The following is a 285,614-nucleotide window of genomic DNA, read 5'->3' as shown; positions in this document are numbered from 1 at the left end:
CTTCCACATCTGCATTGCTTGCTGCTTGGGGTTTTAGTCTGTGTTTCTGTATAGCACTTTGTGACATCGGCTGATGTAAAAAGGGCTTTATGAATAAATTTGATTGATTAATTGATTTGATTGATTAAGGATATTATGTCACGTCCTGACCATAGAAGCTTTTATTTTCTATGGTAGAGTAGGTCAGGGCGTGATGGGGTTGTGTCTAGTTTAGATTTTCTATGTTGTCATGTTCTTGTTTCTGTATTTCTATGTTTTTTTGTTGGGATGATCTCCAATTAGAGGCAGCTGGTCATCGTTGTCTCTAATTGGAGATCATACTTAAGTAGTTGTTTTTCCCACCTGGGTTTGTGGGAGATTGTATTTTGAGTTAGTGTATGTTGCACCTCTTCGTCACGGTTTGTTGTTTTGTTTATTTGTATCTATTGCATAGTTTCACAGTTTAATAAAGAAAATGTGGATGACGGATCACCACCTCAAGCTGAACCTCGGCAAGACGGAGCTGCTCTTCCTCCCGGGGAAGGACTGCCCGTTCCATGATCTCGCCATCACGGTTGACAACTCCATTGTGTCCTCCTCCCAGAGTGCTAAGAGCCTTGGCGTGACCTTGGCCAACACATCGTTCTCCGCTAACATCAAGGTGGTGACCCGATCCTGTAGGTTCATGCTCTACAACATTCGCTGCGCTTTGGTCCGCTCCTTCATCATATGACAACCGTGATATATTATGGTTATTCATCTGTGGTGTTACACATACTGTACACAGACACACAAGCAAACATATGCTTACGCACACAGGTATGCACGCCCGCACGCACACACACATACACCACACACACACACACTGACACGCACACACAACAGGATGGCTGTAAGGGGACAGAAGGCAAATAATAAGGAAATAAACAACTGCATGTGTGTATGATGGAGAGGGAGAGACGTACTGCTTCACACCAGGGACAAGGGAACCGGACACACTCATGTGGTGAGCTTAGTTCCCATGACGATGTGTGTAATCAGGTAAAATGAGGCCTCCTGGATCCTCCCTGACACTGCATGTGACCACAGAGCCACTCATTGCCATTCACCCAAACCCAACAGCCACCAACAGCCATTGTTAATATGGAATGTTGTTATAGTGACAGTTAATAAAAATAAAATAATGGAATCAAAAACTGTCTGGCTAGCTAACAAACATATTGTGCAGATATATCTAAAAATGCATTGTTTTATGCAATATTGTATCACATTTTCTGAGTTCTTTTATTAAAGTTTTACCAAGATTTGTTTTGCATGATTTTTTATGTTGCAATGTCTATTCTAAAGTTCTAATACAGGTATTCAATTATATGCCCAACGACCCACAGCTGCCACCCTGCGAACCCTGCCAGACGGTCTGGGCTGTTGGCCTGCCTGACACACACCTGTGAAGGACTGTGAGGGAGAGGGATAGATATATCTTAAAATTTGGCAACTTTAGATCTACTAGATGGAAACTCTAATTAGGTGTTTTCCACTCAACGCTGACAGCCCCGGACATACACACACACATGGCCCTCCATCGCCAATTCCAGTTCTCTGCAGGCAGAATGTGTGTGAATTCAGAGAAGGTGAGATTCCTGTGACATACTGAGATACTTTCTAATCCTAATCCTAGGTAAATTTAACAGGTGCACACACCTGCTGCTGTGACCATGCCGATCGCACACACCTGTTACTTTTACCATTTACATTTACATTTACGTCATTTAGCAGACGCTCTTATCCAGAGCAACTTACAAATTGGTGCATTCACCTTATGATATCCAGTGGAACAACCACTTTACAATAGTACATCTATATCTTTTTTTGGGGGGGGGGGTAGAAGGATTACTTTATCCTATCCCAGGTATTCCTTAAAGAGGTGGGATTTCAGGTGTCTCCGGAAGGTGGTGATTGACTCCGCTGTCCTGGCGTCGTGAGGGAGCTTGTTCCACCATTGGGGTGCCAGAGCAGCGAACAGTTTTGACTGGGCTGAGCGGGAACTGTGCTTCGGCAGAGGTACGGGAGCCAGCAGGCCAGAGGTGGATGAACGCAGTGCCCTTGTTTGGGTGTAGGGACTGATCAGAGCCTGAAGGTACGGAGGTGCCGTTCCCCTCACAGCTCCGTAGGCAAGCACCATGGTCTTGTAGCGGATGCGAGCTTCAACTGGAAGCCAGTGGAGTGTGCGGAGGAGCAGGGTGACGTGAGAGAACTTGGGAAGGTTGAACACCAGACGGGCTGCGGCGTTCTGGATGAGTTGTAGGGGTTTAATGGCACAGGCAGGGAGCCACGCCAACAGTGAGTTGCAGTAATCCAGACGGGAGATGACAAGTGCCTGGATTAGGACCTGCGCCGCTTCCTGTGTAAGGCAGGGTCGTACTCTGCGAATGTTGTAGAGCATGAACCTACAGGATCGGGTCACCACCTTGATGTTAGCGGAGAACGATGTGTTGGCCAGGGTCACGCAAAGGCTCTTAGCACTCTGGGAGGAGGACACAATGGAGTTGTCAACCGTGATGGCGAGATCATGGAACGGGCAGTCCTTCCCCGGGAGGAAGAGCAGCTCCGTCTTGCCGAGGTTCAGCTTGAGGTGGTGATCCGTCATCCACACTGATATGTCTGCCAGACATGCAGAGATGCGATTCGCCACCTGGTTATCAGAAGGGGGAAAGGAGAAGATTAATTGTGTGTCGTCTGCGTAGCAATGATAGGAGAGACCATGTGGGGATGACAGAGCCAAGTGACTTGGTGTATAGCAAGAATAGGAGAGGGCCTAGAACTGAGCCCTGGGGGACACCAGTGGTGAGAGCACGTGGTGCGGAGGCGGATTCTCGCCACGCCACCTGGTAGGAGCGACCTGTCAGGTAGGACGCAATCCAAGAGTGAGCAGTGCCGGAGATGCCCAACTCGGAGAGGGTGGAGAGGAGGATCTGATGGTTCACAGTATCAAAGGTAGCAGATAGGTCTAGAAGGATGAGAGCAGAGGAGAGAGAGTTAGCTTTAGCAGTGAGGAGAGCCTCCGTGACACAGAGCCTCCAAGCCTACAGCAGAGCAGACTGGGGCTGCTTCCCAAATGACACCCTATTCCCTATGTAGTGCACTACTTTTGACCAGGGCCAATAGTTAAGATGTTAATTGTATGATCATGAGGTGGCGGATGAGGGAACTGAAAAAGGTTCTCTCTCGCTCTCTCTCTCGCTCTTAATTATGAAAGCATGCGCCAAACTTGAGGGCTTTTTCATTACAGCTCTGCCTGCCTGCTCATATTTTGATTAATTTACACCGATCACAAGATAGCACTTGATAATTACAGTACCTGAGGGGAGATTAAACAATAGACAATAGATACCGGTATAAACCTGATAAATATGCTATTGTAGTAGGCAATCTGAAATTGGTACATCCATTTCCGGATATTTAAAAGAAATTGAAAAAAGGGCTTTTCTTTATTTTTATTTTCTACATTGTAGAATAATAGTGAAGACAACAAAACTATGAAATAGCACATATGGAATCACATTGTAACCAAAAAAGTATATATATAGTATATGTATATATATTTTATATTGACATTCTTCAAAGTGGTCACCCTTTTCCTTGATGACAGCTTTGCACACGCTTGGCATTCTCTCAATCAGCTAATCACCTGGAATGCATTTCAATTAACAGGTGTGCTTTCTTAAAAGTTCATTTGTTGAATTTGTTGTGGCAAGATAGAGGTGGTAAACAGAAGATAGCCCTATTTGGTAAAAGACTAAGTCCATATTATGGCAAGAACAGCTCAAATAAACAAAGACAACGACAGTCCATCATTACTTTTTAAGACATAAAGATCAGTCAATCTGAAAAATTTCAAGAACTTTAAAAGTGCAGTCACAAAAACCATCAAGCGCTGTGATAAAACTGTCTCTCATGAGGACCGCCACAGGAATGGAAGACCCAGAGTTACCTCTGCTGCAGAGGATAAATTCATTACAGTTAACTGCACCTCAGATTACAGACCAAAGACTGTGTGAATTAGGCCTTCATGGTCAAATTGCTGCAAAGAAACCGATAAAGGACACCAATAAGAAGAAGTGACTTGCTTGGGCCAAGAAACACGAGCAATGGACATTAGACCGGTGGAAATCTGTCCTTTGGTCCGATGATTCCAAATTTGAGATTTCTGGTTCCAACTGCCGTATCTTTGTAAAACGCAGAGTAGGTGAACGGATTATCTTCGCATGTGTGGTTCCCACCGTGAAGCATGGAGGAGGTGTGATGGTGTGGGGGTGCTTTGCTGGTGACACTGTCTGCGATTTATTGTAGAATTCAAGACACACTTAACCAGCATGGCTATCACAGCATTCTGCAGTGATACGCCATCCCATCTGGTTTGCGCTTAGTGGGACTATAATTTGTTTTTCAACAGGAAAATGACCCAACACACCTCCAGGCTGTGTAAGGGCTATTTGAGCAAGAAGGAGAGTGATGGAGTACTGCGTCAGATGACCTGGCGTCCACAATCACCTGACCTCAATCCAATGGAGATGGTTTAGGATGAGTTGGACCGCAGAGTGAAGGAAAAGCAGCCAACAAGTGCTCAGCATATGTGGGAACACCTTCAAGACTGTTGGAAAAGCATTCCAGGTGAAGCTGGTTGAGAGAATGCAAAGAGTGTGATTTGTTTAACACCTTTTTGGTTGCTACATGATTCCATATGTGTTGTTTCATAGTTTTGATGTCTTCACTATTAATCTACAATGTAGAAAATAGTAAAAATAAAGAAAAACCCTTGAATGAGTAGGTGTGTCCAAACTTTTGACTGGTACTGTATATACAGTGCATTCAGAAAGTATTCAGACCCCTTTAATTGTTCCACATTTTGTTACGTTACAGCCTTATTCTAAAATATATCAATCATCAATCTACACACAATACCCCATAATGACAAAGCGAAAACAATTTTTTTTAAATGTTTATAAATGTATTAAAAATAAGAAACAGAAATACATTATTTCCTTTTGCTATTAGACTCAAAATTGAGCTCATGTGCATCCTGTTTCCATTGATCATCCTTGAGATGTTTCTACAACTTGAGTGAAGTCCACCTGTGGTAAATTCAATTGATCGGATGTGATTTGGAAAGGCCTGTCTCTATAATGTCCAAAAGTTGACAGTGCATGTAAGAGCAAAAACCAAGTCATGAGGTCGAAGGAATTGTCCGTGGAGCTCCGAGACAGGCACAGATCTAGGGATCTGCAGTATTGAAGGTCCCCAAGAACACAGTGGCTTCCATCATTTTTAAATGGAAGAGGTTTGGAACCACCAAGACTCTTCCTAGAGCTGGCCACCCAGCAAACGGAGCAATCGGGGAGAAGGATCTTGGTCAAGGAGGTGTTCCAGAGCTCCAGAGTTCCTCTGTGGAGATGGTAGAACCTTCCAGATGGACAAGCGTCTCTGCAGCACTCCACCAATCATGCCTTTACGGTAGAGTGGCCAGACGGAAGCACATGACAGCCCGCTTGGAATTTGCCAAAAGGCACCTAAAGAACTCAGACCATGAGAAATAAGATTCTCTGGAGAAACTCCCCAAATACAGGTGTTCCAAGCTTGCAGCATAATACCCAAGAAGACTGTAATCACTGCCAAAGGTGCTTCAACAAAGTACTGAGTCAAGGGTCTGAGTATTTATGTACTGTGATTCAGTTTTACATTTTTTTCATTAGTAAAAATGTAAACAGTTTTTCCTTTGTCATTATGGGGTACTGTGTGTAGATTGATGAGAAAAAAAAAATTCAATCAATTTTAGAATAAGGCTGTAACGTAACAAAACGTGGAAAAGTCAAGTGGTCTGAATACTTTCCGATTGCACTGTATATATACACAACCATTCATTATTGAGGAATATAACTTTTAATTGCCTCATGAGCTTAGATCAACTGTCGTATCACATCAGAACCCAAAATATAAGCTTGCTTTACAAATGTATCACTGTAACACTGTATATCCTCAAACTATGGATGGTCAGTACTTGCATCCATAGCTGTCTATGAATTTGAGAGTGGTTGCATTTCTCCAGCACCATCCCTCCGCTGTTTACCAAAACAGAGTTGGGGTACTGCCTTTGTTGTTATTTTAACAGCAAATTGCCCCTTTAATACAGCCCAGGAAATAAAATAACCTAGGAGCATTTAGCCCCATGAGGGGAAAATGGCATTTCGTATTATCTTAACATTTTAACAAGCTTTGGGATTATACTACAGTAATGGTAATCCTACATACAGCTGTGTGCTCAGGATTCCCAGATTGGGGCGTGTGATGACACACATGCACACAAATGCCTGTGTGCACCTACAGAACGCATACAAAAGCACGGAACAAACAAGCAGACACACACACACTAGCACAGGCACACACACACACACGCACGCCGTACTGTACACTTAGAAAAAACAGTTATTTGGAGTTCTAAATAGAACCTTTTGGTTATTTGGACGAGATTGAAGAACACTTTACTAATAAAGGTTCTATATACAGTACCAGTCAAAAGTTTGGACACACCTAGTCTTTCAAGGCTTTTTCTTTATTGTTACTATTTTCTACATTATAGAATAACAGTGAAGACATCAAAACTATGAAATAACTCATAGTAGCCACCCTTTGCCTTGATGACAGCCTTGTACACTCTTGGCGTTCTCTCAACCAGCTTCACCTGGAATGATTTTCCAACAGTCTGGAAGGTGTTCCCACATATGCTGAGCACTTGTTGGCTGCTTTTCCTTAGCTTTTCCTACAACTCATCCCAAGCCATCTCAACTGGGTTGAGGTTGGGTGATTGTGGAGGCCAGGTCATCTGATGCAGCAATTCATCAGTTTTAGCTTTTTTGCATTGACATATATATCCATATTAATGATGCTGCTGTATGATTTCGCCTGGTCAGAAAAATGTTTAGCTGAAGTCCGACACCGTTAACTCTTTATGGCAGGGGGAGATCGAATTCTTATTTTGCAACATTGCTACCGAGGTCAGAGTGGCAATCTAAATGCTAGCTAGAAGCAAGAGAAAATAATGTGTTTAATAAAAAAATAAAGAAATAAAAGGGGTTTTGTATAGAACCTTTTGGTCAATCCAAATTTTTACTGCCATTCCGATTCAAAAACCAACTGCCATTCCAGCATGATGAGGCAAGAGGACAGTGGTTGAACTTGAAAATAGCCTAACAATAAGCTCGTTATTTTTCAATGTATTAAGGTAAGCGTAGTTGATTTTTTTACTCAAATAAATGAAGCCAAAGTCAAATGATAAACTATAGGCTAGATAAATAAAGTTGTATTAGAATTTGAGTACCGTTTGTAAGATAGCTAGCTCAGGAAAAAGCTAGGCTACTTTAATTTGCCGTTTTACAAGCTAGCCAGCTAACTCTTACAAATAAACTTAATTTGTATTATGGCATATGCCATATAGAGCTACAGACCAAGCCTGACATTGGCAATTAGCTCATTTTTACTTTAATTTCAGTATTTCAGTGTGGAATCAGATGAGGGAACTATTAGGTTTCATGAAGCCATTAGACTGTTGCTGACCCCTGTTGAATGCATGTAATGGGCAGTGAGCTGACAGAGCAGGTATGTATCTAAATGATTCATAATTAATGATGTATAATAAGTCTGGGTGATCCAATAGCCTAGTTAATCATTACATGACTTTTAACACACTATCTATGTTTTGCTCAGTGTGGAAGTAACCAACTATCAGAGGAACAGGATCTCTCTTTTGGCTGCTGCTGACAACAGCTACATGTAAGTTGTTCTTCTACATCATAATAATTATATGTTTGCATAGCATTTTGTATTCATTTTGGCAGATCTACAAATGCTTATTTCTGAAGATTAACTCATGTTAGTGCTCATTTTTTAATCTCCTCCGGAACCAGCTAGGCAACAACCCGTACTGTAGCTGACTGTTCCATAAAGAAGTTAGAGTTGGTACCAAGATTGGCGTGGTCCATTATTTAAACAGAGATGCCTCCCTGGCCCCCAGTGCATATTTCCAAACTATGTTTGCATATAATGACAATACTATTTCAAAACTATGCTGGTATTCTTTTGTCCATTACTTGTTTATAATATTATATTCTTTGCTAAAAAATTATTATTAATTAGTAGTAGCCATATTTCATAAATGGCCCCATACAGGGTTCTATATGGAACCAATTGTGGTTCCGTGAAGAAGAACCATTGGTGTTCTGATCAAAGAACCCTATAAAAGGGTTCTATATCAAACCTTTAGGGGTTCCATATATGAAGCAAGCGACAGAACACTTTTTTTCTATGTGGAAACTTTTTTTCTAAGAGTGTAATGCCCTCTGCTCACAGCAAGGCCTACTCACGCTATCTAAACTAAACAGAGATAATATTATAACATACCAAAATCATAATCCTGATTGAGTCCCACAGCTCCCAAAGCTCTGTTTAATCATCTCTCATCTGTGGTACTCTCTGCTATTGTATCTACTCTGTTGGTTGGGGATCTCTGTATGTGACACACAGAGGTCATCTAGTTGAAATGCTACGCAGTGAGGGGAGGAAGAGAGGAGGGAGGTAAATTACAGGCACTCAGTCCTTATCTTCAATTGGTCAACAGTGTGGCCCCATAATGTTTGTTTGTTTATAAAAATTGTAAAAGAGAGACGTAAATGTTGTTTTTGTGGTGTTTGTTTTGTTGAAGCCGTGATTGTGAAGTTACATTGTCCTGCAACCATATATTTATGGTGATGTAAGTGGCTTTTAGCGGAATGCCATAACATGCTGCCAGGAAACAGAACATTTATGGTAAAAACTGAGAAGTTAAATACGGAGAAGTTATGCAGTACTGGCCATTGAGTTTAGGCCTACTGAATATTGGCCCCTGGTATATGTGAGAGAGGTAATCAGACAGAGAGGCAGAAAGACCATCTATAATGAAGAAAAATGTAAATTCAACATGCAACAATTTCAAAAATGTACTGAGTTACAGTTCATATAAGGAAATCAGTCAATTGAAATAAATTCATTAAGCCCTAATCTCTGGATTTCACATGACTTGGCAGGGGCGGAGCCATGGGTGGGCCTAGGAGGGTATAAGCCCACCCACTGGGGAGCCAGGCCCAGCCTATCAGAATGAGTTTTTCCCCACAGAAGGGCTTTATTACAGACAGAAATACTACTCAGTTTCATCAGCTGTCCAGGTGGCTGGTCTCAGACGATCCCGCGGGTGAAGAAGCCGGATGTGGAGGTCCTGAGCTGGCGTGGTTACACTTGGTCTGCGGTTTTTAGTCCGGTTGGACGTACTACCAAATTCTCTAAAACAACATTGGAGACAGCTTATGGTAGATAAATTAACATTAAATTCTCTGACAACAGCTCTGGTGGAAATTCCTGCAGACAGCATGCCAATTGCACACTCCCTCAAAACTTGAGATGTCTGTGGCATTGCGTTGTGTGACAAAACTGCATATTTTAGAGTGGCCTTTTATATTCCCCAGCACAAGGTGGACCTGTGTAATGATCATTCTGTTTAATCAGCTTCTTGATATGCCACACCTGTCAGGAGGATGGATTACCTTGGCAAAGGAGGAATTCTCACTAACGGAGATGTAAACAAATATAGTATATACTTTGTGATTATGGGGTGTTGTGTGTAGATTGATAAGGAAAAAAACTAATTTAACCAATTTTAGAATAAGGCTGTAAAGTAACAAAATGTGGAAAAAGTCAAGGGGTCTGAGTACTATCCGAATGCACTGTATATCTAGGAGATATAAGAAAGCTCACAAAATATTTTAGTTTTTTTTGGACTTCCCTGGTTTTATGATGTATTCTTTGACTGTCTTTTTTGCCATTTATGAATGTGTTATTCAATGCCATAGTATGGGCTATATTAGCTAAGGCCAAATTCAATATGTAATCAAATCATTTTTAAATATACATTTTTATACTTAAAGGGGTCATAAAATTCTAAATCAAATAGCCAAATGATCTGTGGAATGCCAATATTAAAACAATTCTATATGTTATCTTACTAGAGGGATAGGAGTATTGGGGTTATGATTAGGGAAAATAGGATTTTTAATGGTCAAATTTATTGGAGGAAATACCTTTCAGCTGACAACCGAAGTCAGCCTGCAGGCGCCCAGCCCACCAAAAGGAGTTCCTAGAGCACAATGAGACAAGTGAAGACCCCCCAGCCAAAGCCTCCCCTAACCTGGACAATTGTGCACCACCCTATGCATCTTCCAGTCATGGCAGGTTGTGACACAGCCAGGAATCAAACCCAGGTCTGTAGTGATGCCTCAAGCACTGCGATGTAGTGCCTTAGACCACTGCGCCACTCGTGAAGCACGTGGGCAAAAAATGTTTTGCTCCAAAAAGTTCAGAAATTTGATGAAAACAAAGCTGTGCCCACGCTTGCGTGTGTGTGAGAGCATGATGAACATGCCTTCTCCACCACATCCCCCAACCAACATTCCCTACACCAATGGACAAATAATCCCTTTCTTTTGCCAATTTTGTCCTGTTTCAGGATTGGACTCAGGAGATAATCTGGGATTAAAACGACCAGTGAGGGCTGGTCTATCTGTCCCTCATTCATTTAGAATATCTGACCAACATGTTCAACATCTACTAGTCATGTCCTTTGAGTCCAAACACATACCAGTACAGATCCTCACATACTTGAAATTTATCAAACTAATTCACTATTTACCAGAGCTAGCATGTTAAACAATGCGTTATGAATGACTGCTGTTTCTCAGAGTTGAGGAATTAGATTATAGCCTATTCCCAGTCTGTCATACACTGAGTGTACAAAACATTAGGAACAGCTCTTTCCATGACAGATTTACCAGGTGAAAGCTATGATCCCGTATTGATGTCACTTGTTAAATCCACTTCAATCAGTGTAGATGAAGGGGAGGAGACAGGTTAAATAAGTACGTTTAAGCCTTGAGACAATTAAGACATGGATTGTGTATGTGTGCCATTCAGAGGGTTGAATGGGCAAGACAAAATATATAAGTGCTTTTGAATGGGGTATGGCAGTAGGTGCCAGGTGCACCGGTTTGTGTCAAGAACTACAACGCTGATAGTTTCCTGTGTGTATCAAGAATGGACATCCAAAGGACATCCAGCCAACTTGACACAACAGTGAGAAGTATTGGAGTCAACATGGGCCAGCATCCCTGTGGAACGCTTTCGCCACCTTGTAGAGTCTATGCCCTGACGAATTAAGGGGGTGCAGCTCGATATTAGGACGGTATTCCTAATGTTTTGTGCACTGTGTAAATGAGTCATAGAAATGACTACTGTGATATGATGTATTTTTAATTAATTATATTAGATTGGTAGACCAAGCTGGGTTAAACCATAACCTGGCCAGGGCATTAGTATGCAGGGTATATATACAGGGCATTCGGAAAGTCTTCAGACATTTGTTATTACATTACAGCCTTATTCTAAAAGTCTTCAGAAATTTGTTATTACATTACAGCCTTATTCTAAAATGTATGAAATATCCTCACCAATCAACACACAATAACCCATAATGGCAAAGCAAAAAAAGTTTTTGAGAAATGTTTGCAAATGTATTAAATATAAAAAACAGAAATACCTTATTTACATACTGTAAGTATTCAGACCCTTTGCTATGAGACTCAAAATTGAGCTCAGGTGCATCCTGTTTCCATTGATCATCCTTGAGATGTATCTACAACTTGTGGTAAATTCACCTGTGGTAAATTCAATTGATTGGACATGATTTGGAAAGGCACACACCTGTTTATATAAGGTCCCACAGTTGACAGTGCATGTAAGAGTAAAAACCAAGCCATGAGGTCAAAGGAATTATTCAGTAGAGCTCCGAGACAGGATTGTGTTGATGCACAGATCTGGGGAATGGTACCAAAACATTTCTTCAGCATTGAAGGTCCCCAAGAACACATTGGCCTCCATCATTCTTAAATGGAAGAAGTTTAGACCACCAAGACTCTTCCTAGAGCTGGCCACCCGGCCAAACTGAGCAATCAGGGAGAAGGGCCTTGGTCAAGAACCCAATGGTTACTCTGACAGAGCTCTAGAGTTCCTCTGTGGAGATGGGAGAACCTTCCAGAAGGACAACCATCTCTGCAGCACTCCACCAATCAGGCCTTTATGGTAGAGTGGCCAGACGGAAGCCACTCCTCAGTAAAAGGCACATGACAGCCACCTTGGTGTTTGCCAAAAGGTACCTAAAGGACTCTCAGACAATGAGAAACAAGATTCTCTGGTCTGATGAAACTAAGATTCAACTCTTTGGCCTGAATGCCAAGCTTCATGTGTGGAGGAAACCTGGCACAATCCCTACGGTGAAACATGGTGGTGGCAGCATCATGCTGTGGGGATGTTTTTCAGCAGCAGGGACTGGGAGACTGGTCAGGATAGAGGGAGAGATGAATGGAGGGACCTCAGACTGGGGTAAAGGTTCACCTTCCAACAGGACAACGACCCTAAGCACACAGCTAAGACAACGCAGGAGTGGCTTTGGCATACGTCTCTGAATGTTCTTGAGTGACCCAGACAGAGCCCGGACTTGAACCCAATCGAACATCTCTGGAGAGACCTGAAAATAGCTGTGCAGCGACGCTCCCCATCCAACCTGACAGGGCTTGAGATGATCTGTAAAGAAGAATTGGAGAAACTCCCCAAATACAGGTGTGCCAAGCATGTAGCGTCATACCCAATAAGACTCGAGGCTGTAATTGCTGCCAAAGGTGCTTCAACAAAGTACTGGGTCTGACTACTTATGTAAATGTTATGTCAGAGCAAGGAAGAGAGGGGGGAGAGAGAATGGGAGGGGTATGACGAGAGAGGAGAAAGTTGGAGATGAGATGATGAATAAATACTGGCCTTGGGGATCTCACCCACCACTTATGAACACCTCCCCATCCTCCTCCTCCACTCACTCCTCCTTCCTCCTCCTCCCTGTGTGTGTGTGTGTGTGTCATGCTTTTCAGGTCATGATTGTATGAGAACTGCATGTAAGATGGCCTATAAAAGTCTCTTCTGAACAGTTGATGTTGAGATGTGTTTGTTACTTGAACTCCGCAAAGCATTTATTTGGGCTGCAATTTCTGAGGCTGGTAACTCTAATGAACTTATCCTCTGCAGCAGAGGTAACTCTGGGTCTTCCATTCCTGTGACGGTCCTCATGACAGCCAGTTTCATCATAGCGCTTGATGGTTTTTGCGACTGCACTTCAAAGTTCTTGAAATGTTCCTTATTGACTGAACTTCATGTCTTAAAGTAATGATGGACTGTCATTTCTCTTTGTTTATTTGAGCTGTTATTGCCATAATATGGACTCTGTATTTTACCAAATAGGGCTATCTTCTGTTTACCACCCTACCTTGTCACAACACAACTGATTGGTGCATTAAGAAGGAAAGAAATTCCACAAATGAACTTTTAAGAAGGCACAGCTGTTCATTGAAATGCATTCCAGGTGACTACCTCATGAAGCTGGTTGAGAGAATTCCTAGAGTGTACAAAGCTGTCATCAAGGCAAAGGGTGGCTATTTGAAGCATCTCAAATATAAAACATTGAGAAGAACATTGAGAAGAAGTTAACGCTTTTTTGGTTACTACATGATTCCATATGTGTTATTTCAAAGTTTTGATATCTTCATTATTATGCTACAATGTAGAATATAGTAAAAATAAAGAAAAACTCTTGAATGAGTAGGTGTTCTAAAACGTTTGACCGGTAGTGTATTTCCCACCGTAAAGCATGGAGGAGGTGTTATGGTATGGGGATGCTTTGCTGGTGACACTGTCTTTGATTTATTTAGAATTCAAGGCACACTTAACCAGAATGGCTACCACAGCATTCTGCAGCAACACGCCATCCCATCTGGTTTGGGCTTAGTGGGACTATCATTTGTTTTTCAACAGGACAATGATCTAACACACCTCCAGGCTGTGTAAGGGCTATTTGAGGATCAAGGAGAGTGATGGAGTACTGCATCAGATGACCTGGCCACCACAATCCACAATCCCCTGACCTCAACCCAATTGAGATGGTTTTGGATGAGTCGGACCGCAGAGTGAAGGAAAAGCAACCAACAAGCACTCAGCATATGTGGGAACTCCTTCAAGACTGTTGGGAAAGCATTCCAGGTGAAGCTCGTTGAGAGAATACCAAGTGTGCAAAGCTGTCATCAAGGCAAAGGGTGGCTATTTGAAAAATCTCAAACACTTTTTTGGTTACTACATGATTCCATATGTGTTATTTCATAGTTTTGATGTCTTCACTATTATTCTACAATGTAGAAAATAGTACAAATAATGAAAAACCCTTGAATGAGTAGGTGTTCTAAAACTTTTGACCGGTAGTGTACATATTGATGCCGTCCTTTGTGGATATCTGAATTCTCAGTAGGTATAGGACCAAAACGGTAATCCTTGGTAGAAGACGCTAACATAAACCAGGTAAAGTGTGGTATACCTCAAGGCAGCAGCCTTGGCCCTCTACTGTTCTCTATTTTTACTAATGTCCTACCACTAGCCTTGAATAAAGTCTGTTTGTCTATGTACGCTGATGACTCAACGTTATACTACCACAGCAAGTTAAATCACTGCAACCCTTAACAAAAAGCTGCATTCAGTTTTAGAATGGGTGGCTAATAATAAGCTATTCCTAAATATACTGAACAAAAATATAAACGCAACATGTAAAGTGTTGGTCCTATGTTTCATGAACTGAAATATAAGATGAGTATGTGGTTTAATATTTGATTTGTTACATGAAAAAATTAAGGTAATCTGTTTTTATCCCCAATAAGAAAGTACTAGCCATAGAGCTGCCAGCTTGTAGTTCTAATAACCGGTTCGTTCAGCCTTTCCAATGGGAAAATCTATGTGGAAAGAAAAGGGTTTTGGGATAAACAACAAAAATAAGGTCTGAGGTTAACACAGGCTTAGGAGATTGTATCCGTTTTGTTCTGTGAGAATACCAGTCAGTTAGCATGACCTTTATGAATTATGAAGCCTTTTTTTTTACATAGTGCCCTTAAAAAGTATTTATGCCCTTGACTTATTCCACATGTTTCTTGTGATACAGCCTGCATTCAAAATTGAATCACCCATCTACACACAATACCTCATAATGACCAAGTGAAAATATGTTTTCAAAAATGTTTGCAAATTTTAAAGGAAATACAGAAATATCTAATTTACATAAGAATTCACACCCCTGGGTCAATACATGTTAGAATCACCTTTGGCAGCGATTACAGCTGTGAGTCTCTGGGTAAATCTAAGAGCTTTGCACACATGGATTGTACAATATTTGCACATTATTTTGAAAATTCTTCAAGCTCTGTCAAGTTGGTTGTTGATCATTGCTAGACATCTATTTTTAGGTATTGCCATAGTTTTTCAAGCCTATTCAAGTAAAAACTGTAACTAGGCCACTCAGGAGCATTCAATGTTGTCTTGGTAAGCAACTCAGTGTATATTTGGCCTTTTGTTTTTGGTTATTGTCCAGCTGAAAGGTGAATCTGTCTCTCAGTGTCTGTTGGAATGCAGACAACCAGATTTTCCTCTAGGATTTTGCCTGTGCTTAGCTCTATTCCATTTATTTTTATCCTAAAAAACTCCCTAGTCCTTGCCAATGACAAGCATACCCATAACATAATGCAACCAGCACCATGCTTGAAAATATGAAGTTTTACTTTTGTGCTTTATTGCAAACAAGATGCGGCAGGCAGAGTGGGAGTTTCCTGGTAGAGAGAGCCAGACACGATCCCGAGGATGGAACCTGGAGTCTCACTGCAGTGGAGTCTCACTGCTCCTTCTGACCCAGAACGTACTGGAAGGGAGTCAGTCCAGTGGAGGAGTGATGTAATGGATTCTGTGCGTACTCCGCCCATGGAAGGAATTGGGCCCACACTCCCTGCCGGTCCTGGCAGTGACTCCTCAGGAACCTCCCCATCTCCTTGTTCATCCTCTCCACCTGCCCGTTGGACAGAGGCCTATACCCAGATGTGAGGCTGACCGTGACCCCGTGCTTCTCCATAAAGGTTCTCCATACCCGTGCTGTGAATTGGGGCCCACGGTCGGAGACACTATTCCAGCAGGTCTTCCATCCATAATGTCGGAAGACCTGCTGGAATAGTGCCTCAGCAACCTGGAGAGCAGTCGGGAGACCAAAGAGAGGACTAAAACAACCTGATTTAGAAAATCTATCCACAACCACCAAAATGGTGGTAAAACCGTGATGGTTCCGGATCCTATTGGCCGATTGTCAAGGGCTTGCACCGCAAACGGAGAGGAGAGCGGGTATGAGGGGATGTTCAGAGAGGAGGTAAGGGTCTGGTCAATGAAGTTCCCTGCGGCACCGTAATCCACTAGCGCTGTAGAAACAGCACGAGGGACAGCCAGTTAGTGTGATCGACACTAAAAAGGGTCTAGCAGAAACTGATGAAGATGAGATACTCACACCTATCCCAGGTGGTGGAAGATCACATGATCACATGACCGTCCCTGCTCTTATGGATCCCGAGTTGGGACTTTGAGAGAAAAATTACGTATTTACCTGATTTGTTTGATATTTAACAATTAATACTTAACAGATAGTAAGACATTTCTGTTCTACTAATGCTGTGTTTTTATGGTCTCCACTGGGTGTATGTTCAAGAATGGGTTTAACTATAGATAGTTTAGGGGTAGAACAATCCCTTTGTCTCATTGTCTCAAAATCATCCTTGCATCTGTGAGACTAAGCCGGGTGGGGGTTAAAACACCAGGTGCAGATAACCACAATATGAACCCAAAGTGGCTTGTGATGCCCCCCGATCTGCATGGAAGGGGTGGAACCAGCCATTACTAAGCATTTTTAGTGTCCGCTACATTATATAAGAACCAGAATTTTCTGTAAAGGTTAGACTCTCGCTCCAACACTCAGGAGTGTTGGGACGACCAGCCTCATTATTGCAGTAATTAAATCAATATTAAATAAATATGATTGTTTGAAGAAATGACAAAGTGTCTCTCACTTGATAAGAATATTCCACAACAATATTTGGAAACCCAGATGGGACACCAAACCCCATCTGCTGACTGCTCCTGAGGACCTGGGTTTAACCATGCACGGGGCCACACCCATTGGATCAAGGTAACCCGCTCTCCACTGAAGGAGAAGCCAGGTCCCTGCCTAAGATCTGAAGGAGGGTGTCAGGCGGGTGGTTACGGTGTTCCGAACAGAGACAGATAAATAGAGTGACACTGGCATTTCTTGAAAGCAATTATACATTTTTTGTTGAGAAAATTGAGTTCCGAGGGAGCTGCCATCTGAAGTTAACATCCAGAGTCTGTGTGAACTGGATGAATCCAGAATCTGTGTGAACTGGATGAAACTAGAATCTGTGTGAACTGGATGAAACTAGAATTGTGTGAACTAGTTAAGACTTCGAAGGTTTGGAAATTATAATCTGTGTTAACTAGATAAGACTTTAAAGCAAAAGGTCCTGTGTGGGCTACAACCCTGTGTGGACTGAGAAAAGCACTATAGAAATATTAGAGAATGCATTACAATGATATAGTATAAGATAGTAAGGTGCACCTGTAATTGTTTAAACCAAACCCCATTTTAAAAGTAAGTCCTGAAGTTACTGCCGTTTTAAGGTTATGAGATCCTAATGGTATCGTCATAATAAATAGGAAGTCGTGATCGTACTATCCTGAAGTAAGAAATTATTTGGAGTCCTACATGCCGTGATGCATTGTAATGCCATGGGTTAGTATTGTAAGATGTAAATGTATGAGTTGCGTTATCCCAGAACCTGACCCCGAGATAGAAATTAGAAAATTTTCCTGCAGGTTATAAAAAAAGATTGTAGAAAACAACTAATTGATTAAGTATGTTTTGGGAACAGTACTGTGTGTCCTGTGTTTGTGAATGTGATTTGAGAGTTGTGTGAGTGTGGAAATAAGTGCTAATCTGAAGTTTGGATAATAAGATATGGAAATGTGTATAATAAGCTGATTTAAATTTGGATAATAAGTTTCGATATGTAGCGTTGTCTTGGGGTTCCGTCCATCACTGCCCATCATAGAATATCACGGGGTGGTATTGAGCGCAAGATGTTATTTTAGACAGTAGCAGTCTATCATTTCTGGAAGTCTAGAGAACCGTTGAGGATTCGTGTGGAGCATTATTTCCCTGACCGGCGGGGCAGTGTCCGGGAAACGTTATTTTTTTTATGCTGGGAGTAGGGCGATGGAGAGTCGTTGGAAACGCACATGGAGTGGTTAATTAATGTGAGTACCTAAGATTTCCTACGTTATACATGGATTCTGTGAAGATATGGAAAACATGAGAAGTTGCATGTGCGTATAATCGATTACTGGAGATTTGATAATGGAAATAATAATTTACAACCTTGCACACCCATACGTAAGGGGTGTACAAATTATTCTGAAAGGTTCAAAGAGTGGTCTCTTTATGGATCACTTGATAGAGATAAGGTTAAATCATTATATGACTGTCTACAGGATCTGGGAGAAGTGCACGAGCATACTACCAATTCGGCTCACTGCGAATTCAGCTCATGGATAAAATTCGGCAGCCTTTCCCTGCTGACAGGAAAATTCCAATCTAATAGAGCATTCAGGGATGCAATTGTGACTTGGCACAATGACATAAAATAAGAATCAAAAGCTCAATACACCAGCGTATTGATGTTAGCGTCCTATCAACAGAAAAGCAAAATCGATAAAATCAAGTTTAGTAGATGTACTCAGCGTAACCATACTAACCGTACTATTTGTGAAGTCTTAACCTCTCTTGGGTAGGGGGCAATATTTTCACCTACGGATGAAAAGCGTGCCCAAAGTAAACTGCCTGTTACTCAGCCCAGAAGCTAGGATATGCATATAATTGGTAGATTTGGATAGAAAACACTCTAAAGTTTCCAAAACCCTAAGTCACTGTACACTGTATAGGCAATCACTTGAAAAACTACAAACCTCAGATTTCCACACTTCCTTGTTGGATTTTTCTCAGGTTTTTGAGTTTTTGAGTTCTGTTATACTCACAGACAGTTTTAGAAACTTCAAAGTGTTTTCTATCCAAATCTACTAATAATATGCATATCCTACCTTCTGAGCCTGAGTAGCAGGCAGTTTACTACGGGCACGACTTTCATCCGGACGTCAAAATACTGCCCCCTACCCTAGAGAAGTTAATCCAGTCGCTGTGTCAGATTTCAAAAAGGCTTTACGGCGAAAGCATACCATGCGATTGATTATCTGAGGACAGCGCCCCGTGTAAAAAAGCATACAAACACTTACCAGCCAAGTAGAGGAGTCATTAACCTCTCTAGGGTCGGCGGGACGAAATCGTCCCACCTACTCAACAGCCAGTTGAATCCTGTGGCGCGTTATTCAAATACCTTAGAAATGCTATTACTTCAATTTCTCAAACATATGACTATTTTACATCATTTTAAAGACAAGACTCTCGTTAATCTAACCACAATGTCCGATTTCAAAAAGGCTTTACAACGAAAGCAAAACATTAGATTATGTCAGCAGAGTACCCAGCCAGAAATAATCAGACACCCATTTTTCAAGCTAGCATATAATGTCACATAAACCCAAACCACAGCTAAATGCAGCACTAACCTTTGATGATCTTCATCAGATGACAACCCTAGGACATTATGTTATACAATACATGCATGTTTTGTTCAATCAAGTTCATATTTATATCAAAAAACAGCTTTTTACATTAGCATGTGACGTTCAGAACTAGCAAACTTCCGGTGAATTTACTAAATTACTTACGATAAACGTTCACAAAAAACATAACAATTATTTTAAGAATTATAGATACAGAACTCCTCTATGCACTCGCTATGTGCGATTTTAAAATAGCTTTTCGGTGAAAGCACATTTTGCAATATTCTAAGTAGATAGCCCGGTATCACAGGGCTAGATATTTAGACACCCACCAAGTTTAGCCCTGACCAAAGTCAGATTTACTATAAGAAAAATGTTATTACCTTTGCTGTTCTTCGTCAGAATGCACTCCCAGAACTTCTACTTCAATAACAAATGTTGGTTTGGTTCAAAATAATCCATAGTTATGTTCAAATATCCTCTGTTTTGTTCGTGCGTTCAAGACACTATCCGAATGGTAAAGAAGGGTGACGCGCACGACGCATTTCGTGACAAAAAATGTCTAAATATTGCAATTACCGTACTTCGAAGCATGTCAACCGCTGTTTAAAATCAATTTTTATGCAATTTTTCTCGTAAAAAAGTGATAGGTTCAAAGAGAGAGAAAATAAAAACATGGGGTCGACTCGTGCACGCGCCTCCGTCCCATTGTCCTCTGATAGAGCACTTACCAAAAGCGCTAATGTTTTTCAGCCAATGGCTGGAATTACATCATTCAGCTTTTTCCCGCCTTCTGAGAGCCTATGGGAGCCGTAGGAAGTGTCACGTTACAGCAAAGATCCTCAGTTTTCAATAAACAGAGCCAAGAAGAACAAGAACTTGTCAGACAGGTCACTTCCTGTAAGGAATCTTCTCAGGTTTTTGCCTGCCATATGAGTTCTGTTATACTCCGAGACACCATTCAAACAGTTTTAGAAACTTTAGGGTGTTTTCTATCCAAAGCCAATAATTATATGCATATTCTAGTTTCTGGGCAGTAGTAATAACCAGATTAAATCGGGTACGTTTTTTATCCGGCCGTGCAAATACTGCCCCCTACCCCCAACAGGTTAAGTCAGAAATAGTGATAAAATTAATCACTTACCTTTGATGATCTTTATATGGTTGCACTCACAAGACTCCCAGTTACACAGTAAATGTTCGTTTTGTTCAATAAAGTCCCTCTTTATGTCCCAAAAACTCTGTTTTGTTGGCGGGTTTTGTTCAATAATCCAATGGCTCCAAGGCAGTCACAACAGGCAGTAAAGTTCGTCAAAACATGTCAAACGATGTTTATAATTAATCCTCAGGTTGTTTATTGTCTTTATAATCAATAATATTTCAACCGGACAATACCGTTTTCAAAAGAAAGGAAAAATAACAATCTGCAGGTCTGCATACTTCCTCTGTCCTCTGACCAAAATTGCTTTTTACTTGTTTTTTTTTCAAAATAAAAGCCTGAAACCATGTCTGAAGACTGTTGATATCTAGTGGAAGCCATACGAACTGCAATCTGATTCCTAACCCATTGGATTCTGTATAGGCATTGAGTTGAAAAACAGACACATGAAAATAATTCCACTTCCTGGATTGATTTTTCTCAGGTTTTCGCCTGCCATATCAGTTCTATTATACTCACAGACATTATTTTAACAGTTTTGGAAACTTGAGAGTGTTTCCTATCCAATACTGCCATGCATATGCATATCTTAGCTTCTGGGCCTGAGTTACAGGCAGTTTACTTTGGGCACCTCAGTCATCCAAACTTACGAATACTGCCCCCTATCCCTAATTATGACAAATGTTAAGAAAATGTTGAGCAATGTTGTAAAGTAATGACTTTTCAAATGAAGTTGTGTTGAACGTTATGTTGGCTGACACATTTGTTGGTTACACTATCCTTATGAACTGCATAGCACATCATTGCATCAAACTTGCTAGTATATTAACTATATGCTATCCAACTACCCAACATTTGTTAACTTGATTATTAACATCACTCTTAGCTTAGCTAAAGTATATAGTCGTTGTACATTCTCAATGGACATTGTTAAATGGATGCTTTGTAAATTTGCTCTGGCTATCTGTTTGGATTTCAGGGCACTAGTCTGAATGTAACAGAGCGCAGAATAACTGATGAATTTACGAATACTCAACACCCATTGAATATGGCCGTTGTCAGTAAAAGTCAAGGAAAGAATGTAATTCAATTATTGCCAGCAACACAGTTAGTTAGCAGCACTTTGAATAACATGAAAAAAGTCCAACCATCTCTGCTAGGGTGAGTAGAATGGTCAGAGTGAGGATGTGTTCTCTTATTTATGTCTGGAAGTAGCTAGCAAGCTGGCTAACTTTAGCCAGTTAGCTTGGGTGCTTGACTGCCTTTGTGAGGTCAGAGAGCTTGGATCAACCCTGCTTCTTGGATGATTTTGGGGTTGAATAATCCTTGTAAGAATCAAGGACAGTGGATATTAGGTAACATATTAAAATTGGCAGTATATATGGGCGAGGGCACGAATTCTGTTTACATATAATCAAACTTTGTATCACGCATTTAAACAATCGCTAAAGGGTGTAAATTTGAGAGTTCTGTGTTGATACAAAATGTAGTGAATTTGTTACTGACCATCACCACATCAGTCAACTATTTGGTAGAGCAGTGTCACAAGGCATCATATGGGGAAGTACAACCAGAAAAACAAGAAATAACATAGTAATTAAAGTGGCAGAAGTGTGAACAGAAGTTACTATGTTTGTTTTGACTATAATAACAAAAAAAACATTATTCACCTGGTAAAGTAATGAGGAGTAAAAAGACAGAGGTAGAGTATGGTAGAGATTGTAGAGGGCTTTCTGAGTTGAAAGAAACAGAGATGTAGACTAGTGAAAGTAACAAAGGAAAGTAAATGAGTTGGAAATTAAGAATTTTGAATTTGAATTGTATGGACTGATTAAGATTTAGCAAACTATAAACTGAACTAAATGTATATTTTTCTCCATTTGAGATGTTTCCAAGACTGTTGTCTTGGAAGAGCAATTAGTAAAATTCTGCAGTTTTATAAAGTATAAAGGTACCTGATTTTGACATATTTTGTTTGTTTTTACCCTACATTATGAATATTTGCTAGTGTTTAACCTGTCTGGGCTAGGGGGCAGTATTTTCACGGCCAGATAAAAACGTACCCGATTTAAACTGGTTACTACTCTTGCCCAGAAACGAGAATATGCATATAATTAGTAGATTTGGATAGAAAACACTCTAAAGTTTCTAAAACTGTTTGAATGGTGTCTGTGAGTATAACAGAACTCATATGGCAGGCAAAAACCTGAGAAGATTCCATGCAGGAAGTGGCCTGTCTGACAATTTGTAGTCCTTCTGTTGCATCTCTATCGAAATTACAGCATCTGTGCTGTTACGTGACACTTTCTAAGGCTTCCATTGGCTCGCTAAAGCGTTCAGAAAGCGGAATGACACGTCTCCTGTCTCTGGGCAAAGTACAGCAGCAGAGTTTGTAAGTGGTCTGCCTGGGGACAGTGAGACTGGAGATGCGTGTTCACGGGACCTCACAATTTTTTTCTTTCACTCTTTGAATGAATACAACGTTGTCCGGTTGGAATTGTATTGCTATTTTACGAGAAAAATAGCATAAAAATTGATTTTAAACAGCGTTTGACATGCTTCTAAGTACGGTAAAGGAATATTTTGCATTTTTTTGTCACGAAATGCGCTCGCGCGTTACCCTTCGGATAGTGACCTGAACGCACGAACAAAACGGAGGTATTTGGATATAACTATGGATTATTTGGAACCAAAACAACATTTGTTGTTGAAGTAGAAGTCCTGGGAGTGCATTCTGACGAAGAACAGCAAAGGTAATCCAATTTTTCTAATAGTAATTCTGAGTTTAGGTTGCCCCAAACTTGGTGGGTGTCAAATTAGCTAGACGTGATGGCTGAGCTATGTACTCAGAATATTTGAAAATGTGCTTTCGCCGAAAAGCTATTTTAAAATCTGACATAGTGTTTGTGTTAGGGTTGAACTGGCTATTTGTATGCATAACCTTTATAATATACTGGGGAAGCTATGCTAAGTACATAAACTACGAGTAAATCATCTGTTGAAGACAAGAACTACAACCGGCAACAGGAAGTGCGTCACGACGCTGGGATCAGCCTACACGCCGACGACAGGAGGAGCAAGTTTAAACCACGCTCCTCCTCCCTCGGACAGGTCGGCATTGAGCGGGAAATATCTCTCAGTATAAAAGAGATAACAATAGAATGTGACGCTCTCTTCTCTGTTTTGCCCTGCAAGGTAAAACAGCGAGACCGTATATATACGAACCACACATATACCACGCACGTGTTTGCATTGATTAAAGTACAGCTAAATCAGAAGTTACCATGAGCTGACTATTTTGTTCTGTTACCAGAAAAGAACTGTCGCAACATTAACATGGTGAACCCCGACGTTCTGGTATATAGGACGTTTACGCTGAGCATTTAATCAGCCAATTGGACTTCGCTTTCGGGGAAACGGTGTACTTTTCAAAGTGTCCGGGCTACTAAAAACAGGTAAGCAGACACCTATTGTTATAATAACTAAAGATCTGCATATTGGCTTTAACCAAATTAATTTTGTGAAGTACCTGTTCGATGTAAGTGAACAAATGTATGAATTATAATGAGTTAGATAAGAAATTTGAAAAAGTCACTATTGTGACATGCAAACCTGTGGTAAATGTGTGGTTATTACAATGGTACCGTGGAGTATTATTCATCTGGCGAGATCCGTAAAATATGAAAGGTGCGGTTAGGTTCAGGGAGAATACTGAAATCTATCGGCGAGATTCGTAAGGGAGGTTACGATTAGGTTCGATGATATAGGGAATAATTGAAAACTGAAATCTTCGGCTGGGATCGTAACATATAGAGTGCGACCCGGAGATAAAAATATAGAAACGGAATTCTCCGGCTGGGATCGACACGAGTAGGGTGCGACCCGGAGAAATAGGGAATAATTGATTTAGTAATTGTTATCGGCAAGATTCGTACATATACAATTACGGTTAGGTTCGAGGAATTACCACGACAATGATCGTGAAATTGTAGATAAGAATACTGGATGACCGGCAAGATCCGTTCATATACAGGTGCGGTTGGGTTCGGTAGAGTAATTCTTGGGAAAGGAGGTGAGGTTATAAGGCGAAGTAACAGAGGAATGCTGAGTTGAGGATTTAAAGATAAGAGAATAATGGTATAATAAAAGGGGATAGTTTACTGTTTGAAATTATTAACGAAAAAGCAATAGCATTGGTGGTTCGGTGGTAGAATTCTCGCCTGCCACGCGGGAGGCCGGGTTCGGATCCCAGCCCATGCACCATGGGACTAAAATGTAAGAAGATATGTTTTGCCTGGAGAGATACGTTTGTTTAAGATATAAATGTAACGTTTTGATAGCTTGATTAGTTTAAATTGAAAGGCTAACTAATTAGAAAATAATAGCGAGGGAATTTTGATATAATACGTTGTCTGTTGCTGGAAATGGCATACAGAGAAAGAGTTGAATGATGTTATTTTTTATAAGTATGGCGATTTACATGTTACTTTTAAAGTCTTGGATATTTCATAAATGTGAAGCTGAAAGAGAAGAGGAAGTTGTGAAGTTGGGTTTTAATCTTACTATAGAGGTAAGGCAGAACGTTGGTTGAGTAGTGGGTTATATTTTTGCTTACGGGTAAAACAAAAGATGAGAAGAGAATTGGTTATGTGCGCTGAGCTATGCTTGGCTGGAAGGAAACATTTGGTGATGTGAAGCTGGTTATTGATTCTTGGTTTGAATGTTTAGGTAACACCAGTGAATTAGAAAAGGAAGTTTATGTATTTAAACATTATACTCCGTTTCCATTACGTGGAAAAATGTCAAGTCATTAAAGTGAATTACAGGTGGAGTTAATTTTATATTAACAGGGAAGGTGCACATTAAACACAGTTGTGTATAATGGTAGGGTATTCCTAACAAACAGAAATGGGCCGGTTTGCAGACAAACTGAAGGGGTTTTAACGTTTTAAGCAATCTTGGGTCAAATTGGTTAAATAGTACGTTAAAATATGGGGTTTCATAGATTGAAGTACAGTATTGTATCCAAGGTTAGCGCATGTTCAATTAAGTTTAAAACTAATGATTGGGGGGAGTACAATGGAATTATAAGCATTTTTAGGTTTTGTTTGTTGTTAACTTTTGGGTTTCTGAATTGGTGTAGTATGAGGAAATGCTGACAAAGTGGTTATTTTATGGAAAAAGGAGCGCTTAGCTCTTTTGAGAAAAATTCCTAGGGACAGGATATCTTAAAGGGGTATATACACACATGGCATTTTGAAGTTTTGTTTTCTGAGTTTTAATTAAACACGTGAAATTCTTTTAATAGGGAATGTTCTGGGAAATTGAGATACAAAATGTAGATAAAGTTACTAGCTTCATTTGTCTAATATAGTAAGAAACACGGTTCTGAAAAGGGGGTATGATTTTTGACCCCACTGGTGACTTTTCCTTTTGTGGTCTGATCAGCCGCAATGAAAAGCCATTTGGATGGTGAATTTAAGGTCATTTGTGATACTGACCTTAAGGAAATTTGGATAACTGATAATTATGATGGAGTTAAAGTTCTTGGACACAAGTGATAATTTGAACTAATGAAAAGACAGAATGACAACAAGGGTATAATACATTTTCTTAGTGGAGTAGTTCAGATTAATAAGCAAGAGTACTTTTTACATTATCTAGATTAGTTTATTTTCCTTTAGGAAGTCAGCTGTGGTTGTATTTAGTGGAAGAGATTTAACACAACAAGACTGTGGAATTAATATAATAGTAATATTATATTGTGTTGTTAATTAAGGTTAATAATGGTAAACTTAAGTCAACAGGACAGGGAAATATGACATCTGTAGGGAATCCAGGATTATTGAGGGTATCGAGATAAATTTAAGTAGCTATGTAATAAGACCATGAGACATTTAGTAAAGCCCTGCACTGCTGAGACCTTGATGGGTTGGAAGTAGGAGGAGAGCATAAGCAAGGAAGAGAAGATAAAAGTGAAACAGAAGAATTAGATAACGGTTAGTGAGTGTCGACCAGCATAGTTAAATTATAAACGGGTGAGGACAGAAATAACACTGGGAGAGACAGAAAAGACATAAGAATAGAAGATAGAAGGATAATTTAGTTAGGTTCATTTAGTTAGGATATTAATACATGGAGAGACTATCGGCTCCATAGGCATGTATTATAGTTTTGATTTGAAGGTTATGTTTGGTAAATTCTCTAAGAAGAGATATTACTATTTACACAGACAAGCACATAGGCATTTAAAACCACACAAAGCAGCACAGATAAATCTTAAGACACTTGATAGAGAATTGTTACAGGGTAGCTAAGGAGGAATGCCCCAGGGAGAATTGGACATGTGGAAAGTAGAAGGGGGCAATCCTACAAGACAAGGGCTGACATAAGGATAATTTACTAACCTTACAAAAGACATTGTTAAGAAATGCAGCAAAATTGATACATGGCTTGAGCCATGTATAAAAAGGGGGAGTATAGTAGAGCAGGCGATAGAACAGGATAGGATGCTAATAGAACAAAAACATTTTTTGTAGAATGTCCATTCCAACAATTGGAAATGGACTTATTGAACTATTCCGAATTGAGGGGAAGAAGGGGTGTTTAAAAATAACAGATAAGCATAGCAAATGGGTAGAAGTGTTCCCAACTTACTTGGTGGACATGAATATGGTAGCTAGAATATTAGGACAAGATAATATCCCTAGTGTTGATACTGGGATCTATCTCTTTAAATGATGGATGACATTTTAGCTAATTAGGTAGAGCCTATAGAATGCCAGAGTTAGAGAGACCAGAACAGGTAGACATGGAAGTTGAAGAAATACTAGCAGAACACATGAGAAGACTGTTAACCAAACCCGTATGTCCAAGATTTTGTGTCCAACAGGTGAATTACAGGAGAAGGTGATTCACTCAATCCAACTAGGAGACTGGGTGTGGATCCAGTCCCTGAGGAGAAAAAACTGTAAGCAGTCCCGTTGGGAAGGCCCACACCAGGTGCTGTTAAACCATTGCCTTTGCCATTAGGAAAGCTGAGAGAGTCACTTGGGTCCACGTTACCCACTGCAAGAAGGTATGTACACATATGAGTTAGGAGAAGAACCGAGAACCAATAAGGTCCGGGGGTTACCTCCTTAACGAAGATTTCCTATCCCGACCGTTCATCACTGTGTGTGCTCCTAGAGGTGTGAGTATGGGGTGGTACCAAGCAGAGAGACTAAGGGCAGGAGAGGGTTGACGGTTTTTGGGAAGAGTAGAAACTCTGAGCTGCATCATAGTCTAATCTTTCTGATATATTCAGATCCACCACCTACTGGTACTAAACATAGGTTACCGTTGTCATTGAGAAGAAGTAAAAGATAAACTATATAATACACTGATGAGTGACGTACAGAATAAGGAATCAAAGAAGATCAAGATGTAGAATTTAAGGTAAACATTAAACAATTTCCTGGGGAAGCAGACAACTGTACAGGAATAGGGGTTGGCCAGATTGAAGTATTCAGCCAACCCACCTCGGTTCACCTAAATTCCTGATGAGCACCAGTGGTATAGATACAAGAATGGCACCGAGAATTAAGATGATTTTAATGGCTGGAAACTAATTGTTAATGTGACTGACTTAGGTTTGAAAGCACAGGAGAAAATGTTTAACCTCATAGCACCTACAACTGATGAAGGGTGGGCTAGTACCAGCAAAGGACGCATACGAAAGAAAATACCACAAAGGGTGGTTAGGAACTTGCGCCCTGGGGTTATTGGTCCAACCAGTTCGAATTAACTATCAGAGACCAGTTATAGGAGGCTAAAGAAGGTACAGGAGGAGTTTTGATCAGGATGGGATTAGCTTTGTCTAGATGGATGCTATTGGCATCCTCAGGGAGGTTCCAGATGAATACAAAGTTATGAATCAAATATGTGAAGGCTTTAACACTACATTATTTTGGTAGTTGAAAATAAATAATAATGTGGATTGAATTAACCTGTTAGGGCTAGGGGGCAGTATTTGCACGGCTGGATAAAAACAATGTACCCGATTTAATCTGGTTACTAATCCTACCCAGTAACTAGAATATGCATATACTTATTATATATGGATAGAAAACACTCTAAAGTTTCTAAAACTGTTTGAATGGTGTCTGTGAGTATAACAGAACTCATTTGGCAGGCAAAACCCTGAGACATTTTCTGACAGGAAGTGGATACCTGATGTGTTGTATTACCTTTAAACCTATGCCATTGAAAAACACAGGGGCTGAGGAATATTTTGGCACTTCCTATTGCTTCCACTAGATGTCACCAGCCTTTACAAAGTGTTTTGAGTCTTCTAGAGGGAGATCTGACCGAACAAGAGCCATGGAACGATGATGGCCCATTAGACACCTGGCGCGCGAGTTCATGTTGGGTACCCTCGTTCCAATACGTTATAAAAGAGTATGCATTCGTCCACCTTGAATATTATTCATGTTCTGGTTAAAAAAGGCCCTAATGATTTATGCTATACAACGTTTGACATGTTTGAACGAACGTAAATATATTTTTTCCCCTCGTTCATGAAGTGAAGTCCGGCGGGCCTAGATCATGTGCTAACAAGACGGAGATTTTTGGACATAAATGATGAGCTTTTTTGAACAAAACTACATTGGTTATGGACCTGTGATACCTGGAAGTGACATCTGATGAAGAGAATCAAAGGTAATGGATTATTTACATAGTATTTTCGATTTTAGATCTCCCCAACATGACGACTAGTCTGTATCGCAACGCGTATTTTTCTGGGCGCAGTGCTCAGATTATTGCAAAGTGTGATTTCCCAGTAAGGTTATTTTTAAATCTGGCAAGTTGATTGCGTTCAAGAGATGTAAATCTATAATTCTTTAAATGACAATATAATATTTTACCAATGTTTTCTAATTTTAATTATTTAATTTGTGATGCTGACTTGACTGCCGGTTATTGGAGGGAAACGATTTCCTCAACATCAATGCCATAGTAAAACGCTGTTTTTGGATATAAATATGAACTTGATAGAACTAAAAATGCATGCATTGTCTAACATAATGTCCTAGGAGTGTCATCTGATGGAGATTGTAAAAGGTTAGTGCATCATTTTAGCTGGTTTTATGGTTTTGGTGACCCTGTCTTTGAATTGACAAAACATTACACACAACTCTTGTAAATGTACTGTCCTAACATACTCAAAATTTATGCTTTCGCCGTAAAACCTTTTTGAAATCGTAAAACGTGGTTAGATTAACCTGTTAGGGCTAGGGGGCAGTATTGACACGGCTGGATAAAAAACATACCCGATTTAATCTGGTTACCACTCCTACCCAGTAACTACAATATGCATATACTTATTACATATGGATAGAAAACACCCTAAATTTTCTAAAACTGTTTGAATGGTGTCTGTGAGTATAACAGAACTCAAATGGCAGGTCAAAACCTGAGAGATTCCTTTACAGGAAGTGGCCTGTCTGACCATTTCTTGAACTTCTTTTCCATCTCTATCATTTACTAAGGATCTCTGCTCTAACGTGACACTTCCCACATCGTCCATAGGCGCTCAGAGCCCGGGAAAAAACAGAATGTCGTCATTCCAGCCCCAGGCTGAAACACATTATCGCCTTTCTCAAGTGGCCGATCAAGGGACACTGGGCTTATGCTCGTGACCCCGACCGCCCCCGCCTTTGGGATTTTTTCCTCTGTTTGCCGAAAAGGAGATTCCCTGTCGGAATATTATCGCTTTTCTACGAGAAAAATGTCGTAAAAATTGATTTTAAACAGCGGTTGACATGCTTCGAAGTACGGTAATGGAATATTTAGAATTTTATTGTCACGAATTGCGCCATGCGCGCGACACTTCTTTACTATTTCGGATAGTGTCTGGAACGCACGAACAAAACGCCGCTATTCGGATATAACGATGGATTATTTTGGACCAAACCAACATTTGTTATTGAAGTAGCAGTCCTGGGTGTGCATTCTGACGAAGACAACAAAAGGTAATGAAACTTTTATAATAGTAAATATGATTATGGTGAGTGCTAAACTTGCCGGGTGTCTAAATAGCGAGCCCGTGATGCCTAGGCTATGTACTTAGAATATTGCAAAATGTGCTTTCACCAAAAAGTTATTTTAAAATCGGACATATCGAGTGCATAGAGGAGGTCTGTATCTATAATTCTTAAAATAATTGTTCTGCTTTTTGTGAACGTTTATCGTGAGTAATTTAGTAAAATGTTAGCGAATTCCCCGGAAGTTTGCGGGGGGTATGCTAGTTCTGAACGTCACATGCTAATGTAAAAAGCTGGTTTTTGATATAAATATGAACTTGATTGAACAAAACATGCATGTATTGTATAACATAATGTCCTAGGGTTGTCATCTGATGAAGATCATCAAAGGTGAGTGCTGCATTTAGCTGTCTTCTGGGTTTTGGTGACATTATATGCTGGCTTGAAAAATGGGTGTCTGATTATTTCTGGCTTGGTACTCTGCTGACATAATCTAATGTTTTGCTTTCGTTGTCGTGTCTTTAAATGGCTGTAAAATAGTCATATGTTTGAGAAATTGAAGTAATAGGATTTTTAAGGTTTTGAAAATCGCGCCACAGGATTATATATATAAAATATGACTATTTTACACCATTTTAAAGATAAGACTCTCGTTAATCTAACCACACTGTCCGATTTCAAAAAGGCTTTACAACGAAAGCAAAACATTAGATTATGTCAGCAGAGTACCGAGCCAGAAATAATCAGACACCCATTTTTCAAGCTAGCATATAATGTCACATAAACCCAAACCACAGCTAAATGTAGCACTAACCTTTGATGATCTTCATCAGATGACAACCCTAGGACATTATGTTATACAATACATGCATGTTTTGTTCAATCAAGTTCATATTTATATCAAAAACCAGCTTTTTACATTAGCATGTGACTAGCATGTGACTAGCATTCCCACCGAACACTGCCGGTGAATTTACTAAATTACTCACGATAAACGTTCACAAAAAGCATAACAATTATTTTAAGAATTATAGATACAGAACTCCTCTATGCACTCGATATGTCCGATTTTAAAATAGCTTTTCGGTGAAAGCACATTTTGCAATATTCTCAGTAGATAGCCCGGCATCACAGGGCTAGCTATTTAGACACCCAGCAGGTTTAGCACTCATCAAAGTCAGATTTACTATAAGAAAAATGTTCTTACCTTTGTTGTCTTCATCAGAATGCACTCCCAGGACTTCTACTTCAATAACAAATGTTGGTTTGGTCCAAAATAATCCATCGTTATATCCAAACAGCGGCGTTTTGTTCGTGCGTTCTAGACACTATCCTAAAGGCTAAATAAGGGTGACGAGCATGGCGCAATTCGTGACAAAAGAATTCTAAATATTCCATTACCGTACTTCGAAGCATGTCAACCGCTGTTTAAAATCAATTTTTATGCCATTTTTCTCATAAAAAAACGATAAAATCCCGACCGGGAATCTGCGTTTAGATAAACAGACAAAGGAAAAGAAACCATTCGGTCGAAGCGGGCACGCGCCTAAGCCCATAGTACTCTGAGTGGCCACTTGCCAAAAGCGATAAAGTGTTTCAGCCAGAGCCTGCCTCGATATCGTTCAACGTTTTCCCGGGCTCTGAGACCCTATGGAAGACGTAGGAAGTGTCACGTTATTGCACAGATCCTGAGTCTTCAATAAAAAGAGCCAAGATGAAACACTACTTCTCAGACAGGCCACTTCCTGCTTGAAATCTTCTCAGGTTTTGGCCTGCCATAGGAGTTCTGTTATACTCACAGACACCATTCAAACAGTTTTAGAAACTTTAGGGTGTTTTCTATCCAAAGCCAATAATTATATGCATATTCTAGTTACTGGGCAGGAGTAGTAACCAGATTAAATCGGGTACGTTTTTTATCCAGCCGTGCAAATACTGCCCCCTATCCCCAACAGGTTAATGGTAGTAATTCTAATTTGATTTGCAGTGTTGTGTTTTTTTACACATTAATCACGTTGTCAGTCGTGTCAAAATGGGGGAATTACCAGTCCTTTGAGTTTTTTGGGATTGAAGTTTACACACATTGAGTGATATATAGAAATGTATCGAATGATGTTTGAAGGATTGTATTGTTGTTTGTTTGTTTTGTTTTGATACAAATCTCACCAGATTGGGTCTGCTGGATGATCGAGATTACTCCCAAAGATTAGCGGTCTAATTTCCTGATCCTGTGACTCTGTGATGAGGTCGACAGTGTGATAAGGGGAGTATAAGCCAATATGAAAAACTGTTTCAACAGAATGTGTTGTTATTCCTTTTGACATTTGTCTTAGAAATTGGTATTAAGAATATTGGTAAAAGTAATAATTTGTCATACAGTCAATGCTTGTCCGGATTTCTTGAATCAGAAATGCACTGAACTAAATTGTTGTTCTGATCTTTCCTCTTTCGAGATTATGGCTAAGGTGACTACAGATGGTATCTAGATGCATGGAAGGGACAATTTGACTAAACGGTGTGGACCTCAAAACCCCCTCTAACCGGCTGAAGAAATGGCGTTCAATCGGCCCTGTCCTGCATACTTACTGACTCAAGATATTTCAGCTTTTCATTTTTTATTAATTTGTAAACATTTCTAAAAACATAATTCCACTTTGACATTATGGTGTATTGTGTGTAGGCCAGTGACATAAAATCTCAATGTAATCAATTTGAAATTCAGGCTGTAACACAACAAAATGTGGAAAAAGACAAGGGGTGTGTCACGACCGTCGTATGAATTGGACCAAAATGCAGCAGGTACGTGAATGCTCATTATCTTCTTTATTAAAATAAATGAACATTGAACAAAAAGAACGACGAAAACAGTCTTGTCAGGCACACAGCTAAACAAGAAACAACTACCCACAAAAACCCCATGAAAAACACCCCTACTAAATAGGACCTACAATTAGAGGCAACGAGGAACAGCTGCCTCCAATTGAAGGTCAAAACAATAAACTAAACATAGAAATAGAATAACTAGAAAATAGAACATAGAAATACAAAACATAGAACACTACCCAAAAACCTCGACAACACAAAACAAACACACCCCTGCCACGTCCTGACCAAACTACAATAACAAATAACCCCTTATACTGGTCAGGACATGACAGGGTGTGAATACTTTCTGAAGGCACTGTAAATGTTTCAAAATTCACAAATGGTGACGTTAGCTGATGAAGATTATCTCATAGAACCAAACTATAAGATCTCCTAAGCATGTGTTTACCACACACTCAACTCAGCTAATCAACCAGTCAGCTTTTCCATATTCCGAATGGATCGAAAGGTGGATTCTGGTAAGAGTCGGGGGGAGGGTTATGTTTCCTTATAAACAATTCCTGCTGTACTGAAGTTGAAAACATTGCAAGCTCCGGTTCACCCGACCTGGAGTTTTTTGTGCTAAAATGCCGACCACACTATGTGCCAAGGGAATTAGCATGTGTTATTATCACAACTGTGTGCATACCACCACAAGCAAACACATAACACTCAGCGAACTGTAAAAGATCATTACCCAGCAAAAATCTTTATTGTCACGGGTGACTTTAACTAAGACTGTCTAAAACATTTTCCCAAAATATCACCAACATGTATTCTTCCTTACAAGAGGATCCCCCATGCTTGACCATGTATACACAAATATCTGCGATGCATACAAAGTCATACCCCGCCCCCACTTTGGCTAATCAGATCACATCTCTCTGTTCCTACTCCCCGCCTACAAGTAGCAACACAGGGGCCCCCCAGTGATGTGTCATCTGCTTTACTCCTTGTTGATCCACGACTGCGTGGCTTTGAACTGGTATTGTTGTGTCATGACAAAAACCTCTCCCTCAACATCAGCAAAACAAAGGAGTTGATTGTTGACTTCAGGAAGCAGAGGAGGGACAAGCCCCGATCCACATCAATGGGACTGTAGTAGAGATAGTCACAAGTTTTAAGTTCCTCTGCATCCACATCACTGAGGACTTGTCATGGACCAATAAAACACCACCACTCTTGTCAAAGGGCGCAACAGTGCTGCCTCCCGAGTGGCGCAGTGGTCTAAAGCACTGCATCGCGGTGCTAGCTGTGCCACTAGGGATTCTGGTTTGAGTCCAGGCTCTGTTGCAGCCGGCAGCGACCGGGAGACCCATGGGGTGGCGTACAATTGGCCCAGCGTCATCCTGGTTAGGGGAGGGTTTGGCCAGCAGGGATGTCCTTGTCCCATTGCACACTAGCAACTTCTGTGACAGGCCGGGCACAGTGCACGCTGACACAGTCGCCAAGTGTACAGTGTTTCTTCTGACACGTTGGCTTCCGGGTTAAGTGGGCATTGTGTCAAGAAGCAGTGTGGCTTGGTTGGGTTGTCTTTTGGAGGACGCACGGCTCTTGACCTTCACCTCTCCCGAGTCCGTACGTGAGTTGCAGCGATGAGACAAGACTGTAACTACCAATTGGATACAACGAAATTGTGGAGAAAAAGTGATAAAAAAATAAATTCGGCATGCCACTCTGGGTCCTCTCCAAGTACTTCCGCTGCACCATCAAGAGCATCCTGACCGGAGGCATCACGGCCTGGTACGGGAATTTATCCATCCATGACCGCAAGGCCCTCCAGCGGGTGGTGAAGGTGGCCCAGTACATCATTGGGACCGTGTTTCAACCCATCCATTACATCTAATCGAAACGGTGCCTAAAAAGGCGCGCAGCGTCATCAAGGACCCCACACACCCCAGCCACATGCTGTTCTCTCACTTACCATCGGGCAGACGGTATCGGAGCATGAGGTCTGATATCAACAGGCTCAGAGACTTTCTATCTACAAGCCATCAGATTGCTGAACACTTGAACTGGACTGACCACCTGCTCTGATTCACCTCACCTTATCAAATCAAATCAAATTTTATTGGTCACATACACGTGTTTAGAAGATGTAATTGCAGGTGAAGTGAAATGCTTGTGTTTCTAGCTCTGACAGTGTAGTAATATCTAACAAGTAATGTCTAACAATGCTCTCAATTGTGCTTCTGTAAAAGTTTGTGAGGGTTTTAGGTGCCAAGCCAAATTTCTTCAGCCTCCTGAGGTTGAAGAGGCGTTGTTGCACCTTCTTCATCACACTTTCTGTGTGGGTAGACCATTTCAGTTTGTCAGTGATGTGTACACTGAGGAACTCTTTGGCTTTCCACCTTCTCCACTGCGATCCAGTCGTTTTGGATAGTGGGGTGCTCCCTCCGCTGTTTCCTGAAGTCCACGTGATTCTCCTTTGTTTTGTTGACATTGAGTGAAAGGTTATTTTCCTGGCACCACACTCACAGAACCCTCACCTGCTCCCTGTAAGCTGTCTCGTCATTGTTGGTAATCAAGCCTACTACGGTTGTGTCGTCTGCAAACTTGATGATTGAGTTGGAGGCGTGCTTGGCCACACAGTCATGGGTGAATAGGGAGTACAGGAGGGGGCTAGGCACACACCCTTGTGGGGCCCCAGTGTTGAGGGTCAGCAAAGTGGAGGTGTTGTTTCATATCTTCACCACCTGGGGGCGGCCTGTCAGGAAGTCCAGGACCCAGTTGCACAGGGTGGGGTTCAGACCCAGGGCCTCAAGCTTAATGATGAGCTTGGAGGGGACTATGGTGTTGAATGCTGAGCTATAGTCAATGAACAGCATTCTTACGTAGGTATTCCTCTTGTCCAGATTGGGATAGGGCAGTGTGCAGTGTGATGGTAATTGCATCGTCTGTGGATCTATTGGGGCGGTAAGCAAATTGAAGAGTCTAGGATGACAGGTAAGATTGAGGTGATATGATACTTGACAAGTCTCTCAAAGCACTTCATGATGATAGAAGTGAGTGCTACTGGGCGATAGTCATTCCTTGGCTTTCTTAGGTACAGGAACAATGGTGGCCATCTTGAAGCATGCAGACTGGGAAAGGGAGAGATTGAATATGTCCGTAAACACACCAGCCAGCTGGTCTGCGCAATGCTCTGAGGACACGGCTAGGGATGCCGTCTGGGCCAGCAGCCTTGCGAGGGTTAACATGCTTAAATGTCTTACTCACATCGGCCACTGAGAAGGAGAGCCTACAGGCCTTGGTTGCGGGCCGCGCCGGTGGCACTGTGTTATCCTCAAAGCGTGTAAAGAAGGTGTTTAGCTTGTTCGGAAGCAAGACGTCGGTGTCCGCTACGTGGCTGGTTTTCCTTTTGTAGTCCATGATTGTCTGTAGACCCTGCCACATACGTCTCGTGTCTCAGCCGTTGAATTGCGACTCTACTTTGTCTCTATACTGACGCTTTGCTTGTTTGATTGACTTGCGGAGGGAATCGCTACACTGTTTGTATTCCACGGCTAAGGGCTGTTCTTGTAGTTGGATGGAAATGATCCAACCATTATGTAGAAATGATGTTGAATATAATAATAAACAACATTGATCAATATCTCCAATATTATGTGAATAAATGCAACAGGCCCTGAGTGTCTCTAGAGGATCTAGTCAAGGTAGCGAGCCTTGTGTCAGCACTAGGTATGACTATAATGAACATGCGTCTAACTTGCACTGTTATGCAATTATTAAGAGACTAGATACAAATAGGAAATCCTGGCGACTAATGTTCTGGAATTAATTTATCAAGGCAAGCAGATCAGGGAGGTCAAGGTGGGACCAAAGCATATGCTATGTGTATAGTGTATGTAACAACTACCAATAGACCTACTCAATTATAAGTGTATATTCAATCAAAGAATTACATTGTAAAACAAGGAATGCATTTACTCAATTAAACTAATAGAATGGATTAGTCATGAAAGAAAGTCTCAAACAGCTACAGTGTACATGACATATATGATGTGTTACAGACTACTCAGAGTAAATAACTATCACCAATACACGAATAAAGAACCATGGATAATGATTGCTTGAAAATGGCCTTGACTCTTCAGTCTGCAGGTCAACAAATGCTATACAAAACCATAAATCTACACATGAATAGAAAGGAAATTCTGATGAGAAAGAGGCTGTATCCCACAGCAGTCTGCAAGGGCGGACTGGCCATCTGGAAAATGCAATTTTTAACCTAGTGGGCCTGTCTAACTTGGGGGTTTTGTGCAAAATGACAATTATCTGGCTAATAATGGGGCCCTTGAGGACAAAAATGGTCCGGTTTGTGGTCCCAGTCCTCCCCTGACAGTACATATTACTTTAAGATTAGTCGTCAGACTTTACTCAAGAGATTGAGGCCAATATTTTGACCTGTGAGACTTTCATCTGATTGCGTTCTGAGGTCTAGCTACCAGAGGCATACACTCAGTAAGCAAAACATTAAGGACACCTGCTCTTTCCATGACATAAACTGACCAGGTGAACTCAATGTTAGGATGGTGTTCCTAAAGTTTGGTCTACTCAGTGTATATTTACATACAGTAGCTCTGAGGTCTACAGTACCAGTTGGCCTGATCATCACCAGAGTCCATGAAGCTAGGGACACCAATGGAAGTAAGTCTCTGACTTTGTGTTATTTACTGTGTTTTAGTTTTTTTTACTGACAAATAAAATCAATCTATCAAGCAGAGTGATAATCTCAGCCACAGAGCAGCAGCCAGGAACAAATATGATGGTTTAACTCGGTATTGGATCTTTACATCAAACGTGAAGGCCTTCTAGTATCTTCATATCAGTAATGGTCGTCCAGTCTTTGGTTGAGAGACAGACTGTTGGCTGATACATGTAGCTAAAAGCTATTTTGGCCGGAACCAACTGACAATAGCCAAGTTGTTGTGTTGCGCTAAGATGTGTGTAACGTGTAGACTATAAGAATGCGCCTGTGACCGCTTTTCTGTTTTATCAACACTTCAGCAGACAGACAGCGCCACAAAAGAGACTGGTCTTGAGAAAGGCATTGTAAACAACCTATATTACTTTATTCTATGTTCTTGTTTGTTTCTCAATTATATCCAGACCAAAGTGAGCAGCAGGCACTGTGTGTAGTGCCATTATTATTTTCAACACGTCAGCACCATGGACAGTACCACAGCGGACAGCTCCGGTGGAAATCTGTAAAGCTATGTTAGTTCTCCTACTTTTAGAGTTTTGAACACAATAGGACTTTTAATTCAGCGTTGTGTTCAAGTGTTTATTTTAAATGAGGAACTAGCAAACCAATGGAAAATCGTTGTTCAATTTGTTAGAAAAAAATATGCAGTCCGTGAAATTAAATGTGGTCAAGAAATCGAAAATCGCACACATAGCAAGCTATCCAATCTCATCTTCGAAGGAAAGTGTTCTTGGTTTGTTTGAAAATGTTGTCTTCCACAAGCATACACTGACTGAACACTGCTCAATACAATTATTTGACTATACTGGGAGATACAATTATTTTTCGACTTCATCAACAGGCTATTGTAATAGTTTAGTTGTTTGAATAGCAAACAAACAAAATATTCAAATGACGAATATTGGTTTTGACTCTTTGTTTGGGAAAGGTTATAAAGCCTATCTTACTTTGCTGCACGCACATTGCACAAGACAATAAAAGTTGGGTATTTGTTGTAGTGAGCATTTAGTGCTTCTTAGAAATGTTCAAGGCAATAATTTATCTACAAATGAAATGGAGAGCGGCGTTTTTTCCAAGGTAGATTTTTTTCAATGACTGTATTCCCGTAAGTCACGTTTCATACAAGTCACTTACGTTCTATTCAGTTTCGAATGAATGAAATCAGTCAATTAAGAAACTTAAATAATCAAAAATGTTGCCTACACGTTTGTAACAACAAAGGAAGATCTGGATTAGATAGAAGTCACTCAGAAATATTGTTTGTGTATTCTGTAAAAAAAATTCTTAAGTGATGGAGAAAGAAAGATGCAGGTGGTGTTGGGTGGGGCGACTCTAGAATTCTATATGGCAGGAGGAAATGCGAAGTTTTATCCCATTTCACTGGTATGCTCGAACTAAATGCATTACACTTTTTAGCTCACGGTCTTTTCTCACGGAGAGTGTATTTTCTACCAGCATGAGTGCAGAGTGCACGAGCTACTGCAGCGCAGATCATGTGTTTGTGAACGGTTCTTCTTGTCCTAAAGCGGGGGGCGATGCGCGCGCGGCGTTCTGCTGCGGATTTAACGATATCAAGTATTGCTGTGATGATCCCAACAGCTTTTTCCCTTACGAGTATGGATACATGTGGTGGCTCAGGTATGTAAGGGATCTTTACATTCTTTTTGGATTCTCAAGAAACTACAACACGAGTGTAAACTATGATATTAAGAATTCCGTTGTCTTTTGCACATATTTTGGGGCAATCTCAAGAAACTACAAAATGAGAAAGCTTGCGCACACATAATAATATTATTTTTCTGCAGTGGGCTAAGCCAGGGACACACAGAGTGATTCTTAGCCTTAACCAAATCTACCTCACACACATGTTTATAGAGTGGAAATGTATTCCATTTTGAGTTTGCATCCCAATATTACACTTTATTTACATGAAATATAACAAAACTGTTTGACATAGATTTTGTTTAATTCTTTTTAAATAAGCTTTATTGTGAAATTATGAAAATATGAATAATGATCCACCCATGGTCATTGACTGCAGGAAAAGGCTATTATACCAGAACAAAGGTTAGTTTTAGACTACTGATAACAGATGCATAGTATATTTACATTTCAATGGACTTTTGGGTTTGCAGTAGTTTTTGGTGGTCTTTATACATAGGCTACTTATTGTATCCCACTCTTATGGAAGGTGATAAATACCTCAATTAAAACCAAATGTGTAAATATCAATAGAAAAATTTGAAATCATGGGAAACTGATTTCCCCCCAATAATGAGCTTTGAGATTTCATCATAATATGAATCATCTAATGAGAGAATGATCTTATCAATTTCTCATAAGCAATCTAAACATTCTACTTCATTTTATTTTGGTCTGATTCATACCTCCATAGAAACTCAAGTTTCTTCTATTGAAGTAGCCCTGGTCAAAAGTACTGCACTATAAAAGAGATAGGGTGCCATTTGGGGCACAACCTGTGTTGCTATGATTGTGGCCCCTGGCTGTTTGTTATTCCTGAGATGAGTCTTCCATTGGGATAATGGGATATCTTCTTATAATGGGATAGGTCCTTACAGGAAGGCTGCTGCTCACATATGAATAAGCCTACATCCGAAATGACACCCTATTGCCTAGTTAGTGCACTTCTTGTAACCAGAGCCCATAGGGCCCATAGGGTGTCTGTTCATTATATGGGTTGTGAATGTGGAGTTAGGTGGCTGTGTGGCAAATATCTCATAGAAATCCAACAGTACCATTGTCAGGTATAGAGAAAGTGATTTTTTCTCTCCCTTTGATTTCCCATCTCATAATCCCTCTCTCTATCCCCCCTCCCTCTCTCCCCCCTTCCCTTCCTCCCCAGTGTTGGGGCTCTGATAGGTCTGTCCATAGCAGCGGTGGTCCTACTGGCCTTCCTCATCACCGTATTTGTTCTCTGCTACCTCTTCATCGCCACAAAGCACAGTCGCCTTGACAATAGCCTGCCGCTACGAGCACCAGGTAACATATCTGGCCAGAGGTGGCAACATTTTGTTATCATAGACTAGCTAGCAACATGTAATTATCATAGACTAGCCAGTGACATACCATGATGATGGGCTAGCTAGCGACATGTCATTATAATAATGAACCTTGAGCTTAGCGAAACGCGCCAGTAACTGAAGGGCTGGCGGATTGAATCTTCTGGGCAGATGAGGAGAAACTGGTGGCATCTACTACCGTTGTGCCCTTCAACAAGTTTCTTCACCCCTAGCCTAATCTAGGTGTGTATATGTGGTGTCCGGGGGGTTGGGAATAAAAAAATAAGACAGCAAGAAGACAAGTTTCTGTCTCACTATGAACAAGTAAAGCTGCTGCTGCGTGTGTGTGTGTGTGTGTGTGTGTGTGTGTGTGTGTGTGTGTGTGTGTGTGTGTGTGTGTGTGTGTGTGTGTGTGTGTGTGTGTGTGTGTGTGTGTGTGTGTGTGCGCACGCGCATGTGTGTGTGTCCATGCCTGCGTGTGTGTGTCTCTATTCCAGGGTTGGACCCCAGTGAGGGCCCCAGTCACTCCAGCCCAGCCTATCCCACCGGCCCCCAGAGCTTCAGGATGCACTTCCTCAGCAGGAAGCTGGACTGTGACAACCAGCCGCCCAACCCTGAGAGACTGTTCCAGGGGGGCTTCATGACCACCGTCAACATGGAGGGCCCTTCGTAGTGCACTTTTTAGGGAGCTTAGAAGGGCTTGGAGGTTTCGATTCAGATGTAGAAGGGCATGGAAAATCTGATTCAGACATATTCCATACCCCCCTTCCCCAATACACATATTACACAATTAAATATTGGACTATATTATACTTATGCAAAAATATATATTCTATTCCACTGCCATTTACTTTATGTTCATATTATTTTCTTTTATTGTTTTTATTGTTGTTGTATTGTCAAGAAGAAACCTGCAAGTAAGACTTTAGTTGGATGATGTATACCATGCGTATCCCGTACATATGACTAAAACTTCAAACTTGAAGTTAGATGTTGTGTGGGAGGTTGCCTAAGGCATTCAGATTCCACTGTGTGTCTCTCTCTTCTGATCATTCTGCAGCTTCTCTTTAGGAGCTCATTTCACACACTAGTTTTCCTCTAAAGGTGGGTGTTTGGTAAACGGTAAATGTACAAATACACTCCCCTGTGTATTTATTTGGACACTGAAGCTAAATGTTCAATTTGGCTCTATACTCTGGCATTTTGGATGACAAATCAAATGTTTCATATGAGGCAACTGTACAGAACGTTACCTTTTATGAGGGCATTTTCATCCGGGGTTGGAACCAGTTCAGGGACCAAAACCTAAACAGGAAAATAATGTTTTGAGGAACAGAAAAATAACCGTGATTGAACGCGATCTATACAGTTCTGGTTATTTTACATGCCAGGCAATTGCTAAAATATTAAAATATTCCTTATATTAAGCAAACCAGACAGCACAATTGTTATTATTTTTATTATTGATGGATAGCCAGTGTTAGCAGTTGATGTTACTCTTCAATAACATAGACCCCAAATCAGGGGGAGAAAAAATAGGTTTATTCAAAGAGGACAAATCATAGATGTTATGCTGAGAGGTAGATGTTCATTCTCCCCTGTCCTCAATGATTCTCTCCACAGAACAAAGAGACAGGATGTAGTTTTATAACCCAACCCTAGCCTATGGTTGACCAATTAGAATTCCTTACAATAAAACTGGGCCAATGGACAAATATCAAGTATCCTGTTTCAGGCTTAATGCCTAGACAAATTCCTCCCATGACTCTAACCCTTTGGGTTTATTTCCATTGATTGTTAATTCATTTAAGTCATTTAGCAGACGCTCTTATCCAGAGCGACTTACAAATTGGTGCATTCACCTTATAATATCCAGTGGAACAACCACTTTACAATAGTGCATCTAAATCTTTTAAGGGGGGGGGGTTAGAAGGATTACTTTATCCTATCCCAGGTATTCCTTGAAGAGGTGGGGTTTCAGGTGTCTCCGGAAGGTGGTGATTGACTCCGCTGTCCTGGCGTCGTGAGGGAGCTTGTTCCACCATTGGGGTGCCTCTTGACCATTAGTACTTTTAGTCTTCTGCGTTGTGTATTACCTTAAAATATTCTTACACTCCCCCCTAGACCATTTTAAAAAGAAACAATAGAAAACATGAAAAAAGACAGTATAAAAAACAGCAGTAAGCATAAAATCATTCACATTAAACACCTTGCATTTCTATAAAACACAAAGTGCATTTTATACTTGCTGTTGCAATAAGAAATAGATTTCAAACAAAGTCATAGAAAATAAGTATTAACAGATGTAATGATGATGTCCCTTACGATTCCTACCACATCCTGTGTTAGAAGGAAACACCGAAAAGAAAAATTGGCTGCAAGACAATAATAATCAATCATCCTATTGGCAAGGTAATCATTCACCAAGTCCTTTAAACGTGACCAGCTCTTCCACACTGGTATCAGTACCACATAGATAACTATTAGAAATTATATTCTGACAGTCTGCCGGTAGTGAGGAATTCTTCCGTTCCACTGGTTGATAAGGACTTCTCTAATGAACACTTCTCCGGGGATCTTGTATCATTTCAGGTACAGTCCTCGCGTCAAGGGATATTGATGCAGCCTCAGACGATAGATTCTCATAACCTGTAAGGAAGGAAACAAAAAAGTGAAACTAACATGTCCTGGTTTCAAGAGAAATTGATATTTCACATAGATTTCCCAAAGTAAGCATCACCCAATTTTCAGGGAAAAGTTGGTCATTTCACCTAGATATCCCTAATATGATGACTGCAGTGTACAACATAGAAGCTTATCAGATTCTGATCATCTTACTATGCTTCTTCACCCGAGATTGACCCCCGATTGCTAATCAATCAGTTCTTTATTCTCCAGGCTCCGCTTTGTCGTCAAAATGGACAACCTTGCAATGAGTGCCATGTATCCATTGTGATTTTCCCTGGACTTTGGCCCTAATGTGTCTGTTACATGTTTTTTTATTACCATCGCCCACTGTTCTGGCATTACGTCATGTCCCCCCTCGGGAGTTATTCCCCACGCCTCTTTAACTTGTCTGTCTATGATTTTTCCATGTGTTTTCATTTTCAAAATCGCAACTTGTCCAGGTAACGAGTGCAATCAGTAGAGCCATCGCCTCTGGTCCATTCTTCACTGGAGCTCCCAGTGATGTCATGAATCCACTGTTTTTCCATATTCTTCCAAAATCATGGGTAACACCAAAAGCATATTTTCAGTCTATGTAGATATTAGCTGTTTTTCCTTCAGCCTGTTTGCATGCTTCTATCAAAGCCACCAATTCCACCACCTGTGCTGATGTTCCTGCAGGTAACGTGCCTGTCACTATCACATTGTCCATTCTAGAAACTGCCCAGCCTGCCTTCACAATGCTTGAACCGTCTGTGTATAAGATAAACTCAGGGTTTCCCAAAGGATGACTCTTAATAAACCCATCAGAGAGCTGATCCAAAACCAACTCACAACAGTCATGTTCATGTAATGTGGTATCTGAAGGAAGCATCAGAGTAGCTGGATTACATGGTGTGCCACGTTGTATGATGATGTTAGGAGCCTCCAACACAGTCAACCATTTGTTCCATGGAGCAGCAGTAACCTGTGCAGCTCAATTCATTGTCAAAAGAGTATGAACAGCATGTGGACACTTGATGGTAAGATGTTGGTCGAGAACAAGTGATGCCACCATCAACACAGCGACGTAAGTAGCCTGCATAACTCTGAGACAGGGACCCCATCCCAACGCCACATCATCCAATTTCTTTGAATAGTAGCCTACAGGTTTCTGACAATCACCATGGTCTTGTCATTTTATGATTTAGGCCCCATGGCTGGCCCGCCGATTAGGCACGATTAGGTAACTGCAACTGAACTGTGAGTAGCTAATAGTCGCCAGAACAGAACATAATAGCGGCCCACTTCATAGGGAAATGAAACAAACAAAATCACACAGCGTAGGCTATATAATCAGTTCAATATCAATAGCATTCAATGTCAACAACACAATGTCAATAACATATCCTAATGGGTTCGATCTGATTACACAGACAAAATCACCGATGTCTCTATTCAATTCGTTTTATATTTGTTTGCGCACTGTTTGGGGGAAAAACTGCTTGCAATTAAGAAAATGTCCTCTGAAAAAGTCTCAAAAGAAAGATGAATAATGAGGCTCCACCGACACAGAACAATTTAAGCTTCAACAGCTGGCTACTCGTCGGTTACTAGACCGCCTGCGGCACCCCAGCCAACAGCTCATAGCATTGCTGCAGTTCCCGCCCCCACCCCACTCCCACTATCCTTGGTAGCTATGGAGATGTGTGTGTTTACATGGGATTATCCAATTGTGAAACATGAATAAAAATTAATCTGACAATTAAATGATTGTATTTGTTTAATGTTTGTGTGACGAAGATGACTAGTGATTAAGGCAGTAGCCTAACCTAACCTGTTAACGTCAGCTAGCTACTACTAGTGGATATAACTGAAGATATAAGTAATATTTTTACAATCTCTAAACCAAAGAAATTTGCTGGTAAAATGTATCAGCGTGCAGCAATATCCATCAGCCGGTGTGGAGAATGACAAGCCTACATGGACAGGCCATTCATTCGCCGAGAACGACGTGCCCCGTTCGCTGATTCTAGCAGCGAAGAGGGCAAACCTGAGGAGTCCAAGCCATGCACTTTCACCGATGATGAAAGCTCTCTGGCTGGAAAAGAACATGTGGTGGCACCAGGCCAAGCCATACCTCCAAACAATACCAGCGAAGACCCTACTATCTTGGATCCAGACTCAAATTCGTCGCTCCCGTCCCGGATGACAGTGGTGGTGTTGCTGCTAAATCCGACTCCAAGACAAAAAACATAAAAGATCCCGGTGAGTGGACAAAATATAGGAAGGGATTTTTACGGGATATGTCAGTGCAGGCTGGGCCACATCAGGATAAGGAGGGGAATTTCCCAAGAGATGAGGGGCAACAAAAGTTGTCGGTGGCCAACTACAATAGCAGGATGGCGAACAGGGAGAGAGTGGCGAGAGAGCCTTCTGTTTTAGGTGGCGACGAAATAAATGAATTGTTGAAACTGATGTTGGATAATCAAATTCGATATGTAAATAAACACATTTTCGTTAAGGCTGGGTCATTGACATAAAGATTATTTTACACTGCTCCAGTGAAACCGGGCCCTCCATGCATTTATGAAAGCACTTGTTTCCAAGGCTCAAATGATCTTACTCTGTTTTACAGTTCTACAGAAATATTAAAATATATGTTAAATATGTTATATTAAAGTGTTATTTTTATTGTAATTGTTACAATTATGGGGTCGTGCCATGTGTGATAACAGGTGGGATTTTATTAATAAGAAACTCGGTTTCCTACTATAGGTAGTAGGTTGCATAGTGATAGCAACATTGCAACTCTCCGATGCAGGGGTTAAATATAATTGCTTATTTCTTAATCTTCCAAAAAGTAAGTGTTTAGCCTACCTGTTTGACAGACACAATTATCCTATCCATAGATGTCAGTATAGCCAAATACTCCAATACTGTCGCACGCACTGATTAAATACCACAGTGTCTGGGAAGGGCTTGGTGTATTTGACTAAAATCAGGGCTCGAATTGAGTGAGGGTATCATATACCCTTTGTTAAAGAAAAGGGCAAAAAGGATATCTATTGTTTGCTTTATATTTTGAAATAAATACATTAAATGTATCCATATTATATCAAGCGTTATATAACAATGCTTAATTCGGTGATGCCTTATGGTAGAAACAAGCTCTAAAATGGCCGCAAAATAACTCTCTCCGATGCATATGGGGATATATTGATTCCTCTCTATGACAATCTGAAGCTAAACTGCAGCCTATAGTATTCAAGGAGATAAAAAATGACTTTGCTATTTTGTCCCTATTAATTGAGCTTTTCTCTTTCTGAAAAGAGAATATGTTTGTTTCAACCCAGGCAGCTTTTAGGGAAGCACTTATGTTGTTGGGTTAGCCAGCAGTTGAAGCTTACAGTTTTCTGCATCAGTAGAGCTTCTGTCTGGGTGGGAAGGTAACTTTTCAAAGTGCCATGCTTAGATTCATAAGGATGTCTAAGATGTAATTATTTTTGTATTGCCTAGGGCGGCAGAACATGCAGGTCATTGGTGATTTTATCAATGTAATCAGATTGAAAATATTAGGCTACGTTATTGACATTGAACTGATTGTATAGCCTACTTACCAAATGTGGTAAAATTGTGTTTAATTGTAGCACAGGCCTATGAATTGGGCTGCAATTATGTTCTGTTCCTCCGACTTTTAGCCGAGAAACAAATTGGCCCAAGGGCAAACCTATGGGGGTTGGGTGAGTCGCCTAGGGCGGCAGAATGTCCAGGACCGGTCCTAGTTGGAATTGTGTCTTGGTCAGTTTACCTCGGAAAATGTCACCCTTCGTAAAACTGCCGCTCTAGTGAGCGCCCTCAGTTTAGCTCAAGCTGATTGGCAAATGTTTTATACTTTTTTTGTCAAGAGAGGCCAGATGCTCGCTGGCTTCCCTTGCCTTCAACACTACGGGTGGCAGCAATGTCATACTGTTTTGGACCAGACAGCATCAGATAGATAGCCTACACGTAGAGAGACAGAGGGGCGCTGTTTCGCTCACACTGATGTTTTCTCCTGTGAGAAACATTCAGCCTTTTGCGAATTGAAGGAAAATTATGAAACACAGAGACGAAAGATCAATTATTATCTGCATTTATTTTTCTTGCTACATTTTTTGGGGAAGTCTGGCTTCTCTTGGCACCCATGAATACACGCCACCACCTCATTGTTACATAGTGTAGCAGTGTGGCATAAACGTTGAACGAGTTTCTTGGAAAACGGTACATAATAGCTGTGTAACAGCATGGAAGACATCAACAATATGGGGCATCCATCACTACCTCATGTGAATGATGTCACCTGTTACATACAGTGTAGTGTAGCAGCGTAGCATAGATGTCTCTTGGAAAACTGTACATAATAGCTAATAATTGGAAGTGAATAAGAAAACCACAATGGTACTATGGTTTAAATTAGAAGCTGCAGAGTAAATTACAAGTAAATTCTAAAACATAATAATAGTACAGTAGAAAGGGGCTTCCCAGGAATGGCTGCAAAGACAAGTTGATTAGGGTCATGACAGATAAGTAGTAAGGTCATGAAATGACAGGAAGACGACATGGGTGAATGGCAAAGAGATACTATTAAGATTAAGATCCCTTTATTTGTTGAACACAAGGTCCAAGGACTTCTGCTTTATCCCAACCCCTCTGAAAGACACACACATATACAGTTAGGAGAGGTTGGTGCAGGGGACTGCCACACTGGACACCCTGATGAGTTCACGATAGGCTTAGGCGTTATACAGTATATACCGTATACCGGGGGTTTTGAAAAAAGCCACTGGATGGTTTTTCAATACTTTCAATGCTGTCTGGAACGTAAATGACTAGACAGAGTCATTGATGCGAGTAACCAGTCTTGTTCAGCACATTGCAATACATCCAGGTATGTCAAGCACACCGGTAAAAACACTGCTGCATCAACATGCCGTCTTACACCCATAACATCACCCTTTTATAAAGTAGGACAGGAGCTGTCAATTCAATAACAAAACAAACCTAGTAATAATATTCATCATGAACAGTTTTTTCAGGTATAAAATAAATACTTATTTTTCCCCTTCTTTTACATGTATTTTTTTCTGTCTGTCAACAGTACATAACAGAATGAAAAGACGGGGCTTTTCTGTGAGATCACTTGCAGGCGTGTCACCTGACTGTCTGAGGGGAGTGTTGATGGGTGAGGGAGCGGCTGCCTTGTGATCCCCTAGCTCTTCGTACTGTGCCTCAGGCCCCACATGACTTGCTGGGGTCCATCCTTTGTCATGCAACCCCTATTGTCATTAGGGTTCTGAGTAAGTGCTGGCTCAGCAATCCGAAGGTCAACCCTGTTACGACAGTACAGTGGTCCATAGATGAACTTGGATGCCTGTCTTCTGTGACAAAGCTTCTCCAGCACGTCTGTCACCACACAGGTCTCCAGGAGAGTGTTGGCTACTGGCAGAGCTGCTTTTCAGCGCCGTGCCATGAGGCGCTGGGCCGGGCTGCTGTTCATGCCTTCTGTTGGGGTATGACCATAAAAGCTATTTTACAAAATAAACCCAGAACACAATTATGTCATTAATTAGGAAAGCATAACATTGCTTTGTTCCTCATCAACAATAATTCAGATATTTGCCAGTTCTACGTACAAATGATTAACACTTCCTGATCCCTTCAAAACATTTCGCAGAATATTTCCCCATAAAAAATGTCATGAGAAATCATACCACATAATGCAAGAAATAACAGCGTTGAAAAAGAAACCAAAATGCTACCAGTTCAACTGAAAAACATACGCCATATGGTTTTGCATATTCAAGGCAACATTAACCTCTTACATCTAGACGTTCCGCTAGCGGAACACCTGCTCAAATATCCAATGATAGGCGTGGCGCGAATTACAAATTCCTCAAAAATAGAAAAACTTCAATTTTTCAAACATATGACTATTTCACAGCATTTTAAAGACAAGACTCTCCTTTATCTAACCACACTGTCCGATTTCAAAAAGGCTTTACAGCGAAAGCAAAACATTAGATTATGTCAGCAGAGTACCAAGCCAGAAATAATCAGACACCCATTTTTCAAGCTAGCATATAATGTCACAAAAACCCAGAAGACAGCTAAATGCAGCACTAACCTTTGATGATCTTCATCAGATGACACACCTAGGACATTATGTTATACAATACATGCATGTTTTGTTCAATCAAGTTCATATTTATATAAAAAAAACAGCTTTTTACATTAGCATGTGACGTTCAGAACTAGCATACCGGGAAATTTGCTAACAATTTACTAAATTAGTCACGATAAACGTTCACAAAAAGCATAACAATTATTTTAAGAATTATAGATACAGAACTCCTCTATGCACTCGATATGTCCGATTTTAAAATAGCTTTTTGGTGAAAGCACATTTTGCAATATTCTAAGTACATAGCCCAGCCATCACGGGCTAGCTATTTAGACACCCGGCAAGTTTAGCACTCACCAATATCAGATTTACTATTATAAAAGTTTGATTACCTTTTGTTGTCTTCGTCAGAATGCACTCCCAGGACTGCTACTTCAATAACAAATGTTGGTTTGGTCCAAAATAATCCATCGTTATATCCGAATAGCGGCGTTTTGTTCGTGCGTCCCAGACACTATCTGGAATGGTAAATCAGGGTCGTGCGCATGGCGCAATTTGTGACAAAAAAAATCTAAATATTCCATTACCGTACTTCAAAGCATGTCAACCGCTGTTTAAAATCAATTTTTATGCCATTTTTCTCGTAAAAAAGCGATAATATTCCGACCGGGAATGTCCATTTAGCTAAACAGAGGAAAGAAAACAAAGCTTTCGGTCGACGCGGGCACGAGCCTGAGTCTCACAGTACTGTAACCAGCCACTACCCAAACGCGCTACTTTGTTTCAGCCAGAGCCTGCAAAGCCACGATTCAGCGTTTTGCCGCCTTCTGAGAGCCTATGGCAGCCGTAGGAAGTGTCACGGGACAGCTAAGATCCTCACTCTTCAATAAACAGAGACAAGAAGAACGACACCTTGTCAGACAGGCCACTTCCTGCATGAAATCTTCTCAGGTTTTTGCCTGCCATATGAGTTCTGTTATACTCACAGACACCATTCAAACAGTTTTAGAAACTTTAGGGTGTTTTCTATCCAAAGCCAATAATTATATGCATATTCTAGTTACTGGGCAGGAGTAGTAACCAGATTAAATCGGGTACGTTTTTTATCCAGCCGTGAAAATACTGCCCCCTAGCCATAACAGGTTAATGCAATATTTTGTGATGACCACTTTCCAGGTATCCTTGCCCTCTCGCAGAGTTTTTGATTTTGACTGCCGACTCTGCCTCTTTTGGGTGTCGTGGGGATGAGGCGAGGTGCTCAAAATCCCATTCTGCAGGAGAATTGGTGCCATTATCTGAGATGACCCTATCTGGCTGGCCATAGCGAGCAAACTGAGCCTTGCCGTGTTTGATAGGTGTCTCTGCTGAGAGGTCGGGGTGGATGTCAATCTCCCAGAAGTCTGAGTAATGATCGACTAACAGAAGGAAGTATTTGCCACTGTGCTGGAAAAGATCTACATGTATTATCTGTCAGGAGCGAGTAGGTAGCTCGTGGGACATCATTGTCTCTCTTTGTTGCTCAATGATGTATTCATTGCAGATTGTGTGCATTTACTGACAAAGTATTTTATTTCACTCTGCATTCCAGGCCAATACAGTGTGTAACGTGCTTGTCTGTAACAAGCCTCACCTCCAATGTGACTTGAGTGCACACGCGCCAACATCTCAGGGCGCAGGGACCGGGGAATAACGACTCTCTGATCCTTGGATATCACTCCATTTTGAACACTGAGCTCCTATTTGACTGGCCAATATTCTCTGACAGCTAGAGCAGTTTCTTCCTTGAAGTCGGGCCATCCTATCAGAATCACAGATCTCAATGCCTGAAGGTTCTTGTCCCTGTCTGTGTGCTGTCTGATTTGTACAAGGTGCTGGTCAGTAACATTGAGGTAGTCAGCCTGGATTATGTGTTCAACATCCCCTTGCTCTGTTTGTAAGCTGTACACTGTTTGTTGTTCATGCATGGAGCGCATGCGTGTGTGACTAATGCAGTATCCCTGCTGAGCGTGTCACTCACATACATCTCTGGCCCTGGCTTATACACCACGTTGAGGTTGTAGCTTTGTAGAGCCAGTAGCATGCTCTGCAGGTGTTTCGTGGCATTCAGGACAGGCTTGCTGAATATAGCAATAAGGGGCTTGTGATTTTGTTTCTGCTGTAATGTTGTCACGCCCGTAGAGGTAGTGGTGGAAGCATTGGCATGCAAATTCAATGCTCAGGCACTCATTCTGTATCTGGGCATAGTTCTGCTCTGTTGGAGTGAGTGGCCTAGAGGTGAACGCGCAGGCTGGCCGTCATGCATGAGGCAACAGCCCAGTCCATACTGGCTCGAGTCACTCTGAATCGTGACAGGTTTTGACACATCGTAGTATTGCTTTATTTCCCTCACCGCTGTGTTGTGTTTTGGGAGCCAATGCCAGATGGCATCCTTGTCCATGAGCCTCATTAGTGGCTCACAGACCTCCGAGAGCCGCGGCAGGAACTTGGCCAGGTAGGTGACGAACACGACGAAGCGTGCAGTGCCTTCATGTCAGATGGAGGGGGTTATGTCCAAGCCAGCCTTCACTTTCTCAGGATCTGCCTTTGTGGGATGTTTTAATTAACGCTCTGACAATGAAAAATATTGGTTATTTAGAGATATTTTAATAAATTCCTTAAAACTTTTACTGAATGTCTCAAAAATACTTTTTGTAACACTGCTAGCTTATTTTGGGTTAACTTTTTTGAACCAGAAAACTCATTATACAATGAGTAGATTACTAGATAAACAAATTAATAGCATCATAACTCAGAACAGGACATAAAAGGACAATAAATTCACTACCCATTGTCATGACTCTCTCTACTTGGTGAGGATATATATATTTTAATCCCAGCCCCCATCCCCGAAGGAGGCCTTTTGCCTTTTGGTAAGCCGTCATTGTAAATAAGAATTTGTTCATAACTGACTTGCCTAGTTAAATAAAGGTTAAATAAATAAAAGTAATGTCTATTTTGTACTGTCATTAAAATGATCAGAAAGACATTATAACGGAAACATTGTAACTTTAAGAGCTTTCATGCTGTATATATCAGATTTACATCTAAATGTTGTAAAAATTATATGATTAAATATGAAACTATTTTTGAAAATATAGAAATGTGATTTTAGCCTACTAAATTAGATAATGGCTTTTCATATAAACCTGGGCCAAGAGAGTAACCATGCCCATGTGAACACATACATTGTGTCAACAGGACGAAACACCCTCCAAGGCCAGACTGCTTAAAATGACTCGCTGAGAATTTAAATACAGACCAGAGAACGTGAGGACGTGGTCCACACGTTGAAATGGTTAAAACTACAAGACCAGAAAATGGTAAGACCCTCTGAAACTCTCAACGAGTGAAGAAGGTGAAGCCTAGACCAAACATTCACAGTCTGCAGCTGGGTATGTGAAGTAGTCAAGTTCAACTGAACCAAAGACGGGAGGGAAGAATAGATCCATCTCACCACCGTGTGGTACACCTGGAGGGATCCATTCTAAGAACAAAGAAGCCTACAACTAAGAAGGACATTGTGACCTCTGGTGGACAAGCAGAGACTTACATCGAACTACTCCCCAACGACGGATGGAGTGGTTTCAACAGAGAAAGACATCTATGCGTAAATATGTTGCATTTCTAATTCGAATGAGCGGTTGTTAGGGTGCTAAATATTCATATTTACAGTAAGCGTAGTTTCCAAATGTAGGTACAGTAAGTCCACTCTCTTTGTCTCTCCTGTTCTTTATCTTTCCCCACCCACTTTCCATTGTGTAACAAGCCATCATATCATGTCAGTACACTAGGGACCTGTTTTCATTGCATTATGTTAGTAATCACTAACCTATACCGTGTGTGTGTGTGTGTGTGTGTGTGTGTGTGTGTGTGTGTGTGTGTGTGTGTGTGTGTGTGTGTGTGTGTGTGTGTGTGTGTGTGTGTGTGTGTGTGTGTGTGTGTATTTCTGTGTGATTATTTAGTTAGTTAGTAAATAATTAATTAAGCCAATTTGTGTATCACTGATTCATCACTTAGGTTAGGGTTCGAGCAGATTTACAAAGTCAACGATGTTCAGAATGAGAACGGTATGAAGAAATAATTAATAGTTGACTGTTATTGATGTAAGAGATGAACTCAGCAAAAAAACAATAGCCCCTTTTTCAGGACCCGGTCTTTCAAAGATAATTCGTAAAAATCCAAATAACTTCACAGATCTTCATTGTAAAGGGTTTAAACACTGTCTCCCATGCTTGTTCAATGAACCATAAACAATTAATGAACATGCACCTGGTTGTTAAGACACTAACAGCTTAGAGACGGTAGGCAATTAAGGGCACAGTTATGAAAACTTAGGACACTAAAGAGGCCTTTCTACGGACTCTGAAAAACACCAAAAGAAAGATGCCCAGGGTCCCTGCTCATCTGTGTGAACGTGCCTTAGGCATGCTGCAAGGAGGCATGAGGACTGAAGATGTGGCCAGGGCAATAAATTGCAATGTCCATACTGTGAGACGTCTAAGACAGCGCTACAGGGAGACAGGACGGACAGCTGATCGTCCTCGCAGTGGCAGACCATGTGTAACAAGACCTGCACGACCTGCACAGGATCGGTACATCCAAACATTACACCTGCAGGACAGGTACAGGATGGCAACAACAACTGCCTGAGTTACACCAGGAATGCACAATTCCTCCATCAGTGCTCAGACTGTCCGCAATAGGCTGAGAGAGGTTGGACTGAGGGCTTGTAGCTCTGTTGTAAGGCAGGTCTTCACCAGACATCACCGGCAACAACGTCACCTATGGGCACAAACCCACCGTCACTAGACGAGACAGGACTGGCAAAAAATGCTCTTCATTGACGAGTCAGGGTTTTGTCTCACCAGGGGGGATGGTCGGATACACCGAGGCCTGTACTCTGGAGCGGGATCGATTTGGAGGTGGAGGGTCCGTCATGGTCTGGGGCGGTGTGTCACAGCATCATCGGACTGAGCTTGGTGTCATTGCAGGCAATCTCAACGCTGTGCGTTACAGGGAAAACATCCTCCTCCCTCATGTGGTGCCCTTCCTGCAGGCTCATCCTGACATCAACCTCCAGCATGACAATGCCACCAGCCATACTGCTCGTTCTGTGCGTGATTTCCTGCAAGACAGGAATGTCAGTGTTCTGCCATGGCCAGCGAAGAGCCCGGATCTCAATCCCATTGAGCACGTCTGGGACCTGTTGGATCGGAGGGTGAGGGCTAGGGCCATTCCCCCCAGAAATGTCTGGGAACTTGCAGGTGCCTTGGTGGAAGAGTAGGGTAACATCTCACAGCAAAAACTCGCAAATCTGGTGCAGTCCATGAGGAGGAGATGCACTGCAGTACTTAATGCAGCTGGTGGCCACACCAGATACCGACTGTTACTTTTGATTTTGACCCCCCCTTTGTTCAGGGACACATTATTCCATTTCTGTTAGTCACATGTCTGTGAAACTTGTTCAGTTTATGTCTCAGTTGTTGAATCTTATATTCATACAAATATTTACACATGTTAAGTTTGCTGAAATTAAACACATTTGACAGTGAGAGGACGTTTATTTTTTGCTGAGTTTATTTAGATCATCTTTCGAGTTTAAGTCGGGAGATAGTAACATGGTAAACAACAATTAATTAGTTAATTGTTACATGATTAATTTGAACGTAGTAAGTAATTATTCGATAAATAGCAGTCATCACATTAATGATAGTCATGAACCCATTTTATAAACATTTCCCTCTGCAAATACATTACGGTCTACGTATACAGGCTCCTGGAGCTCCTTTTCAATGAGGTCACCCTTGATCCAGCACCGTATGTGAGGAACCTGTGGGAGCTGTCCATCCCAGGATCCCTGTCTTCCCAATGTGAGAGGCCTGACAAGGAGGCCATAGTTGGATTTGTCTCACTCTTCAATCTTGTAGATGACTAAAGCCAAGTGGGTGACTGAAGCCTGCTTGAATTGAAGCGGGGAACATGGATCCACCTCCTTTCCCTCTCCCCTACCCATCAATCTCTGTACCATTTCCTAAAGACTGTAAGTAATTCACTTTTATGTGACATGATATCACATTTTGTTTCTTTGTATTGGCTTTTTATTCAAGCTTTCAAACGGAAAATGAGTGTTACAAGTTGTATGAACCAATGGGGTCCTGCACACTGTAGGGGTGCCTACGGTGCCTACAGTGCATTCGGAAAGTATTCAGACCCCTTGGCTTTTTCAACATTTTGTTACGTTACAGCCTTATTGTAAAATGGATTCAATTGTTTTTTCCCCTCATCAATCTACAAACAATACCCCACTGTCATAACTCTCCTGTGATGATCTGAAGGATCAGGTTACAGTGGGTCTGCTCTACAACGTGCTCTCTCTCTCGTAGAGGGGGAGAGTGGGAAGTTGGCTGGTTTATGGTTGGTCATAAAACACGCTGCCCCTATGCTCTGTAGTGTTCAAGATTAGAATGTAAACTGTGGAACACAGAGAGCCACATGGACATCAAAAGTTGGAATAATTAAACAATATTTATATTTTTGAGAATGTGGGAATGGTCCGTGCACACTTAAGGGACAGTCATGTCGAGTGTGTTTCATTTGGTGATCTCATAAGGGACAGGAAACACACATAACTGTATCTCTTAAAGTGTACATTTCCTAGCTGTCAGGTTTACATCTAAATATTGTGAAATGTATGTGATTAAACAGTAAACTATTTGTGAAAAGATGTAATGTGATGTTAACCTTCTAAACGAGAGTATGTATTTTCATATAAAGTTTAACTAGTCAGTGACCACATCCCTGTGAGCCCAGACATCACATTAGGCATCATAGAACCGCCCCTTCTTCCACAGAGTATAAAACCCACTTCCTACAAAATGTACATTAGGTCAGAGAACGCCGGGACGGAGTCCCCACGTTAGAATGGCTACAATTCTATAGACCATTAGACCAGAAAATATGGAGCTGACGCTACATGTTGAAATTTTTAAGAACTACAACTCTATAGGCCACGGAGACGATACAGCTACACAGCTGGAAATGGTTAAACTCTGAGACTATCGATCACTACAGAATAAGAGCACATCTTAAACGTATAATTACTAGTCTGCAGCTGGAAATTACATACACTACGGTTCAAAAGTTTGGGGTCACTTAGAAATGTCCTTGTTTTTGAAAGAAAACCATATTTTTGGGCTATTAATAACCTCAAATTGATCAGAAATACAGTGTAGACATTGCTAATGTTGTAAATAACTATTGTAGCTGGAAACAGTTAATTTGTAAGGGAATATCTACATAAGCGTACAGAGGCCCATTATCAGCAACCATCACTCCTGTGTTCCAATGACACGTTGTGTTAGCTAATCTAAGTTTCTAATTTTAAAAAGGCTAATTGATCATTAGAAAACCCTTTTGCAATGATGTTAGCACAGCTGAAAACTGTTGTACTGATTAAAGAAGCAAGAAAACTGGCCTTCTTTAGACTAGTTGAGTATCTGGAACATCAGCACTTGTGGGTTCGATTACAGGCTCAAAATGGCCAGAAACAAAGAACTTTCTTCTGAAACTCGTCAGTCTATACTTGTTCTGAGAAAAGAAGGCTATTCCATGTGAGAAATTGCCAAGAAACTGAAGATCTTGTACAGCGCTGTGTACTACTCCCTTCACAGAACAGCGCAAACTGTCTCTAATCAGAATAGAAAGAGGAATGGGAGGCTCACGTGCACAACTGAGCAAGAGGACAAGTACATTAGAGTGTCTAGTTTGAGAAACAGATGCCTCACAAGTCCTCAACTGGCAGCTTCATTAAATAGTACCCGCAAAACTCCAGTCTCAACATCAACAGTGAAGAGGCGACTCCGGGAAGCTGGCCTTCTAGGCAGAGTTGCAAAGAAAAAGCCATATCTCAGACTGGCCAATAAAAATAAAACATTAAGATGGGAAAAAGAACACAGACACTGGACAGAGGAACTCTGCCTAGAAGGTCAGCATCCCGGAGTCACCTCTTCACTGTTGACATTGAGACTGGTGTTTTGCTGGTAGTGTATATAAACAGTTTTGCCTTGACGACAGCTTTGCACACTCTTGGCATTCTCTCAACGAGCTTCATGAGGTAGTCACCTGGAATGCCTTTCTAACAGTCTTGAAGGAGTTCCTTGTTGGCTGCTTTTCCTTCACTCTGCGGTCCGACTCATCCCAAACCATCTCAGTTGGGTTAAGGTTGGGTGATTGTGGAGGCCAGGTCATCTGATGCAGCATTCCATCACTCTCCTTCTTGGTCAAATAGCCCTTACACAGCCTGGAGGTGTGTTTTAGGTCATTGTCCTGTTGAAAAACAAATGATAGTCCCACTAAGTGCAAACCAAATGGGATGGCGTATCGCTGCCGAAATGCTGTGGTAGCCATGCTGGTTAAGTGTGATCACAGACAGTTTTACCAGCAAAACACCCCCACACCATAACACCTCCTCCATGCTTTACGGTGGGAAATACACATGCAGTGATCATCCGTTCACCCACACCCCGTTTCACAAAGACACGGCGGTTGGAACCAAAAATCTCCAATTTAGACTCCAGACCAAAGGACAAATTTCCACCAGTCTAATGTCCATTGTTCATGTTTCTTGGTCCAAGCAAGTCTCTTCTTCTTATTGGTGTTCTTTAGTCAAGGTTTCTTTGCAGCAATTCAACCATGAAGACCTGATTCACACAGTCTCCTTTCAACAGTTGATGTTGAGATGTGTCTGTTACTTGAACTCTGTGAAGCATTTATTTGGGATGCAATTTCTGAGGCTGGTAACTCTAATGAACTTATCCTCTGCAGCAGAGGTAACTCTGGGTCTGCCAATCCTGTGGTGGTCCTCATGAGAGCCAGTTTCATCATAGCGCTTGATGTTTTTTGCGACTGCACTTGAAGAAACTTTCAAAGTTCTTGACATTTTTTCGGATTGACTGACCTTCATGTCTTAATGTAATGATGGACTGTTGTTTCTCTTTGCTTATTTGAGCTGTTCTTGCCATAATATGGACTTGGTCGTTTACCAAATAGGGCTATCTTCTGTATCCCCCCCACCTGGTCGCAACACAACTGATTGGCTCAAACGCATTAAGAAGGAAAGAAATTCCACAAATTCACTTTTAAGAAGGCACACCTGTTAATTGAAATGCATTCCAGGTGACTACCTCATGAAGCTGGTTGAGAGAATGCCGTAAATGTGCAAATCTGTCATCAAGGCAAATGATGGCTACTTTGAAGAATCCAAAATATAAAATAGTTTAACACTTTTTTGGTTACTACATGATTCCATATGTGTTATTTCATAGTTTTGATGTCTTCACTATTATTCTACAATGTAGAAAATAGTAAATAAAATAAAGAAATACCCTTGAATGAGTAGGTGTTCTAAAACTTTTGACTGGTAGTGTGTGTATATATATATATATATATATATATATATATATATATATATATATATATATATATATATATATATATATACACTGCTCAAAAAAATAAAGGGAACACTTAAACAACACAATGTAACTCCAAGTCAATCACACTTCTGTGAAATCAAACTGTCCACTTAGGAAGCAACACTGATTGACAATAAATTTCACATGCTGTTGTGCAAATGGAATAGACAACAGGTGGAAATTATAGGCAATTAGCAAGACACCCCCAATAAAGGAGTGGTTCTGCAGGTGGTAACCAAAGACCACTTCTCAGTTCCTATGCTTCCTGGCTGATGTTTTGGTCACTTTTGAATGCTGGCGGTGCTTTCACTCTAGTGGTAGCATGAGACGGAGTCTACAACCCACACAAGTGGCTCAGGTAGTGCAGCTCATCCAGGATGGCACATCAATGCGAGCTGTGGCAAGAAGGTTTGCTGTGTCTGTCAGCGTAGTGTCCAGAGCATGGAGGCGCTACCAGGAGACAGGCCAGTACATCAGGAGACGTGGAGGAGGCCGTAGGAGGGCAACAACCCAGCAGCAGGACCGCTACCTCCGCCTTTGTGCAAGGAGGAGCAGGAGGAGCACTGCCAGAGCCCTGCAAAATGACCTCCTGCAGGCCACAAATGTGCATGTGTCTGCTCAAACGGTCAGAAACAGACTCCATGAGGGTGGTATGAGGGCCCGACGTCCACAGGTGGGGGTTGTGCTTACAGCCCAACACCGTGCAGGACGTTTGACATTTGCCAGAGAACACCAAGATTGGCAAATTCGCCACTGGCGCCCTGTGCTCTTCACAGATGAAAGCAGGTTCACACTGAGCACATATGACAGAATCTGGAGACACCGTGGAGAACGTTCTGCTGCCTGCAACATCCTCCAGCATGACCGGTTTGGCGGTGGGTCAGTCATGGTGTGGGGTGGCATTTCTTTGGGGGACCGCACAGCCCTCCATGTGCTCGCCAGAGGTAGCCTGACTGCCATTAGGTACCGAGATGAGATCCTCAGACCCCTTGTGAGACCATATGCTGGTGCGGTTGGCCCTGGGTTCCTCCTAATGCAAGACAATGCTAGACCTCATGTGGCTGGAGTGTGTCAGCAGTTCCTGCAAGAGGAAGGCATTGATGCTATGGACTGGCCCGCCCGTTCCCCAGACCTGAATCCAATTGAGCACATCTGGGACATCATGTCTCGCTCCATCCACCAACGCCACGTTGCACCACAGACTGTCCAGGAGTTGGCGGATGCTTTAGTCCAGGTCTGGGAGGAGATCACTCAGGAGACCATCCGCCACCTCATCAGGAGCATGCCCAGGCGTTGTAGGGAGGTCATACAGGCACGTGGAGGCCACACACACTCCTGAGCCTCATTTTGACTTGTTTTAAGGACATTACATCAAAGTTGGATCAGCCTGTAGTGTGGTTTTCCACTTTAATTTTGAGTGTGACTCCAAATCCAGACCTCCATGGGTTGATAAATTGGATTTCCATTGATTATTTTTGTGTGATTTTGTTGTCAGCACATTCAACTATGTAAAGAAAAAAGTATTTAATAAGATTATTTCATTCATTCAGATCTAGGATGTGTTATTTTATATAACCTGGGATCATGGCTCTAGTTGGTCTTTGTTTCCATGATAATGCTGCGTTACTTTTTTTATTTTAGTTTACTTAGTAAATATTTTCTTAAGTCTATTTTCTTAAAACTGCATTGTTGGTTAAGGACTTGTAAATAAGCATTTCACGGTAAGATCTATACCTATTGTATTCGGCGCATATGACAAATTCAAATCAAATCAAATTGTACCAGCCAAATGAGGATTCCAAGTGGTGAAAGACATCCCCCTAGTGGATATGACAAGTGGTGTATTGTACTTAATTTACAAGCAAACCTGAGGGTGTATTCATTAGGGCACACCAAAGCAAAACGCTTTACAACAGAAAAACAAAGACAAGCGTTTCTTACTGGACAAATTCAGCTAGGTCCGTCCCCTTTTGCTTCGATTGCTTACGTTTGGTTCCTAGGGATTACACCCCTGTATAAACCTGACTATCGTTTCACATTGTCAGCAAATAGAACAGATTGAGACAAAGTAACTGTGATAGAAAGCTTTACTTCAGCACAGAATCAACCCTAAATAAGACAAATATGTGTTTCAAAAGGAACAATCTCTCCAACATTATGGTGAAAGGCATGTTGTGACCACGAAAAGATCATAATTCTCGCCACCATCATATCCTACATATTTTAAATAATCAGTAAATTGCCCTCTTCGTGTAAGATATAGAATACCACTAAACATACAAAGTATAAACTAGAGGAGATATATGTGCAATTATAGATTAATATAATTAATGTGGTGAATGAATATATTATCTATATACAGAATAAATAAGAATCATGTAATAATAATTAAACAGCTGATCTACAGTTGACCAAAACATTGAACACTGAATGAGAGGAGAGATGTCTAGGACTGATCCATCATGAGATTACTAAAACAAACTTTGTATCACTGAAATCGTTTTTAAACCCCACAACCAGAATAATATAAATATTACAAGACTATTACATGAGTGGGTATAATAATTTAGATTAACTTAATATATAAACAATTTTCTGTGTGGAGAGTGGTGAACTAGAGGAGGGAGAGACTATTGGCTCTACCTGTCATGTACAGAGACTTAAAGACATGCTCCGGAACTTTGGCGACAAGTAAGTATTTTTTAAACCTCCAGATTTGGGCTGGATGTGTCAATGTGTAGTTGCATAATATGCAGTTGAAGTCGGAAGTTTACATACACCTTAGAAAAATACATTTAAACTCAGTTTTTCACAATTCCTGACATTTAATCCTAGTAAAAAATCCCTGTCTTAGGTCAGTTAGGATCACCACTTTACTTTAAGAATGTGAAATATCAGAATAATAGTAGAGAGGTTGATTTATTTCAACTTTTATTTCTTTCATCACATTCCTAGTGGGTCAGAAGTTTACATATGCTCAATTAGTATTTGGTAGCATTGCCTTTAAATTGTTGAACTTGGGTCAAGCGTTTCGGGAAGCCTTCCACAAGCTTCCCACAATAAGTTGGGTGAATTTTGGCCCATTCCTCCTGACAGAGCTGGTGTAACTGAGTCAGGTTTGTAGGCCTGCTTGCACGCATACGCTGTTTCAGTTCTGCCCACAAATGTTCTATAGAATTGAGGTCAGGGCTTTGTGATGGCCACTCCAACACCTTGCCTTTGTTGTCCTTAAGCCATTTTGTCACAACTTTGGAAGTATGCTTGGGGTCATTGTCTATTTGGAAGACCCATTTGCGACCAAGCTTTAACTTCCTGACTAATGTCTTGAGATGTTGCTTCAATATATCCACATAATTTTACTTCCTCATGATGCCATCTATTTTGGGAAGTGCACCAGTCCCTCCTGCAGCAAAGCACCCCGACAACATGATGCTGCCACCCCCATGCTTCACAGTTGGGATGGTGTTCTTCGGCTTGTAAGCCTCCCCCTTTTTCCTCCAAACATAATGATGGTCATTATGGCCAAACAGTTCTATTTTTGTTTCATCAGACCAGAGGACATTTCTACAAAAAGTACGATCTTTGTCCCCATGTGCAGTTGCAAACTGTAGTCTGTCTTTTTTTATGCCGGTTTTGGAGCAGTGGCTTCTTCCTTGCTGACGGCCTTTCAGGTAATGTCGATATAGGACTTGTTTTACTGTGGATATAGATACTTTTGTACCTGTTTCCTCCAGCATCTTCACAAGGTCCTTTGCTGTTGTTCTGGGATTGATTTGCACTTTCCGCACCAAAGTACGTTAATCTCTAGGAGACAGAACGCGTCTCCTATCTGAGCGGTATGACGGCAGCGTGGTCCCATGGTGTTTTTGCTTGCGTACTATTGTTTGTACAGATGAACATGGTATCTTCAGGCGTTTGGAAATTGCTCCCAAGGATGAACCAGACTTGTGGAGGTCTACAATTTTCTTTCTGAGGTCTTGGATGATTTCTTTTGATTTTTCCCATGATGTCAAGCAAAGAGGCACTGAGTTTGAAGGTAGGCCTTGAAATACATCCACGGGTACACTTCCAATTGACTCAAATGTTGTCAATTAGCTTATCAGAAGCTTCTAAAGCCATTACATCATTTTCTGAAATTTTCCAAGGTGTTTAAAGGCACAGTCAACTTAGTGTATGTAAACTTCTGACCCACAGGAATTGTGATACAGTGAATTATAAGTGAAATAATCTGTCTGTAAACAATTGTTGTAAAAATGACTTGTGTCATGCACAAAGTAGATGTCCTAACCGACTTACAAAACTATAGTTTATTAACAAGAAATGTGTGGAGTGGTTGAAAAGCGAGTTTTAATGACTCCAACCTAAGTGTATGTAAACTTCTGACTTCAACTGTATAAGCAGAATTACTGTCTTACCTCAACTAGCCAGGAAATCCCTACTTTGAATGCAACAGTTTTATGGAAGTTGTGCGTGCCATTTTCCTTACATTTACCCCCATGTGGGCCATCCCCCTAGATATTAGAGTTTCAGCCAATGAACTTCAGCCCCTCGCCATTTGAGTGGTAGCTAGCAAGATGCACACACAGTAGAGTGAGAGAGAGCAATGACATGGCGCACATACAGTATCTGCACATTTGTGGCATTTTTAGGCTTGTAGGCAATACTTTCAGAACTACTGGCTAAAAAGTATACAAAAGTACCATAGAATATCTTTAACATCAGGAAGTTAGAAAAGTACTATGCCAGGCTGCAATGTAATGTATAGAAGAATATCTACACTGAGTGCACAAAAAAATTAAGATCACCTTCTTTTGCCCTGAGAAAAAACACAATTCGTCAGGGCATGGACTCTACAAGGTGGCGAAAACGTTCCACATGGATGCTGGCCCATGTTGACTCCAATGCTTCCCACAGCTGTGTCAAGTTGGCTGGATGTCCTTTGGGTGGTGGATCATTCTTGATTCACACAGGAAACTGTTGAGCGTGAAAAACCCAGCAGCGTTGCAGGTCTTGACACAAACCTGTGCACTCGGCACCTACTACCATACCCCAAATGAACTTAAATATTTTGTCTTGTTCATTCACCCTCTGAATGTCACACATACGCAAACCATGTCTCAAGGCTTAAAAAACCTTCTTTAACCTGTCTCCTCTCCTTCATCTACACTGATTGAAGTGGATTTAACAAGTGACATAGCTTTCACCTGGTCAGTCTATGTGATGGAAAGTGCAGGTGTTCATAATGTTCTGTACACTCAGTGTATTTCTCTTTGCAGCATGGCCATCTAGTGGCCATTGGTTTTCAACCTAGAGTGAGAAAGAAACATGTACAGTATCATCTACAGAACTAGAATGGGTTCTATCTCATTCTATTTCTATGGCATCTCCCTCAACTTGTGGGAGGTCAGTTTATTTAAAATATTTGGAATGTTTGGATACTACAAAAGAGTGATGATTATAACTACACAAATACATATGCTGCATGTGAACTGAATCATCCATGGGCCCCATGAAAACCACAGTCATTAGCTGTTCAGCATAAGATTGTTCTGCTATACACTTCCCTGCCAAGACAGTGTCTGTGCTTGCGTGTTTTCAGTTCCTGTGTACATCTATGTGTGTGTGTGTGTGTGTGTGTGTGTGTGTGTGTGTGTGTGTGTGTGTGTGTGTGTGGTGTGTGTGTGTGTGTGTGTGTGTTCAGTTCTCTGTATCTGAGGAGTCAGAAACATCGTCGGCCAGACAAGCCAGTTTCTTCCACACGTTCGGAAAGTATTCAGACCCATTGTCTTTTTCCACATTTTGTTACGTTACAGCCTTATTCTAAAATGGGATTAAATTATTTTTTTCCTCATCAATCTACACACAATAACCCATAATGACAAAGCGAAGAGGTTTTTATAAATTTAACAACTGTATTAAAAATAACAGAAATACCTTATTGACATAAGTATTCAGACCCTTTGCTATGAGACTCAAAATTGAACTCACGTGCATCTTGTTTCCATTGATCACCCTTGAGATGTTTCTACAACTTCATTGGAGTCCACCTGTGGTAAATTCAATTGATTGGACATGATTGGGGAAGGCACACACCTGTCTATTTAAGGTCCCACAGTTGACAGTGCATGTCAGAGCAAAAAACAAGCCATGAGGTCGAAGGAATTGTCCGTAGAGTTCCGAGACCGGATTATGTCGAGACACAGATCTGGGGAAGGGTACCACATTTCTTTTGCAGCATTGAAGGTCCCCAAGAACACAGTGGCCTCCATCATTCTTAAATGGAAGAAGTTTGGAACCACCAAGACTCTTCCTAGAGCTGGCTGCCCGGCCAAACTGAGTAATCGGGGGAGAAGGGCCTTGGTCAGGGAGGTGACCAAGAACCCAATGGTCACTCTGACAGAGCTCCAGAGTTTCTCTGTGGAGATGGGAGAACCTTCCAGAAGTACAACCATCTCTGCAGCACTCCACCAATCAGGCCATTATGGTAGTGGCCAGACGGGAGCCACTCCTCAGTAAAAGGCACATGACAGCCTGCTTGGAGTTTGCAAAAAGGCACCTAAAGGACTCTCAGACCATGAGAAACAAGATTCTCTGGTCTGATGAAACCAAGATTGAACTCTTTGGCCAAGCGTAATGTCTGGAGGAAACCTGGCACCATCCCTACGGTGAAGCATGGTGGTGGCAGCATCATGCTGTGGGGATATTTTTCAGCGGCAGGGACTGAGAGACTTGACAGGATCGAGGGAAAGATGAACAGAGGAAAGTACAGCGAGATCCTTGATGAAAACCTGCTCCAGAGCGCTCTGATCCTCAGACTGGGGCGGGGGTTCACCTTCCAACAGGACAATGACCCTAAGCACACGGCCAAAACAGCGCAGGAGTGGCTTCGGGACAAGTCTCTGAATGTCCTTGAGTGGCCCAGCCAGAGCCCGGACTTGAACCCAATCGAACATCTCTGGAGAGACCTAAAAATAGCTGTGCAGCGACACTCCCCATTCAACCTGACAGAGCTTGAGAGGATCTGCAGAGAAGAATGGTAGAAACTCCCGAAATACAGGTGTGCCATGCTTGTAGCGTCATACCCAAGAAGACTCGAGGCAGTAAATCGCTGCCAAAGGTGCTTCAATAAAGTACTGAGTAAAGGGTCTGAATACTTAAGTAAATGTAGGTATCTGTTTTTGGTTTTTAATACATTTATGCAAATATTTCTAAACCTGTTTGAGCTTTGTCATTGTGGGGTATTGTGTGTAGATTGATGGGGGGGTTCATCAATTTTAGAATAAGGTTCTAACGTAACAAAATGTGGAAAGAAATCAAGGGGTCTGAATACTTTCTGAATGCACTGTAATTACAACCAGTCACTACAAAGATAAAGGCATCCTTCCTAATTCAGTTGCCTGGAAAGGAAGAAAACCACTCAGGGATTTCACCAGAAGGCCAATGGTAACTTTAAAACAGTTAGAGTTTAATGGCTGTGATAGGAGAACTGAGGATGGATCAATAACATTGTAGTTACTCCACAATACTAAACTAATTGACAGAGTGAAAAGAAGGAAGCCTGTACAGAGTACAAATATTCCAAAACATGCATCCTGTTTGCGACAAGGCTCTAAAGTAATACCACATAAAGTGTTACATTTGGGGCAAATCCAATACAACACATTACAGAGTACCACTCTACATATTTTCAAGCATAGTGGTGGTTGCATCATGTTATGGGTATGCTTGTAATCTTTAAGGACTGGGGAGTTTTTCAGGATTAAAAAAAACATGTAAAAGAGCAGAAAAAACATGCTTTCTTAAAGGCACTGTATCCTTGCCATTCATAAATCACACAATGTAGTTAAGTCTATTATATCGCATCGGGACTAGTAAACTAAAGATCTCCTTTGTATTTTCCATATGAAGTCCAATAGAAGTGAGTGACTCGTCAGTAGCCTACCGAATCGGTAAGAGAGCTTTTCATTTGGCTTTTTGGCGATTATCAGCAGATAACTTATTTGCAAAAAATGAAATGAAGATGGTGAATCTTCCTCACTGCAGGAAAAACAGGTAGGCTAGTGGAGAGAGAGCCTCACTGTGGTCCAAAATATGATAAAAGAAAACAGATTGAATTGTTTTAAAAGATAATGATACTTATATGGTATTTTCAAAGATATTGCTATAGGTCTACTGATTTAATCAAAGTGTTGACAATGGTGTAGTCAACTGCTGCTTTCTGTGTAGCATGGCCCACGTTTAACACCTGCTTCATTCTTCAATCATCCCTGTATTGCAGATAACTGATCAAATGTGTATTAAAAGGAAGCTCAAAGCCTGTGGAAGTCAGCAGACTCTCAATGGATTCTTTAAAAGCCCAGTGCAGTCAAAATTAAGTTTGTCTGTGTTTTATATCATATTGTACAACAGCTGATGAAACTAACACTGTAAAAGTGTGAACAAATTTGATCAGTGTTATTTTATTATAGTTGCTGGTAGAAAATATAAACTACACAGGACCTTCTAATCAGAAAGCTTGCATGGTTTTGTCTTTCCATGGTAACATCACCATGCAGTAAATTGGTTAACAGACCAATAACAAAGACAGTTCCAAACATCTCTACCAATAAGAGCTAGTTTTCTGTTTTTTTCCCATTTTATGGAAATCTATTACAGTAAGGTACTTAATTTTTACTGACAAATGATTTGATATTGATATAAAAATGGCTGCATTGGACCTTTAAGAAGAAATCTGTGGGTCAGTTTCTAAACAAGTATTTTTTTTATTCACAAAAGAGAGTTAAAAACACTTGTTGAAATTCAGTAATTTAACTGATGTTGTTCTCTCTGTTCTCTTAAAAAGTGTGGACCCAGAACTTAATAGAGCATCTGTTCTGTTTATTTTAGAGACCCATTTTGTCATTTGAAAAAGTGGCCTTCACACAATTTGTTTGATTTTAAATGTAACCTTTTTCCAATCTGGGAGGTAAACTCAATAAAGTATTCAATAATTTCACTGAGTATTTTGGATGGAATCAAGGTATTCGAATGTACCAAAGGCCACCAAAATAGAGCTTGTTCGGCAAAAAATGATTAACCCAGGGGGAGTCTGGCTTTCTCCTTATTCCATTTGGCTGGCTAGTCCGTATGCTTGTGTAAATGTAAACAAACACTGTATAGTCTCAAAACATGGTTAAAACTATGTTGATGTCATGGATGGTCAGTCTTTACATCCATAGCCCTGTCTATGAATTTGAAAGTGGTTACATTCCTCCAGCCCCAATCCTCATTACTATACCAAAACAGTGGTGGGGTATATGCTTTGTTATTGTTTGAACTGCAGATTGCCCCTTGAAAAGATCATAAAGCTCATGATGGTTGATCTAGGACTTACTAGATATCCCCACCTTTCTGAAGAGGAGAAAATGCATCTGGAGAACAACGTTAAAGCAAAAGCTCAACTTCAGCTCCATCTAAATAACTAGTACATCAGTGTGAGAAAAATCACTCACGAGTAGCAGGAGAGGAAATGGTTTTGCAGGGGAAAAAACAACATAATGTCTCTCCTCTGTATGACAGACTGAGGCATGTTGTTCAACAGACTAGTGTGTGTGTGTCCGACCAAAAGCGTCAGAGCACATTAGGGTCCTCAGTCTGAATCAGTCTGGGTGACGCTGTCGTAACCACGGCAACTGTCTCAACAGGGCCGCTTACATCCGCTTTATTTTGACTGCTGCCATGGAAACTGGTGACGCTCCCAGACAGAATGGTTGGACGAGGAGAGGAGGGAGAAAAGGGGAAGAGGGAATGCCTGGGAAGAACGTCACAAGGCTTGACACTTTCAGGATGCATCCCAAATGGCACTCTGTCCACCATAGTGAACTCATTTTGACCAGAGCCCTATGGGCCATGATCAAAAGTAGTGCACTATTAAGGGAATAGTATTTATACCATGTCTGAAGGATTAATCCAGTTAGACTAAAGAAGCTTTCTGAGATTTCTCCACTGATAAAGTTCACGTGAATGTTTCACAGCTGTTGTCTGAAAGCCTATGAGTCTGTTTGGCTCTGGACACTACGGTAACCTGAATCTATTTAATACCAGGATATATTTTATAGGTCTGGAGGAGATTGTCTATATCAATTTAGTACTCTGTTTAATCTAGATCTGATGTGTTGGATAACTTGTTAAATGTACTGCTAAGCTGTTTTATGTAGAAGTGTAGTTCATATTTGACCTGTTACGGGAAAGGAACAAAAACTCAAAAAGAGTTTGAGAAAATGGCAATGAAATGTAAATGTTCACCACATTCACCATAACGGCTCTGTTCCATTCTCCCTCTGATGTAGCCAGGTCAGAGTAGTAGGTTTACTAACTTGTACACGACCCCGTGAAAAGATCAGGAAGAACTACAGGCTTTATCTGCCCAGTCTAGCCCAGTCCTATTACTTATACACCTATCCAATCCTCTCAGATCCACAATCGTGCCTAGGGGATAGGGGCTAGGAGAAGGGACTAGGATTAGGGGATAGGGCTTAGGAGCTAGGGGCTAGGTGTAAGGACTAGGGGTTAGGGGTCAGAGGCTACAGGGAAGAGGCTAAGAGTAGGAGCTAGGGGTTAGTGCCTAGTGAGTAAAGGTTAGGAGCTAGGGGTTAGGGATTACGTCCTGTGTGGTCCTATCCCCACCTGCATTTGCAGAGTAACTTTCCCGGCCTCGCTGTTGGTGTAACTGTGGGGCAGCATGCCGTTGTGCTCCGTGTCCTGCTGGCCCCCGATGTGGACGCCAGGTTGGCTCAGGCCCCCATACTCCTGGCCCCCAGCCTCCATAGGACCTGGTACTGATGCTGGCCTGGCTGGCTTGTCCTATGGAGCATGTCCTTCACCATCTTTACCTTCAGACGACTACGCAGCGTGATGGCTGCATTACCTGGTACAGACAGACCGATCACTGATGCACAGCACTATAACTTTTTCTTTGAAAAGCATCCTCTACCTTTAAATACTTTAGCCACCTCTGTTTTGTATGATTCAAACTTGAACGCGGTCAGAGAACCAAAATGGAACGCCATAAGTGGAGGAACATTGGAGAGAGAGAGAGAGAGAGAGAGAGAGAGAGAGAGAGAGAGAGAGAGAGAGAGAGAGAGAGGAGAGATAACATTGTATAACATACTGGAAATTTGAAGAAAAAAAAAATCTGACCTCATTTCAAGAACATTACGTCTCATTCCAAGTCTATGTCCCAAATGGCTCTGGTCAAAAGTAGTGAACTATGTAGGGAATAGGGTGCTTCCATTTTGGACAAAGCCAAGTCTGGCCAAGGACAACTCAGCTCAACACCACGTTATGTTCCAAGTACAACAATGACTAACCCAAACACACTGCCTCAGATATTTACATCACCAAACACACACACACCCAGCCTGCCCTGAGCCACTCAAGTACAAGACCCTGGACAGATTAAGCAGGTGTGTTGGCGCAGGGCTGGATCAAAGAACTGCATAGACAGTAGCTCCCTCGGAGGTCTGTTGGCTACCCTATTATACTGTATCTGTGTTAGTGGGTACCTTAAAGAGAGAGAAGGCGCAGAGTAGAGTCCCATCTCCTCCCAAACAGATGATCCGGTCAATACAGTTATAGATGTCATCTTAACCTGGACAGGAAACAAACACATACAAACACAGGTCAGGGGGGCTGGCATTCAGTATAACTTTATTTATTATGTAACCTAATACACATGTTTACTGGAACTGTTTTGCTGGAAAGGAATGGATCTGACAAATACAGAGTAGCCTCTGTGTGTGTGTGTGTGTGTGTGTGTGTGTGTGTGTGTGTGTGTGTGTGTGTGTGTGTGTGTGTGTGTGTGTGTGTGTGTGTGTGTGTGTGTGTGTGTGTGTATGTTCGTTCAGACCCAGTCTAGCAGAAACGCAGACCCTCTGCAACTCTGAATCGTTGTCTCCTGTTCGTGAGGTACCAACCTATAGGACACAACTACCCAATCACAGCCATGTCCTCAACTCTTATCTTACCTCCTGATACTCAGACAGTTATGTAAGGATTCAATGCCAAATGATGCAACTAAAATATCAACAAAGACAGAACAGAGTCAGTGTGTACTGTACATGCAATGAACTTCCCACCAATGACTTATATGACTGAGGTTGGGTGAGGAAGAATGCAGGCGTTTGGCTCCAAAGTGAGTGGCAGGATAAGGTCCATGTGTCACGTCCTGACCAGTATAAGGGGTTATTTGTTATTGTAGTTTGGTCAGGGCGTGGCAGGGGTGTGTTTGTTTTGTGTTGTCGGGGTTTTTGGGTATTCTATGTTTTGTATTTCTATGTTTTTCTATGTTGTGTATTTCTTTGTGTTGGCCTGGTATGGCTCTCAATCAGGGACAGCTGTACATCGTTGTTGCTGATTGGGAGCCATACTTAGGTAGCCCTTTTCCACCTGTCTTTTGTGGGAAGTTGTTTTTGCACTGCTATGGTTAGCTTGCAGAACTGTTCAGCTGTCGTTCGTTTTTTCATTTTCTTGTTTTGTGTAGTGTTCTAAATAAAGTAAATATGAGCATTCACGTACCCGCTGCATTTTGGTCCAATCCTTATGACGGCCGTGACAGAACTTCCCACCAACAACGGACCAAGCAGCGGAGGAAGGAGCAGCACCAGGAGAGGAGCTATCTGGAATCATGGACATGGGAGGAAATTTTGGACGGGGCTGGACCATGGCACCAGGCTGGGGAATACCGTCGCCCTAAGGAGGAGCTGGAGGCAGCCAAGGCGGAACGGCACCGTTATGAGGCATTATACGCGCCGATTGGACAGTGTGAGAGGCAGCCCCCCCCCAAAAAAATGGGGGGGGGGTGGGCACACGGGGAGTGTGGCTAGGTTAGGCAAGAGCCCTAAGCCAACTTCCCGTGCTCTTTATGGGGAGCAGCGGATCAGGAGAGCGCCGGTCTATGTGGAAGTGCGCACGATCTCGCCCATGCGCACGCACAGTCCGGTGCGAGCGATCCCAGCCCCTCGCAAGTGCTGTGCTAGAGTGGGCATCCAGCCAGGTAGGAGCATGCCTGCACAGTACATCTGGCCACCAGTGCGTCTCCTAGGCCCAGGCTACCCTGCGCCTGCTCTACGCACGGCAACCATCAGGCCTCTACACAGCCCAGTTCGCCCTGTGCCAGCACTCCACCCGTGCAGGGCTACTGTGACTACCCAGTCAGGACGGGTGATGCAGGCTGTGCGCTCCAGACCTACAGTGCGTGTTCATGGCCCGGTGTACCCTGTTCCTGCTCCCTGCACTAGCCCTGAGGTGCGTGTCTCTAATCTGGCGCCTCCAAAGCCAGCACCACGCACCAGGCCTCCAGTGCATCAGCCCAGTCCAGTACGTCCTGTTCCCGCTCCTCGCACCAGCCTTGGGGTGCGTGTCTCCAGTCTGGTACCTCCAGTACCAGCCCCATGCACCAGGCCTCCTGTGCGTCAGCCCAGTCCAGTTTGTCCTGCTCCTGCTCCTCGTACTAGCCCTGTGGTGCGTGAAAATAGTCTGGCGCCTCCAAAGCCAGCCCCACGCATCAGGCCTTCAGTGCGCAGTCCCCGTCCAGAGCTTCCGGCGACAGTTCCCCGTCCAGAGCTTCCGGCGACAGTTCCCCGTCCAGAGCTTCCGGCGACAGTTCCCCGTCCAGAGCTTCCGGCGACAGTTCCCCGTCCAGAGCTTCCAGCGACAGTTCCCCGTCTAGAGCTTCCGGCGACAGTTCCCCGTCCAGTGACATCCTACAGTCCGGAGCCTGCAAAGACGGCCCACAGTCCGGCGCCGACAGAGACGGCCCACAGTCCAGAGCCGACAGACACGCCCTACAGTCCGGAGCTTCTAGACTTGCCCTCCAGTCCGGAGCTTCTAGAGTCGCGCATCAACTCGAGGTTTCCAGCGACACGCATCAGACCGAGGTCTCCAGCAACGCGCCTCAGCCCGAGGTCTCCAGCGGGGATGGACAGGTTGGGTTGGGGACTAAGGCCAGAGCCTGAGCCACCTCCGTGGTAGGAGGATTGGGGAGGGGGGGGGGGGTGTTGCACTAGAACCGTCGGTGACGGTGGCCACCCTCCCTTCCCTCCCCTGTAGTTTTGGGATTTTTTGTTGTGGGTTATTGTTTTGTTAGTTTTTGTTTCAGGTGCATCCGGGGTCTGCACCTTTGGGGGGGTACTGTCACGTCCTGACCAGTATAAGGGGTTATTTGTTATTGTAGTTTGGTCAGGGCGTGGCAGGGGTGTGTTTGTTTTGTGTTGCCGGGGTTTTTGGGTATTGTTCTATGTTTTGTATTTCTATGTTGTGTATTTCTTTGCGTTGGCCTGGTATGGCTCTCAATCAGGGACAGCTGTACATCGTTGTTGCTGATTGGGAGCCATACTTAGGTAGCCCTTTTTCCACCTGTCTTTTGTGAGAAGTTGTTTTTGCACTGCTATGGTTAGCCTGCAGAACTGTTTAGCTGTCATTCGTTTTCTTGTTTTGTGTAGTGTTCTAAATAAAGTAAATAGGAGCATTCACGTACCCGCTGCATTTTGGTCCAATCCTTACGACGGCCGTGACACCATGGAGAAAGTCAGCTCTCTTGAAGAAGATATAAATTAAAATAGTCAGACGGACACAGAAAATCAGTCAGTCAGTCAAACAGAGTGTCGCTTACTCCTAATCACACATCTAAAACGCAGTAAGTACTGTGGCTATGGAATGACTGACTGGTTGCCTGCATCTAAGCAGTACTATGGGCTATATGGCAGCATTACTGTCCCAGTACAGTCGTGTGCCAGACAGTAACTAAAATACTACTGTCCCAAGCTACCTGCATCTCTCAGACCCATAATTATTAGGGGAGATCTCCGCCGTCGAAGACCCAGATGGCTCGGAGTGTTCCTGTTGGCCGGGAAACCTGCCTTGCTATCAGTCGGGCAGCAGCAAGTGTGTGATGGCGTTGAGACCTCTTTCCCTCCTGCCGTCCCTTAGGTGACTTCCTGTGTTTGGAGGACATGGATGGTTCTGGAGGGGTGGAGATTCTCTCTGGTGTTGCTGAGGAACATGATAACTCCTGGCTTTCCTCCCTGTCCTCCATCCTAAAGGAACACACACACACACTTGAAATGACTCCCTGGGATTGAAACTATAGATATCATTGGTTGGTTAACCGCATATAGTGCAGTAGAGTGACTTGTGTCACAATGTAGCTAGCTAACAACACCATGCAAATTGAGGCTACAGGGCAAACTAATCATAGTGGGCAGAACAAGCATTGAGGTGGGCAGGGCCAAAATAGTGAGATCCTATTGGCGTGTTCTAGAGAACGCCTACCCGCCATCCATCACAGGATCCTTCTGAGCCTGTGTAGGGACCTGATTAAAACAGAAAGGCAGGCTGATTTAGTTTAATTAACATTTCATTACTGATAGTTTGTATGGATTTTTTTTACCGTGCATTTTTTGGTGGGGGATCCTTGTTATCCACCTGTACAATAGGTGGCGGAATGCCCATATAATTGTTGCGAACGCCATTATACCAAAGAAGAAGACGCAAAAGAGAACGCCTATTGGCTGTGAGGTGCGTGTTCAATAACTAAATTGGCCCTTGAACTCCTAAACATCGGATTTTTTGTAAACTTGCCAAATGGTGAAGTCTACAAACCGCAGTCCACTCTGTTTGTTACTGGTTCTAGTTTTGGAAACAGAAAACTGTATGGAGATAAAATGTTTCATCGATGAGAAAATTTGCAGAATGTCCGTCAAAATCTCCCTCCATCTTCTCTCACTGCTGGCAACCTAGCTTCCTCTCATCACCATATTTGGTAGTGAGTGGAAACGACAACCAGATGATTCACATTTATACATCCGGTGAAATATCTAGCTCATTGTGCCATTTGTGGCTAGACAGCTAACCTATCTAGGTAATTAGCCAGGTATGCTAGCTAGATACCTTTAGTTGCTTAGCAGCTCTCCTTACGATAGTGTCAGCTTGATATCCTAGCAAAAAAACTATTACAATGCTAATTGTTTGTCTGTGGTTTTAGCTAGCTACTCGCTAAACATTAAGATATCAGTTGACAGAATCAGGACAAAATAGCGTGTGCATGCGCAATGGAAGCCAATCAGAAATGGCTGCTTCAGATTGACTGTTCAAGAGCGTCAAATATGCCATACCTCTGCGCAACATTAATCGTCTGGAGAGTAGACCTCAGGCTGCCCTCTCAATTCAATTCAAGGGGTTTTATTGGCATGGGAAACATATGTTAACATTGCCAAAGCAAGTGAGGTAGATAATATACAAAAGTGAAATAAACAATAAAAATGAACACTAAACCTTACACTCACAGAAGTTCCAAAATAATAAAGACATTACAAATGTCATATTATGTATATATACAGTGTTGTAACGACGTACAAATGGTTAAAGTACAAAAAGGAAAATAAATAAGCATAAATATGGGTTATATTTACAATGGTGTATGTTCTTCATTGGTTGACCTTTTCTTGTGGCAACAGGTCACAAATCTTGCTGCTGTGATGGCACACTGTGTTATTTCACCCAGTAGATATGGGAGTTTATCAAAATTGGGTTTGTTTTTGAATTCTTTGTGGATCTGTGAAATCTGATGGAAATATGTGTCTCTAATATGGTTATACATTGGGCAGGAAGTTAGGAAGTGCAGCTCAGTTTCCACCTCATTTTGTGGGCAGTGTGCACGTAGCCTGTCTTCTCTTGAGAGCCAGGTCTGCCTACGGCAGCCTTTCTCAATAAAAAGGCTATGCTCACTGAGTATGTACATAGTCAAAGCTTTCCTTAAGTTTGGGTCAGTCACAGTGGTCAGGTATTCTGCCACTGTGTACTCTCTGTTTAGTGCCAAATAGCATTCTAGTTTGCTCTGTTTTCTTTCTTTGTTAATTCTTTCCAATGTGTCAAGTAATTATCTTTTTATTTTCTCATGATTTGTATGGGTCTAATTGTGTTGCTGTCCTGGGGCTCTGTGGGGTGTGTTTGTGAACAGAGCCCCAGGACCAGCTTGCTTAGGGGACTCTTCTCCAGGTTAATCTCTCTGTATGATGGCTTTGTTATGGAAGGTTTGGGAATCGCTTCCTTTTAGGTGGCTGAAGAATTTAACGGCTATTTTCTGGATTTTGATAATTAGCTGGTATCGGCCTAATTCTGCTCTGCATGCATTATTTGGTGTTCTACGTTGTACACGGAGGATATTTTTTTGCAGAATTCTGCATGCAGAGTCTCAATTTGGTGTTTGTCCCATTTTGTGAATTCTTGGTTGGTGAGCAGACCCCAGACCTCACAACCATAAAGGGCAATGGGTTCTATAACTGATTAAAGTATTTTTAGCCAGATCCTAATTGGTATGTCGAATTTTATGTTCCTTTTGATGGAATAGAATACCCTTCTTGCCTTGTCTCTCTTATCGTTCACAGCTTTGTGGAAGTTACCTGTGGAGCTGATGTTTAGGCCAAGGTATGTATAGTTTTTTGTGTGCTCTAGGGCAACGGTGTCTAGATGGAATTTGTATTTGTGGTCCTGGCGACTGGACCTTTTTTGGAACACCATTATTTTGGTCTTACTGAGATTTACTGTCAGGGCCCAGGTCTGGCAGAATCTGTGCAGAAGATCTAGGTGCTGCTGTAGGCCCTCCTTGGTTGGTGACAGAAGCACCAGATCATCAGCAAACAGTGGACATTTCACTTCAGATTCTAGTAGGGTGAGGCCGGGTGCCGCAGACTGTTCTAGTGCCCTCGCCAATTCGTTGATATATATGTTGAAGAGGGTGGGGCTTAATGCATCCCAGTCTCACCCCACGGCCCTGTGGGAAGAAATGTGTGTTTTTTGCCTATTTTAACCGCACACTTGTTGTTTCTGTACATGGATTTTATAATGTCGTATGTTTTCCCCCCAACAACATTTTCCATCAATTTGTATGGCAGACCCTCATGCCAAATTGAGTCGAAGGCTTTTTTTAAATCAACAAAGCATGAGAAGACTTTGCCTTTGTTTTGATTTGTTTGTTTGTCAATTAGGGTGTGCAGGGTGAATGTGTTCTGTCGTTCAATAATTTGGTAAAAAGACAATTTGACATTTGCTCAGTACATTGTTTTCAGTGAGGAAATGTACAATTCTGCTGTTAAATATAATGCAGAGGATTTTCCCAAGGTTGCTGTGGACACCTATCCCACGGTAGTAATTGGGGTCAAATTTGTCTCCACTTTTGTGGATTGGGGTGATCAGTCCTTGGTTCCAAATATTGGGGAAGATGCCAGACCTAAGGATGATGTTTAAGTATATCCAATTGGAATTTGTTGTCTGTTAATTTGATAATTTCATTGAGGATAGCATCAACACCACATGCCTTTTTGGGTTGGAGGGTTTTTATTTTGTCCTGTAGCTCATTCAAGGTAATTGAAGAATCCAGTGGGTTCTGGTAGTCTTTAATAGTTGATTCTAAGATTTGTATTTGATCATGTATGTGTTTTTACTGTTTGTTCTTTGTTATAGAGCCAAAAAGATTGGAGAAGTTGTTTACCCATACATTTTCATTTTGGATAGATAATGCAACTAATCCCTGGCTTCCAACCCCTCAGACAATATACAATTGACTATTCATTTTTTCTACCCTTTGACAATAGGACCTGTGATACACACCTGTGACAGCAATATGTGTCTACTCTCTATAGATCTTCTCGCTCTATTGACACACCTGCTGTGTGAACAAACACCCTATGTACTTATATTTTCTTTTTGGTACTTATATCATTGTCCAACCTATGGACAAACAGGTCACTTACACTGTAAGATGATTGATGTCAACATCAACTACATTGCCTTTTATTCATATGGGAACCACAAGAGACGCATAGCTACACGGTAGGTCTACATTACACATCAGCCAAAGGTACATTGAAATGTTTGTTCACCCAATAGGCTACAACAGTGCCATATATTTAGAGAGTTCGGACAACTTTGAGAATTTAGAATATTGATCGAATAAAAGACATTCAGTTGGTTAATGTTCCCCATGTTATGTTAATGGAGAGCTAACATAGCTGCCATATTTCATGTAAATGCATCATAACACAGAAACCTCAAAGTGGTCCCAACTCTCTAAATATTATGGCTCCGGGCTATAGGTGTAGTGTATGATTTACATCATTTTTTACATTGTCATTCATTGTGGTAATTTAAATATGAATGTTTGATGAACAATGAGGTAGCCAACATATATTTGAATAAATTTATCATAATATGCTAATTGATATGTTCTGTATTCAACACACTGAAAAACAGCTTGTGATGAAGCTATTCAAGCAAACTGCCATCATAAAACATGCAATACAACTAAAGAATATATTTCTTTACTGGTTAATAGAAATATACACTACCGGTCAATAGTTCTAGAACACCTACTCATTCAAGGGTTTTTCTTTATTTTTTACTATTTTCTACGATGTAGAATAATAGTGAAGACATCAAAACTTTGAAATAACACATATGGAATCATGTAGTAACCAAAAAAGTGTTAAACATATCAAAATATATTTGAGATTCTTCAAACAGCCACCCTTTGACTTGATGACAGCTTTGCACACTCTTGGAATTCTCTCAAACAGCTTCATGAGGTAGTCACCTGGAATGCATTTCAATTAACAGGTGTGCATTCTTAAAAGTGAATTTGTGGAATTTCTTTCTTTATTAATGCGTTTGAGCCAATCAGTTGTGTTGTGACAAGGTAGGGGGGTATACAGAAGATAGCCCTATTTGGTAAAAGACCAGATCCATATTATGGCAAGAACAGCTCAAATAAGCAAAGAGAAATGACAATCCATCATTACTTTAAGACATGAAGATCAGTCAATATGTAACATTTCAAGAACTTTGAAAGTTTCTTCAAGTGCAGTCGCAAAAACCATCAAGCGCTATGATGAAACTGGCTCTCATGAGGACCGCCACAGGAAAGGAAGACCCAGAGTTACCTCTGCTGCCAAGGATAAGTTCATTAGAGTTACCAGCCTCAGAAATTGCATCCCAATTGCTTCACAGAGTTCAAGTAACAGACACATCTCAACATCAACTGTTCAGAGGAGACTGTGTGAATCGGGCCTTCATGATCAAATTGCTGCAAAGAAACCACTACTGAAGGACACCAATAAGAAGAAGAGACTTGCTTGGGCCAAGAAACACGAGCAATTGACATTAGACCGGTGGAAATTTGTCCTTTGGTCTGGAGTCCAAATTGGAGATTTTTGGTTCCAACCCCCGTGTCTTTGTGAGACGTGGTGTAGGTAAACGGATGATCTCTGCATGTGTATTCCCCACCGTAAAGCATGGAGGAGGAGGTGTTATGGTGTGGGGGTGCTTTGCTGGTAGACACTGTCTGTGATTTATTTAGAATTCAAGGCACACTTAACCAGCATGTCTACCACAGCATTCTGCAGCGATACACCATCCCATCTGGTTTGGGCTTAGTGGGACTATCATTTGTTTTTCAACAGGATAATGACCCAACACACCTCCAGGCTGTGTAAGGGCTATTTTACCAAGAAGGAGAGTGATGGAGTGCTGCATCAGATGACCTGGCCTCCACAATCCCCTGACCTCAACCAAATTGAGATGGTTTGGGATGAGTTGGACCGCAGAGTGAAGGAAAAGCAGCCAACAAGTGCTCAGCATAAATGGGAACTCCTTCAAGACCGTTGGAAAAGCATTCCAGGTGAAGTTGGTTGAGAGAATGCCAAGAGTGTGCAAAGCTGTCATCAAGGCAAAGGGTGGCTATTTGAAGAATCTCCAATATAAAATATATTTTGATTTGTTTAACACTTTTTTGGTTAGTACATGATTCCATGTGTTTTATTTAATAGTTTTGATGTCTTCACTATTATTCTACAATGTAGAAAATAGTACAAATAAAGAAAAACCCTTGAATGAGTAGGTGTTCTAGAACTTTTGACCGGTAGTGTATGTATATATCTTTTTTAACCTATTTTGTGATTTTATTTGACATGGCAAAAATTTGACCATCATATGAGACAAGTAGTAACCTATGGGAATCACATTTGAAAAGAATTGGAGAGCAGCAGAGAGCAGAGCAGAGCAGCTTGAATACCATTGAAAGGTGTGTGCTTTTTGTTCCTCCTACCACTCCATGACAAGTTGTGATTGATGCCTTTTTTTGTTATTTATCAAGTTCACTTCATGTGCTTAATTTTATGTGTTCTGTTTATCTGGTAGATATGAATGTGTTTGATGTATGGAGAATAGTGTCAAAGAAAACACTGTTTATTATTCTGTGCTGCATCTACAACTTTTAAAGTGGTAGAGAATAGGTATCTATCCAGTGTGGCTCAGTTGGTAGGGCATGGCACATGCAACACCTATGATTGAGGGTTCAATTCCCACTGGAGCCAGCCATATGTGAAATGTATGCATGCATGACTGTAAGTCACTTTGGATAAAACTCATAAAAGTTTCTGCTAAGTGGCATATGTGTCAATGAAATACAGAATATGTGTTTATTAAAATGTATATATACTGTATCGAATGGGTTCTCAATGAATCCAAGGGTGTGTGATCAATGAACAGGGAAGGAATGTATGTGTCTTGCATTTCATCATCAAGGCATGATTATGGTCTTTTTGACCACATCCCACTGGAGAGGTATTTTCTAAAAGAAAATAGGTGGTGGTAAGCCAACTCAATTAAGGCTTTTTAATTTAGATTAAAGAATTAGTGCCTTGGCTTTTCAGTTTCAATTCAACAAACAAACCATAGCTATTTTTTGTTGATGTTTCATCGACATCTCGATTCCATCTTAAACCTTATTGTTGGGGCATATGGAGCCCAGGAGGTTGGTGGCACCTTAATTGGGGAGGACTGGCTCGTGGTAATAGTGGAACGGTATCAAATACATCCAACACATGGTTTCCATTTGTTTGATGCCATTCCATTTGCTCCGTTCCAGCAATTGTAATGAGCCGTCCTCCCCTCAGCAGCCCCCTGTGATATGTTGTACCTGGTGAAATGAACATACATTACTGTAAATATTTAAGTTCCTAATGGAATAACAGTAACACACAATATATCTTTCAATACCTGTGTGTTTCTCTAAGGTATTGGCCCCCAGCTGTTGCTAGCCACTGGGGTTACAGTGTAAACTCTAGACCTCTCAACTGCCTCTGGGGCATTCTCATGTTAACTCCTCGATAACATAAAATAACCAAAACGGAAATGTGTCCTTCTTTGCTGTCAGCCTTGGGATTCAAGCGGGCAAGGCTCTGAGTAGCCTACTGGCCCGCCTCTCAAGCCACAAGGTTACCGCCGCTCCAAGGCCCCTAAGGCAGCTGTATAACCCTCTCCAGGACCCCTAAGGCAGCAGTATAACCCTCTCCAGGACCCCTAAGGGAGCTGTATAACCCTCTCCAGGACCCCTAAGGGAGCTGTATAACCCTCTCCAGGACCCCTAAGGGAGCTGTATAACCCTCTCCAGGACCCCTAAGGGAGCTGTATAACCCTCTCCAGGACCCCTAAGGGAGCTGTATAACCCTCTCCAGGACCCCTAAGGCAGCAGCAGTATAACCCTCTCCAGGACCCCTAAGGCAGCAGCAGTATAACCCTCTCCAGGACCCCTAAGGCAGCAGCAGTATAACCCTCTCCAGGACCCCTAAGGCAGCAGCAGTATAACCCTCTCCAGGACCCCTAAGGCAGCAGCAGTATAACCCTCTCCAGGACCCCTAAGGCAGCAGTATAACCCTCTCCAGGACCCCTAAGGCAGCAGTATAACCCTCTCCAGGACCCCTAAGGGAGCAGTACAACCCTCTCCAGGACCCCTAAGGGAGCTGTATAACCCTCTCCAGGACCCCTAAGGGAGCTGTATAACCCTCTCCAGGACCCCCAAGGGAGCTGTATAACCCTCTCCAGGACCCCTAAGGGAGCTGTATAACCCTCTCCAGGACCCCTAAGGCAGCAGCAGTATAACCCTCTCCAGGACCCCTAAGGCAGCAGTATAACCCTCTCCAGGACCCCTAAGGGAGCTGTATAACCCTCTCCAGGACCCCTAAGTGAGCTGTATAACCCTCTCCAGGACCCCTAAGGCAGCAGTATAACCCGCTCCAGGGCCCCTAAGGCAGCAGTATAACCCTCTCCAGGACCCCTAAGGCAGCAGTATAACCCTCTCCAGGACCCCTAAGGCAGCAGTATAACCCTCTACAGGACCCTAAGGCAGCAGTATAACCCTCTCCAGGACCCCTAAGGCAGCAGTATAACCCTCTCCAGGACCCCTAAGGCAGCAGTATAACCCTCTCCAGGACCCCTAAGGCAGCAGTATAACCCTCTCCAGGACCCCTAAGGGAGCTGTATAACCCTCTCCAGGACCCCTAAGGGAGCTGTATAACCCTCTCCAGGACCCCTAAGGGAGCTGTATAACCCTCTCCAGGACCCCTAAGGGAGCTGTATAACCCTCTCCAGGACCCCTAAGGCAGCAACAGTATAACCCTCTCCAGGACCCCTAAGGCAGCAGCAGTATAACCCTCTCCAGGACCCCTAAGGGAGCTGTATAACCCTCTCCAGGACCCCTAAGGGAGCTGTATAACCCTCTCCAGGACCCCTAAGTGAGCTGTATAACCCTCTCCAGGACCCCTAAGGCAGCAGTATAACCCGCTCCAGGGCCCCTAAGGCAGCAGTATAACCCTCTCCAGGACCCCTAAGGCAGCAGTATAACCCTCTCCAGGACCCCTAAGGCAGCAGGACTCATCTGGAACTCAGGCCACATCATGAACTTGTCCATCCCCTCAATCCTGTTCCGTCTGGGGGGGGGGTTATGCAAGGCTTGTCCCTGCTCCTCTTCCACGGAGCTTACCTGAACCAAAGCTTCCTGGGTCTGTTCTCTTCTCTCTGACCGTGGTGGACACCCTGCTGAGATTGTTCTCCCGGTACAACTGATTGATTGATTTTGATAGAAGGCTGCTTCAAAATTACTTAACTTATTTTTTACTTTCATCGTTTGCTTATTTTTTCATTTAGTATTGTCTATTATTGTAATATTTCAGTGTAAGTTGTACTCGCAATTGAGCTTGTTACTGCCACTTGTACAATGTCTTGCTGAAAAACAGTAAAATAAACAACATTCTCTCCCTCTCTCAGGGAGACACCTCCCTCTTGGGCTAGCACCTCACCAGGCACCACGTCTGTCTGCTAGTCCAGATCGCCCGCTGGTCCGACGACCGCCTCCTCTGGCCTGTGGTGGTTCTGACTGGGCTAGACCACTACTGGACCACCAACAACCTGGGTCATGTTCCCGGTCCGACTGAGACCACTTTTCTCTGGGGTGAAGTTAGAGATCTAGGATCAGCTTCCCGGGCTCCCCCAATCCTGACCGTAGCCATTAGTGGGCAAAATGCTAAACTCACCCAGCATCTCCATCTAGGGGCAACTTCACCCTACACCATGAGGACTCCATGCTGGGATCTAAAGATTGTGCTCTTAGTGGTCGTCTCTCTGCTGTGGATAGTGGCCCTGCTCTATGTGTTCCTAGTGTCTGGGGGTCATTCTAGTGTTGGGGAACCAGTCTCCTCACCAGCTGCATCAGTGCTGGGTGTTCACTAGCGCTCGTACCTCAGTTGGCCAAAGTGCTGCTACTGACTGTGGCCTGTGCAGTGCTGTATGTTCATAGCCACACAGGGTCTCCTATGGGTATCCACAGGGGTGGAAGGATGCTCACATGGATTCATCCTGCATTTTGGAGTCACAGTGGCTGGCGGTGCAGAGTAGAGGTGTTTCGCCAGGTGTTGTGGATTTTCCTCAGAGTGGGCTCTGTTCCTGGTATTCCTTCCTGCGTCTGGTCTTCCAAATTGGGATCCCTGGATACCTGGGGCTGTGTTTGCTCAACAGCTTCCTTCTTGGGGTTGTGTTGTGTGTTCGCTGCCCGGCTAGCATTTCAGTTTGCTCAGGGCTCAGTGACTACTGACAGACCTACTGCCCCTAAGCACACATGATGCGCTGGAGGAGCTACACTTGTCCCCTAATGCTTAAAGCCACACTGAGCTGTAACTGATGCCTTAAGGGCCACTCGAAGTCCAGTGACAAGACATAAACAATGGAGTCCATATACTGTAGGTCCTTTGTTTTTTTGTCAATATCAGGCAAGTGAGCTGTACAAATCTTAACAGGGTATTTATAAGTCACACTCTTAGTCTTGATTTATAAAGACTATGTAGTCTCTCATGAAAGATGAAATATTACACAACGCAAGGTTTGGTTCTGGGTACCGAGAATAATAAGACCGACTGGTCAGTTGTCATTCTCATGTTAACTTTTTTAAATGAACACACAAAAATATCTGCATATTCAGTCACTTAGTTCTGTCTACTTGATGTGTAGGCCATTGTTGTATTTTGGATAATGATGCATACAATGTAACGAGTTAATTTTATGATGTACAGTTATGTTTTTTGTACTCTAGTTATAGTATTTGTATATACTTTGACTGGCTGATGTACAGCTAATTGCCTATGAGGGATAATAAAGATGATCTATTCTACTTTAAACTATCAGTGATGGTCTACGACAACACATGACATTAGTCTCGACTCCCAAAGAAAAGAAGATTCACGACACCAAAATGTGACACTACAGAACTTTACTTGAATTTGATTCAAGTTCATTGTTTATACAGTGTATATTTACAAGATCTGAAATAAGGGCGGGAGAAAAAAAACTGAACACGAGATATACAACTGAGGTATTAGCTAAAAGCAAGTACAGGTATGTCGTCATCATTTACTAGTAAATATCAATTATGATCAACGGTTAAAGATGCAGTGTCCTCTGCTTAAAAAACATTTTATATCACAACATGAGGTAGGAGAACAGTGTCTCGTTTCATGCAACAAAAAAAACAAACGTCTCAATCACACTGTATCGTTGTTGGCAACATGGTATGCAATGGTCATACATAGACACTCACTGCCGTACAGGTTTCTGAATAAAAAAAATGCCATAAAAAGATAAAATTTCTTCTTTAAACTATGATTTGTCAGGTGTAGCCTACTAACTTTAAACTGAAAACATGGCATGTTTATCCCAGGCATACATAATATTAAGAAGCATTTCGTGTAATCATTAACAAGGTGGGACCTAGCTAGGATAAGGTGTAATGTCCTGGCCAGGTCCCACGCTTGTAAATAAGAAGGGTGTTTGTAAATAAATATCCAACTACAAAGCATAAATGGAAACAATTGATCTAGCATTATTTCACCGATCCAAAATCCAACTTGTTGCCATTGGTAAAGAGCGCCACTTCTACACTTCATCGCCTTCTTCATTAAAAGGGATAGTTCAGCAATTTTCTATATCTAAAAATGTTGTTTTTTTTAAATAAAAAAAAATATATATATAAAAAATAAAAAAATTTAAAAAAAATTAAAATAAAAGTCGTTGAACAGGGTACATTTTTAGATATATAAATTGCTGAACTATCCCTTTTATGTCTGGGAACAATCCATTGGGGATGCATGTAAAAAAAAAAATATATATATAATGGAAATGATAGTTACTGTTTAGCTGTGCTTCTGAAGCAAGGCCAGGACCAAGCCTAATGGTAATGGTCTAGTTAGTAGTGAGTTGGGCAAATTGCACCCCTTTAAAAACTGTTTTTTAAAACTCTGTACAAAGCACATCTGTCTTAGGCTGTGTCCTAAATGGCACCCTATTCCCTATATAGTGCACGACTTTTGACCAGGGCCGTAGGGCCTGGGAACAAAAAGTTGCTTACTGTGTAGGGAACAGGGTGCCTATTGGGACACAATATTAGTTCTCATAACAATGCGAATGCAAGAGGGCCCAGCCCGCTGTGTTATATAGTATTTTAATCCATTGTATCCATCATATCATTATTATGGCATTTAACTAAAGTCAATATAGAGCGCCCTCTTGTATATAAAATTAAATTTACACGAACAGAAAATAAAATACAGAAATACATTAGATACCCCAGAACGATTGTTAAAAAACAAAATGCAGTAGACTGTAGAGATAGGTAATTATGGTGATAATAACAAACCAAATACTGATTGATCTTGTGATGTAAACACAATGCAGTTAAAGACTCTATACCCCGAAGAGGACAACTGTCTCTGTGTGTTGGACAAAAACGAGGACAACCACAGTTCTACTTGAGAATAAGTCTCTCCCTTCTTCATAGCTACTGTGCTTCAGTCACTTTCAAATCGATAGCATACAGTCAGTCAGACACAAATACATGCGCTCAGACACAAACTCGACACACACACACTTCTCTCTCATCTTTGCAGAATATAATGAGGCTACATTTGTATGGTAGCTGGACTTTAGTTCTATTTAGCCATCTTCTTCTAAAGCCAGAAGTATATTTCAACGGTCAAACTAGCTCAGATGCCCTCAGTCATTGTGTCTCCTTGCTAGTAGTGAGACAGATCAACAACTTGTAAGTTGGAGACACTGGTGGCATCCCAAATGGCACCATATTCCCTATATAGTGCACTACAAATCGGGAATAGGGTGCCATTTAGGACAGGCCCCCCCTTTTTTTTTTTTTTTTACAAAAACGTATCAATTGAGTGGCTCAGTGAGAAGTAAGAAATCATTCACCTAACAAAACAAATTAGGGGTATCGATCCACTCGTTATATGCTAACTTTAATTTTGTTTGTTTTCAGTTTCTTTTTTTTATAAACAAATGTTCGGTGCATTTTCAAATTGTCTGGGATGAGGGTTTAGCGTACAAAAAGGGAAGGTATTAAGGGAGAAAGATTATACATCATTAATACACATCAGTGTATCAAGGTGAAGTCATCCACAAAAGAAACAAATGAAAGCAATCAGTTCTGGGGAAGTACTGTAACAATGCTCTCTCTTTCCTATTCAACTCTGACCTCTGTCCTGTGTCAGGTGGTCACATCTGAACACCATGCATTTCAACTCCCAACAGCAAGTTTACATCCTTTAAAAAGGTGCAATATGACATCATCGTACACAGCAGAGCGACAACAAATTCAAATCTGCCACTTTTGGTTAGTCCCAATGTAGGCATGGCTCAATTTGTTTTGAAAGAGCCAAGTGTCAATCTTAAATTAGGTTGTTGATAATGTGTTAACAGGAAGTCACTCCGCTGCGTAGTCATACTGCTTTCGTGTCCCTTTAACAGGGTAAACAACAAGTTAAGTGAATCTTTGAAGAAGTCAGAGTTAACAAAAACATCAGGGCTGTTCAGAGCTTCAGGCCTGGTCCAGTTAATATTATAATAACCTTTAAAAGATCATCCCATAACACAGTAAATATATTAAATGACTAATGTATGTACAAAGTGAATATAAATCTTTAGTTAATACATTAAATATATTTTTATTTATTTCTTTTGTTTACAATTTCCAAGAAAGGTTTATATGGAACAATGGTCGGTAGAGAGCATACATTTGCAGTATGGATTGGATTTTTCTGCATGTGAGTGAACTTCACGTCACACACCAAGGGTGTTAGTTTCATTGTTGTTTTTTTTCTCCTCATGAAAATAACTTTTTGTAGCTTAGTTGAAACTCGATTACAAAATAAGACCTACTATACTTTAGTACTCTGGCAGAGCATTGAGTATGTTGTAGGGAATTCTCTTTAGAGATCTGCATTGAACGGTTGAGCACAGTGGAATGTCTATCAACTTGCATGTACAGCAGATGCATAAAAACGCAGCTTGGAGTTAAAGCCAAGGCCAATACCTCTTTTAAACAACTATTTACACGCTGCCTGGCTCCGAGTCTGCCTGGGAGGCTATAAAAGAAAGACTGTCTGGCAACTAGACAAAACCCCTGTTCTGTGTGTGTACGTTTGTGGGAGGGAGAGATGGCGATGTGTGTGATATATATATGTGTGTGTGTGTGTGTGTGTGTGTGTGTGTGTGTGTGTGTGTGTGTGTGTGTGTGTGGCAGAGAGAGGGGCTCCTGTACCAGCTCCCCGGGGGCAGGAGAGAGAGAGGCCCCAGACTATAGAAACTGCCCCAATTCTGACAGGACAAAAGAGGCTCCCTTCTCCTCCTCATCACCCGCTCCCGGCCCACCCAGCCCGAGAGAGAGAGGAAATCAGCCCCCTGCACTACCTCAATCCCCTTTATTCCTTTTTCTCCCCGCCTGACTGTCTCTCTCCCACTCCTCTCTTCCCCCGCCTCCATTTCTCTATCTGCTTGACTGTACCTCCCTCCCTCCATCCTGGTCTTTCCCGCCTCCCTCTCGGGATCTGTTTGTTCAGTGAGATGGAATAACGCGGAGGGGAAAGAGGGAGCAGGGGCCTGGATCCAAGGCAGCAGCCAGCCCACACCACACTGTGTCTATCTGCACTAATTCCTTTCACCTGTGACCCACATTCCACCAAGCAGACAGCTAGGTTCTGCTGCTCTCACGAGAAGGAGAGATGAGAGGATGGCAAACACACCAACTGCTGCCAACAGGGAAATCAAAACTAAAACAGGACAAACTACAGATTTCTACAAGGAAATGTGGTGTGTGTGTGTGTGTGTGTGTGTGTGTGTGTGTGTGTGTGTGTGTGTGTGTGACACGTCCTATCAAAACAGACCGAGCCAGACTAGTTCAGGGGTTTGCTGTTGTTCCAGACCACCACAACCTCAGCAGTCCTCAGAGTCGCATCACTCATATGTCTTTACATCTTAATATCACATCACTTCAGCATTTTCAGTAGCCTTAACAATGACGACTGCAAATGCTCTGTACAATAACGTTTTCATATACCTTTGTTTTACACATTTAGAACTTTTCTCTTCTTTCCATGAATAGCTATAAGGAGTACAAAAACAAACAAAGGTGAAATGAAAATGTCTGTCAATGCAGTCTCCTGCTGTGTGTGGCTGGTAGCTGGTCCAGAATGGCTGGGCTGGGTGTATGTACAGAGATTGAGAGCACCCACACGGGCACCATCTTGGCTCCAGTTGGCGTGCAAGGTAGTAGTAGACAGAGCGACTGAGCGCTAGTGTAACCACAGTTCAGAACAGAGTCGAGGGGTGCAGGAGAGAAGTGTCTTTCTGTCTGACTGACTTCCCGGGCTCTATGGGGGCGACAAAACATCAAGTCCAAGAAGATCCAAGGAAGGAAGGAGGGATGGAGGAAAGGGTCCTAAAAACATCCAACTCCTATCGGTCTGCCAAGCAGTCATTAGTTTGTTGAGTAAAACTATAAATTAAAACAAACATATCCTTCCCAAAATGTAAATACTGTTTAAGGATAGGGGGGTGTGGGAAGGAATAAAAAAAAAACAACATAAAACTCATTTGATGTGATATTAAATAAAAACCAACGAGAGCTCATTTTCCAAGGAAGTAAAAACGAGGGAGGGACGAGGAAGGAAACGGGTGAGACAGTGGAGAGAAGCAGCCTTGGGGGACAGAGTACTCTGTCTGTCTGTCTAGGGCTGCCGTCTCTCCCAGCAGGGGGTGAGGGATGAGGGATGAGGGAGTGAGTTGGAGAAACAAAACAGAGGGGGTTTGGGGGGGGAGGGAGACAAATGGAAAAGGGGAGTTTCGTGAGGGGCTACTTCTGAGCGTGGCCGTTCTGCTGCTCGAGGCCTGCGATGTGTCCCTCTGTGTGGGGTGTTTGTGTGGAGGGGGTGGGGGGTGAAGAGGGGCTCGCTGTAGCAATTGTGGTGGCCGAGGAAGACGAGGAAGAGGCCGTCTGGTCCATCTGGTGTTTGAGCTGAGAGATGATTCTCTCCAGCTTCTCCCGGGCGTCCCGCTCCCTCTTCAACTCCTCCTGGAGCTCCTCCCTGTCAGCCTCCGCACCATCCAACCTCCCACGCAGCTCTGCCAGCTATAAGACAAGGAGGAAGAAAGAAGTAAGAGAGATGAGGTCAGGTTAGTCTGAACTGTCTGAACAGCACACAGACACTCACACACTCGGACACACACACACACACCCAGACAGTCTAAGCCAGACACCAAGGCTGAAGGAGCCAGCAGGACAGGAGGGGTTTGTGTGTGTGTGTGTGTGTGTGTGTGTGTGTGTGTGTGTGTGTGTGTGTGTGTGTGTGTGTGTGTGTGTGTGTGTGTGTGTGTGTGTGTGCGTGTGCGTGTGCGTGTGCGTGTGTTACATTCCTCCCTGAGCTGAGCCCAGCAGCACTATCTGAAAATAAAGCTCTGTACTGGAAACCCAAACAAAGACCCAGTGTCCTCTACCCCCCACACACACCACTACAGTGTCACAAACAGATATGAGGAACAGATATGAGTATATTTTCCCAGAATGACTAAGTGTTGTGTTGTCTGAGGTCAAGCAGGATGTGGTGGTGTGTGTGTATCTCCAGTGCCTACCTGGTTGGCGTAGTGTGCCTCCTGGTGTGTGTGTATGTTGTTGTCACACACACAGCTCTGCTGTCGCAGCTGTTCGAGCCTGTGCTCCAGCTCCCTCTGTTCCTCCCTCACCTGCCCCAGCCTCTGGGTGTGCTCAGTGTGGACCGCCTCCAGTTCACTCTGCAGCTCACGCTGCTCTGCAGACAACTGCTGCAGCCTGGCTGCCTCGCCTCCACGCAGCGCCTCCAACTCCTAGAGACGGAGGGGGGATGGTCAGTTACATAGCTCTAAATTACAGTATATTACACACACAGAGACAGAGGGAGCGAGAGATAGACACAGAGAGAGAGAGAGAGATACAGGGGATGGTCAGTTACATAGCTCTAAATTACAGTATATTACACACACAGAGACAGAGGGAGCGAGAGACACAGAGAGAGAGAGATACAGGGGATGGTCAGTTACATTCCCCATAAGCAGTTCAGGTCATTGAGGTGTACAGGGACATACTAAATGCTTTTGAAATGCTGTCCTATACCTGATGCGTGATAAAAAAAAATGCAACATGTTGAATTCAATGAATTGGGGGGACTCAATATTTTCAAGACAACCTAACATCTTGGTTCTTTGGTCTTGAATCAGGAGTGTTAGTGCTGGGCAAGAACTAAGAAGACCTGAGGAGTCCCTGATGAATAGATTGAGAAATATTGTTTTAAGCTATTGACTCTCTGGCTAAATCTGTTTCTATGGGTGGAGTAGACAACCTCTAGTTGTCTCACTGTGTGTCTTGTGTCTCACCATCTCTAGATGCAGCTGTTTGTGCAGGGTGGAGTGCAGTTTCTCCTGCTGTCTGCTGTACATCTGAACGATCTCCACTACGATCCTGTCCTTGTCATCCTCACAGCCTGAAGACAGAACATCTTTACTCCCCAGCGCCGCTACCGATGACGCTACCGCCGCAGTCACCACGGCTCCCACTACAGCAGAATAACTCTTGTTGCCGGGGCTGGTCTCCATGGAAACTGACTGCTGGCGCTCCCGGTCGGCAGCGGAAACGACGCGCTGCTGAGACTTGGTCTCGTCAACTACAGGAGAGGCGTGGAGATCTGAGGAGGGAGAAGGGGGGGGGGGGGGGGAGAAAGAAGGAGAAGAAAAAGAAGAGAGGGAAGTTGAGAGATGGAAGCAGTACAAAGTCTCATCCACCTACACAGCATAGTCAACCCACACACATGCATGTGCAATGCAGATATATGGATAAATACACACATCCTCCCACACAGCTGGAGAAGAACCATTCACCTAACAACCCGACACCACAGTCACCCACACAAATGGTCCCTTATGCACACGCACTTCTAGGGCTGAATCCCCAATGGCACCCCTATTCCCTTTATAGTGCACTACTTTTGACCCATAGACTTTTGGCCCATAGAGCTCTGGTCAAAAGTAGTGCTCTATAGGGAATAGGGTGACATTTGGGACGTGACTTGGGACTTTAACGCACTAATGTATTCATGTGTGTGTGTGACAGGAGGGTGCAGCAGCATAGCTGATTCATCCATGTGTGGCTGTGTGTGTGTGTGTGTGTGTTTACGCGTCACGCGTGTGTGCGGTACTGACCCATAGCAGTGTCTTGGTGGCCGTGGGTCAGTCTCCTGCTGTAGTGGTGTTTGAGCAGCACCCCCAGTACCTCAGGGCTGACCTCCGGCTGACCCCTCAGAGACACGTTAGGAGCCACCATCTTATCATATGTATACAGGAAGTGACTAGGGAGAGAGAGAAAGAGAGAGCAGACGTTATCAAATGTATATACAGGTACAGAGTTACAGAGAGACACATGCTCACCGTTATTCTACATATACCACTTGTGCATTTTTGGCATCCAAGTTGCACTAAAATGGATATACATCAGTTATGGTAACACTCTCTTTAAAGCTGCAATATGTCACTTTCTGAGAAGCCACGCTGCTTCTTAACACACTGCTTGCTTAACCTGGAAGTCATCCGCACCAATGTGGCCAAACCCTCCCCTAACCCAGACGGCAATGGGCCCAATTGTGCTCCGTCCTATGAGGCTCCCGGTCACGGCCCCAGGACTCAGCACTGCAGTGCCTTAGCCCGCTCAGTAGGCCCAAAACGATTAGAATTTTAGCAACCACGAAATGGCAGATCGACTTCTGCATAGTGCACACCTTTAATATGGAGCAAGTTCTCACAGGCTAGCGAGACTCACTGGTGTTCTAGAAAACACTCGGTTGTAACGTTGCACTTCAGTAACGACCATTGTAAAAACCACCGAATGCGGAGAAACCAGCTTTGGTCTGGTCATGTCTGAGTCTGAAGTCTAAGGCAGACATGTCCTGTCGAGCGGTCAGTTATAATCCCATAGTCTAGCCTGCCTGTTTCCTCGCTGTGGTCACATGCTGCTCTGCCATGCCTCCTATAATCCAGCTAGTCTCCACATGAATCTGGAGCCGATTACTGATCAGAAGACCACAAAAAGTCACATTGGCACGGGCCCACGGTCGGGTCAACTGGAGGCAGGGTAAGGGACAGAGCGGGGTTTCAGCACTGCTCTAGTAACGGTCCCCGAGAGGATGTTGGGAAAGTTACTTGGAATGGATGCTCAAGGGCCAGGTCTTCCCAGGAGGAAGACTGGAGCTAGCCAGTCCCCAGGACTCTTGGAAGATTAGCCTCCATTGTGGGCTAAAATATATCGAAATAGGAAAACAAATGTACCTGGGATGGACCGTGGCAGAGTGGCCAGGCTCTTCCTTAATGTGGGGGAACAGGCGGTTGAACATCAGAGTAGCCTGGGCTTTAGCCTGTAAACAACATAATAATACATTAATACACATGTTAATATACTGTAGATAAAATAAATCACACAAAGATAAAACCAAAAATAAGTTTATTAATTATCATATAAAACCTATATCTGAATGTCAATGTTTGTAGCTATAATTGTGTGTGCGTGTTTGAGAAGATTGTGATAAAAACAAATTGATTTTTCAATGGCTATATGTGTTTAGGGGAGGGTGGTGTGGGGGTTGAGAGAGAAGGAGAGAGAGCATGGCGTGCTTTTTCAAACAGGAGAGTGTTTTAGGGGCTGACCTCAGTTTGTGTGGGGTTACGTGGTAAGGGGAAGTTGGGTTAGGGCCGTAGGGGGTTCGAGGAAGGTTAGGGGGAGGGGTGAGTGTAGTCAATTCAACCTGTTACATCGTCAGCAGTACACCGCTTCCTCTGTGTGTGTGTGTGTGTGTGTGTGTGTGTGTGTGTGTGTGTGTGTGTGTGTGTGTGTGTGTGTGTGTGTGTGTGTGTGTGTGTGTGTGTGTGTGTGTGTGTGTGTGTGTGTGTGTGTGTGTCTGTGTGTGTGTGTGTGTGTGTGTGTGTGTGTGTGTGTACCTTGGTTGCTGCATCGCTGTCGGACAGTTTACTGTTAGGAGAAACCAGAGGCTCAGGAGGACGCGATCTCCTCACCTGGCTGTCCCTGTCCTCATCTTCCACCTTCTGAAACACACACACAGACAGAGAGAGACAGACAGAGAGACAGAGAGAGAGGAGGAGGGTTAGATACTGGAGAGAGAGCGAGACGGGCCTCTGTTTTATGGCACCGGTTAGACAGAGACTTCCACTCTTTTCAAGTCATTATTTTCCAGGACTTTTCAATTATTTTTTTGGGGGGGGAAACAGCATTAACTGCACACACAGGCATCAGTTGTTTTATGTCTGGGGCTACAACAAAAATGTCTGCCCCTCCCAGCCACGCAGTCCAATCTCGCTCTGCTGGAGCTGCTGCCGGTTGTGTGCGTGTGTGTTTTTATCCAGGTCACTCTCAGCAAGAGGCCATGAGTTAATGTGTTTATGCTCATCGCGGACAGACAGGGCTGACACACACACACACACACACACACACACACACACACACACACACACACACACACACACACACACACACACACACACGTACTAATGCAACAGGACGGTTCGCAGCTCAATAACAACTCTAACACGCAGCCAAGGGAAGGAGGGATGAAGAGCGCGAGAGAAGCGTGAGAAAAGCCAGTAGTAGGTAAGAGAGAGAGGTGTATGTGTGCGTTTACATGCATGTGTGGTGTGTAATGTACTAATGCAAAAAAAAGAGTACACCTTCTCACCTGAGCCAGTGTGAATATTCCTGAGTGTGTGTATGGGGTGCGCTGTCTGTGTCTGAAATGGTTTGCTGTTTTTCTCAGAGGCAGTGCACAATGCAGCAGAGGTGGGGGTGGGGGGTGGGGGGTAAGCAACAACAAATCAGCCACTGCAGTGGTGAGGCAGTCTGTCCCTCTCTCTCTCCCTTCCCCTCTCCCTCGCTCTTTCCATCACCTCCATCTCCTTCTCATATTAAACCAGACAAACACCATCACCAGGTCAGTTAGAGGCCTCTCCATGAGGACAATACAACTCATTACAAAGCTGTGTGTGCGTGCGTGTGTGTTTTCAGTCAATCAGGAGTCCCAGGGAGAAACAGGGAACCATTAGAATTCGGTCCTGATGTGACACACATCCCCGAGGGCCCTCACAGTGTTCTACAGGAGCACCAGAGCATACTGTCAGGCTAAATCACGGCCTGGTAAGGCAACTCCACCGCCGCTAACTGCAAGGCTCTACAGAGGGTGGTACGCTCAGCCCAACGCACCATTGGGTGCTCACTGCCTGTACTCCAGGACACAGCTGTAACCCTGTGCATGTGACTAATAAACAAAATTAAACATATACATACACACAAACGGATTATTGCGTGACTCTGTACTGTGTGAGCATGTGTGCTTATATACCTATATATACACACAAATAGCTATGTGTGAGACCCCCAAGCTGTATGACAATGTGGATTAGTATTCTAGGCACAGGAACAGCTCTCCCCTACTGTTATAATCTAAATCAAATCAAATTTATTTGTCACATACACATGGTTAGCCGGTGTTAATGCAAGTCTACCAGCCACAAACACACACACTGCCAGGGTTCATGTCTCTACTCCACATCTCATCCACTGCTGAGGAGGGTCAGACCAATGATATACATGTATTCACTAGATGAATGACAGGGGGCGCTGTTCTGAAGGCCATACTGTTCTGAAGTCACCGTCCGCCAATAATGATACTCCCAAGGAACAGCCTCCATAAGAATTTACGGTATTTCAATGTAATTTTTCAAGGACAAAAATACATGCATTTAAGTATTTCTTTGTTGTAGTGGGGACTCTAAAATGTTTTTATATTTTCTATTTTTATTGAGAAATGATTGGCTTCTTTCAGTTCATACAATACTATGTATTTGTCTCTGTAATGAAATAAAATATGTATTTATCTTCTAAAAAAACACAATGTCGATTACTATAATGTAAGCTGGAGAAGTTAATGCATGAACCCATAATAATGTTTTCAACACCGCTGACCAATTTAAGATCAACCGGATGTAAAATACTCCCCAATGAAGCCAGTAAAAATAAACTGCATTAGAGTCAAGAAGACCAATAGTTAACTCTAAGTATAATGAACCTAGGAACTCGTTCACTCATAGACTGTAAAAGAAAACCCAGGCTCACTGGTGGCCTTTTTGTATTCATCATGTAAGGTACTAGGCTGGCTGCTAACGTTAACTACATTCATTGTCAATGCACAACAGTGGTAAAAGGACAATTAGAAAAAGCAGAAGAACAGCAGTTAAATTGTACACGTATAACCATTTCATCCATGCTTAATAACATCAACAATGGGTTACCATTTTTTCTCTACCTCATATTATAAACCCAGCAATGCAGACATGGACGTAGGCTACGCGGAAATGTTCCAAAATACAATTAGTGGGTAAATATTGTTCTCAAAAGCGCACCGCACCTGTGAGCGGTTTCATGTCAGAGATTAAAATATCCATTAGAAATTAAAAGAGGGGAGATCTAAAGATGCATAAACTAGCATGGGTTACTAATATGACTAGGATTATCATCAACTAGCAGGGTTACTAATATGACTAGGATTATCATCAACTAGCAGGGTTTACTAATATTACTAGGATTATCATCAACTAGCAGGGTTACTTATATGACTAGGATTATCATCAACTAGCAGGATTACTAATATGACTAGGATTATCATCAACTAGCAGGGTTGCTAATATGACTAGGATTATCATCAACTAGCTGGGTTACTAATATGACTAGGATTATCATCAACTAGCAGGGTTGCTAATATGACTACGATTATCATCAACTAACATGGGTTGCTAATATGACTAGGATTATCATCAACTAACATGGGTTGCTAATATGACTAGGATTATCATCAACTAACATGGTTACTAATATGACTAGGATTATCATCAATTAGCAGGGTTACTAATATGACTAGGATTATCATCAACTAGCAGGGTTGCTAATATGACTAGGATGATCATCAACTAGCAGGGTTGCTAATATGACTAGGATTATCATCAACTAACATGGGTTGCTAATATGACTAGGATTATCATCAACTAACATGGTTACTAATATGACTAGGATTATCATCAACTAGCATGGTTTACTAATATGACTAGGATTATCATCAACTCACAGGGTTACTAATATGACTAGGATTATCATCAACTAGCAGGGTTACTAATATGACTAGGATTATCATCAACTAGCAGGGTTGCTAATATGACTAGGATTATCATCAACTAACATGGTTACTAATATGACTAGGATTATCATCAACTAACATGGTTACTAATATGACTAGGATTATCATCAACTAACATGGTTACTAATATGATTAGGATTATCATCAACTAACATGGTTACTAATATGATTAGGATTATCATCAACTAACATGGGTTACTAATATGATTAGGATTATGCCTTTGCTGCTGGACAATAAAAAAAAGTTGATTTGAAAACCAAAAGAACATGAGAAAAATGCTTGTTTCAATGGCATATTAGGTGTTTATCAAATAATTCCTCAATATTTCTATGGTCCAATGTTGGCTAGGCTACTTTGAAACAAAGTAAGACCAACTTCATAAAATTACACAAAATGTCCAGGTTTTAAACAATTAAGTTTCTGGTTACATAGTTTTGAAATTCTGACCGATTTATGTGCGGTGCGCAACAGACATCCCCACAGCATGATACTGCCACCACCATGCTTCACCCTTGGGATGGTGCCAGGTTTCCTCCCGACGTGGCACTTGTCAGGCCAAAGTGTTCAAGCTTGGTTTCAACAGACCAGAGAACCTTGTTTCTCATGGTCTGAGAGTACTTCAGGTGCCTTTTGACAAACTCCAAGCAGGCTATCATGTGCCTTTTACTGTGGAGCGGTTTCCGTCTGACCACTCTACCATAAAGTGCTGATTGGTGGAGTGCTCCAGAGATGGGAGAACCTTCCAGAAGGACAAACATCTCCACAAAAGGAACTCTGGAGCTCTGTCAGAGTGACATAGGGTTCTTGATCACCTCCCTGATCAAAGCCTTTCTCCCCCAATTGCTCAGTTTGGCAGGGTGGCCAGCTCTAGAAAGAGTCTTGGTGGTTCCAAACTTCTTCCATTTAAGATTGATGGAGGCCACGGTGTTCTTGGGGACCTTCAATGCTGCAGACATTTTTTGGTAGCTTTCCCCAGATCTGTGCCTCGACACAATCCTGTCTTGGAGCTCTATGGACAATTCCATTGACCTCAGGTCTTGGTTTTTGCTCTGACATGCACTGTCAGCTATGGTACCTTTATATAGACAGGTGTGCGCCTTTCCAAATCATGTCCAATCAACTCAGTTTACCACAGGTGGACTCCAAGTTGTAGAAACATCAAGGACAATCAATGGATACAGGATGCACCTGAGCTCAATTTCGAGTCTCATCGAAAAGGGTATGTAAAATGGGGGGGGGGGGGGTTCAAATAAATGATAAAACATTTCTACAATCCTGTTTTCGCTTTGTCATTATGGGGTATTGTGTGTAGATTGACGAAGGAAAAGGCTGTAACGTAACAAAATGTGGAAAAAGTCAAAGGGTCTGAATACTTTCCAAAGATAGTTTCGTTCCTAAAATAAAGGGATACATGTATATAAAAAAAGAAATAGTTTCCTGATCTTTCTTATGTCTCAGATATATGACAGACACTTCAGAAAAAACATATTTTAGATTTTTTGGGGGGATATCTGTTGTTCCATATAGTGAATATATTATTCAATGCATTTGTATTGGCTAATAGCAGTAATGCCAAATTCATTCTTTCACCCAATAATTATTCATATCTTTTTGATACTTAAGGGGTCTTAAAATTCTAAATCAGATAGCTAAATGATCATTGGCATGACCATCTTAAAACAATTCCATATATTATCCTAGAACCCCCCTCCCCCGAAAAAGGGGCCAGGAAAAGACAGAGGAGCTGGTCTCTACAAGGAAGTAAAACTCGGTTTGGGTTAGCATTCTCCCTCTCCCTCTCTCAGACAGAGAACAAGGGAGGAAAAGACACACACACAGCAGTCAGTGGGTCCGCCCTGTCTGCAGTCTACCACATCCTGTTCCAGAGCTCACTGTTGTTAGAGCAGTATCAGAGTTCACTGTGTGTGTGTGTGTGTCTGTCTCACACTTCATTCTCTCTGTGCCCTAAGAAAAACATGCCGAAAGAACCCTTGTGACTGTCTGGTTAAACACACACACACACACACACACACACACACACACACACACACACACACACACACACACACACACACACACACACACACACACACACACACACACCTGTTCCTCTGTCTCTTTCCTTCAGACACAAACACAGGAAGGAAAAACAAAAGCAGACAGACACACAGATAAAAATCAGTCACGCCACACACAAACCGACAGATAAGGACAGGTTTGTTCCTGACCAGAGTTGGCTGCTGGCCCGAGGCACATTTTTCAGGCCACATGGGCACTGTCTAGACGCCCGTCATCAGTGGCAGCGTCACACACACCCCGTCTGCCCCTCCCAGCCACTCAGTCCAATCTCTCCCTTCTCAGCCATCTCCAGGCTGAAGACTAGTTTCCTCTAGTCTGCAGACTAGTTTCGACTAGATAATTAATTACCCAGCTGTCACTGCTTACCTCTGAGTCATCTCAAAAACACACACACACACACACACACACACACACACACACACACACACACACACACACACACACACACACACACACACAGAGTGGGAGGACAGGACAATGACGCACCTTACAGTAAGCACACCACAGTGTACACACAAACGTAAACAAACAGTAAAGGGAGAGACAGACGGACGGACAGGACAGACTCCAGGGGATATTGCTTTGGGAGTACAGTACAGTAGTATTTCTCTAATGGATGTACAAACGGAGGAATTGATTCCTGTCAGTCAGAATCCCATCTGATGATGAATCTGTGTCATGTTGTTGTGATGATGAGAGGAGAGAAGCAGAGGGCATGCAACACGCAAGTGATGCACTCAACACACACACATCCATGAGTCATCAGGCTACAGAGCTACAGGAAGCAGAGCAGTGACGGGGAGGAAGTGACCCAAGTGAGAAGGCTGGGAGCTGTGTCTGTGTGTGGACAGATGGCCCTGACCCTCTGCCCTCTCATGCCCACGGGTACCATAGCCTGTGTGTGTGTGTCACAGGAACCCTGATGATGCCACTACACAGAGTGTGTCACTCCCTCGAGCATGCTGATAATGGCCCCACGTCCTACAGTCCAGTCGCAACACAGTAACGTACATTAGGGATGTGACAGATGGAGAGAAAAATCTGAATGTTTAAATAAAACACAAAAAAAGACTGGTTTTCCACTCCGTTCATGTCACTTGCCTTTCTCTGCCATTTCTCCAACTTAACGACAATGACGTAGTGGTGGACACCTTGCACATCGACTCCTATTTCTGAGTTTCAAGATTAGTTGCCGTACTTCCGAGAACACAAATACCTGCATCTTTCATAGCGAGCTAGAGAGGCTCGACCACCAGGCAGTCAGTGCACTAGGCCTATCTATCGGCAATCAAAAGCTGGATCTTGCAATTTCGTGGCTTGCAATGTCTCTCAACTTCAGTAAAGCAGGGCCTATCGTCAATGAATAAGCAAGGATATTGAGATGAGCGAGATGCAACACGACGCTCTCACACAGTACCTCCACACAGGTTCACTTCACGCTGTTCACCGCATGGTAACCAGGGCACCAGAACAGTGGAGAAATTGAGCCTACCTTCAACACTAAATTGTTGCGGAAATTGAACCACTATACTGTTTACTTTCTGCATCGACATCAATTTTCTTTTTTTTTTCTCTTCTTAACGTTAAGGATCCGTTTAAATTGTCAAGCCCCCAACGTGCCCAAACTATACAGGATTGAACCCTCATGTCCTTGGATGACACACAGCTGTGCGTATAGTGTCTCGGTGATGTGCAATAGGCAGTGTGTGTACTATCCGTTTATGACAACAGAAACAACAGTACTGTATATTGACTTCTTCTAAAGGCTGTTTTCCTCAGCTACCTCACGACTAGAGGCCTGACTGTCAGCACCCAGTTGGGTAAGGAGGGAAAACAGTTCTATTCTGGGAGCCCAAAAGGTTGGATGAGATTCTCCTGAGGTTCCTAATGACAAGAGGGGACACGGTGTAAGTGCAGCTAGCTCGCAGAAGATCCTCAGCCTCTATCGCCTCTGCTTTCAGGCTTCCTCGTGTTTTTTTCCAATAAGCCATAGTGATGAACGAGACTTTGTAGTAAGGTAATGCGAGACTGTTGCTACTGTAACTAGCAAGCTTCAAATTCAAACACATTGGCAGCCATGTTGACATGGGAGCTACCAACCGAAATGAGGACAAACTTGCTTTCATTAAAACAAAGGACATGAGAGCAACCAGCAACCACCACGCATACCATTTACACACATAGACAGTGTGAATACCCAATCACACACCACCACCACCACCACCACCACGGGTGCGTCCCACATAGCACCCTATTCAGAGCCTAAAACAAACTTTTTGGTCCACCAGCCACTGTGGCAGGTAGACAACAAAAAAAGAAAACCAGCCACTCGGATTTCTTACCAGCCAAAATAATTTGTCATAATTACACCTTTTTGTTTTACATAAAAGGGATGAGCATGCTTTGTAATGTTTCTTAACCTGTTATGGCTAGGGGGCAGTATTTTCACGGCCGGATAAAAAATGTACCCAATTTAATCTGATTATTACTCCTGCCCAGAAACTAGAATATGCATAGAATTATTAGCTTTGGATAGAAAACACTCCAAAGTTTCTAAAACTGTTTGAATGGTGTCTGTGAGTATAACAGAACTCATTTGGCAGGCCAAAACCTGAGAAGATTCTGTACAGGAAGTACCCTGTCTGACCATTTCTTGGCCTTCTTGATTATCTCTATCCAATACAGGGGATCTCTGCTGTTACGTGACACTTCCTACGGCTCCCATGGGCTCTCAGAAGGCGGCAAAAAGCTGAATGATATCGAGGCAGCCCCTGGCTGAAAAACATTAGCGCGTTTGGATAGTGGCCAGTCACAGTACTATGAGACTCAGGCTCGTGCACGAGCGGATCCCATGCTTTTATTTTCTCTCTCTTTTGTACGTAAACACGCTTTCCCGGTCGGAATATTATCGCTTTTTTACGAGAAAAATGGCATAAAAATTGATTTTAAACAGCGGTTGACATGCTTCGAAGTACGGTAATGGAATATTTAGAATTTTTTTGTCACGAAATGCGTCGTGCACGTGACCCTTATTTACACTTCGGATAGTGTCTTGAACGCACGAACAAAACGCCGGTATTTGGATATAACTATGGATTATTTTGAACCAAACCAACATTTATTATTGAAGTAGAAGTCCTGGGAGTGCATTCTGACGAAGAACACCAAAGGTAATCAAACTTTTCTAATAGTAAATCGGAGTTTGGTCAGGGCTAAACTTGGTGGGTGTCTAAATAGCTAGCCGTGATGGCTGGGCTATCTACTCAGAATATTGCAAAATGTGCTTTCACCGAAAAGCTATTTTAAAATCGGACACCTCGATTGCACAAAGGAGTTCTGTATCTATAATTCTTAAAATAATTGTTATGTTTTTTGTGAACCTCCCCGGAGGTTTGTGGGGGGTATGCTAGTTCTGAACATCACATGCTAATGTAAAAAGCTGGTTTTTGATATAAATATGAACTTGATTGAACAAAACATGCATGTATTGTATAACATAATGTCCTAGGTGTGTCATCTGATGAAGATCATCAAAGGTTAGTGCTGCATTTAGCTGTGGTTTTGTTTTTTGTGACATTATATGCTAGCTTGAAAAATGGGTGTCTGATTATTTCTGGCTGGGTACTCTGCTGACATAATCTAATGTTTTTCTTTCGCTGTAAAGCCTTTTTGAAATCGGACAGTGTGGTTAGATAAAGGAGAGTCTTGTCTTTAAAATGCTGTAAAATAGTAATATGTTTGAAAAATAGAAGTTTTTGTATTTTTGAGGAATTTGTAATTCGCGCCACGCCTATCATTGGATATTGGAGCAGGTGTTCCGCTAGCGGAACGTCTAGATGTAAGAGGTTAAACAATACATGTATTACTAGTAAGAAGTGATGTGGTATATTGATACATTTTATTTCCTTTTTTTGTAACCTGAGTGTCACTGACGAGACAAAAAAATTCAGCTGCCACTTTAAGGGCGGGAGGTTACCATGGCAACGAGGGCAGGGCACTCAATCCCTCAAGTCTTTCAGTAACAGTGTGCTTATGAGGTAGAGAATCTGACCAGTAGCCGATGCGTCTTCACTAGCAGTTGAAGTCAACTCAAACATTGGAAAACAACCTTTCTTGTGAACAAAACAATGTAAATAGCCAAGACACACAAGGATAAAAAGTTTCACTTTAGTACTTTTGAGAAAATTACACTAACTTTCATGCCTGTGCACAGCGCTTCTAAAAATGAATCTTCAGCAGAATCAGTGTGCACAGCTCCCCAGCCAGGCAGTGTGGCTGTGCACTATATATACACAGTTGAAGTCGGAAGTTTATATACACACCTTAGCCAAATACATTTAAACTCTGTTTTTCACAATTCCTGATACTTAATCCTAGTAAAAATTCCCTGTCTTGGGTCAGTTAGGATCAACACTTTATTTTAAGAATGTGAAATGTCAGAATAATGGTACAGATAATTATTCATCACATTCCCAGTGGGTCAGAAGTTTACATGCACTCAATTATTATTTGGTAGCATTGCCTTTAAAAATGTTTAACTTGGGTCAAGCGTTTGGGGTAGCCTTCCACAAGCTTCCCACAATAAGTTGGGTGAATTCTGGCCCATTCCTCCTGACAGAGCTGGTGTAACGGAGTCAGGTTTGTAGGCCTCCTTGCTCGCACGCGCCTTTTCAGCTCTGCCCACAAATTTTCCATGGGATTGTGGTCAGGGCTTTGTGATGGCCACTCCAATACCTTGACTTTGTTGTCCTGAAGCCATTTTGCCACAACTTTGGAAGTATGCTTGGGGTCATTGTCCATTTGCGACCAAGTTTTCACTTCCTGACTGATGTCTTGAGATGTTGCTTCAATATATCCACGTAATTATCCTCCCTCATGATGCCATCTATTTTGTGAAGTGCACCAGTCCCTTCTGCAGCAAAGCACCCCCACAACATGATGCTGCCAAACCCGTGCTTCACGGTTGGGATGGTGTTCTTCGGCTTGCAAGCGTCCCTCTTTTTCCTCCAAACACAACAATGGTCATTATGGCCAAACAGTTCTATTTTTGTTTCATCTGACCAGAGGACATTTCTCCAAAAAGTACAATCTTTGTCCTCATGTGCAGTTGCAAACTGTAGCCTGGCTTTTTTATGGCGGTTTTGGAGCAGTGACTTCTTCCTTGCTGAGCGGACTTTTAGGTTATGTCAATATTGGACTCGTTTTACTGTGGATATAGATACTTTTGTACCGGTTTCCTCCAGCATCTTCACAAGGTCCTTTGCTGTTGTTCTGGGATTGATTTGCACTTTTCGCAACAAAGTACGTTCATCTCTAGGAGACAGAACGCATCTCCTTCCTGAGCGGTATGACGGCTGCGTGGTCCCATGGTGTTTATACTTGCGTACGATTGTTTGTACAGATGAACGTGGTACCTTCAGGCGTTTGGAAATTGCTCCCAAGGATGAACCAGATTTGTGGAGGTCTACAATTTTCTTTCTGATGTCTTGGCTGATTTCTTGTGATTTTCCCATGATGTCAAGCAAAGAGGCACTGAGTTTTAAGGTAGGCCTTGAAATACATACAGGTACACCTCCAATTGACTCCAATTATGTCAATTAGCCTATCAGAAGCTTCTAAAGCCATGACATAATTTTCTGGAATTTTCCAAGCTGTTAAAGGCACAGTCAACTTAGTGTATGTAAACTTCTGACCCACTGGAATTGTGATACAGTGAATTATAAGTGAAATAGTCAGTCTGTAAACAATTGTTGGAAAAATTACTTGTGTCATGCACAAAGTAGATGTCCTAACCGACTTGTCAAAACTATAGTTTGTTTACAAGAAATTTGTGGAGTGGTTGAAAAACTATTTTTAATGACTCCAACCTAAGTGTATGTAAACTTCCGACTTCAACTGTATTATAGGATTAGTAATTCTGTGTGATTTAGCTACCAGCGATGAAACAAAACGACAGAAACACTTTGAAAACAGCTACTGCTTCATTCATTTCGCTAGAAATATGCTCATACTTGACTGCGAGTGAAATGCATGCGCTGTGGAGCCCTGACCACCCACCAACGTGGCTGGCGAAATATACAGATTACCTGCCAATTCAAAAATCTACCAACATTTGGCAGGTGGCGGGTGTTAATTTTAGACCCTGACCCTATTCCCTTCATAGTGCACTACTTTTGACCAGACCCTAATGGGCACTGGTCAAAAGTAGTGCACTATAAAAGGCATCATTTATTTAGGATGCACATCGTCGCTTCCCAATGGAGATGACAGCCATTACAGAACCTGCTGCAGATATAGGAATAGTAAAGTGGAGCGAAGAGGATTCCTTTAATGGAATGGAATATGGCCTTATCCCTCTTCCCATGTTTGCATCATGTATAATGGATAGATAGATGGTGGAAGGAGAGTAGGATGGAGAAAAGAGATGTACAGAGACTAGAATATGTGCAGTTTTAATATGTTCCTGTGTGTGTTGTGTGTGTGGTGTGTGTGTGTGTGTGTGTGTGCGCGCACGCACGCACACACACACACACACACAACACCCCTCAGGTTGCTCTGGGAGACTAGACACTGGGCAGTTAATCTTCTCATTGGTCAATGCATACATGTACTACTAGCTACACATTATTATTCTGGTCTGCATCCTAAAATGGCACCACATTCTCTATATAGTGCACTACTTTTTGGCCGGGGCCCATATAAGGCTGTATATAGAAAATAGGGTGTCTTTTGGGACACAACCCTGCTTCCATGGTAACAACCTCATCTCCATGTTCTCCTCTCAATCCTCCCACCTTCCTTTATGTTGTTGGAGCCAGCTCTGTCTGTCTGTCGACTTTAGGTAGTGAGACAAGGGAACAGGCGTGTTTGTGTGTGTTTAGTCTGCTGCCTGACTGGCTGGTTGGCTCTGGGCTGGAGTGCGTATGAAGCAAGCTGCAGTTAGAGAACCCCTTCCCCCTCCCCCTGACAGGGCCCCTCGCTGCCAGGAACAACAGAGCAGGAGCATAGCTCTATGGAGAGAAGTGAAGTTTCTCTAGTAATTCTACGGCGCATTTCCATACAGGATTTACCTCAGTGTATTACCCAAGAGCTATCGAAACACAATTTCCCTAGTATAACATAAGGGTGTATACTATGGGTGTAACGGTACTTGTACCGTACCATTCAGACCGTGAACCTGAACGAATACAATAAAAAAAGATTTACAAAATAAAAAACACTAGGCACCAGGCTATGCCTATGCTGCGTTGTAGGCCTAATGCCTCGAGTAAATCTGAGCTGAAAAAACACGTCAGGTTATTCCGTTAAAACTAGAGCTAATGCGCAAGTCGTATTCAAAACTATAATCTTAATTGGCACATTACATTTACATTTTAGTCATTTAGCAGACGCTCTTATCCAGAGCGACTTACAGTAGTGAATGCATACATTTCATAAATTTTTTTCCCGTACTGGTCCCCCGTGTGAATTGAACCCACAACCCTGGCGTTGCAAACACCATGCTCTACCAACTGAGCCACACGGTACCACATTTCAAACTGTGCTTTTGTGAGGCGCAGCCGGGAACTGGTTCTGTACGATGGTGAGTAGTGGGGTTGATAAACCAGGAGGATTCTCAAATCAGCATTTAAATCAACAGTTTGGGAAAATGTTGGCTTCCCAGTAGATTAAAATGGTGATGGACAGAGTTGAGGATAAAATAATAACAGCATGTCGCCACGCTCAATGAGAATAGCCTCTGCAGCTGTCAACACTTCCAATATGTTGACACATTTACGCTGACATCCCCCCGAGTATACCAGAGAAAGACGGAAACGCAAAAAAACGACGGTCTCCCCTCTGCATTCAAGCAGCACTTGCCAGCTGATTCTGACCAGGCCAAAGAAATTAAAAGGGTGATAGCTAGGCGGTTTATATACTGCTCCAAAAAATGAAGGGAACACTTAAACAACACAATGTAACTCCAAGTCAATCACACTTCTGTGAAATCAAACTGTCCACTTAGGAAGCAACACTGATTGACAATAAATTTCACATGCTGTTGTGCAAATGGAATAGACAACAGGTGGAAATTATAGGCAATAAGCAAGACACCCCCAGGTGGAGACCACAGACCACTTCTCAGTTCCTATGCTTCCTGGCTGATGTTTTGGTCACTTTTGAATGCTGGCGGTGCTTTCACTCTAGTGGTAGCATGAGACGGAGTCTACAACCCACACAAGTGGCTCAGGTAGTGCAGCTCATCCAGGATGGCACATCAATGCGAGCTGTGACAAGAAGGTTTGCTGTGTCTGTCAGCGTAGTGTCCAGAGCATGGAGGTGCTACCAGGAGACAGGCCAGTACATCAGGAGACGTGGAGGAGGCCGTAGGAGGGCAACAACCCAGCAGCAGGACCGCTACCTCCGCCTTTGTGCAAGGAGGAGCAGGAGGAGCACTGCCAGAGCCCTGCAAAATGACCTCCAGCAGGCCACAAATGTGCATGTGTCTGCTCAAACGGTCAGAAACAGACTCCATGAGGGTGGTATGAGGGCCCGACGTCCACAGGTGGGGGTTGTGCTTACAGCCCAACACCGTGCAGGACGTTTGGCATTTGCCAGAGAACACCAAGATTGGCAAATTCGCCACTGGCGCCCTGTGCTCTTCACAGATGAAAGCAGGTTCACACTGAGCACGTGACAGACGTGACAGAGTCTGGAGACGCCGTGGAGAACGTTCTGCTGCCTGCAACATCCTCCAGCATGACCGGTTTGGTGGTGGGTCAGTCATGGTGTGGGGTGGCATTTCTTTGGGGGGCCTTACAGCCCTCCATGTGCTCGCCAGAGGTAGCCTGACTGCCATTAGGTACCGAGATGAGATCCTCAGACCCCTTGTGAGACCATATGCTGGTGCGGTTGGCCCTGGGTTCCTCCTAATGCAAGACAATGCTAGACCTCATGTGGCTGGAGTGTGTCAGCAGTTCCTGCAAGAGGAAGGCAAGAGGAAGGCAGGACTGGCCCGCCCGTTCTCCAGACCTGAATCCAATTGAGTACATCTGGGACATCATGTCTCGCTCCATCCACCAACGCCACGTTGCACCACAGACTGTCCAGGAGATGGCGGATGCTTTAGTCCAGGTCTGGGAGGAGATCCCTCAGGAGACCATCCGCCACCTCATCAGGAGCATGCCCAGGCATTGTAGGGAGGTCATACAGGCACGTGGAGGCCACACACACTACTGAGTCTCATTTTGACTTGTTTTAAGGACATTACATCAAAGTTGGATCAGCCTGTAGTGTGGTTTTCCACTTTAATTTTGAGTGTGACTCCAAATCCAGACCTCCATGGGTTGATAAATTGGATTTCCATTGATTATTTGTGTGTGATTTTGTTGTCATCACATTCAACTATGTAAAGAAAAAAGTATTTAATAAGATTATTTCTTTCATTCAGATCTAGGATGTGTTGTTTAAGTGTTCCCTTTATTTTTTTGAGCAGTGTAGTTTTACAGTCTTTGGTTTATAGTGGCGGATATGCGCCCATTCTCAGTGGTTGAGAATAGAGGGTTTCAGCACCTCATGAAAGTGCTCGAGCCACATTACAAACTTCCCTCTTGCACCCATTTCTGCAAACAGATAGTACCTGCTTTATATAAGCAAGCCAAAGTTTTTATTGAATTGGCCAATGCACCATGTGTTGTGTTAGCCCATCACATTACCCCAGAATGGGAGACATACCGTGCTACAGACACGCAACCTTTATGAGAGTCACAAGTGCACATCTGGCATGGTCAGTGCAATCCTGGATCGTCACTACCCTGAACCCTAACCTCTACCCTTACCATAACCCTTCCCTAACCTTAATAATTTTAAAATGTCAACTTCAAGGATACCGGATTGCACGGACCCATCTGGCACTGAAGGAAGCAGTGTCATGGTGCGTTCGTAGCCAAGTGGAAAGTGGGAATTTACCACATACAACTGGGAAAAATCCACTTTAACGGCCCTCAAACTGGTAATTACTAGTGGGAAACTTGTCATTCATCCTGAGCACCCACTTCTCCCACATGGTGACCTCTGACGTCCCCTACTAAGGAAATGGACTCTAACAGCATTTACTGCAGTTAAATGCAACAAAACATTGTTTATAAAAAGCAATCTATTAATGTGTTTTTTTTAACTCTATAATTTGTTTACAAGCATAATAGCTGTACTTTTAGTTTATGGTTGACAGTTTGTTGGCCATTAGCCAAATCGGCATTTCTCAATGAGTTCAAAATCACATGAACGCATCCAACTGGTACTTACAACTTCACATCTGGTAAATTCCCACCTCCCACATGGATACAAACACAGCATCAGAGTGGAAACTTGAGGCACATTATAACAATCCGGTCTCAACAGACAATGCTTCTTGCATTGTGACTGCGGAAAATTGTCAGTGGCATTTCATTTTCCAGCTGTACCGAATCGTGACCCAAAAAACGCAATATGTACTGAACCATGGGTTTGGTGAACCGTTACACACCTAGTGTATACACTGTTACAGTCGAAAAACATCATTACAGACTTTCCTTAGTTGGGGCTGTTCAGAAATAACGTAGTGACTCATTAAACATCTACAGCCACAACTGTGAACAGGTTGTTATTACAGCAGAGGGCAAATAAATAAAAAAAATTAAAAAACACAAAAAAAAAAAAGGACTAACACGTCCACACGGTGGAGGGGGGAGAGAGAAAGAGGCTGGCGCGCAAGATGGAGACATTTTTAATTTTTTTACCTTTATTTAACTAGGCAAGTCAGTTATTATCAATGACGGCCTAGGAACAGGGGCAGAATGACAGCTCGGGGATTTGAACTTGCAACCTTTCAGTTACTAGTCCAACGCTCTAACCACAAGGCTACCCTGCCGCCGCACACAGGGGCCAACCCTGGGAGGAGGAGGGCTGGGCCCTGTGCGATTGGCTGAACATGAGGGTTGTAACAGGCTGAGCATTTCGTTCAGACGAGGTCTTGTGAGGTTAGTCTCCCCCTGAACGAGGAGAAGAGAGCAGAGGAGCAAAGAGGGGGAGGAAAGAAGAGGGAGGAAAGAAGAGGGAGAGGAGAGCAGGGTTCATACACATGTTGACAGATGGAATTTCATGACTTTTCCGTGACTTTTAACCAAATTTCCATGATCAACAATTGGCAGCGTCTCTATGTATTTACAAAAAAAGTATGTGTATTGTGGTAACAACACTGGGAGGCTGCTCTGTGATGCCATGTACCATCTCCTGTCGTTGTTGTTAGTCAACTGTATAACACACACACGTGGTCAACCCTAAGGCTGGAGAGCTACTGGGTGTGCAGGCTTTTGATCAAGCCCTGCTCAAACACAAACACATCAGAGACAGTTTACGAAGGTCCGGTTGAGCAGCTCATTTCTAAAATGTGGTTTGTTAGAGGGGGACTATGATAAAAGCCTGCACACCCATTAGCTCTCCTGGAGGACGGTTGACCAACCTTGATGTACAGTACCAGTCAAAGTTTGGACTCACCTACTCATTTAAGGGTTTCTTTATTTTACTATTGTCTACATTGTAGAATACTAGTGAAGACATCAAAACTATGAAATAACACATATGGAATCATGTAGTAACCAACAACAACAACAAAAAAGTGTTAAACAATTCAAAATATATTTTAGATTTTAGATTCTTTGAAGTAGCCACCCTTTGCCTTGATGACAGCTTTGCACACTCTTGTCCGACTGTCTCTCTCTCCTTGAGGAACAGCCCACACATCTCACAAACACATGCTGGTGATGCGCACAACCAGACGGGCTAAACTGTCATTCAGATCCTGGCTGATATGTTGATTTTTATTTGATTGATAAAATATTTAAAAACTTTGCCTAAATAACTGATATTAACAGAAATTAAATTCATTTCCATTACTTTTCGGATTTGATCATTTTCCTAAACTTTTCCAGGCTTGGAAAACACCATTTTAAAATTCCATCACTTTTCCATGCGTTTCCTGGGAGAATAGTGGGAGATGAGAGGAGGGGGGAGGAAAGGAGTAAAGTGGCTTCATAACATGCTGCTGCATGAGGGTTTTGCATGTCTGAGCTGTGCGTAGAGAGAAAAAGTGAGACAGAAACAAGAGAGTGGTCTCTGCTGAGTTTATGTAAGCATCGACTTATCGTCTCGTTTCAATGCTTATTTTGCTACGGTCTTCTAAATTGGGCCCTCAGGGACGTTGACTGTTTAAAAGATTTTTTTAAAGTGGTGGGGCAGGGCTCCGGACACGAAATGGGAAAGATCTGTTCAAGAACTCTGCAGAGAGTAAAATGCTCTAGTCTAGAACGATTTGGAAGAGACAGACAAGTGACCCCCACTCCTATAATTACAAAGCCCTCAAATGCCATGAGGTGCCATAGAAGAGTCCCCTCAGCCACCTGGCCCTGAAGCTAAGTTCACTAACCACTACCAACCCAATAAAGCCTCAGGACAGCACTCAGAAAATCAGGCCCAACCAAATTATCACAAAGCAAAATATATCACCTATTGGAAAGACACCACAAAAAAAATTAAAAAATAAATTGAAGTAAACTTCCATGCTATTTGTTACACGATAGAAATTGAAAAAAACATTGACTGTGTACAGATTCAATGAGCACAGACTGGCATAGAAACCGGCCATCACAGGCAGATCTGGCTACCCAGAGAGGACAGGTTGTGCCCACTCTGCCCTCAGAGGTCGAGAGAGAGAGCTGCGAGAACTACACAGACTTAGTGGCAATCTTTTTTTTCTTCCCCAAAATTGAAAACAAATACAAAGATTATTAAACAAAATCTGAAAAAAACCTTTTTGCCATATAAGTTGCAAATGGTGTAGCTTCCTGAATCCTCACACACCCGTAGGGACAACCAGCAGAATGACAAACCACAGTAATAACATTGCTACCTGTGTCTTTCTCACTATTTAATTATTGTCCTCATTCATTTCTTATTACATTGTCCTGTTAATTGCTATTGAGTATTATCATTTTTCCTATTATCAATCTGCATCATCATTGATATGTGTCTATGTTTGCTTTGGCAATGTATGTGGTAACACTTCCCATGCCAATAAAGCCTATTGATTAGAGAGCAAGAGAGAGCGAGAGAGAGAACTTGAGAGAGCACGCGAGACAGAATGCAGGTCTGGTCTGTGGTAATGAAGTCACTGGTGTGTAAATAGCCAATAGAGGAAGCATAGAGAAGCAGCTGTCTGCTGTCTGTACAGCAGCCGTCGTTGTCTAGGACCTGCCGACACAGACATGCACAGCGAGGAGTGTTGTCTGTCTACCACAGCTAACATGGTGCCAGGGCTAGAACTACAGGGGTGGATTGGTATAGGGCAACATGGCTGGCTCTTCTGGACAACTCTCAGGCACACAGACAGACATAGAAATGTTCCCAGCCTCACACACTATCCTAACAAGTACGTCACAAAGTGTTTTTCCTAATCGGAATGTGTGTATCAGGACACTGTGTCCCTCCAGACAGACTAGCAGGTATTTCACAACCCGGCCAACTAGGCCAAGGAGGAGTCACACACTGGGAATTTCTGCTTTCCTCTAATCAGAGAACAGAGACAAAACGCCTCCCAACATAGATGACGCCACCCTATCAATCTGTGTGCGTGCGTGTCTGTCCGAGAGGGAAGTACAAGCTGCTTGTCATCCCCGCAGGCTCATTACATCATTGTTTGAGACGCCAAACACACAAGCACTGTAAAGAGCCGCCAGTTATAGTCATCTGTTGTAGCGTCTGTCGTCTCACCAACATCTCGGTTGAGACTATCATTACTAGAGAACGACTGATCATTGGTCATCCTAATGACCCAAAGGGTAACCATAACCCGAAGGTGTTCCTAATGTTTTGTACATTGATACATAACTTATGCAGCAGTATAACTATTTGCAGATGACTGAACAGGACAGATGACTGATTACAGGACACGGTGAACACACACACAAACACTTTTTATAGCAGTGTAATAAATGGATGTGTATTAAAGAAAGAAAAAGTTTTGTATTTGGTCCCGTATTCCTAGCACACAATGACTACATCTAGCTTGTGACTCTACAAATGTGTTGGATGCATTTGCTGTTTGTTTTGGTTGTTTCAGATAATTTTGTGCCCAATAGAAATGAATGGTAAATAATGTAGTGTGTCATTTTGGAGTCACTGTTACTGTAAATAAGAATAGAATATGTTTCTAAACACTTTTACATTAATATGGATGTTACCAGGATTACGGTAAGTCCTGAATGAATCGTGAATAATGATGAGTGAGAAAGTTACAGACGCACAAATATCATACCAAGACATGCTAACCTCGCACCATTACAATAACAGGGGAGGTTAGCATTTTATATCATACCCCCAAGACATGCTAACCTCTCACCATTACAATAACAGGGGAGGTTAGCATTTTATATTATACCCACAAGACATGCTAACCTCTCACCATTACAATAACAGGGGAGGTTAGCATTTTATATCATACCCCCAAGACATGCTAACCCCTCACCATTACAATAACAGGGGAGGCTAGCATTTTTTGGGAGGGGGGATATTTATGCCTCAAACTTTCTCACTCATTATTTATGATTCATTCAAGAAGTTAAATCTGCTTTGGATTTTGTTTCCTTGCCACGAGTCTCACGATACTGGTATCGTCCAGGCCCTAGCGAACAGCCACAAAAATAACACAGCCAAACACCTAAACTAACAAAAACATCACAAAATCTCATCATAATATATGCACGAACCGCTGACTGGATAGCATGTGACAGGCTTACCTCACCAGTCACCGTACACCTTCAGCGGTAGGCTACATGATACACCATAAGGTAGGTGTGTGTGTGTGTGTGTGTGTGTGTGTGTGTGTGTGTGTGTGTGTGTGTGTGTGTGTGTGTGTGTGCGTGTGGTGTGTGTGTGTGTGTGTGGGGGATTAGTCTGCTCTGCAGTGGAGATGCATCTGTGTGACTGAGTGGGTCCAGGTCGATCTGTCTGACTCTCTCAGACGAAAGTGAGGCAAGCCGAGGAGCAAGGGAGGAGAGGGAGAGAGAGAAGGGGAGGGGGGTAGGAATGTGGTTTGGGCACTAGACTAGACACCAGACAGTATTTCCGGCAGAATCACGCACACACGTCAAACACACAGGGAGGAAGAGGCTGGGGCTTCTCTCTCACCTCACGCTCTTTCTCTCTCTTTCTGCCAGACACAAACACAGTGGACAGGGAGTGCCAAATGACTGTACAGCAGGTAGTGTTCTCACACCTGTCTGCACACACACACACAGAAACTAAAGCCTGTCTGCTCCGAGTCCAGTGTCTCTTATTTAACCCATAATGTCTTCACTGTAGCCGCCTGGCACAAATTACTTGGCCTAGAAAACACCAATTAAAGTCGGTGTTTATCTCAACAATACTAAACTGAGCCTGCGTCCAAAATGGCACCCTATTCCATAGATAGCACGCTACTTTTGACCAGACTTATGGGCCGTGGTCAAAAGTAGTGCACTATATAGAGAATAGAGTGCCATTTGGGACGCACATAATAGTCCGGTTTGGTCAAGAAGAAAACATGAGACATGGATGTGAACCAGTCAATGGAAGGGAACCAATCTATAGCTTTTCGTGTTTTCAGCTATAAAAACAAAAGAGAGTCGCACACTCCATATATATGTATAAACTCCCAGTAATTTATTGGGTAAAACACAAATGTTTCGGCATCCCTGTGCCTTCTTCAGGGTGTCTGACATTTCTATAGGTCCCGGCCTGTGCACTGCTCTCTCTCCCACTGTCACTTTCTTTTTTGTAAGAATGGCGGAAAGAAAAAAACCATCAAAACCCCCTCTGCTCTGTAGAAGCCTCCCTTGGGTTCTGGTCTTTAGTGGAAAGCACTGGTGGTGGTGGTGGTGATGCAACATGGGCATTCCCCCATGCAAGGGCTTGGGTTGCCTGTTTCTGTACCCTTACAGCTCAGTGGTACAAAAAAAGATCAAAGAATGGTTTCCCGGAAACATCTTAAGCCTAGTCCCCATTGCGAAGACATTAAAACATAATTCAACAATAGAAAAAAATGTATTGAACTATATGAAATAAACTTAAATGCAATGAACTTATGAAAAATTAAAATGTTTTTTTTTTATAATTAACCTTTATTTAACTAGACAAGTCAGTGAAGAACAAATTCTTATTTACAATGACAGCCTAGGAACTGTGTAACTGCCTTGTTCAGGGGCAGAACAACAGATTTTTACCTTGTCAGCTCGGGGATTCGATCTAGCAACGTTTCGGTTACTGGCCCAACGCTCTAACCACTGGGCTACTTGCCACCACAAGATAATTTCCCCAAGATAATCATAAGACATGAACAAAATGAACCAGTGATTCGTATTTTCCTGCAACTTTCTGAAATGGAACAGGAATGCCCACTTTGTGTAGCCGCTAGCGATGATGCTAATGATACATTAAAAATGTGTGGTTTTGAGAGCAAAAACCGGGGAAAACCGTAATCAGTACAAAATAATTAAACATTTTATAGGGCCCTAAACTAGGGTTGGGCGGTATACCGTATTTTTTCTATATACACACACCGGTATTTAGGGGTGTAAAAGGTTCACCAAACCCACGGTTCTGTATGTATTGCGGTTTGGGGTCACGGTTCGGTTACAGGGGTAAATTAAATGCCAACAGTTACTGTAGTTACAAGTCACTTGTGTGACTGTCATAAAGGCGGCTTGTCTGTAGCACGGTACTTCTCATCTCCCATTGCGGGGTCATTTGATATATTCATTCGGGTTCACAGTGCAAACCGAACCGAGGTCCCAGTACCGAATGGTTCAACAACAATAAGTGTACCGTTACACCACTACTGGTATTGATGCACAGACGGATTTGGGTTTTTAATTTACCATATAACAGTAATTCAATGTTTGGTTTGTTAAATGTGATACGCAACTCCGGCGAGTGTAATGTCCGTTTTTATAGTTTACTCCGTTTGCTACATGCAAGTCATCTCTCTCCCTGTCCTCCTGTATGCTGCTTTGGTCCTTGCTATCTGGGATCCTTGGGACGTCCCTACCCCATTGAAGTTTACATTTAAAAGGGTTAAGGTAGGGTAAGGGTTATGGTTAAGGTTAGGGTAGAGACCAAGGATCCCGGATATAGCATGCCGGTTCCCACACCAAGCCCTGCCCCGTCACTCAAGCATGTTGTTGCTCAACCACGAAGTCACGAACACTTCACTTGCCGTTCACTCCGCAGTCTGTATGGTCAACATGTTGGTGACAGGGATGCTGCTTTCAAGCGTTATATAATTACTCTATTAGTTTGTTTGTCTGCAAACAGCTAGTTTGTCTTTTCTTTGCACATCATTTATTTTAGTCATGTTAGCCGCTAATGCTAATCACTAGCTAAATGTATTCAGAGTCAGAGCCGGATACCAGTGCTAGTGTAGGCCTAGATCAGCATGTGCTTTGTACAACGGTATCTTCTAAATCAGAAAGGAATAGGCTTAGCATGAATATGGTAGCCAGAGAGCTAGCTAGTTACACGAGAAAACATAATGTAACATCGTATAGGATCCCCTGGGAAACACTGACCAACACTACCCTGTCACAATAGTTCCTTCCTGGCTTATTAATTTGTCGTGTCATGTCAAACAACAATGTATTCAAAGTGCTGTCCACTATATTCCAACTATTGAATTACAAGAATCCTTGTATGTCCATGATTCCAACAGTTCACCAATAAACTAGGCCTAGATTGTTTGGGCTCCATAAGAGTAAGAAAAAAGAGTAAGAACATTTCAGTGAGACAACTCAAAGGCGAAATCCATTAAAGCCGAGATAATGGAATTCATCCCCTTGACAATCAACTGTTCTCTGTCGCGGGTGATGTTTGCTTTCGCCAACTGGACGAGCATCGGTACACACTACTAAGTGCGCTATTTTTCCGATGTTACCCTACCTGAGTTACACAGTAATAGCATCACTGCTATTAGCCTAATGACATACATACTATGAAACGCCGTTTGGGTCTTTGCGTATCAAAAAAGATACAGTAGCCGTGTCAAAGCTGTACAAAAAAGTCTGCAAACAAGCAAACACCGGCCAAGAACGATGAGTTTACAATACCGCGTTGGTAATAAAGCATAATTTGTTTGACCGCAACTTCTGGGGTAGCTAGCTTTAGCTTGGTACCTAGCTAGCACCAATACAGCCAGCCTGACAACAATGACCAGTAGAAACGGCAGTCATTTTCATTATTCTTAGCAATGATTTAGGAACCCTTGTGAGTAAGTATTAGCTAAGTTGCCACTTGTTGTTCACCTATTGAAATTGAACTTCAGTACATGAAAATAAATAGCTAGCCACTTAACCCGGTTTCCCAAAGCTAACGTTATAAGCAGCCAGCTAGCTTCATCTGGCTAGTGAGGCTCGACCCGACTGGGTTATCTGTTGTGAAGCTAGCCACAATAAGGATTAGGCACAATAGTAGAATTTGTGGGTCGCATTCAAAATGAAAAAGTATGTCATTGACAGTGATGCAAATGAATAGAAATATAATTATGCCATACTTTAATTTTGAAGGCTAACCGCAAAGTCCACTATTGCGCGCTAATCCTTATTGTGACTAGCTTCACATAGATGGGTCTGACCACCATTAATCAAATAACTGTCTTATAAATTAGGGTTATTTTAGATGATGACACCTAACTAAATAGTTAGCTAGCTAACTATAGCTACTGAAACAGATTATGTCGTTTTGGATATGTTTCTGGGGAAGAAAATTGTTTGCATCCATGAGCTAGCTAGCTTTTTTTTAATGACTAGCACTGTAGGTGCGCGAGACAACTTTACCAGCATATGTATCGATGAATCCCTGTAACATATGAAATACGAGTGATAGTTATTACACATTGATTACACTATGTAAAAAATATATGAACGCGTTAAATTATTATGGTCCTGATTGGTCAACAGGCTTATCTGACACGTCAAATAGTGTTATTTGTATCTTTTTTGACATGCAAAGACCCAAATGGCGTTCCATAGAAATCCTGGTTGAGAATGAAACAACTGAACAATGAAACAGCAAGTAACTGAAAGAAATAGGTTTTGATTATGTTTTACTGGTAATGGGGACATACGTAAATGCCAACAAAATAACTTTTTGGTCAGTGTGGCGTGTGTGTAACCTTTATTTAACTAGGTAAGTAGGTTAAGAACAAATTCTTATTTACAATGACTGCCCGATCCTGGGCCAATTGTGCGCTGCCCTATGGGACTCCCAATCACGGCCGGATGCGATACAGCCTGAATTCGAACCAGGGACTGTAGGGACTGTAGTGCCTTAGACCGCTGCGTTCATGTGTGTGTGTTAACTATTTAACTGTACTAACTGCCTTTTAGCAGCTTAAAAAAGGCAGCTAAAATTTTAACTATTGGGTATCGGTATAGTTTTTTGGCAAGGAAAATATCAGATATCGGTCAAATATATATATATATATAAAAACTATAAGACATTTTTTAAACCATCCCTAATAGTATCAATTAACTAAATTACTTCAAAATACATAAAAAGTCATTTAAATATGGAAGGGTGTAGCGGGGTGGATGCAAATTGTCAGCCCATCCATTCAAGCCCAGAGGTCTGTGAGAGAGTCCACTAGTCCAGTTAGTGTTGTGGCCTATTGTCTAGTGATGGTTCTAGTGACCTCCAGCTGACCTGGAAGACAAATGATGCCCTTCCCCGTGACACACACACACAGGGACCAACCGAGAGAGAGACCAGCTGGTCAGTGGTCACCCTGTCCGCCCCTCCTCAAAATCAGTTTATTGATCACGTACATGAATTTGCATATGTTATCGCAGGTGCAGCGAAATGCTTGGATCTACTACACTACAGCCAGCAGGAGGGGTGACACCTGTCCCCTGTCTTTTACACACACACACACACACACACACACACACACACACACACACACACACACACACACACACACACACACACACACACACACACACACACACACACACACACACACACACACCCTAATGAAACCCAAAGTTGGGGCTGGCTTCTAGAGACTCAATAGATACCATTTATTGGTAGTTGTATCGACAGTGCAACCAAACAAACTAACAACATTTTTAAAAGTCTGACACACACACACACACACACAATAAGAGAATCAGTGCTTACTTTGTCAGTGGTCCTGTTGTAGTGGAACTTGTCCTTCATGTCCTCTAGCAGCAGTTTGAGCTGCGGCTCCTCAGGCGTTCCCAGATACTTCCTCCCCAGCTGCAGGTAGCACGGCCACTTGGCCGAGTCAAAGCCCCAGTGACAGGTCCTCTTGTCCGGGGACTTGTGTGAGTGCATCACAAACTTCTGCGGTGAGAAAAGCAGCTGGCACTCCACACACTGAACACAGGGCGCCTCGGGCTGTGTGTAGAACTGGGGTACAAACAGACCCTGGCATTTCCCTAGACACTGGTGCTCCACCTGGAAGCTAGACTCTGTCTCCTTTAGGAGCCCCTGGCCGGGCCGTTTGGTGCTGGGGTCAGAGGGCAGGGCAGCCCCCGGGCGGAGCAAGGCGTTGCAGAGGCGCTGGGCGTCAGTAAGGGTGATGAGGCCGCAAGACGGGGCATTGAAGGGTAAAATACCCAGCACCTTGAGGATGTGGAGCTGTTCACCATCGCAGCGCGAGCAGTACACGTAGAGCTCATCACACACTGCGTTGATCTGCTGCAAGGAGAAGTCGCGGAGCACCGAGTTGAGCACCTGGGGAAGGCAGAGGCGTTTCTCCCCACCGACAGCAAAGCAGGAGATGGATTCACCCTCTAGAAGGGAGTGGCTTAACTCTGTGGAGCTGTCGCTGGGCACCAAGAGGGGTCCACCTCCTAGGACTGGTGGGGAGGGTAGAGGGGCCATGCTGGGGCAGGAATCAGGGCTGACCTCGGGGGAGGCTTCGTGGCCGGAGCGGGCGGAGAATGCTGCTGGGCCCCCCAGAGAGCTTTGGCTGCTGAGGGTGAAGGCAGCCAGTGTGTGTTTCAGCCCAGGACTGAGATCCAGAGCCTTGGCTCCACATACCTGGAGCTCCCCTCCACTGTCCATCTCTATGGATCTATCCATGCCTCTATCTGCCTCCCGGTGCTGGGTGTGCTCCTCCCCAGCCTCCCTCTTCACCTTGGGGGTCTGGGGCAGGGTGTCTAGGCTGCGTCGCTTCAGGTTCATCTCAGCCATCAGCCTCTTCTTGATGGGCGCGTCCTCTAGCCTCTCTCGGTACAGCCGCTTCATGTTGCCCTTGAACGAGGTCAGGTCTTTGAATGAGGTTTTCAGACTCGTCTGAGTACTGGCCATGTTGGCGTTGATAGAGGTCCGTTTCGTTCCACTACCACCTTCACTTGGATTTATAGAACCCTTTGAGTTAATATGGGTGTTGTTAGTTTGTTTTATTCTCCTTTCAAATGTTCCACATATGCTGGTGTTCAGAAAGGTACATGGTGGAGACTGCTGTGTTTCTGTTCAGATTGTTGTCTGTATGTCTGCTTCCTGTAGGGGATGAGAGGTGGGGCAGTGGGGGAGTGGAATGGTTCAGGCGTTAACACAAACCGAAGGGGTGAACATTTGAATTTTTTTCCTCCCAGGTAAAACTCTAACTATGTTTAGCCTGCATGTAGCCTTTTTCATGTCAACTGAAAGGATTTGTCTAAGTAGAAGACCATCCCATCTGATGTGTTTTTCTCTGACAATAAAATAACGTTGAAGGTGTTTACATGTTTTATGGAGGCTATCCTGGTTGGGGGTTGAGTGGCTCAATAGACCCATTGGGGGCCAAATGGCTATTACCATACCTCACCACCCAAACATCTGCCCATTCAGCCCTTGTCATTGAACCCCATGGGGCAATGACAAGTTTTCACCCACCACACCATTTCATTGCCAACAGAAAGTGCTAGTTTTGTCAAGTAAAACCAACCAGGTGGCCAGACAACACTAGTATCTAGCAATTCTCTCTGGCCTTCCTTCTGTCACTAGATACTGTGACAAAAAAGTTCACACTTGGTGTAGCCTAGGTAATCAAATGAACAATTTGTCCAAATGGCTCTAAATTGACCGAATAGCCAGCCTCCCCAACCCCACCAGTTGTCCTGCTTGCTGTCCTCAAGCCAACGTCTGCTCTGCTGGTAACCCCACGCTGACCCCATCAACTATGTGAAAACAATTGAGTAAAAGAGTATAAAGGCTGTCATTCAACCGGTTCAATAGTTATCGAAACACACAGCGTGACATTCAATGGATGTTTAACGAGGTATTTTCCCTATGCCCCGGCATCTAGCGGAATTTACACTGCATCAATTCAAATAATAAAACTGTTCATACCTAGCTACATCTATAAACGACGGTTTTAATAACAGTAAATTGTATTGTAATAAATGTGTGGCTACAACATTTCGCTGGAAACCCTCAACATTGGGCGGTGTAAACAACCACCCTCCAATAAAGCTACAATCGTATTATGCTTGTGGGTGACCAATGTATTTTATACTGCAATATCATCCATTTAAAATCGGCTGCCAAATACAAAAATGGGGTTAAATGTGTGTGTGTGTGTGTGTGATATATATATATATATAAACAACTGAAGAGACTGTACATGCGTTTAGGCAGTTCAAATGTAGCTGTGTGCGGACTACAGCAACAACACTAACGCGTTAGCTAGATTATACCAGAACTGACCTCCATGCAGTAACTACAGTAAGTACACCGCCGCCAGATCTTTCCACCAAAGCTAGCACTATCGGGGTACAAAAAGTCGGACCACAGAGCAGGCTTTGGTCGCAGTATGGTAATAATTACATTACTACCAATGCAAGGAGGTATGCGGCGATGCAAGCTTCACCACCCGTGATTCCTGCGTGGATTTACAACCAAAACGGACATTTTTCCCACGCAACAAAATAATATAGTTTCGGATAAGAAAGGTTTTTAGACAATATTAATATTCGAACAAATCTAACTATTCCCCCCCCCCCCCCCCCAAAAAAAAAAATCGTTGAGATTCCATTGGTGTTTTTTTTCTCCATGTCGCGCAGTGTCACCCTCTTCTTCGTAGCTAGCAAGGACACCGCGCACAGCTTGCGCTCTGTTCCATTCCTCCCGCCCCCCTTCCCTCTGGCTCGCCACGATGGCACTGGTATGCAGACAGCACTGATAATGACGTTCACTGGCTAAACCACCGTCTGCGACTCGACTGTCTATCGACCTAGTTAGCTACCTACAATTGCCAGCTAACATTAGCTGAACGTAGAACCAAATACCCGGCTTGTAGCAGCAAGTTTAGCCAACATGAGAATTAGCTGGCAAAGGCGGCTGTGTGGTGTATTTTACACCTCGATAAATACTTGTCTTTAAGGAAATAAAACACAAAATAGCGAATATATTGAGTATTACATGTAAGGAAACCAATAACGTTACAATTATGGCAACACATCTGAGGACCGCGTAACAGAAAACAGAGTAAGACAATTCGATAGCTCGAATTAGCATCGCTTTAGCTACAAAAATGTACGTTATATCCGATCTGGGCAAACGGATTAGCCAGGTTAGGTTAGCATAGCCACCACTGTTACTGCGCTGTGTGAAGCCATAGCAAACTAGCCTAGGCTAGTTAATAATTAGAGAACGCTTGTTAAACCCTCAAAGCATGCCTCCATTTCGGTAAACCGTCAAATAATCCAACACCCGATACATAACATTACCCATTTCATCATGTACATAGAAGCAAATAAGGACGTACAGAAACCCGATTAAAAAGACTTGCCTGAATGAGGTCGTTTCGGCTCCTCTTCTCTCGGTTCTCCTCTGTAATACCGACCGTCAACAAGATGCAGCTAGAAACCACTACATCTAGAGCCCCGCAACGTCACATCACTAACGGAGATACGTCACCCAGACTCGAATTGGGCATGTCACGGAAACAGTGCAGGGGAGTCTGTCTGTCTGTCTGTCTGTCTCGCAGTCTGGTTGGTTTGTGTAGCCTACATCTGCAGTGGACTGGGAGAGAATGTTGCGCTCTCTCACCGGCCATAACGATTTGTTTTGATTCCCATTCGTTCTGTCATTGATGTCCAGACCTGTAATATACTGCTCAAAAAAATAAAGGGAACACTTAAACAACATCCTAGATCTGAATGAAATAAATCATCTTATTAAATACTTTTTTCTTTACATAGTACAATGTGATGACAACAAAATCACACACAAATAATCAATGGAAATCCAATTTATCAACCCATGGAGGTCTGGATTTGGAGTCACACTCAAAATTAAAGTGGAAAACCACACTACAGGCTGATCCAACTTTGATGTAATGTCCTTAAAACAAGTCAAAATGAGGCTCAGTAGTGTGTGTGGCCTCCACGTGCCTGTATGACCTCCCTACAACGCCTGGGCATGCTCCTGATGAGGTGGCGGATGGTCTCCTGAGGGATCTCCTCCCAGACCTGGACGAAAGCATCCGCCAACTCCTGGACAGTCTGTGGTGCAATGTGACGTTGGTGGATGGAGCGAGACATGATGTCCCAGATGTGCTCAATTGGATTCAGGTCTGGGGAACGGGCGGGCCAGTCCATAGCATCAATGCCTTCCTCTTGCAGGAACTGCTGACACACTCCAGCCACATGAGGTCTAGCATTGTCTTGCATTAGGAGGAACCCAGGGCCAACCGCACCAGCATATGGTCTCACAAGGGGTCTGAGGATCTCATCTCGGCGAGCACATGGAGGTCTGTGCGGCCCCCCAAAGAAATGCCACCCCACACCATGACTGACCCACCGCGCAACCGGTCATGCTGGAGGATGTTGCAGGCAGCAGAACGTTCTCCACGGCGTCTCCAGACTCTGTCACGTCTGTCACGTGCTCAGTGTGAACCTGCTTTCATCTGTGAAGAGCACAGGGCGCCAGTGGCGAATTTGCCAATCTTGGTGTTCTCTGGCAAATGCCAAACGTCCTGCACGGTGTTGGGCTGTAAGCACAACCCCCACCTGTGGACGTCGGGCCCTCATACCACCCTCATGGAGTCCGTTTCTGACCGTTTGAGCAGACACATGCACATTTGTGGCCTGCTGGAGGTCATTTTGCAGGGCTCTGGCAGTGCTTCTCCTGCTCCTCCTTGCACAAAGGCGGAGGTAGCGGTCCTGCTGCTGGGTTGTTGCCCTCCTACGGCCTCCTCCACGTCTCCTGATGTACTGGCCTGTCTCCTGGTAGCGCCTCCATGCTCTGGACACTACGCTGACAGACACAGCAAACCTTCTTGCCACAGCTCGCATTGATGTGCCATCCTGGATGAGCTGCACTACCTGAGCCACTTGTGTGGGTTGTAGACACCGTCTCATGCTACCACTAGAGTGAAAGCACCGCCTGCATTCAAAAGTGACCAAAACATCAGCCAGGAAGCATAGGAACTGAGAAGTGGTCTGTGGTCCCCACCTGCAGAACCACTCCTTTATTGGGGGTGTCTTGCTAATTGCCTATAATTTCCACCTGTTGTCTATTCCATTTGCACAACAGCATGTGAAATTTATTGTCAATCAGTGTTGCTTCCTAAGTGGACAGTTTGATTTTACAGAAGTGTGATTGACTTGGAGTTACATTGTGTTGTTTAAGTGTTCCCTTTATTTTTTTGAGCAGTGTATATTTAAATAGGTTACATATTAGTCAAGGTGTGTGTCCTGTTCAAATGCCCAACTATTAATAATATTTTTTATTTAAAACAATTCCCTATGTGTCTTTAATAATCAACATATTCTAGCGATGTTCGCTAAATGAGCCACGTTACACTGAAGGTCCCCCAACAAATGTCAAACAAGGCTTTTTTAACCTCAAATGCACTACAAGTTTTACATTCCCTGAATTGCAGGAAGTTATCCTGCAACAGTGCGATCAAAGGAGAGAATGGATCACTGCTGCTACCTCGCTTTCCAACCAAGGTGCATTAATTGAGGAGCAAACTGAGGTAGAGAGGTCAAATTAAGATCCTATACCTGTATATAGGGAATATGGTACCATTTAGGATGCACATAATAATGATTTACGCCTCTGACTGGGTTGCTGCTGCTGTGGCTTCCTCAGACTCATACCTGTATCATGAATGAGCCATCGGCTGGGTGTTTTTACATGTTACGTGTTTTTTCATGTTTTTCCAAATGGGAAGGGAAGGGGCAATGGAGGACTGAGTTCAGCTCTATCTATTGTCCAGATACTGTTTAAAGCCCTACATCCTCCCCGAGGACCTGAACCAGAAGGGCTAGAGGAGTTTTATACTATATAAGTGTACGTAAAGGGACTGTGTAATGTTTCATATTGGACTCACTTTCTATACACTAGGCAATCCCTTTCAGAGATTGGCAGTAAAATGTATTAATATAAAGAGGAAAGGAAATGTCAAAAGTTCACTCTTCTGTCAGGCAGATAGAGATCATTACAACAGATTTTAGGTCACATTTCTTTGATTGTTTAAAGTAGCCATAGCTGACTAAAGTCCACTCCATGGTGAAGGACGTTTCTGATAAACTCCACCAACGGAGTGGAACAGAGACCACTCACTGGGCACAAACTGGTAAAATCAACGTTGTTTAAATGTAACGTGTCAACATATTGTTCTCCTTTGGAGAATTTATCTATCTACGGCTACCTTTTGGTCTCCCATCCACAGCTATTGTTTTAATTCAACCCAGAATTTAACTAAACACAATACAATAGGCCTAGGGTTTCAAGCTCTGGTTGATTTCAAATTGAATGATATTTAGTGATATTGAATAGTGTTTGGTTGTCAATGCAACCAAATATCAACATTTGAAGGCATGGGCATCATGCACTCCCCCTATGGGCATGTCACCTCTGTTTGAAAGAGATGTATCTTCTGCTTGGATAGTTCCATCTGTGCCACTGACTTACTCTGGCTTTGATTCTAGTTTATCTACAAATGTATAATTGATGTCTCCATTTCAATCAGAAATCTCAGTTAAAGAATGGACTAAATTAAATCAAGTGTATTTAAAGTTTAATTTGATTTAGTCTATCCAAGCAGAAGATACATCTCCTTCAAATGTTGATATTTGGTTGCGTTGACACCCAAAGACATTTCATATCAGTTTGTAAATACAATAAATAGCCTATGGCAAGTTATCAAATCATATGTTGGATTCAAGTCTCCAAATCAACCAAAGATAAATGTTAAAGAATGGGATTAAGCCAGCGGCTCAGATGGAACTATCGAAGCAGTAGATATATTTCTTTTAAATATTGATATTTCGTTCCGTTGTCAACCAAACACAATTCAAAATGACTTTTGTAATACAGTAAATAGCTTAAAGTTTCTTCTTATGAAATCATTTAAAGCGTGCATGTTCAAGATAGCATTCGGAAAGTATTCAGACCCCTTGACCTTTTCCACATTTTGTAATGTTACAGCCTTGTTCTAAAATGGAGAATTTTTTATTTTAAACTCAGCAATCTACACACAATACCACATAATGTCAAAGTGAAAACAGGTTTTTCGATTTTTTTGCATTTGCTCCTCAATATCCTCAGCTGGTTCAGGTTTCTTTTTCGTGGGAAAGAAGGATGGAGGTCTGCGTCCCTGCATCGACTACCGAGGGCTGAACAGGATCACGGTTAAGAACCGTTACCCCCTACCCCTGATGTCCGGCACCTTGGAGCTGGCCTAGGGGGCACAATTCTTCACCTAACTGGACCTCCGCAACGCTTATAATCTGGTGAGAATCAGGGAGGGAGATGAATGGAAGATTGCCTTTAACACCCGGAGTGGCCACTATGAGTATTTAGTCATGCCATTCGGATTATTGAACTCACCGGCAGTCTTCCAAGCATTGGTCAATGACACTCTTAGGGATATGTTGAATCGGTTCATCTTTGTTTACCTCGACGACATCCAGATCTTCTCCAAGACCCTTCCGGAACACATCCTGCACATCCATCATGTCCTGATATGGCTCCTGCAGAGTCAACTATATGTCAAGATTGAGAAGTGTGAGTTCCATGTATCCCCAGTCTCTTTCCTGGGTCACATTATCTCTACCGCCGACATCCAAATGGATCCTGTTAAAGTTAGGGTGGTCACTGACTGGCCCCGTCCCGCCTCACTCAAACAAGTCCAGCAGTTCCTCGGGTTTGCCAATTTTTACAGGCGTTTTATACAGAACTTTGGTGCGGTGGCATCGCCTCTGCCCTAACCCGCAAGTCCCAGACCCGTTTTGTCTGGACCCCCGAGGCTTTCCAAGCGGTTCTCGCCAGCAGGAACGCAACTACAATGTAGGCAAATGGGAGCTCTTGGCTGTCAAGTGGGCCCTTGAGGGGTGGAGACACTAGTTGGAGGGGGCACTTAATCCTTTCGTGATCTGGACGGACCATTAGAACTTGGTCTCCATTCAAGAAGCCAGGAGGTTCTTTAGCCTATCGCCAGGGATAGAATAATCAGAAAGCAGATGCCCTGTCCCGCCAACACGGGAGAGGGACTCTGAACCCATCATCCCCAGCTCCAGGATTGTGGCTCCCGTGTAATGGAGTATAGAGACCACAGTACGACAAGCCCAGACCCGAGAACCTGAGCCCGGCGTGTGTCCCACTAACAGACTTTATGTTCAGTGATCAGCCCGTTCTTGAGTACTACAATTGGGACACTCCTCTAAATTAACTGGGCATCCAGGGGTTAATCGGACACTGAAGTTCCTGAGGCGGAAATTCTGGTGGCCCAACATGATTGAGGATGTGAGATCCTTTGTTGCAGCCTGTTCCACCTGTGCCCAAGCAAGTCCTCACGACAGCGACCGGCTGGGTTGCTCCAACCTCTGCCCATCCCCAGCTGGCCCTGTTCCCACCTGTCCATAGACTATTTATCACAGGGTTACCTCCATCCCAAGGGCTTACCACTATCCTGGTGGTCGTTGATCGGTTCTCCAAGGCAGCCCATTTCATTGCCTTACACAAGTTGCCCTCAACAAAGGAGACCGCTGATCTCATGATTACCCATGTCGTTCGACTACACGGACTTCCCCAGGACATTGTCTCGGATCGTGGGCCCCAGTTCGTCGCACAGTATTGGAAAGCCTTATGCTCCCTGTTGGGGGCATTGTTGAGTCTCTACTCGGGGTTCCACCCAGAGTCGAATGGGCAAATGGAGGCACCCTGCAGTACCTGGTGGACTGGGAGGGCTATGGCCCCGAGGAGCGGGCGTGGATGCCTGCCCGGGACATCCTGGATCCGGGACTCGTTCGGGACTTCAACCAACTACTTGGTGGTCATTTTGGCTCCACGGCTGGAGCCGCTCCTTGAGCGGGGGAGGGTACTGTCATGGTTCCACCTGTCACCAGAGGGCGGTAGAGATCGTCCCAGAGACATTAACGACATTCAGGTGTGTCCTATTTACTCATTTTGATTTCCCTGTTAAAATAGGTGTGTTTTCTGTTGTCCTTTGCTGAAACTTGAATTGTGTGCATTTGTCTCCTCAGTGAGTTTTCGAGACTTAGTGTTTGTTGTTTTCCCAGTGTTACTGTGATCTTTTCATTACTATTTCTCCGTAAAGTATTATGTTTATCCTTAACCGCTGTTTCCTCGTCTGGTCTCTTCTCTGCACCTCACCACGTCACAGTTTGAAAGCATAGTGACAACACATTGGAAATACAACTAACTTTTGGCTATCCCTTTGAGTGGGTGGATGTAGCTTATAATCTCATTGATCAACGTCTCAACCAAATATTACCCAATTATCCATGTTGAAATGACGTAGTGTGCCCAGTTGTAAGACTTTGTGGAATTCAGCTCTGACTATATCAATTTGCCCCAAGGTCAATACTTTGAAAAATGTAAATGAGGAAACACTTAACTTGTGCCTATGTTTGTCCTTTGTATTTGTGTGCCTATCTTTGTTTGCTGAAATCCATACTTTTTAAATAAATGTTAATCAAATACAACCACCGACTGTTTCCTTGTTGAGATTCAATTGGCACATGCGCATTTCCGCTGAGTTGCCATCTTAGAGCAACAGCAATGAGCGAACAGTCGGTGGTTGTATTTGATTAAAGTTTATTGAAAAAGTATGAAAGTTTCGTCCTTGGGCGAATTTATGTAGTCAGAGCTGAATTCAACAAAGCCTGGTTTCTGCTCCACTCTGTTGGTGGAGTTCATTAGTAATACCTTTACCATGGAGTGGAGTTTAGTCAGCTAAAGTAGCCATTAACCTCAAATTGTTTTATGGTCAGTTATGACTAAATATACATTTTCACCATGTATTTTTGTCCAAGCAATTGAAGATCGTCCGGACATGTTCTACAGCTTTTCTCCAAAATGAAACCCAACCCATTTCTCCTCCTGCTACCCCCAGCCGAGAGATAGGCTCTGTCCCAAATGGCACCCTATTCCCTACATAGTGCACTATTTTGGGGCCCTGGTTAAAGGTAGTTAACTGTTTAGGGAATAGGGTGCTATTTGAGACTTGTCATGAGAAGGTTATCAGGCGGTGGCTGGGAGAGAGAGGATACGACACGCTCCCTCTCTGTCTGTCTGACCCACACTGGTGTCACTGTCTGGTGCGTGAAAGTAAGTTTTTTTGTGTGTGTGCATGTGTCTACATTTGTGTGCGCGTGTGTGTGAGCAGCATGATAAAGGTTTGATAAACAACCCCAGCCACCACCATTTGGCTACATGTGGCTTCCTGGCTGGCTCTCTTACGACAACAAGGTCAGCAGTTGTATTGTGAGAGGAGCAGAGCAGCAGCGTTTAGCCAAAGTGGCTTAGCATACACCATGTGTTACTATGGGCCTTGGTGAAAAGTAGTGCACTATATAGGGAATGGTGTAAAGCATTCCAGGTGAAGCTGGTTGAGAGAATGCCTAGAGTGTGCAAAACTGTCATCAAGGCAAAGAGTGGCTATTTGAAGAATCTCAAATATAAAATATATTTTGATTTGTTTAACACTTTTTTGGTTACTACATGACTCCATATGTGTTATTTCATTGAATGAGTAAGTGTTCTAAAACTTTTGACCGGTAGTGTATATAGGAAATAGGTTGCCACTTGAGATGCACACAACTAGAGGTGTCATAAAAAAAAAGCAGACCCACCAACGTAAAACATTTTTTCACACATCCCTCCCCTTGTGCTGTAAAAGAATTTGCACACCCTCCCCCCTCATAATTAACACAAAATAATCTTTACAACCACAAATAACAATAACTGTAGTGTCCCTGTGTTTATAAACATGCATATCAACTTTGCTACTTCAGCATGCTTTTGTGGCACAATCAATAACGCCCAGGGCTATGGGCCAGAAGGTTGAGGGTTCGCCGACCACCATGGATGAGCTAAGAGGTATTACATAACATGATGCAGCCACCACTATGCTTGAAAATATGGAGAGTGGTACTCAGTAATGTGTTATATTGGATTTGCCCCAAACATAACACTTTGTATTCAGGGCAAAAAGTGAATTGCTTTGCCAATTATTTTGCATTATTACTTTAGTGCCTTGTTGCAAACAGGATGCATGTTTTGGAATATTTTTATTCTGTATTCGTTTCCTTCTTTTCACAATTAGGTTAGTGTCACGCCTGCTCCCGCTCCCCCTCTCTGGCGCTCGAGGGCGCCAGGCTGTCCATCATTACGCACACTTGTCACCATCATTACACTCATCAGCGCTTCATTGGACTCACCTGGACTCCTTCACTTTGTTGATTGCCCCCTCTATATCTGTCTGTTCCTCAGTTTGATCCCTGTGTTTGCATTAATGTCGTTTTGTTCTCTGTGTCCAGACGCTGTCCTTGTTTTGTTTCATGTCGGTTATTTATTAAATGTTCACTCCCTGTACTTGCTTCTCGTCTCCCAGCATCTGTCCTTACAGAATGCAGAGACTAATATTGGAAGCATCGGGGAGTTTTTTTGTTGGGGTTGGTGACGTCGGGTCTGGGTGCCGCTGCCAAAGGAACCGGGGGTGCCTTAGATGGCTTGTCGGGCTTCTATGCCTTAGCTGGCTCAAGAGGTTTTCTTGCCTCGGTTGGCTCGGTAGGCTCCCATCCCAAGTCATGCCCAAGTCATGCCCTTTGTTTCATGTCAGTTATTTATTAAATGTTCACTCCCTGTACTTCCTTCTCATCTCCCAGCGTCTGTCCTTACAGGTTAGTATTGTGGATTAACTACAATGTTGTTATCCATCCTCAGTTTTCTCCAAAAACAGACATTAAGCTCTGTAACTGTTTTAAAGTCACCATTGGCCTCATTGTGAAATCCCTGAGCAGTTTCCTTCCTCTCTGGCAACTGAGTTAGGAAATATGCCTGTATCTTTATAGTGACTGGGTGTATTGATAGTGTAATTAAAAGTGTAATTAATAATTAATAGGTACCCTTCTTTGCGAGGCATTCGAAAACCTCCCTGGTCTTTGTGGTTGGATCTGTGTTTGAAATTCACTGCTCAACTCAATGACCTTACAGATAATTGTATGTGTGTGGTACAGAGATGACGCACTCATTCAAAAATCATTTTAAATACTATTATTTCACACAGAGTGAGTCCATGCAACTTATTATGTGACTTGGTAAGCAAATTTTTACTCCTGGACTTATTTAGGCATGCCATAACAAAGGGGATGAATACTCGACTCAAAATGTTCAAAAAATAATAATAAAAAACATAATTCCACTTTGACATTATGCGGTATTGTGTGTAGGCCAGTGACAAAAAGTCAAAATGTAATTCATTTTAAATTGAGGCTGTAAGACAACAAAATGTGGAAAAAGTCAAGGGGTGTGAATACTTTCTTAAGCCACTGTATAATTATATAAAATATATGCAACAAATTGTCCACCAACAGGTTTCTGTGCCAATGTACCACCAATAAGCAAAGCATGCCGACTTCGGGCTCTTCAACATCATGGTTTGCATTTTCAACAGCACAATCTGCACAGTTTGGATGCTGGAATTATATTTTGGACAAACGTGGCTAGGTACTTTTGAAGTAGCCTAATCAGATAAACACATTGTGACTGGTTGTGTTCATGCGACACATAAAAGTTAATACATTTTAAAGGGTAAACAACAAATATTTAGGCGATAGGCTATTGAAGTGATATGGGTTCTAGGTGCGCGAGGAATCGTAGCTCGGATCAGAGAGGAGGCAGAGCCGCTTTAAGCTTTCCTGAATCAGTGGTGTGTATTCATGGATGCCAAGGGAAGCCAGGCTTCCCAAAAAAATTGACGAAGAAAAATGTGATTAAAAGAAAAAAGCATGTGAAATAATGTATCTTTAGTTTCTGTGTTTTCATAATTTTCCTTTAATTGGCAAGAGGCTAAATGTATCTCACCGGAAAAAGCATTCAAGCGAGTGAAACAGCGCCCCTCTGTCTCTGTAAGTGTACACCATCTTTCTGATGCTGTATGGTCATAAAGAGTATGACATTGTTGCCGCCGTAGCGTTGAACGCAAGGGAAGCCATTGAGTATAATAATAATAGCCAATCAGCGTTGAGCTAAACTGAGCGAGCTAAACCGTGAATGGTCCTGACTTGCCCCCAAAAAATTGTCAAGGGAAGCCAGTTTGGATTTGGCTTCACTCCTATCACATCGCATCAAGAGAAATTCGTAATTGACAGAAACAACTTGAATTGTTGCATTTTGTTGTGTTGTTGTCCTCCAGTGGCTAGCTAGCTAAAATTGTCCCTTTCCTAAATTAACCATTTTGGACTTGTGGTTTTACTTAATTCTCTGTACTGGCCAATGATTATAACGGCGATTCTGATCCAACCATAAAATACAGTTGAAGTCGGAAGTTTACATACACATTAGCCAAATACATTTAAACTCAGTTTTTCACAATTCCTGACATTTAATCCCAGTAAAAATTCCCTGTTTTAGGTCAGTTAGGATCACCACTTTATTTTAAGAATGTGAAATGTCAGAATAATAGTAGAGAGAATTATTTATTTCAGCTTTTATTTCTTTCATCACATTCCCAGTGGGTCAGAATTTTACATACACTCAATTAGTATTTGGTAGCATTGCCTTTAAATTGTTTAACTTGGGTCAAACGTTTTGGGAAGCCTTCCACAAGCTTCCCACAATAAGTTGGGTGAATTCTGGCCCTTTCCTCCTGACAGAGCTGGTGTAACTGAGTCAGGTTTGTAGGCCTCCTTGCTCACACACGCTTTTTCAGTTCTGCCCACACATTTTCTATAGGATTGTGGTCAGGGCTTTGTGATGGCCACTCCAATACCTTGACTTTGTTGTCCTTAACCTCTCTGGGGCAGGCGGGACGAATTCGTCCCACCTACGTAACAGCCAGTTGAATCCTGTGGCGCGATTTTCAAAACCTTTCAAATGCTATTACTTCAATTTCTCAAACATATGACTATTTTACAGCTATTTAAAGACAAGACTCTGGTTAATCTAACCACACTGTCCGATTTCAAAAAGGCTTTACAACGAAAGCAAAACATTAGATTATGTCAGCAGAGTACCAAGCCAGAAATAATCAGACACCCATTTTTCAAGCTAGCATATAATGTCACAAAAACCCAGAAGACAGCTAAATGCAGCACTAACCTTTGATGATCTTCATCAGATGACAACCCTAGGACATTATGTTATACAATACATGCATGTTTTGTTCAATCAAGTTCATATTTATATCAAAAACCAGCTTTTTACATTAGCATGTGACGTTCAGAACTAGCATACCCCCCGCAAACTTCCAGCGAATTCACTAACTTTTTACTAAATTACTCACGATAAACGTTCACAAAAAGCATAACAATTATTTTAAGAATTATAGATACAGAACTCCTCTATGCACTCGATATGTCCGATTTTAAAATAGCTTTTTTGGTGAAAGCACATTTTGCAATATTCTAAGTACATAGCCCGGCATCACAGGGCTAGCTATTTAGACACCCGGCAAGTTTAGCACTCACCAATATCAGATTTACTATTATAAAAGTTTGATTACCTTTTGCTGTCTTCGTCAGAATGCACTCCCAGGACTGCTACTTCAATAACAAATGTTGGTTTGGTCCAAAATAATCCATCGTCATATCCGAATAGCGGCGTTTTGTTCGTGCGTCCCAGACACTATCCGAAATGGTAAATCAGGGTCGCGCGCATGGCGCAATTCGTGACAAAAAAAATCAAAATATTCCATTACCGTACTTCGAAGCATGTCAACCGCTGTTTAAAATCCATTTTTATGCAATTTTTCTCGTAAAAAAGCGATAATATTCCGACCGGGAATGTCCATTTAGCTAAACAGAGGAAAGAAAACAAAGCTTTCGGTCGACGCGGGCACGAGCCTGAGTCTCACAGTACTGTAACCAGCCACTACCCAAACGCGCTACTTTGTTTCAGCCAGAGCCTGCAAAGCCACGATTCAGCTTTTTGCCGCCTTCTGAGAACCTATGGCAGCCGTAGGAAGTGTCACGGGACAGCTAAGATCCTCACTCTTCAATAAACAGAGACAAGAAGAACGACATCTTGTCAGACAGGCCACTTCCTGCATGAAATCTTCTCAGGTTTTTGCCTGCCATATGACTTCTGTTATACTCACAGACACCATTCAAACAGTTTTAGAAACTTTAGGGTGTTCTCTATCCAAAGCCAATAATTATATGCATATTCTAGTTACTGGGCAGGAGTAGTAACCAGATTAAATCGGGTACGTTTTTTATCCAGCCGTGTCAATACTGCCCCCTAGCCCTAACAGGTTTTAAGCCATTTTGCCACAATAATCTGTCTGTAAACAATTGTTGGAAAAATTACTTGTGTCATGCACAAAGTAGATGTTCTAACCGACTTGCCAAAACTATAGTTTGTTAATAATAAATTTGTGGAGTGGTCGAAGTTTTAATGACTCCAACCGAAGTGTATGTAAACTTCCGACTTCAATTGTACATTGTGCCCCAGGACTGAGTGGATGGAAGTTCAATATGTAGCTAGATGTAGAAGGCTAATGTTAACTAGCTAACGTTTCCCATTAAAGGATGTTAGGCTAGCGAGGAAGCATTTTAGCCAGGTAGCCTAGGACAACAAAAATTAAGTGTGCATTGTATGACAGTCATAGACTGTTTCGTCAACATGAAAGAGAGGATGGCATTGGCTTTTCTCTGCAAGTAGGGTGAGTCAACATGTTTTTTCTACTAGCATGAACATACACACACACACACACAGAAATCAGAAACATGGACATCCACATCATATTTAGCTTACATTGATTGGACTAAATCGTTTCTGGAATATTTTCACTGTTATTGTAAAAGACTAAGCATAGATGATTTGATGATGTTGAAATGTTGAAGTTGAAATGGTGCTGGAATAGTGGATGCAGCTTCTGTTTTCTTTGCAACTTGCCGTAACTGTGGTTCTTCATCAATAGTTGTTTATTAGTCCGAAAATATTAACTTGCTTGACCATGCTGTAGGTCATGTAACTGTTTGTTACATACACTGTGCTTTGTGGACTTCACCGGATAGAGGTTGCTCTCTGGTTTTGTGATGAAATAAAGGTGTGATTGAATTTATTCTGCCACTGTGTCTTCTTATTGTCTCGGCCTTAGGCCTATATTGTATAACAGTGGCAAGGCATATGAACAAACAGGTTATAGAGCAAACAACGCAATTATCACAACACAGGTTGTAATATGACTTTTTTCTGGCTTGGCTTCCCAAGGGATTTTACTCACGCATCGCTACTGCTACTACTGTTGACTAAAATCCTATAGTCAAAAGTAGGGATTATATATAAGGAATAGGGTGCCATATGAGATGCAAACACTGATTATGATAATAGTCACACACATACTAGATTATTCTAAATGGTATGAGTATGGGATGCTTTATTGGGGGGTACTAAGCTAACATATGGAATTGTTTTAAGATGGTCATAACATGGATCCTTTAGCTATTTGATATTGCATTGTAGGACCCTTTAGGTATAAAAAAAAGTATTTAAAAATGATTTGATAAAATATTGAATTTGGCCTTTACTACTATAGCCCATAGAAATGCAAGGAATAACACATTCATAAAAGGCAAAAAAGACTGTCAAAAATGTAATCATAAGAAATAAGGTTTTGAAGTGTCTATCCTATATCTATGTGATATAAGAAAATGTAAACATTTTTGGGACACATTTTTAACATCTTATTTTTGTTGGCACAAAACTACCTCTATACTTCCATTTGTTTGTATGGGAGGAGAACACCATCTTGGTCCTGAGTGTCTCCCTTTTCCATAGTGGGGTCGGAAGCTACAAACAGAAGTTGCCACATCAGCGTTACCGACTTCAGACTATCAGGTATGAAGGTAAGACCACGTCGAATAAACAATAGTTTAATGATCCAGTAGGGGCAGGCAATAGACTTGTCAAGGCAGGCAGGGGTCACAAACCCAGAGGTGAGGCAATGGTACCGGACTGCAGTCAGGGTAAGCAGAGGTGAAAATCCAGCGGGGGGCAAAGGTACAGGTCGATAGGTAGGCTCAGGGGCAGGCAGAGTGGTCAGGCAGGCAGGCTCAGTGTCAGGACAGGCAAGCGTCAAAACCAGGAGGGCGAGAAAAGAGAGACTGGGAAAAAGCAGGAGCTGAGAAACAAACCGCAGGTTGACTTGACAAACAAGACTAACTGGCAACAGACAGACAGAGAACACAGGTAATAATACACAGGGGATAATGGGGAAGATGGGCGACACCTGGATGGGGGTGGAGACAATCACAAGGACAGGTGAAACAGATCAGGGTGTGACACAGATGAGTCCTGTGACACTTGTGGAGGTTGTAGAGCAAAACGGAGAACACCATTGTGTTTGTGAGAGTCTCCCCTTTTTAGAGTGGTCATAATCGTTTGTAGTGAAAATTACATTAGTTTTAGCAGGAGCGGACTGGGACAAGAATTGGGTTATGGCATTATATCCACACCCGTCCACATCACTACGCGCCGCCAACTCACCCCCAGCCATACACACACACCCCACCCCACCCTCACACATACGACCATGACCCTCCACACCATAATTAGACACAGGCAGTAGTGCTGACACATAACATTGACAGTACAGTGTTTCTCAATCATTTCTGTACCAGTGACTTGACTGGCCAGACATGTTCCTCCTCCTCTTTTTTAACCAGCTCATGTTTAAAAAACACTACAATATGTAAAAACACCACAGGAGATACAACTCACCACTATAACTGGGCATCTGCTCTAGCCATTTTGTTTGCCTCTGTTGTGCTGTCTATCTGTCTCAGCATCTTCTCTGCTGTCACTGTTCTTCTTGTTCTCTGTCTGCCTGTCTCCCTAAGTGTTAATTACTATTACAGTGCTCCAGACTAACATTTTCCCCTGGTGTGACTGGTGCCACTAACATTTACAGTTATAAAGTCACTTTTACGTCTAATAAAGTCATTCATAGTGTTTTATTAAGAAGTATAATTAATATACTACTAAGGAATTCAAGAAATATGTTGTTTCATCTAACACGTCCAAGCAGGAATGCATGATTAAAGATATTTTGATGTGCAACCTAATTCAGATATTGTCATGAATCTGGTTGACAATTAGACTATAGTTTAATGTCAAAATAGGACATTAATTAAAACTCCATAATTTCACTTTTTCCCTCAGAACAGCCTCAATTTGTTGGGGCATGAACTCTACAAGGTGTCGATCGCATTCCACAGGGATGCTGGCCCATGTTGACTCCAAAGCTTCCCACAGTTGTGTCAAGTTGGCTGGATATCCTTTGGGTGGTGGACCATTCTTGATACACACGGGAAACTTTTGAGTGTGAAAAACCCAGCACTGTTTCAGTTCTTGACACAAACCGGTGCACCTGGCACCTACTACCATATCCCGTTCAAAGGCACAAATCTTTTGTCTTGCCCGTTCACCCTCTGAATGGCACACATACACAATCCATGTCTCAATTGTCTCAAGGTTTAAAAATCCTTCTTTAACATGTCTCCCCCCTTCATCTACCCTGATTGAAGTGGATTTAACAAGTGACACCAATAAGGTATCATAGCTTTCACCTGGATTCACCTGGTCAGTCTATGTCATAGAAAGAGCAGGTGTTCTTAATGTTTTATACACTCAGCGTGTATCTTAATGTTCACTAACTAATGTCATAGGCTAATTAATTTGGGTTTTAACACCTGAGGAAGCGGAAACTCTAAACACATTAACTAGATCAATAACTCTAAATATAATACTCACTGCTAGTAGCCATGTATTCATTCAACAGTAAATGTAATGTCCTAAAAAAACATGAGACGCATAGGCATAGGCCTATGCCCTCGCAATGGTCGGTAAGCATTTAGGGCGCACACCGCTCCATATCAAATATCTTGGTTGAAAAAAATAGTTGCTATTGAGCTGAATATTGAGAGTTGAGAAATAAAATTATACCTACAGAAAGCTGAGACACTTCTCTCTTCAACAAGGACAAGGAACTTCCCAAGCTGTGTTTTTCCCGGCGTTGCATTTTTAAATGTTATACGATCAGAACACGTATTTGTCTCGGACACGTGAGAGAGGAGAGTGGCTCGCTCATCACAGCAGCAGGCTCCAGCGAGGGCACAGGCACAGAGGTAGGACAGACACTTTCATTACAGGAATCATGAGGATAATGCACTTTACGGTTTGACCAAAAAGTTGGACGTTTTGAGTGAGGTAACAATGTGGAATGTGTTTTTTCTACCTTTTATAGGCACCCTTTACGTTTTTTACAACCCATGATCTTGGCTGTGTAACTGATAACAGAGTCTGAGCAGGTCTCTTTGCTGATGCCACGTTTTACTTTAAAATTGAGTTTGTGTGACCTCAGCTCAGCCTATCAGAAAACCGTTGCCCGCAGATCAGCCAAAGGCTCATTAAAGATTAGTATAACAGAGAAATAGTACAAACATTTTCAATGTTTTATCTTAACAGGCCCATGGACATAACCTTTTTCAGTGTTTTATTTTTACCTCAAATTATTTGGGGTGTGTGTGTCCCTTTCGACCAGCCCACCCAACTAAAAAATGGTCCAGTTTATTTGGCACTTGCCAGAATTTCCAGATGGCCAATGGCCCTTGCATTTTAGCTTACCTTTGACTGAAATATGTCAACCAGCTTGTTGGCCCTTTTCTCTCCTCTTGCATCTGGCTGTCACGGGAAATTCAGAAGGTTGTGGCTGTTTTTATTTTATGACAACCCGATTATTGTGGTCACAAGGAACATCTTCGCTAAACAAACAGACAAGCAAATAGGTTCAGTAGTGGAGATTCAGCACCATGGATTGCGGCGCGGTTGATCAAATCCCCGCGAATCTGACAAGTCAAGCCTGCACCTGCTTTTGTTATAGTAACACCATGGAACAATGTTGCAAATGTCTACTTTCTCGATCGTGTTTGTGGACAGGGTGTACCAGCCATTTTGGAACAGTGAGTAGCAGTACCTCAAAGCCAGTTTGGAGATTTGTTCATGTGAGACGGAGATTGCCTTCAGTAACTGAGTGGAGAGGTCACTTGTAGCCTAGTCTACACGTGATAGTCAGCAATGCAATTTATAGAAGTCATTGCAAGTAATTTATGTTTTCTATTGGGGACTACGTTGTGTAGACTAAATATGGTAGGCTGCTATAGCGTTGTGATGACTGGTCTGATGAATGAACGAAGCCAGAGAGTTTATAGCTATGTCAGTTTCATGCAGATATTCACCGGTATTAAAACCTAAATAGCATATGTGAAATGTATTTATTAGACTGTTGGAATGCATTGGCTCAGAACTGGATCGCTAGAGGACCAGCTTTTCTAGTGTTAATACTCAGAGTAGAGAATCACACGATTATGTACGACTCTGGGTCAAAATTCTACAAAGATCCAGCTAAAAAAAGAACCATATGCATTTCAGATAAAATATCAACCGAATGTTCATTTTATCTTCTAGGACAAATTAGCTAGCAATGTGCATTATCAATTTACCAGATTTTGCTAACCGTTACTATGGGCAAAATCAAGACGTCAATATTCTTGTAATGCTTCTTGTTAAATGAAATTACAACCGAATATGTGGTTAATCACAGCAAATCCTGCAATTAACACAATCTTTTTTGTATCATTCCATACAATTTTACAGGATATATTCTATATAGGATATTGATAAACCTTTGTGGGGAAGACATCAATGGATAACAATACACTCTATGACCTATTATATTGCAATTTGCTGCCCAGCTGTCATACCCATGTGCTTTATGAACTAAAGAAAATCAATAGACTACAGACTCTATAGTCAATCATAAATGAATTCACCCCATGTCTTCACCTTTAACCCCTACTCCCTGTGGACCTCACCTTGTCTTGATGCCGTTTAATATCAACTGATTTGGTTATTCATCCTTGTGTTTTGAGAGGAAGAGAAATATGTATCTGGAAAAGAGCTGCACTGTGTTTGCTTGGCTGTAAGAATAGTGTACACCTGGTAGGTGTATAAACTAAAATGGCAATATTAATAACCATTTCAGATGCAGTGTCAGTAAATTGAATGACACTCACAATACTCTACTGGAGATGAGATGCTGTTACTATATCATTACAATTACTGCAGTAGCACACTATTACTGAATCCAAGCTGTGCATCTCACAGCACTATGTGGTGTGGGGAATGTGACAAGAATTACTCATTGTTGATACATTGACAAAGAAGGTTAATCACATACACTGATTTAACCTAGTTATAGAATTAAGAGTGCTATTGGTTATAACAGTGTTGCCTAGACTGTGTTTAGCATGTAGTATGCAGCACCTTGAAATACATACATAATGCATCCCAAATGGCACCCTATTCCCTATATAGTGCAATACTTTTGACCGGTGCACTGTATAGGGAACAGAATGTAAATTTTACTAAATGGGTTGTAGTAGAACAGTATGAGATAGATTCCTTTATTGCTGAAATAAATCCCTCTAGGAACAGGGGAGAATAGAAGACAAGAAATTAAAGCAGGATGTTTTTCAGATCCTCCAAAGCGACGCAGCTTGGGGGGGACCAGCCCCCCCCCTTCTGTGAGGAAGAGGGCACAGGACCAATGTCAAACATGGAGTCTTGGGAGAACAGGATTGTGGGAATAGGCATGTATCCCTCCCTGTATGTCCTTCATGGAGGAAATATAATTTACAGTGCAGTACCCCCTAGTGGATTCGGCCGTTTCAGCCACACCCGTTGCTGACAGGTGTATAAAATCGAGCACACTGCCATGCAATCTCCATAGACAAACATTGGCAGCAACGGGTGGCCTTACTGAAGAACTCAGTGACTTTCAACGTGGCACTGTCATAGGATGCCACCTTTCCAACAAGTAATTTTGTAAAATTTCTGCCCTGCTAGAGCTGCCCCGGGCAACTGTAAGTGCTGTTATTGTGAAGTGGAAATGTCTAGGAGCAACAACGGCTCAGCCACAAAGTGGTAGGCCACAGAAGCTCACAGAACGGGACTGCCGAGTGCTGAAGCGCGTAAAGTGTAAAAATCATCTGTCCTCGGTTGCAACACACACTACTGAGTTCCAAACTGCCTCTGGAAGCAAAGTAAGAACTGTTTGTCAGGAGCTTCATGAAATGGGTTTCCATGGCAGAGCAGCCACACACAAGCCTAAGGTCACACCATGTGCAATGCCAAGCGTTGGCTGGAGTGGCGTAAAGCTCGCCGGCTTTGGACTCCGGAGCAGTGGAAATGCGTTCTCTGGAGTACTGTCAGTACGACGGAGGAATCTGGGTTTGGCGGATGCCAAGAGAACGCTACCTGGCCGAATGCATAGGGCCAACTGTAAAGTTTGGTGGAGGAGGAATAATGGTCTGGGGCTGGTTTTCATGGTTCGGGCTAGACCCCTAGTTCCAGTGAAGGGAAATCTTAATGCTACAGCATACAATGACATTCTAGACGATTCTGTGCTTCCAACTTTGTGGCAACAGTTTGGGGAAGGCCCTTTCCTGTTTCAGCATGACAAAGCCCCCGTGCAGAAATGGTTAGTCGAGATCGTTGTGGAAGAACTTGACTGGCCTGCCAGAGGCCTGACCTCAACCCCATCAAACACCTTTGGGATGAATTGGAACACCGACTGCAAGCCAGGCCTAATCGCCCAACATCAGTGCCCGAGCTCACTAATGCTCGTGGCTGAATGGAAGCAAGTCCCCGCAGCAATGTCCCAACATCTAGTGGAAAGCCTTCTCAGAAGAGTGGAGGCTGCTGTTGCAGCAAAGTGGGGACCAACTCCATATTAATGCCCATGATTTTGGAGTGAGATGGTAGACAAGCAGGTATCCACTTACTTTTGGTCATGTGGTGTATTTTTCAACCAGACTTTTTAGATTGGTAGACAAGGGGTGTTGATGAAACCGTTGATACTGTATAATAACAAACTGTTAAAAGAGAGGATGGAAAGAGAGGGTAAAGGAGGAGAGAGGGTAGATGAGAGTTGAGAGGACAGGAGGGGAGTGAAGAGGGAAAAGGAGATGGAGCAGAGGAGAGCGAGGGTAGGGAAAAGAAGAGCTCCCATGGCAGTGAGAGTATTTCAATTGGTTTTGCTCGACTTCTCAAATCAAAGTTTGAGTTGCGATTTCTTATCCGGGGCTGTAGGAGCCAAACGGGTGGCAACGTCACATGACCACAGACGACAAGCTGCAGCAAGTACTGAACAAAACAGAATCCTGATCAACATCCTAATGTTTACCAACATTAGCTAGCCAACTTATTGATACAGATTTGTTATAAACCCCTCCGGTTCATGGCAAAATAAACAGACAGACAAACACAGGCAGACGGAAGAACAGACAAACGGGAAGATAGCCAGACGAAGGGAAATAAAATGTTTATTTTTGTTACAGTTCAGTAGGCTCCTCTGGATGGAATCACACATATTCATCATCCAAGGGTTTTTATACAGGATTCACCCAATAACAATATTACCAATCAATGTAGTGCTCAATCATTAGTTACAGCAAATTCTATTTGAAAAAAGTAACAAAGCAAAAAAGACACTACAATTTAAAGTAGTAGGGTAAACATTGTGTTCATTCCTCAAATCAATCAATCACAACATAGCCCCGCTAAAAACACTCCGGATGTAATTCGAATTGCACCCTACTATTCCATGTAGTGCACTACTTTTGACCAGGATCTATAGATGCCATTTGGCTCATATACTTTATACTCTTAACCTTAGTTAAATTCTTCAGCGTCATCTCAACAGAAGAATTGGTCTCCGTTACAAATGGCACCCTATTCCCTACATAGCGCAGTCAAAAGTACGTAGGGAATGTAGGGAATAGGATGCCATTTAGGACAACATTTATTTTTAAATAAACTATTTGGGGAATATAATATTTTGCTTTTATATGTTTGTATTGATAGTGTTTGTAATTTCTCAGATTTTAAGAAAATGTCATTCAAGAAATGTATCGTTACGTTGTCAGAAATGATTCAAGAATCAGTGATGGTCCATTTTTTGTATACTGTAGCAATCAGATTCAGACTGACATGTAATGGAGAAAACAGTAGAAAAAAAGTGAAAACAGAAATAAGACTTTCAGAAAGGCATTGTATAGTACAAATGAACAAAGAAAAAAAATGTCATACGTAGTTTCTATGACTAATATTAGAAAAGCACATCTTCCTACTGTATATATACTGTACCTTTTTCAACATACCACCAAGACATCATTAACATCTTCTCTTTTCTAGAAAATATTTGTTGGTCCTGTGTGAACAATAGATTGCATGGATGGTCTATATCTGCATAGACTAATAGGGCCTGTCCCAAATGGCACCCTATTCCTTATATAGTGCGCTACTTTTGACCAGGGCCCACAGGCGTCCCTAGACTTAACTAGTGCTCCAGCCCTACCCGTCCTCTCTCCACACAGTCAATTGTTCTATTCACAGTTTGGTTGTATCCAAAATGGCACCCTATTCCCTTAATAGTGCACTTTTCGTAGTGTAGAATAAATTTGTAGTGCACCTGAGACATAGGGTGCCATTTGAGATTTGCCCATTGTTAGTATCTATGTTAGTGTTGGTTGGCTGCTGAGGTTCCAGTCAGTCACTACATCCTGTAACCGGCTATGTACTCGAGGTTGCCATGACAACTACTGTAAACAATAGTGGGCCAACCTATGTGGTTCTGACAGGACACCAGGATTGAAGACAACATAACACTTTAGGACAATGGCCATCATACATAGAGAACAGCTTTTTCATTAAATAAAATGAGAAAAATATATAGATTAGTGTTTTGTTTTTAAAAAAAGGCTAGTGTTGTCTTGTTCTTCCTTCCTCTACAAACATGGTGCTGCAACAAAGCTAATAATACATGTAGTGGATGTAAATCATTAAATTGTTTTCAACCATGTCCCCCTGATAATCTGTCTTAAAGCTAAAAGGTCTGGTTGGGAAGCACTGGTCTAAACATATATCCATCCTCAATGATTTTTAATATGTACAAATAAAATATCCATCAAACACCACCAAGTAGAGAATAAGAGGGTTAGTTCATTCTCTGTGGACTGTCTGTCCCTCTTTACCCCGCCCCTTTGTGTCACGTAAACTAGGTACCCAACCACCTACAAGCCTCATTGGTTACTGAGAGCAGGCTCCCTGATGACCAACGAGGAAATCAGTGTGGATTTGATTCATGATCCAAAAATAATTAAAAGAGAGAAGGTAGATTTTAAGGACTAGTGGTTATAAATGGCAGAGTGGCTTCCGTCCAAAATGGCCTCCTATTCTCTAATGCACAACGTATGGTATAGGGTGCCAAATGGGACGCGTCCACACTATGGGAGATTGGTTTGGCAAGTTAGCATCTCATGTCTGAGAGTCCCGATGGCTCTCTCCAACAGCAGGGTGCTCGATGGTGACGTCGTCGCTGGGTTGTCTGGTAACCATGCAGAGTTAACTAGCAACATTGTCGGCAAGAAGACGCGGCGTGCAGCGTCCTCACACACACTCCTCAGCTGACATCAGGAGAGGGTTGATGTACTCAAACCCTTCAAACTCCGACTGGTCGATCTTCTTCACTGCATCACTGCAAAACAGACAGGAAACAAACAGTTATAGGGGAGACATATGACGATATTGATCAGTAAGTAAATCGTTTCTCATACCACCACTAACTAATCTAGTAAACTGAACAGCCATCATAAAGCATTGATTTAAATGATCCATGAAGAATGACGGACGGACAGAACGACAGACTGTATGGGCCCTGGTTAAAATTACACTGAACAAAAATATAAAAACGCAACAATTTCAAAGATTTAACCGAGTTAAAAGTTCACATCAGGAAATCTGTCAATTGACAAACTCATTAGTCCCTAATCTATGGATTTCACATGACTGGGAATACATACATACATACATACATACATACATACATACACACACACACACACACACACACACACACACACTCACACTCACTACTCACACACACACACACACACACACACACACACACACACAAAAAAAGTTAGGGGCGTGGATCAGAAAACCAGTTAGTATGTGGTGTGACTCGTGGTCGACCGATTAATTGGAATGGCCGATTAATTAGGGACGATTTCAAGTTCATAACAAATCTGTATTTTTGGACACCGATTTAAAAAAATATATTTTATTTTATTTATTTATTTAACTAGGCAAGTCAGTTAAGAACACATTCTTATTTTCAATGATGGCCTAGGAACGGTGGGTTAACTGCCTTGTTCAGGGGCAGAACGACATATTTTTACCTTGTCAGCTCGGGGATTCGTTTTTGCAACCTTCCGGTTACTAGTCCAACGCACTAACCACCTGCCTTACATTACACTCCACGAGGAGCCTGCATGGCAGGCTGACTACCTGTTACGCGAGGGCAGCAAGAAGCCAAGGTAAGTTGCTAGCTAGCATTAAACTTATCTTATAAAAAAACAATCAATCAATCTAAACATAATCACTAGTTAACTACACATGGTTGATGATATTACTAGTTTATCTAGCGTGTCCTGCATTGCATATAATCGATGCGGTGCCTGTTAATTTCTCATTGAATCACAGCCTACTTCGACAAACAGGTGTGAAAACATTTGCGAAAAAAGCACTGGCGTTGCACCAATGTACCTAACCATAAACATTAATGCCTTTCTTTAAAATCAATACACAAGTATATATTTTTAAACCTGCATATTTAGTTAATATTGCCTGCTAACATGAATTTCTTATAACTAGGGAAATTGTGTCACTTCTCTTGCGTTCCGTGCAAGCAGTCAGGGTATATGCAGCAGATTGGGCCGCCTGGCTCATTGCGAACTGTGTGAAGTCCATTTATTCCTAACAAAGGCCGTAATTAATTTGCCAGAATTGTACATAATTATGACATAACATTGAAGGTTGTACAATGTAACAGCAATATTTAGACTTAGGGATGCCATCCGTTAGATGAAATACGGAACGGTTCCGTATTTCACTGAAAGAATAAACGTTTTGTTTTCGAAATGATAGTTTCCGGATTCAACCATTTTAATGACCAAAGGCTCGTATTTCTGTGTGTTATTATGTTATAATTAAGTCTATGATTTGATAGAGCAGTCTGACTGAGCGATGGTAGGCACCATCAGGCTCGTAAGCATTCATTCAAACAGCACTTTCATGCGTTTGCCAGCAGCTCTTCGCAATGCTTCAAGCATTGTGCTGTTTATGACTTCAAGCCTATCAACTCCCGAGATTAGGCTGGTGTAACCGATGTGAAATGGCTAGCTAGTTAGCGGAGTGCGCGCTAATAGAGTTTCAAACGTCACTCGCTCTGAGACTTGGAGTAGTTGTTCCCCTTGCTCTGCATGGGTAACGCTGCTCCGAGGGTGGCTGTTGTCAATGTGTTCCTGGTTCGAGCCAAGGTAGGAGCGGGGAGAGGGACGGAAGCTATACTGTTACACTGGCAATACTAAAGTGCCTATAAGAACATCCAATAGTCAAAGGTATATGAAATACAAATCGTAGAGAGAGAAATAGTCCTATAATACCTATAATAACCACAACCTAAAATTTACCTGGGAATATTGAAGACTCATCTTAAAAGGAACCACCAGCTTTCATATGTTCTCATGTTCTGAGCAAGGAACTTAAACGTTAGCTTTTTTACATGGCACATATTGCACTTTACTTTCTTCTCCAACACTTTGTTTTTGCATTATTTAAACCAAATTGAACATGTTTCATTATTTATTTGAGTCTACATTTATTTTATTGGTGTATTATATTAAGTTAAAATAAGTGTTCATTCAGTATTGTTGTAATTGTCATTATTACAAAAAAAATAAAATAATACAAAACAAAATTGTCCAATTAATCGGTTATGGCTTTTTTTTGGTCCTCCAATAATCGGTATCGGCGCTGAAAAATCATAATCGGTCGACCTCTAGGTGTGACCACCATTTGCCTCATGCAGGCTGTTGATTGTGGCCTGTGGAATGTTGTCCCACTCCTCTTTAATGGCTGTGCGATGTTGCTGGATATCGGCGGGAACTGGATCAGTGTCGTACTGGTCGATCCAGAGCATCCCATACATACTCAACGGGTGACATGTCTGGTGAGTATGCAGGCCATAGAAGAACTGGGACATTTTCAGCTTCCAGGAATTGTGTACAGATCCTTGCGACATGGGTCCGTGCAATATCATGCTGAAACATGAGGTGATGGCGGCGGATGAATGGCATGATAATGGGCCTCAGGATCTCGTCACAGTATCTCTGTGCATTCAAATTGTCATCTCTAAAATGTTCATTGTCTGTCGCTTATACCTGCCCATAACATAACCCCACCGCCACCATGGGGCACTACATTCACAACGTTGACATCAGCAAACCGCTTGCCCACACGACAACATACACGATGTCTGCCATCTGCCCGGTACAGTTGAACCGGGATTCATATGTGAAGAGCACACTTCTCCTGCATGCCAGTGAGCATTTGCCCACTGAAGTCGGTTACAATGCCAAACTACAGTCAGGTCAAGACCCTGGTGAGGCCGTCGAGCATGCAGATGAGCTTCCCTGAGATGGTTTCTGACAGTTAGTGCAGAAATTCTTCGCTTGTGCAAACCCACAGTTTCATTAGCCTTCCGGGTGGCTGGTCTCAGACGACCCTTCAGGTGTTGAAGCTGGATGTGGAGTTCCTGGGCTGGCGTGGTTACACGTGGTCTGTGGTTGTGAGGCCGGTTGGACGTCCTGCCAAATTCTCTAAAACGACATTGAGGCGGCTTATGGTAGAGAAATGAACATTCAATTATCTGGCAACAGCTCTGGTTGCCAATTGCAAGCTCCCTGTGGCATTGTGTTGTGTGAGAAAACCGCACATTTTAGAGTGGCCTTTTATTGTCCCCAGCACAAGGTGCACCTGTGTAATGATCATGCTGTTTAATCAGCTTCTTGCTATGCCACACCTGTCAGGTGGATGGATTATCTTGGCAAAGGAAAAATGTTAACCAACAGTGAAGTAAACAAATTTGGCCACAAAATTCTAAAAATGTCTAGGATCTTTTATTTCAGCTCATGAAACCAACACTACATGCTTGTTTCCATTTTATGTTCAGTACAGTTCATTATATATGGTGCCATTGTTCTTAACTGATTTGCCTAGTTAAATAAAAAGGTACATTTGGGATGCATCCAGAGACAGACAGATACTCACTCATCATCAGGCGTGAGCTGGATAGGCTCGTTGGTGAATTGGGCGTCAAAGTTGTCTAGTCCAAACTCTCCTGAGATGTTGGGTTTGAATGGAGGAACCACCTGCTTCTGCTCCATCTGAAACAACAATGCAACGAGGTCAGAGGACACACACACAGCATTGAGGTCAGAGACATCTACACACACAGTACATTCGGAAAGTATTCAGACTCCTTGACTTTTTCCACATTGTTACATTACAGCCTTATTCTAAATGGATTAAATAATCTACACACAATACCCCATAATGACAAAGCGAAAACAGGTTTTTAGAGATTTTTGCAAAGGTATTAAAAATAAATACATTAAAAAAATTATTCAGACCATTTGCTATGAGACTCAAAATTGAGCTCACGTGCATCCTGTTTCCATTGATCATCCTTGAGATGTTTCTACAACTTGATTGGAGTCCACCTACGGTAAATTCAATTGATTGAACATGATTTGCAAAAGGTACACACCTGTCTATATAAAGGTCCCACATTTGACAGTGCATGTCAGAGCAAAAACCAAGCCATGAGGTCGAAGGAGTTGTCCGTAGAGCTCCGAGACAGGATTGTGTCGAGGCACAGATCTGGGGAAGGCTACGAAAAAAATGCCTGCAGCATTGAAAGTCCCGAAGAACACAGTGGCCTCCATTTTTAAATAGAAGATTGGAACCACCAAGACTCTTCCTAGAGCTGGCCGCTGAGCAATTGGGGGAGAAGGGCCTTGGTCAGGGAGGTGACCAAGAACCCGAAGGTCATTCTGACAGAGCTCCAGAGTTCCTGTGTAGATGGGAGAACCTTCCAGAAGGACAATCATCTCAGCAACACTCCACCAATCAGGCCTTTATAGTAAAAGGCGCATGACAGCCCGCTTGGAGTTTGCCAAAAGGCACCTAAAGACACTCAGACCATGAGAAACAAGATTCTCTGTTCTGATGAAACCAAGAATTAACTATTTGGTCTGAATGCCAAGTGTCACATCTGGAGGAAACCTGGCACCATCCCTACAGTGAAGCATAGTAGAGGCAGCATCATGCTGTGGGGATGTTTTTCAGTGGTAGGGACTGGGAGACTAGTCAGGATTGAGGGAAAGATGAACGGAGCAAAGTACAGAGAAATCCTTGATGAAAACCTGCTCTAGAGCGCACAGGACCTCAGCCTGGGGCGAAGGTTCACTTTCCAACAGGACAAAGACCCTGAGTACACAGCCAAGACAACGCTTTGGGACCAGTGTCTGAATGTTCTTGAGTGGCCCGGACGTGAATCCCGATCTAATATCTCTGGAGAGACCTGAAAATAGCTGTGTAGCGACACTCCCCATCCAACCTGACAGAGCGTGAGAGCATCTGCAGAGAATGGGAGAAATTCCCCAAATACAGGTCTGCCAAGCTTGTAACGTCATACCCAAGAAGACTCGAGGCAGTAATCGCTGTCAAAGGTTCTTCAACAAAGTACTGAGTAAAGGGTCTGGATTGTTATTTAAATGTTATATTTCAGTTAATTTTTTTTATACATTTGCAAAAATGTCTAAAAACCTGTTTTTGCTTTGTCAATGTGGGGTATAGTGTGTAGATCGATGAAACAAAAAAAAACATTAATTCATTTTAGAATAAGTCAAGGGTCTGAATACTTTCCGAATGCACTACACGGCTGGATAATCTTGTTTAAAATAATGTATATGAAGCAACTTACAGTCAACATAGTCCAGCAAGCACCATGTTACAACCAAATGAGCCTTATTTACAAAGAATTAACTACAAATTCCTCTGAAAATAGTTTAGAACCATTTTAAACCACAGAAAAAAATATTCACGTGGCTAACAAATAATTGCACCAAAAGTCAATCTCGCTCTCTCTCTCTCCTCTGAAGCTGTGAGGCAGCATGTGGATCAGTGGAAACTCCATTGTTAAGTCAGAACCCAAACAAACAGACAGGCAGCCTGCAGGGTGTTAACCCAGCATTACCACCCCCTGGAGGTAGGAGTGCAGGGCAAGGCTACAGGTTACGTGTGAGGTGAGAATGAGTGGAGGGGGAGCCAGCTCAGACAGCCAGTCAGCAGACAGGGTAGACCCTACTGGAAAAAGAGGTCAGGCTGCTCCTGAGCTGGCCTGGATGCCTGTCTGGAGGCCAGCCTGTCTGTCTGTGTCAGGTTGGAGTCAATTCCTTTGAAATTTGCCCAGCATTAAGACAATAACACCTTTCTGAATTTGAACATTGAGGTTAGCCAAATGCTCTTAATTCTCTGGTGGTGACCCGCTAATTACAACAGAATCACTGTGCCACTGGCCACTTAGTGCTGACTTTTATAGTCCAGGAATAGGCTTAATCTGGGTCTGGAAAACCTGCCCTTAGAGAACCGATACAGCCATGGTTAAATCAAATTGGCCCTTCTGGCTGCCTGGTGGGAAAAAAATACTTTCTGGGCTTGTCTAAGGTGATGACCCTCAACTATGACATACTGTCTGGAGGAGAGAATCACCGTGACCCGCTGTGATTGACCTTCACTTGTTGACTAGTTTTTTGCTGTTTTCTTTTAAACTATGTGGAAAGACAATATGAGAGTTGATTTCTCATGGTCCGTCATTAAGTACATTTTCATTGTTGAGAATTCTGCTTCTGCTGCTTTGTTTGAAAACAATGATCTCTATATATTGGTCATGATGCTCTATCTCACCTAAACACTAGATACAGTAGGACAGATAGAAGACAGGGCAGCGAGAGGGGAGGAGAGATAGAAGACAAATGACTCACAAGGTCCCAGTCTACGTTTCGGAAGAAGGGATGACCCATGATGTCAGCAAAGCCTGTCTGGGGATGACAGCCTAGCCGCTCCTTAGGTTCCTGGGAAAAGAGAGACAGGGAAGGAGGGAAAGAGAGGGGAGAGAGAGGGGGATATATAAACAATGAGTTCAAGAGCATAGATATGAGACAGACGAGGAGAGAGGGATGGACAGAGGGAGAGAATGAGCTCAAGAGCATTGATAATAAGAGACAGGCGGAGAGAGGGAGGGAAAAAAGGAGAATAAAGGTTCATTACATCATGGTCAGAGGGCAATGTGACATGACTTTGTTAGGCTTGAACTTGTGTGTGTGTGTGTGTGCGCGCGCGCCTGGTAGTTACCTTGTTGAGGAAGCCCTTGAGAACGCTGGCAGCTTTGACTGACAACGACCGAGGAATCCTGATCTGTTTTTCCAATATTACTACAGAGAGGAGACAGAGGATATTAGACTGTTTTTTATTGAAACCGTTACTTAGTTAGGACCTAACTAACAAGGAAACAAAGTAATATTTACACACACATTATCCTAGAGCACTCCCCGGAAGTGAACAAGTGCAAGCTCGTTGGAGAGTAGGGTACTAGAGAATAGGACCCAGCCATCCAGTAGGTCAGCTGTTATATAGAGATGTGTGTAAGTGTTACTTTCATCCGTCTCATGCCCCTCTCCCCACAGGTGTTATTACTACCTCTGAGGGTTTAGAGCTTAGCCCATATAAGTACTTGGGAGTACGGCTAGACGGTGCACTGTCCTCTCAGCACATATCAAAGCTACAGGCTATGGTTAAATCTAGACCTGGTTTCCTCCATCGTAATCGCTCCCCTTTCACCCCAGCTCGTCTTTTCAGTTCGCTACAGCTAACGACTGGAACGAGCTGCAACAAACACTCAAACTGGACAGTTTTATCGCAATCTCTTCATTCAAAGACTCAATCATGGACACTTACTGACAGTTGTGGCTGCTTTGTGTGATGTATTGTTATCTCTACCTTCTTTCCCTTTGTGCTGTTGTCTGTGCCCAATAATGTTTGTACCACGTTTTGTGCTGCTACCATGTTGTGCTGCTGCCATGTTGTGGTCATGTTGTGTTGCTACCATGCTGTGTTGTCATGTGTTGCTGTCTTGCTATGTTGTAGTCTTAGGTCTCTCTTTATGATGTAGTGTTGTGTTGTCTCTTGTCGTGATGTGTTTTGTCCTATATTTTTATTTAATTTATTTTTAATCCCAGCCCCCATCCCCGCAGGAGGCCTTTTGCCTTTTGGTAGGCGGTCATTGTAAGTAAGAATTTGTTCTTAACCGACTTGCCTAGTTAAATAAAGGTGAAATAAAAATCAAAAATACTATGGAAGAGGTAGTTTGAAGTATTGTGTATGTGTTACCTTGGAAGAGGTAGTCTTCAGTGTTCTGGTCTGGGTTGTCGGAGCTCCCTACGATGTCGAAGGGCGACCGTCCAGCCATCATCTCAAACATCAGCACCCCCAGAGCCCACCAGTCCACACTGAAACCTGAACCCACACAATCGACAGAAAGTCATTCAAATGCCTTTGCCTTACATTTCAATATAAATACACATAGGAGAACATTCTCGTAGTGTGCAAACAAGGATGAGCATGGATATCTATAATGACGTGCAAATAATATAAATCGTCTTCTGCTTCTGAATCTGAAGCAAATGTGCCTTATTTGTAGCAGACAGTCTTACCATAGTCCTCTCCTCTTAGTATCTCGGGGGCGATGTAGTTGGGGGTTCCACAGAATGTACTGGTGGTGTCTCCTGGTCTCAAGCCCTCCTACAGAGCACAGGGAGCACAGCAGTCAGCACACACATCTCATAGCGTAGAGGCATTAACACACACAAACACCTCAGAGCGTACATGGCATTAACACGCGCGCACACACACAAACACCAAAAAAAGATAGAAACACACAGGTATAAGCATGCGCACGGACGGACCCCCCCCCCCCCCAACACCCACCTTGCACATGCCATAGTCAGTGAGTTTGATGTGTCCCTCAGACTCCAGCAGCACGTTGTCCAGTTTGAGGTCTCTGTAGATGATGCCTCTCTCATGGAGGTAGTTCAACGCCAAGCTGATTTCTGCTGAGTAAAACCTGACAACGAGAGAGATGGAAAAGAACCGGTCGGACTAACACACACACAGATACACCACTGTCTAAGAGCTACACAACTAATCACCAAGCTCTTCATTAGTTGAATTTAAGGGTCGTGTTCGTTAGACCCCAAACAGAAGAAAATGCACTAAAACAAGAAGGGACTACCAGGATTTTCAATTGCAAAAAGTTCTGTTGCGTACCCTAGTGAACCTAAGTGTAGCTATGACATCATTGTTCAAACCTGGCGTGTTCCTCAGGTAGCTTCCTCTGTCTCTGCATGTGGAACATCAGGTCTCCTCCGTTTACATACTCTATGACAAAGAACAGTCTGCTCTCAGTCTGGAAACAGGAGTGTAGCCCAACTAGGAATGGGTGGTTGGATGCCTGCTCAAACACGTGCTTCTCTGTCTGGACCCAGTCAATGTCCTACAACACAGGGAATAACACACCCAGGATGCATTTGGAAATCCAGTAGACTTAAAATCATATCAAACACATAGAAAAGCTAAATAAGCAGACATAACCAGGCAGCCATCTGAAGAGGACAGAAAGAGTGGATGTGACAAGAGTGAGTGAGTGGTGTTGACAGATCTCTATTGACAGACAGGTAACAATAGGTCAGGACACAGCAGGCTCTCAGACAGAGAGGAGGGATGGCACAGATGATTGATCAGGTAGCGCCTATCAACGTGTCAGACCAAGTGTGTGTGTTTCTTCAGAGAGAGTGTGTGTGCGCGCATGTGTCACTCCGTCTGTGTGTGTTTACCTCATCGTCGTTGACCAACTCCTTCTTGACGACCTTCATGGCATAGATCCTCTCAGTCTTCTTGAGTCGGACCAGCAGGACCTTAGCATAGCTGCCCCGCCCGATCACCCTCAGCAGGTCAAAGTCCACCAGACCCAGACTAGATGCTGACTTCCCTGTGTCTCTGCTGCTGCGCGCCTACAGGACGGAGGGATGGACAGAAATAGGTATGAGATAGACGGACAGGCAGACAAAGAGGGAGAGACAGAAACTGACGTGAGACATCACTCTCCCTTACAACAACTTTGGCAACAAACACACATCTCTCACTCACACACAATCGCAGTCCATCTTCCTCACCTCTTTCTCTTCTCCATTGTAGTTTAGACTCTCACTAGAATCTTTGTTCTGAGGACCTGAGAGAGAGAGCGAGAGTGACAGATAGGGGAGAAAGAAAGCAGGAGCAGTCACATATCCTCCCAGACACTAGAGGGCAGACCTGCCAACATTGAAGAATTGTTATAAGTAGCACAGCAGCGGCACCCCCAGCCCCGCGGACTCCACGACAGTGCGTGTGACACCCACACCGCACCTTTTTAAGCTTATGATGTTGGCAGAAGACTGCCTCAGCAAGAATGGTAGGCTATAGACTTAAGGGTACTTGGTAATTGGCTACCATTCATTCAACATGCCTTGTCATTGGTGAACTGACTATGATCACATTATTAGCAGCCTACTGTTGACACAGCTATATCAATAACATACGCCTACTAATCTTTAACAGTCCAACATAACTTTCTGTGAAGGACGGTATTCGCGGGAACAGCTTTCTCTGCCATGTCTGTATCCATCCACGCAGCAACACGCACTGAACTACAGCAACACCGCACGTTTCCTTGTTGGCCAATGTGCTCGTGCTTACTACCGTTGCGGAGATCAAAGTATGTGTGGGCTAGAAAGTGTTCTTGCTTGGTTGACTAAACGCTGTAGCTACAGTAGCTTCTGAAAGTATTCACATCCCTTGACTTTTTACACATTTTGTTGTGTTACAGCCTGAGATTTAAATGGATTCAATTGATATTTGTTATCACTGGCCTACACACACACACACACACACAACACCCCATAATGTCAGTGGAATTATGTTTTTACATTTAAAAAAAATGTATGAATAAAAAATGTAAAGCTGAAATGTCTTGAGTCAAAATGTATTCAACCCCTTTGTTAAAGAAAGCCTAAATAAGTAAAAATGTGCTTAACAATTTATAAGTTGCATGGACTCACTCTGTATGCAATAGTGTTTAACATGATTTTTGAAGGTCCCTCAGTCAAGAAGTGAATTTCAAAAACAGATTCAACCACAAAGACCAGGGGGGTTTTCCAATGCCTCGCAAAGGGCACCTATTGGTAGATGGGTAAAAAAAAGCACATTGAATATCCCATTGAGCATGGTGAAGTTATTATTTGCACTTTGGATGGTGAATCAATATACCCAGTCACACCAAAAGATACAGCTGTCCTTCCTAACTCAGTTGCCGGGGAGGAAGAAAACCGCTCAGGGATTTCACCATGAGGCCAATGGTGACTTTAAAACATTTACAGAGTTTAATGGCTGTGATATGAGAAAACTGAGGATCGATCAACATTGTAGTTACTCCACCATACTAACTTAAATGAGAGTGAAAAGAATGAAGCCTGTACAGAGTAAAAATATTCCAAAATATGCACACAATTTCTTTTTACCTGAATACAAAACTTTATGTTTGGGCAAATCCAACATATCACGGAGTACCACTCCATATTTTCAAGCATCGTGGTGGCTGCATTATGTTACGGGTATGCTCATCATCGGCAAGGACTAGGGAGTTGTTTTTTTAATAAAAATAAATGGAATAGAGCTAAGCACAGGCAAAATCCTAGAGGAAAACCTACTTCAGTCTGCTTTCCAGCAGATAGAGAGTCAAATTCACCTTTCAGTAGGACAATAACCTAAAACACAAAGCCAAATATTCACTGGAGTTGCTTACCAAGACGGCTTTGAATGTTCCTGAGTGGCCTAGTTACAGTTTTGACTTCAATTGGCTTGAAAATCTATGGCAAGACTTAGCTGTCTAGCAATGTTCAACAACCAATTTCACAGGGCTTAAATATTTTTTTTAAGAAGGTGCAACTATTGTACAATCCAGGTGTGCAAAGCTCTTAGATGTACCCAGAAACTCACCGCTGTAATAGCTGCTAAAGTTGATTCGAACATGTATTAACTCAGGGGTGTGAATACTTACGTAAATTAGATATGTATTTCATTTTTAATACATTTGTTAAATTGTCTAAAAACACGTTTTCGTTTTTGTCATTATGGGGTATTATTGTGTGTAGATGGGTAACAAAAAATATCTAGTAGTGCTTGTACACTTGACTAACACATACCATTTTGGAAAAAGTATTTCGCAAACAGTTCATTGTTCATATTCCCTACCCTTCTTCCTCAAACATCACTGGTATCAACGGACGAAGTGGAGAGCTGCCATCCAGTTCGAGGGAGGAAAATAGTACTGCGACTACTGGGGGCAGATTTTATCTCCGCGCCCAATTCTTCTGATTGGTTCAGCTCCAACATCAGACGGTTGAGTCAAAAACCACAATGTGCTTTGAACTAGAAGTAGAGATCTGTGCGGGACTGATTTACTCAAACTGCTCCCGCCTGCACACGCAGCTTTTCATACGCCAACCGCCCACACCCGCTGGGCTTTTTCTCCCCAATTTCGAACTTATCTCATCGCTGCAACTCCCCAACGGGCTCGGGAGGCGAAGGTTGAGTGCTGCGTCCCCCGAAACATGACCCACCAAACCGCGCTTTTTAACACTTGCCCGCTTTACCCGGAAGCCAACCGCACCAATGTGTCGGAGGAAACACTGTTCACCTGACGACCGAAGTCAGCCTGCAGGTGCCCAGCCAGCCACAAGGAGTCGCTAGAGCACGATGATCCAAGTAAAGACGCCGGTTCAAACCCTTCCCTAACCCGAACGACACTGGGCCAATTGTGCGCCGCCCTATGGGACTCCTGATCATAGCCGGTTGTGATACAGCCCAGGATTGTACCCGGGTCTTTAGTGACGCCTCTGGCACTGCGATGCAGTTCCTTAGACCTCTGCGCCACTATAGTCTAATCATATTTAATTTCTTTGGAAAGATAACTTCCACGTGATTCTCTGTCCATGCATAGACAGCCTACTCTACTTCACTGACACCACACATATACTAGGCGCACTTGATCTCGCACACCCAACTAGGAGAGGTAGGCTACTTCACTTGAAGCAGCAAAGTGTGTGAATACTGCGACAAAGATGTGCTTTTAATACAAGAGGTAGGTCTAACACATACAAGGCAGAAAGACTACTGTTTCCAAATAATCTGGACCGCAATGATCTCTGTTGGGACTTGCAGGTCTCATGCAGCCCTCCAACTAGAAGCCTATTTTTGCGTATTTCGTACTTCGACCTCAAATTGCGTGCATGGTACGCAAAATGCGTGCAGGTTGGCAGGTCTGAGAGGGGGATACAGAATGGTTAATAGTATGAATGGTAAAGGAGAAGTTTACCCAAATTCCAGAAACTCCCAAGTGATTCCATACATTGACGCTACTACAGTGGAGGTTGGCCTCTCCCCCTCTGTAGTGCTGTACTGAAACAGATGCAAAAATGGGTCACGTGACTCGTGACAGTGCAGGCCTTTTCTGCTCTGTTGCCAGTGAATTCATGATTCACAAATCCGCAAAATGTGGACACATTTGTTGTTTTATTGACAGCTTACGGCCAAATTAGCTATTTCTGTCAAAAGTACTATCGGTTTTGAGTCAGGAAATGTGTACTTTTACACCTAAAACATTTTGATTATTTTATGTAGCCAACTGCCACAGCAACGGAGATGGGTAACAACTGTGCATGTTCTCTCGGAGGAATCCCTGCTACGTAGAAACTGCACGTTATTCCCTTATTCACAGATTCTGTTTTTTTTCAGCAGAGAAGTTAAGACATTAATTATACAAAGTAAACAACTAAATATCAACAACTACAAATATCCTCGTGAATAGCATCCCCCCCGACATGTATAGTAAACAAAATTCAATGCATGGGCATCTATGCCCTCACAACTAAAGTCCATTTAGAGAGCATAAGCTGAGGAGTTTAAGTCATTCAGTCAGAGTTTCCGCTTGTTTGCTAGCAATAGCAAGAATGATTCGTTTAACAGTGTTGTTTGACAAAGGTATTGATGTGAGTTTCTGTGCGCCTGCTTTCCTACACATTGTTTTCACCATATCAATTGCGGCCGGTAATAATGATCAAAGTCTCTGCAATAGTGTGTTTCTTATTGTAGCGGGCCTAGCCATTCACCAAATGTTCCCATGATCTAAGTGCACTCTGGTTGAATTTTATCTTTTAGATTTGAATAATTTTCATTTAGATTTTTAAGGTTAACCACATTAATGATTTTGAGATACAAAAAAATGTATATGATAATATCGTCTTTGTATCTCTTTCTTATTTGTTCCTCCTCAGGATTTTTGAAATTCTCCCGCAACCCCATTTTCATATCAGGCAACCCCACATGGGGTCTCATCCCCTAGTTTGGGAACCGCTGTGCTAATCTGTAGAGCACCTAGGCCTATATGTCTACATGATATGGCGCAATGGTACTAACATAAGAACACCTCGAATGTCAAGTATCTGGCTAGGTTACATACCTCCGCATGCTGGTTTTACGGCTGTCTTTTCTTAAACGAGCCTTTGTATTTTGGCACTGCGCCAGATCCAGTCCATGGAAATACAGTAGCAAGAGCTGTATCTTTAAATATCCTTTCTGTCCCCATGCAGCTATGCAAAGATGGCTGCAGTAGTATTTACATATTTACAGTGAAAACAGTGAAATTTCTAGCAACGTAACGAGTCACGTGATCTGTTTTCGCAGCCGTTTTAGTACAGGGAGAGATGGCAAACTCCACTGAACTAGTTTCAATGTATGGAATCAATTGGGAGTTTCTGCGGTTTTTGGTAAACTTCTCCGTTAAACTTTCTAATTCAGTCAGCCACCAGTACAGCACCTGACAGGACTTAAGGCTGTCTTAGTACTACTGGATCCAGCTTAGTGACTCAGGTCTAGGGACACGGTCTAAAGAAACAATTCATTTTATCAAAATGTCTGATAGATCTTCATAAACAATCTTAACCCACCAGGGCTAGTTTTCCTTAAAAAGGATGTGTGTGTGTGTGTGTGTTACCTGGCTGTTCTGATTGGTCTAATGGAGTGATGGAGGCCCCTCTATCAGGCCCCATGATAGGCTCCTAGAAAGAGAGCGAGATGGAGTGTAAGAGGACACGTTGAGAAAAACTGTCTCAGTCCTTTCTTAATGAAAACACAATATGTGTAGGGCCCAGAGTTTTCCGGGACAGGTCACGTGAAAAGACCAAGGTAAAACTCTGGGCACTAAGTATAAGAGACGGCACTGACCGCTCCCTGTTCCTCACCTGTATCATCTGTCGGCCACACTCCACGGTGACCAGTTTGTGACACTTCTTGTGGACCAGCAGTTTGCAGTTGATGCATTTGTAACCCTGTCTCCCCAGACCCCAGATACGGTCTGCGCAGATGGCGCAGTGAGCTCTCTGGAAGACAAAGAAAATAAACCTTTAGCGAGAAAGAGACAGGGGGATAGGAAACAGAGACAAAGAGAAAGAGAGGAAGAGCGAGAAAGAAGTGAAGGAAGAGAGGTATATACAGTATATACAGTGGTTCCTCAAAAGTTTAGAGCCTATGACCATTTGTGGCAAATTGTGTCATTGCACCACACTATCACAAGGGGGAGTTAGAATGCTGATCTATGGGCAGTCTGAACTGTGGCACAAATTGACTGTCTTTCGTAAATTAATGGAGGTGTGAATGTTTAAGTCAGAGAGCCTCTCTTCTCTGGCACTAGAGTCCTGTATCAGGCAACTACAATAAATGACCTGGCGGGTGGTTCCGGAGTTGAGAGAGAACATGGGTAAATACAATTGCACATTTTCACTTGACATGTAGACTGACAATTTAAAAAAAATAGGCACAGTGGGATTTTGATTTCTCTCCCTCTAAAAACAGAAATAATTCGTAAATAATGACAGTTTGTTATTTACACAGTGTTAAAGAGTGATAGCTCCTCTATATAAAGTGAGTTTCTGAAACAGAGTCCTTCTTTGCTGATGTGAAGAAGAAACTGAATGAGAGTCCAGCGAGGATAGGGAGGGGAAAAATAGGGAGGGGAAAATAGTAGCCCATATTTTCAAGACCCGAGTTACTTCATGAATTTATGAAAATGTACTAGTGTATTTAGGCAATTTAATATATTAATTTAGGCTTGGCATATTTTGTAGGCTATTTCGCAGCATAAAGCCATACATGTCAGCATAAAGCTGAGTGATTCACTCATTTGAGGCTTTGGATCAAAATAAATAAGTACCAACATTCTTTGAGTCTTTAATAAATAAGATAATGTGTGTGTTCAATCATTTGTGAGATTGTGGTTACAAAGAAGCACGTAAACAGACTACATCAAATAAATCCTATTCATAATGAATAATCAGATGCGTGTTGCAAGCTTGTCATTTTCACTTATTTATTTATTTTATATTTTTAGACAACAAAACACACATAGATATGACATCTCAGCCAAAAAAAAGAAACGTCCCCTTTTCAGGACCTCGTCTTTCAAAGATAATTAATAAAAATATAAATAACTTCACAGATCTTCATTGTAAATGGTTTAAACACTGTTTCCCATGCTTGTTCAATGAACCATAAACAATTAATGAACATGCACCTGTGGAACGGTCGTTAAGACACTAACAGCTTACGGTAGGCAATTAAAGTCACAGTTATGAAAACTTAGGACACTAAAGAGGCCTTTCTACGGACTCTGAAAAAAAAAAATGAAAAAAAAAAGATGCCCAGGGTCCCTGCTCATCTGCGTGAAAGTGCCTTAGGCATGCTGCAAGGAGGCATGCAAATGTGGCCAGGGCAATAAATTGCAATGTCCGTACTGTGAGACGCCCAAGACAGCACTACAGGGAGACAGGACGGACAGCTGATCGTCCTCGCAGTGGCGGACCACGTGTAACACCTGCACAGGATTGGTACATCTGAACACACACACCTGCGGGAAAGGTACAGCATGGCAACAACTGCCCGAGTTACACCAGGAACGCACAATCCCTCCATCAGTGCTCAGACTGTCCGCAATAGGCTGAGAGAGGCTGGACTGAGGGCTTGTAGGCCTGTTGTAAGGCAGGTCCTCACCAGACATCACCGGCAACAACGTTGCCTATGGGCACAAACCCACCGTCGCTGGACCAGACAGGACTGGCAAAAAGAGCTCCTCATAGAGATATATAGAGATATATATAGAGATATATATAGAGAGAGAGATATATATATATATATCTCTCTATCTCTCGATCTCTATCTATATCTCTCTCGATCTATCTATCTATCTATTGATCTATCTATATCTATACACACACACAACACACACACACACATATATATACACACACACACACACACACATATACACACACACACACACACACACACATATATATATATACACACACACATACACACACAGTGGGGGGAAAAAGTATTTGATCCCCTGCTGATTTTGTATGTTTGCCCACTTACAAAAAAATGATCAGTCTATAATTTTAATGGTAGGTTTACATAGTGAGAGACAGTATAACACAAAAATCCAGAAAAACGCATGTCAAAAATGTTATAAAATGATTTCCATTTTAATGAGGGAAATAAGTATTTGACCCCTCTGCAAAACATGACTTAGTATTTGGTGGCAAAACCCTTGTTGGCAATCACAGAGGTCAGACGTTTCTTATAGTTGGCCACCAGGTTTGCACACATCTCAGGAGGGATTTTGTCCCACTCCTCTTTGCAGATCTTCTCCAAGGAATTAAGGTTTCGAGGCTGACGTTTGGCAACTCGAACCTTCAACTCCCTCCACAGATTTTCTATGGGATTAAGGTCTGGAGACTGGCTAGGCCACTCCAGGACCTTAATGTGCTTCTTCTTGAGCTACTCCTCTGTTGCCTTGGCCGTGTGTTTTATGTCATTGTCATGCTGGAATACCCACCCACGACCCATTTTCAATGCCCTGGCTGAGGTTCTCACCCAAGATTTGACAGTACATGGCCCCGTCAAATGATGCGGTGAAGTTGTCCTGTCCCCTTAGCAGAAAAACACCCCCAAAGCATAATGTTTCCATCTCCATGTTTGACGGTGGAGATGGTGTTCTTGGGGTCATAGGCAGCATTCCTCCTCCTCCTCCAAACACGGCGAGTTGAGTTGATGCCAAAGAGCTCTATTTTGGTCTCATCTGACCACAACACTTTCACCAGTTGTCCCCTGAATCATTCAGATGTTCATTGGCAAACTTCAGATGGGCATGTATATGTACTCGAGTAGAGGGACCTTGCGGGCGCTGCAAGATTTCAGTCCTTCACGGTGTAATGTGTTACCAATTGTTTTCTTGGTGACAATGGTCCCAGCTGCCTTGAGATCATTGACAAGATCCTCCCGCGTAGTTCTGGGCTGATTCCTCACCGTTCTCATGATCGTTGCAACCCCACGAGGTGAGATCTTGCATGGAGTCCCAGGCCGAGGGATATTGACAGTTCTTTTGTGTTTCTTCCATTTGCGAATAATAGCACCAAATGTTGTCACCTTCTCACCAAGCTGCTTGGCGATGGTCTTGTAGCCCATACCAGCCTTGTGTAGGTCTACAATCTTGTCCCTGACATCCTTGGAGAGCTCTTTGGTCTTGGCCATGGTGGAGAGTTTGGAATCTGATTGATTGATTGCTTCTGTGGGCATGTGTCTTTTTTACAGGTAACAAGCTGCGGTTAGGAGCACTCCCTTTAAGAGTGTGATCCTAATCTCAGCTCGTTACCTGTATAAAAAACACCTGGGAGCCAGAAATCTTTCTGATTGAGAGGGGATCAAATACTTATTTCCCTCATTAAAATGCAAATCAATTTATAACATTTTTGACATGCGTTTTTCTGGATATTTTTGTTATTCTGTCTCTCGCTGTTCAAATAAACCTACCATTAAAATTATAGACTAATCCTTTCTTTATCAGTGGGCAAACGTACAAAATCAGCAGGGGATCAAATACTTCCCCCCCCCCCCCCACTGTATGTATGTATGTATGTATGTATGTAGACAGACCGTAGCGTATTACTTACTAAAACTGTTCTTACACGGTAAGGTTTTTATTACAGAAACTAATATGGTCTGCTTTATTCCATTATATTCTTAAAATATACAGTACCAATGAAAAGTTTGGACACACCTACTCATTCAAGGGTTTTTCTTTAATAGTGAAGACATCAAAACTGTGGAATTATGCAGCAACCAAAAAAGTGCTAAACAAATCCAAATATATTTTAGATTCTTCAAGACCTTTGCCTTGATGACAGCTTTGGACACTCTTGGCATTCTCTCATTTTCCAACAGTCTTGAAGTAGTTCCCACATATGCTGAGCACTTGTTGGCTGCTTTTCCTTCAATATGCGGTCCAACTCCTCCCAAACCATCTCAATTGGGTTGAGGTTGGGTGATCGTGGAGGCTAGGTCATCTGATGCAGCACTCCGTCACTCCCCTTCGTCAAATAGACCGTACACAGCCTGGAGGTGTGTTTTAGGTCATTGTCCTGTTGAAAAACAAATGATAGTGGGACTAAGCGCAAACCAGAAGCGCAAACCAGATGTGTATCGCTGCAGAATGCTGTGGTAGCCATGCTGGTTAAGTGTGCCTTGAAATCTAAATAAATCATTGAGTGTCACCAGCAAAGCACCCCCCCCCCCCCCCATCTCCTCCATGCTTCACAGTGGGAACCACTCATGTGGAGATCATCCATTCACCAACTCCGCGTCTCACAAAGACACTGCGGTTGGAACCAAAAACCTCCAATTTGGACTCCAGACCAGAGGACAAATTTCCACCGGTCTAATGTCTATTGCTCGTGTTTCTTCGTCCAAGCAAGTCTCTTCTTATTATTGGTGTCCTTTAGTAGTGGTTTCTTTGCAGAAATTCGACCATGAAGGCCTGATTTACGCAGTCTTCTCTGAACAGTTGATGTTGAGAAGTGTCTGTTACTTGAACTCTGTGAAGCATTTATTTGGGTTGGAATCTGAGGTGCCATTAATTGCGGATTTCTGAGGCTGGTAACTTGAATTAACATAACCTCTGCAGCAGAGGGTAAAGCAGATTAATGTGCTTAATTGCATCAAGATGGCGGCAGGGCAGTTTTGCTGAGCTTGTTGTGTCACACTGTTTGTTTGTTTCAAGTGTTACAAGTTATTACTTAGTAAAACCGTTATAGGCTGAGAGAGTTGTAATTAAACAGGCAAAATCTAAAATCCTACAGGATCAAAGCAATTAAAAAGTTAAATTGACATATGCTGGTTTCTACACAAGGCGATAAAGCCGGTGTGGTGCCCTCCCTGAAAGCCGAGAGAGGATACATCTGTGCTGTGACTGACGGTCTAGACACTTTGGGCCGACTAGCCTTGGATACTCAGACGGTCAGGTTATTATCTGTGTTTCACCATTCTACCGGTGTCATCCGACTCCTCTCCTGCCCCGCTGTGCGGTGGAAGCCAGAGGTTGGTATCTGCGCTGTGACATAACGTCTAGATGCGCTGTGCTTCCTAGCCCAGGATACCCCTGCCGGGTGGACTAGCCACCAGTAATAGGTCTACTGGGCCCGCTCTGCCTCACTGTGAGGTAGCCTACTGCAAGGCAACTGGGTGCACTGACCAGACCCACACACACTGGGCGAAATCCCTGTCAGTACATTCCTGCAGTGGCTGTTGAACGAGCTGACCGTTCCAAGGCAATACGCTCGGGCACACACTTGCTTTCTAATTCTACTAGACCTGTAGGCTACAGCTGAACAATTTTTGGGGAATTTAAGGTTTCAAAAAATGTACTCAGTATATTTTAATTTGGTTTTCTTTTTGTTTTAGTGAACTGTTCAGTGGTTAAAAGGGGTATTTTTGTAGAACTGGTTTTAATTGCTGCCTACATGGGTTATGACTCATTGTTCTTGATAATTTAGACTATGCAATCTCCCCTCACCCAGAGATACCGCTAAACCCTACTTTGACTGATGGTATAGCAGCTTTTATCTTTGAGGGATCCGATTGTGTTACCATTTGACTCCTACATTCACATAAACCTTTCATCTACAAGGTTTGGTCTCGCTAAAAACTGTGTTGTAACAGATGACTGTAGTTTGGATTATTTTGAATCTTCTAAGTGCAGAGAGATTTTAGGAAGAAACAAATCAAGGTGTTTTATTATTCTTCTGCTTTTGGTGTCAGGAAACATTCATCCAAACCCAGGCCCATTGGCTATGGATGAACTTCCCACTCCAAATGATTTTAAAACTAGATCAGGGTTGGGACTGATGCATATTAATGTGAGGAGTTTGATGCCGAAATTGGACATGATAAAAGTCTGGATTCACACTGCTGACCCAGATGTCTTAATACTGTCCGTGGCTTAAGAAATCTATTCTAAATCAGTCTATAGGTTTGGATAGTTATGTTTATCGATGTGACCAACAAAGTAAGGGGGAGGTATAGCCATTTATATTAAAGACATGTGGTTACTGAACTAAGGTCTTTACCTAAACCAAAACAGTTTGAGTTTTTAGCAATGAAGCTGCAGTTATCAAAAGCTGTGAACTTGGATTTGATAGGATGTTATACACCTCCATCTGCAAAAATAGACGCGTGGTTGGGGGGGGGGGGAATTAAATGGTCCTCATGGACGATTTAAACTGGGATTGGTTATCTCCAAACTCGGAGGCCATAAGAGGACTGTGCAATACATTACATTTTACTCAAATTATAAATGCGGTTACAAGACTCAATCCCAAAGACATCTCTAAATCAACACTTATTGATGTTACTCTAACAAACAATCCGCATAAATACTCGGCCGTTGGGATTTTCGCTAATGATTAAAGTGATCATTGTGCAGTTGCTTGCATTAGAGACACCAAAATCCCCAAAGTGTCCTCTCGGTTCATAGTCAAACTAAATTTTACGCAGTTCTGTGAACAGGCATGAACTTTAACTTTATGCATGCAACTGGGATAGGATTGCGCTTATTCCAGATATCGAAGAGGCATTCTCATTGTGTTTTCTACCATCTGAGATAAACACGCCCCTCTCAAAAAGTACCGGGTAAGAGGTAGAGACAATCCCTGGTTTACAGGGGAATTATCTGATTGGATCCATAAATGAAATACACAATGGGCCAAAGACAGAAAGGGTAATTCCCAGACTGAATGGTAGTTATTCAGGGCACTGAGAAATAAGTGTGCCTTGTTAATATGGAAATGCAAATCTAGCTTCTATTACGAATCTACCAAGGAAAACAAACCTCAATAACCCGAAGAAATTATGGAAAACCATTAAATCCATGAATGCTAACCAACTCCTCTGGTCTTCCACTGAAATTGACAAGAATAAACTGCTTGACATGTTTAATGAGCATTTTACTCAAGCTGGGCATTTATTTGATGATGAACTCCTTCCAAACATCTCAAATGAGGCTGTGAATGAAACTGCCACATGCCAGCCTACGGGTCATTTATTTCAATTTACCGAGATTGAGCTTACAGAAGTTGTAATGGAACTCAAATCTATCGCTATTAAGAAAGCAGTTGGCTCAGATTAATTAAACCCATATTTAAAAAAAAATTGGTTCAGAGATCATTGCTGCCCCTCTCACTCGTATATTAAATCTTTCATTGACGAGTAATACTATTCCAAAAGTCTGGAAAGTAGCCTATACATAAAGGTGGAGATCTGTCCCTGTTGCATAATTATCGTCCCATATCTAAACTGTCTGCACTGGCATAGGTTTTGGAAAACCTGGTGAACTCACAGTTGAACAACTTTCTTTATAATAACTCAGTTTTATCTCAATTCCAGTCAGGTTTTAGAGCCAAGCATAGTACAATAACTGCTGGAAGTAAAGTTGTAGGTGACATTCTAGATGCTCAGGACAAGAAAAATAACTGTGTTTCACTTTTTATTGACTTATCGAAGGCCTTCGACACTGTTGACCATGCCCTGCTGTTGTATAGACTAAAAAAGGTTGAAGTGTTGATGCATTGGATTGGTTCCAAAACTACCCTTCTGACAGAACACAGTGTGTAGCACAGGAGGGTATGAAATCTGAGTTAAGGCTTATAAAAGGAGTTTCCCAGGACTCAATTTTAGGTCTGATCCTTTTTACACTGTATATATAGGGAAGACTATTGACTCTGCAAATCTCCATTTGTATGCTGATGACAATTATTTATTCTAGCGCGTCTAAAATTGAGGCTTTTTAGGACTTACAGTTGGCCTTTGAAGTTATTCAAAGGCAGCTTTTCCAATTGAAACTTGTGCTTAATGAAAGGAAAACAAAGTTTATGGTTTTCTTCCCTGAAAGTTAACAGATGAGTCACTTGCAGATTTGAACTATAACAGGCCAGCATATTGATAGGGTCACCTCCTATAAGCATTTTAGGATTAGGTTAGATGAAAAGTTGAATTTTAAACAGCACATTGATACCTTGACCAAGAAACTGAAGTTGAAATTGGATTTCTATTACAGGAACAAATCTTGCTTTCAATGTTAGTCAGAAAATATATTGTTCAAAGCACTTCTTTAAAATTTTAAATCAGTGCTGGATTATAGTGATATTGTCTATATGCAGGCCTCAGCAAGTACCTTAAACTCAGGACAGTGTATCATGGTGCTTTAAGATTTAATACAAACGCTAGATCACTGACCCATCACTGTGATTTGTATGCTATGGTGCAATGGACCTGTCTCTCCACCAGGAGGCTAAAGCACTGCTACACTTTTGTGTACAAAGCATTGATGGGACAACTCCCTTTGTATCTCTGTTCTTTACTGACCAGATCAGTCACTCAATATAGTCTTCTTTCAGTCGCTGCTGTCCTTGTCTGTTCCTAAGTAAAGAACTGAGATGGGGAAACAATATTTTTCCCATAATGCCCCTTCATCCTGGAACATGCTTCAGAAGATTTTAAAGTTAGAGCAGTTAGTCTGTTTTTAAGACTCTGATAGACAACGCTGTTTGTGACAACAGCAGTTGTTTCTAATTTTCAATTGTATCTAACTTGTGACACTGTCTTGTGTGTATTCTGTAATGTTTTATGGACACGCTGCTACTTCCCTGTTTTGCCTTCTTGCCAGGTCACCCTCGCAAAATAGGTTTTTAACCTCAATGGGTTTTACCTGGTTAAATAAAAAAAATTTAACTCTGGGTCTTCCTTTCCTGTGGCGGTCCTCAGAGCCAATTTCATCAAAGCGCTTGATGGTTTTCGTTGAAGAAACATTCAAAGTTCTTGATATTTTCCGGATGTACTGACCTTCATGTCTTAAAGTAATGATGGACTGTCGTTTCTCTTTGCTTATTTGAGCTGTTCTTGTCATAATATGGACTTTGCCTTTTATCAAATAGGGATATTTGGCAACCTACCTTATCACAACACAACTGATTGGCTCAAACACATTGAGGAAAGAAATTCCACAAATTAACTTTTAACAAAGCAAACCGGTAAATTGAAATGCATTCCAGGTGACTACCTTATGAAGCTGGTTGAGAGAATGCCAAGAGTGTGCAAAGCTGTCATCAAGGCAAAGGGTGGCTATTTGAAGAATCTCAAATATAACATGTTTTTTTATTTGTTTAACCTGTTGGGGATAGGGGGCAGTATTTGCACGGCCGGATAAAAAAACGTACCCGATTTAATCTGGTTACTACTCCTGCCCAGTGACTAGAATATGCATATTATTGTTTGATTTGGATAGAAAACACCCTAAAGTTTCTAAAACTGTTTGAATGGTGTCTGTGAGTATAACAGAACTCATTTGGCAGGCAAAAACCTGAGAAGATTCTGTACAGGAAGTGCCCTCTCTGACCATTTCTTGGCCTTCTTTGTCATCTCTATCCAAAAAAAAGGATCTCTGCTGTAACGTGACATTTTCTAACGCTCCCATAGGCTCTCAGAAGGCGCCAGAAAGTTGAATGATGACTTTGCAGGCCATGGCTGAAAAACAGTAGCGCATTTGGTAAGTGGTCGATCTGAGAACAATGAGACGGGCGCACGAGACGACTCCATGTTTACATTTTCAGTCTTTGAACGAAAACAACGACTCCCGGTCGGAATATTATCGCTATTTTACGAGAAAAATAGCATAAAAATTGATTTTAAACAGCGTTTGACATGCTTCGAAGTACGGTAATGGAATATTTTGAATTTTATTGTCACGAAACGCGCCGGGCGCGTCACCCTTCATTACCCTTCGGATAGTGTCTTGAACGCACGAACAAAACGCCGCTATTTGGATATAACTATGGATTATTTGGAACCAAACCAACATTTGTTGTTTAAGTAGAAGCCCTGGGAGTGCATTCTGACGAAGAACAGCAAAGGTACTCCAATTTTTCTTATAGTAAATCTGAGTTTGGTGAGTACCAAACTTGGTGGGTGTCAAAATAGCTAGCCTGTGATGGCCGGGCTATCTACTCAGAATATTGCAAAATGTGCTTTCACCGAAAAGCTATTTTAAAATCGGACACCGCGATTGCATAAAGGAGTTCTGTATCTATAATTCTTAAAATAATTATGTTTTTTGTGAATGTTTATCGTGAGTAATTTAGTAAATTCACCGGAAGTGTTCGGTGGGAATGCTAGTCGCATGCTAGTCACATGCTAATGTAAAAAGCTGGTTTTTGATATAAATATGAACTTGATTGAACAAAACATGCATGTATTGTATAACAATGTCCTAGGAGTGTCATCTGATGAAGATCAAAGGTTAGTGCTGCATTTAGCAGTGGTTTTGGTTTTTGTGACATTATATGCTAGCTTGAAAAATGGGTGTCTGATTATTTCTGGCTGGGTACTCTGCTGACATAATCTAATGTTTTGCTTTCGTTGTAAAGCCTTTTTGAAATCGGACAGTGTGGTTAGATTAACGAGAGTCTTGTCTTTAAAATGGTGTAAAATAGTCATATGTTTGAGAAATTGAAGTAATAGCATTTCTAAGGTATTTGAATATCGCGCCACAGGATTCCACTGGCTGTTGACTAGGTGGGACACAAACGACCCACCTTGCCCAGGGAGGTTAACAGACCTTTGCAAGGCATGTCACTTCACCCATCTCTCTGCATAGCCCACCACATGAACTGTTTTCTAACCACATCTGGATAGATCCATAACATATTACTATGGGAATAAATATCACTGAATGCAATAAATATTGGAATATAGTGGGCAAATGCAATTGCAGCCATAAAATTGTTGCTTACTGAAACACCCACAGTCATCCAATTGTTATAATAGGATTTGAAGCAAGCATAGGGACTGGTCTTCAAATCAGATTTTTCTTGTCACTGAATCTCTGTTTGGGTATTGGTTAGCCTACAATTAGGGTGTGGAAATGTTCAGATTATTTTGCTCTTCACTCGCAGTCGCTTAGTAACCTAGGCCTACTCCCGACCGATCACGTTGTACAACGCCATATTTTCATAACGGAAGCCCCGAGGCCTACATTGGCTACTGTAAAATGCATTTTTTCTTGGAATAGAAACACCATAATATTGATCAATTTAATGAAGCTACATTTCTGACAGTATAAACAGCAAAACAATAATTATAAATATATAATCAATCAATCTCATACAATGCATTCGAGAAAATATTCAGACCCCTTAACTTTTTCCACAATTTGTTACGTTACAGCCTGAATAACATTTGGCTGTGATTGGGAGTCCCATAGGGCGGCGCACAATTGGCTCAGCGTCATCTGGGTTTAGCCGGGCTAGGCCGTCATTGTAAATAAGAAATTGTTCAACTGACTTGCCTAGTTAAATAAAGGTTTAATTTAAAAAAAATTCTAATAATAATAAAAAATGTTTGATTAAATTATTTCTCAATCTACACACAATACCCCATAATGACAAAGCAAATATAGGTTTAGACATTTCTGCAAATGTATTAAGAAATGTAAAACCTGTACGCTCTCGTTGGCTGGCCCTTGCTTCATAATCGTCGCCAAACCCACTGGCTCCAGGTCATCTACAAGACCCTGCTAGGTAAAGTCCCCCCTTATCTCCGCTCACTGGTCACCATAGCAGCACCCACCTGTAGCACGCGCTCTAGCAGGTCTCTCTTTCTGGTCACCCCCAAAGCCAATTCCTCCTTCGGCCGCCTCTCCTTCCAGTTCTCTGCTGCCAATGACTGGAACGAACTACAAAAATCTCTGAAACTGGAAACACTCATCTCCCTCACTAGCTTCAAGCACCAGCTGTCAGAGCAGCTCACAGATTACTACACCTGTACATAGCCAATCTATAATTCAGCCCAAACAACTACCGCTTCCCCTACTGTATTTATTTATTTAGCTCCTTTGCACCCCATTATTTCTATTTCTACTTTGCACTTTCTTCCACTGCAAATCTACCATTCCAGTGTTTTACTTGCTATATTGTATTTACTTCGCCACCATGGCCTTTTTTGCCTTTACCTCCCTTATCTCACCTCATTTGCTCACTTTGTATATAGACTTATTTTTGTACTATATTATTGACTGTATGTTTGTTTTACTCCATGTGTAACTCTGCGTTGTTGTATGTTGTCGAACTGCTTTGCTTTATCTTGGCAAGGTCGCAATTGTAAATGAGAACTTGTTCTCAACTTGCCTACCTGGTTAAATAAAGGTGAAATAAATAAAATAAAAATGTACCTAAGTAATCAGACCCTGGGGTAAATTCAATTGATTCGTGATGATTTGGGAAGGCAAACACCCGTCTGTACGAGGTCCCACAGTTGACAGTGCATGTCAGAGCAAAAACCAAGCCATGAGGTCGAAGGAATAGTCCGTAGAGCTCCGAGACAGGATTGTGTCGAGGCACAGATCTGGGGAAGGGTACAAAAAAAAAGTGTCTGCAGCATTGAAGGTCCCCAAGAACCCAGTGGCCTCCCTCATTCTTAAATGGAAGAAGTTTGAGCAAACTGAGCAATCGGGGAAGAAGGGCCTTGGTCAGGGAGGAGACCAAAAACCCGATGGTCATTCTGACAGAGCTCCAGAGTTTTCGTGTAGATGGGAGAACCTTCCAGAACGACAACCATCTCCACAGCACTCCACCAAATCAGGCCTTCCTGACAGAAGCCACTCCTCAGAAGAAAAAGACATCCCTTTTGGCAAACTCCAACCGGGCTCTAAAGACTCTCAGACCATGAGAACCAAGATTCTCTGTTCTGATGTAACCAAGATTGAACTCTCCTAACCTATGGTTAGGTACATTATTGCAACGATTCTGCTTTTTTCGCGAATGCGCTTTGTTAAATCATCGAAGCGAAGTTGAAGTAGGCTGTGATTCGATGATAAATTAACAGGCACCGCATTGATTATATGCAACGCAGAACAAGCTAGTTAACCTAGTAATATCATCAACCATGTGTAGTTAACTAGTGATTATGTGAGGATTGATTGTTTTTGATAAGTTTAATGCTAGCTAGCAACTTACCTTGGCTCCTTGCCAAGGTCCTTTTGATGCTGCACTCGCGTAACAGGTGGTCAGCCTGCCACGCAGTCTCCTCGTGGATTGCCATGTAAATTGGCCATAATCGGCATCCAAAAAGGCAGATTACCGATTGTTATGAAAACTTGAAAATCGGCCCTAATTAAATCGGTCGACCTTTACTACAGAGGGTAGTGCGTACGGCCCAGTACATCACCAGGGCCAAGCTTCCTGCCGTCCAGGACCTCTATACCAGGCAGTGTCAAAGGAAGGCCCTAAAAATTTGTCAAAGACTCCAGCCACCCTAGTCAGACTGTTCTCTCTGCTACCGCATGGCAAGCGGTTCAAGAGGTCTAGGTCCAAGAGGCTTCTAAACAGCTTCTAAACAGCTTCCAAGCTCCTGAACAGCTAATCAAATGGCTACCCAGACTACTTGCATTGTCGCCACCCCCCACGCTGCTGTTATGATTTATGCATAACCACTTTAAAACTCTACCTACATGTACATAATTACCTCGACGCCGGTGCCCCCCGCACATTGACACATTGTACCGGTACCCCCGTACATATCCACACTATTGTTATTTACAGCTGCTGTTAAATTATTTGTTATTCTTCTCTTGCTTTCTTAGGGATTTTCTTAAAACTGCATTGTTGGTTAATGGCTTGTAAGTAAGCATTTAACTGTTGTATTCGGCACATGTGACAAATATATTTGATTTGAGGTTCTAATCACTGCCAAAGGTGCTTCAACAACGTACTGAGTAAAGGGTCTGAATACTTACGTAAATGTCATATTCCCGTTTTTTTTTTTTTTTTAAAAACCTGTTTTTGCTTTGTCATTATGGGAGTTGTGTGTAGATTGATGAGGGAAAACAGGTTAATCAATTTTAGAATAAGGCTGTAACGTAACAAAATGTTTAAAAAAAAATCAAGGGGTCTGAATACTTTCCAAATGCACTATATAGTATGTTCCTACAAAAGGTTAAAGTCTCTAGTGCAGCCAATATTAAAAACAGTCAAATGCATTCATCAATTAAATCGCTTTAGCCGACATGTTGCGGTTTATTCATTGTTTAATTATTCAATGCTCCCTTTGTTATTTTGTTATAACAAAAATTCTTGACTTTTTAAAGACATGGATGACTTGCATTATGTGTAATGACCACACAAATTAATAAATGATTGATTGATATACTGTATAATGAAGTAGGCCTTCATGCCAATAAGTTACGCTAAAACAGCTACCGTAATTTCCGGACTATTAAGCGCACCTGAATATAAGCCGCACCCACTGAATTAAAAAAATATATATTATTTTGAACATAAATAAGCCGCACATGTCTATAAGCCGCAGGTGCCTACCGGTACATTGAAACAAATGAACTTTACACAGGCTTTAACGAAACACGGCTTGTAACAAAAATAAATAGGCTTTAACGAAACACGGCTTGTAACAAAAATAAATAGGCTTTAACGAAACACGGCTTGTAACAAAAAATAAACATTTGCACAAAGCTTTAGTTGTCTTTTTGCACTGAGTCAATTCCTCACGCTGCTGTTTCCAACGTCTTATCATCAACTCATTAAGACCAAGCTCCCGTGCAGCAGCTCTATTTCCGTTTCCAACAGCCAGATCAATCGCCTTCAACTTGAAAGCTGCATCATATGCATTTCTCCGTGTCTTTGCCATGATGAGGGTGACAAAATGACTACCGTAATCAGAATGATGGGAAGTTTGAGAGCGCTCAATTTAATCTAAACAGTAAACAAAAAAGTTGTTTGACCTTAACCCGTTCGGCAATTTCATTGGTCTAATGAAAGTTTCATGCCGCCAAAAAACTGAGCAAGTCACAGAATGTGTTTTTTTTTCTTTAGAAAAAAAAATGTAAGGCGGGAAAAATCCATATATTAGCCGCGTCATTGTTTAAGCCGCATGGTTCAAAGCGTGAGAAAAAAGTTGAGGCTTATAGTCCGGAATTTACGGTACATTAACCACTTACATCTAGATGTGCCGCTAGCGGAACGCCTCGCCAATATCCAATGATAGAGCGTGGCGCGAATTACAAACACCTCAGAAATCCAAAAACTTCAATTTTTCAAACATATGACTATTTTACACCATTTTAAAGACAAGACTCTCCTTTATCTAACCACATTGTCCGATTTCATAAAGTCTTTACAACGAAAACAAAACATTAGATTATGTCAGGAGAGTACCCAGCCAGAAATAATCAGACACCCATTTTTCAAGCTAGCATATAATGTCACAAAAACCAAAACCACAGCTAAATACCTTTGATGATCTTCATCAGATGACACTCCTAGGACATTATGTTATACAATACATGCATGTTTTGTTCAATCACGTTCATATTTATATCAAAAACCAGCTTTTTACATTAGCATGTGACGTTCAGAACTAGCATACCCACCGCAAACTTCCGGTGAATTTACTAAATTAATCACGATAAACGTTCACAAAAAACAAAATAATTGTTAAGAATTATAGATACAGAACTCCTTTATGCAATCGCGGTGTCCGATTTTAAAATAGCTTTTCGGTGAAAGCACATTTTGCAATATTCTGAGTAGATAGCCCGGCCATCACGGCTAGCTATTTTGACACCCACCAAGTTTGGCACTCACCAAACTCCGATTTACTATAAGAAAAATTTTATTACCTTCTCTGTTCTTCGACAGAATGCATTCCCAGGACTTCTACTTCCAACACCCAATGTTGTTTTGGTTCCAAATAATCCATAGTTATATCCAAATAGCTGCATTTTGTTCTTGCGTTCAAGACACTATCCGAAGGGTGACGCGCCGGCGCGTATCGTGACAAAAAATGTAAAAATATTCCATTACCGTACTTCGAATCATGTCAAACGCTGTTTAAAATCAATTTATGCGATTTTTCTCGTAAAATAGCAATAATATTCCAACCGGGAGACCTTGTTTTCGTTCAAACACTGAAAATAGAAAATGGAGTCTTCACATGCACGCGTGCGCCCGTGTCATTGTTCTCAGAACGACCACTTTCCAAAAGCCCTACTGTTTTTCGCCCAGGGACTGCAGAGTCATCATTCCCCGTTCTGGCGCCTTCTGAGAGCCTATGGGAGCCTTAGAAAATGTTACGTTACAGCAGAGATCCTCTATTTTCCATAAAGAGGCTATAGAAGGCCAAGAAATGGTCAGAGAGGGCACTTCCTGTATAGAATCTTCTCAGGTTTTGGCCTGCCATATGAGTTCTGTTATACTCACAGACACCATTCAAACAGTTTTAGAAACTTTAGGGTGTTTTCTATCCAAATAAAATAATTTTATGCATATTCTAGTTTCTGGGCAGGAGTAATAACCAGATTAAATCGGGTACATTTTTTATCCGGCCGTGAAAATACTGCCCCCTATCCTAAACAGGTTAAACAGGACTCTTTGGTCTACAGCTCCATAACTTTTAAAAGGAAGAACCACAATGTGTGTGTGTGTATATATATATATATATATATATATATATATATATATATATATATATATATATATATATATATATATATATATATATATATATATATATATATTATAAATAAATATATTATAAATAAATAAATATATATATATATTATAAATATATATATTATAAATAAATAAAAATATATATAATAAATATATATATTAAATATATATATATAAATAAATATATAAATAAAAAAATATATATAAATAAATATATATATATATATATTATATATCTTCATTCCTCCTTGTCGCTATCTCCCTCTCTATGTGAATGAATGAATGAATGAATGAATGAATGAATATATATATATACATACATACATACATACATACATACATACATACATACATACATACATACATACATACATATACATACACACACACACAGAGAGGGAGATAGCGACAAGGAGGAATGAAGAGTGGAATATAGAGACAGAGATGGATAGAAAGGTAGCTCACCCTGTTGAAGCGTTTTGCCTGGAAGGCATGGCCACTGGCGTAGTAGAGCTTCCTCCAGCGTCTCGCCCCACGACGATATATAGACTCTGGAGGAGCAAGAAACAGGGGTTACAGGACAAAGTATGTGTGTGTCGGAGAGAAAATCCCCATCTTCAGAAAACAATGATATGGATATAAGAGAAAAAGGGACAAGTAGTTGTAGACTTACTGTCCTCTCCTGGACAGGGCATGCCAGGCTTCTCAGGGACACAAGGAAACACTGAGAGGAGAGGGAAATAACAGCATTAGGCCTACAACATTGCAGTCCATACATCACACAAGTGCGTGTGCCAGAGGTGAGTGGTGGATGCTCCATCATTAACTAGTAGACTTAGCACCCCCCTGTGCACTTCCTCCTATCCCCCAACTTGTCTCCCTCCACTCTATCCGGTATTGATTAAGGACCACCAAATAGCACTCGTGAACAGGCTACTCCGTAAACCCATGACTAGTTCCTGGTTATTGTGAGGCTACCTGATGATTGCCTCGCTAGCAGATGGATAGGATCAGTGTAGCAGACAGAATGATTCATGTTTGTTATGTATACATTATGTTGTCTGCAATGTCAGCCCAGCAGCAAACATTCTTATTTATTCAATTAATACATTGAATTGAATGTAATGGAAGGTGAATGTTCTCAAGTTGTCTGTTTAATGTGTGTCTGCACTGAGGATAAGCTTAATTTATTGAATTGAATGCAAGGCCAATGTATGTATTATGTTGACTGACAGCGCAGTGACAATGCAGACAAGGAATGAGTTCCCCTTGGGTATAAATAAATGCTTATTGAGTAGAACTGAAGGTCATGTTACCATGGATGATGAGTTCAGAGTCTTTATTGAGTTCATAGAGCCTCAGGGCTTCCTCCATCTCCAGCTGAGACGATACTGTACACGGGTCACCTGGAAGGACAGCGGACACAGCAACACAACCGGTCAGTACAGCAACTGCATCTCACATTTCACACCCTATTCCCCATATAGTGGAGTTCAGTAATCCTTCAGCACCCCCACGTTCCTCAAGATCTCTTAGCTGATACATTTAGCTGTTCCAGTTTAGAGAAGGTGCCTATGAGGGAGTGTATGTGGGTGTCTGTGTGAGAGTTCTGTTAAGGCAGCGACTCAGTCTTGACTGAGTTCATTATGAACAGCGACAGTGTGTTTATCAGAGCCTGTGACGAGGCTATTGATGAATGGCTGGCTGGTGAGTGGTGATACATTAATTAGTTAGGGCAGCCTGACCTTTCACTGAGTCCAACAACCTGACGTCGTCAACTGTACTGTGACACACACAAGCGTTACGACCAGCCCGATACTGAGGCAGTGCCAGCTAGCTAGATACAGTAGCTATGCATGACTATCTGGACAGATACTGAGGGGGTACAAAGCCTAGCACAGTTAGCACTGCTTTCGCTCATATCATAATGCATAGCTATTTTCAAGTCTCCCCAGAGATGTTCTATCGGGTTCAAGTCCGGGCTCTGGCTGGGCCACTCAGGGACATTCAGACAATTGTCCCGAAGCCACTCCTGCGTTGTCTTGGCTGTGTGCTTAAGGTTGTTGTCCTGTTGGAAGATGTCCGTTCGTCCGAGTCTGAAGTCCTGAGTGCTCTGAAGCAGGTTTTCATCAAGGATCACTCTGTACTTTGCTCCATTTATCTTTCCCTCAATCCTGACCAGTCTCATATCCTGACCACACATATACAGTGTACCAGTCAAAGGTTAACACACCTACTCATTCCAGGGTTTTTCTTTTTACTATTTTCTGCATTGTAGATTAATAGTGAATACAAAACTATGAAATAACACATATGGAATCATGTAGTAAACGAAAAAAGTTTTAAAATCAAAATATATTTCATATTTTAGATTCTTCACTTGAAGAACTTGAAGCCACCCTTTGCCTTGATGACAGCTTTTCAGTCTTGGCATTCTCTCAACCAGCTTCATGAGGTAGTCACCTGGAACGCATTTCAATTAACAGGTGTACCTGGTTAAAAGTTAATTTGTGGAATACATTTTCTTCTTAATGCGTTTGAGCCAATCAGTTGTGTTATGACAAGGTAGGGTTGGTATTCAGAAGATAGCCCTATTTGCTAAAAGACCAAATCCATATTATGGTAAGAACAGTTCAAAAAAAGCTAAGAGAAACAAAAGTCCATCACTACTTTAGCACATGGTCAGTCAATACGGAAAATGTCAAGAACTTTGAACGTTTCTTCAAGTGCAATCGCAAAAACCATCAAGCGCTATGATGAAGCTGGCTCTCATGAGGACCGCCACAGGAAAGGAAAACCCAGAGTTACCTCTACTGCAGAGGACAAGTTCATTAGAGTTACCAGCCTCAAATTGCAGCCCAAATAAATGCTAGACAGAGTTCAAGTAACAGACACATCTCAACATCAACTGTTCAGAAAAGACTGCGTGAAATTAGTCCTTCATGGTCGAATTGCTGCAAAGAAACCACTACTAAAGGATACCAATAAGAAGACTTTCTTGGGCCAAGAAAAATGAGCAATGGACATTAGACCAGTGGAAATCTATCCTTTGGTCTGAAGTACAAAGCAGAAAATATTTTAAAAATTAAACACAAACCCTTGAAAAGTATGTGTGTCCAAACTGGTACTGGATGTGTGAATGCATGTACAGTTGAAGTCAGAAGTTTACATACACTTAGGTTTGAGTCATTAAAACTCGTTTTTCAACCACTCCACAAATTTCTTGTTAACAAACTATAGTTTCGGCAAGTCGGTTAGAACATCTACTTTGTGCATGACAAGTAATTTTTCCAACAATTGTTTACAGACAGATTGTTTCACTTAAAACTCAATGTATCACAATGCCAGTGGGTCAGAAGTTTACATACACTGAGTTGACTGTGCATTTAAACAGCTTGGAAAATTCCAGAAAATGATGTCATGGCTTTAGAAGCTTCTGATAGGCTAATTGACATAATTTGAGTCAATTGGAGGTGTACCTGTGGATGTATTTCAAGGCCTACGTTCAAACTCTGTGCCTTTTTGCTTGACATGGGAAAATCAAACGAAATCATCCAAGACCTCAGAAAAAAAAATTGTAGACCTCCACAAGACCGGTTCATCCTTGGGAGCAATTTCCAAAGTCGTGAAGGTTCCACGTTCATCTGTACAAACAATAGTACTCAAGTATAAACACCATGGGACCACACAGCCGTCATACCGCTCAGAAAGGAGATGTGTTCTGTCTCCTAGAGATAAACGTACTTTGGTGCGAAAAGTGCAAATCAATCCCAGAACAACAGCAAAAGACCTTGTGAAGATGCTGGAGGAAACAGGTACCAAAGTATCTATATCCACAGTAAAACGAGTCGACATAACCTGAAAGGCCGCTCAGCAAGGAAGAAGCCGCTGTTCCAAAACCGCCATAAAAAAGCCAGACTACAGTTTGCAACTGCACATGGGGACAAAGATCGTACTTTTTGGAGAAATGTCCTCTGGTCTGATGAAACAAAAATAGAACTGTTTGGCCTTAATCACCATCGTTATGTTTGGATGAAAAAGGGGGATGCTTGCAAGCCGAAGAACACCATCCCAACCGTGAAGCACGGGGGTGGCAGCATCATGTTGCGGGGGTGCTTTGCTGCATGAGGGACTGGTGCACTGCACAAAATAGATGGCACCGTGAGGAAGGATAATTATGTGGATATATTGAAGCAACATCTCAAGACATCAGTCAGGAAGTTAAAGCTTGGTCGCAAATGGGTCTTCCAAATGGACAATGACCCCAAGCATACTTCCAAAGTTGTGGCAAAACGGCTTAAGGACAACAAAGTCAAGGTATTGGAGTGGCCATCACAAAGCCCTGACCTAGAAAATGTGTGGGCAGAACTGAAACAGCGTGTGCGAGCAAGGAGGCCTACAAACCTAACTCAGTTACACCATCTCTGTCAGGAGGAATGGGCCAAAATTCACCCAACTTATTGTGGGAATCTTGTGGAAGGCTACCCAAAACGTTTGACCCAAGTTCAACAATTTAAAGGCAATGCTACCAAATACTAATTAGGTGTATGTAAACGTCTGACCCACTGGGAATGTGATGAAAGAAATAAAAGCTGAAATAAATCTATTATTCTGACATTTCACATTCTTAAAATAAAGTGGTGATCCTAACTGACCGAAGACAGGGAATTTTTTACTAGGATTAAAATGACAGGAGTTGTGAGTTTAAATGTATTTGGCTAAGGTGTATGTAAACTTCCAACTTCAACTGTAGGTATAGTAGGTGCACAGGTAGAGAGAAGATGGAGTAATCAAGGTGACAGACAGTGACACATTCAATACCACCTCTAGCTGATCTAGGGTGTAATCTATTGGACAAATGCAGCTTATCCCCGGTTCGTTCCGTTTAAGGGTGCGTTAGTAAATTCACTGAATTTACGAATACACCTTAAGAAAAGTTAAGAATCAGCAAGATTGAATACACCCGATCACACGCAACCAGTTCACTTTAATAGCAGTCATATACAAACAGCTCGTTGTATATTTCATCCCTTCTCGCATCTATGCGCTCTCCTCCCACCTTTTTCCTTAACTTGTGCACTTCAGTGCTCAACACATCAGCTGTCTGTGACCAGAGGAAAAACATTTCCAAGCCCAACCTTTATATCATGACCACTAACCGCTACACACAGCCTACACCATTGTCACATCATAGTTCTAGTAGCTATGGTGATTAACACGTTAGTAAACCTGCTAAAATCATGCAGTACAGTGTACAGTCAGCAGCAAGCAATTTAGCAGATACTCTGGTGGGCCCCGGTGGCAATAAATGAAAACCGAAAGCTTACCTGGACTTCAAAGAGTTACAGTGTTGGATAGCCACAGCCAGCTAGCTAACATAGCATCCCTCTCTGTTTGAGCCGGGTGTTTGAGTAGGCTAAACTAGCTGGCTGCATTCAATGCTAGCTAATTAAGAGAAAAAATATATACTTCGAATAGCTCTCTTTCGCTTCTCCTTAATTTTGGAAGAAATTACTTAGTTCAAAACTGTTAAAATATTGTCAACTACTCACCATATTCTATGGACTGCAGTGTTAGCTAGCTGTAGCGTATGCATTCAGTACGATTCATTCTCTGACCCTTTGATTGGGTGGACAACATGTCAGTTCATGTTGCAAGAGCTCTGATAGGTTTGAGGACATCCTCCGGAAGTTGGAAGGGGGTGAGAACAATGAGTCTCCTAGGTTTTGTATTGAAGTCAATGTACCCAGAGGACAGAAGGAAGCTGTCCTCCAGCTACACCATGATGTTACAGAACATAGTGCTAACGACGCTACTGTAGACCTTTATTGCAAAACAGTGTTATTTGGTGACGTGAATATATTTAGTATAGTTTTATCTAAAAAGGATAACGTTAATGTTCCACTTTTTTTTTATGAAATTCACTGAGAAGGATGGTCCTCCCCTTCCTCCTCTGATGAGTGTCCACTGTTTGGGATGCTCTGGATGCTCCAGTTCCCGCCAATATCCAGCAACGTCGCACAGCCATTGAAGAGGAGTGGGATAACGTTCCACAGGCCACAATCAACAGCCTGATCAACAATGCGAAGGAGATTTGTCACGCTAAATATTTTTGTTCAGTGTATGTTTTTTCCTCTTTGGACCTGTGTTTACATTGCATCCACAATGCATCCAATTTCAGTTTGTGTAGTTGTTGGTTTAGCTCTCTGTAACTGTATAGCAAGTATGGTCTGCATGTGTAGGCACATATTACGTCATGATTGCAAGGTGTTCCAATATCTTGGCCAACTGTCCCGTTATCTGGTTTTAACGTCCATTCTAGAATGCCTTCTAGCAAATCAGAAACAAGAATTCAACAATGCTGTGGTATAATTTTTTATAATATAATCTTTGAGAACTAAACAATCACCAAAAGAAAAGCTAGACCGTCAGGGACAATTGAAAATAGCAAAAACAATGAATTTAGCAGTATGTTATGTTTGAACAAAATAACAGATTTAGCCATAGCAAAATGCATATAATCGCAGGAAATTAGCTTAGATGGATAGATGGGTGAGAGATGACTAGAGGATAAGAAAAAATAAATAAAACCTTCCTCGTCGATCCACTTCATGGTGAAGAGCTGGTCGTTGTCCATGGAGCACATGTCTTTGACCTCCCCGTACAGACCCTCGTAGGAGATGGATGGCTCAAAGTGTGTGATCATAATATCCCTGGGAGAAGACCAGAGGAGGGGGGGGGGGGAGACAGTCAGGGACAATACACTAAGTACACACACTTATTTACATTCTTTTTATTCTGTCAGACTTGGACCTTGACAGTGAATTTCAGTAAGACAAAAATAAAGGTGTTCCAACAAAGGTCCAGTTGCCAGGACAACAAATACTATCTAGACACCGTTCTCCTAGAGAACAAATAATTATACCTACCTCAGCCTAAACATCAACACCACAGGTCACTTCCACAAGGCTGTGAACGATCTAAGACACACAGCAAGAAGGGCCTTCTATGCCGTCAAAAGGACCATTAAACTCTACATCTGAATTAGGATCTAGCTAAAAACTCATTGCCCTCTATGGTTGTGAGGTCTGGGGTCCACTCACCAACCAAGAATTTACAAAAAAAAAAAAAAAAAAAATGGGACAAACACAATTGAGACTATATTTTTGAAGAATTCTGCATGCACATTGTGTACAACGCAAAACCACAAACAATGCACACAGAGCATATGACTTAAAGAGGGCGATACACACACATTCCACCAGAAAGCCCAAACCTACAGAGATTAACCTAGAGAACAGTATCCTCAGCCAGCTGGTTCAGTTCAAAAACACAGACCCTACAGAGCCCCAGGACACCAACACAATTAAACCAAACCAAATAATGACACGGCAAAAAGATAACTATTTGACACACTGGAAAGAATCACCCCCCCCAAAAAAAATTTGGAAAATTGGAATGTTATCTGGTCCTAAACAGAATAACATTTTAGTCATCTAGCAGAAGCTCTTATCCACAGCGACTTACAGTTAGTGCATTCATCTTAAGATAGCTAGGTGGGACAACCACATATCAGATAAGAGGAAGTACATTTTTGCTCAAAGTAGCCACCCGCAAGGTCAGAGCTAGTAAGAAAAAAAGAAAAGGTGCAAGTGTTGGCTTTTTTCCCCCTTACAACTGACTGACCAAAAATTAAGTCCTTATGTACAGATTCAGTGAGCATAGCCTTGCAACACTGCTGCATCACAGAGCATCTTGACTGGCTGCATCACCGCTTGGTATGGCAACTGCTTGGCATCAGACCCCAAGGCCCTACAGAGGGTAGTGTATACAGCCCAGTACATCACTGGGGCCAACTCCCTGCCATCCAGGACCTCTATAGCAGGCGGTGTAAGAGGAAGGCCCTAAAAATTGTCAAAGACTCCAGCCACCAAAGTCAGACTGCTCTCTCTGCTACCGCACAGCAAGCGGTACAGATGCACCAAGTCTGGAACCAACAGGACCCGGAAAAAACATCTACCCACAAGCCATAAGACTTCTATATAGTTAGTTAAATAGTTAACCGGACTATATGCATTGACCCTTTTTGCAACATATACATTTACGTCATTTAGCAGACGCTCTTATCAACAACTCGACTCATCACATACGCTGCTGCTACGGTTTATTGTCCATCAGTTGCCAAGTCACTTTATCCCTACCTACAGTGCATTTTGCTTTATTCTAAAATGTACTAAATAAAAACATCTCAATCTACACACAATACCCCATAATGACAAAGCAAAAACAGGTTGACATTTTGCAAATGTATTTAAAATGAAACTGAAGTATCACATTTAGATAAGTACTCAGACCCTTTACTCAGTACTTTGTTGAAGCACCTTTGGCAGCGATTATAGGCTCGAGTCTTCTAGGGTGACGCTACAGCTTGGTACGTGTGCTTAGGGTTGTTGTCCTGTTGGAAGGTGATCCTTCACCCCAGTCTGAAGTCCTGAGCACTCTGGAGCAGGTTTTCATCAAACATCTGTCTGAACGTTGCTTCATTCATCTTTCCCTCGATCCTGACTAGTCTCTCAGACCCTGGCGCTGAAAGACAGCATGATGCTGCCACCGCCATGCTTCACCGTAGGGATGGTGACAAGTATCCTCCGGGCATGACGCTTGGCATTCAAGTTCAAACTTGGTTTCATCAGACCAGAGATTCTCATGGTCTGAGAGTCTTTAGGTTCCTTTTGCAAACTCCAAGCGGGCTGTCATGTGCCTTTTACTGAGGAGGAGTGGCATCCGTAAAGGCCTGATTGGTGGAGCGCTGCAGAGATGGGAGAATCTTCCAGAAGGACAACCATCTCCACAGAGGAACTTTGGAGCTGTCAGTGACCATTGGGTTTCTTGATCACCTCCCTGACCAAGGCCCTTCTCCCTTGATTTTGCTGATTTTATTTTTTAATAACTTGGCAAGTCAGTTAAGAACAAATTCTTATTTACAATGACGACCTACCCCAGCCAAACCCGGACGACGCTGGGCCAATTGTGCGCCGCCCTATGGGACTCCTAGTCACAAACGTTTACGATACATGCCTGGATTCAAACCAGGGCCTGTTGCACTGAGATGCAGTGCCTTAGACCGCTGCGCCACCCGGGAGCCTGATTGCTCAGTTTGGCCGGGCGACCAGCTCTTGGAAGAGTTTAGGTGATTCCAAACTACTTCCATTTAAGAATGATGGAGGCCACTGGGTTCTTGGAGTTTGTCAAAACACATGGCCATCTAGCAACAATATCACATTTAGAGTTCGCAATCTAGCTAAGGTGTTTTGAGTTCCCACTTCCTCAGGTGGTAAATGTAGCATATAGCCTAGGCCAGTGTTGTCCAACTGGTGAGCTCATGTTTTACTTCATTTTATTAAAATTAGGGTGTCTGCGGAAAGCTGAGTATCTTGGCTATTGATCTGTGCCTTAAAATAATTGGTGTGACTTACTACCATATATGGGCAAACAAAATGTATAAGGGCAGGCCGAGCCGATGACCTCATTTCAAGATGTCTGCTACCTACATTCCGGTTAGCGTTGTGAAGCATAAAGGAAATGAACACAGAATACGTTGATTCACACCAAAAGCCGGTACTCCACAGATCATGAGGATATCTTTTTTGTCTGCCTGTGACCATTATTGATCACAAGTCCCAGAGCGAACATGTTTATTTTACACAACATTTCCACCAAACAGAAAACATCTTACAAGTTACATTTAGTTACATTTAGGTCATTTAGCAGACGCTCTTATCCAGAGCGACTTACAGTAGTGAATGCATACAATTCATTTCATGCATTTTTTTTTTTGTACTGGTTGTGGGAATCGAACCCACAACCCTGGCGTTGCACACACCATGCTGGCGTTGCAAACACCATGCTCTACCAACTGAGCCACAGGGAAGACCGGTACAAGGTAAGCTTCCATTTGGTCTGTGTTTGAGCTATAGCTACATGGGGGTATGAAATAAAACCTTAGGTTGGTAGGAAGAAAGCGAGCCTATTGCCAATGGTATCTGATGACGTATGACAATGGCAACATCGAATGGCCACCGAGTGACGATATCTATGCGCATAAAAATATGATGCAAACACTTGGATATGCCATGTATGTCCCACAACAAATTTAGTTTTTATAGTGAACAATAACTTGGGCACATCCAGTGTGCAAAACAGTGCAATTACAAGGCTTCATACAGGGGGTACAGGTACAGAGTCAATGTGCGTGGGCACCGGTTAATCGAGGTAATTGAGGTAATATGTACATGTAGGTAGAGTTAAAGTGACCATCCATAAATAATAAACAGAGAATAGCAACGCAAATAGTATGGGTAGCCATCTGATTAGCTGGTAAGGAGTCTTATGGCTTGGAGGTGGAAGCTGTTGAGAAGCCTTTTGGACCTAGACTTGGCGTTCCGGTACCGCTTGCCGTGCGGTAGCAGAGGACAGCCCCGTTGATGAGAATGGGGGAGTGCTCAGTCCTTTTCCTGTAGTCCACAATCATCTATGTAACTCCCATCTATCTTCAGATCATTTCCTATTAATCTCCCAGACGTCTTCTTTCCAAAAAAAAAAGGTTTTGGCATGTTAGAATCGTGTAATTACACATTAATAGCAGTTACTTTCGGTTATGTCTATTTAGGCAGAAATCTAAATGCAAAGTACCCAATACATATGGGTCCAGTAAGTTCCGAAAATGTCCAGTAAATGAAAATGCTGCCGGTCAAATTTCCCGCACCACATTTTCCTAACGGAAACTATTGCTGTCAATTTGCAGTCACAAATTATTTGTAATTATGTTCCGGCCCCCCGACCATCTACGCAGCTGAATATAGTTGATGATCCCTGGCCAATATGCACAACAACAAAAAAAACATGCAGGCAATTTCATCTCTAAAGGACCAAATTGAGATATGATTATTCTGGATCCTATTTTGTCATGTTGCACATAAAAATATCCATCATGCATTCCCTGGATATGTTAGATGAAATAGCTAACGTTTCATGTCTTACTTGGCACTGGAAAACTCAAGTCTAGAGTCATCCTGCTAATGGAAAGTAAATGGGCATAATTGTATATTTTTTTGTTATTTGTTATTGTTCTATTTATCATGAGAGCAAAATGGGTACATTTATTGCGTAAGGACTTTTTGTCCATAGCGCCCAGCTCTACTTTCACATCACATCAGTCAGGTAACGCAGGAGCTGAAGGTAGTAGAAGTAGGCCTACGTGAACACTACATGCTTTTTTATTATTTCACCTATATATAACCAGGTAGGCCAGTTGAGAACAAGTTCTCATTTACAACTGCGACCTGGCTACTGCCATGTGTGACAAAGAATACAGCAGTGTACAACAGCATGTGCAGATATATTTTTTTTAAGAATATAAATATTTGCCAGCACTGCACCTGAAATTGTTGTATAATCCTACATTACTTTGAAGTGCATTGGCTACTGTAGGTGAGCGCCATTCTAGCCTTGGAATGACAGGTTCAGAGCAGGCAGAAAATTGGCTGGTATATGCCGTCTCGTATTCCCACCCCCTGCCTCTCTCGCTTCCTCCATATTCTCACCTTCTGCCTCTTCTTTTTCTCTTCGTCACATGTTCACCCCTCTCGCTTCCTCCCCCTCACCCTTGTTTGTGTTAATTAGAGACAGCACAGGAGGAGTGTTGACCCTCATTTTGGTAGCTACACTCCCAACTTTACAGGCCCACACATCCTTCTAAGCACCATGGCTGATAGGAGCAGGAATAGACAGACACGTGTTCTCTCTCAAATGACACCCCATTCATTCAGCCACACAGTACTGTTACTACACTAGCAGAGCCAGTATCAATGCCAGTACACTGCTCCATTATGTACCGTCCAGCTAGGTAACTGGGCCTGTGCAGTTGCTGTTCATTAAAGTGTAACTGACAGCGTTTTAGCAACATGAAATCTTATTCAAATCTGTTCATATACACCCACAGGAAGAATATTACTTTTTTTTTTTTTTTTTTTTACATTTTCTGACAAGCAAGCACTTAGATATGGTCATTTTCATGTTTTCATAAGTTAATAGAATGTTTGGGAATAACGTATAGTTATACATTTGTGAAAATTCTAGTGGCCGTGCATTTGGACAATTAAAACAGAAGTAAATAAAACCTAATAAAAGCGTTGGTCATTACCAGGACCGGAATCTACGCAGCGCCATAGCCAATCAGAGCTACAGTAGGCCTATATGCAAATAAGCCCTATGCCACACGAGCCAGCCATCATTCACTTTGAACTGGACTTTGTGTTTTCAGTTAAGTACCAACAGCGCAAATTTAGATTAGAATGCATTCACCAAAAGCCACAAAATACACCTGAATGGATTTTTGCCAATATGTCACTCAACCCCTGCTCCAATGACATGACATCCTCCAGTAGCTAGCTAATAGTTATATAAATTGATACGCTAGCCCAGGGCTGTCATAATTAAATCAGCTCACGGCCATATAAAAATTTTAAAAAGCGCGGCCCAGACAAAGCCCATTTGTTTTTACAAAAAAAAAAACATTCAACTGTGACCCAAAATGGCCATAGAAAAAAGTATGGTCCTTTATACAAAATGTCCGCTTATGTACAAAGGATGGTGTATAGCATTTGAAGATATTAAAACAGCCTTACATAATAAGATTCTCATGGTTGCGAGATATTTGGGGAAATAGACAGACATACCTATATTTCCCATGTAGGAAACAATGGGGCGACCTCAGAGTTCCATGAGTAATTTTTTGTTGTTGTTGACGTTTTAACTACCAGCAATTGGTTAAACGTGGGCAGGTCTCACTGCCAACAATAGCAAAGCAGGCATTGTGACCTATAACAATAAGCTGGGAATAGAACATTCGGAAAGTGAATTGGTACCACGATGCTCAATAGAACTAATAGGAGCTGGCAGGGTGAAAAATGCCCTAAAATAAGGCCTGTTTTTCATGATTACTTCAAACCTACAGCAAGCAGCTGGGACATACGGTAATATTATCAAACTGGGCTCCACGGCCGACGTAATGAACTCGTTTTTATCTATTGTTAAAAATGTTGTGTCCAGCCTAAACTGAGTGTAGAAAACATTAGGAACAACCACCTAATATTGAGTTTCACCGCCTCCTTTTGCCCTCAATTCGTCGGGGAATGGACTCCACAAGATGTTGAAAACATTCCACAGGGATGCTGCCCCATATTGAATCCAATGCTTCTTACAGTTGTGTCAGGTTGACTGGATGTCCTTTGGGTGATAGACCATTCTTGATACACACAGGAAAAACCCAGCAGCGTTGCAGTCCTTGACACAAACCAGTGCACCTTGCACCTACTACCTTACTCCGTTCAAAGGCACTTAAATCTTTTGTCTTGCCCATTCAACCTCAATGAATACACAATCCACGTCTAAATTGTCTCATGGATTAAATCCTTCTTTAACCTGACCCCTCCCCTTCATCTACACTGAAACAGCTTCAAAAAAAGTGACATCAGTAAGGGATCATAGCTTTAACCTGGTCAGTCGGTCATGGCTCCCGAGTGGCGCAGCGGTCTAAGGCACTGCATCTCAGTGCAAGAGGCGTCACTGCAGTCCCTGGTTCAAATCCAGACTGCATCACATCCGGCAGTGAGTCCCATATGGAGGCGCACAATTGGCCCAGTGTTGTCCGGGTTTGGCCGGGGTAGGCCGTCATTGTAAATAAGAATTTGTTCCTAACTGCCTCGCCTAGTTAAATAATGGTTACACATGGAAAAAGTACGTGTTCCTAATGTTTTGTACATGTGAGAGGTATAATATTCAGACACTATTGGAGAAGGACATTGAGAGAATGTCTTTTCCTTCGTAGTTTCTAAGCAGTGTTTCTGCATAAGCCTTCATGGGGTACTTCATTAGTTACGTATGAGAAAAGTCATTATGCATGTTACAGAAAATGAACAAAGGTAACTAGGGAGAATGGAATTCTGCCCCTTCCCCTTGTCGCCACTACCCTCTAAAACCCCAGCGGCAGCCCCACCTGCTGCTAAGCAGGTAGGTCATTGGTCACTGGTGAGCACCCAAGCAGGGAGAGTGTTGATCAGTGTGCCCCTCTCCCCAGGCAGTACACCTAAAAACATCCATCTCTCTGTCACCACTGGAGGCATGTACCCTCAATCTCCATTGCAGCTATAAACACCCAGCTACTGTAAATCTTAAATTTGCCTACTCATGAGCCTAGTGTTTCATTAACTTTGTCAGTGATTTCAATTTTAGAATGATGTTTTGGCGTGATTTATAGGTCTGATTTCAAGTAACTAGAAGCAGGCTTAACGAAACATTCTATCATATAGCCTACTTCGGGTAGAAATCCAAATAAAAGTATGTAGATAAAAAGATGTGTGGGTGTCATGCATCCTAGAACGGAGTTTAATAAAAACTACAGCTGCATATGCATATTAGCCGAGACAGCATTGCATACGCTACCGTTCAAAAGTTTGGGGGCACTTAATTCCCTTTTTTTGTCCAATAAAATATCAAATTGATCAGAAATACAGTGTAGACATTGTTAATGTTGTAAATGACTATTGTAGCTGGAAACGGCTGATTTTTTATGGAATATCTACATAGGCCCATTATTAGAAACCATCACTCCTGTGTTCCAATGGCACGTTGTGTTTGCTAATCTAAGTTGATCATTTTAAAAGTCTAATTGATCATTAGAAAACCATTTTGCAATTATGTTGGCACAGCAGAAAACTGTTGTTCTGATTAAAGAAGCAATGAAACTGGCCTTCTTTAGACAAGTTGAGTATCTGAAGCATCAGCATTTGTGGGTTCGATTACAGGTTCAAAATGTACAATTGAACAGTTGGTACCTGGATAGTACACAAGTTGATTTGCTGTTTTGACACTACCAACACATGGGTTCAGATTAAATATACACCGAGTGTAAAAAACATGAAAAACACTGGATCTTTCCATGACAGACTGACCAGGTGAAAGCTATGATCCCTCATTGATGTCACTTGTTAAACCCACTCCAATCAGTGTAGATGAAGGGGAGGAGACAGGTTAAATACTTATTTTAAGCCTTGAAACATGGATTGTGTGTGCCAACTCAATACAAGGAAGGTGTTCCTAATGTTTGGTATACTGCGTCTAAATGAATGGCATTCTCTTTATGGTGATGTATCCTAAATAGGTACACACTGGCTTTTATTTTAATGAGCTCCGCCAAAAAGTGTTAAACAAATCAAAATATATTTTATATTAGAGTCTTCAAAGTAGCCACCCTTTTCCTTGATGATAGCTTGTTGACAGCTTTCTTGGCATTCTCTCAACCAGCTTCATGAGGTAGTCACCTGGAATGCATTTCAATTAACAGGTGTGCCTTCTTAAAAGTACATTTGTGATATTTCTTTCCTTCTTATTGCGTTTGAGCCAATCAGTTGTGTTGTGACAAGGTAGGGGTGGTAAACAGAAGATAGCTCTATTTGGTAAAAGACCCAAATCCATATTATGGCAAGAACAGCTCAAATAAGAAAAGAGAAACAACAGTCCATTATTTTAAAGACATGAAGTTCAGTCAATCCAGAAAACGTCAATAACTTTTTTTGGAATGAGATGCTCTCCCTCTACTGTGTGTGCATCTTGCTAGCCATCACTCAAATGGCGAGGGGCTGAAACTCCTTGGCTGGAACTCGAATTGCAAGGGGGCTAGTCCACATGGGGGAAAATGCAGGATAAAATGGCACATTCAAACAAGGGATTTTGTGGCTAATTGCTTAGGCATGTATGAACACCACTGACACATCCAGCCCTAGGCATGAGGTTTAAAGAAAAAAACGTCCTAGTCCCCAAAGTTCAGGGACATGTTTTTAACCCTTTACACTCGTGGGAATTGGCCTATATGGATAGGGCTAAATTGAAATGTTCACTACATTATAAATATGAAAAAAATGGTAGTAATAGAAAGCAAACCGTTTGGAGATTATGGGAAAATTATTAGAACAAAGTTGAGGACAACAGTTCAAGACTGAATCCAAACATTACACTGTTGATTTTATGTGCATTTTACATTTACGGTACTTCGTGCCGCATTTGTTGATAACAAAATCTGAAAATAATCAGAATACATTCAGTGACATAAGAATATTCCTGGGAAAAGCTTGGTAGGTGCACCATAAAAATTTTTTTTATCAAGGGTTCGTGTTAGAGGACTAACTGGTGTCTCCAAGTGGCCACACACCTCTCAAGTGTGCTCAGTTCCTAAGTCATTTCAATACACTTCAATAATACTGACCAAAACTATAAATTCAACATATAAAGTGTTGGTCCCATGTTTCATGAGATATAATAAAAAGAGCCCAGAAATGTTCCATACGCACAAAAAGCTTATTTCTCTCAAATGTTGTGCACAAATTTGTTTACATCCCTGTTAGTGAGCATTTCTCATTTGTCAAGATAATCCATCCACCTGACATGGCATATCATGAAGCCGATTAAACGACACGACCATTACACAGGTGCACCTTGTGCTGGGGACAATAAAAGGCCACTAAAATATGCAGTTGTCACACAACAATGTCACAGATGTTTCAAGTTGAGGGAGTGTGCAGTTGTCATGGTTGACTGCAGGAATGTCCACCAGAGCTGTTGCCAGAGAATTGAACGTTCATTTCTCTATCATAATGTCGTTTTAGAGAATTTGTCAGTACGTCCAACCGGCCTCACAACCACAGACCATGTGTAACCACACCACCCCAAGACCTCCACATCCGGCTTCTTCACCTGCGGGATTGTCTGAGACCAGCCACCGGACAGCTATAAATCATTTTGACCAATCAATTGGTTGAATGAAAAGACTCTCGGTGCGCTCAGGTGCGTGTTCTGCTGCAAATGTTCTTCGCAATAGACAAACATAAGCTCATCTGTTAAAACAACCCAGGTTATGATGCCATGTCAAACTGTGCATCAAACATAGTGATTAACCTGTTAGGGCTAGGGGGCAGTATTGACACAGCCGGATAAAAAACATACCCGATTTAATCTGGTTACCACTCCTACCCAGTAACTAGAATATGCATATACTTATTACATATGGATAGAAAACACTCCAAAGTTTCTAAAACTGTTTGAATGGTGTCTGTGAGTATAACAGAACTCATTTGGCAGGCAAAAACCTGACAAGGTTTCAGGCAGGAAGTGGCCTGTCTGACAAGGTGTCGTTCTTCTTGTCTCTGTTTATTGAAGAGTGAGGATCTTAGCTGTCCCGTGACACTTCCTACGGCTGCCATAGGGTCTCAGAAGGCGGTAAAAAGCTGAATCGTGAATTTGCAGGCTCTGGCTGAAACAAAGTAGCGCGTTTGGGTAGTGGCTGGTTACAGTACTGTGAGACTCAGGCTCGTGCCCGCATCGACCGAAAGCTTTGTTTACTTTCCTCAGTTTAGCTAAAAGGAGATTCCCGGTCGGAATATTATCGCTTTTTTACGAGAAAAATGGCATAAAAATGGATTTTAAACAGCGGTTGACATGCTTCGAAGTACGGTAATGGAATATTTCGATTTTTTTTGTCACGAATTGCGCCATGCGCACGACCCTGATTTACCATTTCAGATAGTGTCTGGGACGCACGAACAAAACGCCGCTATTCGGATATAACGATGGATTATTTTGGACCAAACCAACATTTGTTATTGAAGTAGCAGTCCTGGGAGTGCATTCTGACGAAGACAACAAAAGGTAATGAAACTTTTATAATAGTAAAGCTGATATTGGTGAGTGCTAAACTTGCCGGGTGTCTAAATAGCTAGCCCGTGATGCCTGGGCTATGTACTTAAAATATTGCAAAATGTGCTTTCACCAAAAAGCTATTTTAAAATCGGACATATCGAGTGCATAGAGGAGTTCTGTATCTATAATTCTTAAAATAATTGTTTTGCTTTTTGTGAACGTTTATCGTGAGTAATTTAGTAAAATGTTAGCGAATTCCCCGGAAGTTGTTCGTGCGTTCAAGACACTATCCGAAATGGTAAAGAAGGGTCGAGCGCATGGCGCAATTCGTGACAAAAAAATTCAAAATATTCCATTACCGTACTTCGAAGCATGTCAACCGCTGTTTAAAATCATTTTTTATGCCATTTTTCTCGTAGAAAAGCGATAATATTCCGACCGGGAATCTCCTTTTCGGCAAACAGAGGGGAAAAAAAATCACAAAGGCGGGGGCGGTCAGGTCACGCGCCTAAGCCCAGAGTCCCTTGATCGGCCACTTGAGAAAGGCGATAATGTGTTTCAGCCTGGGGCTGGGATGACGACATTCAGGTTTTTCCCGGGCTCTGAGCGCCTATGGACGACGTAGGAAGTGTCACGTTAGAGCAGAGATCCTTAGTAAAAGATAGAGATGGAAAAGAAGTTCAAGAAATGGTCAGACAGGCCACTTCCTGTAAAGGAATCTCTCAGGTTTTGACCTGCCATTTGAGTTCTGTTATACTCACAGACACCATTCAAACAGTTTTAGAAACTTTAGGGTGTTTTCTATCCATATGTAATAAGTATATGCATATTCTAGTTACTGGGTAGGAGTGGTAACCAGATTAAATCGGGTATGTTTTTTATCCAGCCGTGTCAATACTGCCCCCTAGCCCTAACAGGTTAAAAAAAGGCACTAATGATTTATGCTATACAACGTTTGACATGTTTGAACTAACGTAAATATTTTTTCCCCCCTCGTTTATGAAGACAAGTCCGGCGGGCATAGATCATGTGCTAACAACACAGAGCTTTTTGGACATAAATTATGAGCTTTTTCGAACAAAACTACATTTGTTATGGACCTGGGATTCCTGGAAGTGACATCTGATGAAGAGAATCAAAGGTAATGGATTATTTACATAGTATTTTCGATTTTAGATCTATCCAACATGGCGGTTAGTCTGTATCACAAAGCGTATTTTTCTGGGCGCAGTGCTCAGATTATTGCAAAGTGTGATTTCCCAGTAAGGTTATTTTTAAATCTGGCAATCCGGTTGCGTTCAAGAGATGTAAATCTATAATTCTTTGAATGCCAATATAATATTTTACCAATGTTCTCGAATAGTAATTATTTAATTTGTTGTGCTGATTGACTGGCGGTTATTGGAGGGAAACGATTTCCTCAACATCAACGCCATAGTAAAAAACGCTGTTTTTGGATATAAATATGAACTTGATAGAACAAAAAATGCATGTATTGTCTAACATAATGTGCTAGGAGTGTCATCTGATGGAGATTGTCAAAGGTTAGTGCATAATTTTAGCTGGTTTTCTGCTTTTGGTGACGCCTGTCTTTGAATTGACAAACATTACACACAGCTATTGTCAATGTACACTCCTAACATAATCTAACTTTATGCTTTCGCCGTAAAGCCTTTTTGAAAATCGGACAACGTGGTTAGATTAAGGAGATGTTTATCTTTCAAAGGGTGTAAGATAGTTGTATGTTTGAGAAATTTGAATTATGACATTTAATTGTTTTCAAATTTGGCGCTCTTGATATTTCACCTGTTGTTGATAGGGTGTACCAGGGGTGGGACGCTTGCGTCCCACATAGCCCATAGAGGTTAAGACAATCAGATCCCTAAATGGGCACAATTCTAGGCATACATTTGTACAGAGGTCAGGTATCCTTGGCCTACTTCTATGTGTAATCAGGTGTGAGTCATTACTCAACATTGACAGGAGCGCTCCAAACAAAAGGCAATAAATGGACAAAACTCATAAATGGAATGAAATAAACCAAAACATGTTTCTCACAAGTGTAGAATAGTTTGTGCGCGCTGCAAACAATGAGACCACTCCAACAATGAGAATGGTAAAATAAAAAAAATAATATAGTGAATGCATTAACAGAAATTACCGAGAATTAACAGTAAATGTACTACTGGTGTGCCATCCCCACGGATTAGTCCTCTGAAACAGGCGCCAAACAGACGGGTGTCTTGCGTGCCATAAAAATATATATTTTTAGTCTGCTCGACTAAAAAACATCTTGGTCGACCAACTTCACAAAACAATCGACTAAATTGTGGTCGCCAAAAACACATTTAAAAAATATATATTGTATACATTTTTACCCCGTTTTCTCCCCAATTTCATGGTATCCAATTGGTAGTTACAGTCTTGTCAGCGTGCACCGCGCCAGGCCAGCCATAGGAGTAGAGGGCCTTCCGAGTTGCGCAGTTGTCTAAGTGCGCGATGCGACAAAGACATCCCTGCCGGCCAAACCCTCCCCTAACCCGGACGACGCTGGGCCAATTGTGCGCCGCCCCATAGGTCTCTCGGTCGCGGCCGGCTGCAACTGGGACTTGAACCCAGAATCTCTAGCGGCACAGCTAGACCACTGCGCCACTTGGAAGGCCCACTTTTTTTAAGGTATTTTTTAAAATGTTTATAAACCTTCGGAATGGTAAAATGGTTTTCAGTGTAAACTTAAAAACAAATAACATATATAAAGTATATAGAAAAGATAATGGAACAATATATTTTTAAATAAGATCTTTGAGGAACAAAACTAAAATAGACAGTCAAGGATAATCAAGAAATCCCAAAAAAACATGACATGGGAGCCCCCATTGATTTAGTTTTAATGTTTGAGTCACTCAGACAGCATAAGAACACGGCATAAGCCATGGCAAAATGTGTTGAATTGCAGGAAACTAGTTTTAAAACTGTAAAATGTTCTCAAACCCATGACAAAATGTGTAGAATTGCAGAAAACCAGCTTTAAACTATAAAATGTACTCATCACCATGGCAAAATGTGTAGAATTGTGTAAGATCCCACCCCTCCCCTCTGCCACTGCTGCTGAAAGAAATCCTAGGGGAAACACTGCAGTGCTATGTTGTTCATTGCTCATGCGTCATAATGTTTACTTTACAAAGAGGAAGTTGATAGCAGCTGATGTTTGGTGGTGACATTGAAACTCCTGAGACAAATGTATGTTGCGTTAAAACTAAGACAGCAGACAGACTTACAAATGGGCCTAGAGAAAGAAAAATATTTAAGAGTGTAAGCATTAAAACCAGAAACTTGATGAGTGATGACTATGAACATTCCACTGTCAGTCAGGTGACTTAAAATAATTGGAAACAGGTTGCTTTATCATTACTCAAATAAATAAATAAATAAATATATGAATAGTTACTAAGCTTATTGTATCATTGCATCCAGTATCTGTTACCAGCCGCCATGCCTCGACTCCAACCACTACTCCCTCGACTCCAACCACTACTCCCTCGACTCCAACCACTACTCCCTCGACTCCAACCACTACTCCCTCTATGTGTCAATAAAGAGTAATTACAGTGACAAGCAGAGACTGCCAAAGCCTGACACCGCATGTCACCGGACCAGACCCTGCCTACTGCTAACCTTGACTGGAAAGCTGGCTGACAGCAGTGTGGGTCTGTGTGAATGAGACTATGAAAGTGAACGGAGCTAGAGGGCAGTACTCGTTACCACCATCTCTCTCCTGTCAAACTGGCCATTATTATAGGACAGTATGAATGCATACTGTAGCGTTTCCCAAACTCTGTCTAAGGTTTCGTTTTTTGCCCTAACACTACACAGCAGATTCAAATGATAAAAGCTTGATGATTAGTTGATTGAGTATTTCAGTCAGCTGTGTAGGGCTAGGGCAAAAAACTAAACGCACACCCCTTGGTGTCCCGAGTACAGAGTTTGGGAAACCCTGGCACACTGTGCAGTCAAAGCAGAGCCATGTATACATTATATGACTCTGAGACAAAGTGCAGCAGATATAAAGAAGCAGGCTTGATGGTAAGAATCATAAATGAGATTCGGATGAGAGCCGACTAGTATATGATGTAGGCCTAGCCTGGATCCAATTGAATTGTTCTGTTTTAATCTGATTGGATGTAGGCTAACAGAGATGAGCTATTCCACAAAAATTCCCTTAACCCCCATCCTTCGCAAATGTACATGTACAACCGCCAATGCTGATTTAAGGCCTGCCTAGCTGGCTTGATGATGTGTGACCCAACACTGTACTTGACCAACCGATGAAATGTTTCATCCCAGATTCCCCACATACTTGACCTTCCAAGGCACTGATCTCAGAAATATTTTGGATGCTTTTGTCTCCATAAAAAAAAAAATAAAAAAAAAAAACATTTAAGTATCCAGGGACAATAGAGTGCTGGCAGGGCGGTAATTAGAGTGAGTGGGAAATACAACAGGTCTGGCAGAAGTTACTGGTAATACACGTTTGGCCAGTCTCTCTTTTAGGAAAAACAACAATCACAGACTCCATCACACAGCAAGAAGTGTCATGGCAACACCTGTGTGTGACAAATGATTTCCATCTCTGAATACAATTACTAGGTCCACTATTCACCGACTATAAATAACTAGCTACATCCCAAATAGTGGCATAATCATGTCATGAACGTTAAGTATCTCTAATTGTTGTAAACTCTCACCTATCTATGTCAAAGATAAGAAAACAAATCCGAGATTACATCCAATGTGAACCTCACGTAATAATGTCACAGGATGTTGTCAAAGTTTGCTTTACATCAATTATTGTAATAGTGTAATTTGAGCAGTGACAACAACTCACCAGGTTCAGTACAGTACGGCTATATGAGGACACATGTTGAGTATCAAACATCCTGCTAGCTTGCCAGCTAGCATCGTCAAAAACATCAGCTAACTGGTTAAAGTTACCATTTAGCTAGCTAGTGAACTAGTAAATTCAATGTAGCTTAGTCATGTCTCAGAACCTGTAGCTAGCTACCAAGCCATACACAATGGAAGAAACTTCACTTACTAAAAATAGATTCATATTGGGAACGTGCATGCTAACTAATACTGGCCAACATTAAGTAGCTAGGTAAGTTAGCAACAGCTAACTAACTACTTTTCTGGACAGTTTCACTTGTCTGTCAAGTTTATAACGTTAACTAGCGAGCTAACTTAGCTAAAAAGCTAACCGTCTGGCTAATAAAGCCTAGCCCAAGTTCATAACGAGTCAAATAATGAAGTGCTTTATTCCGATACAAATCACACAAACCCTAACCGTCTACTTACCCTTTGTAATAAGCTTTTACCCGGACTTGGTGAGGGTTTTCGCCGGGGTGAGACATGGTGCTGTCCCGCAACGTCGGCATCATAAGCCCTCGGAATCGGAACTCCGCACGCCGAAGATGTTTTTCTTCTGGCTGCGACAAATTTAGCTGTGTACCACGCCCAAAACGATCTCCTCTGTAACTTGCCTCGATAGATAAAACAATTAGATAGCTGACTAGCTGTTGAAACGAACAATTTGAGTCTTCTTAATTGTACAAAATCCAGACAAAGTAGTGCCAAACAACACTCACTACTACAAAAAGGCCTCACGACGGACGAATCCATTAGCGGAATGTAGGAGGGGCCAATAAATATTTGAATCAACAAACTAAACAAGAAGATACACTGTCTGATCGTAGATAATATTCGGTCAATGGAACATATTTAAGGCGAATCATATGAATATCATATATTGTAATGATAGACAAGGAGTAAATGCTATTTTTAACACAGTACTGTAAATGTGAACGTGTTCATTATTCCTATTGTACCAAATGAAATGCAAGGGCGTTTGTGTGAACATGGGAACATTTGTATATGGCCATTTATACGTATAATATATTTTCTATGAAAATATAATGTGGTAGTTGGAAATTTAGTTATTTTTTACAAATGGATCGCTTTGGCTGCCTTTCTCATACAAGAGAAAGGCAGCCAACAAGTAGCACTCATGTCTGTAGCCATGAAGTGCTTCGAAGGCTGGTCATGGCTCGCATCAACACCATTATCCCAGAAACCCTAGACCCACTCCAATTGTCATACCGCCCCAACAGATCCACAGATGATGCAATCTCTATTGCACTCCACACTGCCCTTTCCCACCTGGACAAAAGGTACACCTATGTGAGAATGCTATTTATTGACTACAGCTCAGTTTTCAACACAATAGTGCCCTAAAGCTCGTCAATAAGCTAAGGACCGCCACGCTGATCCTCAACATAGGGGCCCCTCAGGGGTGCGTGCTCAGTCCCCTCATGTACTCCCTGTTCACTCATGACTGCACAGCCAGGCACGACCCCAACACCATCATTATGTTTGCCGATGACACAACAGTGGTAGGCCTGATCACCGACAATGACGAGACAGTCTATAGGGAGGAGGGCAGCAACCTGGCCGTGTGGTGCCAGGACAACAACGTGATCAAGACAAAGGAGATGATTATGGACTACAGGAAAAAGAGGACCGAGCACGCCCCCGTTCTCATCGACGGGGCTGCAGTGGAGCAGGTTGAGAGCTTCAAGTTCCCTGGTGTCCCCATCACCAACAAACTAACGTGGTCCAAGCACACCAAGACAGTCGTGAAGAGGGCACGACAAAACCTATTCCCCCTCAGGAGACTGAAAAGATTTGGCATGGGTCCTCAGATCCTGAAAAGGTTCTACAGCTGCATCATCGAGAGCATCCTGACTGGTTGCATCACTGCCTGGTACGGCAACTGCTCGGCCTCCGACCGCAAGACACTACAGAGGGTAGTACGAACGGCCCAGTACATCACTGGGGCCAAGCTTCCTGCCATCCAGGACGTCTATATCAGGCGGTGTCAGAGGAAGGTTCTAAAAATGTTCAAAGACTCCAGCCACCCTAGCTATAGACTGTTCTCTCTGCTACCGCATGGCAAGCGGTATTGGAGCGCCAAGTTTATGTCCAAGAGGCTTCTAAACAGCTTCTACGCCCAAGCTATAAGACTCCTGAACACCTAATCAAATGGCTACCCAGACTATTTGCGTTGTCCCCCCTCTTTTACACCGCTGCTACTCTGTTGTTATCATCTACATGTACATATTACCTCAACTAACCAGTGTCCCCGCACATTGACTCTGTACTGGTACCACCCTGTATATAGTCTCGTTATTGTTACTTTACTGCTGCTCTTTAATTACTTGTTACTTTTATTTCTTATTCTTATCTGTATTTTTTTAAACTGCATTGCTGGTTAGGGGCTCGTAAGTAAGCATTTCACTGTAAGGTCTACACCTGTTGTATTCGGTGCATGTAACTAATAACCTTTGATTTGACTTGATTTGAGAAGACAACACATGAGCATGACACATACCAGAATTTCTCTGTCTGATCAATATAGCCTAATCATGATTTATGTATGGTAATTATATATGTAAAAACAACACATTTGCCCCGATCTGCACCTATCCAGTGGCTGACAATAAAACACACACACACACACGTATATATATATATATATATATATATACACGTGTGTGTGTGTGTGTTTTATTATATATATATATATATATATGCTGAGGACTGAGGAAAAGCTGGGGTCTCTTTTTCCGAGTCTTGTGCCCCCTAGTGGTGATAGTGTTACAGTAGATACTGCCAGTAAAATAATTACTATGTTGGTAAAGGACCCCAGACTCCACAATGCTACCTTTACAATGCGTTTCGTGACACAGCCTGAACTTGACTTGATATTTGTTGTTTGTTACATGTTGAGTAAAACCCTGACTGAGTCTCCAAAATGAGAAATTAGCGTTATAAAAATCCCTTTTCACACTAATCCCTCTTGCTCTACTCTATAAGGTCCTCCCGCGCTGCAAGTGGTGCTGTGTCTGGGTTTTCATTCCGTCCGGTCCGTTTGTTTTTCTCTCCATTTTAGCATCACAGGCTTGACGCATTAGAACATGACTGGGATTGTGACAGTCTAAACCGGTGGGTTTTCGTTCGGTCACTTCGCCATGGGTCAGGTCTAATAACAAATCCAGCCAGGTAACGCTAATGATAGGTGAACGATTGTGCATGGTGCATATATAAGGCTCTTATCGGTGGCCATAGAATTGGCCGAGGAAATAGAGGATGATGCCCAAACATAATATAATTATTATACGATTTTGTTTGAGTATAATGAATAAATAAATGATCGTATAGCTAGGTTACTGCAGCCTATGTTGCGAGCACTGCACATCCAGCGAGAAAATGTAAAAGGCCAAAAGGGGTGACTGTAGCCCAATGCATGAATTGCCCAATTAGATGCATTCCGCACATGATAACGACAATTGTTCATAGATTTTAAACTGCAGAACCGATTTGATGCATTGCTATTGCTGAAAGAAAATGTGTGTACATTTAACCAGTCTGCTTTTTGTCAGTGCATGGTTGTGGCTATAGGGTTTGGAATATTTTCTCGGTTGAGCATTAGGGGTGTGTTGCACAAAAACTACATACACGTTTAAAAATGAAATAGTTTAGCACCAGGAATTGGAACAGAATCAATATCAGAAATCTATTATGTCTGAAATTATCCCTTTTTACCAAAATGTTATGAGCTAATTAAAGTAGGCTCTACTTTATTTACACAAATTAGGCTACATGTAAAAAATGTGGACAAAATAGCCTATTTCAAACTAGGCCACTTCATTTGGAAGGTTTGTGTAATTTTCTTTCAATTTCATTCAACAATTCAAATACTGGATAAATGTAGTTTTATATAGCCTGTTTTTCCAGATTCTTCCAGTATTTTTATGTGTAGGGCATATAAACCTGATGAGTAGGCTATACTAATCAACATGGCATCCAAGCGCAGAGGCTTTATCAAAATACATTTCTGATCTATTTATTTTAAGCTATAGGCTATTGAATTTCGATAATTTCATACATGGAAAAACTTGGAAAATGTCATGGTCATATGGGGAGAAATTCAAAAACAGAAATGTACTTCATTATGACAAAGAAATTAACAAAACTGAATGATTTCGTTGAAAACGCAGCAAATCAAATGAAAAAAACCTAACGAACAATTGCTTGATTAGAACTTTAATATGAATAGGCCGACATAAGTTCGACCTGGTTTTAGTACAATTCCTTGTTTAGGCGTACAAGCCCCGGTTTCTGATTTGCTATTTCCTACTGACCATTACCTTATTTCAATAAATGTAATAGGTCAGTTGAAATGTAAAGTAGTCCTAAACACATGCAATTAATACAGCTCGGGACTTATTAAACAAACTTCATTAAAATATATTACACTTTTGCTAAGAATGCTTTATGACTAAGACAAATAGCCTTCTCTAGTGACCAGGATCCAGGGATATAGCTTGGGATATAGCTTCATATCTATAGATCTTTAAAGGATATTTTTTTGGTGACGCCGTTGGCCCAAATGTCCCGTTTGTGATTTTAAGGCCTATAAATGTAAATATAATATTTTTCTTCGATTTAAGGTTGTAAGAAATAAGCAGAATGTGCACACAGAGCATGGATACTTCACTTCTATCAACCTCTAGATTTATAGCCGCGCGAGAAGCGCTCTCTTGGTCCGGTCAAGCAATGCCCATCACATCCGTTTGAGCCAGTGCTATAGGCCCCATTTCTCAAGTGTATTCAAACGCACCCAGCACTAAATTGTCATTGACATTGTTATAGATAGGCATATGCATCTATAATTTGATTTATTTTCCGATGGGACAATTTATCAGCAAAATTATGTCCCAACAAATATTCTCTTAGGGATGTAGGTGGGATTTTTTTTTTTTTTTTACTGAACAATGTAGGGCACCAGATATAAATGTTATTTTCCAAAAAATACATCCAGCATCCCATATGTCAAATCAAATATATACAAATATGTTTAGGCTACAGACTTTGAGAGAGGTGTTTTCTGTGTGTACTTTCCAGTTGGCCCAGTGATACAGACAGGTGCTTAGTTTTACCAGCAGCATGATGGACAGGCAGAGCCATGAAAAGACAGAGGGAGGAGGAGAGAGTGAGACCAATGGGACTGCTGCTACTGTCACTGTCACCTCTAACACCAAAGCAGTTACAACGGTTGCCAACAACAACATCACCGCTTCAGTGGTCATCGCCATGACGACAACAGACAGCACCACGCCCCCAAATAGTCAGGCCCTACCCACTTCTCTAGACACCGCCCCTACAGAGAGCCAGGCAGTTCAGGTGAGAGAGGGGACAGGGAGGGCGCCAGAGGGGACAATGTCAATGTGTGTGTTGAAATCCAAATAATGAAGCCACTAGTCTGGGTTTCAGTTTTAGCTGAACATTTCATTACTTGCCACTCCTGTCATTTGTCAAAGAGACTGGCCTTTCGGCAATCTCAAAGTTCAATATGCAGCCGGATTTACTACAGTTGCTGATTGGTAGTTGAAAACAACACTAATATTTTCCATTACAACATTATGTGCTTGCAAATTTGGTGCAATAAGAACAACAAACAACAACACCGTTATGACCTGCTGCGATCATTCTCTTGTGAGAAGGCAGTGTCAATGAAGATCATGTTGTTCAAAGTGTCTAGAGGACTCCATAATGGGAGAGAGAAATAATGATATGGGAAATATTAGCCTACAAGATTCCATCGAGCCAAGTTTGCTTCAGTTGTATTCCATTAATGAGAGGAAAGAAATGCAAACTTGCCACCTGTCGTCATTCCTCGCACATATGCTGATCATCATGACTTACTTAGGCCTACATTTGTAAAATGTTGTAATGCTCATTTCAGTTATATTATTTGTCCCTCCTCTAGATGGAGTCCAGACAGGCTACTTTAGGAAACACACACAAACCCTAAAAGGACCTACACAGCAAATTGGCCAGTGTTAATTTTTTGGTATAAAATTTCTATTGTTGATTCAGGAGTTAAATTCACTCTGTAAGAGTGAAATTAACACTCAGTGGTCTAAAATAACCCCCTTGTCACGTCCTGACCAGCAGATGGAGCTGTTGTAGTAGTTTTGGGGTCAGGACGTGGCAGTCTTGTGTGTGTGTGTGTGATTGTTCTGTGTTGGTCTTGTGACTCCTGATCAGGAACAGCTGGGGATCGTTGTTCCTGATTGGGAGTCATATATGTAGGAGTATGTTTGTCACTTGGTTTTGTGGGTAGTTGTTTTTGCACTGCGTTGGTGAGCCTGCAAAACTGTTTAGTGTTGTGGGTATCATTTATTGTTTTGTCAAGTGGATGCGTTACTCTTTTTTTGTTAATTAAAATATGAGTATCCACAACTCCGCTGCATTTTGGTCTTCCCTGCAACACAACGAAGGATTTTGTGACACCCCTGGTGTTGGTGTTAATAACAAGAGTTATTATTTTACACTTTGGAGAGTAAAACAGCCCAACAAAACCACCCCGTCATTATCATATTTCCCAGAATGCACTACTGCAAGTAGATGTTTTAATGATTGTTTTTAATATCTGTGTTTTTGCATGTACATTGATTGATTAATCATATGCTACACTAAGACAAATAACATATTTTTCTAAACTAATCAAATCAGTTAGTTAGAGTAACAGTTAGCACCTGTTACTGAAATGGTTTTTCCAGGTTAAATGGTTTAGGTAGTCTTCTTATCAACTTTCCTAACCCTGACAGTCATTCTGAATGCAGGCAGCGGGTGAATAAAAACTTTTGGATATCCTAATGATGTCTCATATTGAACTGCATATTAAACGTTAAGATTGCTGAAAGGCCAGTCAATTTGGCAAATGACAGGACTGGCAAGGAGTAGAATGTTAGCTAAAAAGACATCACTTTGCAATCCAACATAATTTGACTTTCAGGCCTGATGTGGCCTGTAAACCCGGAGTTTCCTAACACCACTGGGTTATGGTAAAACTAAGCCATCAAAGTAAGGCCTTATGATATACAGTATGTAAGGTATTGTCATAGTTGAATTTTAATGATAGCATTCACCTTGGTACTCACTTGGTGAAAGTCACAAGCCTTTATAAGGAAATAATTCAATAACCATGTCTCTCTCACAAAATATTACAGTCATGGATGGTAACTCTAAAATTCCCTTGAAAAGAAAAGGCAAATTAGGCTTTACACCATGCAGTTTTTAAACAACACCCAAAAATGATTTACTGTGTCACTACAGGTGTTAATTTCTTACACTGAGAAAGTTTAACAGCGTCAGCACTAAGCAAAGTATGTCCAGTTTACTCTAAATTAAGTGTTGTGTTTTACACTGTATGTCACAGATCCCTCCGGTAACTGTTGCTCATTCCGTGCACCAGTTTCAGAGGTCTACTTCACCGGCCTCTAGGCACTGAACTGTGTCATTACACATGGTTCCAATTTCTCACTGATTGTATTTGTAGAAATGTGCCCTTTGTTTCACCATTGGGGTGTCGATTATTGTTCCAATGTCCGTTGGTCGTGTGAGAACCTGTGCCTTGTTGTTTTGGCTTTTGTGACGCTTGTATTGTGCATAGATGATTACGGGTCTCGTCCCGTGTTGGATCAGTGTGCGCTTGTGTTTTCGGGTCTCGTCCCGTTTATTTATTTGAGGTACTCCTCACTACGTGTTTGTTTGGTCGTTCTTCGTCCCCTTTGCCTTTACATGGCACGCTGTAATTTGGATAAAGAAATAAAAAAACATATTACACATTCCTGCGCCTGTCTCCCGATCCATTATACCAGCGTGACACTGTAGGTGTTGCGTATTACTCTACAGTAGAGATATGCAAACATCACAATCAAGTTCATTTGAACACTTTAAGAGTTGAATGGGGAACACGGCAACAGAGTTAAATCTTCAACACTTTCAAAAGTGTTATTTTAGTAGGCCTACAGTGGGACGCATATGTTCACTGAAAATAGCGTACATTTTACACTTTGAGTTAAATGGGGAACACTACAACAGAGTTAAATCTTTAACACTTTCAAAGGTGTAATTTTAAAACCGGTACAGTGGAACTCAAATGTTTACTGAAAATTGTGAACATTTTACACTTTCCAAGTTAAATGTACACCATTGATTTTGCTGTGCCTTAATCAAAGCCACCAGTGCACCTTAGACACACACGAACATTTCTACTTTCCTAGAAACGTATTCAAAACCAAGGTTTACCTTCAAATCTTGGCTATAGTCCATCGGAAAGTAGGCCTAGGCTACATTATAGCATAATGCTAAAATAATGTAGCCTATCAAATGAATTGACAAGGAATGCTTGAAGGAGGGAGAGAGAGAGAGCTATAGTATTACTAGAGACATTGGTTATATCATTGTTATCCCAGATTCTACTTTATTACAGAGAAAAATGGTTTTTAGTTTTTCCAAACTGCCCCCTGTAATTCTTTTTTTAATTCAGTTGAGTCGATGACGGAAGCCTGGTGGATATTTAATCATGTCTAGACGATAAAAGGCTACAGTGATCACTCGTGCTTGGCTGCCAAATGTATACAGTAGGTGTCCCCATAGGTCTTATAAATTGAGGAAATGTAATTGATAATAATCATTATTTTAGCGATCCAAGTTAGACATCCCTCCTAATGAAAAGGCACCCCATCCTGCTGATGTGAGCTGCTGGGCTCCAACGCTGGACAGCGCGGTTGGTCACTAACGTCATAGATGAGAAAGTGAACTCACCATTTCCAAAAAGGAGCTCAGTGGGAAATTGGGGATTCCCTGCTTTGTCAAATCAAATCGTATTTGTCACATGTGCCGAATACAACAGTGAAATGCTTACTTGCAAGCCCTTAACCAACAATGCAGTTTAAAAAAAAAGAAAAAAGAAGAAGAATAAGAAATAAAAGTAACAAATAATTAAAGAGCAGTAGTAAAATAACAATAGCGAGGCTATATACAGGGGGTACCGGTGCAGAGTCAATGTGCGGGGGCACCGGTTAGTCGTGGTAATTGAGGTAATATGTACATGAAGGTAGAATTATTAAAGTGACTATGCATAGATTATAACAGAGAGTAGCAGTAGCGTAAAAGGGTAGCCATTTGATTAGACATTCAGGAGTCTTATGGCTTGGGGGTAGAAGCTGTTTAGAAGCCCCTTGGGACCGAGACTTGGCGCTCTGGTCATTTTTAGGGCCTTCTTCTGACACCGCCTGGTATAGAGGTCCTGGATGGCAGGAAGCTTGGCCCCAGTGATGTACTGGGCCGTTGTGATCTGTTGCCTACGTCAACAGCACTAGGGTTTCATTAACTAGGCCTAGGCACTATACTTTTTAATTGCACATTTAATTAAACTGACAGCTAGGCACTATACTTTTTAATTGCACATTTAAATAAACTGACGCATTTGGCGATGTTCAAAATCAAATCAAATTGTATTTGTCACAAATGCTGAATACAATGACTTTACCGTGAAATGCTTGCTTACGAGCCCTTCCCAACGATGCGGAGTAAAAAAAAACAACATAATAAATAGTAACGAAAGAGGAATAAAAAACAAGAATGAAGATGTATACAAGGAGTACCAGTACCAGATCAATGTGCAAGGGTACAAGGTATGTGTGGTAGATATGTACAGTTGAAGTCGGAAGTTTACATACAGTTAGGTTGGAGTCATTAAAACTAGTTTTTGAACCACTCCATAAGTATTTTGTTTAACAAACTATAGTTTTGGCAAGTCGGTTAGGACATCTACTGTGTGCATGACACAAGTCATTTTTCCAACAATTGTTTACAGACAGATTGTTTCACTTATAATTCACTGTATCACAATTCCAGTGGGTCAAAAGTTTACATACACTAAGTTGACTGTGCCTTTAAACAGCTTGAAAATTCCAGAAAATGATGTCATGGCTTTAGAAGCTTCTGATTGACATAATTTGAGTCAATTGGAGGTGTACTTGTGGATGTATTTCAAGGCCTACCTTCAAACTCAGTGCCTCTTTGCTTGACATCATGGCAAAATCAAAAGAAATCAGCGAAGACCTCAGAAAAAAAATTATAGACCTCCACAAGTCTGGTTCGTCCTTGGGAGCAATTTCCAAACGCCTGAAGGTATCACGTTCATCTGTACAAACAATAGTACGCAAGTATAAACACCATCGGACCACACAGCCGTCATACCGCTCAGGAAGGAGACGCGTTCTGTCTCCTAGAGATGAATGTGCTTTGTTGCGAAAAATGCAAATCAATCCCAGAACATCTGCAAAGTACCTTGTGAAGATGCTGGAGGAAACAGGTACAAAAGTATCTATATCCACAGTAAAACGAGTCCTATATCAACATAACCTGAAAGGTTAACCTTCTTCCGCTCAGCAATGAAGAAGCCACTGCTTCTTGTTGTGGGTGTGCTTTGCTGCAGGAGGGACTGGTGCACTTCACAAAATAGATGGCATCATGAGGCAAGAAATTTATGTGGCTATATTGAAGCAACATCTCAAGACATCAGTCAGGAAGTTAAAGCTTGGTTGCAAATGGGTCTTCCAAATGGACAATGACCCCAAGCGTACTTCCAAAGTTGTGGAAAAATGGCTTAAGGACAACAAAGTCAAGGTATTAGAGTGGCCATCACAAAGCCCTAACCTCAACCTCAAAGCCCTAACCTCTGTGGGCAGAACTGAAAAAGCATGTGCGAGCAAGGAGGCCTACAAACCTGACTCAGTTACACCAGCTCTGTCTGGAGGAATGGGCCAAAATTCACCCAACTTATTGTGGGAAGCGTTTGACCTAAGTTAAACAATTTAAAGGCAATGCTACCAAATACTAATTGAGTGTATGTAAACTTCTGGCCCACTGGGAATGTGATGAAAGAAATAAAAGCTTAAATAAATCATTCTCTCTACTATTATTCTGACATTTCACATTCTTAAAATAAAGTGGTGATCATAACTGACCTAAGACATGGAATTTTTACTAGGATTAAATGTCAGGAATTGTAAAAATCTGAATTTAAATGTATTTGGCTAAGGTGTATGTAAACTTCCGACTTCAACTGTACATAAAGGCAGAGTAAAGTGACTAGGCATCAGGATAGATAACAGTAAGAAGAAAGAACAGAGTAGCAGCAGCAGCATATGATGTGTGAACGTGCGTGTGTATCTGTGTGTGTATTTGTGTGTGTTGTGTCAGTATGTGTGTGTGTGTTATGCCTGTGTGTGTGCATATGTACTGTATGTGTGTGGGTTTTGTGTGGTGTGTGAGTGAGTATGTATATAGTGTGTATACTGTGTATATAGTCTTGTGAGTGTTCATAGAGGGTCAATGCAGATAGTCCGAGTAACCATTTCATTAACTATTTATCAGTCTTATGGCTATTGAGCAGTCTTATGGCTTGGGGGTAGAAGCTGTCTTAGAGAGCCGATGCTCCGGTATCATTTTCCAGGCAGGACCAAAGTAAACAGTTAATTTGACCTATCAGTCTAATTTGCATAAACATTGGATGGTAGCTGTGAAGGTTATCGAATCAGGATCCAATCCTCTGATCTCCTCAAGCTCATTAATGATATTTGGCAAATGACAGGAGTGGCAAGGAGTGGAATAAAATGTAGCTATGAAGCCATATCTGTATGTAAAGCAAAGGCTAGTTTTCTAAGCATAATCCAGCTAGCACATACTGTAATGTTCTGAGAACCATATGTTTCTTAAAGCATGGTGAGAGCGTGGTTGTGGTTGTCCTATGGTTATTTTGCATACAACATTCCCACAAAGGTCTGGGAATGGTGCAGGATACCCAGCTAGCACATAACACTCTGAGAACCATATGTTTCTTAGGTGGGAATTTCAGTACTTCATCATAACGTTTCCTTCAGGTTTCCTCATGGTTCTATTTAAAGTCATGTTCTCAGAATGTTAAGAAACAACGTTCTTCTGTGGGAATTTCAGTACTTCAGCATAACGCTTTCTACAGGTTTCTTCATGGTTCTATTTAAAGTCATGTTCTCAGAACATTAAGAAAACATTCCATTAAAACCACAAGAAAACATTAATGTTCAAAGAACGTTCTAAGAATGTTATTTAAAAACATAAACATTCTGTTCTCAGCATCAAACTCTCTCTATCCTCTCTCTTGTTAAATGTGTTCAGGTGTGTTGGCCACACCTGATCTTAATGAGTGTTTGTTTCCTTTGAAATGGGGTCTGTTTGAATAGACTAAAATGAACAGCTATCTAGGAGTAAAAAAAAAATGGCATGCTAGCTAGAGGTCTTCACAGGTCCAAAAAGTTGGACCAGTTCCAAACTGGACACGGGCTTTCCCAATCCGGACTCGATAAGCTTAAATACATTTTTTAAATATAGAGACCCGTTCCGAACGGACCCAAGCACAACTAATCCTGTTCCGTGTAGACCTGGTTGAATCCAGACCGGTCAGATCCGAGTGAGGGAAGCAGCAGAAAAGTCATTTTTAAGCTACTTTATTAGCCGGAGCTGATAAAGCGTGAGAGGAGGGAGAGAGAGGTGCCGCTCAAGCAGGAGGGGGTGGGGCCATACTGTGAGCGAGTGACGCAGGGAGGATTAGATATCTCCTAATTTAGCCTATTGCCGCTATGATGACTTATGATTGGCCAACAACAACAACAAGCTACACGCTCCACTCTCGCGAAAAGCACGAGCAGCAGCATAAATGATAACATTTCTCTCTCTATTGCAGCTGTCGCGTTCGGATCTGTACTGTTCCTACCGGAAAGGTCAGTTAAAATTGCACATACCCGTGACAATCATATCAGATCCGACCCAGACGCGTGACATTATTTCGAATTCTGGATCTGAACCTGCTCAGGTCTCGGGTATTCGGGTACAGGTGGATCCGTAAAGACCTCTAATGCTAGCTCCATCCTGGTGGCTCAGTGGACTAAATCCATAGATAGAGAACAGAAGGTAATAGGTTAGAATCTCACTGACGCCGTGCCACAATAAAAAATACATGTGTTTGCATGATTAATGCCTAAACAAGTGAATTTCCATGTGTCCTATCTGTGCTTCAAAACTGTTAACCCAAACTAAGCTAGCAGTGTTATTGAAAGTCTTACTGAAACATATTCTCAGAACGTTATTTAATTACCTTCAAATAACATATCATTTCTATTCTCAGAACATGAATAAAACCTCCCAGGAGAACATTCTCAGAAGCTCCCTGCAACCTAAAAATGTATGTTCCCAGAACAGGCAAAAGCTTCACTTACGTTCTCAGAAACTTTAAAAAAATGTTAAGTTTTACCAGTCAGAAAACATATGGCTTCATTCCCAGAACCAATGGGAAACCTAAAAAATAAGTTTCTACAACTTCCAAGGAACCAAATGTGCTAGCTGGGAAGAGTGTTATCTTGACCAAACCTAGGTCTTTCAGCATTCCTGGTATCGAACCCTGATCATGCACGTGCTGAGCTAAAGCTGAGCCATTAGTTCTGGGAGCTAACATGAGTCATCAACTCTGGTGAGCGTAGTAGTTACCGAACCGTTCCCAGCTACACAATATGACTATTGTTTCTCTGCTGTCTCTCTCTCTAGGTGATCCAGCAGGCCATCCACAGCAGGCCCCAGACCATGGCAGCTCAGTACCTGCAGCAGATGTACGCGGCCCAGCAGCAACACATCATCCTGCAGACAGCTGCGCTGCAGCAGCAACAGCCTTACAGTAACACACAGTCCCCCTCCTTACCCTCTGCTGCCAACAGCACGGTGCCCCAGTCAACTGGTACCTCTGTAAGTTGAGCACTCTGGTAGCAAGACTACCAAGACTACCAATGCCTAGTAAGACCACTGCAATTCTGTCTGTCTCCAGATCACCCTCCCAGCCTCTCCAGTAACAGGCCAGCTGATTGGTCATTCTCAGAGTTCCAGCTCCACCACAGGCACGATTACCCAGCAGGCCATGCTCCTGGGGAATTGCTCTGCTTCCTGTAACCAAGCCCAGATGTACCTTCGCACCCAGATGGTACCTACCTTCTCTCTCTTATTGTAACAGCTTTGTAGCGTATGATAAACTATCTACTTGCCCAAAGATCATGGGAAGTAAAAATAAGTAAGCATGCCAAGTTCTCTGTCTCCTTTTCCACTGATGTTTTCCACTAACTTTTTTCTACTCTATTATCTTTTCTCTTTCTTCTTTGTCTTTTCCCTTGTTTCTCTGTCTTCTCCCTCTTCTGTCGCTTTCTCTTTTCTCTCTTCTGTCTCTGTAAGTTGATTCTGACCCCTGCGGCCACAGTGGCAGCAGTCCAGTCTGACCTGCCTTCTGTCTGCTGCAGCTCCTCTCGACTCTCCACTTCACAGGTCAGCAACCGCCACCAGGGGCAAAGGTCAAAGGTTAAGCATTGCAAGCTAACTAGGTTGTCATCAGAGGACAGCACAGCAGGAGTTTACATCTCACTGCTGCTGACATGTTATTTATATCCCTAGAGGACAAATCATTTTTATACAAAAAATGTAAGCCTATGCACATGTCGCTTTGGATAAAGGTGTCTGCTAAGTGGAGTGTATCTGACTTGACTTGGTAGGTCATTGCTCGACATGATCAAGTTGCAATTACCTAAATATGTATCAGGTACAGACAGTAGTGCCCCAGTTTGGAACCCTGTGGGACACAACATGATAGCCACATATTTGTTGATATCAAGGACTTTCTAAGAGACATTGGATGTTAGATTTACATCTATAATAATACTGCGTGTCCTCTCCTCTCTCAGGTCCACAGCCTCGCGCTGCAGGCCCATCTCCCAGGGGCTTTGGCCACTGCCCAGAGTGTCCTGTTGAAGCCATTCTCCACCCAGCCCCAGACGCTGGTCTCCTCTCTGCCCAAGATGTCCATCTGTCCCCTGAGGTCCAGTCAGCAGTCTGACCCTTCCACAGAAGCCTCTGGAGCTAAGCCTCGGCTGGCTGACATCACCAGGCTAACATCAGCAAACCAGCTTATCGCGCCTGGTAAGTCAGTCACCATGGCATGGTCACATCTTTTGTGCTCTGTTGGTTCATATCAGTGTTCTTAAATAATACTGATCCTGAGGTAGGCTTTTGTTCCAGCCCAGAGGAGGTTTACAACACATATAAATGTCTCAATCACTTAAGTCTGTTAACATGGTTTTATTTTAACTCCAGTGTTGTACATTTTGTTCCAACCTAGTGCAGGTTTAGACCACCTTCAGGTGTAATAATGTGGTTCTATTTCAGCGTCGTACACTCCTGTCCAGTCCCATGCTGTGGTCAGGCACCAGCTGCACTGTCCTCCGAGCCATAAAGGGGCACCCCACCAGCTCATCATCCAGCAGACCACAGCAGGATCCCACCGGCAGCTGCACCCTATCGCACTGCGCATCGCACCCCAAGACACTTCCCCCTCTCTCTTCCCTCTTACCCTCCAGCCCCTTGCCACTCCCACCCACACCACCACCACTGTCCAATCCCAGCCTGGGGATGGCCTTCCAGTCCTCTCCTCTTCCTGTGAGCCGCCCACCCCTCCTCCTCCCCAGCAGACAGTGGTAGTATCCTCATCATCAGCCCCTCCACCTCTTCTGTGTCCCAGCCTGCTCCAGCCCCAGCTCCACCTCCAGCCCAAGCCCCCTACCCTGCGTCTTGGCCCCATCTCCCAGGCCTCTCTCCCCAGGCTGCTTCAGTCTCCACCGGCCTCCCTCCAGAGGTTGTCCCTGCGCTCAGTCCAGGCCCTGGCAGTGCAGTCCACTGGGGTTCACGTGTCGGAGGAGCTGCCTGTGGCAGAGGCGCCGGTCCAGATTCCTTTTCAGAACCATCACCCCCCCCAAACGTTCCAGAATCTATCCCAGACGTTCCATAATCTCTCCCCGCCCCAGACTGTAGCTGTGGACCTGAAGATGCTTCCAGCCACCCTACGCACCCAGACCCCAGAGAGGAGAGAGGAGATGAGAGAGAAGAGGACGACCCCTCCACCCACACTCTCTCCATCGGCTGGTTCAGACAGACTCTGTAAAGACATACAGCCCACCTATACAGAGAACTGTACAGGTACACGGCACAATAGAATTTACTTTTTTTCATTACTTAACTTTACCTTTTGCAATATTTACTATTTTTATACTGAATTGATAAAGCACACTGACATACAGTAACTGCCTCTCTCTCTTTGCTCGGCTCCATCCTCCAGGCAGGTTGGATTTCCCCTGCGTCCCTCCGTCCAGCCGCTCCGTTACCCACTCGTCTCAAGACCCCTCCTCTTACACCAGCTGCTCCCCTCCTCCACTCCTGCCCTCGGCCGCGGTAAGAAGCCCCGGCCAATCCCCCTCAGCCTCAGCCACCCTACCAGGGAGCCCTGAGAGAGCTAGACCTCTCATCCTCACTCACATCATAGAGGGGTTCGTCGTCAGAGAGGCCCTGCAGCCGTTCCTCCCGGTATCGTTCATCCCGGTATCTCCACTGGTGGGTGTGTTAACCAAGCTCCACAGTGTACACAGGCACTGGCCTCGTTAATTGTCACCAAAGGCACTGAGGCCAGTGTCAGCTCTAGCCTTTTGGGGGACCTAAGCGAGATTTGGTTGGGGGGGGGGGGGCCCAACAAGCAGGCAAAATCTTGACAGCAGAGAGAAAAATGTACGTTTTAAAGTTCGACTGAGTACCATTTTTTGGAGTCGGGGCCCCCTAGCGGCCGCTTATGTCGCTTATGCCTGGAGTCGGCCCTGCGACTGAGCCCAGCTAGCACATAATGTTCTGAGAACCATTTGTTTCTTAGAGCTTGGTGAGAGCGTGGTTGTCCTTTGGTTATTTTGTATGTTCTCAAATTGTTCTGAGAACGTTAAGAACATTTTCCATAAATACCACAAGAAAACTTGAGTAATGTTCTAAGAATGTTATTTAAAAACTTTAGGTCTAGGCGTCCCGCTAGCGGAGGGCGTGCAATTCAAATAAATAATCATAAAAATTATGGATACTAAACATTTAGGTACATACAAGTGTCTTATATCGGTTGAAAGCTTAAATTCTTTTAAATTTACAGTAGCCATTACAGGGAAAGCATGCCATGCGATTATTTGAGGACGGCATCCCACATCAAAATATTTTTCCACCGGCACAGGTTTCATAAATTCACAAATAGCGATTAAATATTCACTTACTTTCTGAAAATCTTCCTCTGATTTGTCATCCAATGGGTCCCACCTATAACATGTAGTGTCGTTTTGTTAAAAACTTATACATTCTGTTCTTAGCATCAGCAAAACTCTCTCCATCATCTATCTTATTATTTGTGTTCAGGTGTGTTGGCCTTGCCAACTAACACCTGATCTTAATGAGTCTTTGTTTCCTTTGAAATGTGGTCTGTTTGAATAGACAAAAATTAACCACTTTGTAAGTGTAACAAAAACATGGCAGGCTAGCTAGAGGTATTCCAAGAAGATGGACCAGTTCCGAAATGGACCAGTTCCGGACCCGATATGCATTAATTAATACAAAAAATATAGAGAGACCCGTTCCGAATGGACCCGAGGACAACTAATCCCGTTCCATACAGACCTGGTTGGATCAAGACCCGGTCCGATCCGAGTGAGGGAAGCAGCAGAAATGTCATTACTTAAGCTACTTTATTAAACTGAGCTGATAAAGTGCAAGAGGAAGGAGAGAGAGTTGCAGCTCTAGCAGGCTAAATCCATGGATAGAGAACAAAAGGTTATTCTTTTTTTAAATGTTATTTAACTAGGCAAGTCAGTTAAGAACAAATTATTATTTACAATGACGGCCTACCCCGGACGATGCTGGGCTAATTGTGTGCCGCCCTAATTGTTCGCCGCCCTATGGGATTCCCAATCAAAGTCGGTTGTGATACAGCCTGGAATCAAACCAGGGTCTGTAGTGCCTTAGACCGCTGCGCCAATCGGGAGCCCCTAAAATAGAAATGTGATTAAGGAAATTCATTTCCATGTGTCCTACCTGTGCTTGGAGTTCAAAAAAGTTTAACCAAAATAAGCTAGCAGTGTTATAAAAAGTATTGTTGAAACATTCAGTAAAAATTAAGGAAGTTATTCAAAAACCTCCAAATAACGTATAATTTCCGTTCTCAGAACGTTAATAAAACCTCCCAGGTAACGTTCAGGGAACCATAGTAAATCATTCTCAGAAACTCTGCAACCAACAAGTTTACATTTCCAGTGTCAAAACATTTAAAAAAAAAATCAGTTTTACAGGTCAAGAAACGTATGGCTTCATTCCCTTGAACCAATGAGAAACCAAAAACATACGTTCCCACATCTTCCAAGAAACCAAATGTGCTAGTGGGAAGAGTAGCTTAGTCCCAGTCACACCTCCCTCACTGTGAGAGCACTGCATCAAGAACCAACAACCTCCCAGATACAAAATGTCCTCTTGAACAAGCAGTCTCCCACTGGTAGTTGATTAGTTACCAATATGTTCAGCCCTCTATAGTGGTACATGTTGTGTACTGTATGTGATACAGTGGTGTGTTCCTGCTTCAGATGGGCCGTTCCTCTTTGGGGGCGGACCAGCAGGCCACGCTTCCTGAAGCCCGGGAGGTGAGAACCAATGGGGATCCAACACCTGAGATGAGAACCAATAAGGATTCAGCTCCAGAAATGAGAACCAATGGGGATCGAGTGTCTGAGATGAGAACCAATGGGGATCGAGTGCCAGAGGAGAGCCTGATGGATGCTGAGCAGCCAGACAATGACTCAGACATGGATGATACCCCCACCCAGGACGGTCAGTTCCGGTGTGTCTGTGTGTCCGTCCATCTGTCCATCTGTCTGTGTGTCTGTCTAACAGCTTGTCATCTCCTGTTGTACTATAGAACCTGCTGCTGAGAGCCTGGTAGATGTGCTGCAGTGTGAGTTCTGTGGGAAGAGAGGCTACGTTCACACCTTCCTCCGATCCAAACGATTCTGCTCCATGACCTGTGTCAAGAGGTGAGTCCTGTAAGGTTGCAAAATTTCTGTGGTTTCCAGATATCCCAGTTGGAAGATTCCTGTAGTTCCTGGTTATTCACTCCTGATTCCAGGAACCTGTATTTCTTGAAAAATCTGAATTTTGGAACATTATTCCCGAGCCAGATTAAGCTCTTCAAGCTGACTTGTAGTCAAAAGCCATATGTAAATGTTCTCTTCCAGGATCCAGGGGAATCTAGACACCCCAAATGGAATGTTTTGAACATTATGGTGTTCTGTGGAATATCTCCCCTGAATGGCTAAACTCCAGAAACTTTTTATCTACAGAGCTCATCTCTCTCTCTGTCCCCTCCTGTCAGGTTCAATGTGAGCTGTACAAAGCGTCTGAGTGTGTTGAAGGTGGACAAGGCCAGTCGTTGGGGTCACAGGCCGATGGGCCGTAGAGGACGTCCCTCAGGGAGGGTCAACGGGGGCACCAGAGAACACTTCCTCCTCAGACAGGTCAGATGTCATAGCCTGGTCCCAGATTTAGCATATCTAGCTAACTATCCTATGGTCAATGCCAATCACGACAAGACAGTTTGCAAAACAACACAAACCAGGCAACAGTAAACGTGTCGTCCTCCACGAATGATGAAGCTCCCCGCCTTAACATTTATGTTAATAACTATAGCTCCCGTCTTGGGACAATCAATTTTGTCACTGCCGGATCTCTATGGCAAGACGCATCAGACCCAAGTTGTCAAAATCGGGCTAGTGCTGTCTGAGATATCTGACTAACGCACAAATGAATGGACATACAGAGACAGTTATACAGTCCCCTCCCCAATTTCATCATGGGGGACAACAAATCTGAAACCAGGCTAGGTCAATCAGACAGACAAAATTGATATTAACAACTTTGCAATTCTCTGGTCTACTTACAGTATGAAACCCCAAACTGTTATCACTCAGAGTATTCCATAGGCAAATGTGTGATTGTAGTCATGTTGGTTTTTTCCACTGCAGGTGCAGGGGCCGTACAGCTCTGAGGAGACCCGGAGAGCATTGAGGGGAGAAGGGGAAGAGGAGGCTGAGGATGAGCCCCCTGTCCCCATGATCACCAGGCTGCGCCGGCAGGAAGAGAGAGAGAGGGTGCAGGAGAGAGAGAGGGAACAGGGAAGACAGAGGAAAGACTCATTCATATCCTCTGGTGAACAGACCACAGGAGGACAAGAATGTAGTGACAATCCAACACAGTGGAGCGTGGGTCAAGTCTGCTCCTACATCAACTCTCTACCAGGTATCATGAATATGTCCTACCATGGGACTTAAAGCTGCTGTAACCAATACTGTAATGGATGTAAACTCAGCAAAAGAAGAAGCGTCCTCTCACTGTCAACTGTGTTTATTTTCAGCAAACTTAACATGTGTAAATATTTGTATGAACATAAGATTCAACAACTGAGACATAAACTGAACAAGTTCCACAGACGTGACGAACAGAAATGGAATAATGTGTCCCTGAACAAAGGGGGGGGTCAAAATCCAAAGTAACAGTCAGTATCTGGTGTGGCCACCAGCTGCATTAAGTACTGCAGTGCATCTCCTCCTCGTGGACTGCACCAGATTGCCAGTTCTTGCTGTGAGATGTTACCCCACTCTTCCACCAAGGCACCTGCAAGTTCCCGGACATTTCTGGGGGGAATGGCCCTCACCCTCCGATCCAGCAGGTCCCAGAGGTGCTCAATGGGATTGAGATCCGGGCTCTTCGCTGGCCATGGCAGAACACTGACATTCCTGTCTTGCAGGAAATCACGCACAGAATGAGCAGTATGGCTGGTGGCATTGCCATGCTGGAGGGTCATGTCAGGATGAGCCTGCAGGAAGGGTACCACATGAGGGAGGAAGATGTCTTCCCTGTAACGCACAGCGTTGAGATTGCCTGCAATGACAACAAGCTCAGTCCGATGATGCTGTGACACACCACCCCAGACCCTCCACCTCCAAATCGATCTCGCTCCAGAGTACAGGCCTCTGTGTAACGCTCATTCCTTCGACTATAAACGCAAATCTGACCATCACCCCGGTGAGACAAAACCGCAACTCCTCAGTGAAGAGCACTTTTTGCCAGTCCTGTTTGATCCAGCGACGGTGGGTTTGTGCCCATAGGCGACGTTGTTGCCTGTGATGTCTGGTGAGAACCTGCCTTACAACAGGTCTACAAGCCCTCAGTCCAGCCTCTCTCAGCCTATTGCAGACAGTCTGAGCACTGATGGAGGGATTGTGCGTTCCTGGTGTAACTTGGGCAGTTGTTGTTGCCATCCTGTACCTGTCCCGCTGGTATGATGTACCGATCCTGTGCAGGTGTTATTACACGTGGTCTGCCACTGCGAGGACGATCAGCTGTCCATCCTGTCTCCCTGTAGTGCTGTCTTAGGCGTCTCACAGTACGGACATTGCATTTGATTGCCCTGGCCACATCTGCAGTCCTCATGCCTCCTTGCAGCATGCCTAAGGCACGTTCACGCAGATGTGCAGGGACCCTGGGCTTCTTTCTTTTGGTGTTTTTCGGAGTCAGTAGAAAGGCCTCTTTAGTGTCCTAAGTTTTCATAACTGTGACCTTAATTGCCTACCGTCTGTAAGCTGTTAGTGTCTTAACGACCGTTCCACAGGTGCATCAAATTTTCAAAATCAAATTTATTTTTATATAGCCCTTCGTACATCAGCTGATATTCTCAAAGTGCTGTACAGAAACCCAGCCTAAAACCCCAAACAGCAAGCAAAGCATGTGAAAGAAGCACGGTGGCTAGGAAAAACTCCCTAGGAAAAACTCCCTAGAAAGGCCAAAAACCTAGGAAGAAACCTAGAGAGGAACCAGGCTATGAGGGGTGGCCAGTCCTCTTCTGGCTGTGCAGGGTGGATATTATAACAGAACATGGTCAAAATGTTAAAATGTTAATGTTCATAAATGACCAGCATGGTCAAATAATAATAATCATAGTAGTTGTCGAGGGTGCAACAAGCACGTCCGGTGAACAGGTCAGGGTTCCATAGCCGCAGGCAGAACAGTTGAAACTGGAGCAGCAGCACGGCCAGGTGGACTGGGGACAGCAAGGAGTCATCATACCAGGTAGTCCTGAGGCATGGTCCTAGGGCTCAGGTCCTCCGAGAGAAAGACAGAAAGAGAGAAAGAGAGAATTAGAGAGAGCATATTTAAATACACACAGGACACCGGATAAGACAAGAGAAATACTCCAGATGTAACAGACTGACCCTAGCCCCCCGACACAAACTACTGCAGCATAAATACTGGAGGCTGAGACAGGAGGGATCAGAAGACACTGTGGCCCCATCCGATGATACCCCCGGACAGGGCCAAACAGGCAGGATATAACCCCACCCACTTTGCCAAAGCACAGCCCCCACACCACTAGAGGGATGTCTCCAACCACCAACTTACCGTCCTAAGACAAGGCCGAGTATAGCCCACAACGATCTCCGCCATGGCACAACCCAAGGGGGGGGGGCGCCAACCCAGACAGGAAGACCACGTCAGTGACTCAACCCACTCAAGTGACGCACCCCTCCCATGGACGGCATGGAAGAACACCAGTAGGCCAGTGACTCAGCCCCTGTAAAAGGGTTAGAGGCAGAGAATCCCAGTGGAAAGAGGGGAACCGGCAAGGCAGAGACAGCAAGGGCGGTTCGTTGCTCCAGCCTTTCCGTTCCTCTTCACACTCCTGGGCCAGACTATACTTAATCATAGGACCTACTGAAGAGATAAGTCTTCAGTAAAGACTTAAAGGTTGAGACTGAGTCTGCGTCTCTCACATTGGTAGGCAGACCATTCCATAAAAATGGAGCTCTATAGGAGAAAGCCCTGCCTCCAGCCGTTTGCTTAGAAATTCTAGGGACAATTAGGAGGCCTGCGTCTTGTGACCGTAGCGTACGTGTAGGTATGTACGGCAGGACCAAATCGGAAAGATAGGTAGGAGCAAGCCCATGTAATGCTTTGTAGGTTAGCAGTAAAACCTTGAAATCAGCCCTTGCCTTAACAGGAAGCCAGTGTAGGGAGGCTAGCACTGGAGTAATATGATCAAATTTTTGGTTCTAGTCAGGATTCTAGCAGCCGTATTTAGCACTAACTGAAGTTTATTTAGTGCTTTATCCGGGTAGCCGGAAAGTAGAGCATTGCAGTAGTCCAGCCTAGAAGTAACAAAAGCATGGATTAATTTTTCTGCGTCATTTTTGGACAGAAAATTTCAGATTTTTGCAATGTTACGTAGATGGAAAAAAGCTGTCCTTGAAACAGTCTTGATATGTTCTTCAAAAGAGAGATCAGGGTCCAGAGTAACGCCGAGGTCCTTCACAGTTTTATTTGAGACGACTGTACAACCATCCAGATTAATTGTCAGATTCAACAGAAGATCTCTTTGTTTCTTGGGACCTAGAACAAGCATCTCTGTTTTGTCCGAGTTTAAAAGTAGAAAGTTTGCAGCCATCCACTTCTTTATGTCTGAAACACAGGCTTCTTCTAGCGAGGGCAATTTTGGGGCTTCACCATGTTTCATTGAAATGTACAGCTGTGTGTCGTCCGCATAGCAGTGAAATTTAACATTATGTTTTCGAATGACATCCCCAAGAGGTAAAATATATAGTGAAAACAATAGTGGTCCTAAAACGGAACCTTGAGGAACACCGAAATTTACAATTGATTTGTCAGAGGACAAACCATTCACAGAGACAAACTGATATCTTTCCGACAGATAAGATCTAAACCAGGCCAGAACTTGTCCATGTAGACCAATTTGGGTTTCCAATCTCTCCAAAAGAATGTGGTGATCGATGGTATCAAAAGCGGCACTAAGATCTAGGAGCACGAGGACAGATGCAGAGCCTCGGTCTGACGTCATTAAAAGGTCATTTACCACCTTCACAAGTGCAGTCTCAGTGCTATGATGGGGTCTAAAACCAGACTGAAGCGTTTCGTATACATTGTTTGTCTTCAGGAAGGCAGTGAGTTGCTGTGCAACAGCTTTTTCTAAAATTTTTGAGAGGAATGGAAGATTCGATATAGGCCGATAGTTTTTTTATAATTTCTGGATCAAGATTCGGCTTTTTCAAGAGAGGCTTTATTACTGCCACTTTTAGTGAGCTTGGTACACATCCGGTGGATAGAGAGCCGTTTATTATGTTCAACATAGGAGGGCCAAGCACAGGAAGCAGCTCTTTCAGTAGTTTAGTTGGAATAGGGTCCAGTATGCAGCTTGAGGGTTTGGAGGCCATGATTATTTTCATCATTGCGTCAAGAGATATAGTACTAAAACACTTTAGTATCTCCCTTGATCCTAGGTCCTGGCAGAGTTGTGAAGACTCGGGACAATGGAGCTTTGGAGGAATACCCAGATTTAAAGAGGAGTCTGTAATTTGCTTTCTAATGATCATGATCTTTTCCTCAAAGAAGTTCATAAATTTATTACTGCTGAAGTGAAAGCCATCCTCCATTTGCGAAGGCTGCTTTTTAGTTAGCTTTGCGACAGTATCAAAAAGAAATTTCGGATTGTTCTTATTTTCCTCAATTAAGTTGGAAAAATAGGATGATCGAGCAGCAGTAAGGGCTCTTCGATACTGCACGGTACTGTCTTTCCAAGCTAGTCGGAAGACTTCCAGTTTGGTGTGGCGCCATTTCCGTTCCAATTTTCTGGAAGCTTGCTTCAGAGCTCGTGTATTTTCTGTATACCAGGGAGCTAGTTTCTTATGACAGATGTTTTTAGTTTTTAGGGGTGCAACTGCATCTAGGGTATTGCGCAAGGTTAAATTGAGTTCCTCGGTTAGGTGGTTAACTGATTTTTGTCCTCTGACGTCCTTGGGTAGGCAGAGGCAGTCTGGAAGGGCATCAAGGAATCTTTGGGTTGTCTGAGAATTTATAGCACGACTTTTAATGCTCCTTGGTTGGGGTCTGAGCAGATTATTTGTTGCAATTGCAAACGTAATAAAATGGTGGTCCGATAGTCCAGGATTATGAGGAAAAACATTTAGATCCACAACATTTATTCCATGGGACAAAACTAGGTCCAGAGTATGACTGTGGCAGTGAGTAGGTCCAGAGACATGTTGGACAAAACCCACTGAGTCGATGATGGCTCCGAAAGCCTTTTGGAGTGGGTCTGTGGACTTTTCCATGTGAATGTTAAAGTCACCAAAAATTAGAATATTATCTGCTATGACTACAAGATCCGATAGGAATTCAGGGAACTCAGTGAGGAACACTGCATATGGCCCAGGAGGCCTATAAACAGTAGCTATAAAATGTGAGTGAGTAGGCTGCATAGATTTCATGACTAGAAGCTCAAAAGACGAAAACGTCATTGTTGTTTTTTTTTTTGTAAATTGAAATTTGCTATCGTAAATGTTAGCAACACCTCCGCCTTTGCCGGATGCACGGGGGGTATGGTCACTAATGTAACCAGGGGGTGAGGCCTCATTTAACACAGTAAATTCATCAGGCTTAAGCCATGTTTCAGTCAGGCCAATCACATCAAGATTATTATCAGTGATTAGTTCATTGACTATAACTGCCTTGGAAGTGAGGGATCTAACATTAAGTAACCCAATTTTGAGATGTGAGGTATCACAATCTCTTTCAATAATGGCAGGAATGGAGGAGGTCTTTATACTAGTGAGATTGCTAAAGCGAACACCGCCATTTTTAATTTTGCCCAACCTAGATCGAGGCACAGACACAGTCTCAATGGGGAAAGCTGAGCTGACTACGCTGACTGTGCTAGTGGCAGACTCCACTAAGCTGGCAGGCTGGCTAACAGCCTGCTGCCTGGCCTGCACCCTATTTCATTGTGGAGCTAGAGGAGTTAGAGCCCTGTCTATGTTCGTAGATAAGATGAGAGCACCCCTCCAGCTAGGATGGAGTCCGTCACTCCTCAACAGGCCAGGCTTGGTCCTGTTTGTGGGTGAGTCCCAGAAAGAGGGCCAATTATCTACAAATTCTATCTTTTGGGAGGGGCAGAAAACAGTTTTCAACCAGCGATTGAGTTGTGAGACTCTGCTGTAGAGCTCATCACTCCCCCTAACTGGGAGGGGGCCAGAGACAATTAATCGATGCCGACACATCTTTCTAGCTGATTTACACGCTGAAGCTATGTTGCGCTTGGTGACCTCTGACTGTTTCATCCTAACATCGTTGGTGCCGACGTGGATAACAATATCTCTATACTCTCTACACTCGCCAGTTTTAGCCTTAGTCAGCACCGTCTTTAGATTAGCCTTAACGTCGGTAGCCCTGCCCCCTGGTAAACAGTGTATGATCGCTGGATGATTAGATTTAAGTCTAATACTGCGGGTAATGGAGTCGCCAATGACTAGGGTTTTCAATTTGTCAGAGCTAATGGTGGGAGCCGTCGGCGTCTCAGACCCCACAGCGGGAGGAGTAGAGACCAGAGAAGTCTCGGCCTCCGACTCCGACTCGCTTAATGGGGAGAACCGGTTGAAAGTTTCTGTCGGCTGAATAAGCGACACCGGTTGAGCATTCCTACAGCGTTTCCCTCCAGAAGCCATGAGAAAGTTGTCCGGCTGCGGGGACCGTGCGAGGGGGTTTATACTAACGTTACTATCTGTACTTACTGGTGGCACAGACGCTGTTTCATCCTTTCCTACACTGAAATTACCCTTGCCTAACGATCGCGTCTGAAGCTGGGCTTGCAGCACAGCTATCCTTGCCGTAAGGCGATCGTTCTCCTGTATATTATAAGTACAACGACTGCAATTAGAAGGCATCATGTTAATGTTACTTAGCTTCGGCTGTTTGAAGTCCTGACGAACCATGTCCAGATAAAACCTCCGGGGTGAAAAAGTTGAATGAAAAAAGTTGAGTGAGGGAAAAAGTAAAAATATACGGTAATGAAAAAGTAAAAAACCGTCAGGTATCAAAGTAAGATCGGCAACAAAAACGCACAGCAGCGTAAACAAGTCTGCAAGTTGTGACCGGAAACAGGAAACAGGAGAACACAGAACTGTACAGAACTGCTATGGAAGCATAAATGACAGATGCATGTTAATTCATTGTTTATGGTTCATTGAACAAGCATGGGAAACAGTGTTTAAACCCTTTACAATGAAGATCTGTGAAGTTATTTGGATTTTTACGTATTATCTTTGAAAGACAGGGTCCTGAAAAAGGGCCGTTTCTTTTTTTGCTGAGTTTATATACAGTATATATTGTACAATATCACTGGGGCCAGTAGTTTTTCCTGCTCAGGTCACATCTCCTGGCCCTAAACTCCTCTCTTTCCACCTTCCTGTTCCTCTCCCCCCTCTCTCTCCACCCTCTCCTCCTCTAGGTGGGCGGGACATATCAGAGGAGTTCTGTTCCCACGAGATTGACGGCCAGGCCCTCCTATTGCTGACAGAGGACCACCTGATGACAGCGATGAACATCAAACTCGGACCCGCCCTCAAACTCTGTGCCCACATCAACTCTCTGAAGGAACCATGAGCACAGGACAGGGCCCATCTGGTCAAAAGTAGTGAACTATATAGGAGATAGAGTGCCATTTGGGATGCGAACGAGAGGAGCACTCTTATCAGACTTAGAGGATATGGGATTCTAGGAAATGACATGCAAACAAATATACTTGCTCTCTACCTTTTAACTCTGTGAGAAGCAGCGAGTTGTAAACTGTTCATCTGTGTGTCAGTCATCATTCAACACATTAACAACCATCTATCATTGTAGTGATTGTAGCAATAAGGCTCAAGGTGGCCTTTTTTCTGTGTATTACATTGTAAGTACTGTACATGCTGTTTAAACTTAAAAGTTTAAAGAATTGTATTTAAATGTTTTTAAAATGTTACTCTCTGAAGACTGTTTTCCAAGCCTGCGAGGAGTTGGGATTTAACAATGACTCAAAGTGTGTGTCCCAAATGGCACCCTATTCCTTTTATAGTGCGCTACTTTTGACCAGGACCCATAAGGCTCTGGTCAAAAGTAGTGGACTATATAGGGAATAGGGTGCCATTTGGGATGTATCCAGATTGACTGAAGTTGCATATGAGGAAATCTACTTCCAACCCGTGCAGCATAACAACTGCAGAGCAACCAGGAAGTGACTTGTGAATTCCAAGGTTGATGAGACATTAGATCAAGTAACATGTTTATTACTACTATAATAAATACACAAAAAAATATATATAAACGCAACATGTAAAGTGTTGGTCACATGTTTCATGAGCTGAAATAAAAGATCACTAAAATGTTCCATTCACACAAAAAACTTTTTTCTCTCAAATTCTGTGCACAAATTAGTTTTCATCCCTGTTAGTGAGCATTTCTCATTTGCCAAGATAATCCATCCACCTGACAGGTTTGGCATATCAAGAAGCATGATCATTACACAGTTGCACCTTGTGCTGGGGACAATAAAAGGCCACTCAAATGTGCAGTCTCGTCACACAACACAATGTCTCAAGTTTTCAATTTAATGTTAATTTCTCTACCATAAACCGCCTCCAATGTCGTTTTAGAGAATTTGTCAGTACGTCCAACAACTGCAGACCACGTTGTGGTAAACCATGGGGTGTTGGGTTAGAGCACACAAATGGACAGAGACAGGGAGGTTCTAGAAAACAGGCCTTTACTGGTCAACATAAAATAAATGTAACTACTAAATAACTTAGTAGTTGGCTCGGTCCTTCATCTGGGCCGCCTCCTCGTATTCAGTTCCATGCATCTCTTTTTCTCTCCCACGGTGCTCCATTTACATGGCCTGCACGACTGGTTGGCACTCTCCCCTAATTGGTGGCATCAGTGTCGTGGTGCCCACCCCGGGTACTCCCAGCAGAGGGAGCCAACGTCGCGGCACGTACCTCCCCACTATCACCAACCCCCGGGGTAGACCTCCTGGATACCACAACGTGTATGGCGTTGTGTGGGCGAGCGGTTTGCTGATGTCAACGTTGTGAACAGAGTGCCCCATGGTGGCGGTGGGATTATGGACAACGAACACAATTACATTTTATCGATGGCAATTTGAATGCAGAGATACCGTGATGAGATCCCGAGGCCCATTGTTGTGCGATTCAACCACCGTCATCACCTAATGTTTTAGCATGATAATGCACAGCTGCATGTTGCAAGGATCTGTACACAATTCCTGGAAGCTGAAAATGTCCCAGTTCTTCCATAGCCTGCATACTCACCAGACATGTCACCCATTGAGCATGTTTGGGATGCTCTGGATCGACACGTACGACGTGTTCCAGTTCCCGCCAATATCCAGAAACTTTGAACAGCCATTGAAGAGGAGTGGGACAACATTCCACAGGCCACAATCAACAGCCTGAACAACTCTATGCGAAGGATGTGTCGCGCTGCATGAGGCAAATGGTGGACACACAAGTAACTGACTAGTTTTCTGATCCACACTCCTACCTATTTTTTAAAGATATCTGTGACCAACAGATGCATATGTGTATTCCCAGTCATGTGAAATCCATAGATTAGGGCCCACTTGACTTTATTTCAATTGACTGATTTCTTTATATGAACTGTTGAAATTGTTGCATATTGCATTTATATTTTTGTTCAGTATATAATACAAATAAAATCCTTTATCAGACTTGCATGTATTCATTATTGACCTGTCATTGGGGAATAGTCTTGTTCCTGTACTGTCATTGCAAGTCATGGGTTGCATCCCAAATGGTTCCCTATCTAGTGGACTACTTGGGTCCTTTCCAAAAAAAGTGCACTATAAAGGGAATAGGGTGTCATTTGGGATTCACTATAGATGAGTTGACATGATTCACATTCAGAATGTTGTATAGCTTGATGTTCTAAACACTGTCACCAGGAAATGGGTACATGAACTTACTAACAAGCTAACCTTACATGACCATAGAATAAGACTGGAACGTTCAAATATGACTATTTATTTTTAAAAAGAGCAGACTTTTCCATAGAAAAATAGAGCAGTGTCTTCTTTAATGTCCTGTATTTACAGTTGAACAGCCTAAACGGGCAACCATGTTGGATCAAATACTGTTGCAGTGGGTCTAAAATGAAGTCCCAGTTTCAAACAGCGGCGTAAATCTGTCTGAATGGCACGAGGTCCCACCCTCCCAGGAGTTCCGTGTTGAAGCTGTAAATCTTGACCAGTCGATCACAGATGATTTGACAATGATTTGATTAACTTGGTAATTCAATGTAGTTTTGTTAAGTCACACCACTGCTAGCATGTACAACAGCAGTTGATTGTCCTCAGAGCCACATTTAGAGACAGTTATATATGGTTCTTATTGTCTGCGATAGACCAGTGTCCTGGCCAGAGGGTGTGCTTGTATATCAAGCTGCTTCACGGTACAGAAAGAGGCTTCTACCTTACTGGCTGTTCTTGCTTGGAAAAGGCTACTTACTTATTTATTGTCCTATAATGCTTAGAAGCATCGTTTGATTAGGACACTGGCATTCTGAGGCTGCATCCCAAATGGCACTATTCAAACTACTTTTGACCAGAGCCCTATGGCACTCTTAGTCTGAGGGTTGGAAGCCAATTAGGCTGTGTTATGTTCAGTGTGCAGGACGCTGACGGATTGATGCTTTCATCTTCATCTGTTGCTCGATCATCGCATCAAACTCCTCTCTTTCCCTGAGGAGAGGAAGGAAAGAGAAGAAAAGAGATTTAGACCCAGAAATAAGTGTAACGGTATTAGCCTTTAATTCAGTGAGCCAACTAACCTTTTACTCAGACGGGGCCCTTTCAGGTATTTGTCTTCTGCCTTCACCAGTGACAACTCGTCCACTCCAGCTATGGCATAGATAATAGCCTACACAAAAAGACATCACCCTTCAGAATCATAACTCATTTAAGACACACTCCAGCTATTTTTGAACTTTTCCTGTTGAAAAACAATATCAATAAGTATAAACACAGTAATGTAAACACACTTAAGGGTAAAACAAAATAGTTTTGAGTAAAATGTTGTTTGTTTTTTTAGACAACTGCATACTTCGAGGAGTTGGTTGAGGAACAACAGAGAACAAAATAGGAAAGGCCCACCCCCCCACTCGTGCCATGTCATGTCATACCTGGACCACCTATTGAGAAATGCCTTTTGTTAAGTAAATCAGGTGTTAAATGAGGTGAAAAGAAGACTGGAGTAGGACTTCTAACGTCACTTCAACAATAAAGAATGGTAATAAAAACAGACGGCAAAAAAAATATTTGTGTTTCGATGGTCAATAAAGTTGTATTCTATTCTCCAGCATTCTGACCTCTGGTAACAGCACGTCCAGTACCAAGCGGATGCGGTCTACATCAGCCAGACAGGGTGCGGTGAGGGGGGCGGTCTCGTACACCCCTCTCAGGTACTGGTACACCTGGTCCAGCTGCTCCTCGTCCTCCAGGTACGTGTCCACAACTGACCGACTGGCCGCCAGGAACCAACGCAGCCACTTAGACTGCTGCTGACCACTGATTACGCCCTGGGGTTAGAGAGAGGGTTTATCTTCTACATATAGAGCTACTCCAGTTTGGAGACCATATTACATACAGAGAAAGATGGAAGGATAGAGAATGGACAGAGAGAGGGGGATGGAGAGAAGATACTGACAGGCGAAGGAGAGGGATGGACAGATGGAGGGAGAGAACAACTGCTATACTGAGTGCCTGGGAGAGAGAGGGGCATCGGCATGGTTACTCACTAGAAGGCGTGTCTCCACCCGGCGCTGCCTGACGACAAAGTCCACCAGTTTCTCGTTGGCACGGTTACGTGCAGCCTTGGAACGGTCAGGCAGCAGCTTCCGCCTCCTCTCCTCCTCCTGCCGTTTGCTGCCCTCCTGATCGTCCCCTTCCGGGTCAGAGGTTACGAACTGCTCCTCCAGAATTAGCTTACTGGGGAAGGTCAGGTCTGAGGTGCCCCGGGGGTAGCATTTTCTCACTGGGCAGCCTGCGGCAGGGATCATACAGGTAATGTATTAATCCATCTAACCTTTATCTCAGTCACAGAGAACACATTATGTGGTACTAAAGATCTGTTTAAACAGGACAGACAGCATTTGAGATGACTTGAGGGAATGTCACTGTATCAACATCGGGAAAACATCAGTGAATTGACATGAACTTACTTATGTCATCAGAAAAGTATTCAATGAAGGAACCGGTGAAGCCGCATCCTGCAAAGACAATACAAACATTAACGACAGTAATGGGGAATATAACACTGAGTATAATCTGGGTCACGGTGCTCATTCTAAGAGAAGTGCAGAATAGTTTACCGATACGGATTCTATAGTCGGCTATCAACGCCAGACACCATTTGATGGCAGCATCATACTTCTCTCTGGCTTTACACTACAGACAACAGGAAACATCAACACAACAGTCACCAGAAATTATGACAAAATATACACTGAACAAAAACATAAAACGAAACATGAAACAATTTCAAAAGATTTTACTGTTACATATAAGGAAATCAGTCAATTGAAATAAATGCATTAGGCCTTAATCTATGGATTTCACATGACTGGGAATACACATATGCAATATGTTGGTCACAGATTAAAAAAAAATGTTTTAAATAAATTGGGCGTGGATCAGAAAACCTGTCAGTATCTGGTGTGGCCACCAGACCGCCTTCATGCAATGCGACATCTCCTTCGCATAGAGTTGATCAGGCTGTTGATTGTGGCCTGTGGAATGTTGTCCCACTCCTCTTCAAAGGCTGTGTGAAGTTGCTGGATATTGGCGGGAACTGGAACACGTTGCTCAATGGGTGACATGGCTGGTGCGTATGCAGGCCATGGAAGAACTGGGACATTTTCAGCTTCCAGGAATTTTGTAGGGGGCTGTGCATTATCAAGCTAACACATAAGGTGATGGCAGCAGATTAATGGTACGACAATGGGCTTCAGGATCTCGTCACGGTATCTCTGTGCATTCAAATTGCCATCGATAAAATGCAATTGTGTTTGTTGTCCGTAGCTAATGCCTGCCCATAACATAACCCCACCGCCAACAAGGAACACTATGTACACAACATTGACATCAGCAAATCGCTCACCCACACGACCCCATAGACGCTGTCTGCCATCTGCCCAGGATAGTTGAAACCGTGATTCCTCCATGAAGCGCACACTTCTCCAGCCTGCCAGTGGCCATCGAAGTTTCATCAGCTGTCTGGGTGGCTGGTCTCAGATGATCCTGCAGGTGAAGAAGCCAGATGTGGATGTTCTGGGCTGGCGTGGTTACATGTGGTCTGCGGTTGTGAGGCCGGTTGGACGTACTACCATATTCTCTCTAACCACATCGGAAGTGGCTTATGGTAGAGAAATGAACATTAAATTCACTGTCAACAGCTTTGGTGGACATTCCTGCAGTCAGCATGCCAATTGCACGCTTCCTCAAAACTTGAGACATCTGTGGCATTGTGTTGTGTGACAAAACTGCACATTTTAGAATGGCCTTTTGTTGTCCCAAGAACAAGGTGCACCTGTGTAATGATGCTGTTTAATCAGGTTCTTGATATGCCACACCTGTCAGGTGGATGGATTATCTTGGCAAAGGAGAAATGTTCACTAACAGGGATGTAAACAAATTTGCCCCCAAAAATTTTGAGAAATAATGCAACTCTTCACATGTTGCATTTGTTTTTGTTCAGCGTATATATATATATATAAGTTCTGTGGAGTCAGTATTCTTAAGAAACTGTTTTCTTCAGTTATCCTTACCACTAGCTGATCAGACTCTTCACAGTCAAAAGGCTTCAATGTTTTTAGGGACACAGAAAAGCTTTGAAAGAAACACAAAAAGACAACAGTTAATATTGGAGCGCGGAGGCTAATCGGGCAATCAGGGAATGGACACCAGTTACTGAGCTGCACAGAGTTTTGGTTCCTACCCTTTTTGTATCCTCTTTTTGTCAAACAGCAGGTCGTCAATAAACACAATGCTGGCTTTCTTCAGCTTACGGTTCACACTCTTCACCTATGGAGTCAAACAGTTTCTAGTTCAGTTACTACTGATGACTATTCCAAATTAATTTAGTTGGAGCACAGCGATCAATACTCACCATTGCCGGCCAGAAAGGATAGTTTCTAAATTTGCACCAAACACATATTCCTTCTGTTATGGACAGTGGCTCTGAAAGAGACAAATAACTACAGGTTATTTTAGTTTTAATTAACAACTCAACATAAGCTATAGTACACATGCAGGAAGGCATCATATCATCAAGGGAGTTTACCAACGCGCTCTCGCTCTCTCTCACACACCAAACCGGCCCCCACGTGCATCCACATGCGCTTGTTGATTTTGTCTATCCCCACCAGACACGTTCATGACACACAGGTTAAAATACCAAAACCAACTGTGAACCCACTATATTAATAAGTTGGGGACAGGTCGAAACACACATGAAACAATGATGGACATTTAGCTAGCTTGTTGCTGCTAGCTAATTTGTCCTGGGAGATAAACATCAAGTTGGCATTATACCTGAAATGCATATGGTACAATTTTTTTTTTGCTGGATCTGTGTAGAATTTTGACCCATTTTGAGTCATACAGAAATGTGTGTTCTCTACTCCGACAATTCATCCACAGATAAAACAGGAAACCTAGTTTGACTCATCTTTCAAATCACCCACGTTGGTTAGCATGCTTGTGAAAACCAATGAGTAGATGGGAGAGGAGGGACTTGCAGTGCTTCAAGCATCTCAATGCAGACGCTCGTTGACGCGCGCAAGCAGTTTGGATTCAATTATTGAATAACAGGTAGGGCCGGGATGATACCAGTATCACAATATTTTTTCCATGGCAAAAATGGAAACACAAAGCAGTCAAACTCCTTAGCTCTTTAAAAACCTGCTTTATGTAAAATATTGTGTGCTATAGCTTGGAAAACAAATAAATGTGACTCTGGGTGACAAACATGATGTTTTCCTACAGAAATGAAATATGCTTTGTGTTTTGTTTCCTTGCCACGATACTAATGAGTATCGCAATACTGGTATTTCCCGGCCCTAATAACACGCATGTGTACATTTATTTAGCAACGCTAGCGCACGCAACGTAGCCAGTCTAGTCAGCACGTTACTCACTTGTGTTATTTAAGAAACTGGGCAGATCTTCCTCATCGTCTTGCTCATCCTCCTCTTCAAGAGTCAGTGATGTTACACGGTCTTCCTGTACGCTTAGCTCGATGGAGAGGTCTGAGGACAGGGAGGCATCTCCTGTGTCTTTGTCTGGTGAGTCTGACTCCTGCAGCTCAAACCTTGGTCTGGAGCGTTGGAGTGGCTCAGTGCTGGTAGTGTCGCCGCTCTGCAGGCCAGCTCCCTCTGCTGTCTGGCCCTTCCTGCTTCTACGTCTGAGTTTGGCTGGGGGGCCTCCCTCAGAGCTGAAGGTCTGGGACCCTCCCTCTGCTGCAGCCTTCACCTTCTTCTTACCACCCTGAGTTTTCACTCCCTTCACTGTAGCCGAGTTCTTCCTTGGCCTAACTTTGGGTCTACCCCGAGGTTTACTACCGGGTAAAGCTAAGTGTGTCTGGGAGAGATTACATATATTTTGGTGAACAATTCTGTATTGAACATATGAATACTGGGATTTCATTTAAATGGATTGAAATGCAATAGGCAAGAGAGAAGGTTATTGAACGGTGATTACTTTTAAACACTGACCACAATCCTGAGCACTATTCAGTGTTTGACCATTCACCTGACAACGTAATATAGTGTTAAAGGAAAAGGAAGGTGGTGACCTGAGGTTCATGACAACTTTTTTTTTAGAAGAAACAGGAAATACAGTGCATTCGGAAAGTATTCAGACCCCTTTCCTTTTCCCACATTTTGTTGTTACAGCCTTATTCTAAAATTGATTAAATACATTTTTTCCCCTCAATCTACACTCAATAACCCATAATGACAGTGAAAACAGGTTTTAACCTTAAAGGTTAAATAAATATACATTTCTAATCAGTGATGAAGATGATAATACAGTACCTTCTCCAGAGGGCTTAGTTCCAACAGCTTCCAGGGTGTGATGGGTGAGGCGTTCTGGGGGCCCTCTGTCTTGGAGCCCGGTCCCAGGTGAGACAGGGAGGCAGAGAAGGGGTTGTCTGTTCCTGTGGAGGATCTGGGGTGAGGGCCTGGCGTGGAGCTAAGAAAAAGCTGCTGCTGGTCCCGCTGAGGTCTGCCTCTGACTCTCTTAGGTGCGTTTGGTGAGAAGATGCCAGAAGGGCTACTCTGCAGGCTGGAGGAGAGGTCTGCAGACAGTACAATGAGTGAGGATGGGACATCTGAGTCTACCTTGAGGGTCTGCGATTTTTTGGTATATTTTCTCTTTGGGAGCCCAGGAGGGCTGAATGTGGGAGAGGAAAGGTTGGGGGAGAGGTCTGCAGATAACACAGGGAGTAATGAGAGGACTCCTGAGTCTACCTTGTGGGTCTTTGATTTCTTAGTATATTTCCTTTTTTTTACAGTCTCCTCCTGTGACTGTTCCGTGTCTCGTAACTCAACCTTGTGCTTCTGTGATTTTCTGGATGTCTTTTCCCCATTTCTCACAGTCTCATGTGAGTCATCCTTATGCTTCTGTGATTTTTTTGTGTAGTTCCTCTTTCTCACCGTCTCTTGTGATTGGTCAATCCCCAGTGACTGTTCTACCGTATGGCTTTGTGATTTTTTCGATGCCACCTTGTTTACCTTATTCGTCAGTGATTTCATCAATGTATTTTTTCCAGTCTCCTCCTGAGTCTGTGATTTTTTTGTATATTTCCTCTTTTTCACAGTTTCTTGTGAGTGGTCTACCTTGTGGGTTGAAGATATTTTAGACACCTTTTTCCTTTTTGTTACAAACTCTTGTGACTGGTCTACCTGATGAGTTGGTGACTTCATAGTTGTCTTTTTCCCATTTCTCACAGTCTCCTGTGGCTTGTCTCCCTTATGGCTCTGTGTTTTTTTTGTATATTTCCTCTTTATTACCATCTCTTGTGACTGTTCTCCCTTATGGGTTGGAGATATTTTAGAGCCCTTTTTCTTATTTTTTACAAACTCCTCCTGTGACTGGTCAACCTTAGGGGTCTGAGATTTTTTGGTATATGTTCTCTTTCTCACCGTCTCCTGTGACCAGTCTATCTTATGGGTTGGTGATTTTATAGATGTCTTTTTCCCATTTCTCACTGTCTCACTCTCCTGTGACTGGTCAGTGTCCCTTGGCTGGTCTACCTTATGGCTCTGTGATTTTTTTGTATATTTCCTTTTTCGCCCAGTCTTTTGTGTCAGGCAATTCTCCTGTCCTACCTTAATAGTCGGTAAGGGTTTAGATGTATTTTCCCCATTTGTCACAGTCTCACGCTCCTGTTGCTGGTCGACCTTATGAATTTGTGATTTTTTAGCCGCCTTTCTCCCATCTTTCAGATTCTGTGGTGACTGGCACAGAGTCCTTTGCCCTTTGGCACATTTGCTTAAAAATATCCCAGTGGCAGTGATACTGTCATTCTGGCTGGGTTCAGCCCCCATCTCCCTGGCCTGTGAGTATGTGTATCCATCAGTGGTTAGAACATTAGGGCCTGTTAGGTCTCCTTGTCCAACAGAAGCACTGGAGAGATGGGGCCCGTTCTTACTCTGTCCCTTATTGGTGCTCTGTAAGTCCAAGGTGGGGCATGGTGGTTCAAAGGTGGCCTCAGGTGACTGGCACTTATCCTCAGGCACAGGTGAGCTGGGTGACTGGAGCTGTGTCTCAACCTTTGTTTGGGCATCAGGTGACTGACACCTGTCCTCAGGTATCACAGGTAAGTTGGGTGTCAGTGTCACAGCCTCTGTTTGGTCCTCTGGCTGTAAACATGGATGTGTAGCTGTCGGGGACTGGGCCTGATGGATCTGGTGTTCTGTGTCAGTCTGGGGTTTCTTGTGTTTGCGTGGCCTCCCCCTCTTGCGACGTTCACCCTGTGGCTGTGATGCGTCAAAGGTTCCTTTCTCTGCTGTCCTCTTTTTTTGGGGTGAAACAAGTGTTTGAGATGGGCTAGAAGGGTTGGTTGAAACTGGTGTTTCAGATGGGGTTGCAGGGTTGGTTGAAATGGGTGTTTCAGATGGGTTAGCAGAGCTGGTTCCTTCTCCATCCCCAAAGCACTGTGTGGGAGACGGAGGGCTAACTCCCAGCTGTGGAGTGGCTGTTTGCTGGTCGGCCCAGACCGAGGTCTTCTGTGTGGAAGAGGAAGAACTGTCCTCTGCAGAATTCATGTTCAGGGCCAGGCAAGCTCCAGTGCTTCAGCTCCTCAGGAGGACAAAGCTCATCATCATGAGCTGTGGTGGAACCATGCAGGATGTCAACAGGTTTATTCTTTGTGTTGATCAAATAACAGCCATGTGAATTTCAGAGAGGGATGTAATCTTAGGGCTTGTTGTGTGCATCTAAGAAACATTTTAGCAAATATCTGTTCTGCTAACCACAGCTTGTAAATAATTGAAAGTTCTGCTTAGTTAGCTATAACTTTAATAACAGACCTAAACGCTTTTGCGTGTAACTAGCTAGTTGTGGGGATTGTGGGTTTACGATCGACAACACCAAAAGGTAGGTGAAGTAAATTAACTAGCAACACATCTGTTCTCGACACTCCACTGATCAGTCTCGTCGAAATTTCACAACAAAAATTATCGAATGAGATTACAGACAGTTGCCTAGCTTTGATAACTTTTTGTATTTACTTTACATCCGCATATGCATGCACACCGTGTTTGCTGGTCAAGCAACAGTTGCAAGCTAACGATAATTATATCGCATACTCTGTACTGGCTAATCAGATAGCTAGCTACTGAATCGGATTGCAATTAGTATATCGCTAACAACCCAGCAAGAAATAATAGTAGCATAAAAGGTTCCAAATACTGATTTGTATAAAGATGTATACATACACATAGACACAGCAAGATAGATGGAATACTTTCTTCTAGATACTTGAAAGGTTGCAACTCCTCTCAGCGTCTCGTCGGCAAATCTTAAAAAAGTAATTCCGGGTCACGGAATTTCGAAAAATTTCAAAATAAAATTCGCCCACCTAATAGTAGAAAAGTGTCAATAACGTGTAAATAATTGTTTAAACATTAACATTGTTCCTATTTAAGTGACAATTGCATTACATGTTGGTGTTAATACATGTTCCAAGGTCAAATAAATTCCCCCAATGCGAATCACTGTATATGGAATACATATTGGCTTGTAGAGCAAAACGTATTCTGGGGACCGTACTAAAAGTATTGTAGGGAATAGTCAGTAGTGTCTGTAGAATGTATATATGGTGTCTTTTCATGTGGCTCTGAATAATATAGAGTGTTGCTGGCCTTTTACTGTGGTCAAATAGTTTAAAATGGGGGCTTAAATATAAATAAATGATTCTATGTGCAGAGGTAAAAGTGTGGTTGGGAGTACTCAGTAAGGTCTGTATAAACCACCTTCAAATGACCCGGTGCTATCTATGGTCTTGAAGTCAATGCCTATACACACTAAACTATCAACACTCAAATAACAAACCCATAAGGCAAAAAAATGTGTCAAAACAAAACTCAATTTAAACATAATCAACATCAACAAGGCTATAGGGACACAGTCACTTCAGTCACCAATTGTATCAAATGTGTCAGTTAAAATTCATGGTCATACTTAATTAATTTAGTCCCCCATTTCATAAAATGTTTCAGCAAAACATTTATGGTCTAACACACTTTATGAGACATTAATTTGTAGCAATCCCTCATCAAATACATACATTCAATTAGTGATGGGCACAAATATGGAAAATCAATATCAGTTGCATTTTCGATTCGATATTATATCAGTTCGTAGAAAATACATTGAAACTGTGTGAATGTTCACTTTTCTGTGATGTCCAGACAACTGCTTGCAGATTGCAAATTGGGCCAAGTATGTTCCGGTGGTATAAACCTACCTAACCCGTTTTAATACAATGGGAAGCCCATCCACAATTGATGACCCATCAGCTGGCACTTAAATAATACTACAGTTTTACTGCAGCACCCAGAATAGTTTTTGCTCTGTAAGCCAATATGTATTCCATATGCAGTGATTCGCATTGTGGCCGCCAATGGAATGGATGGAGTAAAAGGCCAGCAACACTCCATATTATTCAGAGCCCCATGAAATGACACCATACAGTGTACATTCTACAGACCCTACTTAGTACTTCTTTCCCTACTTTTACATCATCACAAATAATAATTTTTCCTGTACATTGCTATATTTGTAGTGTATAGTGTCCAGGCACCCCATTATTAAGCTATTTGACCACAGTAAAAGGCCTGCAACACTCGAGTCCCATGAAATAACACCATATATAGATTCTACAGACCCTACTAGAATAGTTTTTTCACTATAAGCCAATATGTAATTTATAGGCCTACAGTGTATTGCATTGGGACCAAAGGAGTGGGTGGAGTAGAAAGGGCTGCTGGGTATTTAGACCACAGTCATTCAAGAAATAACACCATCTATAAACTCTAGTCTAGTGCGACATCAATAAGGTCTGTAGAATACAATGTTCTTTACATTAATTTACTCAAGCTCCAAACATTTACCAATTTATTTATTTTTATTTTACCTTTATTTAACTAGGCAAGTCAGTTAAGATAAAATTCTTATTTTCAATGACGGCCTAAGAACATTCAATGCGCTCCACCTTATAATATTATTTATCTTATATGAAGTAGTAATTCTCCTTAGTTTTAACACTATGCACTATGTAAAGCTGCACAAATGATTGATTTCATGTCATACACAGCGTTTTACCACATACTTTTATTTTGAAGGCAAAATTGGAAAACCGGAAGTCTTAACCGGGACACTAATGTTGCTGCCATGACGTTAATGCAACTCTTGAGCCAAAACACAACTTCTATCTTCGGGTTTTGCGCCCTTTGATTCATGGCATATGTAGCACATTACACTGAATTTAGGAACAAAGCAATTATATTTTCCTTTGTTTCAAGACAAGTTGACAACATTAAATATTTTGGCAGATAACCAAAAATGGAAAGGAATTCAAATGAATTTACTGTAACATGTAACAAACTAGTGATTAAACATTAGTGTCTGAGACAATAATAAATAAAAATAAAAACAATAAGAACAAATTCTTATTTACAATGACGGCCTACCGGGGAACTGCCTAGCTCGGGCAGTACGACAGATGTTTACCTTCATTTGATCCTGCAACCTTTCGGTTACTGCTTGGCCCCCCTGACACTTGTGAGTGGAGGAAATTCCTGGTTGCGACAACCAATCATATCGCCGTCTGTAACCAATCATTTCACTCGCCAACCAATCCGAGACGCCAGTGCAACCAACCAGTAACCAAGAATTGACAAACGAGGATAGAACTATGGCGGGACCTTTAAACTCTCGTCAAGAGAAAAATATATTTTGCTGTTTTCATTGATCATCATCATCATCGATCGGAAAATCTAGCAGGTAATAGTAATATGTTAGCACGGTTCGGTTAACAAGATTTACAGTGTAGCTACGTTAAGGCTAATGCGTTAGTAAACTGGTGTTTTGACACTGACACAGGTTAACGAAGTAACGTAACTTTAGCTAGTTTAACGTCCGATGAGTCAGACCATCAAAATAGTGTTTTAACCTCACTATTTTCATACTAATCTGGAGTTATTATTTTCATTAATGATTATGCTTAGTTGATAGAGATAATAGATAAGTAAAACAAAGGATCGTCTTTTGATGCTGTTTAATCTATTGACCTAATTAAGTTCATAGTTCTACTTTTCGGCCCGTATTTGAAGTATTTATAGTGATGACTTGCATTTTAAATGATATACAGGCCTAACGTTACACGGTATGTCTCATGTGATATGATGACCAGTTCTTTGGGGAATGTATCATCAATACATTACATTTGACATTTTAGTCATTTAGCAGACGCTCTTATCCAGAGCGACTTACAGTAGTGAATGCATACATTTCAATTCATTTCATACATTTTTTTTCTTTTTTTCCTGTACTGGCCCCCATGGGAATCGAACCCACAACTCTGGCGTTGCAAACACCATTGCAAACACCATGCTCTACCAACTGAGAAATGTTGTGGGAAATGTTGTTGTGTTATGATTTCAGGGAGAGATGTATGCCTTCCCAAGGGATTGCAACGCATTTTGCCTGATGTGGACCATAAGTGGGTGTCCAAGGCATTGTTCAGGTGGTCGGGGAATGGGATTCCAGAGATGGACTTTGCCAGAGTTGACAAAATGTGGTGGGACTGCCCTCCACCACCATCTGCAGCTCAGTAGAGATGGAGAGATACTTTGCCCATCCTCTTCTGCTCTGGATGCCCAGGAAGCTCTGGCAAGTAAAGCTGTATTGCCCACATTCTGTGCAGTAGGAAGGTCATCAGTTGGAACATATGGTTCCTTACACTGTTCCACGCAAATACACCGGTAATGGCAATATAATTGTAATGTAATTAATAATCTAATGCAGCTTTTATATGTAATACAAACAGCAACACATTTCTCTTTGTGAAATGTTATTATAGAATTATTCCATTCTCAGTCCGGTGTATTCTCATATTTATGTCGTTTTTTTCTTTAGGGGAGCTGATAGGTTTGGAGTACCTCTTTGATCAGACTGGTTTGGTGCTGCAGGATTACAAGGCTGCCATTGAGGAACTGGAGACAGGTGATCCTGATGTCCAAGAGGAGGATGATGAGGGCTTTGTCGAGCTTGTGGAATATCAGGACCTGACAGTTCCGGTGCTGGAGACAGCCCTGCCTCTTGTTGGCACCTTCCGTCCTACTCCCACCCCCTCTACCAGCATCCAGTCCACAGCTGCATCAGTCAGTCCCATGTCCTCCACTCCTGTACGGGCTACTCCACCACCCGGGCCTCTGTCCTCCACACTTGTGCTCGTCATTCCCCTGTCCTACGTTCCTGTTCGGGCTAACGTTACTCCTTAGTCCATGGACCATGAATGTTGTTTTTAAAGCGTGAATTGGCTCTGGCAGTCAAAACAGCCAAATACTCCATATAAAGGATTGGGATAGTGAAATGTTTTGTTGTTTCGGCTCTGTACTCCAGCACTTTCAATTTGCAATGATACAAAGTGCAGACTGTCAGCTTTAATTTGAGGGTATTTTCATCCATATTACAGCACTTTTTATTATAGCACTTTTTGTACATAGTCCCCCCATTTTAAGAGGAAAGTAGTCAAAAGTTTAGTATTTGGTCCCATATTCCTAGCATGCAATGATTACATCAAGCTTGTGACTACAAACATTTGCTCTTTGTTTTGGTTGTGTTTGAGATTATTTTGTGCCCAATAGAAATGACCGATAAATCATGTATTGTGTCATTTTGGAGTCACTTATTGTAAATAAGAATATAATATGTTTCTAAACACTTCTACATTAATGTGGATGTTACCAGGATTACAGATAGTCCTGATGAATTGTGAATAATGATGAGTGAGAAAGTTAGATGCACAAATATCATACCTCTTGTCATACAGCATGTCTTGGGGGTATGTTGAGAGGTAGCTTGTAAGTAAGCATTTCATTGCACTGTTTACACCCCGCTGTATTCTGTATATATGATGATTCAAATGTGATTTGATTTTTGACAGGATGCTTGCCATTTCAGGAGACGGTTCTGAAAAAGTACACCAGGGCTAAAGCTCTGGATAAATTTGGCCAGGAGGGCTGTACTGCCCCGAGTTGGCAACCCAGCAACAAGGCAGTTCAGCCTTCTGAGGAAGCAGACCTTCAAGTAGGTTGTTGAAAATGCTCTGTGGTATGCTGGGTATTTGGTGGCATTGATGAAGAGTGATGCAAAAAAACATGCTGCCAATCAGATGACTTTGTAGGAGTCCCACCATCCAGTCCACACCTCTAACCGCATCAGTCCTCCGCTCCTGTACGGACCACTCCACCACCAGCTGGTTCTCTCTCCGTGACCTTGACACCTGTGCCCGGCTGGGCCTCTGTTCATGATCTCCACACCTGTGCCCGCCTGGGCCTCTGTGCCCCCAACACCTGTGCCCTGCTGGGCCTCCACACCTGTGCCCTGCTGGGCCTCCACACCTGTGCCCTGCTGGGCCTCCACACCTGTGCCCTGCTGGGCCTCCACACCTGTGCCCAGGTGACACTCAGTCAGTCCAGTCCTCTGCTCCTTATGGGCTGGGCATTTTGATGGAGCCAGCGATCAGACACTCTTCGTTTTCAGTTAATTATTTGTGTTCAATTGTTTGTCCCTCTGTGGTGTTTATTTAACTGTATATACAGCATCATTTGTCATTGACCTATTACTCAAAAGTATTCTCCCCATACTCTTAATTCACTCTGAGCACAAAAGCCATTAGCTGAATTCTCTAATTACATTTTGTTTTGTTCAATTAATGTCAGTCTTTGAATGCTCCATTGTATAAACGATTTAATTGTCCTGCTTGTGTGCCTTGTGCACTGATTTCAAACAACTAGAGTACATTTGTCATTCTCACGTCTTTTTCCAATTCTGTGTCTTCAATTACTTCCTTGATTTATAATCAAAACAATTTCGCCAACATTACGCTTTCGATGTGAACTTGATATTACATTTATAAATTAAGCCATTTCTCTTATTTGAGATTAACAAGATTTAACTCCTTTAGGCTTAACACATTTAGGCTACCCTTCTATAAATGTGAATCCTGAAGAGGGTGAGCGATTTGACCAAAAGAGACAGGTTTTCATAATAAAAAGTTATGGATGACGATGAGGGATTTACGGGGTGAGAGGAACGAGGATTGTCAGATGAAGCCCGATACTTTTCTACTCTCAGATTGTCACGGTAGGGAAAAGAAAGCATTAAAAAACGATGCAAGGCTAAATACAGCAGCCTTGTTGGAATTCGATACACGGTCGGCATGGGCGAGTATGTTCATTCTTGGTAGAAAATGCCACCCGAATTCGTTACACTCTTTGATTCCTGGTGTCGCAACCTCGACGGATGAGCTAGATCTTTGGCCCAACGCTCTAACCACTAGGCTACCTGCCGCCCCACATAGGGTTCTGGCCATGGCTGGAAAATGTTCCATGTTATTCCATCACAATCATGTCATGAGGGTAATACTGTATTGTGAAAAATACATGGGGGATTAGAAATGATGCAGACTATTACATTGATAGAACCCACCATCTATCTGTAATATTAAAGCTGATCTACGCCCAGGAGTGTTTTATCCACAGAGGAATAACACACAGACACATGGCAAAGCAGTGCAAAATATTTCCAACCCTACAGAAAAATATAATATATAACAGTACACACAGAGCACGGTGAAATAAGTATGTGTTAATCACATTCATTAATAAACCCTTCAGATTAACAATGAGGCCATCCTTGTTCTCTCCTCACAGTCAAAAAGCTCTGGATGACAATCCTGAGAGAAAGTAGGAAAAAAACGACAGTAGGACACAGATAAACTAAAGCAATTGCAAACTATTATGCCATGTTGGTTTGATACAAGCCTGCATATATGAGGTTATCAATCATAGTGTGTATGAGCAATAAACAGAAGTGATTCTTGTGGTGAATTACCATTGGTCTTGCAACCTCTTCTTTCCCTGTAATACAAAACATAATGTACTTTTTAAGATCTTTGTTTAGTGGAAATGAAACTGAACAATAACGAGAATGCTGGTGTCTACAGCACAACTACAGTTTTTAGTTTAGTTTTTTGTATATATTTTTACATATGAGCTGCTGTATACTCACATTTGTGTCATCATATAGTGTTTGCTGGACTCGCAGGCTTTCATTTGACTCATTGCTGCCACCGCCTGGCTATTTGAAGCATCACATGAAGCAGAGCAGGAGTGGGACTGGTGGACAGCTTGGGTGAAGTTGAATTGTAACCACTCAAAATGCTCTACAGTAATAAAAAACGGAACATTATTAAACATCTTCCAGTGTCATAAAATAACATTTATAATGTAAGATAAAAAAAAAAAAAAAAGAAAAAGGTATGAGTTGTATGAAATGTATGCATTCACTACTGTAAGTCGCTCTGGATAAGAGCGTCTGCTAAATGACTAAAATGTAAATGTAAAAATATGTTGGTTATTCTGTAATCGCTATCACGAGAGTGATATGATTCATGGCCAGGTCTCCCTCGTATAAGACACTGTCTCAATGGAACTTTGCTTAAATAAAGGTAAAAATAAAAAAATACATATGTGTGTATCCTTTGATCCAGTAATACCGTACCTCTCTGTAGACTTAGATCTAGGGACATATTTCTCTGTGTCTCTCTGTGCAGGAAAATAGCATTCCTTAGTGCTGTTTCATTCACATGCAGCATCGCCTATATACAAAGCAAATCTACAGTCACTGACAATCTACATGGATATGTTGTTTTAGAATAGATAGTTTTGAACAAAAGTTTTGATTCCAAGGAGTTGTATTCTGAACATGAACAGCACACAATCTATAATCTATGTATTCTGAACATGAACAGCATACAATCTATAATCTTTGTATTCTGAACATGAACAAGGATGTCAAACATGTGAATGTCTAAAATGACATTGGAGGCTACACTCACATTCTCCTGGAGGCTGAGGCTCAGGGACACGCTATTCTCTCTCAGTCTCTCAGTAACAACCTCCATCTCCTGCTGCAGTGTGGTTTGGTTCTCCTGGCTCAGCCTTATAGACTCCAGCAAGGCCTGCTTTTCCTTCTCCCACACAACCTTTGCCCCCTCCATCTTCTCGGTCAGGGACTGTGTAACAGAGTTAAGATTGTACTGGTAAGCTCACAGTAAGCACTGGCTCGAGCTCTTGTACAGACAGTGTACCCTGGGTTGTACCCAGATAGGGAGGGCACCATACTGCTAAACAAGCAGGCACACTGTGGTCCACACCTGTTGGGCTACGTTGCACTGGGCCAAGCCCTTCATGTGAGGAGAGGTGGCCCACACCACGATCACGATGAGGGAGACCATGGACCACAGGGTCAGCAGTGCCATCACCAGGTTACAGCAGGTCCCGGATGACTTGGAACTCTTGGAACGAGCCATGGTGTTGAAGGGAGCAGGAGCTGTGGTTGCGCTGGGAATGACAAAGATCATATCCCTTGTCTGACAACAGAGACAGACAACAGAGACAGACAGCAGTTGTACAAGCTCCAGGCGGAAGGACTCTTTTGTGTCCACTGTGATGGAAAAAAATATGAGAATTCTGAGTCTCAGAAGTCCAGACAGAAGTTTACACTTGTCTTTATCAACTGAGCCTAGCGACTCATGTTACACAGGCTGAAGAAGTACTGTATATTGTAAGGTTTTCCGTTTAACTGTAGAGTCCTCTTTCAACAAAAACACCTCACTTACCTTTCTCCAAATATCCCCTTTAAAACCAATACCCAGTCTTTCGCCACTTCTTAGTTAGAATGCTTTTATAGAGGAAGAATCATAGCAGCCTCTCTATGTTTATTTTACCATGCCAGGACTAGTGTACAGTACACTCCGCGCTCATCACTGCACATTCCATCTCACAACTTTTTAAACAAATCCTTTTGTAGAAGGTTGTTCACATGCCAACTACTTGTAGAAATAAGCCTACACTTTCCCTGACAAATGGTTGTAGACTCCTATGACATGACATCACAACACCTAGAGATCAAATACATCCCAAATGGCACCCTATTCTGTATCTAGTGCACTACTTTTGACCAGGGCCCATAAGGATTTGATTATAGCTGGTCAAATGTTTATTAAGTTGTAATACATTTTCCCTCAATTACTTTCCACAAGGATTCGATTTTAGAAAGTGAAATGTTTATTAAGTTGTAATAACTTTTCCCTGAATTATTTTCCACATTCCTTAATTTGACCTGAAAGGTAAACTTATCTCAATGGACACAATAAATATACACAAGGAAAGTTAAGCTACATGTATTTAAGCTTGTTTATTTAAAACACAAAGCTGTCTAAAACTGTCATCGTTCAAACCAATAAATACACACCAATTATACGTTTTGCATACATAAAAATAATTCAATGGGAGATAGTTTGGAACACTGCTGTATTCTTAAGTGCAAATGAGAATATTAAACTAGGGAATTACACAGTATATAGGGTTCCATAGTTCTATGGAATGTGATGCATAGATTTAATGACTAACTCGTGGAATGTCTGAAGTGTGTGGGTTATTATGGTCATAATGAAAAAAATATATATGTTTTACACTTTACATAGTTTAACATCATGCAGATAATTTGTTAAGAATCTTATACACAATAGTTGTACTCAAATGGGGCAGTTTCCCAGACACAGATTAAGCCTAGTCCTGGGCTAAAAACCAAATTCAATGGACAACTTCCATTGACCATGCTTTTATCCAGGAAACTAGCCCAAAGCGTTTTGAGGGACAGTCACTAAGCCTGCATTTTCACTAACATGTCTAGCCATTACTACATTTTTGCTTATGTATAGGCAATAAGGTGTTCTATATCCAGGCACAGCGTACAAATAGCAAAACAGGTTTATACAATCTATATATCTTAAGACTACTCTCTCCTTAGGTAAGACAGCTATAGTGTTTGCATTTGTTTCAATTGCATTACAGTACAACAAGTCAGCTGAGTGACATATGGTATAGAATAGATAGCCTGTCAATAAGATGAAGTACTGGGATCTCCCTATAAAACATCGACATGAATTTCCTGTTATTTCTGTGCAATTTGTACTATGTTGTTACTTATAACAGTCAGCTGTGAATGATACATGTTATGAGGCGAGAGAATATTGCTTACTTGAAATTGGCATACCAAGCCAGACTAATGCTGTCGCACAGGTGCATATACCATGTATTTCTTCAACTATGGAGCTTAAAACTCTTTAGGAAAATGATTGCCGGTGCAGAAAACTAAATCTTAACCAAACATACTGCAAAAACGAACAGCGTATTTTACAAACAATGTGTCAGTATTGCGTATAACAATCAAAATCCTTATCTTCAACATTTAACATTTATTTGGAAAATGTATTATTAAACACATATTTTGTTGACCAAACATATTCATAATAAGGACTCTGCGTTGCTAGTTCACTCCATACAAAGTGATACAGGAGGAGTAACCTTTTTCCCAATCAAATGTGTGTGAGGGGCAGCATGGCTTATGATCGGGGGCCCAGCATTTTCTCTAACCCGAAGAACTCTCGACCCTCGTTCTGAATCTGATGACAGCTGGTGTAAAATATGTGCCCTGTTCGTGCCACAAACACACAGACACAGACATGGAAAGAAGAAGCTGAGAGTGCAGAAGCAGAATAATGTCAGTGATTCCAACAACCACACAAACACCAGAAAAACTCTGACAGCTGGTGTACATGTACTGTCCTGACTTTACCATGCACACACACGGACATAGTAGGAAGTAAGCTGAGAACTAGAATAATGTCATTCAGTGATTCCAGCCCCAGCCCAGCAGGACTTTGCCTTCAGGCCATGACCAGACCACCCTAGAAAGAAGAAACTGAAGAGTGTAGATTCAGTGTCAGTGATTCTATGAGAATAATGTCAGTGATTCTAGAAGGCAGGCCAGGCTCAGGACATGACCAGACAGTCTTTCTCCCTCTCTATCCCTCTGACCAGCTCCTCCACCCAGCGCACCTCCGACGCCACCTGCTCCGCCAGGACCTCGTAGCGGTTCTCCAGGCGCCCAAACGTCCTCTTGAGTGCGTTAGCAGCCAGCATGGCGGCACGGGCATCCTCCTGACTCTGTCTGCGCTGGGCCTGGGTACACTGCAGAGCCTGGCGGATGTGACCCAGGTCGCTGGCGATGCTCTGGTTCTCCTCCTTGTACCAGCCCTCCTTCTCCTCATAGATAGAGAGTAGAGCAGCCACGTCTTCCTGACATGACCTGGAGAAGAGAGGGGGATGTTAGAATGAATGGATAGATGTATTGTTGTACCCAACTACAACAGCTTTATGTGTTTTTAATAATCACAAATGAATTCATCCGCCCATTCATTGAATCATCCATCCATCTATCCCTCCGTTTATTCCCCCCTCCTTCCCCCTACCTCTGGTTGTGCTCCAGGTCTCTCAGCCCCTCCTCGGCAGCAGCGATCTCCTCCAGCACCTGGGAGAAGCGTTCAAAGTTGACGTAGGTGTTGTTGGGGGGCATGGAGGAGTGAGACTTGATGGTGTACTCCTTTAGACGCGTGGTCTTCAGGCGCCTGCGCTCCGGCTTCTTCCCGCTCTCCTCCTGGCGCACGTTCCGCCTCTTGATCACCTGGGAGGAGAGGGGGTTTAATGGATAGTAGATAAAAGTGTGTGGGTGGGGTGCTCAATTATTTTGTCTGGCCAAAAAACATCAGTATAATGGGTGCTATAAGCCAGCAGTTGCATATATTTGGGGGGGGGGGGGGGGGGGATTAGTAAAATAGTTTGGGGGATTACTGATATGTGAGGTACAGTATGTATGAAATGGTGAGAGGTACCTACCTTGATCCAGGGATGCTGAAGGCTGTCATCGATGGTCATTCTCTTCCTGGAGAAATAAGAACCATTTGTAAATGATTAGAGATGAAAATCAATGACTCATTTCTTCCTTGCTTTAGTATTTGTAGTTCTAACATTGGTGCAAAAAGGCACAAACCTTTATTTCTTGCTAGGGTCCCTAAGATAATATGCTATTAAAAAAGACAGACAAAGTGCATGGTTCTTGTGTATGTTATTTTAAGCATTCCCTGGCATATTCCGTCCAGCGTAAACCAGGCTTACTTGGGATCCTTGACCAGCAGCCGTCTGATGAAGTCCTTGGCTAACTCACTAGTGTTGCTGAAGTACTCCTCGTCAAAGTCATAGTTAACTGCTGAGATGTTGGTCAGAGTCTCCTGCTTGGTCTCCCCCAGGAACGGAGAGGCACCACTCAACCTGAGGACCAACAGACAGCATGGTGAGAACACAATAAGAACACTCAACAGGAGGTAAAACAGTAGTACTGTATCATGTCATCTTTCAGGTCATGGCCAAATGTTATACACAGTAGATTGGCTTACTTGCTATGTCATAATTTTGACGATGGAATTACTGAGAAATAAGTGTCACTTCTATAGTTGTCATTTGTAATGCAAAAATGTGTGTAGATTTGAAATAATTTAACATAACACTGTTTAATATTGCTCAACTGACTGTATGAAAAGAGACAACCATTGTAATGTGAACAAGTACTTACAGAATGTATGTGATAACTCCAATACTCCTGGAGACAAAAGGAACAAAACTTAGTGAGATTTACCCTCAGAGCGAAACAACAGCAACAACAAGAAAACATTCTCAAAATCATAAAAAACATTTAAATGATCTTAGTCCATTTTACCACATGTCAGCCTCCAGGCCTAGCAGTTCATAGTTGACTATCTCTGGAGCTGTAAAACAAGCAGCATTACCACCAGAATCGCTTTAAAGCTTTAATTCAACCCAGATGGTCGTCAAGGATATCCCACAGACCTCCACTAAATAAGATGCATGTGAAGGAATATTTTCCCCATGTGGGCATAACAATAACATATTTCTGAATAGATATTTTATGGATACTGTATGTCTTGAATAGGAATAAGGAATTTATTTTTTCCAAAGGGAATCCAAACCCGAAGTGAAAAGAATCAATTTGAACATAAAAGCCGTACTAATGCCGGTAAAAAAACTGTTCGTGGCTCTTTTGGTCTGGAGCGGTAGAAGAGGGTCTCACCAACGAACTCTGGCGTTCCGAAGATGTTTTTAAACTCGTTCCCAGCTTTGATCTGATGAGCGATGCCGAAGTCGATGAGTTTGATCCTGGGGTTGGGAACATTCTTATCCAGCAGCATAATGTTCTCCGGCTGCAACAAAAACAAACAAGCATTCCATAATACAAGTTAGAAGAGAATGGATACACTACAGATGTTTTGAAATATAATAACAACATCATATGTTGAAAATAAATAACTGACCTGAATGATTATTACTATTATTCTAATATCCTAAACAGTATACTATCATGGTACACTTACATGACCAAATGTATGTGGACATCTGCTCGTCAAACATCTCATTCCAAAATCATGGGAATGGAGCTCGTCTCCCCTTTGCTGCTATAACAGCCTCCACTCTTCTGGGAAGGCTTTCCACTAGATGTTGGAACATTGCTGCGGGGACTTGCTTCCATTTTGATGTTGGGCGATTAGGCCTGGCTCGTAGTCGGCGTTCCAATTCATCCAAAAGGCGTTAGATGGGGTTGCGGTCAGGGCTCTGTGCAGGCCAGTCAAGTTCTTCCACACCGATCTCAACAAATCATTTCTGTATGGACCTCGCTTTGTGCACGGGGGCATTGTCAAGGGCCTTCCCCAAACTGTTGCCACAAAGTTGGAAGCACAGAATCGTCTAGAATGTCATTGTATTCTTCAGTGTTAAGATTTCCCTTCACTGAAACTAAGGGGCCTAGCCCGAACAATGAAAAACAGTTCCAGACCATTATTTCTCCTCTACCAAACTTTACAGTTGGCACTATGCATTGGGGCAGGTAGCGTTCTCCTGGCATCCGCCAAACCCAGATTAGTCTGTTGGACTGCCAGATGGTGAAGCGTGATTCATCACTCCAGAGAACGCATTTCCACTGCTCCGGAGTCCAATGGCAGCGAGCTTTACACCACTCCAGCCGTCGCTTGGCATTGCGCATGGTGATCTTAGGCTTGTGTGTGGCTGCTCTGGCATGGAAACCCATTTCATGAAGCTCCAGACGAACAGTTCTTGTGCTGACGTTGCTTCCAGAGGCAGTTTGCAACTCGGAAGTGAGTGTTGCAACCGTGGACAGAAGATTTTTACCCACTACAGCACTCGGCAGTCCCGTTCTGTGAGCTTGTGTGGCCTACCACTTTGCGGCTGAGCCGTTGTTGCTCCTAGACGTTTCCACTTCACAACAACAGCCCTTACAGTTGACCAGATCAGCTCTAGCAGGGCACAAATTTGACAAACTGCTTGTTGGAAAGATGGCATCCTATGACGGTGCCACGTTGAAAGTCACTGAACTCTTCAGTAAGACCATTCTACTTCCAATGTTTGCATGGCTGATTGCATGGCTGTGTACTCGATTTTATACACCTGTCAGCAACGGGTGTGGCTGAAATAGCCCAATCTACTAATTTGAAGGTGTGTCCACATTATTTTGTATTTATAGTGTTTAATAAGGATGACTGTTGAAAACACCAGCCTGGATGGTGTTCACTAGGCACTAGAGACTACCTGGACTTAAGAATAAGAAGTGTATTCTATTGCAAAATGTTTTCCGTTGAACATGACCCTGGCTTACCCAGCTCCACAGCCTACGGTCCACTTTGAGATCAAATTGTGCGAAGCGTTTGGAGTGCGGGCACTGCAGGTAGTAGACCCCATCCGGGATCTGTGTGTGTGTGTGTGTGTGTGTGTGTGTGTGTGTGTGTGTGTGTGTGACCTTGAGGTCAAAGTGAGCTATGCATTTGGAGTGCAGGTAGTGGACCCCATCCAGGATCTGTTTGAGGAACTGTGTGGCGGCCTCCTCTGTTAAAGACTCCTTCTCTGCCAGGAAGTCAAACAGCTCCCCCCCAGACACCCTGAAACAAAACATAAACAGATGAATCTCTAAAGCAACACACACAACTAGCATCTCAACAGAACCACATCAGGATGTTTTGGGATTTTTCACTTTACAAGAGAGCAGGAACAGAATGTCACACAGGCTAATTTGAACCCAGGTTAGTGGCCGTATGTATAAAATGTCTCAGAGTATTGTGCTGTTCTAGGATCACGTCCCCCTGTCTATGTTTTTTAAATTATTTTTTTATTTAACCTTTATTTAACTAGGCAAATCAGTTAAGAACAAATTCTTATTTGTTTAACTAGGAACAGTGGGTTAACTGCCTTGTTCAGGGGCAGAACGACAGATTTTTACCTTGTCAGCTCAGGGATTCTATCTAGCAACCTTTCGGTTACTGGCCCAACGCTCTAACCACCAGGCTACCTGCCGCCCCTATATAATCTCATTAATTGTGATTTTAAAGACAAAACTGATCCTAGATCAGAATTTCTACTCTGACATTATTTATGAATATGACCCTGGTCTCATCTAGTCTCCCTTACAGCTCCAGGATGAGGATGACGTCGGTCTTGTTTTCGAAGATGTCGTGTAGCGTTATGATGTTGCTGTGCTGGATCTCTCTCAGGATGTTCACCTCCCTCTCGATCTCCTCGCGGCTAACGCCACGGCGGCTAGACGACAGACGACGCTTCTTGATGAATTTGGCGGCGTACTCAGAGCCAGAGGGCTTCTCTTTACACTTCCGTACGATGGCAAACTGTCCGCTGAGGGGAGGGGGGAAATGACATCATGAGAATGATGATACAAAGTAAAACATGAACATAGAATACACAGGAAAGAGTGACTGGGTCACAATCAGATAGCTCATCTAGGAAAATCCCGATTTGAAGCAATATACCAATCTTGACTACAGATTGTATAGGCTAGTGTTCAGTGGCCGCATTGCAACACACTGGGTGGCAGTTTCATAACTTTGATGTAATAAGATGAAGACCATAAGCAAATGTAAAGTGGGTGACAAAAAAAATAACTAAAGCGTTTTTATTTTTTTATAGCAAAATAGTGTTTTTTAGACAACTGCAAATTTCAAGGAGTAGGGCATTCAAGGAGTTGGTTTGATGGGAAGTCGTGAAGTCACCGGCCTGTAAGAAAGTCTATGACCATCATGCTTTTAGGGAAAAATTATAATTTTGTACAAGTATTTAACTGAGTTTGACCAATTCCAGTCCCTTTTCTTAGGGGGTCCGGGGTTATGTAGAAGGACTGAGAAGCTTTTTAAAAAGGATATTCTACTCCAACATGAACAAAAATAAAATGACGCTGATACCATCTAGAATATAATTTCCACCTCTAGAAATGAGTGAAATAACATAATGGTGAAACATTAAAAAATAATATTGGACCATGCATATAACCCATGGTCTATATTATCAGATGTGCTATTAGCAATAGGCATTATCACCTGTTGCCCGACTGATGCAAAATAGTGGCTATAAAATGTACAGGGGTGACTTTAAAATGAAAATAGTGGTGGGGCAAACTCAAATCAACAAAGCTTATAGGCATTGAAACCAGTACACTACACTGACTACACACTGAATCCCATAAATGAGTTTTGAGCCACACACAGACGTTATAACATGGGTTATTATGAGTTTATGGCTACTTCCCATATCTTTAGCTCTTATTGCACAGAAGACCACGGCCCAGCAGACTTTTCTAGTGTAAACGAGCTAGGATTATGTCTGAAATATTATGTGTGTCTGCCTGCCTGTTATAAAGGGGCCCGGTTAACAACATGCAACATTTATAACGCTATTCTCTTGCTTAATCTATTGCACAGTTCCATCAAAGATATGTATAACTAACCCTTCTTTTACATGTGGTTCCATGCGTAATACAGTCTGCCATCAAACATCAACTATAATACATGTATATAGGAAATTATAGCATCAACTATAATACATCAACTATAATACATGCCTATAGGATATTATAGCTAGCCTACCTCAAAACAAATGTTAGCAACTGCTACATGATCCACCACCAACCACTCGACCTGAATCTCATTTTCCAGCTTGCTTTATTTTATTGGATGGACATATTTTCAAGTTTAGGTGAATAATGAGCACCAGGCGTTCTCTACACATTTCCTTCATAATACTAAGGTTGAAAATTATTTTCTAGGACATAACATTTACATTTTAGTCATTTAGCAGACGCTCTTATCCAGAGCGACTTACAGTAGTGAATATATACATTTCATTTTCATTTCATGCATTTATTATATTATTATTTTTTGTACTTTGTACATAACTAAGCTACATAGCTAAGCTACCTACCTTAAAGACGTGGTAACAGCGCGTGGTAAACAACTAGCTAGCTATGAAGTTGACACATCAGTCCAGAGTTAACGGGCATAAGACGTTGATTTATCTGTGGCCAATGCCAATGAGCCTTCTTGGGCGGGAACTTCTACTGTAAATCAATGGAGCACCAAAGAGGTGCTTTTGCCACCCCATACAGAACCAATCAGTCAATATAATCGAGAACAATCATTGTATCAGGTGCACCCTGCTTTTGCTGGCTAGCTCTCCCAGCAGATGTTGCGGGGATGTAGTGTCCTCAAGAGTGACAGCACCCTGAGCCAATCACGTTCAACCAGAGAAGATCAACGACACCTGCACTACCAGTCAAAAGTTTTAGAACAACTCAATTTTTCCAGTTTTTATTGAAATTCACACAGTTTAATGTCTTAATGTACTCTGAAATTAAAGCATAGAACAAATAAACAATTGGAGACAAAAAATAAATAATGGAATCGTTTTGTTTAACAAAATGTAATCAACATTTTTGATTCATCAAAGTAGCCACCTTTTGCAGACATAACAGCCAAACACACTCGTGGCATTCTTTCTACAATGGAAATCAAATATTGTTCGTAAAGTTCTTCCCAACGCTGTTGCAGAAGTCCCTAAAAATGTGTTGCACTTGTAGATTGCTTTGCTTTCACCCTTCTGCCCAGTTTATCCCAAACCAGCTCCATGGGGTTTAAGTCTGGAGACTGTGCTGGCCATTCCATGATTTGTAGCCTATCGTCTTGTTCTTTTCTTGTAAGGTAGTTCTGACATAGCCTGGAGGTATGTTTTGGGTCATTATCTTGCTGTAGGATAAACCCCTGACCAATTAGGCGTACACCAGGGAGTATTGCATGGCGCTGCAAAATGCTGTGGTAGCCATTTTGGTTCAGGGTGCCACTCACTCTGTGTAAGTCGCCGACTCTGGATCCAGCAAAAGAGCCCCACATCGTCACGCTTCCTCCTCCATGTTTGACAGTTGGTGTCACACACTGAGGAACCATCCTTTCGCCTACTCGACGGCGTACAAAAACCCAGTGTGATGAACCGAAGATTTCAAATTTGTATTAAATCGGTCCTTAAGACCTTCTTCCAGTCTTCAGTAGTCCACTGGCGGTGCATCATGGCCCAGGCAAGCCTCTTTTTCTTATTTTGCCATCTTAGCAATGGCTTTCTTACTGCCACTCGACCTGTCAAACCTACAGCTAGAAGTCTTCTCTTCACAGTTGAAACTGAGACTTGCTTACTTCGACCAGTGTTAAGCTGTGCTTGAAGCTGTTGTCCTGTAAGCCGCCTATCACGAAAGCTGTTGACTCTTAGAAACTTGTCTTCTGATTCTGCTGTGGCTTTGGGTCTGCCAGACCTCTTCCTGTCAGAGTTTCCTCCAGTTTCCAAGTGCCTTTTGATGGTGTGGGAAACTGTACTCACCTTGGCTTTCTTTGCAATTTATCTAAAGGAAAGACCATTATAACATTTAAAAGTGTAGGTCTATCTGTCTTCCTTTGTTAATGGCCTTTTTCTCGCCATTATGATAGCAATATACTACATCCTTGCAGTACAATACTGTCCAAATTATGCTTAAGAGGGTGTAGTAACAGTCTGTTCCAACACTGCTTTTATACAGACAGAGGGTTTGTAAGGGTTTGTATCAACAAAAGTTGGGAGACCTGTAGGAATTGTTAACATCAACCTTCAAGGCTTAATTTACTTCCATTGCTGCAGAACAGCTGTAAGTTGTTAACCCATTACTTGTTCCCTGAAAAAGGCCTTTTTTTTTATAACTCTGAAATGTACATTCTTTTTTTCAGTTTTTGGTAACCTAAACTTTTTTTCTAACCTCTGGCAGTTTACTGCTTACCTTTGTACCATTTCAGGTTATTCAACTGAACTGCTTAAATTTCTATAAAAACTGGAAAAATGGGGGTGTTCTAAAGCTTTTGACTGGTAGTGTACACTCTGTACTTTCTCTGTCTGCCCCTCCACCACAGAAAGCACAGAGCGAGGCTGAGACGGCTGCATTTTGGAGATGAAAATGTACCAAAACAACAAGACAATGGAAAGCGATCACGTATGCTTTATTAGATAAAGATATTTTTAAATAAAATAAAATTGTTTGCCAACTGATTTCTTGTATTGTCATGACATTAAATAACAGAATTGCATGCAAATCTGCAGGAGCCCCACCTGCCCCATGTGACCATCACCACTGAAAATGTACGTAGGCTAAAGCATGGGGTTTGTCCCTTTGCATTTACCCCACTGGACACAACATCCTGATTGTTATTATTAATGAATAATTATTATTCACTACCCACATTTTTTGTTATTGTTTCTATTATGAAGTAGGCCTATGTCATTGCCCTTTTAAGAGGCCATTGACCCTTTAAGAGCTCTGTTATGCAGCTGGGCCTAACATGCTTGAAACTCCTGTTGTAACTGCATTTGTCAAACCATACCACTTGTGCAATTGAAGAAGTAGAGAAATAAATGTGGTAGCAATGGAAAACTGTGATCCCCTCTTTTATTAACAAAGGCCAAAACTGCTTTCAAATTACATTTGCCAAAACTGCTTTTAAAAGTGTTTTCCTGTGATTGCATTAAGAATTATTGTGTATTGACTGCTTGCCAGAATATATGTTTCCCTGTAGGCTACACACCACTGTTTGAATTGAGCGCCGTGGTGGTGTGCATTATAGACTATTTCATTCCCGTCATCTGAACGTCAGCAACAATCATACATGTCAGTTCAGTGTACACAGCTTAACAGAGAAAATAAAATACTTGAGAAAACATTTATTTGGGAATATATTTTGTAGAACAGCTTCTCTGTATTAGGCCATGTCCCGTCCCGTCCCCCCCCCCCCCCTCCCCCGAAATGTTTATTGCGGATCTACATAACCTAACCTCCAGAATCCATATGATGGAAATCCGTCACAGGAGAACTTTAACTCCTGCAGTTTCCTGAGCTTAACTCAGTCTCCCCTCCTCTCACAGTAAGTCTAAACCTAGAGGCATGGAGAGAAAATAAATGCCCAAATTCCTCACTCCTCTCCAACTCATGGCTGTCCTACCTTATCTGTTGACTGAAACCAGACTGTGGCACTTCTCCTCTCCATAGGATACCTGAGATTTAACAATAACATGTTCTTCCTGCACTCCCCTTTCCTACTCAGTAGATTTCCATACCCTCAGTTCTAATATGGTAACATGAATAAGGATACTTCAAGTTTAAAGGTTAGTACCCAACACAATGATGTCATTCTTCTGCTGCAACACTGTAGCAAAAAACCCTACTTCCATATAAAGCACTATGTTCAAGTAGTGCACTATGAAGGGAATAGGGTGCCATTTGAGATGAAGTCAGGTTTAATCCTCTACAAGCACATGACTCATTCTATTGCTCTAGCTCTGTTTAGTTTACAAGGACTTGCTAAAAACAGAGCTTGTATAACAAGGCAGAGTGCAATGCAGTTTAATAAACAGTCCCACAAATACACTGGGGATGTGCCAATGGATGTTTTCCCCATGCTATGCATTTTAAAGTTAAATTAGTGGTATTATACTGGTATATCATTATGAGAGTCAAACAACGGATTATATATTTAAAAGATTGTTTGGAGAAATTGTGTTTCACTTCACATGCAAGCGAGAACGAAAAGGTGATAAGAGATCTGTATTATTCTGCCACCTCATTCAAAACATATTCATTAGTAGGCATACTTGATTGAAATTGTCTGATGTGCTGGGTAGGCCAGGTTTAGAGTTTACCTCACTTGCCCTGAAGTGCGAACTCTACCCACTGATCCACCGGGCAAGCTGAATCAAGTCAAGGCTAGTATCATCCAGCAAAACAGTATCACACAAACACGTCCGATCTTGAAAAAGCAGAAGAATCTGTGCGCTCTCAGATAGTAATAGTAGTTAGCCATACAGATGTCAGAACTTACCTCCCCAGCTCCTCCCCCATATCGTAGAACACCTCCACATCCTCTTGCCTGAAGCCAGCCATGATCTGACTGGGTTGCTGCTGAGAGAAGCTGTGTCTTGAAATACAGAAGAGGGGCAAAAAATTTTTTTTTGTAACTGCCAGAGAAAGAGCACAAAGGTTTAAGACCAATATCATAACAATGACAGATGAATGTGATGTTGACGTGAGCAGAAATGCCTAAATGAACTACAGGATTGATTGTTATAGACATGTTATAGCAACATTAGGTGGCAGTGATAATGAAATCAGCTCAAACAAACACATACAGTATGGATTTATGACAGTGTACACATTCCCCCCCCCCCCCCCCCCCCCCCAAAAAAAAAGATAATCAAGGACAACAACCACCCGAGCCACTGCCTGTTCACACCGCTACCATCCAGAAGGCGAGGTCAGTACAGGTGCATCAAAGCTGGGACCAAGAGACTGAAAAACAGCTTCTATCTCAAGGCCATCAGACTGATAAACAGCAACCACTAACTCAGAGAGGCTGCTGCCTACATTGAGACCCAACTACTGGCCACTTTAATAAATTGATCACTAGTCAATTTATTTAACAATGCAACTTTAAATAATGGCACTTCAATAATGTTTACATATCTTACATTACTCATATCACATGTATATACTGTATTTTATACCATCTATTGCACCTTGCCTTTGCTGCTCGGCCATCGCTCATCCATATATTTATATGTACATATTCTCATTCACCCCTTTAGATTTGTGTGTATTAGGTAGTTGTGGGGGAATTGTTAAAATTACTTGTTAGATATTACTGCACTGTTAGAAACTAGAAGCACAAGTATTTCGCTACACGCGCATTAACATCTGCTAACCATGTGTGTGTGACCAATACATTTGATTTGATCCAACAACACCAGCAGTGGCCGTCCATATTTGGCCGAAGTCAACACAGTTGGCTGATGTCGATGCATTAGTCAGTCCTACTTACGTCATATTCTTCCATCAACTACCTAGCTGATTAAAGGCTCTCAATGCGGTTTTAACATGACATTAGATAACCATTTGCTAACTTCTGCTATCAAGACACAAACATTTAGATTTGTTAAATAGGCCTACGATTTTGTTTCAAGCAAAACAAATCTTGCTAGCTGACGTCTGTAACGAGCAAGCTAACTATGTCTGTCCACTTAGGTCAGAAGAAAATAACTCACCAACAAACCTAGCTAAAACACCGGACTGATATGATAATGGGTCAAATCGATAACTATTCAAAAAATGTAAGCTATAGTAACAATTTGACAAAACTATTACATTGTATCTAGTTAACTTGCTAGCTATTAACTTACAGTAGCCAGCCTAGCTATCCAATTTAGCAATCGCTGTGCTTGTCATACACAAGGTTGGCATTCGAAGCAAACGCTAACGTTTGTGTAAAACGACACGATGGAGCTTTTATTTTAAAAATGACGTAATTTAATCACAATAATACAGATAGCTACTTACATTATAACGTTAACTGGCTACGGGTCCCGCATTCGTCTCCGGAGTCAAAGGTGGTTAAAGATAATTACAGCATGTTCAATTTCAGGATGGACCATATGGCATGAGGGGCTCCTGATGACTGGATGGATAGGTATCCCACCAGGCATTCAGCCCTTTTTTATATATAACTTAACTATACATTTCTGCGCCAACTTTCACCTTTCCGATATTTGGCGTTCTCAGAATCCAACATTAAAAAACGTTATTGCTTTAACTCTACAACTAGCGACAGACAATTAAAATCTAGAAATGATTATTGGTTGGTATCTTCCAATCTTATGAATCTTGTCAGTGAATGTAGTATTTCTTCAGCTCCTCTGACAGACCATTGGTCCATTATTCTTTTGTTTTGATAATGACAAGAGATTTTCTAAAGCATATTGAACATTTCATTATTATATTTTAAAGAATGAGTCATTTTGTTTACAGTCTAAAGCTCTTATCAGAGAGACCTGTCTCGATTCTGCTCTTTCTTCTACTAACAAATGGGAAATGATTAAATTCAGAATTCGATGTCTTGCCATCACTACTGGTAAAATGCTAGCTCAGAAAAGATTCATCAAGCTCATGGATATTATTGTTGATATTAACAGGCTGAGCAATAACATTTAACATTTAGATTTAAATGAAGATGAGAAACCAGAGCTTGCTAAATGCCAATGTGAACGACATATACAACGATAAGGCACATGGTGCCTTCATCCATTCAAAGGCCAAATGGATTGAAAAAGGTGAAAAAACACATATTATTTCTTTAATTTGGAGAAAAGTAGGCAGACTAGGAATAGGATTTAATCCATTTATGTAAATTACACTATATCTGATGATTTTGAAGTGATTAATAAGAACATACACTCTTTCTACAGTTCACTCTATCAATCTCATCTTTGGGAAGGCAACTTGGATTCCTTTTTTGAGTCCTTTAATAACCCTGTTTATCCTATAGAAGAAGGGTTTAGGAAACGGTGATTCTGATGTAGATATTACTGAGTTGGACCAAGCCATTAAACAAATACCTATAGGTAAATCTCCTGGACCGGAATGGCTGTCTCCTGAATTCTATCAACATTTTTGGCCTGATATTAGAGAGTTATTGCTTTTGGTCTACAAAGAGGATATTGCTAATGCTATCTTACCTCCTTCTTTGAGACAGGGACTAATAGTTCTTATACCCAAACCAAAGAAGGACTCTCTTTACCTGGAGAATTGGAGACCAATCACGTTGTTGGCAACTGACAATAAGTTACTAGCCCATGTTTATGCCAATAGGCTGAAACAAGGCCTTGATGATATAATCAGTGAAACTCAATTAGCCTTCATTAAAGGAAGGAGTATTCATAACCAGGCCCAGCGCCACAAGGGTGCAAAGGGGGGCATTGACCCCTTAGTTGGAATATTGTGCCTCCTCAGTTTTGTATCCATATTCTGTCCCACAATCTGCCCCCTCCGTCATGCCCAACCGATTTGTTGTGTATGCTTCTGTAACAGTATAGCTTCCGTCCCTCTCCTCGCCCCAACCTGGGCTTGAACCAGGGACCTTCTGCGCACATCAACAACAGTCACCCACGAAGCATCATTACCCATCGCGCCACAAAAGCCGCGGCCCTTGCAGCGCAAGGGGAACAACTACTTAAGGTCGCAGAGCAAGTGACGTCACCGATTGAAACGCTATTAGCGCGCACTACCGCTAACTAGCTAGCCATTTCACATCGGTTACCCTTCATTCATGCAACTCCCTTGCATGCATCTTACGTATGTCATACACATTTAACCAGTTGAAAAAAAACGAATTTTGATTGGCCTTCACAGTAGAAGGGCGGCGTCAATTTGACCGTTTAGGTTTACTTTCAAAGTTACCTACTACGAAGAAAAAAATGTTTCACCGCGCAGCTGGATGGAATTTAGCTAATGTTAACAGTTAGGTAGGTAGCTGATAGTATGGTGGATATTAGAAAGTGGCTTCGCCAAGGCACAATGGCAGCATCGGATCAAAGCGGTGAGGAGGGGGAGAAGCCTGACGCTAATCACCGAGGCCAAGGCCGTCGAGCCCAGCAGCAAAGGCACCTACGCAACCATCTTGCAGCCTGGTGACATAGGAGGTAACCAACCCGAGGAGGGGCCTGCAGCCGCCAACACCGAACCTAGCAGCAGCACCGCCAGGTTATTACAAGCACCAACGCCTCCGTTAGTGCCTGACGACCGCGGTGATGAGGAGCCAGCGCAGGTTTGTCTGGGGAAATACCCAACCCGCCTGTACAGTCGTGGCCAAAAGTTTTGAGAATGACACAAATGACACTGCTGCCTCAGTTTGTATGATGGGAATTTGCATATACTCCAGAATGTTATGAAGAGTGATCAGAATGAATTGCAATTAATTGCAAAGTCCCTCTTTGCCATGCAAATGAACTGAATCCCCCAAAAACATTTCCACTGCATTTCAGCCCTGCAACAAAAGGACCAGCTGACATCATTTCAGTGATTCTCTCGTTAACACAGGTGCGAGTGTTGACGAGGACAAGGCTGGAGATCACTCTGTCATGCTGATTGAGTTTGAATAACAGACTGGAAGCTTCAAAAGGAGGGTGGGGCTTGGAATCATTGTTCTTCCTCTGTCAAACATGGTTACCTGCAAGGAAACACGTGCAGTCATCATTGCTTTGCACAAAAAGGGCTTCACAGGCAAGGATATTGCTGCCAGTAAGATTGCACCTAAATCAACCATTTATCGGATCATCAAGAACTTCAAGGAGAGCGGTTCAATTGTTGTGAAGAAGGCTTCAGGGCGCCAAAGATAGTCCAGCAAGTGCCAGGACCGTCTCCTAAAGTTGATTCAGCTGCGGGATCGGGGCACCACCAGTACAGAGCTTGCTCAGGAATGGCAGCAGGCAGGTGTGAGTGCATCTGCATGCACAGTGAGGCGAAGACTTTTGGAGGATGGCCTGGTGTCAAGAAGGGCAGCAAAGAAGCCACTTCTCTCCAGGAAAAACATCAGGGACAGACTGATATTCTGCAAAAGGTACAGGGATTGGACTGCTGAGGACTGGGTTAAAGTCATTTTCTCTGATGAATCCCCTGTCCGATTGTTTGGGGCATCCGGAAAAAAGCTTGTCCGGAGAAGACAAGGTGAGCGCTACCATCAGTCCTGTGTCATGCCAACAGTAAAGCATCCTGAGACCATTCATGTGTGGGGTTGCTTCTCAGCCAAGGGAGTGGGCTCACTCACAATTTTGCCTAAGAACACAGCCATGAATAAAGAATGGTACCAACACATCCTCCGAGAGTAACTTCTCCCAACCATCCAGGAACAGTTTGGTGATGAACAATGCCTTTTCCAGCATGATGGAGCACCTTGCCATAAGGCAAAAGGGGCTCGGGGAACAAAACATTGATATTTTGGGTCCATGGCCAGGAAACTCCCCAGACCTTAATCCCATTGAGAACTTGTGGTCAATCCTCAAGAGGCAGGTGGACAAACAAAAACCCACAAATTCTGACAAACTCCAAGCATTGATTATGCAAGAATGGGCTGCCATCAGTCAGGATGTGGCCCAGAAGTTAATTGACAGCATGCCAGGGTGGATTGCAGAGGTCTTGAAAAAGACGGGTCAACACTGCAAATATTGATTCTTTGCATCAACTTCATGTAATTGTCAATAAAAGCCTTTGACACTTATGAAATGCTTGTAATTATACTTCAGTATTACATAGTAACATCTGACAAAAATATCTAAAGACACTGAAGCAGCAAACTTTGAAAATTCTCAAAACTTTTGGCCACGACTGTACTGTTGGAGAAAACGGGCATTTTGTTGTGCGTGGTTCAAAGGCAGAGAGTGGCTGGAATATTCCAGCTTTCTACTATCCTTGTCGAAAATTTTACATCGGCTCCAATGCTAACGCCGATAAGGCATTCACCCAAACTGGATATAATAACTGCCAGCATGCCATTGATAGCAACAAGGGACTGGGGAGGCACACATCAAGCAAAGAACATTTGAATGTGATGCTTTATCGCTGACTAACTTGGTCCTGTCAGAGCTAACAAATGTTGGCCTTAGCACCAACAAGATTCTTAGTCAATGTTATGATGGCGCCAGTGTGATGTCTGGTAACATGGGGGCATGCAAAAGGTAGTGCAAGACAAGCTGAATCGGGAAGTGTCGTATGTGCATTGCTTTAACCACTAGCTGCATTTAGTCATAGTGCACACTATGTCCTCTGAGGGTGCATTGGATGACTTTTTTAATGTGTGTAATTCCCTTTACAAGTTTCTCAGGAAACAAACTGTGGCTGCACAATATACAGGAGAAAAACTGAAACGGCTGCTTGAGCAGCGATGGACTGGTCATCTGGCTACGGTGAGTGTCATTATAAAATTTCTGGACAGCATCTTCCATCTGCTCAGATAAATCGAGAGTACCTGCTGCTACGGTACAGAGGTGCGACCTGAGGCTGTGGGCCTATTGAAAGCTGTTTCCGAGCCGAGCTTCAGATTAATTTCCTTCATGGTTCACGCCTGCTCGATCCCACTAACAAGTTACTTCAGGTTGAAACAACTGATCTGTACACTGGCATCCGAGTCATCCGCAGCGCCCACAATTGCGTGGAAAAACTGCAACGTGACAGTGAGTTTGATGAGTTATGGGAGAAATACAAGCACACGGACACCCCCGCTCCAAGCAAATGGCAAAAGTAGTGAGTAGTAATCTGAAAGAATATGTGGTCGAAACAAAAATGGGCCAGCAAGAAGAGGTATAATGAGAGGGAGTGCAACAGACTGTTTTTCAGCATTCTGGATGCTGTACTGGGAGAAATGGCAGCCAGATTTAACAAACGAAACAGCTAACTTGTTGAGGCCCTGCGTGCCTTGTACCCAGAGAATGAAACATTTATGGATGTGGAAAAAGTGAAACCACTGCTGGACTTAATCTCGACCAGCATTTGGAAGGTCTGGAATGTGTCGTAAACATCATGGAATACATTCTTGTCTGAGGTGATGACACAAAGCAGCATGACCGGAGACTGAGATAGCTACTAGACAGACTAAGAAGGATCAACTTGAAACTGAAATAAGGACAAGCACAAAATCCGAATGACAGAAATTCACTACATTGGACATGTGTTAAGCAAAAAAGGCCTGAAACGAGACTCCAAAAAGGTCAGGGCAATACAAGAAATGCCAGAGCCAGAGGACAAAGCAGCGCTTCAGAGGTTCATGGGAATGTTGCAGTATCTCCCAAAGTTCATCCCGAATCTCTCAGATGTCAGTGCACCACTGAGACAACTGCTGGAAAGAGACTTTTGAAGCTCTCTTCCTGTGAAGAACTGGACTCTTCACAGGAACAGAGCTTAAAAATCTTGAAAACACTTGTCAGCAATGCGCCAGTGTTAAAGTACTACGACATAAAAAAAAACAGTGACACTACCTGTGGATGCAAGCTCAGAAGGCTTGGGAGCTGTGATCCGGCAAGATGGTCAGCCAATCACATACGGGTCAAGATCCCTCACAGACTGTCAAAAGAGAGATGCTCAAATTGAAAAAGAGCTACTAGCAGTAGTGTATGGCTGCGAGAAGTTTTATCAATACCTATATGGAAAACATATCCAGGTGGAAATGGTTGGCCTTTGGAGACAAAATTCAAGAAGGCGCCCCAGAAAGCACCAGCCAGACTGCAGAGAAATCAAATCAAATTGTATTTTTCACGTGCCGAATACAACAGTTGTAGACCTTACCGTGAAATGCTTACTTACAAGCCCTTAACCAACAATGCAGCTCAAGAAATAGTTAATAAAATATTTACTAAATAAACTAAAGTAAAAAAAAACAATCAAAAAGCAACACAATAAATGTACATAACAATAACGAGGCTATATACAGGAGGGACCGGTACCGATGTCAATGTGCGGGGGTACAGGTTAATCGATGTAAATTGTAAAGTGACTATGCATAGATAATAAACAGTGAGTAGCAGCAGTGTAAAAACAAGGGGGGGGGGGGGGGGGGGGGGGGTCAATGTAAATAGTCCAAGTGGCCATTTGATTAGTTTAGGTGTTCAGCAGTCTTATGGCATGGGGGTAGAAGCTGTTAAGGATTCTTTTGGTCCTAGAATTGGTGCTCCGTTACCGCTTGCCGTGCGGTAGCAGAGAGAACAGTCTATGACTTGGGTGACTGGAGTCTTTGACAATTTTTTGCGCCTTCCTCTGACACCATCTAGTATATAGGTCCTGGATGTCAGGAAGCTTGGCCCCAGTGATGTACTGGGCCAAATGCATTATTCTCTGTAGCGCCTTACGATCAGATGCCGAACAGTTGCCATACCAGGCAGTGATGCAACCGGTCAGGATGCTCTCAATGGTGCAGCTGTAGAACTTTTTGAGGATCTGGGGACCCATGCTAAATATTTTCAGTCTCCCGGGGAGAAAACTTTCCGTGGGAATTAACGGGAATATATTGGAATTAACAGGAATGTATTGGAATTAACGGAAATATATGCAAATTAATATTAATACCATTTAAATGTAGATGTTTTTTGCATTGGATATATTTACCATATCATATGGAGGCAGAAACATAAACCTTTCACCTTATAAGAAGACATAATTGCAAATGATTAAATCCTTCCAATAGAAATAAATACAAATATTTAGTTACGAATTGAACTTTAATTAAATTAATTGACTCTTCACATGGGATGATTTCAATGAACAAGAAAAGAAAGGGAGTACTGAATGATCCCCAATGATCCATCGCATCTCCCAAAAATGTTTTCAACATACATCTGTGAAATGATAGTCTAGAAACGAAAGATTTGGTTGTCTTCTCCCTGGACCTCCTCAATGTCCAGCTCTTGAACATCAGACTCTGAGGCCTCATCTTCACTGTCACTTTCCAACCTTGTTGAGGAGGTTTGTTGTCTCGTTGTCAGCCACCTTTGCTCGTTGTCAGGCTCAAAAAGCCTCAAATTTGCCTGGATGGCCATCAATTTTTCAACCCTTGTATTGGTCAGCCTGTTGCGTGCTATGGTCTGAGTGTTCCCAAACAAGGACCAGTTGTGCTCTGAGGCGGCTGATGTTGGTGGGATTTGGAGGATGATGGAGGCAACAGGGGAAAGAGCCTCAGATCCACAAAGTTCCTTCCACCAGGTGGCTGATGAGATATCTTGGCACGACTGCCATATTGCATCTCCAACCCAAAGCCCTTGCTTGGAAGTGTACTTTGCCAGACTGCCAAGAACCTTGCCCTCATCCAGACCAAGGTGTACGCTGCGGCGTGTGTGGGATTCAGACAGAAGTCTTCACTCTTTTTGATGTATTTCAGAACTGCAGTTTCCTCTGCTTGGAGCAACAGTGAAGTGGACTGGGAGGTACGGATTTCTTCTCTTACATCTGCAAGCAGAGTCTGAACATCAGACAGGATGGCATTGTCTCCCTCAATCCGTGCAATGGCTACTGCTAAAGGTTTCAGGAGTTTCAGGCTGCTTACCACTCTCTCCCAAAATACATCATCAAGGAGGATCCTCTTGATGGGGCTGTCCATATCAGCAGACTGTGATATGGCCATTTCTTGGAGAGACTCCTTCCCCTCCAGGAGACTGTCAAACATGATGACAACACCACCCCAATGGGTGTTGCTGGGAAGCTTCAATGTGGTGCTCTTATTCTTCTCAATTTGATTGGTGAGGTAGATTGCTGCTGTAACTTGATGACCCTTCACATACCTAACCATTTCCTTGGATCTCTTGTAGAGTGTATCCATTGTTTTCAGTGCCATGATGTCCTTGAGGAGCAGATTCAATGCATGAGCAGCACAGCCAACGGGTGTGATGTGAGGGTAGGACTCCTCCACTTTAGACCAAGCAGCCTTCATGTTTGCAGCATTGTCTGTCACCAGCGCAAATACCTTCTGTGGTCTAAGGTCATTGATGACTGCCTTCAGCTCATCTGCAATGTAGAGACCGGTGTGTCTGTTGTCCCTTGTGTCTGTGCTCTTGAGAATACTGGTTGAGGGGTGGAGATGATGTAGTTAATTATTCCTTGCCCACGAACATTCGACCACCCATCAGAGATGATTGCAATACAGTCTGCTTTCGCTATGATTTGCTTGACCTTCGCTTGAACTCTGTTGAACTCTGCATCCAACAAATTAGTAGATAATACATGTCTGGTTGGAGGAGTGTATGGTGGGCGAAGAACATTCAGAAATCTCTTCCAATACACATTGCCTGTGAGCATCAGATGTGAACCAGTTGCGTACACAGCTTGAGCAAGACATTCATCAGCATTTCTCTGACTACGTTCCTCCATTGGGTAAAAAAACTTCAGATTCCAGGAGGACCATGAGCTGTTGCTATCGATAAGGTGTCTGATTCATCATTTTCACCTCGAATAGAAGTAGAGGGACTTTGTCAGAGGTTGCTTGTGTAACAGTATAGCTTCCGTCCCTCTCCTCGTACCTACCTGGGCTCAAACCAGGGACCCTCTGCACACATTACATTTACATTTACATTTTAGTCATTTAGCAGACGCACTTATCCAGAGCGACTTACAGTAGTGAATGCATACATTTCATACCATGCATTTTTTTTTGACAACATTGACAACAGCCACCCTCGAAGCATCGTTACCCATCACTCCACAAAAGCCGCAGGGAACAACTACTTCAAGGTCTCAGAGTGAGTGACGTCACCGATTGAAACGCTATTAGCGCGCACCCCGCTAACTAGCTAGCCATTTCACATCAGTTACACTTGTTGTGAGCGCTGAGGGAACTTTATGCACTTGGCCAGATGATTCTGCATCTTTGTTGCATTCTTCACATATGATTTGGCACAGTATTTGCAAATGTACAAAGCTTTTCCTTCTACATTAGCTGCAGTGAAATGTCTCCACACATCAGATAGTGCCTGTGGCATTTTCCTGTAAAAATGAGAAAAAAAGGAGTAAATATTTAAAAAATACAATCCCATGTAGAGATAAATAGTTCAGCAGTTAGATTAAACAACTCCTTTGTAAGATAAAAGTTTTTAAATGAAATATGTATGGAAACAGGTGAATTAGTTGCACCCCTTCTCAAAAAACCTACACTCGATCCCTCCGATGTCAACAACTACAGACCAGTATCCCTTCTTTCTTTTCTCTCCAAAACTCTTGAGCGTGTCATCCTTGGCCAGCTCTCTTGCTATCTCTCTCAGAATGACCTTCTTGATCCAAATCAGTCAGGTTTCAAGACTGGGCATTCAACTGAGACTGCTCTTCTCTGTGTCACGGAGGCTCTCCGCACTGCTAAAGCTAACTCTCTCTCCTCTGCTCTCATCCTTCTAGACCTATCTGCTGCCTTTGATACTGTGAACCATCAGATCCTCCTCTCCACCCTCTCTGAGTTGGGTATCTCCAGCGCGGCTCACTCTTGGATTGCGTCCTACCTGACAGGTCGCTCCTACCAGGTGGCGTGGCGAGAATCCGTCTCCGCACCACGTGCTCTCACCACTGGTGTCCCCCAGGGCTCAGTTCTAGGCCCTCCTCTATTCTCACTATACACCAAGTCACTTGGCTCTGTCATATCCTCACATGGTCTCTCCTATCATTGCTATGCAGATGACACATAATTAATCTTCTCCTTTCCCCCTTCTGATAACCAGGTGGCGAATCGCATCTCTGCATGTCTGGCAGACATATCAGTGTGGATGACGGATCACCACCTCAAGCTGAACCTCGGCAAGACGGAGCTGCTCTTCCTCCCGGGGAAGGACTGCCCGTTCCATGATCTCACCATCACGGTTGACAACTCCATTGTGTCCTCCTCCCAGAGTGCTAAGAGCCTTGGCGTGACCCTGGACAACACCCTGTTGTTCTCCGCTAACATCAAGGCGGTGACCCGATCCTGTAGGTTCATAATCTACAACATTCGCAGAGTACCACCCTGCCTTACACAGGAAGCGGCGCAGGTCCTAATCCAGGCACTTGTCATCTCCCGTCTGGATTACTGCAACATGCTGTTGGCGGGGCTCCCTGCCTGTGCCATTAAACCCCTACAACTCATCCAGAACGCCGCAGCCCGTCTGGTGTTCAACCTTCCCAAGTTCTCTCACGTCAACCCGCTCCTCCGCACACTCCACTGGCTTCCAGTTGAAGCTCGCATCTGCTACAAGACCATGGTGCTTGCCTACGGCGCTGTGAGGGGAACGGCACCGCCGTACCTTCAGGCTCTGATCAGTCCCTACACCCAAAGAAGGGCACTGCGTTCATCCACCTCTGGCCTGCTCGGCTCCCTACCTCTGCGGAAGCACAGTTCCCGCTCAGCCCAGTCAAAAGTGTTTGCTGCTCCGGCACCCCAATGGTGGAACAAGCTCCCTCACGCCGCCAGGACAGCGGAGTCAATCACCACCTTCCGGAGACACCTGAAACCCCATCTCTTTAAGGAATACCTGGGATAGGATAAAGTAATCCTTCTAACCCCCCCCCAAACCCTCCCCCCCCAAAAAAATATATACATGTACTATTGTAAAGTGGTTGTTCCACTGGATATCATAAGGTGAATGCACCAATTTGTAAGTCGCTCTGGATAAGAGCGTCTGCTAAATGACGTAAATGTAAATGTAATTAACAGTCCTCCGTTAGCAGTCTCAAGTAAGCTAAAACCCACATGGTATCAAAACCTACAGTTGAAGTCGGAAGTTTACATACACCTTAGCCAAATACATTTAAACTCTGTTTTTCACAATTCCTGACATTTAATCCTAGTAAAAATTCCCTGTCTTAGGTCAGTTAGGATCACCACTTTATTTTAAGAATGTGAAATGTCAGAATAATAGTAGAGAGGATGATTTATTTCAGCTTTTATTTCTTTCATCACATTCCCAGTGGGTCAGAAGTTTACATACACTCAATTAGTATTTGGTAGCGTTGACTTTAAATTGTTTAACTTGAGTCAAACATTTCATGTTGCCTTCCACAAGCTTCCACAAGAATTTGGATGAATTTTGGCACATTCCTCCAGACAGAGCTGGTGTAACTTAGTCAGGTTTGCACACGCTTTTTAGTTCTGCCCACAAATTTTCTATGGGATTGTGGTCAGGGCTTTGTGATGGCCACTCCAATACCTTGACTTTGTTGTTCTTAGGCCATTTTGCCACAACTTTGGAAGTATTCTTGGTCATTGTCCATTTGGAAGACCCATTTGCGACCAAGCTTTAACTTCCTGACTGATGTCTTGAGATGTTGTGCCTCATGATGCCATCTATTATGTGAAGTGCACCAGTCCCTCCTGCAGCAAAGCACCCCCACAACATGATGCTGCCACCCCCGTGCTTCACGGTTTGGATGGTGTTCTTCGGCTTGCAAGCCTCCCTCTTTTTCCTCCAAACATAACGATGGTCATTATGGCCAAACAGTTCTATTTATGTTTCATCAGACCAGAGGACATTTCTCCAAAAAGTACAATCTTTGTCCCCATGTACAGTTGCAAACCGTAGTCTGGCTTTTTTATGGCGGTTTTGGAGCAGTGGCTTCTTCCTTGCTGAGCGGCCTTTCAGGTTATGTCGACTCGTTTTACTGTGGATTTATATACTTTTGTACCTGTTTCCTCCAGCATCTTCACAAGGTCCTTTGCTGTTGTTCTGGGATTGATTTGCACTTTTCACACCAAAGTACGTACATCTCTAGGAGACAGAACCTGTCTCCTTCCTGAGCGGTATGACACTGCGTGTTCCCGTGGTGTTTATACTTCCGTACTATTGTTTGTACAGATGAACGTAGTACCTTCAGGCGTTTGGAAATTGCTCCCAAGGATAAACCAGACTTGTGGCGGTCTACAATTATTTTTCTGAGGTCTTGGCTGATTTCTTTTGATTTTCCCATGATGTCAAACAAAGAGGCACTGAGTTTGAAGGTAGGCCTTGAAATACATCCACAGGTACACCTCCAATTGACTCAAATGAGGTAAATTAGATTATCAAAAGCTTCTAACGCCGTGACATCATTTTCTGGAATTTTCCAAGCTGTTTAAATGCACAGTCAACTCAGTGTATGTAAACTTCTGACCCACTGGAATTGTGATACAGTGAATTATAAGTGAAATAATCTGTCTGTAAACAATTGTTGGAAAAATGACTTGTGTCATGCACAAAGTAGATGTCCTAACCGACTTGCCAAAACTATAGTTTGTTAACAAGAAATTTGTGGAGTGGTTAAAAAATGAGTTTTAATGACTCCAACCTAACTGTATGTAAACTTCCGACTTCAACTGTAACTAGCAGAAATTATTAACAAGATAGAAATGATTTAAACACACTTTACTGTAGTCTACTATTTACTAGTTAACAAAAAATCTTGTATGTCATATAAAATATATTCACCCCACCCTGTTTTGTAATCAAAACTTACCAGAAAGTATGTAGTCCTTGGCTCAGACAGAGTAGTAGCGTGGGTTCAATAGCATCTCATTAGTGTGCAAGATCTTGAGAATCAGTTGTGCATGTGATGGAAGAATGCACTGTGCATGCAGTGTTGCAATTCCATTGAATTGGGGATAATTTAACCAAAATATGCCACAAGACCTAGAATTGCCTTGTGTATCCCACAAAAATGTTTCACCGAAGCTAAGTAGTAACATTAACATTACGACTTCTAATTGCAGTCGCTGTACTCATAATATATAGGAGAACGATCACCTTATGGCGAGGATAGCAGTGCTGCAAGCCCAGCTTCAGACGCAATCGTTAGGCAAGGGTAATTTAAGTGTAGGAAAGGATGAAACCATGTCTGTGCCACCAGTAAGTACAGATAGTAGCATTGGGGTGCCCTTGCACAATCCCCGCAGCCGGACAATTTTCTCATGGCTTCTGGAGGGAAATGCTGTAGGAATGCTCAACTGGTGTCGCTCATTTAGCCGACAGAAACTTTCAACCGGTTCTCCCCATTAAGCAACGGGTCCGAGTCAGAGGCCAAGCCTTCTCTGGTCTCTCCTCCTCCCGTTACGGGGTCTGAGACGCCGAAGACTCCCACCATTAGCTCTGACAAATTGAAAACCCTAGTCATTGGCGACTCCATTACCTATAGTATTAGACTTAAAATGAATCATCCACTGTTTACCAGGGGGCAGGGCTACCGACGTTAAGGCTAATCTGAAGATGGTGCTGGCTAAGGCTAAAACTGGTGAGTGTTGAGAGTATAGGGATATTGTTATCCACGTCGGCACCAACGATGTTAGGATGAAACAGTCAGAGGTCACCAAGCGCAACATAGCTTCACTGTGTAAATCAGCTAGAAAGACGTGTCGGCATTGATTAATTGTCTCTGGCCCCCTCCCAGTTAGGGTGTGTGATGAGCATTACAGCAGAGTCTCACAACTCAATCTCTGGTTGAAAACTGTTTTCTGCCCCTCCCAAAAGATAGAATTGGTAGATAGTTGGCCCTCTTTCTGGGACTCACCCACAAACAGGACCACGCCTGGCCTGCTGAGGAGTGACGGACTCCATCCTAGCTGGAGGGGTGCTCTCATCTTATCTATGAACATAGACAGGGCTCTAACTCCCCTAGCTCCACAGTGAGATAGGGTGCAGGCCAGGCAGCAGGATGTTAGCTTAGTGGAGTCTGCCACTAGCACAGTCAGTGTAGTCAGCTCAGCTATCCCCATTGAGACTGTGTCTGTGCCTTGATCTAGGTTGGGAAAAACTAAACATGGCGGTGTTCGCCTAAGCAATCTCACTGGAATAAAGACCTCCTCCATTCCTGTTATTATTGAAAGAAATTGTGATCTCACGTCTCAAAATAGGGCTATTTAATGTTAGATCCCTCACTTCCAAGGCAGTTATAGTCAATGAACTAATCACTGATCATAATCTTCATGTAATTGGGCTGACTGAAACATGGCTTAAACCTGATGAATTTACTGTGTTAAATGAGGCCTCTCCTCCTGGTTACACTAGTGACCATATCCCCCGCACATTCCGCAAAGGCGGAGGTGTTGCTAACATTTACAATAGCAAATTTCATTTTACAAAAAACCAACAGCTGTGTTTTCATATTTTGAGCTTCTAGTCATGAAATCTATGCAGCCTAATCAATAACTTTTTATAGCTACTGTTTACAGGCCTCCTGGGCCATATACAGCGTTCCTCACTGAGTTCCCTGAATTCCTATCAGATCTTGTAGTCATGGCAGATAAATTTCAAATTTTTGGTGACTTTAATATTCACATGGAAAAGTCCACAGACACACTCCAAAAGTCTTTCGGAGCCATCATCGGTTTTGTCCAACATGTCTCTGGACCTACTCACTGCTACAGTCATACTCTGGACCTAGTTTTGTCCCATTGAATAAATGTTGTGGATCTTAATGTTTTTCCTCATAATCCTGGACTATCGGACCACCATTTTATTACATTTGCAATCGCAACAACTAATCTGCTCAGACCCCAACCAAGGATCATCAAAAGCCGTGCTATAACTTCTCGGACAACTCCCTCCACCTACCCAAGGACGTCAGAGTACAAAAATCAGTTAACCACCTAACTGAGGAACTCAATTTAACCTTGCGTAATACCCTAGATGCAGTCACACCCCTAAAAACAAAAAACATTTGTCATAAGAAACTAGCTCCCTGGTATACAGAAAATACCCGAGCCCTGAAGTAAGCGTCCAGAAAATTTGAACGGAAATGGTGCTACACCAAACTGGAAGTCTTCCAACTAGCCTGGAAAGACAGTACCGTGCAGTATTGAAGAGCCCTCACTGCTGCTCGATCATCCTATTTTTCCAACTTAATTGAGGAAAATAAGAACAATCCAAAATTAATTTTTGATACTGTCACAAAGCTAACTAAAAAGCAGCATTCCCCAAAAGAGGATGGCTTTCACTTCAGCAGTGATAAATTCATGAACTTCTTCGACGAAAAGACCGTGATCATTAGAAAGCAAATTACGTACTCCTCTTTAAATCTGCGTATTTCTTCAAATCTCAGTTATCCTTTTAGGGACAGACGGTCAGGGCTTCACATTTCACTCGCATTTGTGAATAAAAATTGTCAAGTATGAACCCATTTATAATAAAATAAATGCTGCAGTAGCTGTTTTCAAAGTATTTCTGCTGTTTTGTTTCATAACTGGTAAATTAATCACACAAAGTCAAAGAACTACAAATCCTATATAGCCTATTCCACCACGCGCTGCAAAACTGCTGGCAGGGGTATGTGCGCACATGAAGAGCTGAGTGAAAGATTACTTTTTAGAAGTGCTGTGCACAGGTGTAAAAGTTGGTCTAATTTACTTGAAATGAAAGTCTACTGAAGTGAGACTTTATCCTTGTGTTTCTTGGCTATCTACATTGTTTTGTTCACACGCTAGGTTGTTTTTCTATGTTTGAGTTTCAACTGCTAGGGAAGAAAAGACAACGCTTCTACTACATTTACATTTAAGTCATTTAGCAGACGCTCTTATCCAGAGCGACTTACAAATTGGTGCATTCACCTTATGATATCCAGTGGAACAACCACTTTACAATAGTGCATCTAAATCTTTTAAGGGGGGGGGGGGGGGGGGGGGGGGGTTAGAAGGATTACTTTATCCTATCCTAGGTATTCCTTAAAGAGGTGGGGTTTTAGGTGTCTCCGGAAGGTGGTGATTGACTCCGCTGTCCTGGCGTCGTGAGGGAGCTTGTTCCACCATTGGGGTGCCAGAGCAGCGAACAGTTTTGACTGGGCTGAGCGGGAACTGTGCTTCCTCAGAGGTAGGGGGGCCAGCAGGCCAGAGGTGGATGAATGCAGTGCCCTTGTTTGGGTGTAGGGCCTGATCAGAGCCTGAAGGTATGGAGGTGCCGTTCCCTTCACAGCTCCGTAGGCAATCACCATGGTCTTGTAGCGGATGCGAGCTTCAACAGGAAGCCAGTGGAGAGAGCGGAGGAGTGGGGTGACGTGAGAGAACTTGGGAAGGTTGAACACCAGACGGGCTGCGGCGTTCTGGATGAGTTGTAGGGGTTTAATGGCACAGGCAGGGAGCCCAGCCAACAGCGAGTTGCAGTAATCCAGATGGGAGATGACAAGTGCCTGGATTAGGACCTGCGCCGCTTCCTGTGTGAGGCAGGGTCGTACTCTGCGAATGTTGTAGAGCATGAACCTACAGGATCGGGTCACCGCCTTGATGTTAGTGGAGAACGACAGGGTGTTGTCCAGGATCACGCCAAGGTTCTTAGCACTCTGGGAGGAGGACACAAGGGAGTTGTCAACCGTGATGGCGAGATCATGGAACGGGCAGTCCTTCCCCGGGAGGAAGAGCAGCTCCGTCTTGCCGAGGTTCAGCTTGAGCTGGTGATCCGTCATCCACACTGATATGTCTGACAGACATGCAGAGATGCGATTCGCCGCCTGGTTATCAGAAGGGGGAAAGGAGAAGATTAATTGTGTGTCGTCTGCATAGCAATGATAGGAGAGACCATGTGAGGATATGACAGAGCCAAGTGACTTGGTGTATAGCGAGAATAGGAGAGGGCCTAGAACAGAGCCCTGGGGGACACCAGTGGTGAGAGCGCATGGTGCGGAGACAGATTCTCGCCACGCCACCTGGTAGGAGCGACCTGTCATGTAGGACGCAATCCAAGCGTGGTCCGCGCCGGAGATGCCCAACTCGGAGAGGGTGGAGAGGAGGATCTGATGGTTCACAATATCAAAGGCAGCAGATAGGTCTAGAAGGATGAGAGCAGAGGAGAGAGAGTTAGCTTTAGCAGTGCGGAGAGCCTCCGTGACACAGAGAAGAGCAGTCTCAGTTGAATGCCCAGTCTTGAAACCTGACTGATTAGGATCAAGAAGGTCATTCTGAGAGAGATAGCAGGAGAGCTGGCCAAGGACGGCACGTTCAAGAGTTTTGGAGAGAAAAGAAAGAAGGGATACTGGTCTGTAGTTGTTGACATCGGAGGGATCGAGTGTAGGTTTTTTCAGAAGGGGTGCAACTCTCGCTCTCTTGAAGACGGAAGGGACATAGCCAGCGGTCAAGGATGAGTTGATGAGCGAGGTGAGGAAGGGGAGAAGGTCTCCGGAAATGGTCTGGAGAAGAGAGGAGGGGATAGGGTCAAGTGGGCAGGTTGTTGGGCGGCCGGCCGTCACAAGACGCGAGATTTCATCTGGAGAGAGAGGGGAGAAAGAGGTCAAAGCACAGGGTACGGCAGTGTGAGCAGGACCAGCGGTGTCGTTTGACTTAGCAAACGAGGATCGGATATCGTCAACCTTCTTTTCAAAATGGTTGACGAAGTCATCCGCAGAGAGGGAGGAGGGGGGGGAGGGGGAGGAGGATTCCGGAGGGAGGAGAAGGTAGCAAAGAGCTTCCTAGGGTTAGAGGCAGATGCTTGGAATTTAGAGTGGTAGAAAGTGGCTTTAGCAGCAGAGACAGAAGAGGAGAATGTAGAGAGGAGGGAGTGAAAGGATGCCAGGTCCGCAGGGAGGCGAGTTTTCCTCCATTTCCGCTCGGCTGCCCGGAGCCCTGTTCTGTGAGCTCGTAGTGAGTCGTCGAGCCACGGAGCAGGAGGGGAAGACCGAGCCGGCCTGGAGGATAGGGGACAGAGAAAATCAAAGGATGCAGAAAGGGAGGAGAGGAGGGTTGAGGAGGCAGAATCAGGAGATAGGTTGGAGAAGGTTTGAGCAGAGGGAAGAGATGATAGGATGGAAGAGGAGAGAGTAGCGGGAGAGAGAGAGCGAAGGTTGGGACGGCGCAATACCATCCGAGTAGGGGCAGAGTGAGAAGTGTTGGATGAGAGCAAGAGGGAAAAGGATACAAGGTAGTGGTCGGAGATTTGGAGGGGAGTTGCAATGAGATTAGTGGAAGAACAGCATCTAGTAAAGATGAGGTCAAGCGTATTGCCTGCCTTGTGAGTAGGGGGGGAAGGTGAGAGGGTGAGGTCAAAAGAGGAGAGGAGTGGAAAGAAGGAGGCAGAGAGGAATGAGTCAAAGGTAGACGTGGGGAGGTTAAAGTCACCCAGAACTGTGAGAGGTGAGCCATCCTCAGGAAAGGAACTTATCATGTCGTCAAGCTCATTGATGAACTCTCCAAGGGAACCTGGAGGGCGATAAATGATAAGGATGTTAAGCTTGAAAGGGCTGGTAACTGTGACAGCATGGAATTCAAATGAGGAGATAGACAGATGGGTCAGGGGAGAAAGAGAGAATGTCCACTTGGGAGAGATGAGGATTCCAGTGCCACCACCCCGCTGGCTCGATGCTCTAGGGGTATGCGAGAACACGTGGGCAGACGAAGAGAGAGCAGTAGGAGTAGCAGTGTTATCTGTGGTAATCCATGTTTCCGTCAGCGCCAGGAAGTCTAGGGACTGGAGGGTAGCATAGGCTGAGATGAACTCAGCCTTGTTGGCTGCAGACCGGCAGTTCCAGAGGCTGCCGGAGACCTGGAACTCCACGTGGGTCGTGCGCGCTGGGACCACCAGGTTAGAGTGGCAGCGGCCACGCGGTGTGAAGCGTTTGTATGGCCTGTGCAGAGAGGAGAGAACAGGGATAGACAGACACATAGTTGACAAGCTACAGAAGTGTTGTTTCTTGTATTATTGTCTCTTGTGTCTTTAGAGAACTGTTTCACTTTGATATCCTTTTTCTTCTGTCCTGATTTTCTCTTTCTTTTCTTCTGTTAACTAGATATTCTTTGTTGTTCTTCGTTAGCTAGCTAGCTTCTTCCAAAAGAGTCCCTAGCAACTGCTTAGCAACTGGTAAACAATTCAGCTAGCTAAGATAACTCCAATTTTATGAAAAATAGTTATTTTTCAAAAGCCTATCTTCTTTGTTTGTTGCTTGTTTTTTCTCCTATTCAGTCTTGCAGTTTTCTTAGCTTTTTTCCGATGTACTTCACTCTAAAAACCATGTAAATTTCAATATTTGTAGGAGCTCATTTTTCAGCTGCTGCTGCTCAAATTGGAGTTCCGGACCACTACTAGTCACACTCCATCTCTCAGGCACAAACATGACTAGAGTTTCATTACCACAGTAACCTCCCAGTAACCTAGCGGAACGCCTCACCAATTTCCAATGGTAGAGCGTGGCGCGACATACAAATACCTAAAAAATGCTATAACTTCAATTTCTCAAACATATGATTATTTTACACCATTTTAAAAGACAAGACTCTCGTTAACCTAACCACATTGTCCGATTTCAAAAAGGCTTTACAGCGAAAGCAAAACATTAGATTACGTCAGGAGAGTACCCTGCCAAAAATAATCACACAGCCATTTTCAAAGCAAACATATATGTCACAAAAACCAAAACCACAGCTAAATGCAGCACTAACCTTTGATGATCTTCATCAGATGACACTCCTAGGACATTATGTTATACAATACATGCATGTTTTGTTCAATCAAGTTCATATTTATATCAAAAAACAGCTTTTTACATTAGCATGTGATGTTCAGAACTAGCATACCCATCGCAAACTTCCGGTGAATTTACTAAATTACTCACGATAAACGTTTACAAAAAACATAACAATTATTTTAAGAATTATAGATACAGAACTCCTTTATGCAATCGTGGTGTCAGATTTTAAAATAGCTTTTCGGCAAAAGCACATTTTGCAATATTCTGAGTAGATAGCTCGCCATCACAGGCTAGCTAATTTGACACCCACCAAGTTTGGTGCTCACTAAACTCAGATTTACTATAAGAAAAATTGGATTACCTTTGCTGTTCTTCGTCAGAATGCACTCCCAGGACTTCTACTTCAACAACAAATCGGAGGGCTGCGTCACTTGAGTGGGTTGAGGCACTGCTGTGGTCTTCATGTCTGAGTTGGAGCCCCCCCCCTCGGGTTCATGTCATGGGGGAGATCTTTGTGGGCTATACTTGGCCTTGTCTCAGGATAGTAAGTTGCTGGTTGAAGATATCCCTCTAGTGGTGTGGGGGCTGTGCTTTGGCAAAGTGCGTGGGGTTATATCCTGCCTGTTTGGCCCTGTCCGGGGGTATCGTCGGATGGGGCCAGTGTCTCCCGACCGCTCCCGTCTCAGCCTCCATTATTTATGTTGCAATAGTTTGTGTTGGGGGGCTAGGGTCAGTCTGTTATATCTGGAGTATTTCTCCAGTCTTATCCGGTGTCCTGTGTGAGTTTAAGTATGCTCTCTCTAATTCTCTCTCTCTCTTTAGCTCTATCTCTCTCGGAGGACCTAAGCCCTAGGACCATGCCTCAGGACTACCTGGCCTGATGACTCCTTGCTGTCCCCAGTCCACCTGGTCGTGCTGCTGCTCCAGTTTCAACTGTTCTGCCTGCGGCTATGGAACCCTGACCTGTCCACCGGACGTGCTACCTTGTCCTAGACCTGCTATTTTCAACTCTCTAGAGACAGCAGGTGCGGTAGAGATACTCTGAATGATCGGCTATGAAAAGCCAACTGACATTTACTCCTGAGGTGCTGACCTGTTGCACCCTCTACAACCACTGTGATTATTATTATCTGACCCTGCTGTTCATCTATGAACATTTTAACATCTTGGCCATGTTCTGTTATAATTTCCACCCGGCACAGCCAGAAGAAGACTGGCCACCCCTCATAGCCTGGTTCCTCTCTAGGTTTCTTCCAAGGTTTCGGCCTTTCTAGGGAGTTTTTCCTAGGCACCGTGCTTCTACACCTGCATTGCTTGCTGTTTTAGGCTGGGTTTCTGTACAGAACTTTGTGACATCAGCTGATGTAAGAAGGGCTTTATAAATCATTTGATTGATTGATTCACTGTTATAAGCTAACGTTTTGGATGAATTTGAGCAAAATTCCCCAAATTCCTGGGCATAACTTCCCATGGAAAATTCTGGGAATTCTGGGAATTTACTGGAATGTTTACGACCCTTTGCAACCCTGGTCCTGGCACCACACTGCCAGGTCTCTGACCACCTCCATATAGGCTGTATCATCATTGGTAGTGATCAGGCCTACCACTGTTGTGTCGTCAGCAAACTTAATGATGGTGTTGGAGTCGTGCTTGGCCACGCAGTCGTGGGTGAACAAGGAGTACAGGAAGGGACTAAGCACACATCCCTGAGGGGCCCCAGTGTTGAGGATCAGCGTCGCAGATGTTTTTTTTTTTTAATTGAACCTTTTTTTAACTAGGCAAGTAAGTTAAGAACAAATTCTTATTTACAATGACGGCCTACACTGGCCAAATCCGGACGACGCTGGGCCAATTGTGCACTGCCCTATGGGACTCCCAATCACGGCTGGTTGTGATACAGCCTGGATTCGAACCAGGGTGTCTGTAGTGAAACCTCTAGCACTGAGATGCAGTGCCTTAGACTGTTGCGGCATTCGGGAACCCACCCACCCTGTTGCCTACTCTGACCACCTGGGGGTGGCCCGTCAGGAAGTCCAGGATCCAGTTGAAGAGGGAGGCGTTTAGTCCCAGGGCCCTTAGCTTCGTGATGAGCTTCATGGGCACTATGGTGTTGAACGCTAAGCTGTAGTCAATGAACAGCATCCTCACATAGGTGTTCCTTATTCCAGGTGGGAAAGGGCAGTGTGGAGTGCGATTAAGTTGAGGTTGCATCATCTGTGGATCTGTTGGGGCGGTATGTGAATTGGAGTATGGTTTCTGGCATGATGGTGTTGATGTGAGCCATGACCAGTCTTTCAAAGCACTTTATGGCTACCGATATGAGTGCTCCGGGGCGGTAATCATTTAGGAAGGTTACCTTTGCTTTCTTGGGCACAGGGACTATTGTGGTCTGTTTGAAACATGTAGGTATTACAGACTCGGCCAGGGAGAGGTTGAAAATGTCAGTGAAGACACTTGCCAGGTGGTCCGCGCATGCTTTGAGTACACATCCTGGTGTTCCGTCTGGCCCCGCGGCTTTGTGAATGTTGACCTGTTTAAAGGTCTTGTGTGATCACAGAGAGCGTGATCACACATTCGTCCGGGGAACAGCTGGTGCTCTCACGCATGCTTCAGTGTTGCTCGCCTCAAAGCGAGCATAAAAGGCATTTAGCTCGTCTGGTAGGCTCGCATCACTGGGCAGCTAGCGGCTGGGTTTTCCTTTGTAGTCCGTAATAGCTTTCAAGCCCTGCCACATCCAACGAGCGTCAGAGCTGGTGTAGTAGAATGCTGATTAGAGTACAGAGATAAAGTCTACATGTGATATACAAACCAGGCACAGAGATGCACATCGCTGATGTACCGAGCTGAGCATACCTGAAGGAACAGAGAGAGAAATTGCTGGATGGTGAGCTGGATGTAAACTACATCACTCATCAACTTCCTGTTTCAGAAGAGAAACTGCAGCAATTCAAAACAGCAACAGCAGAAGATGAAGAGTTAAGACTAGTCACAGAAACAGTTAAAGGATGGCCAGACACGAGAGGGAAAGTTACAAAGAAAATACAGCACTACTGAACCTTCAGAGAGGACTTGACATACTCAGATGGACTGCTGTTCAAAAGTTCAAAACTTGACGTTCCTCAGATAATGAGAGAAGAAATTATGGAAAAACTCCATGAAGAACACACGGGAATCGTAAAATGCAAGGGATGTTCTGTTTTGGCCAGGCATGGCTAAACAGATTGAAGATGCTGTGACAAAATGTGAAGTCTGCAACACACATTAAAACAACAACCAAAGAGAGCCGCTCATGTCTCATCCAGTCCCAGAGAGCTTGGGCCAAAGTTGGAGTGGACCTCTTCCATTACGACACAGAATATCTACTATTTGTGGATAACTACTCAAAATACCCAGAAATCTCAGAGCAGTGGGACTCAAGTAAACATATCATTACAGTACTAAAGTCGATCTTCTCAAGGAATGGGGTGCCCGATGTTTTGTGCTCCGACAATAGAAGACAGTTGGTGAGTCAAGAAATGGCAGAGTTCTCTACGAGCTGGGAGTTCAATCATGTCACGTCGAGCCCTAGATTTCTAGTCAAACGGCCAAGCTGAGAGAGCAGTTCAGACTGTAAAGAACTTGTTAAAAAAAGCACAAGACATAAACAGAGATCCTTACATAGCTCTCCTTAAGTACAGAAACCCACCCCTGGATGGAGTAGGTCTCTCACCTGCACAACTACTAATGGGAAGGAGGCTGAAGAAAAAGATTCTGACATCAAAGAGATTGTTAAAGCCAGGACTCTTATCAGCATGTCAGGCGCTGTCTCACAAGCAGACAACAGAGACAAAAACACTACTTTGACCAAGGCACACGTAAGCTTTCGGTCATGAAGGAAGGAGAACGAGTCAGGATCAGACAAGACAACAAATGGTAACCAGCAATTGTACTTGGAAAACATGACCAGCCAAGGTCAAACATAGTACAAACACCAAACGAGAGAATCTACAGAAGAAACCGGAGACACACTCCGAGAGAGTCAGAATGAGAGATAAAAAAAAGTCTAAATTAAGGGAGATGTCATGTATGTACATGTACTTACCTGGAGTGCCTGAAAGTGGCACTGTTACTAATTACTACATGTGATCGTCTGTACGTGCACTTGACCCATGACATCTGATAAACATTGTTCTTCTACCTGCATCCCTTCCTCAGTGTGCTAATATATTAAAAAGGTAAAAAGAAAATCCATACACGATAGAGAAAACTAACCTAATCCACCCAAATAAAAATAGTACATTGACAAAAACAAAACAAACTCCCACTTCTTCCTTCAAATCTCCATATGGCTTGTGACAATACTCCATGCAACTCCTCCGCCAAGAAATATTTCAATCCCAGGAACCGCACCCACACTAACATCTATTTTCCTGGACCTTCTCTCCACCTTGGCAGTGCCATTAATCACCATAGCTATAAAGGCCACAATGTCCACCTTCTTAACCTTTGAAATATCTGGGTCCTGCTGGTGAAAGGCAACCCCTGCAGTCTGCAGTGAAGGCTTATCCACCACCATGGACTCTTCTGGAACACCATTTGAACCCTCAACCCTTTTCCCAACCGCTGCATATGAAACGCTCTGGACAGCCCTGACCTTGGCCACTTCATTCTCCTTCACATTTGTCAAGCATTCCAAAGCAGTTGCTTGCTTCATGGTTCCCACCACAATCGCAACATGTCACATTTTCATCAATTTTAAA

The 285,614-nt window shown here is 42.6% G+C and overlaps 6 protein-coding genes across 8 annotated transcripts; 1 reads left to right on the top strand and 5 right to left on the bottom strand.

Moving 5' to 3' along the window:
- Positions 1–85,406: 85,406 nt before the first annotated feature.
- LOC106600502 (ski-like protein) lies at positions 85,407–123,843 on the bottom strand. Its single transcript, XM_082973516.1, has 8 exons — positions 123,691–123,843; positions 120,073–121,418; positions 94,510–94,614; positions 93,844–93,929; positions 92,725–92,870; positions 91,903–92,210; positions 91,126–91,356; positions 85,407–90,625 (listed from the first exon to the last, which is right to left on the bottom strand). The coding sequence occupies exons 2-8, from the start codon at positions 121,228–121,230 to the stop codon at positions 90,350–90,352; spliced, it is 2,310 nt and encodes a 769-aa protein (XP_082829642.1). The 5' UTR covers positions 121,231–121,418; positions 123,691–123,843; the 3' UTR covers positions 85,407–90,349.
- A 19,909-nt stretch (positions 123,844–143,752) lies between these two features.
- On the bottom strand, positions 143,753–200,901 carry LOC106600503 (protein kinase C iota type). The gene is made up of 17 exons (XM_014191901.3): positions 200,571–200,901; positions 184,056–184,177; positions 178,781–178,870; positions 178,138–178,188; positions 177,930–178,015; positions 160,803–160,940; positions 160,556–160,619; positions 155,640–155,695; positions 155,301–155,477; positions 154,776–154,960; positions 154,396–154,531; positions 154,122–154,209; positions 153,799–153,924; positions 152,764–152,843; positions 152,394–152,483; positions 149,617–149,732; positions 143,753–145,981 (listed from the first exon to the last, which is right to left on the bottom strand). The coding sequence occupies exons 1-17, from the start codon at positions 200,651–200,653 to the stop codon at positions 145,894–145,896; spliced, it is 1,776 nt and encodes a 591-aa protein (XP_014047376.1). The 5' UTR covers positions 200,654–200,901; the 3' UTR covers positions 143,753–145,893.
- A 2,305-nt stretch (positions 200,902–203,206) lies between these two features.
- phc3a (polyhomeotic homolog 3a) lies at positions 203,207–228,397 on the top strand. The gene is made up of 13 exons (XM_082973096.1): positions 203,207–203,333; positions 205,239–205,517; positions 213,771–213,965; positions 214,045–214,197; positions 214,443–214,532; positions 214,946–215,180; positions 215,427–216,233; positions 216,373–216,617; positions 218,690–218,933; positions 219,022–219,136; positions 219,475–219,616; positions 220,124–220,397; positions 227,452–228,397. Exons 2-13 carry the CDS (start codon positions 205,281–205,283, stop codon positions 227,604–227,606), a joined length of 2,892 nt encoding a protein of 963 aa, XP_082829222.1. The 5' UTR covers positions 203,207–203,333; positions 205,239–205,280; the 3' UTR covers positions 227,607–228,397.
- A 1,628-nt stretch (positions 228,398–230,025) lies between these two features.
- LOC106600506 (PWWP domain-containing DNA repair factor 3B) lies at positions 230,026–239,109 on the bottom strand. Its single transcript, XM_014191911.3, has 12 exons — positions 239,016–239,109; positions 236,109–236,371; positions 235,212–235,653; positions 234,182–234,252; positions 234,011–234,096; positions 233,841–233,901; positions 232,386–232,461; positions 232,236–232,283; positions 231,813–232,057; positions 231,384–231,593; positions 230,847–230,935; positions 230,026–230,757 (listed from the first exon to the last, which is right to left on the bottom strand). Exons 1-12 carry the CDS (start codon positions 239,017–239,019, stop codon positions 230,679–230,681), a joined length of 1,674 nt encoding a protein of 557 aa, XP_014047386.1. The 5' UTR covers positions 239,020–239,109; the 3' UTR covers positions 230,026–230,678.
- A 6,325-nt stretch (positions 239,110–245,434) lies between these two features.
- LOC106600526 (uncharacterized) lies at positions 245,435–247,597 on the bottom strand. Of its 3 annotated transcripts, none has more exons than XM_014191949.3 (6): positions 247,025–247,419; positions 246,707–246,883; positions 246,370–246,466; positions 245,878–246,031; positions 245,701–245,726; positions 245,435–245,542 (listed from the first exon to the last, which is right to left on the bottom strand). In XM_014191949.3, the coding sequence occupies exons 1-6, from the start codon at positions 247,229–247,231 to the stop codon at positions 245,520–245,522; spliced, it is 684 nt and encodes a 227-aa protein (XP_014047424.1). In that variant the 5' UTR covers positions 247,232–247,419; the 3' UTR covers positions 245,435–245,519. The 3 variants fall into 3 exon arrangements, with proteins under 3 accessions (XP_014047424.1, XP_045570815.1, XP_045570813.1); XM_045714859.2 differs by lacking the exon at positions 245,435–245,542 and adding an exon at positions 247,490–247,597 and having other exon boundaries at positions 245,582–245,726; positions 247,025–247,211; XM_045714857.2 differs by lacking the exon at positions 245,435–245,542 and having other exon boundaries at positions 245,582–245,726; positions 247,025–247,421.
- Positions 247,598–248,042: 445 nt separating this feature from the next.
- Positions 248,043–261,681, bottom strand: LOC106600507 (death-associated protein kinase 3). The gene is made up of 11 exons (XM_014191912.3): positions 261,535–261,681; positions 260,024–260,119; positions 254,262–254,483; positions 253,597–253,735; positions 251,860–251,989; positions 251,488–251,536; positions 251,344–251,370; positions 250,890–251,042; positions 250,611–250,656; positions 250,187–250,398; positions 248,043–250,023 (listed from the first exon to the last, which is right to left on the bottom strand). Exons 2-11 carry the CDS (start codon positions 260,083–260,085, stop codon positions 249,708–249,710), a joined length of 1,356 nt encoding a protein of 451 aa, XP_014047387.1. The 5' UTR covers positions 260,086–260,119; positions 261,535–261,681; the 3' UTR covers positions 248,043–249,707.
- Positions 261,682–285,614: the final 23,933 nt, after the last annotated feature.

This window comes from Salmo salar, chromosome 03 (assembly GCF_965601325.2).
Source record: "Salmo salar chromosome 03, fSalSal1, whole genome shotgun sequence".
In the NCBI taxonomy this organism is placed as follows: domain Eukaryota; kingdom Metazoa; phylum Chordata; class Actinopteri; order Salmoniformes; family Salmonidae; genus Salmo; species Salmo salar.
Note: the sequence above shows the minus strand (reverse complement) of the source record. Positions and strands in the feature narration are given on the sequence as shown.

Coding starts and splice junctions, on each gene's coding strand:
- LOC106600506 (XM_014191911.3), bottom strand. Junction 233,902..234,010: donor AAAAAGAGGATACAAAAAGG/GTAGGAACCAAA, acceptor TTTCTTTCAAAG/CTTTTCTGTGTCCCTAAAAA. Junction 230,936..231,383: donor TGGACGTGCTGTTACCAGAG/GTCAGAATGCTG, acceptor CTTTTTGTGTAG/GCTATTATCTATGCCATAGC.
- phc3a (XM_082973096.1), top strand. CDS start 205,281: ATGATGGACAGGCAGAGCCATGAAAAGACAGAGGGAGGAGGAGAGAGT. Junction 205,518..213,770: donor CAGAGAGCCAGGCAGTTCAG/GTGAGAGAGGGG, acceptor CTCTCTCTCTAG/GTGATCCAGCAGGCCATCCA. Junction 219,137..219,474: donor TCCATGACCTGTGTCAAGAG/GTGAGTCCTGTA, acceptor CCCTCCTGTCAG/GTTCAATGTGAGCTGTACAA.
- LOC106600502 (XM_082973516.1), bottom strand. CDS start 121,230: ATGGCCAGTACTCAGACGAGTCTGAAAACCTCATTCAAAGACCTGACC. Junction 94,615..120,072: donor ACAACAGGACCACTGACAAA/GTAAGCACTGAT, acceptor TGTGTGTTTCAG/AAGGTGGAAGATGAGGACAG. Junction 92,211..92,724: donor CCACCAAGACACTGCTATGG/GTCAGTACCGCA, acceptor CTCCCTCCTCAG/ATCTCCACGCCTCTCCTGTA.
- LOC106600526 (XM_045714857.2), bottom strand. CDS start 247,231: ATGATCTTTGTCATTCCCAGCGCAACCACAGCTCCTGCTCCCTTCAAC. Junction 246,884..247,024: donor AGTGCAACGTAGCCCAACAG/GTGTGGACCACA, acceptor TCTGTTACACAG/TCCCTGACCGAGAAGATGGA. Junction 246,467..246,706: donor GCCTCAGCCTCCAGGAGAAT/GTGAGTGTAGCC, acceptor CTTTGTATATAG/GCGATGCTGCATGTGAATGA.
- LOC106600507 (XM_014191912.3), bottom strand. CDS start 260,085: ATGGCTGGCTTCAGGCAAGAGGATGTGGAGGTGTTCTACGATATGGGG. Junction 251,990..253,596: donor TAGCTCACTTTGACCTCAAG/GTCACACACACA, acceptor TTTTTGTTGCAG/CCGGAGAACATTATGCTGCT. Junction 250,399..250,610: donor TTCAGCATCCCTGGATCAAG/GTAGGTACCTCT, acceptor CTCTCCTCCCAG/GTGATCAAGAGGCGGAACGT.
- LOC106600503 (XM_014191901.3), bottom strand. CDS start 200,653: ATGATGCCGACGTTGCGGGACAGCACCATGTCTCACCCCGGCGAAAAC. Junction 178,871..184,055: donor GAAGTGGATCGACGAGGAAG/GTTTTATTTATT, acceptor CTGTCCTTCCAG/GTGACCCGTGTACAGTATCG. Junction 178,189..178,780: donor CTCTGAACTCATCATCCATG/GTAACATGACCT, acceptor CTCTCCTCTCAG/TGTTTCCTTGTGTCCCTGAG.